Below are 249,898 nucleotides of genomic sequence, written 5' to 3' on the forward strand. Positions count from 1 at the left end.
TTTTCCCCATCTCTGAAATGAAGGCATTGAACCAGATGGTCTCTGGGGTCCCTTTCAGCGACAGGAGTCTTAGGTGTGTTTTCCAGCTGAGTAATGAGGGGGAAAGGGAGTAGACGCCAAACCAGTCTTTATCTGGAGAACTGCAATTTGCCAAACGAGAAAATCAAAGGGAAATTGCAAAGATGATGAGGGATGGACCTTTTTTAGGAACAACAATCTAATCACAAGTCACTGCTAGAGAAGAAATGTCACAAAAACCTTGATTTGCAGCTTTAGGGAGAAACGTGCCATGGGCGACAGGCAATTAACAATGTGAGGAGCTTCACGGAGGCACAGATGAATCATGGAAGGCAGCATCTACAGGCTGGAAAGGAGGCCAGACAGCACGTGATCAAAATCCTAGTCTGATTCATGAAGTCCTTGTGGAGCTGCCCCACCAAGAATTCAGTCTTCCTCTTGCTGGCCCCTTCTTGTGATGGGAAGCTTCGTACCTGTTCCCATTTTGAGTGGCCAGCACAGCATGGCACATAGCAAGAGCTTGACCCATATTTTTGAATGAATAAATGCATGCATGCATGAATGAATGAATGAATGCATGCATGAATGAATGGCTCTGGTGCTGCTCCAAGAATTCTCCTGAGTTCAAAAACCAAGATGGCGGCATAGGTAAGCACCTAAACTGCTGCCTCGCACAACAATTTCAAAACTACAACTAAAAGACAGAACGGACACCATCCAGAACCACGGGAAAGCTGGCTGAGTGGAAATTCTACAACTAGAAGGAAAGAGAAAAGCTCACAGAGAACTGGAGGTATGGCAAAGGGTCTTTGTGTGCGCAGAGAAGAAGAGCGGCTGAGAGCCTGGCTGACTTTCTCTGGCAGGAGGGGGAAGGAAGCCCCCGACGGCACTGAACCCCAGTTCCGACTGCACTGAACCCCAGTTCCGGGCGAAACCCCGTGGACCCAGGCTCATACAGGGGGAGTCTGGACTGTCAGGTAGAGAGAAAGGCACCCGGAGACTCAGAGACCCAGGGGAGACCCAGGGGAGACCCAGGGGAGCCCCGGGGGACAGGGGTCTGGAGGCGCGCGCACGCCAGTGTGCACAAAGACTGTGGAGGTTGCCACAGGTTTTCTCTAGCAGAAGGGAGTCGGAAGCTCCTGACTGCACTGAGCCCCAGTTCTGACTGCACTGAACCCCAGTTCCAGGTGAGCCCCTGGGGACCCACTCTCTTGCGGGGGTAAACTGGATTCTCGGGCGGAGACTCGGGAGCCGGGGAAGGCAGAGGTCTGGAGGCGCGCGCGCTCAAGGGCAAGGTTGACGGGAAGCTAAGACTTGTCTGCTCTGCCCTGAGACTCCACCCCATCCAAACTGAGCACAGAGGCTTTTGCAATTTGGCAAGTCTAATCCTATAAGGTTGTCTCCAGCACCAAACTTCTCCCAGCGTAGACACAGCTGATCCTCACAGCCAGCTGGCCTGGAGGTCAATTCCTCCCAGTGATACCAACAACAATCAAGGCTTAACTACAACAAGGCTGTACACACAGTCCACAAAGGGGTGCACCAAGAGTATCCATCTCAGGTTAACTGGGGAGGCCGACCCACTGGGCCATATAGGAAACCTAGCACACAAAGCTACCCTACCAACTCAGGGAAGCAGTGAAAATGTGGCAACAAAGAAACAGATCACAAATTAAAGAAATGGAGGAAAGCAAACGACTGCATATAGAGTTCAAAACCACGGTTATAAGGTTTTTCAAGAATTTTCTAGAAAAGGCCGATAAATTTAGCAAGACACTCAAGGAAATGAAAAAGGACCAACTAGAAATTAAGCATACACTGACTGAAATAAAAAATATTATATAGAGACCCAACTACAGACTAGAGGAACACAAGAATCAAGTCAAAGAATTGAAATACAAAGAAGCAAAAAACACTCAACCGAAAAAGCAAAAAGAAAAAAAATCCAAAAAGCTGAAGATAGTATAAGAAGCCTCTGGGACAACTTCAAGCGTACCAACATCAGAATTATGGGGGTGCCAGAAGAAGAGAGAGAGAAAGATACTGAAAACCTATTTGAAGAAATAATGACAGAAAACTTCCCCCACCTAGTGAAAGAAATAGACTTACAAGTCCAGGAAGGGCACAGAACCCCAAACAAAAGGAATCCAAAGAGGACCACACCAAGACACATCATAATGAAAATGCCAAGAGCAAAAGACAAAGAGAGAATCTTAAAAGCAGCAAGAGAAAAATAGTTAATTACCTACAAGGGAGCACCCATACGATTGTCAGCTGATTTCTCAACAGAAACTATGCAGGCCAGATGGGAGTGGCAAGAAATTTTCAATGTGATGAATAGCAAGAACCTACAACCAAGATCACTCTACCCAGCAAAGCTATCATTCAGAATTGAAGGGCAGATAAAGAGCTTCACAGACAAGAAAAAGCTAAAGGAGTTCATCACCGCCAAACCAGTATTATATGAAATGCTGAAAGGTATTCTTTAAGAAGAGGAAGAAGAAAAAAGTAAAGATAAAAATTATGAACAACAAATACATATCTATCAACAAGTGAACCTAAAAATCAAGTGAATTAAAAACCTGAGGAACAGAATAATCTGGTGAATATAATAGAATCAGGGGCATAGAAAGGAAGTGGACTGACAATTCTCAGGGAAAAAGGGGTGTGGGGGGGTTCAGGAAGAGACTGGACAAAAATCATACACCTATGGATGAGGACAGTGCGGGGGAGGTAAGGGCAGAAGGTGGGGTGGGAACCGGGTGGAGGGGAGCTATGGCGGGGGGGAGGAGAAACAATTGTAATAATCTGAATAAATATTTATTTAAAAAAAAAAAGAATTCTCCTGATACTTTCACCATGGGTCCTAATGTCTGAAGCACTCTTGGTGTTGACTGCCTGTCTTAGGAAGGGATTCCCAAAACCCTGATCCCAAGACGGTGATCTGGGAGGTGCTTTTAGGAACCCCTAGTTAGGGAATCAGAAACTGAGACAGGGAAAGGAAGGAAGCTAATGCGGGGTGGGAGAAGAGGCATTAATAAGCATGCTACCACTGTGAGCAATTGTAGCTTAATCCCTCTGAGGACATCTAAGATGATATAGAACTGTGCTGGCCAATATAGCTGCCACTAGCCACCAGGGGCTATTAAGTACTTGAAGCTTTGGCTAATTCAAATTGAGATGTAGAGTAAAGCAAAATGCATTCCAGATTTTGAAGATTGTTTTTTTTTTAAAAAAAAGTAAACTTTTTCATTAATGATTTTTATATTGAATATGTATTAAAATGACAATATTTTTATATTGAGTTAAAATACAGTATTAAAATTGATTTCACCTGTTTCTTTTTAACATTAATTTAAAAGTACGTATGTGACTCATAGTTATGGCCCACATTATATTCTATTGTTCAGTGCTGATCCAGAACATCCTTGAGTTATCCCACTCAAGGGGTGAGGAGGCTGAGGTTCCACCCACCCATTTCCATAGAGCATTGGTTAAGTGTTGCTCCCTGGGGTATAAATTCACCAGTATTCCAATCTGCCCGTGCCCCAGTGAGCTCCTGCAGCCAGAGAAGACCCTGGGGCAGAGTTGCAGGACTTGTCATTGGAAGCCAGCATTGTGCTCAAGAATCTCACATGTAGGGTATGTGGGCAGAGTACCAACAGCACCTGCTACTCTGCCCTACAGAAATCTGATGACCACATTTGTGTGCTACCATGACACTCCAACCTCTCACCTCCAAACTAAACAGCCCAATGTCCCTCTACATGTCCTTCTCAGAAATTGTGTTTCCTGTCCCCTCAGCTTCAGAGTTGCCTTCTCTAACATATACCAGTTGGTCACTGTCCTTTTTCACAGGGTGTTGTTGATTGAGATTGTCTATCGTCAGAAGCCTCTTAGCCTTCCTTCATCAAGAACCCCTTTGAGATGCTGGTAACTCTATGGAATGTCTTCCCTGGAGGACGTGCACCACACTCACAATTTTTTACGCTGCACTTCCAAGGAGTTCACAACCCCAATGTCCAGACATAGATCCTGCAAATATTCATGGGCCCAAGGTTGAAAATCCTAGCTCTAATGCTTGCCTGTCCAACTCCTCTTTTTTCTCCACTGCATATACTCAGATCTAAGTCCTTTCCATTTTTTCACCTGAAGAGGAAGGGAATTCCTAAAGCTGTGGGTGGAGGTAGGCACTCCCAGAGGATGTGCTGCCTGCAGAGCCCTGAGCACCCCCCACCTCAGTCCCCAGTGATTCTCTGGTTCCTAGTAAACAGCCAATTTTGTGAAGAGGGGCACTGCAGGCAACTAAGGTATCAAGACAAGAGCCCCCTGCCCTCAGGGCACAGAATGCTAAGGCCAAGGACATCAGTGCATCTTCTGCATGCCAGCAATACAGAGTTTTCATGCCTTCTCATTTCAGTCTTCAGGACAAATCAGTGAGGTAAACAGGGCTGCAGATGGAAAAGGTGAAGCTCAGTTTCACCTAAGTGAAAGTTTCCTGCCTAAGAGCACACAACTAGCAAGGTGGAGGGGGCTGGGGGGAGCCAGGACTTGAATCAGTATCTTCTGACTCCCAGCCCTGTGTCCTTCATCTAGATCAAGTTGCTCCTTGGCTGGCTGTCCATTCTCCCTTTGTTCCATTGTTGTGATTGGGACATGGCCATCCGACTAGGGTCTGCATTTCCCAGCCTCCCTGGAGGCTAGGGATGGCCATGTGCCCATTTCAGTGATGGAATACAAGTGAACATGACATGTGCCATTTCTGTCTCACTTGTTTACAAAGAATTTATGGCCCTGATGGCCCAGATTGCACATGTTTTCCCCTCCTACTGCCTGGATGGCAATAACCAAGGTGACCTTGGAAGTCACAATCAGCCAGGGTTCCTGACTAGCTGTGTGGAGCAGATCTACCTACTGACCTAGAATGTCACCTCTGACTATTGTATGGGAGACAAACAACTTCTTTGTTCTTTAAGCCATGTTATTTGGAGTCTGTTGTTATAGCAGCTGTGCCTTTTATTTTCACTAATATACAATGCCAGGGAACATCAAGCCAAATTCCCTTATTATACAGAGTCAAGTCTTCCTCTTGGCTCATTCATTCATTCATTCATTCATTCATATAGAAAGAAGGCATCTGAACTCTGGGAAGGTTGGCACACCAAGACAGCCATGTGGTGCCTCCAAGAAGAAAAGAGGAGCGGGACTTGTGAGTTGCCACCAATGCTCACAGGGGCTGGACCTGGTACCTTAGATGGCCAAGTACACAATACTTGATACTGGAAAGATACAACTGGAAGCACTTTGTTGTTGATCATATACACTCACAGCCCAGGTGCAAAGGGTACTGCAGGTCATGCCAGGCCACATGGGCATTATACTCCAGAACTGAGTGAAAAAACAGGGGCTGTGGGAGACAGGCCTTGCAGTATCTGGAGGGCAGGGTGTCCCCTGGTTCCCACGAGAGGATGTGATTGGCTTATTTGAATAATGCTACAATCTGGCAGGGATCTGAAACCTGCTCCTCAGTGATAACTAGGAGCTGCACCTGGTCCCCTTGATAAGGAGTTGTGTGATGAGGGACCCAGCTGCGGGAGCAGAGTGGAGAGGGGAACTGGAAGTTGGGTCTATTCAAGACCTTTCCGTTTCACCCGCTATCAAGGCAATGCATCAAACTGTGCCTTCATGTTAAGCCTAACACTGCAGAATGCTCCCCAGGGGCCCCATCAGCAACAGCAGCTCAGAGAGTCTCAACATGGGCAGCATCTCAGCCCAGAAAGTCCAGAGTCTCAGAACCCGGCGCATTAATACTCACTGCTGCCCAAAGTGGGCTCAGAGCTGAGCTGAAACCCAAGAGGGACAAGGGGTAGAGACACTCCGTTCCCCACACCTTCCTGACCCACCCTGTAAATCACCCTGCCTCAGCGAGGTCAAAAATCCCCACCCCAGCTGGGTGAATCCTGGCTTTCCTTCACAGCTCCTACATTTGACTCAAACAGACATTAACACATGTGACCTTTGCTCCGGGAAGAAAATGGGCTCCGTAACCAAGACAACTAGCTTGAGCCCTTAGCACTGAAAACAGAGGGCAGCTAGCTGTCAGTGACAGGGTCCGCCCTGGGACCCTCGCTTCCAGACCCCACCTCCTGTCCTTTGTCTCATCTGCTCCTGGTGACCTAGCTCAGCCAATCAGCGGGCTACGTTCACTTTCTGCACTGGCCTTTCTCAACTTGTATCATCAATTCCTGGCTTGAGACATCATCTAGGCTGAACCCTGGAAAGGGATGAACTCTGTTCTGCTTTTACTGTAGCTCAGGCATCCAGCTAATAACGAGCTTCAGAACCCCACACCCTGCAGACATGACCCCCATGAAGGCACATGAGACCCTGTGGCCACTCTATGGAGTGGGAACTTCAAGCTGCCAGTACTAAGAGTACTTGGGGTGAGGACTTGAACATATACATTTGGGGGTAGCCATATTCAGCTGATAACAGACCCACTCCCTTTCAGAGAGGGTCAGAGAGCTTGCACCTCTGGGGCGGAGCTTTCTTTTCTTAGGAGGTGACCAGCCCCACCACAGAAGTAGAGTCAGAAGAAGGGCTCCATGTGAGATGGTCTAAAGGAAGGAGGGGCAGCACCCGGAAGGAGATTGGGGGACAGGAAGAGGAGGGGCATTGGGAAGGAGATCTGGTCACCAGATTGAACATGGGTATGAATAAATTCATTGTGTCTAGGGTGGGTGGACGGGCTGTGAAGAAGCTTACACAATAATGGGGACATTTCGTTTTAAGAAGAAGGGACAGTCGCTCTGTCTTCACCTCTCTACAGAAGGGTAACCAGTGCGCCCCAGAGAAAAAAACCAAGACCTGTGGGTATAAACCTAAGACAGGCACGTCTCAAGTGCAGGAAAAGGAAAGCATTTCAGGTATTGAAATCTTCACCCTTGGGGTTATGACAAGTACAGCAGTGAGCTCCCTTCACTGGCAGTATTGGTCAGGATGTAAGATCATCAGGTGCTCAGAGGAGTTTGCCTGCAATTCTCAGATTCTGTGATGTATCAAATAAAAGAGTTGGACTAAATAATTGAACTTGAAGCCTGCCCTTGTAGTCCATTAGTCCTCTATACACTCACCACCTCTCTCCTTCCGGGCTAGATAAATTGTAGGGAGAGTAGCTAACGACACGGAATTCTACACAGAACTCATGACATCCACCCAACTGTCCAAGCTACTCTGTATTTATAGTAGCTACTACTTCAAGTCAATAGATCTTCCTAAACACACACACACACACACACACACACACACCCCACACCACACACACACACACACACAAGCAGAAAGACAGCGTACCTAAAAAGTGTTGAAGAACGTTTGGACCTGGTCAATAAATTAAGTCTTTTAGAAGAATTTGGCTTCGTATATAGTGAACTGGGAATTCAACGTCATTCTAGAAGTGTGCCAAAGACAGATTAATGCTCCCCCTGCCCCTAAATGATGTCCACACCCTAATCCCCAGCACCTGTGTGTATGGTTTTTTTTTTATTGAGGTAAAACTCACATAACATTTAACCATTTTAAAGTGTACACTTAGTGTATTTAGTACAGCCTTGGGCAAACTATGGCCCGCGGGCCGGATCCGGCTGTTCTATCCGGTTCTCTTGCTCTCCCCTCCACTCCTTTACTTTGAATTTATATTAGTTCACACAAACACTCCATCCATGTTTTTGTTCCGGCCCTGCGGTCCAGTTTAAGAACCCATTGTGGCCCTCGAGTCAAAAAGTTTGCCCACCCCTAATTTAGTAGCATTTACTGCACTCACGATCTTGTATAACTACCACCTCTATCCATTTCCAAAACCATTTCAGCATCCCAAAAGAAAGCCCCATGCCCATTAAGCAGCCATTCTCCCTTCCTCCCGTCCCCAGCCCATGGCAACCACTAATCTACTTTCTGTCTCTATGCATTTACCTATTCTGGATAGTTTATATAATGGAACCATACAATATGTGACCTTTTGTGTCTGGCCTCTTTCACTTAGCGTGTTTTTGAGGCTCATCCATGTTGTAACATGGATGAACACAGCTGAATAATATTCCATTGTGCTTAAATGTTAAGTAAGATGCTCCTCATTTTCACGTTGCACTGGGCTCTGAATCCCTGAAGCTGGTCTTAGCTGGCTCTGAGGGAGCTGGTCACACAGACTGCTGCCTGCCTCTCCTCTCTCCACGCACCTCCGCCATGCAGCCAAAATGATCTCCCTCAGGTGAAGCCTGACCTCCTCCCACCCCACCCACCCCCACCCCTGCCCCAGCCATCTCCCTGAATAAAATCCTCCTGTGACGAGCACTCATCCACCCCCCGCCCCACCCCCACCCATGTCTCAGTCCCGTGGCTCTGGGCTCCAGCTCCCGCACGGTCGGGCCCTGGCGGCTCTCCATGTTCTCCCCAGGCTCTTTCCCAGCCAGAAAGGTCCTCTCACTGCTGCTCTCTCAAACTGATTCAAATACCGGAACTCTACGAGTCTAAGGTCCAAGTGATCAAAAATGAGGCGAAAGTGGTGGAAGGGCTGTGAGATCGGTGGTGACAAAGATGCAATTTGCTTCAAGACTGACCTTCTGGGGAGATGGGCTGAGAAACTGATGAGTCCATTTAAGCTTTCATACTGACACATTTGGAAGTCATAGAGCTTACTTACCAGGGAACTTATGTAGCCAATGAGATATAAATAAGCACGTTAACGTATTCCTGCTTCAGGCCAGCTTAATGGCCAGGAAACCAATTGTCAGAAATTGGAAAGGATCTGAAATAAATACGGCTGGAGCGGCACTGGAAACCATGTAAGGGGCCTGGCCAGAGGAGTCGGAATAAATGCAGGGACACTGCGCAGAGGCTTCCAGACATCCCGTGCACGGTTTTTAGTTCTGGTCATTACATTTTCCACTTTGTCACATCAACCATCACTCCACAGTAGCCAGCACCACCTCAATTCAACTGTGTTCCAGGAGTGAGGAGGGTGAGTTGACAGAGACACACTGGAAACCCTGGGGTCCCGAGGTGGCCCATCTGGCTTGTCCCCATCTGGCCAACGGCTTTATGGTCAGGGGCCTCTACACCAGAACCTCAACCATGAGCAGGGAAGTCATAGGTCAGCCTTTGTGGCTGGGCTCACACTATAAGCTAGGTCCCTAGCTGTCAAAGCCAGCACCTGCCACCCCAGTCCTCCCCTTCCCCTGACCTGGCACTGGTCTCCCTCCTGGGGACAACCTTATCCAATCTTCACTCTACACACACACACACACACACACAGAGAGAGAGAGAGAGAGAGAGAGAGAGAGAGAGAGAGAGGGATTCCTTCATGCCACCCTTCAGAGGGACTCAGCAGTTGTGCTGGCAGGCATAGCTGCCTTCCAGATGTACTCAGCTCCCCATCTGGACAAAAGGCCCCTGCCTTGGCTCTGCCTCTCTCCTAAACCACTGTCTCCTCTCACTCCTCTACCACCACCCAACGTCCACACCTGCTGTCTGTCCTTCCTTGCCTCCCCGGTCTCCCAGCCTCCAGCAGAAAGACATCACATGTCCCTCCCCGACAGAAAGATCTTTCTGAAGCATAATGGAACCCAACATTCGCCCTTCCTAAACCTTCCAGTAGCTTTTTAACCCCAAGAAGAGGCCAAGTCTTAAGCTGGGCATTCAAGGACCATCTGACCTGCCCCCTCATCTCTCATCCATCACACACCCTACAGAACCTCCTCCCACCCATCCCAGGCTCCAGGCCTGCTCACCCTCCCCAAGATTTCTCTCTTTCTCTCATTCATGCACCCCTCCCCTTTCCTGCCTTCCACCTCTTTGAGCCTCGGTTTCTCCATCTATAAAGGGATGTATTGGACCAGCTAATTCCTGAGGCTCCTCCCTCCTGGTTCTAAAAGAAACATGCAGCATATATCCCATGTACCCTTTCTTCTGAGCATCCACGTGCTTTCCATGGGAAACTCAGGAACCGCCAGTGAGGATCGCAGCGGAAGCAGCGGGCGAGTTCTCTCCTGTGCTTTTTTTCTTTTTCTCTCGCTGCTTTCAATGTGTTTCTGCATCCCATAAACAAAAATAGCCCGGTTTGATTCCCTAAGGAAAAATAGAAAGGAAGCTGACAGTCACATCAGTGTCCACTCTCAGAAAATGAAAAGTAAAAGCAAAGGGGGTGGGGGTGGGGACATAGTGACATCAGACTCAGATGGACCCGATAACTTATCCCCTCACAGCTGGGATCCACTTGGGGCCAGAGAGACTGACGAAGCTGAAGCAAGAAGAAAGGTCTGCCCCCGGGTCCCCGTTAGACTCCTGCGCACCAGTATCAAGAACCACCTGTTTTTCAGAGCAACACCGACACGTGTCAATTCGGACATACAGCCACTCCCTTCTTCCTGGTTCCTCAACGAAGAGGAGCTCCCCTGCACGGGGGTGGCAGCTCCTCGGCATGTGAAGGAGCAGCTCTTCCTATTAGGAGAAACGGTCAGTTTGCCTTTGTTTCCTGCTGGGCTCTCGAAGCAGCACTGCTGTGTGCCGGGCCTTCTTGGGAGGAAGGCGAGGGGTGGGGAAGTGTGTCCCGAGGTCAGGGACCCAGCTGTTACCTCTGGGTAGTGTCCAGGGTTCCGTGATGAGAAAGGGGACTTTCCCTTTTGTCACACCGTAATTTTTTTTTTAAATATATTTTATTGATATTTTACAGAGAGGAAGGGAGAGGGATAGAGAGCTAGAAACATCGATGAGAGAGAAACATCGATCAGCCGCCTCCCGCACACCCCCACCGGGGATGTGCCCGCAACCAAGGTACGTGCCCTTGACCGGAATCGAACGCGGGACCCTTCAGTCCGCAGGCCGACGCTCTATCCACTGAGCCAAACCGGTTTCGGCACACCGTAATTTTTTAAATTCTTTTTCAACTGTGGTTGGCTTGAGTGTTTTGTTTTGGTTCGGTTGTTTTAATATGCACAGAAGTGACAGAGAAGTTTTATTCCCCAGGTCGTTCAAGAAAACAAATCAACCCTGGAGGCCGAATTACCTTGTTGGTCTCCTCCAGCTTGTTAAATGAGCCTCTATAACGTGGTCTGCACACTATGACATGCAAGCCAGGGAGAGCCCACCATTTATTTTTGTAAGGCCCACAAGTTTAGAATGTTTTTTATATTTTGCAATGATTTTTAATCAAAAGAAGACTATCCTATATAAAATTATATAAAATTCAAATGTCAGTGTTCATAAATAAAGTTTTATTGGAACACAGCCATGCACAATTATTGACATATTGCCTATGGCTGCTCTCGCATTAAAGGGCCCACCAAGCCAAAAAGGATCTCTCTCTGGCCCTTTACAGGGTCTGTCAACCCCAGCTCTAAACTGCCACTACCTGCTGTCTCCAGTGTTAAAGAGCTAAGAATATATTTAAAAGTTACATTTTAGCCCTAGCCCAGTGGTCGGCAAACTGCGGCTCGCGAGCCACATGCAGCTCGCGAGCCACGGTTTGCTGCTCTGTTGACTAATGAATTTGCCGACCACTGCGTAAGGCATTACCCTTACCCAGAAGTTTTGACTTCAGGTTAAAGACATTAGTACATTATTAAAATGTTTTTTAAGTGTTTTTCCCTAAGGCAGTGGTCGGCAAACTCATTAGTCAACAGAGCGGCAAACCGCGGCTCGTGAGCCGCAGTTTGCCAACCACTGCCCTAGCCGGTTTGCTCAGTGGTTAGAGCATTGGCCTGCAGACCACAGGGTCCCAGGTTCGATTCTAATCAAGGGCATGTACCTCAGTTGCAGGCTTGATCCCTGGCCCTTGTTGGGGTGCGTGCAGGAGGCAACCCATCGATGTATCTCTCTCACATCGATGTTTCTCTCTCTGTGTCTCTCCCCCTCCCTTCCACTCTCTCTAAAAATCAATGGAAAAATATGCTAGGGTGAAGATTAATACAAAAGAAGTTACATTTTAATCAAACATCTGTGGAACCTTGAGTATATTCGTGAGGAACACTATTTAAAAAAATACTCAAGGACTTTGTAGAATAATGTGGGCTTTTTCTTTTTAAAATTTTCATTACAGAAAATTGTAAAACCTATTCAATAGTACACACGTACCCACCACCCACCTTCAACAGCTATCTATTTATGGTCGATCTGATTTCAAATATACCCCACTCACGCCCCCTCCTGTGTTATCTGGAGGCAAACCCCAGAGCATGTCAGCTCATCGGTAAGCACTTCGTAGCGTACACTGTCTTAAAACAACATTTTACAACCGGGGGTGACTGACAAGCTGTGTGTAAGAGTTTGCTGCTCGAGAGTCATAAGCCTGGGAAGCAGGACACCTTATAACCGACGGAGGAATGCAAGCCGCTGCCTCACCTCCCAGCGGAACTCCAGACTGGGGGACAGGCACCAGCCGCTGGAAGGGGCAGCCCCTCCCCCCACCTACTGTGGTCAAGGAAAAGGCACTGGACAGAGCAAGGGACCAGGAAGGGGGCTCAACTTAATTCAAGACGGAAGGAAGCAGACATACTTTCAGCTGAACACGTTTCTGAAAGCCACGTGCGTGCTGGCACAAGATTCCAGTGTTCCTGGTGGAGGGTGGGGTCTGGGTTTTCTTTCTCTTGAACAGCCCGGGTCAGTGGGAAGAAAGAGAAGCAAGCTGCCTTCATGTGTCCAGACCCCTTTGGTCTTCCTCCCTCTGCCACCCCCAGTCCCCCAAAGACATCCCACTCCCCTGCCTTCAGGAGAAATAAACGAGGCAGAAAATAGCCACATCAGAGGTCAGGGATGTCAGAGGTCAGGATGTCAGAGGTCAGGGATGTCAGAGGTCAGGGATGGAGGGGCGGGCGGTCTGGAGGAGAGGCGGATGTGTGAGAGGAGGAGGGCAGCTTCCCGGATGTCAGGCCCAGCTGGCCAGTGCAGCCCTGAGCTCCGATGGCCGGCTCTCTGTGTCAGCTGGGCCTGCCCACAGACCAGTTTCCTCACTGAACACTGAGCTGGGTGTGCGGTGCAGGTGTGCTGCGGGTGTGGGGGCCATCTCCATCAGCTGGCTCCAAGTGAAGGAGACTCTCCTCCACGATGTGAGTGGCCCCAGCCAAGCAGCGGGAAGGGCTGAGAGCAACGAGGAGGTTTCCCTGAGGAAAAGAAATTCTGCCTCAAGACTGCAGCATCAGCTCTGCCGGAGACGCTCAGACTGCCAGCCCATCTACAGGTTTCAGACTTGCCAGCCCCCACAATCTCCTGAGCCAATTCCTAGAAATAAACGTGAGGAAGACAGGAGAGACATATAGATATGGACATAGATATCCATAGAGACAGAGATACATATGTAGAAATAGATATAATTATATATGTAGATTATTATAAATATAGATGCTATAGCTATCAACATAGATATAGATAGATGTAGCTATAGATACAGAGATAGATACAGATGATAAGAGATACAGATTACAAATAGAGATAGAGACAGAGAGAGATCCTACTGGTTCTGTTTCTCTGGAGAGCGCTGACGGATACACGTGCTGAGGATTTCTCTCCCCCAACTCTATAAATTTGTGATGATAATAATTAAAAATCATGCCTAACATTTACTGAGTGCTTGCTACATGCCAGGCATTGTTTTAAGTGCTTTACCTACAGTAACTCACTAAATCCTCACAACAGCCCCATGGGGGGAGGTCTAATTACTGTCCCTGTTTTACAGATGAGGACACTGAGGCACAGAGAGACTGGGTTGCTGTGAGCCTGCAGCAAAGAGCTGAGGGAGCCTGGGAAGAAAGCGCTTGTTCCCTCATGTAGGCTGACCTGAGACAGAGTCCAGTTCGCTGCATCGGAGGCAGGAAGACAGCTGCTCGGAAAGAGCGGGGACGAAGAAAAACGCTGAAAGCCAAAACAGGTGGCACTCAGTCTTTCTGATCCTACTGTCGCAGCATCAACAAAGCACAAAGTGTCTCAGTAAATTATCCCATCACATCTCTGTGACACCACAGTGAACATTTTAATATAGTAAATCTCCCTATCTTCTCATTCACACTTTCCCTCTGATGCTATCTCATTTATGTTGTGCTTGAGAAGTTACTAACCCAATCAAAGATACCTGAATCCAGCCCTGCTGCTGCTGGGGAGAGGGGGAGGAAAGATGCTGAAAGCAGGCAGGCATTCCAGGGTGCCAGAGGAGCCTGCTGGAGGAGCCGCATCGGGTGGGGCCCTGAGAACCCATGGCCTCTCCCCAGCTCCTCACCTGGACTGCTTCTCAGCTCCACTCCTCTCTGGACACCCAGCCACGGATGCCTGTGGATGTTTCCCAAGAAGCTCTGGTAGAGTGGGGGTGGGATTTTTCCCCTCTCCTCTCCCTTAAAAACATACTTGATTGCTTGTAATTCAAACTCAAACAGCCTGGCAACTGTGCACAAGTGCCCTGCAGTGCAGGGAGAAGAGGCGCAGAGACATGCAGAGTGGGGAGTCTCACGGGTCTCTGCATGCCCACAGGGAAGAGGTCACAGGTCTCTGCATGCCGGGGCCTGTCTGCTGGAGAACCGGGGTCGTTACCCTGAAAGTCATAGGGAACCACAGCAGAGTGTAGAGCAGAGGAGAGACAGGATCAGATGTGTGTTTATAAAACACTAGAGGCCCGGTGCACGAAATTCATGCACTGGGGGGGGGGGGTCCCTCAGCTCGGCCTGTGCCCTCTCGCAGTCCAGGTTCCCTCAGGGGATGTCCACCTGCCGGCTTAGGCCTGCTCCCTGTGGGTAGCGGGCCTAAGACAGCAGGCGGACTCCCTCTCGCAGTCCAGGACCCCTTGTTCCTTACTGCCCGCCTGCTTGCTGCTCCCTACCACTCAGCTCGCTGCTCCTTAGTGCTGTCGCGGAGGCTCCCCCCCTCACCGCTGCGCTCTCCAGCCTTGAGCCTGGCTTCTGGCTGAGCAGCGCTCCCCCGTGGAGTGCACTGACCACCAGGGGGCAGCTCCTACATTGAACATCTGCCCCCTGGTGATCAATTCATAGCGACCAGTCATTCCACTGTTCAGTCGATTTGCATATTAGAGTTTTATTATATAGGATGATGCTGGTGGCTGGACAGAGCAGGCAGTGGGTGGGGTCAGAGAAAAAGCAGAAAAGCAAGTTCAGAGCTGCTGCAGGAGTCCAGGGAGGCCGGGGAGTCTGGGTTACAGTGAAGGTTCTGAAGATGGACAGAAAGGATGGACTGAGAGACATCCGGGAGGTAGGCTCCCCTGGAGACAAAGCTAACCCCATGAGTTCGTTGGGTAGTAAGATACCACAGCCTGGGTGGTTCCAACAACAGAAATTCATCGTCTCACGGTGCTTGAGACTGGAAGCCTGAAATTGAGGAGGGGGCAGGGGTGGTGCCTACTGAGGCTGTGAGGAAAGGCGCTGTCCAGGCCTCCCTCCTTTGCTTGAACATGGCTGTCCTCGTGTTCACGTGGCTTTCTTTCTCCCTGTATGCATGTCTGCCTCAAAATGTCCCCTTTTCATAAGGACACAAGTCCTGTTGAACTAGGGCCCACCCTAAAGACCTCACGTTAACTGGATGGCATCGGTAAAAACTACCTTCGAATGAGGCCACCTTCTGAGGTCCTGGCCTGAGGACTCAGCATGAACTTTGGGAGGACACAATTCAGCCCATAACACTGACTAAGAAACGTTCAATGGGACGTAAAGGGGAGATATAATGGCCTCGTGTGTTTTTAAAGAGACTCAGTTAAAGCAACTCTTCTGTGTCTCTTTCAACCGACTAGACCAGTGGTCGGCAAACCGCGGCTGGCTCACAAGCCACGGTTTGCCGCTCTGTTGACTAATGAGTTTGCCGACCACTGGACTAAATGTTACCGTGTAGTTGGAAGCTGTGAGGATTAGGCAATGGTGGCATATTATGTGCAAAGAGGTAAAGGGTAGTATATGACAGTGTTCGGCAAACTCATTAGTCAACAGAGCAGCAATCCTCAGCTCGCGAGCCACGTGTGGCTCGCGAGCCGCGGTTTGCCGACCTCTGGACTAGACTGTTAGATTATTTGTTTGCTTGGTTGAGGCCAGGCCTTACAGAGAGCACCATTCTGCTTTGAGAGTCACAGTTTCCAGGATTAAAACCCAGCCCCACAGACCTTCCTGCCCAGCACGTTAGCCAGGGGAGGAACAAAGGCTGGGCTGGCGATAGAACAGAAAGCAGTGAAACCTAAGGAGGGCCCTGGGGGACGCTGAGAAGGGAGCACAGGAGGTCGTCCATTTTCCTGGCACTTTCCAAAAATGTCTGGAACTTTATCTACAGTACGACTGTCTCCTCTCAGAGGTCTCTGGATCGGACACAGTCACCTGGGGAACGTGTTAAACACCGACTCCCAGGGCCCCCCTTGGAGATCTGCAGTGAGAGCCAGACCCGTGTTTTCATCGTGTCCTGGTGACTCCGGTCCCGGTGGCGTCTGGAAGCTGCTCCAGGGGCCCTGTCTTCGCGGGCCCTGAAGATAAGCATGTGCTCAGGGCCCGCAGAGCCCAGCGGTTTTGATCCGTGGGGAACTGGCACAATTCCTAGCCCTTGATTATCCCACCAAATTGTCTCCAGGCAGATTCTAATTTCCATTTCTATTCCTGCCTCTCGACTCTGATTACTTCAGCAAGTGCATTCCAATTGCCCCATTCTTTTCTTTCTTAAAGAACAGCCTCTAACTCCAATTTTTTAAAAATATATATCAGCTATTTCCTAGGTTCTGGAAGCTTTGTGCTGCCAACCTCAGGGAGCGGATAAGGAAAAGATTTTATTTCTCCTACGTTTGATTCCTTTAAGTCGACAGAGATAGCCTTACATGACATTTCGACCAAGCCTTTTTAATGTGGGTAGAGACGGCCACTGGTGGGTCCCTCAGGTATCAATTCGGACTGGCCCATGGCTGGTGCTGGCCCACCGAAGGCCGCCGTGGCTATGGGCACAGGCACGGCCAGTGTGCAGGGCAAACCCCCAGAAGCACGAAGCAACTGACAGACGGGGAATTGGCGAAGAATGCTCTGGCCTCTTAGTTATCCATTGGGATAACGCCAAGGCATGCTCTGCACTGGATCCCGGGATCCCACAGCGGAACTGAGCTCCAGGTGCCCACAGTGGTGTCCTGCTTGCTAACATGCCCTTACTGGCCTCCTTCCTGTCCCTGTCTCATTTCCTCCATTCCTTAAGGGCGTTTCCTGGGATCACCTCCCAAGGAGATGGCCTGCACTCAAGTCCCTGTCTCAGTGCCTCAGCAAAAGCTCCAGGCAAGACAGGCACTATTCTAAGCTGTTCTGTGCTAGGTCACAGCTCCTACTCAAAAGCTCAAACCCAAGACGGCATTTTAAACTTGATTACAGGATATTTAGGGCACAACATCGTAGGCTATGGAAGGTCTTTTCTGGCCGTGCTAAATCCAGTCCTTTCATTCAATCTGAGTGTTCCGCTGAGACTCTGAACCAAACTGGGCTTGAAGCTCAAATAAATTGTCAGCATCTGCAAACCCATGTCAAGCAACATCAACCATACACGAGTTTTGGAGGTGGGATTGTAAAAGGCGCAGCCACTTTGGAAAATAACCTGACTATTCCTCTGAGTGTTAAATAGAGTCATCACGTGACCCAGCAGTCCCATTCCTAGGCAAATACCTTGGAGAACTGAGAATGGATGTCCCCACAAAACCTCCCACATGGCCCTGACCGGTTTGGCTCAGTGGATAGAGCGTCGGCCTGCGGACTGAAAGGTCCCAGGTTTGATTCCGGTCAAGGGCAAGTACCTTGGTTGCAGGCACATCCCCAGTGGGAGGTGTGCAGGAGGCAGCTGATCGGTGTTTCTCTCTCATCGATGTTTCTAACTCCCTATTCCTCTCTGTAAAAAATCAATAAAATATATTTTAAAAAAAACAAAAAACCTCCCACATGAACATTCACAGCAGTGGCATTCCATCAACGAGACTGATGAACAGATGACATGTGGTATAGCCATACAATGGAATATTATCTGTCCATAAAAGGAATGAAATACTACTACAGATACGACATGAATGAACCTTGAAAACATTATGCTAAGTGAAAGAAGCCAGTCACAAAGGGCTCCATATTGTATGATTCCATTTATATAAACATGCAGTATAGGCAGATTCACAGAGACAGAGAGGAATCAGCAGTGGCCAGGGATGTCTGAGGAGTGACTGCTAACAGGTATGGGGTTTCTTTGGGAGGTGATGAAAATGTTCTAAAATTCGATAGTGCTGACAGTTGCAGGACAGCTCTGTGAATGTACTAAAAATCACTAAATTGGACTATTTTACAAGGTGAATTTTATTGTGTGTGAATTATATCTCCATGAAGCTGTTATTTGAGAGGGTATGTGTATGTTTCCAAAGCCCCCTGTACACCCATACCTGTAAATTTTTTATAACTTTCTAATTTTCCTGAAGCATCTTTTCAAAGCCATATTACAACCCCAGAAGGAAATGAAACTAAAAGTCTGGCTGTGGTTCTTGGGGATGGCAAAGTGGAATTCCAAGCGGAGCATGGGGCTGAGTGGGCACAGCAGAAAGGACGCTAGGGTACCTGCTCCGGATCCGATGGCAGCCACCTGCAGGCTCTGGCACCTCAGCAGGTGGCAGCTACATACAGGGTTTTGAAAACATTAAATGAGATACATCTACATGAATATCTGTCTCAGCCAGGCAGAAATAAGTCTTCTTTAAGCAACACTTGAGAGACATTGTTCACCCACTTGCTTATTCGAGGCACCTGATTCTTGACAGCAATGGACCAGGGGTTCAGATGTGCCTCTGTAACAAAGCTAGAGGGACTCTTTAACCAGGGAACTCTGAAGGTGACAAAATTCATTCAGAAGAACTGAAGTCATTCCCTGGGTGAGGGCAGAACACAGTTCAGCATGCAATTAATTTCAACCTCAGGAAGTTTAATCAACCACAAAAGTCTTGAACAAAGTCTCTGAAATCATCCCCATTTTACAGAAGAGAAATAGACTCTCATAGAAATCAAACAGGTGACTTCAGGTCACATAAGTAGAAACTGGAACTTCTGGGGCTTGAACCAGCATCTCCAGCCATACACCATATCCGTAGTCAGAAGTCAGGCAGGCCAGGGCTTGGGCAGGACCAGGCTAAGGAATTCAAGGAAACAAGGATGAAGACAAAGCCAGAGCCGCTTCCTACACCAGGGAGGCAGTGTGCGTGGCCGTCTGAGATGACCCTTGGAGGGAAGCCTAGAATGACCAGCCATTCAGACTGACCAAAGAGCTAGATGGTTTCTCAGAGAAACCACACAATAGCCCTGTTCCATGGAGATCATACGGTAAGTGGGTGCAGATGGGGAAACGAGACTTGGAAAGCTGATGTGACTCACCCAACCGTAGAGCTGGCACAGTCTAACTCAGGCCTGTGACTCCAAGTCCTGTGTTCTTGGCCCTTGGTACCCAGAATAAAAAATTTTTTTCACCCTGGACGGATGGCTCAGTTGGTTGGAATGTCATCCCATACTCCAAAAAGTTGTGGGTTCGATCCCCAATCAGGGAGGGTACAGGTGGTAACATATAGATGTTTCTTTCTCGCATTGATGCTTCTCTCTCTCCCTTCCTCTCTCTCTAAAATCAATAAACATATTATGGGGTGAGAATTTTATAAAAAAAGTTTTGTTCAATTTAGTTAGTTGTGGGTGGGTGAGAAGGACTGGAACATGACTCACAAAGTAGTTGTTTCTTAACTTGCAACTGATTCGTTTTTAGCTATAAAATGGAAATAAGACCTATGCCATTGGGCTGCTGTGAGGAGTAATGAGTTGACTGAAATAAAGCACCGAGGGAATGCGGGGCACGCAGTGGGTGGCTTAAATATTAACTCTTTTCCCTCAACAAGAAAGCTGATGTTCCAGGTCTCCAGCCTGCTCCTTAGTGCAAATTAAAAGACGGTAGTAGTGCACCGAACTGTAAGATGGGGTGGGCAAGGCCTTGAGGAACATCTAAACCTATCTAGTGGATGAAAGCTTGAGAAACTGAGGTTCAGAAAGAAGCAGCAACTTGCTCAGGGCCACCCACCAAGATGGATTAGTCATTCAAAGAGAGAGCCATTCCACTTTCCCAAGGTTTTCCCCTCAACACTGAGGAGCAAAAACGATTTCTCCTCCGGCAATCCTTGGCAACTCTTAATAAAGACACTTCTCTGGCATAAATGCTAAAATTGCCTAACTGTGGCTAACTCTTGGATAATGCTGGTTAATCCCTGCTAATGTTTGATTCTCTAAAGCATCTTTTCCCATCAATAAACTTTTTTTTGTGAGAAACGCTCATTTGCCTTGTGTTTCTTATGGAAATGTGATTTGTACATACATCCTCCCTGCATAAATATTTAGCTCATCACAGTGCTGCACAAATTCTCTGCAAATTAGGTGGAAATCAGCCTCAGCTGACACAAGCATCTATCCTCATCCCGGGGAAAAAATCATTATTATTTAGGACTTATTAAGCCCCACAATAAGTACTAGATGGGCCTGGGAACATCAATAAATACTGAATGCAAATATAAGCCAAACACTTGAGCTAAAATTGCTCTTGTAATTTCTACCTGCCAGGCAGCAGCAAAAGGTTGAAGAAAGAAAATGGGTTGCAACTTGGTTCTGCCCATTGCAAACTGTTGCAACAAGAGCAAATTACTGAGTCCCTCCTCATCTAGAAAATGGGTCTAATAATACCTCTCCCATAGGGTTTTTTATTACAAAGATTAAATGAGATAATATGTGTAAAGTACCCAGTGTGGGGCTCAAGAAACCACTGAGCCAAGCAAGACCACCACCATCTTTTGCCTAGACCATCCCACCTCTACCTTGGCTTCCCACAATCCTCTCTCCAAACCACAGTCAGAGGTACTGTTCTTTTGAACTGCAAATAATAACAGCAACAATTAACACTTAGTGGGTACTTACTTTGTGCTAGGGACTGCTCTAATCCTATGACTCACAACTTGAAATCTTCCATTTCCTGTGGCCCTGAGCATAAGGCCCCAAGTCCTTGCTTGAGCCCCTATGAGCTGGCTCCCCCTTTTCTCCACGGCTCCTTTTCTCACTATTTCCCCTGCTGGACCGAATCCCAAAAAGTCTCATTTTGAGTAATGGTATGAAGCAGTTTTCCCCTTTTATTTTTCATGGAGAACTAATGTCAAAGATAAACACAGATGGACATCAGTTAAAGCAGTGAAGACATTTTATTCTGTTACCACTGACAGGAGGGGAAAGCGATAAACTCTGTCTGAATTTTGCAGGGTGAGTGGAGGAGGAGGGAAGGGGAATGGCAAGGCCTTGGACACAGTCAGGGAGGTGAAAAATTACAAAAAGCGGGAAGGGGATGTTGGTCCATGTGAAACCCGTCTGGGTTTGCTAACACCTATCGGAGTTAAGCACCTACACTACCAGAGAGACAGGGAGACAGGCTCTATCCTCAGATGTTGGCTGGAACAAACAGTGAATTCTTTGGCCACCTTGAGTTTTCTCAGGCAGGCACTTGAAGGGGGTCTAGAGCCATCCTAGGGATGTGGCCTTGAGCTGTAAGAGGCTATGTTAGTGTTTGCTCAAGTCTTTACAGGCCAAGGTTGAAGCCCAGCCAAAAAGAGGCTCAGCAGCCCAGATAGAGTTTGGTCACAGAGAGCATCTTTGTCACTGACTTTTAGTGTCAGTGCCAATTCATCTCCACCCCAATCCCACCCATTTTCTTCCCATGCTCTATTTTGAAGTCTCCTCCATCCGGAGGAAGCCTTTCCTCCTGGGGCTGTCACTGAGGCACTGGGACAAATATGAGATTTAGGGCTATTCTGTTTATTCCCTCTAACTATCCATAGGTTCTTTAGAGCAAAAACTCTCCCCCCAACCCTTACAAGGCCTGACACAGGATCCAGCACACAGTAGGTGCTCAATGAATATTTGTTGAGTAATTAATGAAGCCATCAGGTCTCACTCACAAAGGTTTGGGATGCTTCCTTCATAACCGCCTTCCCCCGGGATCTGTGGTTGATTGGACAATTACTCCAGCGCTGGAACAAATCACCCTCAGGCGCTCAATAAAACTATTCAGTGAATGCTGCTGACAAAGGAACTGATTGCACGGCTTTGACCCTGAAAGTAATTACATGCACCAGCATCCATCTGCCTGTGGGGTGGCCTGGAAGGGGGTCCTCACCTCAATGCAGCTCTGTCTTCTAAATAAACTCAAAAGAGCATATGTTGTTACTTCCCCCCAGGACTATTGTCACTTGTTAGAAATCAAACAGAGGGCAAGTAAGATGTGTAATCTGCATGTCCAAGCACCTCCCCAGGCTCCAGTATTGTTCCCTTAATCATCGCCATCTCAGATACCAAACACCAGCAGCCCCTACTCCCTATGAAGTCAGCAGGACAACCCGGGATCAAATGATTGTGCCGCTGCCCTCAGCGCATGACTATCTCATCCACACATCAGCCACCACTGGCCCATTATCTTCTCCCACCCTGAAAAGCTAAAAGTCATCCTTGATGCTTCTGTCTCTTCATCCACTCATTCATTCGTTCCACAAGCACTGACTAAGCTCCTATTAGAAGCAAGTAGACACAGTGCTGGGTTTATACTAATGAACGAGATGGGCATGATCCCTGCCCTCATGGAGCTCATAGTTTAGAGAGGGAAATTAAGGTTAACCAAGTAGACATACAAATATTAATTTTCAAACAACATACCCATTTATTAGCTGGGTTTTTTGCCAGTTCCTGTAGGGAGGGATATAGCATAGAATCATTGACCAACATGACCTTAACGTTCCTCTCATCTTGACCAAACTTCAGACAGTTGCTTCCTGACTATAGACTCTTGAACTTTCTTTTAACTTAGAGTATTTACTTTAAAAAACTTGTAATTGTAAGTTCTTTCTCTGCCCCTTTGAGATGTAAATCTTCTCCCAGCCTCTTGCCAGTTTTATAACCCAGAAAAGTCTTTCTCAAGGACCTGGGAGCCATCCCCTAGAAATGTAAGCCTCAAGAAAAATAGTGCCCCTGACTCCCAGTCTCTGTGGGAGGGTAGGAGCCTAACTTTGATAAGCACCAATTAGCAAATACAAATGGCCTGCTCATGTAGGCAGATGTCCTCCACTAGCTTTCCATTGGCTCACCCCAGAGCTTAAAAGCCCTCCCGACTTTTGTGAAGTTGAGTTCAATCTCTCCCCCCTACTGTAATAGCCTTAAATAAAGTCTTCCTTCCCTGTTTAATTCTGTCCAGTGCAATTTTTCTTTAACATCATACAGAAATGAATAAAACATGAATCCTGGCCCCCAAAGAATTTCAGGTCTGACAGGAAGACAAATTAAAACATTCAAAATTGTAGGAAATGCTATGATAGAAAACCAGAAGCAGCCATGAGAGGGTAACAAGGGAAACAAATTTAGATGAGAATAAGATCAAGGAGGAGCTCTCCGAGAAGTGATATTTAAGCTTGAAGAAATGTTTTAGGCAGAGGACCAGGCCTTTAGTTCAAACACTCAGTTTTGGATATATTATGTCTCTGTCCCACATCATGTCCTGTTATATTTTCACATGTGTCCCTTTTACTTATCAAAGCACAGCTCTGTGTGCTTCCTCAGCTCAATAATCTTCCATGAACCCCAGGTACCCCCAGAATGAAGCCCATAACCCTTAACTTCCTCAACCTTAGGTCAGGATTGTGTTTAATCTGGCACCTTTTACCTCTCCAACCATATGGAAAGTGTCCCAGTGAAACACAAGTCTTTAGGGTTGTGACAGAGGGACCTTCTTGCAGAGGCAACTAGAAGACAACCTAGGGAGTATAAAATGCAAGGCACACCAATGATTGAGTTAATTCATATCATCAAAGTACTAACAGGAGGAAAAAAACCTGTTATTTCCTAGTGGGCCAAGAATCCAGTTATTTTGCTTTATTCTGTGACACAGGCCCTTAAGCAAACAGGAAACACAAGGTCAGTCTTTGGTTAGTTTACTTCCCAAACAAAAGACATGGCTGTCCCCTGGGACCTCACTAGCCCTGAGCCCTCTCTCCCCACAGCTCCATCCCCTCAGCTCCCCAGCTCCTCCCTGTCTTCTGCAGGGAAGGAGCATCAAGGTCACCCTTAGGTTGGGATAGAAGTGGGGCCCTGATGCCATTACGCTTGGACACCCAGGAATGCCTGAACCCAGCTTCCTGTAGAACTCCTCGGGGAGCCCTCCTCAGAGAAGAGTCACCAAACAAGGAGCAGTATGTTCTGCTGCCACAAGCTGGGCACAGGCCCAGTCCACACCCCACAGAGCGCCTAGGACCCAAGGCTGGAGCACAGCTGATGGAGCCTCTGCTTCCCGCAACACACCTGGCAGGGAGGGCATGCTGGCCTGAGACACCTCCTAGGGACAAAAGGGGTGATTTACACCCACTGTCCACTGCAGCCTTGCCCACAGCTCCCTGCAACCCAAACACTGTCCTGGCTTAGGACCTTTCAGACAGTAACTTCACCTCCTCCTGGGAGGAGCGAGAACACCTGCCCAGCCCCTCTGAGCTGTCTTTCCCAGCTCTCTGGCCCTGCTGGCCCTGAGCATAGGGTTGTCTTAATCAGACCTTCTTCCTGAGTCATGCTCTCCATCCTAGCGCCAAACCTTTGTCTTTTCATCCCTAAACACCCCTAGGCTTGGAGCCTGCTTATACCTCTGAGCTCTGGCAGAGGCTCACACACTCAGCTCCTTCCCTCTCAAGGTCTGGAGCTCCTAAAAGCCAGGTCTGCAGCCCAGCCACCCTCTTGGCCTTGACTCTTGCTTCTGTGATGAGCTCTATTTGCATCCCGTCAAGGGCAATGAGTTTCTGTGGAGGGAGGAGCAGGACTTTTTTCTTTAATTCAATTAAGCCACATGCTGACTGTGATACTTTCTCCACTATCTAAGGCAGCAGGTACCGTCACAATTATTTCTCCTCTGCTGAGGCCGCATGTCAGCTGGGGATATCCAGAAGAGAAAGATGAGATTGTGGAATCGCAAGGGCAATGTGGTGGGGAGGGGTCAGGCCAGGGAGACTGGGAGACTGACCAGGGACATCTGAGAAAAAGATAAGCATGAGGTGGTCCAGAGCAATCCACATCTGGGAACCAGCTGAGATGTGACTTCCAGCTGTTTGCAAGGACCTTAGAAGGAAGAGGGCATTCTTAATGTGGGTTCCCCCAAAAGCAGGTCTAGAGACAAGGATTTGGGTGCAGGCAGTCTATTTGGGAGGTGATCTGAGGAAGCACAGTGAAGGAATGGGGGAGTGATTCGGGGGAGTGAAGACAGTCAGTAAATGCTGCATTGCTGAGTAGGCAGAGTTCGATCTCACTTGGAGACACCTTAGCAGTGTCCCCAAGGGGTGAGGAAGCCAGTGGCTCATTCACTGTAAGGAGTTCATACCTATAACATTGAATGGTGGCCCTCAAAAACGTATCCACATCCTAAACCTAGAACCTGTGAATGTGACCTTCATTGGAGAGGCAAGGAAGGGCTCTCCCCCGGAGCCTTCCAGGGAGCAAAGCCCTGCCAACACCGGACGTCAGACATCTGGCCTCAAGAGATGTGGAGAATATGGTGAGCAGAACAATGGTCCCCTCCAAAGATGCCCATGTTCTAATCCTAATCCCCAGAACCTATGACCATGTGCCCTTACATGACAAGAGGGGCTTCCCACATGTGATTAAGTTAAGGGCTGTGAGATGGGAGAAGTACATTGGACTGTCCAGGTGGGTCCTTGTAAGTAAAATATGAGAGACAGAGATGAACAGGCTAGCCCTCTGCCTCTGAAGAAGGAGGGAGTTGCCAGGAGCTAAGGAATGCAGGCAGCCTCTAGAAGCTGGAAAGGGCAGAGAAGAAATTCTCCCCAGAACCTCCAAAAGGAACATGGCCCTGCCTACTCCTGGATTTTAGCCCAGTGAGACCCTTTTCAGACTCCGACCTCCAGCAGAGTAAGAGAATAAACTTGCACGGTTTGAAGTCAGTAAGTTTGTGGTCATAGGACACTAATGAGCTTTAGAGACTTGAAAACTATTGAGATTGGCCCAGGAGCTGCGAGGAATGAATGGGATGGGCGCTATTATGAGAAGTTTCTCTGACTCCACGGGATAACGTGTCTGAGATGTTCATTGATATGCTACTAATACTGGAACTCCTTCCTTTCTTTGGGGGAAGTCATTCCTTCTTCAAAAAGTGAAAATAGGAGAAACCAAGATGGCGGCATAGGTAAACACCTAAACTGCTGCCTTGCACAACAATTTCAAAACTACAACTAAAAGACAGAACGGACACCATCCAGAACCACAGGAAAGCTGGCTGAGTGAAAATTCTACAACTAGAAGGAAAGAGAAAAGCTCACAGAGAATTGGAGGTACGGCAAAGGGGCTTTGTGCGCGCAGAGAGGAAGGGCGGCTGAGAGCCTGGCTGACTTTCTCTGGTGGAAGGGGGAAGGAAGCCTCCGACCGCACTGAACCCCAGTTCTGACTGCACTGAACCCCAGTTCCGGGCGAACCCCTGGGGACCCACGCTCTTACGGGGGGAGTCTGGACTCTCGGGCAGAGACTCGAGCTGGGAAAGGCAGAAGTCTGAAGGCGCACGTGGGCCAGTGCGCACAAAGGCTGCGGAGGTTGCCACAGGCTTTCCCTAGTGGAAGGGAGTCAGAGGATCCTGACTGCACTGAGCCCCAGTTCTGACTGCAGTGAACCCCAGTTCCAGGCGAGCCCCTGGGGACCCACGCTCTTGTGGGGGGAGTCTGGACTCTCAGGTGGAGACTCGAGCTGGGGAAGGCGGAGGACTGAAAGCGCACATGCGCGCAAGGGCAAGGCTGACAGGAAGCCAAGACTGAGACTCCACCCCATCCAAGCTGAGCACAGAGGCTATTGCAATTTGGCAAGTCTAATCCTATAAGGCTGTCTCCAGCACCGAACTTCTCCCAGCATAGACACAGCTGATCCTTACAGCCAACTGGCCCGGAGGTCAATTCTTCCCAGTGATACCAACAACAATAAAGACTTAATTACAACAAGGCTGTACACACAGTCCACAAAGGGGTGCACCAAGAGTGTCCACCTCAGGTTAACTGGGGAAGCAGACCCACTGGGCCATATTGGAAACCTAGCACAAATATCTACCTTACCAACTCAGGGAATCAGTGAAAATGCGGGGTCAAAGAATCAGATCACAAACGAAAGAAATGGAGGAAAACAAACGACTGGATATAGAATTCAAAACCACGGTTATAAGACTTTTTAAGAATATCCTAGAAAAGGCCGATAAATATAACGAGACCCTCGAAGATATGAAAAAGGACCAACTAGAAATTAAACATACACTGACTGAAATAAAAAATATTATACAGCCAAAACCGGTTTGGCTCAGTGGATAGAGCGTCAGCCTGTGGACTGAAAGGTCCCAGGTTCGATTCCGGTCAAGGGCACGTAACTTGGCTGCGGGCACATCCCCAGTAGGGGTTGTGCAAGAGGCAGCTGATCGATGTTTCTCTCTCATCGATGTTTCTAACTCTCTATCCCTCTTCCTTCCTCTCTGTAAAAAATCAATAAAATATATTTTAAAAATATATATATTATACAGAGACCCAGAAACAGAATAGAGGAACACAAGAATCAAGTCAAAGAATTGAAATACAAAGAAGCAAAAAACACTCAACCGAAAAAGCAAAAAGCAAAAAAAAAAAATCCAAAAAGTTGAAGATAACGTAAGAAGACTCTGGGACAACTTCAAGCGTACCAACATCAGAATTATGGGGGTGCCAGAAGAAGAGAGAGATCAAGATACTGAAAACCTATTTGAAGAAATAATGACAGAAAACTTCCCCCACCTGGTGAAAGAAATAGACTTACAAGTCCAGGAAGCCCATAGAACCCCAAACAAAAGGAATCCAAAGAGGACCACACCAAGACACATCATAATTAAAATGCCAAGAGCAAAAGACAAAGAGAGAATATTAAAAGCAGCAAGAGAAAAACAGTTAATTACCTACAAGGGAGCACCCATACGACTGTCAGCTGACTTCTCAACAGAAACTATGCAGGCCAGACGGGAGTGGCAAGAAATTTTCAATGTGATGAATAGCAAGAACCTACAACCAAGATTACTCTTCCCAGCAAAGCTATCATTCAGAATTGAAGGGCAGATAAAGAGCTTCACAGATAAGAAAAAGTTAAAGGAGTTCATCACCACCAAACCAGTATTATATGAAATGCTGAAAGGTATTCTTTAAGAAGAGGAAGAAGAAAAAAGTAAAGAGAAAAATTATGAACAACAAATACATATCTATCAACAAGCGAACCTAAAAATCAAGTGAATTAAAAACCTGAGGAACAGAATAATCTGGTGAATATAATAGAATCAGGGGCATAGAAAGGGAGTGGACTGATAATTCTCAGGGGGAAGGGGTATGGGGTGTGCGGGAAAAGACTGGACAAAAATCATACACCTATGGATGAGGACAGTGGGGGGGAGGTAAGGGCAGAAGGTGGGGTGGGAAATGGGTGGAGGGGAGCTATGGGGGGAAAAAGGAGAAATAATTATAATAATCTGAATAAAGATTTATTTTTAAAAAATAAATAAATAAAAAATAAAATAAAAAGAATCACTCCTCACTCGGCTGGTGTGGCTCAGTTGGTTGAGCATCCTTCCATGCACCAGGGGTTGCCGGGTCGTTTTCCAATCAGGGCAGATGCCCAGATTACGGGCTCGATCCCCAGTAGGGGGCATGTAGGAAGCAGCCGATCAATGATTCTCTCTCATCATCGATGTTTCTATCTCTCTCTCCCTCTCCCTTCCTCTCTCTGAAATCAATAAAAACAGGTTTTTTTAAAAAAAAAAAAGTGAAAATAGTTCACATGCATTGTCTGCCATTGCTCTAAGAGCAGTATATGTATTAACTCCTTTAGTTCTCAGTACAACTGAATATTGAGATCACTGTCGTTACTCCCGCTTCACAGACAAGATGCGCGCAGAGGCCTAGACAGTGTTTGTGGAGGCACTTGGTACGCTGTCGGTGCGGTAAAATATTCTCAGCCTTGGCAGTCATAGTAGGGAAGATTTCATGTATTCGGGCAGGGCCATGGACCAGAAATACCAGAGAGAAAAGGCAGAGTAGATGTTTATGAGACTGTTAACAACCTGGACAAAAGAGCACACCAAGTTCAACAGCGCCAGCGTCCTATTACTCAAATGGAGCCTGTGAAGACAGCCAAACGGTGCGACCACGTTCCCGATGCCAAGCAGCCAGCCGCCAGAGAAGTGTTTCAGCTCACCATCACAGAAAATGTGTGCTTTCAGAGAAATGGCCTCGGGGTTCTCCCGTCCCATGGAAACCCAGCAGCCTGGACCCCCAGCCCCACCCAGCCCAGAGCCAGGTTACACTGGACTGTCGGCCCTGTGGCGTATTCAGAGGAGAGAACTATGAGAGGCAAGTGACCACACGGCTGTCCCCGGAGATGCCCACTGTGACCCCTGGGCCAAGAATGAGGTGCTCTAGGAAATCCATGAACCCCTCAACAGAGGCAGATAAAGAGGGAGAATAAAGCTGCTCCTTACAAAAGCACATTTAAGGAACACACAGGGTTTGGCTGGATACTCCCATCTTCCCCCTTGTTCTTTCATTTACTTAATGCAAGGCCCTAGAGCCGCTCTTTTCTGCCCACTGGTGAGAACTGTGTAGTCGGACAGTTACTTTGCTGGAATGGGGTGCAGCGAGGAGTTGTCCCAAACGGGACCAGAGCTAGAGGCCCCAGCTGACCCTGGGAGTAGCTTGACAGTCCTAGAAGGGACCCGTCCTGGAGGGTCACGCAGGCCACGCTCCCATGCAGCCCCAGAATGGGCTTGTGGGCTCTGCTGTCTGCTCCCAAGGACAGAGCACTCGCTGCTGCTTCTAACAGCTGGTGGACGTCTCCGATGGTGAGAAAAGGCACTGTTGCCCGGGCACGCTGTGCCGCCCCTGTCGCCGTATGCAAGCCACACCTGGGGCAGCGAAGGTCTTCCAAAGACCGTCCTCAGTGAAGCATCATGCCACCGACATGGCCCATCCCCCCAATCCAAACACGCACATCCCTCTGCCGTGATGCCCAGCCCTTGTTTGCAGCACACACTGCCTGTTTCAGCCTGTTTTACAACTGTCTTCCCCATTTCACTGTGAGCTCCCTGAAGGCACAAACTGAGTTTGCTCCTTGATACCTGACCCACATAGATGCTGAAAATTCCTTTTGTTAAAAATGCAATTCTTGCCCTGGCTGGGTGGCTCAGTTGGTTGGAGCGTCGTCCCATACACCAAAAGGTGGCGGGTTCAATGCCTGGTCGGGGTGCATACAGAGGCAACCAATCAATGTTTCTTTCTCACATCAATGTTTCTTCTCTCTCCCCCACCCCCCACCCCCCCCCACTCCCATCTCTAAAATCAACTAAAAAAACAAACCGTCTTGGGTGAGGATTAAAAAAGAAAACAATCCTTTAACAACGTTCACCAAGCTCTCTTGGATTTGTCTGTCTGTCTGTCTGTCTCTTCTCTCTCCCTCCCATATGTAGAAACCAGAAAGGAAGACCTCACTTCTATGCTAGCACACACCCCACGGAGCATTCGCTGCCTCTCCCTTCCCACACCCTGATCCGGAATACAATTCGCAGCTTCACTCTCCCCGGGGACCTCTGTTCCCATGGATCTCAAACGTGATCAGGCATCACAACCCTCTGGAGGGCTTGTTCTAAGACATGGGGCTCCATTCAGTGGGTCTGTGGTGGGACTGAGAGTTTGAATGTCTAACAAGTTCCCAGGAGGAGCTGCTGCAGCTGGTCCAGGAACCTCACTTTGAGACCTGAGGAGGCACAGTGCTTCACTGAGGACAGTCCCTGAAGGACATTCCCAGCCACAGGAATGGCTGACATATGGGGCAGGGGAGACATGGAGGGCTTGGGCAATATCCTGCCTTTTCTCACCATCCAGGACACCCGCAAGCTGTTCCAGGCAGCACCAAGCACCTCTGAGGCATGCAAGCAGAGGGTATAGACTATTTCACACATGCATAGCTTCTCCACTCATGCTTATCTAACCTCTGCTTGCATGCCTCCAGCAACAAGATATTTACTACTTGCAAGTTAGACTATCCTATCTTCAGTTACTTCTTATATTGGGTGACTTGAACCCTCCTACCTAGGGTTGCCAAATAAAATAAGGGACACCTAGTTAAATTTAAATTTCTGATAAACAATGAATAACTTCTTTAGTTTAAGTATGTCCCATGCAAATATAGTTATTTGCTAAATCTGGCAACCCTACACTCCTACCCATCAGATCTTTGAGCCACATTCCCGCCAACCCTGAAGCAGCCAGGTGAACTCAATCTCAGGTGCAGCTACTTCCTCCACTTCACCAGAGCCATGCAAACCACTGCCAAGAGCAAACAAGTGTCAGCCTCGGGAATACACTTGCCAGAATTGCACTTGGAGCCTGGGTCGTACAGCTAGTCCAGGGCTTGGCTGCTGTCAGGAAAATGAGCCACCACCTGGGCTCCCCAGGTGTGAGCCTCCTAGCCTGGAAGCAGATAGACCTTTATGCTGGAGCCCTAGCAGACTGTCAACACCTGTTCGTCATTACTTACACCGTAAGTAAATGTTAGAGGCTAGATTAAAACCTGCTTCTTCCGATTCCCATGCCATAGCCCTTACACTCATTCAAAAATCATTCACTAACAGGAAACCCTAGGATCTCACACAGGGGCTATGTGGGAGAGGAACCTTCCCACGCAAGACTTGCCATTGCAAAACTCCAAATACTAAGAGGTAGAAGCATCCTGCCTGGTTGTGATGTCTCCCAGCCCAACCACCTCATTGGGAAGACCAGGAGGGAAGGGACTTGCCCAAGCTCAAATTCAAGTTGACAGCAGCGCTGAATAAGAATCAAAGTCTACTGACCTCGGCTTGGACCTCAGCCCACTCTGCCAGGGCCTCTTCCAACCAAAAGGGAACTACTGGCAAATGAAAACCGCAGAGGCATACCATGTGTCTGCCATGGAATTTGCAACAATAAACAACTCTGACAATATCAAGCATTGAAGAGGCTGTGGATAAAACCGTACTCTCCTATACTGCTGTTGAAAATGTAAATCACTAGAGTGACTTTGGAGAGCAATTGGCAATTCCTAGTAAAATTGAAAGTGCACGCACGTACTGTACAACCCTGACATGCCCCCACAGAAACACTCCCGCATGAGATTCAGGGCAAGGATGCTTATTACACCACTGTTTGTTATGGTGAAAAATTGGAAACAATCTCAATATGCAACTAGACGGAAATGAGAAACAAAACATGGTTTATCGACATGACAGAATACCTTGCAGTAGTTACAACGAATGGATTAGAGCTAAATTTATCAACAAGAATAGAGGTCAAACGTGGCCTTATGTGAAAAAGCAAGGTGGAAAGGGGCCCAGAGCAAGTTTATATAACTATTTAAATATTATATACATTTACATAAATATTGAAACGTTTTCAGAATACCATGTTATCTATTATTTATCATATATTATATATGTATAAAAAAAGACAAAGGTTTCAAAACATTTTCTTTTTTAAAGTCTCTCCCAGAAGAAAACACCGCTATTCATGAAAGTCATGATTGTGGTTGATTCTGGGAAAAGGGTAAGGTTTAAAATTTGAGGCTGTCGATCCAGGGTGCTTCAACTTTGTAACGTTTTATCTTTTATTAAAAATCTACTTGAGGTAAATATAACAAGATGTTCACAGTTATTATCCCAGTGGTGGGCATGCCATTTCATTACTTTATGTTTTTCTTTTGTTCTAACTTCTCAAAGAAAAATAAATAGGCTATTCAGAGGCACTGCTCTCTGGGGCCCCCTCAAGGGCTACTTAACTGACCAAATACACATCTCTCAGATTTCAATAATTCATCCACTGAGCAGAGGCAGGGGCGCAGGAAAGACTCATCCTTAAGGGAGTTCGAAAGAATGCATCCAGTCCGGGCTAAAACCTTCCTCCCGCCACCCTGACTAGAGATGACCTTGGGTTTGAATGAAAAGGGAGAGGGCTTAATGCACTGGATGCTTCTCCCAACCTACTTTAGAGAGATGGAAGGGAACTCTCACCTGGCTCAATAATTTATCAGAACCTACGCATGACTAGAGGGAGAACCTTCCATAGGCATGGGCGGACTGTGAGTCCAGCAACTCCTCTCCATGACAACTCTCTGGTGGGTTTGAGGTGAGGGGCTCATCCTAGTTCAAGGAACACATTCTAGTTCGGGAGGGAGATCATCTCAACGGAGGCTATCTGGAAGAGTAAGGGGTACTAGCCCCACACCAGACACCCTGGGCAGCCCAGGGTCCCAGAGCTGGGAAAGGAAGTCCCTACAGGCAGTAAGAACTACGGGCTATAAAAGCCCATGCAGATTGGGGTTCAGTGGCACAGAAGCTGCTGGAGACCCAGCTGTTCCTCTTAAAAGGCCGGCACCACAAACTGAACTTACAAGGTCCCACTTCCTCTGAGCTCCAGTGCCAGGGCAAGGCTCTGGGGAACACAGACACATATGAGGAGGAACTAGATTGTCAGGCATCGGGGCAGGAACTTGGGGGCAGTTTTCCCCCAGGCGGAGGTGCTTGCAAAGATCATTATTCCTATGCTAGGACCTCCCTGGTCACAGGGCTCACTGACAGCCATTTCTGTTTGCTCTGCCCTAGTGATTCCCTAAGACCCCGTTTTATCCAATTTACAACCCCACCCAAGCTGTGGGCAACAGCTTTTACATATGAATACCCTGTCCTTGCTTAGGCTAAAACCTATCAAACAAGCTGCAACTGGGTCAGGGAGCCCCAAACCTATCAATAAAAGGCCCTAGATCTGGCACCAGCACCAGCCTGCCTTGCTTCATAGCTGGGCCTTATCTGGGCACTTCCGAACCAAATACAAAGAGGAGGACTCTGCAGATCTCTATGTAGCTCCTGCTAGGTGGCCCAAGGCAGTGGCTGACTGCACATCTCCCTGGAGACCCAAGAGCCAGTGTACCCAGTGGTCAGTGTCAGACCATACCAGATTATAACTGTACACATCCATAAGCAACACACACAAGGGGCACAGTCAGTGAGCACCAAAGCCCCACTGAAGCAAGTCTTACTCCATAGGGGTGTCTCCTGCACAGCAGCTCTCCCACTGTAGTCACAGCTGGTCCCCACAGCCAATTGGCCTGGAGGTCAATTTCTCCCAGTGATACCAACAGCAATCAAGTCTCAACTACTACAAGACTGAGCTCACAGCCCACAAAAGGGTGCACCTAGAGCTCCCAGAGGTGACTGGGGAGGCTGAGCCACTGGGCCCTATAGAACACCTACCACACAAGGCCACTCTACCAAGGAGACATAGAAGCTCTATCCAATACACAGATACAAACACAGGGAAACAACCAAAATGTGGAGACAAAGAAACATGTCACAAATGGAAGAAAGCAAACTACTGGATGTAGAGTTCAAAACCACAGCTATAAGGTCACTCAAGAATCTTCTAGAAACCTCCAAAAAAATGGAAAAGTACAAGTTAGAAATTAAGCATACACTGACTGAAATAAAGACTAATATACAGCCGAAACCGGTTTGGCTCAGTGGATAGAGCGTCGGCCTGCGGACTGAAGGGTCCCAGGTTCGATTCCAGTCAAGGGCACGTACCTTGGTTGTGGGCACATCCCCAGTGGGGGGTGTGCAGGAGGCAGCTGATCGATGTTTCTCTCTCATCGATGTTTCTAACTCTCTATCCCTCTCCCTTCCTCTCTGTAAAAAATCAATAAAATATATTTTTTTTAAAAAAGACTAATATACAGGGATTTAACAGTAAAGTAGAGGATTCTGAGAATCAAGTCAAAGATTTGAAATATGAGGAAGCAAAAAACACCCAACCAGAAGAGCAAAAAGAAATAAGAATCCAAAAATATGAAGATAGTGTAAGGAGCCTCTGGGACAACTTCAAGTGTACCAATATCCAAATTACAGGAGTGCCAGAAGAAGAGAGAGAGCATGATATTGAAAACCTATTTGAAAAATAATGACAGAAAACTTCCCCCACCTGGTGAAAGAAATAGACTTACAAGTCCAGGAAGCACAGAGTCCAAACAAGAGGAATCCAAAGAGGACCACATCAAGACACATCACAATGAAAATGTCAAGGGCTGAGGAGATCCAAGATGGCGGCGTAGGTAAACACCTAAACTGCTGTCTCACACAACAATTTCAAAACTACAACTAAAAGACAGAATGTCTATCACCCAGAACCATGAAAAAGCTGGCCGAGTGAAAGTTCTACAACTAGAAGGAAACAGCAAACAGCATTGAGGGGTGCACAAGCGCTGAAAAGCTGAGGTACACAGACGTGCGAATCGGGCTGGCGACGGGCATCTGGGAGCGCTGCTGTTTTCAACCTGAAGGGAGATAAGCTCCCAATTACTCCGAACTCGTTTCTGGGGAGACGCAGGGGTCCCAAACTCCTACGGGGAGAAGCTGGACTGTCTGCCGTGGGGTCGGAAAGTGAGGGAGGCTTGCTTGCAGGGCTGTGCGCCCTAGTCTAGTCACGCCCTGAGACCCCGCCCTGCACAATCTACGAACCCACCCAAGCTCCAAACAGCGGCTTTAGCATATGAATGGCCTGCCCTATCGCAGCTTAACCTAGCAAACTTGCAGCCCAGGTCAGACAGCTCCAAAACCTTCAAACCCCAAGCAAAGAGGAGAAAACTGTAGTTCTTGCTGTAGCTCCTGCTGGGTGGCCTCAGACAGTAGCTGACCTGCACCCCATTGGAGATCCAGAAGCCAGTGTACCTAGTGGTCAGTGTGAGACACCATATTTCAACTCCTCACATCCATAAGTGATACATTCAAGAGGCAGACTCAGTGAGCACCAAAGCCCCACTTAAACAAGTCCTGAACCATAGCGTGTCTCCAGCACAGCAGTTCTTCCATTATAGACACAGCGGGTCCTCAGAGCCAATTGGCCTGGAGGTCAATTCCTCCCAGTGTACCAACAGCAATCAAGGCTTAACTACACCAAGACTTTGCACTCAGCCCACAAAGGGGTGTACCAAAGGCGTCCACCTCAGGTGATTGGGGAGGCTGAGCTACTGGCCCCTATAGGTCACCTACCACACAAAGCCACTCCATCAACACAAGGAAGCAGCAAAATGCGGAGACAAAGAAACATGTCACGAATGAGAGAAATGGAAGAAAGCAAACTACTGGACGACATAGAGTTCAGAACCACATTTATAAGGTTACTCAAGAATCTTCTAAAATCCGCTGAGGAACTTAGTGAGACCTTTAAGATCTTAATGAGAATACCAAAAAAATGGAAAAGGACCAGTCAGAAATTAAGCATACACTGTCTGAAATAAAGAATATACAGAAATTCAATTGTAGATCAAAGGACCCCAAGAATCAAACCAAAGATCTGAAATATGAGGAAACAAAAAACACCCAACCAGAAAAACAAAAAGAAAATATCCAAAAATGTGAAGATAGTGTAAGGAGCCTCTGGGACAACTTTAAGCGTACCAACATCCGAATTTTTGGGGTGCCAGAAGAAGAGAGAGAGCAAAATATTGAAAACCTATTAGAAGAAATAATGACAGAAAACTTTCCCTACCTGGTGAAAGAAATAGACTTACAAGTTCAGGAAGCACACAGAACCCCATACAAGAGGAATCCAAAGAGGACCACACCAAGACACATCATAATTAAAATGCCAAGGGCAAAAGACAAAGAGAGAATCTTGAAAGCAGCAAGAGAAAAACGGTTAGTTACCTACAAGGGAGCACCCATACGACTGTCAGCTGATTTCTCGGCAGAAACTATGCAGGCCAGAAGGGAGTGGCAAGAAATATTCAAAGTGATGAACAGCAAGAACCTACAACCAAGATTACTCTACCCAGCAAAGCTATCATTCAGAGTTGAAGGTCAGATAAAGAGCTTCACAGACAAGAAAAAGCTAAAGGAGTTCATCACCACCAAACCAGGATTACATGAAATGCTGAAGGGTGTTCTTTAAGAAGAGGAAGAAGAAGAAAAAGGTAAAGATAAAAATTATGAACAACAAAATGACATCAAATACATACCTACCAACAAGTGAATCTAAAAATCAAGTGAATAAAAAATCTGAAGAACAGAATGGACTGGTGAATATAATAGAATCAGGGACATAGAAAGGGAGTGGACTGACAATTCTCGGGGGGGAGGGGGTGTGAGGGGTGCGGGAAGAGACTGGACAAAAATCTTACACCTATGGATGAAGACAGTGGCGGGGGGTAAGGGCATGGGGTGGGGTAGGGAATCAGGTGGAGGGGAGCTAGGGGGAAAAAAAGAGGAACACCTGTAATAATCTGAACAATAAAGATTTATTTTAAAAAAAAATGTCAAGGGCTAAAGACAAAGAGAGAATCTTAAAAGCAGCAAGAGCCCTAACTGGTTTGGCTCAGTGGATAGAGCGTCGGCCTGCGGACTAAAGGGTCCCAGGTTCGATTCCGGTCAAGGGCATGTACCTGGGTTGCGGGCACATCCCCAGTAGGGGGCGTGCAGGAGGCAGCTGATCGATGTCTCTCTCTCATCGATGTTTCTAACTTTCTATCCCTCTCTCTTCCTCTCTGTAAAAAATCAATAAAATATATTTAAAAAAAAAAAAAGCAGCAAGAGAAAAGCAGTTAGTTACCTACAAGGGAATGCCCATATGACTGTCAGCTGACTTCTCAACAGAAACTATGCAGAGCAGAAGGGAGTGGCAAGAAATATTCAAAGTGATGAATAGCGAGGGCCTACAGCCAAGATTACTCTACCCAGCAAAGCTATCATTTAGAATTGAAGGTCAGATAAAGAGCTTCACAGACAAGAAAAAGTTAAAGGAGTTCATCACCACCAAACCAGTATTATATGAAATGTTGAAGGACATTCTTTAAGAAAAGGGAGAAGAAAAAGAAAAAGATAAAAAATATGAACAACAGCCCTAGCTGGTTTGGCTCAGTGGATAGAGTGTCAGCCTGTGGACTGAAGAGTCCCAGGTTCAATTCCGGTCAAGGGCACATGCCTGGGTTGCGGACTTGATCCCCAGTAGGGGGTGTGCAGGAGGTGGCCAATCAATAATTCTCTCTCATAACTGATGTTTCTATCTCTCTTTCCCTCCCCCTTCCTCTCTGAAATCAATTATATACATACTAGAGGCCCAGTGCATGAAAATTCATGCATTGGAGGGGGGGATCCCTTAGCCTGGCCTGCCCCCTCTCACAGTCCGGGACCCCTCAGGGGCGGGAGGTGACCCAGCAATCAGGGGAAGGTGACACCCCATCACACCTCTGCTGCTGCCACTGCCAGCAGCACAAGCCTCAACTGGCCCTGGTTACCTGAGCCTCGGGCAGACCTGGGCGATGGGCAGCCACCATCTGAGGCTTGCCTGCGCCTCGGGCCAGCCCTGGGCGGCTGGGGGGCTGAGGGCGGGTCCAGCCGCACCGCGCCCATGCCACCCCCTTGGCGGGGCTGAAAGGACTAGGGGACTCAGGCCAGGCTGAGGGGACTGGGCACCACCATCTTGTGGCTATGGGCACCATCATCTTTTGTGACAGTGTGTCGGTCAATTTGCATATTCCCTCTTTATTAGATAGGCTGGAGAATTTTACTGTGTATGTATGTATTTCAAAGCAAGTTCTCCCATTGCTTTATATGCTTTTACTAGAGGCCAAGTGCATGGAATTTGTGCATGGGTGGAGAGTCCCCTCAGCCCGGCCTGCACCCTCTCGCAATCTGGAAACCCTCAGGGGATGTCCAACTACCAGTTTAGGCCCGATCCTGCAAGATCCCTATGGGATTGGACCTAAACTGGCAGTCGGACATCCCTCTTGCAATCTGGGACCGCTGACTCCTAACCCCTGACCTGCCTGACTGCCTGATCACCCCTAACCACTCTGCCTGCCTGCCTCATCACCCCTAACCACTTGCCTGCCTGCCTGATCACCCCTAACTACTCTGCCTGCCTGCCTGATCACCCCTAACCGCCTCTGCCTCGGCCCCTGCCGCTGTGGCTTTGTCCAGAAGGATGTCCGGAATGACGTCCGGAAGGTCATTCAGCTGTCCGGTCTAATTAGCATATTTTGCGCTCTCTCTCTCTCTCTCTCTCTATATATATATATATGTACATATATATATGTGTGTGTGTGTGTGTGTGTGTGTGTATGTGTGTGTGTGTGTATATATATGTGTGTGTGTGTGTGTGTATATATATATATATATATATATATATATATATATGAACAAAAAAATGGCAACAAATACACACCTATCAACAATTGAATCAAAAAATCGAAATAAATGAATAAGAAATCTAACGAACAGAATAAACTGGTGAATAAAATAGAATCAGAGGCATGGAAATAGATCAGACTGATGATTCTCAGAGGGAAGAGGGGTAGGGGGGTGGGAAGAAATTGAACAAAGATCTTATATGCATAGTAGAGGCCCGATGCACAAAATTCGTGCAAGGGGCTCAGCCCTTGCAGCCCTGGCTGCCTCGTCTGGCCCTCACAGCCTCGGCCGGCCCTCACAGCCTCGGCTGGCCCTCGCAGCCTCGGCTTCATCCAGAAGGTCATCTGAATGATCGTTCTGCTGTTCAGTCTAATTAGCATATTAGTTCTTTATTATATAGGAGGATATGCATTACCTATGGACATAGACAGTAGGGTGGTGAAGGCCTGGGGTGGGGCAGGAACCACGTGGAGGGGGGCAATGGGGTGAAAAAAGAGGGATATCTGTAATAACCTCAACAATAAAGATTTTTTTAAAAAGAAAAGCTCATTGCCATTTTAAGTTAAAAAAAAATAAAATTAAAAGCATGAACGTTTGATGGTATTGGGGTCAGGAAAACCAGGGACATCTATATCCACCTGTCAGTCCCTGGGGAGATGGCAGCCAAGGACTTGGTTAGAGCCCATGGGTTCTGTGAAGCAGACAGGGAGGCAGGAAACTACAAGCTTGTCTGTGGTGACCAACATCCTGGTTTGCCTGGGACACATGATTTTCAGTGCTAAAACCAGAAAGTCCCAGGCAAACAGAAGCATGCTGGTCACCCTACCAAAACTCAGCTTGGAAGACAAATTCATGGTGATAGAAATGAGAGGGTGGTTTTCTCCAGGATGGGGAAGGGGGGATTGACTGGGAAAGAAAGCAGGGGACCTATCTGGGTTGACAGAACATTTTATACAGTGGTACACAATGGTCAAAACTCATCGAACTTAAGGTCTGTATATTTTTGTGTATGTAAATTATATCCCAATTAAAATATCTAGCCCTAGCTGGTTTGGCTCAGTGGATAGAGTGTCGGCCTATGGACTGAAGGGTCCTGGGTTTGATTTTGGTCAAGGGCACATGCCTGGGTTGTGGGCTCAATCCCCAATGGGGGGCGTGCAGGAGACAACCAATCAATGATTCTCTCTCATCATTGATGTTTCTATCTCTCTCTCTCCCTCTCCCTTCCTCCCTGAAATCCATAAAAATATATATTTAAATATATATATATATCCCAAAACAAAAGCAGCCTGGTCTACCCACTCTCCCTAAACCCTTATCTAAATCTTGGCACCTTGCCTCCCACTAGCTGGCCCAGAAGAGACAGCCCTGGTGACCCACCCAAGTGCAGGGAGGAAGACGTTGCGTCTGAAGCTGCTCCTGGATACACACCCTATTCACAGTCATCAGCCTTCTATGCCTAGGACATGCATGACCATGTCCCCTCCATGGAATATTGAATGTGTCCCACTAAAGAACCCTTCTTTGCAGGAGGAATCTAGAAATGAGGTGGGCAGAGATGCACACAGAGAGGTGAGGTTTTTCTTCTCCCCCAACAGAGGTCATCTAAAAAGGTCAGTGTAGCCCTAACTGGTTTGGCTCAGTGGATAGAGCGTTGGCCTGCAGACTGAAAGGTCCCAGGTTCGATTCCGGTCAAGGGCATGCACCTTGGTTGTGGGCACATCCCCAAGTAGGAGGTATGCAGGAGGCAGCTGATCGATGTTTCTCTCTCATCGATGTTTCTAACTCTCTATCCCTCTCCCTTCTCTCTGTAAAAAATCAATAAAATATATTTTTTTTCAAAAGGTAAGTGTAGCCACTGAGAAGCTGTGTGGCCAAGGGAAGTGTCACCAAAGTCTGTCCTTGTTAATGTCCCCTTCCTGCCTTTCCACGACCTCTGCCCGAGCTTAGCCCCAGTCTCTACCCACTCTGGGCATCATCCAACTCAAATCCTAATTAATTGATATGGGCTGTCTCGCCCCAGCTCTGCTTCCCCAGCTCTGCTTCCCCTCTGGGCCCCTTTCCCAGCCCTCCCCAAACAGTAGACCAGCTGCTTGCAAACCTCAGCACAAGGCCCTAAAGAACTCGTTAAAAGAGATGGTGGGGCTCCACCCCCCAGGGTTTCTGCTTCCTAGGTCCAAGGGCCTGAGAATCTGCATTTCTAACAAATTCCCCGGTGATGCAGATGCTAATGCTGTGCCTTGAGAACTAGCACATCAGACTTTCAACCCAGATTTGCCAACCAGCTAAATAACCAGCACTAAAAGACTCACCCTAGGCCTTACTTCTGCTGGAGACAAAGACCAACAAGTAGTTAACGTATAAATGCGAGAAGTCTGTCAGAAGGCTGATGGACTTTGATATTCAGCAAGGGCTGAGAATCAGCATAATATTACCTGCTGCTGGCTGAATGACTGAAGGCAATCCCCTAACCTGATAATCCTTTATTGTTTACCAAACCTTACCATTGAAATGACTGTTTGCTTTGCTAAAGGGCAAACGTGTATTCTAGTAAATAAAAAGCTATGGGTCCGGAAATTCAGGGAGCCAGTCCACTAGAGAGTAGGTCTTTGCCTAGTTCCCCCAGGCCTTCTAAATTTATATGTCTTGTCTAGTGTCTCATCCATTTGTACACGGCCCCTTCTCCAGATCGTGAATCCTCGCTGCAAAGGGTTGCGGCAGCTTCCTGCTTCTGCAGCTCTCTCGGTGGGAGAAACATCTTAGGCAAATATTTCTTCCTTTCTAAGACTCAGTTTACCCATTTGTGAAATAGGGATAATAATACTGACTTCATAGGGTCGTGGTGTGGATCCAAAGATTTAATGCAAGCCTTCCTGAGAACCCCATTGAAATCTACCTCTGCCCGGAAGCCCTCCCTGACTCCCCCAAATCCACACAGTTTTAGTTTTCTCTGGACTCCTCCAGCCATAGCCACTCATGGGACAATTAGAGCAAACTGCCTATGTGGAGGGGATGTGCATTCCCGGAAACCATTTCTGTGTCCACACCTTGTGCAACATCTTAGGGCTACAGAGATGGGGAGACGGTTGCTCCCAGGCTGGTGAGAGACAGATGTAGAAAGATGCATTTAACAAACCCAGGGTCAGCACAGGGACAGAGCAAAGTGCAAGGCCTGGCCAAAGCTTGTTGTGCAGGGCCACCATCTCTGCTGGAGAAGAGTCCAGCCAGGCTTACTGTTGGAGATGATGCATGAGCCAAGGACTGCAGGATGAGCAGAAGTCTGTCCACCCCTCGCTTCCTCAAGTGGCTCATAAGCAGCTCAGCTTAGGGACTTGTCTGGGCTCTCCGAGCATAGGCCTGTGCACACAGCAGGTGCTCAAAAGCATACTGTCATTGGACTGAGTCCTGGCTCTTACAATGCCTCCTGGCTCTTGCAATGCCTCCTGTGAACAATTTCTCAGGCCGTGGGTCAGACAAGGCTGTCTAACGCATGGCCTGAAAAATCAAAAAGACCAGCAGACTGCCTTGCTTTGATTAAACTAATGCAGGCAAATGGTGAATTCTCCAGTTAAAACAAAATTAAAGAGAGAAAGGCTCCCCTATTCACATCAATGCTTTGCCTCTAGCTCAGCCACCATCCGGCCACCACCTGCCCCATTCTGGTCACCCCTGGGCCTTTGGGTCCCAAACAGCACTTACGTTACTCCTGTCTTAAAAAAAAAAAAAAAAAGCCCTGACTGGTTTTGCTCAGTGGATAGAGCATCGGCCTGTGGACTGAAGGGTCCCAGGTTCGATTTCGGTCAAGGGCATGTACCTTGGTTGTGGGCACATCCCCAGTATGTGCAGGAGGCAACTGATCGATGTTTCTCTCTCATCGATGTTTCTAACTCTCTATCCCTCTCCCTTCCTCTCTGTAAAAAATCAATAAAATATATTTAACAACAAAAACAAAAAAACTCCTAGCCCCTTCTCAGTGCCCAGTTCCTAAAGGAAGCCTGGGAGATTTGAGAGAAAGAGAATCTTTCCTGGAATAGGGTAGACCATGTGACCAAGGCCAGTCAGTTCACCCATTGGGTCTCAGCTTCTTCATCTGTGAAATGGGGACAAAATGCCCACCCTGAGGAGTGTGGTGGAGATTAAAGGAGATAATCTGAGTAAGAAGCCTGGCTCCTAAGTGTACATAGCACAGAGTCACTGCCTCCCGACCCCCCATCCTGCAGGGTTCGGGGACCCAGAGGGAACCATGTGAGAGAAACATTTGTTCAGCGGGACTCTCCCTCCGCTGCCATCTCCACACTTGCGCTGCCCTTTGGCGGAGTTTCTGGAAGTTGAAGTGTGAAGGCCCTAATCCTCTCAGCTGTTCTCTTTGTGACTCAGCCCTGGGCAGTGAGTGTGGAAATATCACAGGCAGAGCCTGTTCCGGCGACATTTCAAATCCAGAGCATCTTTCACATCCCCCTCCCAGCTGTGTGGTCAACACCCATTGCTCAAAAACTCCACGAGCACTTCTGTCTCCTTTCCTGGGTCCTTCTTTACTCCACTTCACACAGGAGAGCACTTTGTTTATGGACCACTGGCAATGCCTGGTCTTACTCAATCCTCCCAGCAACACTGCCAAGGAGGAAACTAATGCTCAAAAAGGCCAAGTCAATGGCCCAAGATTCCCCAGCTGGTGTGTGGCAGAGTCAGGATTGGAACCCAGGACCTCCTGGCTCACAAGCCTTGTCTTTTATACAAACTCAAACAGGAACAAGGTAAATCCACTGTTCCTCTTGCTCTTCAGACCTGTCCTTAGCACCGAATAAGAGCTGGACCAGCCCTAACCGGTTTGGCTCAGTGGATGGAGCATCAGCCTGCGGACTGAAGGGTCCCAGGTTCGATTCCAGTCAAGGGCATGTACCTCGGTTGCGGGCACATCCCCAGTGGGGTTGTGCAAGAGGCAGCTGATCGATGTTTCTCTCTCATCAATGTTTCTCTCTATCCCTCTCCCTTCCTCTCTGTTAAAAAATCAATAAAATATATTTTTTTAAAAAAAAAGAGCTGGACCAAACACTGGACAAGGACCTGGAACTTCCAGCACCCACTCACCTGCCCAGACATGCAGTCCAGCCAGGGAGGCCAGAAGCCCAGAGCATCCCACCCAGATCTCCTCCTAGGCAGGGCAGCTGGAACCTCCCGATACAAGCTCTCTATAGAGCCTGGCATCGGCTCCTTAGGTGCCCACAATACTGACCCTCTGGTCCCTGTCCCCTCTGATACCTTCTTCCCACCAGACTCAGACTCAGCTTAATTAACAGACAGCCTGGATTTATATCCCAGCCCAACCTCCAGCATGAAACATCCTGCTAAAGGAGCCAAGAATTTAATTGACCACACCTGTCCCTCCTCCAGGTTCACCCCACAATGCTCCTGACTTTCTCTAGCCCGATACATCTTCCGTCACACCCCTCCCTCCCAGACCTTCTCCCTGTGCCCTCAGGAACACCTCTGTTAGGTAAACAAACACCCCCATGCGTAACCACTTCACCAAGTGCTCAGTAACTGCACCTTCATCTCCACTGAAGCTCGGTCCCCCAGAACCCCACCTTCCCTGCAGCCCCTCTCCCTCCCTCATGTCCAAGCAACTTAAGGTCCCAATTTGCGGGAAGCATCCTCATTGCTCCTCACTGCCTCTCCCTGGCCATGGCTTTCCTGGAAAGCTATCTCTTTGAGCTCCCTCCTCCCCTCCTCACAGCCTTCCTTCCTCCTCCACTACCTCGGGCTCAGTCTCCTCTCCACCCTAAAGTCTGGCACCTTCTAGGACAGGGTTTCGCAGCCTCAGCACTATTGACATTTTGAGCCAGATCATTCTTTATCGATGCTCAGCAGCATCCCCGGTCTCTACCCACTAGATGCCAGTAGCACATCCTCGCAAGTCATGATAACCAAAATGTCTCCAGAGATTGTCCAATGTCCTCCAGGGGGACAAAACCAGCCCTCAGCAAGAACCACTGGTCTAGAGCAGTGGTCAGCAAACTGTGGCTCGTGAGACACGGTTTGCCGCTCTGTTGACTAATGAGTTTGCTGACCACTGGGATAGGGGCTTAATCACAAGGAACAACAACAGCCTGTAATTATTGGAATCGAGAGTCTAGGTCAGTGGTCAGCAAACTCATTAGTCAACAGAGCAGCAAATCATGGCTCACGAGCCGCATGTGGCTCGCGAGCCACAGTTTGCCGACCACTGGTCTAGAGAATGGTCAGCACCTGGACTCCAGGTCCAGTGCCCCTGACCACTCCAGCCCCCACAACAGTCACTTCACTCTGCATCGCCCCTCTCCTGGGGCAGCCACCTGTCCCTCCACTGCCCAGGCCCCCTAGGAAGCAGGTGGAAGAGTGAGGACTGAATCCATCCAGACCAACTCCAGGGTCCAAGTTTCATCCTCCAGGCTGCCTGCTTCAGAGCGTTTCCCTAGACCTGTAATTGAATTGTTATTGGTTAACTAGAGGCCCAGTGCACAAAATTTGTGCACAGATAGGGTCCCTGGGCCTGGCCAGCAATCAGGGCTGATCTGTGGGACGACTGGTGGGGTGATGGGGGGCCCCCCGCTGGCACCCACCTTGGCTGGCCTGGCACTGCCTGTTCACTGGCCCCACCAACCGGTGGGGCGATCGGGGGGTGGTGCCAGCCCACTCGCCGGCCAGCCCCACCCCCTACCGCCACCACTGGTCTCCTCCCTCTGTGGGGCAACTGGCAGGGTCATGGCGGGAGTCCCCCACTGGCACTGCCTTGGCTGGCCTGGGGCCTGCGGGCTGGGGGCAGCTCCTGTGCTGAACGTCTGCCCCCTGGTGGTCAACGCACATCATAGCAACCAGTTGTTCCACCGGTTGTTCTGCCATTCGGTTGATTTGCATATTAGGCTTTTATTATATAGGACAGCTCTTCCCTCTACCTCTTGTCCTTTCTGCCTCCTCCACCAGGACACAAACTGCTTGAGAGCAGGACTTTAACTATTTTCTTCACTGGCAGAGTACCCAGCACAGGGAACATTCATGGAAGGAGGGAGGAGCAGGAGAGAAGAAAGGGAGAAAAGAGGGGAGGAAAAATTGGGGGAAGGAAGGAGAGAACGCTGAAGAAGGGAGGAACTGATCAGATGAAGCAACAAGAGTCAAACATATTGTGCTTTAAAATAATCTGTAGCAAATAAAAGAAATAATGTATCTCTATATTTACTGATATAGAAATATCGCTTATAAAGTTGACTATTATACACCCATCTTGTGTATTTATGCCCAAAGAAATATCCAAAATAATACTCACCAAAAGGTTGAAGATTTTTATCTCTGAGTAGTGAGATTTTAGAGGGAATGGTGCTTTCTCTTTTACTTCAATTTCCTATAATAAGAATATATTATCCTTTCCAGGCAGAAAATTGTATAAATCATGTTCTCCAAGCATGTTTTTTAAAATGGGAAAAGTCTCATGATAAAGGTTAGGTGGAAAGGACGATATACAAAGAAGATGCTTACTACACACAGCCTATAGCCCAATTAAAACAACTTTTTAAATTTCATGTGGAAAGTGCTAGAAAAAAGATCAGGGGGAAACCCACCACATTTCAACTGCAGTGATTCTGAGGGGTGGGAGGAAGGAGTAAGACCTCGTTATCATTGTCTCCTTTGAGGACCCGATTTTTTAATTTGATTTTATTCATTGAAATTGAAATAGCCTCACCTGCCAGGTGGCTACTGTATTTGAGAGCAGAGCTCTGGTGTGGACAAATATTTTTTATACTTAGAAAAAGAACCCTCAATGTGATTTTTAAATTAATAAATAAAAACTCAGAACAGCCTATCCAAATGCTGCCCAGCGTCTGGCCCAGTTCCAACTGAACGCGACGTTCCGCACCCATTTAGTGTAAGATCTGAATGCCCCATCCAAACTGTCTTGGCAGATGTACCGTTTTCTTTACTCTTTTTTAAAAACTAGAGGATGATTCCTTCATTTCTCATTCAGTTTTTGGAAGTGAAGCAGAGTCAATGAACTCACACACATTCCGGAAGCTGACTTCCTCAGACCTTAGCAGAAGGTGCTTAAGTGCCCAGATGTTCGCTGGTTTTAAAAGGAGGCCTTGCTGCGTAGAAAGAAAACATTCCCCCTGATTTTTTGCTCAATTTGTTTTAAGTTGGTAATGAAATCTGTGAATCTGCGCTCCCTTTCTTCGGGAAAAATGGGATTTTGATCTCTTTTAAAAATCAGAACGCAAGGAAATAATGGAGAAATCAGCCTCAATAGAGCATTTCATGTCTGTTTCAGAGCTGTGATGTAAACATGAAGCTGCAGCTAGGCTTGGGGGTCTTTGAGGGTTTTGCCACAAGCACAGCCGCTCAGGTGGAGGACTGCCTAATGAGTGGTTCTCTGGTAGACTTTGCCAGCAAATTGCACGTCTGCTTGTTTGAAATAAAATCATGAAGTTGTTAACATCTTTGCACAAAAACTGCTCCTTTCTGCTTGCCCCGGGGAAGAAGACTTTGTACTAATCACCCCATTCTCTTCTGGAGTAAAGAGCATCAGAAGGAACAAAAAGTCCACATGGATTATGCTCTTACTATGAGCCAACCAGTCACACCCAAAGCAGGTCTGAAGACGTGGCTCCTCAGGGGCCACAGTATAGAACAGAGGAGGCACTGCTTGGCCTCTGGGTCCACAAAATAATAATAAAACACTGGCAATTTGTGTCTTATTCACCACCTGAATGCATGCACTTTGTAGATTCAGCATTCAAAAATGCAGAACAGGCTAATAGGGGGAAAAAGTTTCCCCAAATCTCACCACCTAGAGACAATTACCATCCCCGCTCGGAGGCCATTTTTCCACATCTCTCTCTATCCAGTGGCCCACTGATGGCAATGTTGTCCCCCAGGGGACATTTAGCAATGTCTACAGTCATATTTGGTTGTCACACTGGGAGGGGGTGCCACTGGCATCTGGTGGGTATGAGAAGCCAGAGATGCTACTAAACTTCCTGCAATGCACAGGACAGCCCCCACACATACACAATGAATTATCCAGACCAGATATGAATAGTGCCAAGGCCGAGGAACCCTGCTATACCCACAGGGATGTGATCAGTACGTCACTGAGTTCACACTGTGCCCGTGGTGTGTCATCCTGCAAGACCACATGTATTGCTCATGGTCAAGCACTGCCCATTTCCTAGAAAGGGCCTCATTTAATTTTTAACAGAACTCCGTAAGAGGAGGAAAATATTACAGATTTTATCACTGGAGAGAGGAGGCTCAGAGAGGTGAAGTGTTTTGCCCAAGGCTGCACAGCATTCAGTCAAGGCGCTAACTCTGAAGTCTAGGTCTGTGGGACTCCAAACCCCACCTTTCCCATCACTTGCAGATTTGCTCCTTTCACCCCAGGGCATAGTTTACAAAGAGCAATTATGGACCTGGGAGTAAGGCCCTTAACTCCAGAGAGCTCCCTTACCCCTGCCACCAGGTAAGGATACACAAGAAGTCGGAAGTCTGCCGCCAGAGGGGGCCTTTACCAGAACCTGACCATGCTAGCACCCTGCTTCTGGACTTCCGGCCTCCAGAACTGTGAGAAATAAATTCCTATTGCTTATAAGCTACCCAATAGGTGGCATTTTGTTATGCCACACAAACTAAGATACTTACTTTCTCATTTTTCCTACCTTCTGCTAACTTGTTAAACAGAATGTTTTTAGTTCAACTGATTATTTTTATATGTTTAAATAACATGCTCTAACTTACATGTCTGAAGTTATCAAATTCAGAAATTAAAAAGTAGCAGTTGAGCCCTGGATGGGTAGCTAAGTTGGTTAGAGCGTTGTCCCTGATAAGCCAAAGTTTGGGGTTTGATCACTAGTCAGATCACATGTGGGAATCAATCAATGAATGTATACATAAGTGGAGCAACAAATCAATGTTTCTTTTCCTTCCTCTCTCTCCAAAATTAATTTTTTTTAAAAAAAATTTTAAATAGCAGTTGACTCCCTTATACCTCTTCACCTTCCTCCCCAGCTTCTGGTTTTCATTGGTATGCTCTGGGAATTTTTGTCACAGTCTTTTACAGGAAATTACAGGTTTATTTTGTTAAATATATATATATATTTTAATTGTTACTACAACATTCTGTTTTATAATTTTTCTGTGGTTAATTAAATTTAATTTTAGATATAAATTGTTTCAAAGCTGCCACCTACAACAACTTTCCTTTCCAGGAATGCTAGATGTTTTTCTCGCAAGTTCTTTGTTGACTGAAGCACATTCTCAAGTACTTCCTCCCCATGCCGTGCCCCAAGAAGGACATATGAATGATATACTTCGTACATCCCTGCATATTTGAGTCATGTGTAAATATCAACTTTGGGCATGAAATTCTTGATCCCATCCTTTCTCCTTCAATTTCCTTCATTGCTTCATTTTCTTCTGGAATCTAATGTCAGAGTTGAAAAGCCAAGGCTATCTGATTTTTATTTTCTTTGAAAAAAAGAAAACCCCACTTCTTCAGCCTCAATTTTCATCAATCTTCCTTCATATTTGAAATGTAACAGTTTCATCGGTCTATGTCTTACTATTAGGTTAGTTTTTAAGTATATTTTTGTTGATTTCATAGAAGAAGGGAGAGAGAGATAGAAACATCAAAGATGAGAGAGAATCATTAATCAGCTGTTTCCTACACACCCCACACTGAGGATCAAGCCATGACTGGGGCCTGTGCTGTGACTGGGAATCCAACTATGACTTCCTGGTTCATGGGTCAATCCTCAACCACTGAGCCATGCCAGCTGAGCTACTTTTTTGTGTCTTTTTTTTATTCCCACTAAATTTACTTGTTAACCCTTTTAGAGCTGAAAATGCCTACCTACCTCCACTTTGGGAATATTTTCTTCTATTTCCTCTTTGAATATTGTTTCTGTTATATTTGCGCCATTTCTTATGTCCAAGAACACAAATTATCCATCCATCAGCTCTAGGTTTCCCCTTTGCCATATCTCAGTGTATCAGTCCAGATCAGTTCAGGAGGCAAAATCACACCAGTTATTTTAAAAGAAATAATTCAAAGTAAATAATTGTTAACTGGGTATAAAAGTGTTAAGTAGCTACTGAAAGGGCAAAAAGAAAACACTAACACTAGAGGAATAGCAACTTCAAGGAGTAGCTACCACCCTGAAATCCAGAAAACAAAGAAAAGAAGTTGGTAGTTTTAAAGGGAGTTTAGAAGCTTGGTAAAAGGATTCTACAAAGCTGAAAATCAGACCTCAGGACTATGCTGATATCTCTGAGATCAGAGGTGGGGCCCCTGGAGGCCTCACAATTATAAGAACAAGATGTTACATTTCCTGTGCTCTCCCTGCTAAAGCCTGGAACCACTTCTAGGCCAGTGGTTCCCAACCTTGGCTAGACATTGGAATCACCCTGAGAATATTAAAAAGATCCCATCCCTTGAGATGCTGAGATAATTGGTCCAGGGTGCTGCCTGAGCACTGAGAGTTTTACTCCCCAGATGATTCTAATGCAGGGGTGGGCAAACTTTTTGACTCGAGGACCACAATGGGTTCTTAAACTGGACCAGAGGGCCGGAACAAAAGCATGGATGGAGTGTTTGTGTGAACTAATATAAATTCAAAGTAAAGGAGCGGAGGGGAGAGCAAGAGAACCCTCCACTCTTTCGGCTCCGCGGGCCGGATAGAACAGCCGAACGGGCCAGATCCGGACCGCGGGCCGTAGTTTGCCCACGACTGTTCTAATGTGTAGCCACGGCTGAGGACACTGGCCTAGAATTATCTCTGAATGAGACCTGTTACCACCTCTGAGAATAATGGTTGTCTAATCTATATATATAAAACCCTAATATGCAAATAGACCGAACAGCGGAACAACTGAACAACCAGTCACTATGATGTGCACTGATCACCAGGGGGTGCGTGCGGAACATGGCGGGCATCAGCAGCAGGTGGCAGAGTGCAGAACATGGCAGGCATCAGCAGCAGGCGGCAGAGCACGGAACATGGAGGGCATCGGCCATGGCGGGATGGTGGAGCAGGTGAGCGGGGGCACCAGACCAAGGCAGGGAGCTGGTCGCTGTCAATGGGGTAAGCCTCCGGTGGTTACTGAAAATTTTTTTGCTCCCACGTGCCACAGTCCCGCCCAGTGCTCGCACCTGCTGCTGGCACTAGCCCCACTCACACCCTCTTGCTGGTGCCCAGCGCAGGTCCCAATCGCTCAGCGGGTGCGAGCGGGGCCAGCACCATCAGCGTGTGGGAGTGGCAGCGGTGGGAGTGGGGCTGCCAGCAGACAGGGACTAGGGGTTGCAGCAGGAGGGGCTGGGTGGGGGCGCAAAGGATGAGCTGAGACCCGCCCCTGTGCCCGCTACAGCTTCGTGGCCCACAGTTCCTTTCAAGGTGCATGAATTCGTGCACTGGGCCCCTAGTATCATTATAATTACCTAAGAAAGCTCTTTGAAACTGCTGATGCCCCTCCCTGCTCACCAGAGGTCCTGATTTAATTCATTTGAGTTGGGGTAGACATTGGGGTTTTTATTTTATTTTTTAAGTATGTTTTTAGGAAGAGAACCAAGATGGTGGCATAGGTAAACACCTGAACTTGCTGCTGCACACAACCATATCAAAACTACAACTAAAAGACAAAACAAATATCATCCAGAACCACAGGAAAGCTGGCTGAGTGGAAATTCTACAACTAGAAGGAAAAAGAAAAGCACATTGAGTCCAGTAGGAGGTGCGGAGGTGTGGAGGTACGGAGGCGTGCACGAAAGGGGCTGGCAACTGGGTAAGCTGTTGTCTTTTTCGATTGGGAGGGAGATACAAGCTCCTGACAGCTCTGAACTCCAGTTCCAGGTGAGACTCTGGGAACCCAGACTCATACGGAAACTGGACTGTCTGGCATCAGGACAGAACGCAAGGGCAGCTTTCTCTCAGAGGTGCTTGCAGCGATCATTGTTCCTGCACGATGCCGTGGGACACAGAGACCCGGGGGCCTCTTCGGGGCAGGGCTGACGGGCAGCCATTGCTGTTTGCTCCATCCTGGTGATTCACTGAGACTCCACCCCACCCAATTTACAACCCCATCCAAGCTGTGTGCAGAGGCTTTTGCATATGAATGGACTGGCATTTTACAATCTAAAACCTAACAAACTGCAGCTGGGTCAGAGAGCCCCAGAGCTTCCAAAAGAAGGCCCAAGGCTCCACAGCAGTTTGCATTGCTTCACAGCTGGGCCTCATCTGGGAACCTTCAAACCCCAAACAACGAGGAGGAACCTGCAGATCTCTCTGTAGCTCCTGCTGGGTGGCCTCAGGCAGTGGCTGACTTTGCACCTCCTTGGAGATCCAAGAGCCAGTATACCCAGTGGTCATAGTGAGACCATCCAGATTACAACTCCTCAGATCCATAAGAGACACACTCAGCGGGAAGATTCAGTGAGCGCCAAAGCCCCAATGAAGCAAATCCTGCCCCATAAGGGTGTCTTCAGCACAGAAGTTCTCCCAGCATAGACACAGCTAATCCTCACAGCCAATTGGCCTGGAGGTCAATTCCTCTCAGTGATACCAACAACAAGACTGCGCACACAGCCCACAAAGGGGTACACCAAGAGTGTCCACCTCAGGTAATTAGGGAGGCTGAGCCACTGGGCCCTATAGGACACCTAGCACACAAAGCCACTCTATCAACACAGGGAAGCAACCAAAATGCGGAGACAAAGAAACAGATCACAAATGAAAGAAATGGAGGAAAGCAAACTACTGGATATAGAGTTCAAAACCACACTTACAAGGTTACTCAAGAATCTTCTAGAAACCTCCGAGAAATATAGTGAGACCCTCAAGGATATGAAAAAGGACCAATTAGAAATTAAGCATACACTGACTGAAATAAAGAATAATATACAGAGACCCAACAGCAGACTAGAGGATCCCAAGAATCAAGTCAAAGATTTGAAATACGAAGAAGCAAAAAACACCCAACCGGAAAAGAAAAAAGAATCCAAAAATATGAAGATAGTGTAAGGAACCTCTAGGACAACTTCAAGCGTACCAATATTCGAATTATAGGGGTGCCAGAAGAAGAGAGAGAGCAAGATACTGAAAACCTATTTGAATAAATAATGACAGAAAACTTCCCCTACCTGGTGAAAGAAATAGACCTACAAGTCCAGGAAGCTCAGAGAACCCCAAACAAAAGGAATCCAAAGAGGACCACACCAAGATACATCATAATTAAAATGCCAAGGGCAAAAGGCAAAGAGAGAATATTAAAAGCAGCAAGAGAAAAACAGTTACCTACAAGGGAGCACCCATACGACTGTCAGCTGATTTCTCAACAGAAACTATGCAGGCCAGAAGGGAGTGCCAAGAAATATTCAAAGTGATGAATAGCAAGAACCTACAACCAAGATTACTCTACCCAGCAAAGCTATCATTTAGAATTGAAGGTCAGATAAAGAGCTTCACAGATAAGAAAAAGCTAAAGGAGTTCATCACCGCCAAACCAGTATTATATGAAATGTTGAAGGGTATTCTTTAGGAAGAGGAAGAGGAAGAGGAAGAAAAAGGTAAAGATAAAAATTATGAACAACAAAGTGACAACAAATACATATCTATCAACAAGTGAATCTAAAAATCAAGTGAATAAAAAATCTGATGAACAGAATAAATTGGTGAATATAATAGAATTGGGCATAGAAAGGGAGTGGACTGACAATTCTCAGGGGGGAGGGGGTGTGGGGTGTGCAGGAAGAGACTAGACAAAAATCATACACCTATGGACAAGGACAGTGGGGGGGGGCGCGGTAAGGGCAGGGGGTGGGTGGGAACGGGGTGGAGAGGAGCTATGGGGGGGGGAAGAGAACAACTGTAATAATCTGAACAATAAAGATTTATTTTTAAAAATATGTTTTTATTAATTTGAAAGAGAGAGGAAAGGAATGAGATAGAGAGATAGGAACATCAATGAGAGAAAACAGCGATCAGCTGCCTCCTGTACACCCACTACTGGGGATTGAGCCTGCAACCCAGGCATGTGCCCTGACCAGGAATCAAACCAGCGACCTCCTGGTGCATGGGTCAACACTCAATCACTGAACCACACTGGCTGAGCGAACATTGGGATTTTTAAAAATATATTTTTTAATTGATTTCAGAGAGAAAGGGAGAGGGAGAGAGAAATAGAAATATCAATGATGAGAGAGAATCATTGATCAACTGCCTCCTGCACGCCCCACTGTGGGGATCAAGCCTGAAACCCAGGCATGTGCCCTGACCAGGAATTGAACCGTGACCTCCTGGTTCATAGGTCAACGCTCAACCACTGAGCCATGCTGGATGGGCAGCATTGGGATATTTAAATCCCAGGGAGTTCTAAAGTTCAGCCAAGATTTAGGGAGGAGCAAGGCCCACAATGCATATTTCTCCTATCAGGAAGACTTGAGTAGATGCCAGACATCAAAAGGCAGCAAAGATTTCTAACATTTGTCAGCATCAAGATACTGGGTTGGTGGGAGAAGTTTGGCAATTAGATCATTTTAATAGGGAACCCCTTCAATATCAGATGTCAAAAATTAAGATCAATTCAGAAGCCCACACACATGCCCATTCCTTTGTTCCACAGTGGAGAAAATTATGAAAATTATGAACATAAGTGGGAAAGATGAGTTTCAATTTCCTTTAATATAACTGCAAGTTAGCTTTGGGTCTCATTGCCCTGGGCAGTGGTCCTGGACCAGCAGCCATCAGCATGTTGGCATCACCTGGTATCAGTAAGCCTCTCGGCAAACCTACTGAATCAGAAACTCTGAAGGGAGGACCCCATCCATCCCTGTTTTAACAAGTCTTCTAGGTCTGATGCACACTCAAAGTCTTCCAGGTCTGATCCACTTCCCGAACCAGTGACCTCTGGAAAAGTCACACCAGAAAGAAAAAAAAAAACAAAAAACACAACATTAAAAGGCCAGTGTCCCTCTCTGTCCCAGGAATCCCTTCAGTAGACTACGGCAGAGAGTAGCTCCCCTCCCTCTGGTAGACCATTGGCATCACCATAGCAACAGGGATGCTCTTGGTGGGTCTCAGACATTCACCAGGAGAACATCTTTTCTTAATAAACGAAAAAATCTGCATGTAAAGTCAGACTCCTGTGCCCTTTGTCTCTTTGCCTGCCTGTGACAACTCGTTCTGTCTCTTTGCCTTTCCCTTCGGCATGCTGAGAACTTATTTTTGTCTAACCCACTTTATCCTCTCAAATCGGTGCAAAGTCCTCCACATTTTGACAACGGATCACCTTGATGGTCCTAGTCGCTGCCTACTGTTGTGACTCTTGTCCTAATGCTTTCATTAACGCCTCTGATGCACTCGCTTTTGGGAGGGTCACATCAAACTGTTGACACTAATTGAGCTCAGAATAAACTAAAGCCCCTGGCTTCTTTTCCATAAGTGGTGCTGAGCCACATGGTCTCCATCCTGCATCCACTGGACCCAGGTATACAGTATCATAATATCTTGTGAGTGGTAGCAAGCCATTGTGTCTTGATCAACTGCACCCAGGTAGCATGTTTTGTTCATGCTGGGCTGCCAACTGTTTTAGTTTGCCAGGGGCTAAGGGGTTTCCCAGGAAACAGAACTTTCAGGACTAAAATCAGAAAAGCCCCATAGAAGCAGCTTTCAACCAGCAAAAATGGGATCTAGACAAATCAGCAACCTAGTTCCTTGGTGGGTGTGCTAGGCACCCAATGGTCCCACCTCTTGCTATTCATGCTCTTGTGTGATCTCCTGCCCTTGATGGTGGGCTGGACCTAATGACTCAATTTTAACCCAGAAAAGGGGGGTGGGATATCACTTCTGAGATTAGGTACAAGAACATTGAAACTTCTAATTTGCTGGCTTTCTCTCTCACATCTTCCTTGCTGGCTCTGAGGGAAGCCAGTTGCTATGTTGAGAGGTGCACTACATACAGGTTCACATGCCAAGGAACTTACGTCTCCAGAAAACTGTTGTGGGTTGAATTGTGTCCCCAAAGAAGATGTTAGAGTCCTAACCCCTGTACCAACCCAGCTGCCCTCTTTTCTGGGAACCTTCCCCACCATTCCCAAGGTTACTGCGTAAACTGCCATTTCACATACGGTGACGTCACTCCCCTGGCCACAGCTGGTGGGCCTGGAGTGGGTGCTGGACCTAAGTTGAACCTTTCCTTGGGAGTTGGGATTGGGACAAACTGAGAATTAAACCTGTCCCTCTTTAGGGGTTGAAATTGCAACATTACAAATTCTGGAGTGATTGGCCTCCATGTTGTGCTATTTCTACTATTACCAGCACCTAAGTCTCTTTCCCTTAAAACCAAAGAGACCTAATTCAAATAAGGCTCAAATAAGAATGAGAAAGTCCCTATCACGACCATAACCAACCCAGAAGTGAAACTAACATTTTCCATAACATTCAGGAGTTGAGGGGGAATGTACGACTGCCACCCTCACCCATAACTCAGATTTGTTCCAAGAAGTTCCCTCCAATCTTCTCTGAGCCCCTGGCCTCTGAAGGTAATTCTTATCTTCCCTGAAAAACAAGAGCCACACCAGACCCCTGGCCTCGAAAGTTACCCTTGGATCTCCCGCTGGTGCCCAGCAACAATACCTCAAACTGGCAGCAAAACTTTACATGGGAAGGAGAAAGGAAAAATATTATGAATCAAAGGGACTGCAAATTACTAAAGGATGGAGTTGGTTCAATATGTGAGGAAACACAGGAGTTATGGAGAAATCAGAGGAGAAATATTTACTGGAACAACTGTGACTCCAGACCCTCCCTGCCTAAATAGGGGTCCAAATTCACCCCCCATAACATTCACCTTTGTATAGCCAACAACAAAAACAGCCTAAGATAGTCATGACATCAATGTTTTATGGATGGATGGATGGATGGATGGATGGATGGATGGATGGATGGACAAATGCCCAATGAGAACACGGTAGTTCTCTACAGGCAGAATTAGGAGCACCCAGCTGAGGTGGGAGGGGAGGGCTTTGGTTGACTCTGTCAACACTTTGGCTAACAGGTCTCTTAGGTGAGAGGGACAAGTGGTTATGAGGGGTGTAGGAGACAAAAGCCTGCTTTTCCACCTGCTGTGTGACTCTGGGCCACTCCCTTTGCCTCTCTGAGCCGGTTTCCCCACCTACACAAATATAGGGCTGTCCTTGCTCTCCTCTCTCTGGCCCCTTCCATCTTCCAGATCTGAGGAAACCTTATGGGGCTGGGGTATTCCCGAACTGTTCAAGCAGAGCCATGCTCCGGGTCCTCTGCAGAGCGGGTCTCACTGCCCATCTGCCAGTTCTGTTTACAGAATGACACTAGGATGGGTGGGCAGTTGGGAGGTCTCCAAATTCTCTGAAAACATCTCTGCAGATGCTTCTGAAAAGGGTGAGACGTGGGCCTTACAGCGAGCGAGAAGTTTGGAATGCTGCCACTCAATCATGTCTGGCCCCACACTCACCAGGCAGGCACCATCCCCCAAATGCAGAGCACTGATAACTCTCCATGGGGCTCTGCGTCCTTCCTTGAGATGACAGGGGCTCTATTAGAGATGCCCTCCCCTGCCCTGCCCCGGTACCAAAGGATAAACTCCCGGACCACTGGGATGATGGCAATGATGGCAAATGATGCAACTCTCTAGCCGAGGAGAACATTCAGGGCCACATTTGGCCCACTCTCTGCACCTCAAAGGGCACTGTTGAGTCTCTTTTTCAAAGATGTTCCTCCGCCTCCAGGTAATTGGTTAATGTCAATGTATACCAGCGAGGGGCTCTCAATTCTACAGACTCAAGCTTTCCTTAAACCCAGCCAGGACCTCTCGGTGCATATTACTAACACAGAATGCCCTACAATTAGCACTCACTGCATCCTGGGGGCTGTTTTAGGCTTTTTTTATTTAATCCTCAATATGACTATGTGCAGGAAGTAGTTGATGCCCAGTGTAATACTGATGAGTAAACTGAGGCTCAGAGAGGCTATTAACTTGCCCAAGGCCACAAAGTGACCCAGTCAGTAGCAGAACTGAGATGAAAATTTGGACCAGTCCATAAGCAGAGCTTGTGCCCTAACCACAGGACTGCACTGCTTCCCAGCACAGCCCAGATCTTAAACCCAAAGACTCTGCCAACCTGGACCAACTGGCCCACGCTTGCTTGCTATGTGGCCGCAGCCTCACTATACAACTGCAGCTCCCAGTCTGGCCAGTCTGGCCACACCTCTGCTCATTCTACTTGCTCACCCCAAAACGCTCCAGGTGCTGTGCCTGGGTCCCCTCCTCCACGAAGACTCTCTGACCCTTCCAAACCCCCAAGGTAGAATGAACCCATCTCTCCTGCATGCCCTCGTCGACTCTGTATCTGGAGGTATATCTTCTCCAGGAAACATTTCCATGGTAGTTTATATGTGGATCTCAGCCTTCTGGCTTCTAGGCTTGGGGGAAATACAGTTCATGCCTTATCCCAGTGGTCAGCAAACTGCGGCTCGCAAGCCACATGCAGGTCTGTTGACTAATGAGTTTGCCGACCACTGCCTTATCCGCTTCTGTTTGCCCAAAGTCTAGCACAGTGCTAGGAACACAGAGGCTCTCAGTAAATTGTGGATGAAGAACTGAGTGAACTGAAACCTCAAAAATCCAATTTCAAGCGCCCAGGACAGTGAGTCCATGGGGCAGGGATGCCTGGCATACAGCACATATTTGCTCCATAAAAACTTATTTCACGAATGAATGAAGAACATGGCTGAGCATTTACACCCTTATTTCTATTCACTCTCCAGGTGACCTAGAGAGCTGGTTCCAGATGTAATCTTAGGGTTTAGAAATGGAAACATCGGGGACTTTCTAGCTCAAAGGTACCTGTTACGGACTGAATGTTTGTGTCCCTAAAAATTCATATGTGGAACCCCTAATCCCAATGTGATGTGATTTGGGGATGGGGCCTTAGGGAGGTAACTAGTTCATTAGAGTGGAGCCCTCCTGAATGGGATGAGTGCCCTTTAAAGAGGAGGCCAGATTGCTAGCCAAGCTCTCTCTCCACCAGGTGAGGACACAATGAGAAGTTCGGCTGTCGGCAACCCAGGAGAGAGCCCTCAGGAAAACCCAGACACGCTGGCACCCTGACCTCAGAATCCCAGCCCCAGACTCTGGAAAATAAATCTGTCCTTTATAAGCCACTCAGTAGAAGGCATTTTGTTATAGCAGCTCAAACTGACTGAACAACCACAGTCTACAGTCCTAGCTCTCCCTTGCCATTGGGGGGGGGGGGGGGCCTCTAAACAACTGTTAAAAAAAGTAACTTTATAAACCTAAAACCATCCTTCTGAGGCAACAGGCCTTCACATTCCAGTCAGAAAAGCAGCCCTCGATTCAAATCCTGGACAACACCGGGGTATTAGTCACTCCACACTGCAAACGAGCTTGGACTAATTCTGGAGAGCCAATGAGATCCTCAGGATAAATGTATAAATATATAAAGCCTTTTTAGAGCTGGGTTTTCCCGGAACCAGACCTGAGTGCAAGTCGCTTAGCCGGGAGGCGAACCCAGGAAACGCCAGCAGGGGAGGGGGAGGAGAGACAGAAGGAAGGAGAGCCAATTAACAGCTGTGTTTTCGGTTCAGTTAGCACTGTGGGCAGCTAGAGCTCAATCCTACCTGGGACTCGGGGAGACATCTCTGAATTGACCCACCTAAGGGGGCAGGGAGCTGGGCCGTTCTTCTCCAGCTCCCATCTGCCAAGCCTGCCAAGCACCCAGGGCTGAGAGAAAGCCCTGGAGGGGGGAGTAGCAGGGCCCGCAGCAGGACACCTCAGCCTATTCAGGAATGTCATCACCAAGGCCGAAGGGAAAACCTAGTGTGACAAGAGCATTTATCTCCAAACAACAGGTATCAGAACCTAATGTAAACGAAGCAAGAAGTGGGGGTCTGGGCAGCGGAGAAGCTAGAACCTTCCATCTGTCTCTCCTCTCGTTCCTGTGGAGTGTGTATGTCTGCCTTTTGCCTTCTCTCCCTCCCCAGCCTGGAATCTATTTTCCCCTCCGTCTGAGTCTTTCTCCCTCTCCCCTGCAGGACTTCCAACCACCCCTCTTATCCCTAGTCTCCTGTCTCTGAAGAGCCCATACACAAAAGTGAAGGATCTTACTTGATCTTACTTACATTGGTTTACTTAGGAACAGTGAGTTTTATGTACACTGATCTTAATTAAAATCTCAGTGAGTTTCTGTTTGTGGATGGAGAGGCATTCTGCCCGAGAAGGGGGCCTCTGCAGTCTTGGCACCTTCTTCCCAATACACCCCCAGCACTTGGAAGGAACCCGGGATTCAGCCTTTCATGGGGGGGGCCAGGAAGCTGTCTGTTCCTGTTCTCAGCAGCACCAATTATTAGCGATTTCACTCTGTGAGGGAAGTGGGTTTCCTTCCCACGTGCGGGGGTGGCGCCTCGGGAGTGCGCCTATGGCTTCATCTGGGTGGGCGGCCCGATTGTGTCAGGCAGGGTGTCTGCACTTGGTTTACACCCCAACCACAGTCTACACCAACCTTGCTCTCCCCTGCCATTGTGGGGGGCCCCTCTAAACAACTGTTAAAAAAAGTCTTCTCACTGCCTTCCAGACCCTCCCCTCCCTTTCCAATTCATTCTCCACACGGCTTCCTCAAGACCACTCAAATGCTACCTCCTCTGAGAAGCCTTCCCTGGCTCCCTCAAGCTGTCAGGCGCCCTCTCCTTTGTGCTCCTGGACCTTGAGGCCACCTGCTTGTATGGCATCCCCCCCCTCCCCACCCTTGTGTTGTCATCTCACCAGTCTATGGGCCCATAGAGGACTGAGTCCCCATGCTGGTTAACTTGTCTCACTGCGGGTTCAGCACAGAGTACAAGCTTGGTAAATGTTGAATGAATGAATGAATGAATGAATGAATGAATGAATGAATGCCAGGACTTACTAGAGCTTCAGACCAACTTGTAAGAACTCTTGGGCTGACAGCCAGTGAGAAATGTAAAAAATCCAGAGGTCAGGAAGCCCAGTGCTTTCACCCCGGGGTGGTGATGCCTGGGATGTACTTTGAAGAGGAGGCCCACATGACTGAACTGCTCCCATATAGAACCTGGATGCTCCACTCTTGTTGATTTTATATGGTGGATTTCTAGAATGGAGTCCCACTTATTTAAAAAGTTAGAAAGCCCAATGGTAAGATATGTACACATATAATACCTTAAATAAAAATAAATAAATAAGTAAATAAATAAATAAATAAATAAATAAATGTTAGAAAGCCACTGTTCTATAATTCCAACCAGGGAGCATAACTTACTCAAGGGAGGCTTGTCTGGGATGTAGGTTTACTGACTCCTGGTCCAATGCTCACTCAGCTCAATCCACAGCCACGCAGGCCCATAGATATGGTCTTCCTCCAAATGAACCTGGAGACCCAACCAAAATGGGAGTCTGGGGTGGGGAGTTGGGGAACCACAGCAGCACAATATGGGGCAGCAAGGCTGATAACCCTGACCTGAAGCAGGAGTTTGACCTCCAGGTGTGCGGGGAGGTCACAGGAGATAGGATGGAGCTTAGGAGCCCAGACTGGTTCAGCGAAGAAGGGCCCAAGGCCAAGACAAGGCCCCTCCCGCAGCCCAGGCAGATGGACCAGGGGTGGCCAAAGCCCTGGAGGATAAAGGTCAGGAGCAGCCTGGAACACGCATTTGAAAGGGCAAATGCCTTCTGGACCCATGTGCTCCCAAATCATACCCTATCCTGCAGAGAAGAGCAAGAAACCCCAGGGGCCTTGGAGAAGCTGGGGATGCTGCGGAGCTTCGTAGGAGCTCAAAGCCCTCTGAGCAGCAGCCAGCAGAGAGGCGGCGGCGCCACCTCCTGGCGCCTTTGGGAAGTGCAGCTCATGCTCAGCCAGCCTCAAGGCTCAGGCCTCAGGCAATACGGGATGTGGGGGGGCGGGGCGGTAAGGAGCTGGGCCCAGAAGAGCAGATCAGCTGTTTATTACTTTTCCTTTTTCTACGTCAACATGGAAAACTTTAAACATATAAAAATAGCTTGAGTTGTAGTCATGAACTCCCAGGTACCCATCACTCACCAGTTACTACTAGTTCACGGCTAATTTTGCTTCCTCCCCCCAACATTTAGCCCCTCCAAATGACTTCAAAGTACATCCCAGGCATCACATTATTGTACTCCTAAACTAGAGGCCAAGTGCACATGTGCACTGGGGGAGGGGGTCCCTCAGCCCAGCCTGCACCCTCTTGCAGTCAGGGAGCCCTCAGGGGATGTCTGACTAAGCTGCAGTGTGGCCTCCCTCTGAAGGAGGCGACCCACGGGGTGCAGGCAAGGGACAGGCTCCAGCGAGTGGCCGGCCCCACCACCCAACCCCATCGCCCGCCACTGGTTGCTGCCACCCCGATTGCCATCCCCTCCCTCTGCCCTCTGGCACCTGCCTTGGCTGGCCTGGCACCGCCCACTCACTGGCCTGCACCCCCCGCCCCCCCTGCGCGCCCCCCCTGCGCGCCCCCCCCAAGGGGTTGTTCTGCCATTCATCAATTTGCATATTAGGCTTTTATTATATAGGATGTTTCCTTTGTATCTCTAAAATCAATATTTTTACAATGTAACTGCAATATCATTATCTCAGCAAAAAAAAAAAAAATCCTTAATATCAAATACCCAATTGTCTCATGAGTTTATAAATGCTTTTCTACGGTTTGTTCATCAGAATCCTAATAGTGTCTACATGTTGCAACTGATTCAATGCCTTTTGAATCATTTTTAATCTATAAGTTTCCCCTCCTTTTTCTTTTTATTTTTCTTTTTTTTTTTTTATAGGTAATTTTTTTTTAATTTTTTTAAATAAATCTTTATTGTTCAGATTATTACAGGTGTTCCTTTTTTTTCCCCGCATAGCTCCCCTCCACCTGATTCCCCACCCCACCCCATGCCCTTACCCCCCACCACTGTCTTCATCCATAGATGTAAGCTTTTTGTCCAATCTCTTCCCGCACCCCTCACACCCCCTTCCCCCTGAGAATTGTCAGTCCACTCCCTTTCTATGTCCCTGATTCTATTATATTCACCAGTCCATTCTGTTCTTCAGATTTTTTTATTCACTTCATTTTTAGATTCACTTGTTGGTAGGTATGTATTTGATGTCATTTTGTTGTTCATAATTTTTATCTTTACCTTTTTCTTCTTCTTCCTCTTCTTAAAGAACACCCTTCAGCATTTCATGTAATCCTGGTTTGGTGGTGATGAACTCCTTTAGCTTTTTCTTGTCTGTGAAGCTCTTTAACTGACCTTCAACTCTGAATGATAGCTTTGCTGGGTAGAGTAATCTTGGTTGTAGGTTCTTGCTATTCATCACTTTGAATATTTCTTGCCACTCCCTTCTGGCCTGCATAGTTTCTGCCGAGAAATCAGCTGACAGTCGTATGGGTGCTCCCTTGTAGGTAACTAACCGTTTTTCTCTTGCTGCTTTCAAGATTCTCTCTTTGTCTTTTGCCCTTGGCATTTTAATTATGATGTGTCTTGGTGTGGTCCTCTTTGGATTCCTCTTGTATGGGGTTCTGTGTGCTTCCTGAATTTGTAAGTCTATTTCTTTCCCCAGGTAGGGAAAGTTTTCTGTCATTATTTCTTCCAATAGGTTTTCAATATTTTGCTCTCTCTCTTCTTCTGGCACCCCAAAAATTCGGATGTTGGTACGCTTAAAGTTGTCCCAGAGGCTCCTTACACTATCTTCATATTTTTGGATTCTTTTTTCTTTTTGTTTTTCTGGTTGGGTGTTTTTTGTTTCCTCATGTTTCAAATCTTTGGTTTGATTCTTGGGGTCCTTTGATTTACAGTTGAGTTTCTGTATATTCTTTATTTCAGACAGTGTATGCTTAATTTCTGACTGGTCCTTTTCCATTTTTTTGGCATTCTCATTAAGATCCTTAAAGGTCTCACTAAGTTCCTCAGCGGTTTTTAGAAGATTCTTGAGTAACCTTATAAATGTGGTTCTGAACTCTATGTCGTCCAGTAGTTTGCTTTCCTCCATTTCTCTCATTCGTGACATGTTTCTTTGTCTCCGCATTTTGCTGCTTCCTTGTGTTGATGGAGTGGCTTTGTGTGGTAGGTGACCTATAGGGGCCAGTAGCTCAGCCTCCCCAATCACCTGAGGTGGACGCCTTTGGTACACCCCTTTGTGGGCTGAGTGCAAAGTCTTGGTGTAGTTAAGCCTTGATTGCTGTTGGTACACTGGGAGGAATTGACCTCCAGGTCAATTGGCTGTGAGGACCCGCTGTGTCTATAATGGAAGAACTGCTGCGCTGGAGACACGCTTATGGTGTAGGACTTGTTTCAGTGGGGCTTCGGTGCTTACTGAGTCTGCCTCTTGAATGTGTCACTTATGGATGTGAGGAGTTGAAATCTGGTGTCTCACACTGACCACTAGGTACACTGGCTTCTGGATCTCCAATGGGGTGCAGGTCAGCTACTGTCTGAGGCCACCCAGCAGGAGCTACAGCAAGAACTACAGTTTTCTCCTCTTTGCTTGGGGTTTGGAGGTTTTGAAGCTGTCTGACCCGGGCTGCAAGTTTGCTAGGTTAAGCTGTGATAGGGCAGGCCATTCATATGCTAAAGCCGCTGCTTGGAGCTTGGGTGGGTTTGTAGATTGTGCAGGGCGGGGTCTCAGGGCGTGACCAGGCTAGGGTGTGGCAAACAGCGATGGCTGCCAGTAAGCTGGCTCTGCATCTCCGACTGTGTCCCCGCGTCCCGCGCCCCAACACAATAAACAATTATTCCTGCGTGCAGCCCTGCAAGCAAGCCTCCCTCACTTTCCGACCCCACGGCAGACAGTCCAGCTTCTCCCCGTAGGAGTTTGGGTCCCCTGCGTCTCCCCAGAAACTGGAGTTTGGAGTAATCGGGAGCTTATCTCCCTTCGGGTTGAAAACAACAGCGCTCCCAGATGCCCGTCGCCAGCCCGATTTGCGCGTCTCCGTACCTCAGCTTTTCAGCACTTGTGCACCCCTCAATGCTGTTTGCTCTTTCCTTCTAGTTGTAGAACTTCCACTCAGCCAGCATTCCCGTGGTTCTGGGTGATAGACGTTTTGTCTTTTAGTTGTAGTTTTGAAATTGTTGTGCGAGGCAGCAGTTTAGGTGTTTACCTATGCCGCCATCTTGGATCCTCCTTTTTATTTTTCTTGTTTGTTGTTTTTTTACTTGTAATTCATTTAAGAGAACCTGTCCTTTGTCGTGATTTTACTGGTTTTATCCCTGTGGTATCATTTAACATGCTCCTCGGATTTTCTGAGTGTGGGTTCTGTCAGGTGGAGGAAACCAGAGGTCTATTCCGATTCGGGTTTGCTCTTTGTCACATGGACTTAGAGGGGCTGTTGTGCTCTCTCAGCTGATGTCTACTGGCCTCTCTTCTGGTGATGTCAGCAGCTACCCATGGTCATTACCGAGATCCATTATTTCATGAGGACTGCACTACGCTGAGAGTCTAATTCCCTCGATAGCTATTTACTTAGAAACCCAAGATTCACTATCAATTCAGAATTACTTCCCACAACAAAAATGGCGCCATGGGAGAAAATCCTCTTCTGGGCCTGGGACAAGCCTCCCTTTCCGAGAACGGTGTTGTCCAATAAGGTGGCCACCACCCACAAGTGACTATTGCATATCAAAATGTAGCTAGTCCAAATTTGAGATGCGCTATAAATGAAGAATACATTTCTGATTTCAAAGACTTAATATGAAAAAGTAACGTTAAATAGCTCATTAATAATGTTTCTACCATTTGCATGTTGAAATATTTGTAATAGATCGGGTTAAATGAAATATATTATTAAAAATTTAATTTTACCTATTTCTTTTTACTTTTTGAATGTAGCTACTAGAAATTTAAAATGTTATGTATATATGCTGGTCACATTTGTGACTCACATTCTGTTTCTGTTGACAGCTCTGGTCCAGGACTAGTCTCAATGAATTCATGAACTCCTCCACGAGCTCTGCCTACGTGTCAGGCACTGTTCAGAGAATATGACCAGAAACAAAATAAACAAAGTGCCTGCCCTCCTGGGGCTAGAGACACTCAAATAGCAAACCACGAGTACATCCAGAGGTGATAAAGTGTGGGGAGGAGCGTCAAGGAAGACCCCTCTGATAAGGAGACCTTAGATCAGGAATTTGAAAGAGGTGAACAGTGAGTTTAGTGCATAGCTTGGTGCAGGATATGACTGTATGCAATAACATCAACAAAAGGTAACTGACAATTTCTCTTATATCTGGAAACTAAATAATACTCTACTAAATAATCCACAGATTAATAAGGAAATGATAAAAACTAAGTACTACATGTCAAAATCTGGGAGAATGGCTAAAGCAATACCTAGAAGAAAATGTATAGTTTAAAAACTATTCATCACAAAACCTGAAAAATGTAATACACACAAGCTAAATGTTCAATTAAGAAGTTGGAAAAGAACAAGAGAGCTGACAACTTGCACTATAAAAGGGAAATATTTGGATTTTTTTTTTTTTTAAGATTGAGTCGATTGGATGAATGATATGTCTGGGACTCAGTGGAAAGGTCATAACTAGAGATATAAACCTTGAAGTCATCTGCATATAAGTTGTATTTAAAGCCATAGCCAGCGCAGAAAGCAAGTGCAGACAGAGAAGATTACACAACTTAGGTGAGCCACCAGCGCCTGAATTCTGAGTCTAAACTGGTTAAATCTTGTTGGGGGTCCCAGGATGTGTTAGGTGCAGAGATGCTGCCTCAGACCAACGAAGCTCACCAGAGTCTGGTGTATGAACCAGAACATGCAATAAGGAACTTACCTGTCAGGCAGACCAGATATCATCGTCGTCATCACCATCACCCTCACCATCACCATCATTACCACCATCCATCCATCCATTTAGTCGATATCTCACACAGATAGTGTTATTACCCCTGTTATATGAAACGAGAACCTGAGGTTCAGAAAGCTTTAGTAACTTTGTCCACAACAGCGGTGGATTCTATCCCAGACCTGGAGCCCTGCATGGCTAGTACAGGATGCTCCCTGCCACGTTGTTTATAACAGCAAAAAGCTGGGCACAGCCCAAATTGCCATCATCAAGGGAGTGTTCACACAACTCTAGGTGTGAGTGATAGACTGATACATTCAAGGTCTAACCTAAAATGCAGGGACAGGTGCAGGAGCACTGCACGTGGAGTCCACCACGGAGCCTCAAGTTCTGCTCCACTACCTGTGGCACGTCACGTCGCCTCCCTGAGCCTCCGTTTCCCCATCTGTTCAGTGGGGAATGAGACTCCCCTTCCTAGAACCACACAGGCCTGCGGTAAGAGCCATAGAAGTAAATGTGACAGCCGTTCATTTCAGTTGAGTGCTGCGCACACACACAGGGTCCTTGGCTGCTGCTTCCAGAACTGCAAACAGGCCTGGCTCCACTCAGGTCATTCCTGGAACTCTGCGAGGCCCAGCCCTGCCGGCAGCATGACAGGGTCAGATTCTGAGGCCCCCATGCCTCTCTACTCGGGCACAGACACCAAGAGAATCACCCTTAGACGCCAGCCTTGTGCCATATTTTAGAGGGCCCTTCTCTGCCCTTCCAGTGGCCAGTGCCCCTCCCCAGACAGCAAGGAGTCTGAATGACCAAAGGATGTGCCCATCTTGGCCCTTAACCCCCTAGACCACGCTGCAATTCCTCAGGATCCCTGCCTAAATGCCTACTTCCAAGACCTACACTAATCTTCCTTTGGGTCCTTCCTCCCAAGTGTGGGCCGTCCCCAGTGTGTACGGCCTCAAAGGGCCAAAAGTAGGTTATCTGCAGGGGGTGAAGGAGGTGCAGAGGGCTGGGAGACGCAGAGAAAAAATGACCCCGTGCGTGAAGGGCGACTCCTCATGCTGCAAAGCTGGGGATGGGAAGAGAAAGGATGGGCTCCAGACCAGAGCCTCCCTGTGTATACTTGCCCCAGACCTCCCATATACTGGGGTTATGCCCAGACATCAAAACACTGAGCACACCCCTCCCTTGCCCTGGGAGGCTGGTGATAAAACACAGGGAGCAAAACAATCATTGCTGGAGGCCTAATTATGGCGAGCAGCCTGGCAGTGCTGTATATAGATTCTGCTTTGGGGGAAATGTGCTGATTTATGCAGTTCCCAACATTTAAAGGTGGAGACCAGACTGTGGCTGAATCAGATCGGATCGTTCTCTGGGACAAACTGTAATCCTGAGCTACCGAGCAAAAATGTGTGAAGAATTGTCTATCCCTTTTCCCCTGACCTGCTACTCGCTTCGCCTTGGGTTCTCTGGCCATTCCTCTGTACCAAAGGCTTGAGTTGGCCCCAGGGGCATTGAGGAGAAGTCAGTAATGACTGAGCACCTGCTCTGTTCCAGGCTCTGGGGAAACGGTGACATCTCAAGCAAAGGCCTCTGGAAGCTCACAGCGTAGGGAGCTATACAGACCCTCTTGGCATCAAGGCTGTCCAGCTGTGGAAGACTGCAAAAATGGCACCAAATCCCTCCAACCCCCATTTCTGCAGCTCCTTGCTATGTTACTTTGAATGTCCTGCTCTGACACTGGGTTCAGTCAGGTGACTTGTTTTGGCCAACAAGATGCTAGCAACCACGATGCAAGCAAAGGTTTGGAAAGCTCTTGGGCAGTGGGGCTTGTCTGCTTTGGAAGCTCTTGGAACGCACCACGTGAAGAAATCGGGGCCAGCGTGCTGGAGGAAGGGAGGCCACACGGAGCCATGTGGAGCGAGATCCCTGCCCATCGTCTCAGACATCCCAGATGAGGCCATCATAAGCCCAGCCAGCCCATCACCCCACCAATGCTTGGCAGACCCGTGACCGAGCCCCGCCTAGTGCAGAACCACTCAGCTGAGCCCAGCCCAAGTTGCCAAACGACAGAATCGTGAGTTCAATAGGTAGTTGTTTGCAGCCCTCCATGGCAATGAGTAGTATTTACCAGGTACTCAAATGAAGAGACATAAACCAGGCAAAGGGAACAGCATAAGCAAAGGCATGTGAACATGGGGGCCCTGCCTTCAGAGAATTACACGCCACCAGGAGGACTAGGTCATAGGGTCCCTGAGAGAGATGAGGCCAAGGCCTTGCCACAGGGCACCTCAGTGCCAAGTGTGGGGCTTACCCAGAAAGCAGTGAGGAGACACTGGAGGAATCTGAGCAGGTAAGGGCCAAGGTGAGATGCGTAGTTTGCAAAGGTCACTTTGGCAGCAGTGAAGGGAACCAGGTGCCCACCCTCCACCTCCAGCAAGCGGCCAGAGCCATCCGCCTCCAAAGGATGTCAGGCAGCAGCCCTTCCTGCCACCCCCTACCCCGACCTCAGACAGGAGACACTGTTATGATCCCAAAACAAATGCACTTAAAAAGAACCAAAATGTTTCCAATGTTGCTTTTCAGAAACCAGTTTCCATATCTGAGACAACAGCAGTGCTGTATCAAGGGCAGAAACAGGCATGTTGGATGCTCAGAGTCAAGGAGGAACCAGTGTGGACAATGAGAAGACAGCTTCACAAAATCATTCCTTTTCAGAGTTGGATGGGGCCCCCAGGGCCAGTTGGTCCAGCCCCCTCTGACGGAGGTGTCTACCACACATCCTTTCTTACATACCTTCAGTGACAGATGCTCAGCACTTTACCTGCCCAAAGTTCATCACAGGCTTATGATCGGTCCACATCTGCTCCTGTCCTCAGCAACCTTCAGAGGTGACAAGATGTGGACTGAAACCCCTGATGTGCCTCTTCTCCAGCCTGAACGTAGTTATGAAGTAATTTGACTTGTGCAGAATGGGAAGGGTTGGCACTTAACTTCATTCCCAAAACCAAATGTACATCAATGTCGCCTAAATACCCTTCACGGAGATTACATCAGCCCCACCCCATATCACCTTCAAGATCCCTTCTCTGGACAAGATGAAGTTTTGTACACCCTGCTATTATAGCTGAATTGCAAAATTTTTCCCTACATGACCAGATTATTCCAAAACAAGCCCTAGGGCAAATTCATCTTTGTCCTTTCCCCACCCCAGCCCAGCACGAGGTCTGGCGTAAAGTAGCAGCTCATGAAACGTCTGTTGAATGAATCTCTTTCCTAAAAGAGTAATGGTTTGTCTTTGGATGGGACATACAGAGCAAAACAACCTACTACCAAGTTACAGACTAAGGAGCTGGATTACTTGGGTTCAAGTCCCTGTTTTCACTAGCCTCTCCCCTTAGGCCCACATTCCCACTGGCCACTGTAGCAGAAATGCATGGGGGTACCATGGTTATCATAAATATTCAAGAGAAACATGGCGATACCTGTTTTTATCACAAACTACGGCTCGTGGTAATCACACTTTTAACATTAATTTGGGCTACATTCCTTCTGATGACATCACATTTTTGCAAAGCTGGGTGTTCAGTGGTTACAGTGATAAAAAGCAAAAAGCATGTAAAATCAGTGAAGAACACGAAATGAGGATGGCAATGTCTCATCTGACTCTCTGTTTTGAGAAGCTGTGCAGTGCCCAATAGACACACACATCCCAGTATCATGTAATTCTGGTTATTTAAGGTGGAATAAATTTTTTCTTTTAATTTATGTGAGTTATTTTTTCAAATGACTACTAAGTTAGGACATAAATACTTATAAGTTGTTTGGACTAACTACCTAATAAACAGAACTACTAAGTATTTCTTTAGGCCTTCAGGCATTATGAAAAAAAAAATGCTGAGCTACTGAGGGTACTAGGACCAGAGAAATTGTGGGAATCTCTGTTTTAGGCATTTTGCTTCAGCTCTCTGGGCCTGTTTCCCTAAGGATAAATTGAGAATGACAATATATCATAAGGTTGTTGATAGGAAACCAAGATGGTGGCATAGGTAAACACCTAAACTGCTGCCTCACACAACAATATCAAAACTACAACTAAAAGACAAAACGGACACCATCCAGAACCACAGGAAAGCTGGCTGAGTGGAAATTCTACAACTAGAAGAAAAGAGGAAAGCACATTGAGACTCAGAGGAGCTGCAAAAGGCTGAGGTACAGAGACTCGCACGCGGAGAGGACGGGCGGCTGTGTGCACGGGCGGCTGAGTGCACAGCTGGCTTTCTAAAGCGGGAGGGAGAAGGAAGCTCCAGACTGCACTGAACTCCAGTCCTGGGCAAAACGCTGGGAAACCAGACTCATTCGGGGGGAATCTGGACTGTCAGGAAAAGAGAAAGCACACTGAGACTCGGGAGCTGCGGAAGGCAGAGGTCCGGAGGCACGCGCGCAGAGAGGACTGACTGCTGAATGCATGGGAGGCTGAGTGCACGGCTGGCTTTCTAAAGTGGGAGGGAGATGGAAGCTCCCGACTGCGCTGAACTCCAGTTCCAGGCAAGTTTCTGGGAACCCTGACTCATTTGGGGAGAAACTGGACTGTCTGGCAGCGGGTGAAACTCGAGGGCGGCTTTCTCTCAGAGGTGCTTGCAGCTACTCCCACCCCCACCCTGACTCTGCCCCTGGCGCCCAGGACTGGAGCTGGGTGGGAGGAGAGTTCTTCTGAGCCCAAGTGGTTCTTCTGCAGAAAGCACCCTGCGTGCTGGGCGAGGATTACCGAGGGACACTGAGACCCAGGGGCCTCATAGGGCAGGGCTGATGGGAAACCAAGGCTGTCTGCTCTGCCCTGAAACTCCACCCCATCCAAGCTGAGCACAGAGGCTTTTGCAATTTTGCAAGTCTTGTCTCATAAGAGTATCTCCAGCACAGAAGTTCTCCCAGCGTAGACACAGCTGATCCTCACAGCCAATTGGCCTGGAGGTCAATTCCTCCCAGTGATATCAACAACAATCAAGACTTAACTACAACAAGGCTGAGCACAAAGTCCACAAAGGGGTGCACCAAGAGTGTCCACCTCAGGTAACTGGGGAGGCTGAGCCACTGGGCCCTAGAGGACACCTACCACACAAAGCTACTCTACCAACTCAGGGAAGCAGTGGAAATGCAGAGACAAAGAAACAGATCACAAATGAAAGAAATGGAGGAAAACAAACGACTGGATATAGAGTTCAAAACCACGGTTATAAGGTTTTTCAAGAATTTCCTAGAAAAGGCCGATAAATTTAGCGAGACCCTCAAGGATATGAAAAAGGACCAACTAGAAATTAAACATACACTGACTGAAATAAAAAATAATATACAGAGATCCAACAGCAGACTAGAGGACTGCAAGAATCAAGTCAAAGAGTTGAAATACAAAGAAGCAAAAAACACTCAGACGGGAAAGCAAAAAGAAAAAAAAATCCAAAAATTTGAAGATAGTGTAAGGAGCCTCTGGGACAACCTTAAGCGTACCAACATCAGAATTATGGGGGTGCCAGAAGAAGAGAGAGAGCAAGATACTGAAAACCTATTTGAAGAAATAATGACCGAAAACTTCCCCCACCTGGTGAAAGAAATAGACTTACAAGTCCAGGAAGCGCAGAGAACCCCAAACAAAAGGAATCCAAAGAGGACCACACCAAGACACATCATAATTAAAATGCCAAGAGCAAAAGACAAAGAGACAATCTTAAAAGCAGCAAGAGAAAAACAGTTAATTACCTACAATGGTAATTCACCCATACGATTGTCAGCTGATTTCTCAACAGTAACTATGCAGGCCAGACGGGAGTGGCAAGAAATATTCAAAGTGATGAATAGCAAGAACCTACAACCAAGATTACTCTACCCAGCAAAGCTACCATTCAGAATTGAAGGGCAGATAAAGAGCTTCACAGATAAGAAAAAGCTAAAGGAGTTCATCATTGCCAAGCCAGTATTATATGAAATGCTGAAAGGTATTCTTTAAGAAGAGGAAGAAGAAGAAAAAGGTAAAGATAAAAATTATGAACAACAAATACATGTCTATCAACAAGTGAATTTTAAAATCAAGTGAATAAAAAATCTGATGAACATAATAATCTGGTGAATATAATAGAATCAGGGGCATAGAAAGGGAGTGGACTGATAATTCTCAGGGGGAAAAGGGTGTGGGAGATGCGGAAAGAGACTGGACAAAAAGCGTACACCTATGGATGAGGACAGTGGGGAGGAGGTAAGGGCAGAAGGTGGGGTGGGAACCGGGTGGAGGGGAGCTATGGGGGAGAAAAGGAGGAACAATTGTAATAATCTGAACAATAAAGATTTACTAAATTTAAAAAAAAAGGTTGTTGATAGGATTCATTGAGTGAGGCTGTATGAAGTATTTAGGATTGTATACATGTTGTTATTATTACATAGAGAGGTCAAATCAGAAAGTGGCAACATTATAGGGAAATAGAAATGTCTAAAACTCAGCAGAGAACAATTTTCTAACATTTTCTCCTTTTATTAACACTGTAACTACTACCATATACCTAGTGGTTTGTGAAGAGCACTGGACTGGGAGTCATAAGGATGTGTGTTCTAGCCACAGCTCAGCTTTGAAACCTTGAGCAAGGCACCCACCCCCCAATCCCATCTCTCTAAGCCTCAGTTTCCACATCTGTATGATACACATTCAATTGTGACTGTGGAGTTGGGCGGGAGATAATTAAGGCTTTTCAGATGTGCACATACCAACAGGGATGTAACCACAGATAAGATAGTGCCTCCTAACCCAGGAACAGCAGCGCAAACAACAGAAAGTGGGTGATTAATATTGTGCAATTAATATGCTAATTACAAACCATCTTTATCAGCTTGTGGCTGCAAGTTCTCCAGGCTCCGGAGGCCACAATCTGAAAGAATGAGTCTCTGGGCTTGGTCTGTGTTGAAGGTAATTAAGCACGTCAGAGTTACAAAACCACATGCTTCAAACTGATTCAGACCTTTCACTGAATTAGAACATCTCAGAATGTGTCGGAATAGTGAGGTTTTGCCAGCTGTATAATCAGTTCCATATTCAATTCCTTAAATAGAGATTTGTTGATAACCAACCTACTGTTTTTAAAATGTAGTTTTGTCTTGGAAAAGAAAATAATAAAGCTTTCCTTTAAAAAGATCTCAGTTTTCATCAAATCAAATTCCTTTTGCCTTTTGCCTCTAGGGTTCCCAGGGACTCTGATTTTTTTTTTTTTAATGCTGAGTTATTCCTTTATTAGATAGTCATTGAAATCGACTTCATTCCCATAGAGGGGTGATTATGGGCACAGAAAATGCATTCATTCCTTTTACAAGGCTGATGGCTGACAGAAGTGATTCTGCTGGTAGCTTCAACAGAAATGTGGCATTTTATACAACGAACACTGAGTTGTTATAAAGCCGATTTTGGCATGTTTTCCTAAATGTAAAAAAAAAAAAAAGAAGAAGAAGAAGAAAAAGGAAAATGGAAAAATGGTGTCTCTCAGATGAAGGACTCTATCAGCAGAGATAGGACTCCCTGGTCTAAATGCCCTCCCCTCCCTGCCCAGCCAGTGTTGCTCAGTGGTTGAGCATCCACCTTGAACCCGGAGGTCAGGGCTCAATTCTGGGTCAGGGCACATGTTGTGGGCTTGATCCCCAGTGTGGGGCCTGCAGGAGGCAGCCGATCAATGATTCTCTCTCATCACTGATGTTTCTATCTCTCTCTCCCTCTCCCTTCCTCTCTGAAATCAATAAAAAATATATTTTAAAATATAAATAAATTGCCCTGCCATTGTGGCTCAGTGATTGAGCATTGACCCTAGTCACTAGTTCAATTCCCAGCCAGGGCACATGCCTGGGTTGCAGGCTTGATCCCCAGTAGATGGCGTACAGGAGGCAGCCTATGGATGATGTTTCTCTCTCATCAATGTTTCTATCTCCCTTCCCTCTTACTTCCTCTCTCTCTAAAGATCAATTAAAAAAAAAATAAATATAAATAAATAAATGCCCCCCCACACACACACTTACCAACTAAAGAAAGAAGATGGATGTCACTCTCTGACCTCATCCCAGGTCCATCTGAGTCTGCAGCAGAAAACAGACCTACCAACCCATGGTGCCCAGATCCTCCCTGTGGGCACTTGGCATTTAGAGATTGTGACTTAAGAATGTTTAGACTGAACAAAACAATTATCCTTTTGGCTTTTAAAAAGTACCTTACCCCACCCTTTAGATTGACCACCATGACCTCACAGATACCTCTGGTAGAAGGGAACCCCTCCCACAGTTAGAGAGGGATGGAGTCAGGACCAAGAGCATCCTTCCCACAAAGCTGCTAAAGCCATATGGTCCACCTTCAAATCCTGCCCCTAACACTTAAGAGTTATGTGACTCTGAGCAAGTCACTTCAACTTTCTGTACTTTGCTCTTCTCATCTGCAAAGTAACAAGTGAGAATCAGTTGCTGACTTAATATTTGTAGCTTGGAATAGGGGCTGAACGTATTATTTGATGAGAGCAAGCTGCTGGGGTTTTGTCTTGAGTCTGCCGACAGACGGTCCACCTTTACTCCAGCACTGTCTGCATGCCTGCAGCTCAGGATGTCTACTGCCCCCTGAGCTTCCTCTCACTTTCTAATTTTTGGGTGCTCCTGCCTTTTGTTCCAGACAAAAGTCTGCCAGGTCTTATACTGCTCAACAGCCTGCTGTTTTGTCCCAGTCTGTCTGTCCTCCTGCCTTCTCCAGGGAGACTGTTTGAGACCTGCCTCTCCCACCAAACCCCTGATCCCCTCTCTCAACACATCTCTCCTTCTTAACAATGAAAATAACACCAACAGAACCCCCTCAACCTCCTTCCACATCCTTCATTCTGCCCTACTCCCAGCCACACACCCTCACTGCCCCCTCCTCCTTCCTGCCAGGGTGGAGAAGGTGCCATCCCTTTGCCACCTGAGGCTGGTTCTCATCGCTGGAGGGGCCTGCCAGTGCGGTTGGGCATGCTGGGCATTGCACATGGGCCCCTAGCCAAGGTGTCAGTGGGAAAAGAAATCCAATCTATCTTTGTTTTCTAAGTCCTACATCCAGACGTGAGATAGACAGACAGGCGTGCCTTTTCTAATTTAGCCACCCAAAGTGGCCCATTTTTCAAATTTGAACAAAAGTATATTCTAGACAAGTGGGAACCATGACCCCTGAGCACAAAACCTCAGACACCCCTTCTCTTCCAGAGCCCTTTCTCCCTCAGTCACCTCTTGCTTAGCCTCTCCTTCTCTACCAGGTGCCACCATCTCTACTGATGTCCCACAGCGAGCATGGGCAGAGGACAGCATTAAGGAAAACTGGCCAACAATTGGCAATGGGGCAAAGAAATGACTGTGCTCCTTCAGTGTTGGGTGTTGCCAAGCACCCATGATCTGATTCTCTAGGAACTACGGTGTCCACTCCGGTAGCCATTAGCCTCATGCGGCTACTGTGCACTTGAACTGAGATGAGCTCTAAGTGTAAAATTCGTATGCATTTTAGGGACCTAATCAGAGAGTAAGGGTTTCAAATATCTCATCAATACAACATTAGACTTTACATTAGGATCCTAGGGCTGCCATACCAAAGTGCCACAAATTGGGGGCCTTAAGACAATAGAAATGTATTGTTTCACAGACCTAGAGGCTAGAAGTGCAGAATCAAGGTGTCAGCAGAGCCATGCTCCTTCGGAAACCGGACGGGGAGAGCCCTTCCTTAACTATTCCCAGCTGAGGGTGGTGGCTGCCAATCCTTAGCATTCCTTGGTTCCAGTCTCTGCCTCTGATGTGACATGGCGTCCTCCTCTCTTATAAAGTCACCAGCCATATTTACTTAAGGGCCTGCTCTACTACATTATGCCCTTGTCTTAACTAATTACATCTACAAGGAACCTATTTCCACATAAGGTCACATACTGAAGTACTCAGGGGTTAGAACTTCAACATGTCTTTTGGGGGAACACAATTCAAACCATAACCCATGTTTAAATGATACTATTTCAAACAGATTGAGGTAAAGTAAACAAAATAAATCACTGCATATGTGGCTTACTTTGAGGGCTCACAGAGTATTTCTATTACGCTGGGTACGCACTGCATTTACTACAGATTGGGTTACTTTACAACTCTGCAAGCACAGACATTAACCTTAGAAAACCAACAGTGAACAATGAATTTTATCCTGTAGGGATGTAAATGAAAAGATTATAACACAAAGCTTATAGATTTCTTTCATATGTCCTTTAGCAATATTATCACAACATTCATCTTTTAAGTGCCTATAAATATTTCTGTCTTTCTGAAACTTTTTTGAATTCTCCTTACCATCTTGCTGGCTTCCTCATTAAGGAGTTAGTTAAATCTTTGACTCATGCTCACTTTATGGAAAGTTAAGTTTTTAACATTCTGGAAATAATACATTGTCCTGGGATTCTGAAAACAATGGAGCCTGAACGGACTCCCCTTTTCTTCCTATCCCCATTTCAAACTATTGCCTTTTCTAAGCAAGAGCTGTTTCCCAAAGAAATCACCGCTGTGGTGCTCCCTTATCCCTGGACAATTAATTAGTGAGCAGTGCAGAGGTAAGAGCCAAAAGTAGCTATTCCCAGAAAAGCTGGGCTTTTGAAGACCCTGCACGAACTGCTGAGCCTTCTTGACCTTTTTCTTAAAGGCCAGGAAGTTGTTGACAGGGGCTAAGTTACCTACCTCAGAGTTCAGAGAGCCCAAGGAGCAGAAAAGCCTCCTTTGGGTGCCTAAGCAGGGGGCTGACAGCCTCCCAAGAACCACAGGTACTCAGGGCCAGAGATCCTGCTCCTCTGCCCATCTTTAAGGATACTTCTCAGCCATATCCACACCCCAAGAAGTAGACAGCAAAAGACGTCAGAGGAGGATGAGGTCAAAGGGTCAGGACACATGGTCACTTAATAGAACTATAGCTGGAAGAGAGCAATTAACACATGAATTTTTTTAATGAGAGCAGGCCTGCCGAAACCAGTTTGGCTCAGTGGATAGAGCGTCGGCTTGCGGACTGAAGGGTCCCGGGTTCGATTCCGGTCAAGGGCATGTACCTTGGTTGTGGGCACATCCTCGGTGCGGGGTGTGCAAGAGGCAGCTATTGATGTTTCTCTCTCATCGATGTTTCTAGCTCTCTATCCCTCTCCCTTCCTCTCTGTAAAATATCAATAAAATATATTTTAAAAAATAAATAAATAAATGAGAGCAGGCCTGGCCGGTGAGGCTCAGTGGTTGAGTGTTGAGCCATAAACTAAGAGGTCACCAGTTCAATTCCCTGGTCAGGCTCAATCCCCAGTAGGTGGTGTGCAAGAGGCAGCCAGTCGATGTTTCTATCTCTTTCTCCCTTTCCTTGCCTCTCTCTCTCTAAAAATCAATAAAAACATACTTTTAAAATAAAATAATAAAATGACAGCAGGCTATATGACAAGCCAAACCCATCACAAAAAGAATATCTGAGGCTTAAAAACAAGAACTTTGAGCTTAAAAATAGAAACAACAGTAGATGAATGAAAGGAAAAGATGACATTGTTCAGCCCTGAATCAGAAACCTGGAAGATCAAGTATAAGAAATATCTTAAAGCTTAGAGAAGAAAGACAATGAGATAAAAGTCATGAAGGAAAAGATAAAAGATTGAGAAGAAAGATCCAGGAGTCCTAACATGCACAGAATAGAAGTTCCAGATGGAGACAAATAAGAGTAGGAAGAGAGGCAACAAATAGTTAAACTCATACCGGAAGAAAATTTCCCTGAACTGAGCAAAGATCTGAGCCTATTTAAGTCCACAGAGACAAAAGGACTGCCTGGCTAGAAATTATTCATGTGATAGGATGGAAGAAAGACACACAAGGATATTCAAGAACTCAAAGGTGAGCCAGCAGACAGACAACGATGTGTCTAAGCTACAAAATGGCTGCTTCTTCACTTCTGCCCTCCAAATCTCCCATAAGAAACTCTCTTGTGTGGCTCACTTTAACAAGAATATATTGGTAAGGAATGCAGTTTAGCCTAACCAAGTTGATATATTGCAAAGCCACCAGACCAAGCCAATGCTAAAAGAATTGAACAGATATAATTAGTCCCATCTTGTCTGGGTGGCTTTCAGTCAATGAATGACTGGCAAGGCAATCATACAAGGACTTGGCCATTTCTGCCCAACAGGGGATTCCTTGAATAGGCAATTGTTGCTCCAGAGTTCCCTGTCAAGCTGGCAGAGACAGTATTAACATTATAGCCTCACGTGATGGATCACCCTGGCCAATCCTGCTTCCTCCCACTTCCATTCACAGGTGTTACTCCACAATAAATCTTTTGTACTACTAATCCTGTCTCAAGATCTTCATCTCAGAAATGCCAATCCACATATAATAATTTTAAAGCAGGTATTAAACCATGCTCAAGGACTTAAATGAAAATATGCTTCAAAAATGAAATAAAAAAAAATTAACAGATAAGTTAAAACTACAGAAATGGACATTCTAGAACTAAAAATAAAATATCTGAAATTTTATTTAAAAGTTCGCTGAGTGGATTTAACGAGAGACTGTTCACAGAAGCGTCAATAAACTGAAGTTACCCAATCTGAAGAACAGAAAGACCAAAAAAAAAATTGTAACAAAATCTTAGTGATCTGTAAGGTAATATGAAAAGGTTTAGCATATGTCTAAGTGGAGTCCCAAAAGACAAGGAAAGAATAAAACGGAAAAAAAATGTTTAAGAAATAGTGGCCAAATTTTCTCATTTTGGTGAAAGTTATAAATTCACAATTTTAAGAAGCTCAACATATACATGCAGGAAAAAATACAAAGAAAACCACACATAGATACATCATACTAAATTCCTGAAAACCAAAGATAAAGAAAATATGTGAAAGCAGCCAGAGAAAAATCACACATTGCATTCTAGGGAACAATGATTTGAATGACTTCTGACATCACATCAGAAATAACGGAGGGCAAAAGACAATAGAATAACATCTTCAGAGTGATGAAAGAATAACTGTCAATGCAGAATTCTAAAATCAGTTAATACTTCAAAATTAACTATATTTGCTGCATACAAAATTACTACAGACTGACCAGTGTGGTTCAGTGGTTGAGCATTGACGTATGAACCAAGAGGTTGCTGGTTTGATTCCTGGTTAAGGCACACGCCTGAGTTAGGGGCTCAATCCCCAGTAGGGGTTGTGCAAGAGCCAGCTGATCAATGATTCTCTTTCATCATTGATGTTTCTATCTCTCCCTCTCCTTCGTCTTTCTGAAATGAATTTTTAAAATATTTTTTAAAAGATAGGATCATGCTCAAAGTCACTAGTCATCCAAGAGATGCAAATCAAACAGACAATGTGGTACCATCTTACACCTGTCAGAATGGTTATCATCAACTAATCAACAAATGCAAGTGTTGGCGAGGATGCAGAGAAAAACCCTCATGCACTGCTGGTGGGAATGCAGACTGGTGCAGCCACTGTGGAGAACAGTATGGAGTTTCCTCAAAAAACTAAAAATGGCCCTAACCGGTTTGGCTCAGTGGATAGAGCGTCGGCCTTCGGACTGAAGGGTCCCAGGTTCGATTCCGGTCAAGGGCATGTACCTTGGTTGCGGGCACATCCCCAGTGGGAGGTGTGCAGGAGGCAGCTGATCGATGTTTCTCTCTCATCGATGTTTCTAGCTCTCTATCCCTCTCCCTTCCTCTCTGTAAAAACACAATAAAATATATTTAAAAAAAAAAAACTAAAAATGGAACTCCCATTTGACGCAGTGATCCCACTTCTAGGAATATATTCCAAGAAACACCAATCAGAAAGGATATATGCACCCCTATATTCATAGCAGCACAATTTACCATAGCTAAGATTGGGAAACAGCCTGAGTGTCCATCAGCAGATCAGTGGATTAAAAAACTGTGGTACATGTACACAAAGGAATACTACACTTCAGTAAAAAAGAAGGAATGCTTACCATTTGCAACTGCATGGATGGAACTGGTGAGCATTATGCTAAGCAAAATAAGCCAATTAGAGAAAGATAAATATCACATGATCTCACTCATTTGTGGAATATAATGAACAACATAAACTGATGACCAAAAACAGATCCAGAGACAGAAGCATCCATCAGACAATCAAACCTCAGAGGGAAGGTAAGGGAGGGTAGGGGTAAGGGGGAGAGATTAACCAAAGGACTTATTTGCATGCATATAAGCCTAACGAATGGACACAGACACCAGGGAGGTGAGGGCATGAGTGGGAGAGTGGGGGGCGGGGGCAATGAGGGGATAAAGACACATATGTAATACCTTAATCAATAAAGAGAGGGAAAAAAATAAAATAAAAAGATAGGATCATGGACCTAAACATAGAAGCTTAAACTATAAAACTTCTAGAAGAAAATGTAGGTGACATTCTTCTCAATTTAGGGAGTAAGCTTCTTTGGCAGGTTTCCTAGGCAATAACCATTTAAAAATCATAAGAGAGAAGAAACCAAGATGGCAGCATAGGTAAACACCTGAACTTGCTGCCTAGCACAACCACTTCAAAACTACAACTAAAAGACAAAATGGACATCATCCAGAACCACAGGAAGGCTGGCTGAGTGGAAATTCTATAACCTGAAGGAAAGAGAAAAGGACACTGAGACTCAGAGGAGCTGCGGAAGTAAAGTGCAAAGGTAGGGAGACACACGCTCAGAAAGGGCTGGCAACTGAGTACACGGCTGACTTTTTCAATCTGCAGGGAGACACAAGCTCCCGACTGCTCTGAACTCCAGTTCCAGGTGAGACTCTGGGGACCCAAACTCATACAGGGAGAAACTGAAATGTCTGGCAGCGGCGGAACTAGAGGGCTGCTTTCTCTCAGAGGTACTTGCAGCGCATACCAAGGGACACTAAGACCCAGGGGCCTCTTCCGGCAGGGCTGACGGGAAGCCATTGCTGTTGGCTCCACCCTGAGACTCCGCCCCATCCAGCTCTGTGCAGAGGCTTTTGCATATGAATGGCCTGGTCCTTTGAAATCTAAACTTACCGCCCTAACCAGTTTAGCTTAGTGGATAGAGCATCAGCCTGTGGACTGAAGAGTCCCAGGTTCAATTCCAGTCAAGGGCATGTACCTTGGTTGCAGGCACATCCCCAGTAGGGAATGTGCAGGAGGCAGCTGATCGATGTTTCTCTCTCATCGATGTTTCTAACTCTCTATCCCTCTCCCTTCCTCTCTGTAAAAATCAATAAAATACATTTTTTAAAAAATAAAATAAAAATAAACTTACCTAACAAACTGCAGCTGAGTCAGAGAGACCCAGAACATCCAAAAGAAGGCCCAAGGCCCCATAGCAGCTTGCATTGCTTCACAGCTGGGCCTCATCTGGGCACCTCCAAAACCCAAAAAAGAGGAGGAATCTGCAGATCTTTCCGTACCTCCTGCTGGGTGACCTCAGGCAGAGGCTAAATTAGCACCTCCTTGGAGATCCAAGAGCCAGTGTACCCAGGGGTCAGGCTAGGACCATCCAGATTACAACTCCTCAGATCCATAAGGGACACACTCAGGGGGCAGACTCAGTGAGCACCAAAGCCCCACTGAAGCAAGTCTTGCCTCATAAGGGTATCTCCAGCACATAAGTTCTCCCATCATAGACACAGCTGATCCTCACAGCCAATTGGCCTGGAGGTCAATTCCTCCCAGTGATATCAACAATCAAGGCTTAACTGCAACAAGACTGTGTACACAGCCCACAAAGGGGGGCACCAAGAGTGTCCACCTCAAATAACTGGGGAGGCTGAGCCACTGGGCCCTATAAGACACCTACCTCACAAAGCCACTCTGTCAACTCAGGGAAGCAGCCAAAATGCAGAGACAAAGAAACAGGTCACAAATTAAAGAAATGGAGGAAAGCAAATGACTGGATATAGAGTTCAAAACCACGGTTATAACGCTTTTCAACAATTTTCTAGAAAAGGCTGATAAATTTAGTGAGACCCTCAAGGAAATGAAAAAGGACCAACTAGAAATTAAGCATACACTGACTGAAATAAAAAATAATATACAGAGATCCAACAGCAGACTAGAGGATCACAAGAATCAAGTCAAAGAGTTGAAATACAAAGAAGCAAAAAACACCCAACTAGAAAAGCAAAAAGAAAAAAGAATCCAAAAATATGAAGATAGTGTAAGGAGCCTCTGGGACAACTTCAAGCATACCAACATCAGAATTATGGGGGTGCCAGAAGAAGAGAGAGAAAAAGATACTGAAAACCTATTTGAAGAAATAATGACTGAAAACTTCCCCACCTGGTGAAAGAAATAGACTTACAAGTCCAGGAAGCGCAGAGAACCCCAAACAAAAGGAATCCAAAGAGGACCACATCAAGACACATCATAATTAAAATGCCAAGAGCAAAAGACAAAGAGAGAATATTAAGAGAAAAACAGTTAGTTACCTACAAGGGAGCACCCATATGATTGTCAGCTGATTTCTCAACAGAAACTATGCAGGCCAGAAGGGAGTGGCAAGAAATATTCAAAGTGATGAATAGCAAGAACCTACAACCAAGATTACTCTACCCAGCAAAGCTATCATTCAGAATTGAAGGGCAGATAAAGAGCTTCACAGATAAGAAAAAGCTAAAGGAGTTCATCACCGCCAAACCAGTATTATATGAAATACTGAAAGGTATTCTTTAAGAAGAGGAAGAAGAAGAAAAAGGTAAAGATAAAAATTATGAACAACAAATACATACCTATCAACAAGTGAATCTAAAAATCAAGTGAATAAAAAAATCTGATAAACAGAATAAACTGGTGAATATAATAGCATCAGGGGCATAGAAAGGGAGTGGACTGACAATCCTCGGGGGGAAAGGGGTATGGGGTGTGCGGGAAGAGACTGGACAAAAATCATACACCTATGGATGAGGACAGTAGCGGGGGGAGTAAAGGTAGGGGGTGGGGTGGGAATCAGGTGGAGGGGAGCTATCGGGGGGAAAAAGAGAAACAACTGCAATAATCTGAACAATAAATATTTTTTAAAATAAAATAAAAATCATAAGAGAATAATCATAGAAGTAATTATTATTTACAAATTTATAAATTAGACTTTTCAAAATTTAAAACTTCTGCTCATCAAAAGACACCTTTAGGAAAATAATATTCATTTCTCAGACTGGGAAAAAATGCACAAAACATATATTTGACAAATAACCAGTATTCAGAGTATGTGTGTGTGTGTGTGTGTGTGTGTGTGTGTGTGTGTGTGTGTGTATTTTTTTTTAAATCTTACAATTCACCCTGGCCAGCATTGCTCAGTGGTTAGAGCATGGGCCATGTACACAGAAGAGTCTCAGGTTCAATTCCCAGTCAAGGGCACGAGTTAATATTTCTCTCCCTCTCTCCCCCCCCCTCTCTCTCTCTTCCTCTCTCTCTCTCTCTCATCTCTCCCCCCCCCGCTCCCTTCTACTCTCTCTAAAAATGAATGGAAAAAATATCCTCAGATGAGGATTAACAAAAAACAAACACACAAAAAAACGTACAACTCAACAATTTTTTAAAAGCAGATTAAAAATGGTGAAAGAGCCCTGACTGGTTTGGCTCAGTGGATAGAGTGTTAGCCTGAGGACTGAAGGGTCCCAGGTTCGATTCCGGTCAAGGGCATGTACCTTGGTTGCGGGCACATCCCCAGTAGGGAGTGTGCAGGAGGCGGCTGATCGATGTTTCTCTCTCATCGATGTTTCTAACTCTCTATCCCTCTCCCTTCCTCTCTGTAAAAAAATCAATAAAAAAATATTTTTTAAAAAATGGTTAAAGATTTTAAAAAACACTTCACAAGAGAAAATATATGAGTGTCCCATATGCACTTGAAAAAAAGTGTTCATCATCATCAGTCATCAGGGAAAAGTAGATTAAAATCACAATGAGAAACCTTTACATATTCACCTAAATGGCTACACTTGAAGACTAACACCAACTGTTGTTAACAATGTTAGTGTGACCGGAACTCACACCTTTTTTGAGATGAGTGTAAAATGGTACAATCACTTTAGGAAAAGATGACCAGTAAAGCTAAACATACTAGTACTAGAGGCCTGGTGCACGAAATTCGTGCACGGGGGGGGGGGGTTGGTCCCTCAGCCCAGCCTGCACCCTCTCCAATCTGGGACCCCGGTGGGATCGGGCCTAAAGGGCAGTCGGACATCCCTCTCACAATCCAGGACTGCTGGCTCCCAACTGCTCGCCTGCCTGCCTTCCTGATTGCCCCTAACCACTTCTGCCTGCCAGCCTGATCACCCCCTAACCACTCCCCTGCCAGCCTGCTTGATGTCTAACTACTCTCCTGCCAGCCTGTTTGCCCCCAACTTCCCTCCTCTGCCGGCCTGGTAACCCCTAACTGCCCTCCCTTGCAGGCCTGGTCCCTCCCAACTGCCCTCCCCTGCTGGCCTGATCGCCCACAACTGCCCTCCCTTGAAGGCCTGGTCCCTCCCAACTGCCCTCCCTTGCTGGCCATCTTGTGGTGGCCATCTTGTGTCCACATGGGGGCAGCCATTTTGTGTGTTGGAGTGATGGTCAATCTGCATATTACTCTTTTATTAGATAAGATAGACGCCTGGTGCACGGGTGGGGGCCAGCTGGTTTGCCCTGAAGGGTGTCCCAGATCAGGGTGGGGGTTCCCTTGGGGTGTGGGGCGGCCTGGGCGAGGGGCCTGCGGTGGTTTGCAGGCCGGCCACGCCCCCCGGCGACCCAAGCGGAGGCCCTGGTATCTGGGATTTATTTATCTTCTATAATTGAAACTTTGTAGTCTGGAGCGGAGCCAAGCCTTCTGCTCCCTCTGTGGCAGCAGCCATTTCTGTTGGGATTTATTTAACTTCTATAATTGAAACTTTGTAGCCTTAAGTGGTGGCCTGGGCCGGCCAGGGTGTGCAGAAAGCTTGGCTTCCTCCATTGCCGGGGAAACCCAAGCCTCCCTCCTGCTCTCTCTGTGACAGCAGCCATCTTGGTTGGGGTTAATTTGCATACTCACTCCTGATTGGCTGGTGGGTGTGGCTTGTGGGCGTGGCTTGTGAGTGTAGCAGAGTGATGGTTAATTTGCATATTGCTCTTTTATTAGATAGGATACCCACCCTATGGCCAGTAATCCCACTCCTAAGTATCTACCCAAGAGAAAGGAAAGCACATGCCTACAGAAACACTTGTACACAAGTGTTCATAGCAGCTTTTTCATAATAGTCAAACATAATTATCCCAAGCAGTCTGTTAACTCCTCTTTCTATCCACTGCCTCCCACTCATTCCCCATAGAAGCACAAATCTGACCACATCACATACATAGTTAAAACTCCTTAAGTGTTCCCCATTGCTCGTAAGACCAAGATCAAACTTTTTTCTGGACTTATGGGTGGAAGGATATGCTCAGCCTCCCCTAACACATCACCTCCACCCCTTGCCTCTGCAGGAATTGCTGTGGGCCAGACCCAAGGTCTAGGGCACTAAGCTGGTATGCGCCACACGTTGAAGAGCGGGGACACGTAGCAGAGTTGGTGGCTTTCCTGCATCAGAGAACTACTTTCCTGGTGGCTGAAGAAGGTGGGGGAAGCAAAAGGAAAGTGGGGAGGCTGCTCCCCTAGGGTGACAGCCTGCATTCATCACTCATCCCTCTGACTGTCACTCTCAAGAGGTTAGGGCTTGGGCTGGTTGGAGGCTGCTGACCACAGAGGGGAAAAGCGTGACATGGAGATGAAGCCCACTTTTCTTTAGCTTCAGGGAGGTTTGGCTCTGGCCATAGAGTCCCCCATTTTAATTCCTGACTCCTCAATAGCAGAGCTTGGGTCCAATCCAAGGGTTCCTTTGCTAGTGATTGTCCTCTACACATACATAACAGTATGGCGCTGGGTATAAATAACTGTTCTATTTCATCTTATTAATGGGGTATGCAATATACATCTCCCCTCACCACGGAGCTCCCAAGCCAGATGCTGAGCCTGAATAGGCTGAAAAAAACTTAAGGAGAAGGGAGAGTGTAAGGCTGCTGGTGTGAGGGGCCACCTCCCCCTAGAGGAGTCCCATAAAGTGGCCGCACTCTGCATTTGGGCCCACCTTTGGCTTTACATGCTGACCCTACATGTCACTCCATGTATGACCCTGGCATCAGTCTCCTCATGGGTGAAGACAAGGCAACATACCCGGAGCCTGGCCGAGGGGCGATGGGGATGCTGGTGTGAACACTCCGGGCTCTGCACGCTGCTGCTTTCCAGAAGGGTCCGGACCCAAACGGAATGCTTCCTAGAGAACACTCGGACTCAATTGGGTAACTTCCACATTTACATATAAATTGCTACCTAATGGCTCTGTCCTCCTTTATCTTAGCTCCAGGTTCTAATGAGCTGGAAAAATGGTCCTGTGTGAGGAAAGATGAAGCTTCCAGGCCGAGGAAGGGAGACAGCGTGGTTCTTCCCTCACAGTGCCCTAGGGAAGGGAAGGAGAGGGGACACGAAGCCCCCTCCCCACGGGACACCTGTCTCAATGTCCCAAAGAAAGGGGGGGAAACATTTTTGTAACAGTTTGAAATAGATGGAAAATCAAGCATGAAAGTATGTGAAATGCACTACACAGTTTGTGAGAAGTGACTCATAATTCTATTTGTTCTGCCCAGCATACACATGGCAAATTTTTCATCCAGACAAAAAACTAAAAATAAAGATGAACCAGGAGCGCCATCTGGGGTGAGAACTGTCACTACCTCTGCTGCTCAAATTCAGAGATCTCTGCAGACAGCTGGAGGTATGAGATGCATGACATCAAGACACACACACACAAACACGTGCACACATACACACACGTGCAAATGCACACTATTGATTGCCAGGCCCCTCTTCAAGCATTTTACATCCTTCTATTCAATTTTCACAACTGGTGATGTTCTGATTCCCATTTAGGAGTTGAGGAAATTAAGACTTGCCAGCTAAGCAATTGGAAGGCTTGGGATTGAAGCTTAGGTCTCATGCTAAGGCCCAGGTGCATTTACACTAAACCACTGAATATGGCCCCAATAGCAGCACTTCTTCACTGAAGCCTGTGGATAGAATTCAGGAAGGTTGTGGATAGGGGGAAAATGCATCTTTACTTTCTCTTAACTTCTTTTTTTAAAAAATAAATCTTTATTGTTCAGATTATTACAATTGTTCCTCTTTTTTCCCCCATAGCTCCCCTCCACCCGGTTCCCACCCCACCCTCTGCCCTTACCCCCCCCACCCTCTGTCCTCATCCATAGGTGTACGATTTTTGTCCAGTCTCTTCCCGCACACCCCACACCCCTTTCCCCCTGAGGATTGTCAGTCCACTCCCTTTCTATGCCCCTGATGCTATTATATTCAACAGTTTATTCTGTTCATCAGATTTTTTATTCACTTGATTTTTAGATTCACTTGTTGATAGATATGTATTTGTTGTTCATAATTTTTATCTTTACCTTTTTCTTCTTCTTCCTCTTCTTAAAGAATACCTTTCAGCATTTCATATAATACTGGTTTGGCGGTGATGAACTCCTTTAGCTTTTTCTTATCTGTGAAGCTCTTTATCTGACCTTCAATTCTGAATGATAGCTTTGCTGGGTAGAGTAATCTTGGTTGTAGGTTCTTGATATTCATCACTTTGAATATTTCTTGCCACTCCCGTCCGGCCTGCATAGTTTCTGTTGAGAAATCAGCTGACAGTCGTATGGGTGCTCCCTTATAGGTAACTAACTGTTTTTCTCTTGCTGCTTTTAATATTCTCTCTTTGTCTTTCTTTTGCTCTTGGCATTTTAATTATGATGTGTCTTGGTGTGGTCCTCTTTGGATTCCTTTTGTTTGGGGTTCTCTGCGCTTCCTGGACTTGTAAGTCTATTTCTTTCACCAGGTGGGGGAAGTTTTTGGTTATTATTTCTTCAAATAGGTTTTCAGTACCTTGCTCTCTCTCTTCCTCTGGCACCCCCATAATTCGGATGTTGGTATACTTGAAGTTGTCCCAGAGGTTCCTTACACTATCTTCATATTTTTGGATTCTTCTTTCTTTTTGCTTTTCCGGTTGGGTGTTTTTTGCTTTTTTGTATTTCAAATCTTTGACTTGATTCTTGTGATCCTCTAGTCCAGGGGTGGGCAAACTTTTTGACTCGAGGGCCACAATGGGTTCTTAAACTGGACTGGAGGGCCGGAACAAAAGCATGGATGGAGTGTTTGTGTGAACTAATATAAATTCAAAGTAAAGGAGCGGAGGGGAGAGCAAGAGAACCAGATAGAAGAGCCGGATCCGGCCCGCGGGCCGTAGTTTGCCCACCGCTGCTCTAGTCTGCTGTTGGATCTCTGTATATTATTTTCTATTTCAGTCAGTGTATGCTTAATTTCTAGTTGGTCCTTTTTTAATATCCTCAAGGGTCTCACTAAATTTATCAGCCTTTTCTAGAAAATTCTTGAAAAACCTTATAACCGTGGTTTTGAACGCTATATCCAGTAGTTTGCTTTCCTCCATTTCTTTCATTTGTGACCTGTTTCTTTGTCTCCATATTTTGGCTGCTTCCCTGAGTTGATGGAGTGGCTTTGTGTGCTAGGTGTCCTATAGGGCCCAGTGGCTCAGCCTCCCCAGTTACCTGAGGTGGACACTCTTGGTGCACCCCTTTGTGGGCTGTGTGCACAGTCTTGTTGTAGTTAAGCCTTGATTGTTGTTGGTATCACTGGGAGGAATTGACCTCCAGGCCAATTGGCTATGAGGATCAGCTGTGTCTACGATGGGAGAACTTATGTGCTGGAGATACCCTTATTGGGCAAGACTTGCTTCAGTGGGACTTTGGTGCTCACTGAGTCTGCCCCCTGAGTGTGATCCTTATGGATCTGAGGAGTTGTAATCTGGATGGTCCTAGTCTGACCCCTGGGTACACTGGCTCTTGGATCTCCAGGGAGATGCTAATTTAGCCTCTGCCTGAGGCCACCCAGCAGGAGCTATGGAGAGATCTGCAGATTTCTCTTCTTTTTGGGGTTTTGGAGGTGCCCAGATAAGGCCCAGCTGTGAAGCAATGCAAGCTGCTGTGGGGTGTTGGGCCTTCTTTTGGATGTTCTGGGTCTCTCTGACTCAGCTGCAGTTTGTTAGGTAAGTTTAGATTTCAAAGGACCAGGTCATTCATATGCAAAAGCCTCTATGCACAGCTTGGATGGCGTGGAGTCTCAGGGTGGAGCAGACAGCAATGGCTTCCCGTCAGCCCTGCCCTAAGAGGCCTGGGGTCTCAGTGTCCCACGGTAATCTCTGCAAGCACCTCTGAGAGAAAGCCGCCCTCAACTTCCACCCGCTGCCAGACAGTCCAATTTCTTCCCATCTGAGTCTGGGTCCCCAGAGTCTCTCTTGGAACTGGAGTTCAGAGCTGTTGGGAGCTTTTGTCTCCCTCCCGCTTGAAAAAGACAGCCATGTTATCAGTTGCCAGCCCTCTCCGCGTATGCCTCCATACCTCTGCCTTCCACAGCTCCTGTGAGTCTCAGTGTGCTTTTCTCTTCCCTTCTAGTTGTAGAATTTCCACTTAGCCAGCCTTCCTGTGGTTCTGGATAATGTCCGTTTTGTCTTTTAGTTGTAGTTTTGAAATTGTTGTTCGAGGCAGCAATTTCAGGTGTTTACCTATGCCGCCATCTTGGTTTCTCCTTCTCCTAACTTCTAACTGAAATTTAGCACTTCCTTTCAATCTGACTGTGAGCAACAAACCAGTACCTGGGAATTTAACAGTAATAGAAGTCACTGATATTTTCATATCCTATTACAGTTGTTGCTGATACCTCAAAATGTCATTTATGTTCCTCACTATTTCAACATGTCAGTAGCTATTAGAGCCACCACAAGATATTGTCATTTGAAGTGTTAATAAAGAAGCACTATGGCAGCCAGGTAGCTTCCCGAGAAGAAAGCTCTGCTATGCAGCATTTGCTGATTCCCATGGTGTAAATGCTACCATTGCCAATTTCAAGGATGGCTATGTTTAACAACTAGTTTTCAGATTTCCTGAAAACTTAACAACCAGTGCTTGGAAGCAGGGATGAGATGACTCCAGCACACACACCATTAGCACAATAGCAGTTTCCAGGGTCTGCCTGCCCCTGTGTTCACCTCTCTTTCCTGAAACTCTCTGTGGCCTTCAGTATAATTATGTTAAACAAAAATAGATTTTAAATATAGATAGATTAAATCCTTAATGTGCCAAGCACATTAATAATACTTAACATGACCTGTATCATTTCATCTACCAGCGATGCTAATATAAGGCAGAAATTAGCCCTAACCGGTTTGGCTCAGTGGATAGAGCGTTGGTCTGCAGACTCAAGGGTCCCAGGTTCGATTCCGGTCAAGGGCATGTACCTTGGTTGCGAGAACATACCCAGTATGGAGTGTGCAGGAGGCAGCTGATCGATGTTTCTCTCTCATGGATGTTTCTAACTCTCTATCCCGCTCCCTTCCTCTCTGTAAAAAATCAATAAAATATATATTTTTTTTTTAAAAGGCAGAAATTATAGGAATGGCTCTCACTGGGGAGCGGAGGGGAATGGGATTTCACCCTGTGGACATTTGGCATTGTCTGGAGACATTCTTAACTGTGTAGTTGGGCTTGCTACAGGCATCTCATGAGTAGATGCTGCTAACCACCCTACAATGCACAGGACACCCACACCACCCAACAAAAGAATTATCTACCCCCAAATATCAATAGTGCTGAGGTTGAGAAATCCTGTATTACTATTAGACCATTTCAGAGATGGGAAAACTTCCACCCAAAGAGGTTATTCTGCCAAATTCACAGAGCTATCGTGTAAAGTTCTCAGGGAAGATTAGTTCCTGCTCCCTGATTTCCCCTCACCAGATAGAAGAGCTTACAAGAGGAAAAGCAGCCTGCTGGGTGAGTCTTGGCAATGTGTGTCTCATGGAGGTTGAGGCATCACATGTTGGAGGATCCAACCCCAGCTGCTTCTAAAGAGGAGACTTGGCCCCAGAAATGATTCTCAAGGTGGTCATCCAGATGAGCCATTGGGCTGCCTACAAAATTCATTTAAGACAATAAAATGGAAGGGGGTGAGGATCACTCTTCCACAGATATTAAACACCTACTCTGTGCCAGTATGCCTCCAGATGATGGGGATAGTGTAGGAAACAAAACAAAATGCCTCTTTCCTTCATGAAGTGTACAATCTGGTGGAGGAGACAAAAAAAGCATATTTTAAAATGGGTTAAAATAATTAAAATAGGTGATGTGAAGGAAGCAATGAGGTACTGTGATAAATACTTTTAGGGGGACTTTCTTTAGACACTGTGGTCAGGGGAGACTTCCCTGAAGTCATGCCATGTGGGCTGGAAGGGGGAGATGCTAGCCATGGGAAGACAGGAGAAGGAGCAATGACACAGAGATGGGCAGGTGACAGGGCTCTGCGGAGGGAAAGAGAATGACCTGTCCTATCATCAAAAGCAGGTCATTGTGCCCGATCTGTGTGGCTCAGTGGTTGAATATCAACCTATGAACTAGAAGGTCATGGTTTGATTCCCGGTCAGGGCACATGCCCAGGTTGTGGGCTTGATCCCCAGTGTGTGTGTGTGTGTGGAGGGGGGCGGGGTGCTGGAGGGAGCCAATCAATGATTCTCTCTCATCATTGATGTTTCTATCTTTCTCTCCCTCTCCCTCTCCCTTCCTCTCTGAAATCAATAAAATATATATATTTAGAAAAAAAAGCAGGTCATTGTCACTGGAGCACAGAGGACAGAGGGGAGGGGAAATTCAGAACCTAAGAGTAAAGAGGTCAGCTGGGGCCACTCCACACTGGGCTTTGTAGGACTGTCCCACAAGCTGGTGTTCTCAACTCAGAACAGGTGTGACACAAAGGCGATAAGGCTAGACCAGTGGTCGGCAAACCGTGGCTCACGAGCCACATGCGGCACTTTGGCCCCTTGAGTGTGGCTCTTCCACAAAATACCACGGCCTGGGAGAGTCTATTTTGAAGAAGTGGCATTAGAAGAAGTTTAAGTTTAAAAAATTTGGCTCTCAAAAGAAATTTCAGGGGACCCTTTCCCCCTCCCTACATGGGAGTCTGGAAGTGTTCTTCAATAAATCTCCACCTTTGCTATACCACCTTCTGTCCGTGGATTTATTCTCCGACTCTGGTGGACAAAGAATCCGGGATCCAGTCCAAAAATTCTGTATCAGGATGAGATCTTTGCCATAAATGAAGGCAGTGCAGAGCAGGAGAAATTGAGAGCTACCCTAGCAAAAGCCACAAGTCCCAGGCTGGGAGGAATCTAAATTTCCCCTGAAACTTGCCGACTAGGCTGAGATCACCAGCTGCTGCTGCTCAGGAGCCGAGAGGGCACCATCTTGCCTGTCATATCTAAACATTAATCTGTTACAGTGATTCTTCGGCATATTGTTAGGTCGAGACTCATTTGTTTATCCCCATAAGGATAACCAGCCCCATTTGATAATGATGATTGGAATCCATTTTCATACCCATATAAAAAACTGGAGTATGGGAAATGGGAGCTGTATATACCACCAAAGCAGGATAAATCTCTAATACCTCATGGATCCAAATTAAAGGGCCGCCCCGATTGGCGTCTAGCAACCAGTGACATTATGCAGAGTCCTGACGTCACTGCTGTGTGGAGGCGGAGCAGAGGTCGGAGTGAGTGAAATGAGCGCAAAAAGGAAAAGCTACTCCGTGGAGTACAAGAAAGGAATCGTGGAAGACTCTTGGGGCCAAAATCTTACTGCTTTCTGCAAAGAGAAGATGTTGAGTATCCGATTGGTCCAAAAATGGTGAGCAGAGTATGGTAACCTCATTGAACAAGTGGACAAGGGAAATACTAAAAAGCACAAGTGTGGATCAGGTCGGCAACCATTATTTTCCGAGCTGGAAGACCTGATCTGTGAATGGGTTGTTGACAGGAGAGCAAAGGATTTGGTTGTGAATAGGGCTCAGATTCAAGAATTTGCCCTTGCAATGGCACCACAGTTTGACATAGCCCCCGAAGACTTCAAAACATCACAACATTGGCTGGATAATTTCCTTCAGCGAAGTGAACTGTCTTTAAGAAGATCTACAACATTGTTTAGGTTGGAAGATACTCAAGTTATTAAGCGAGCACTTGCATTCAAGTCCTTTATTGATGATGCTGACTTCTCTAAATACAATCTTTCCAACATGATTGCTGTGGATGGAACTGCAGTGTTTATGGGCCAATCATCTCAAACAACAATTGAACAGCGGGGTGCCTCCTTAGTGTACATTCCCTCCACTGCTTACGAAAGTGCACGTGTTTCCTGTATTTTGGTAATTCATCTGGATGGCACTAAAATCCCACCTTTAATCATTTCTAAGGGTAAGAAGGAAAAGATTGAACGTGTTTTGGGCGTTTTTATTCCTGAAACTGAAAAAGCCTGGGCCACACAAGCAGTTATAAGGAAGTGGGTCGATTTAATGCTGCCACTTGTTATGCGAGGGAGCCAAAGAGGTCTGCTAGTCTGGGATGCAGCCAGCACTCACCGCGCTAAAGACATGAAGACATTTCTTCACGAAAGAAAAATAGATCAGATAATGATTCCCGCAGGAATGACGGCCTATCTCCAGACTCTTGATATTGCAATAAACAAGCCATTCAAAGACAATTTGCGCATGGAAATTAATGACTACATTGAAAATAGAATGGAGAGAAATCAGCGTGGAAACTTTGTGAAACCTAAACTGCAAGAAGTTGTGACTTGGGTGAAGAATTCATGGGAGAAAATCACTGACAGTTGCATTGCAAATGCACTGCGAGCAGGCTACCTTGACAAGAAGTACTCATTTAAAGACAGTGCTATTGCTAAACATGAGAGATTTGGTCCACTGATTCTGAAAGAAATGGAGTCACAAGAAATTCACCAGGAAATTCAGGAATTGGATTGTTATGATGATGTTCCAGAAGATGATGACATGATTGTCATTGAATAAATGAGTAAATTCTTGATACTGTAGTATTCACAATTTGTCTGGTTTGTGTTGACAACTACCGTACTACCGTACCGTATACAGGTAATAAATTTCCTTTATTTTCATTTAACAGTAAAAAAAAAAAAAAAAAAAAGAAAAGAAATTTTAATCGTTGTGCTGTTGATATTTGGCTCTGTTGACTAATGAGTTTGCCGACCACTGGGCTAGACAATGAAACCTTGGGCTGAGGAGGAGTGGGGGAGGACTATAGTTACCAAGATGGATTTCTGGCCTCTCTTTTGCTCCCCCACCCACCTCCCTTAACCCAACACCTCTGCTGACCCAAGATTCCCAGATGCCACCAAAACATATGTGGGAGTGTGTGAGTATACAATAATGTTGACGATCACATAATCACATGGTACCTGGGAAACCTTCAGCTCCAAGGTCAATCACAGCACTGGGGAACCAACTCGCCCCGCTCTTCACTGAGAGTGTTGCATTAATAATTAGTCATCGGGTGGCTGCAGCCCACGTATGCCTAATCACTGCACTGTGCAACAGCAGTAGGAAGGGCTAGTGCTCCAGAGCTAGATTAGCTTTGCTGAGGAGCTTAACAAATTCCATACCAAGTGCTGCTTACAGAAGCCCAGAATTCTGAAACAGGGGCTCAGCTCAGAAGGCAGAGGATAGCAGGAGACTGAGGAAGCAGGAAGGTAGAGATTGGAGGTGGGGTGGTGTACACAGACACCACGTGGCACTCAGTCTGAGCCTGCTGCTATGTGAAGCTTCACATGTACCCATTATCTTGTTTAATCCTTCCAACAGCCCATGTGAGGGGTACTATTTTCCCCATTTTCTACTCAGGGACTTTAGACCCAACAGGCCCAGGATTGGAATCCAGATCTCCCCTTTCCTCCCTGAAATGCCCACCCAAAGTTTGGATTTCACCACCAATAATTCAAAGGGCTTCTTTAACCACTCAGAACTTAAACAAGTGAGCAGGGGAGCCATCCATGTACCCCAGGCAAATACAGCTGATGTGGAGAGATAATGCTAACCTGGAGAACTTGCTGGAACTCTCCAGAAAGAGTGGATGCCCAGGAGGTAAGCAAAGGTATTGGGAACTTGTGGACCCATCTAAATGTATAAAAGGGACAATGTGTTTGAAACTTTCAAATGGGCCCATCTGTTTTGCATCCCCATGAATCACGGTACTGTGTCCCTTCACCTCACCATTCCCTCCCTCCCCGTTGAATCCAGGACATTTGCTACCGTAAGAGGAGTTCAGACACCACCTGCATAGAGAGGCTATAGTCTGGTTCTGAGTCTATCTGGAGACCACAGTCTTAAGACCTGGCCTTGGGGGGAAGAAAAAAAAATGCGAGTTTCTTAATTCCAGAACCTGCCATATCAGGTTCGGGCTGGCACAGCTGAGTGGATGTGTACACTTTACACAAGATGGGGGAAGAAGGGCGAGGGAAGAGAAGGGCCAGGACTAGGGTGAGACATGTGAGGTACAAAACACGTGTGTGTCAAGAAAGTCAGAATTCAAGATACTGTTTTAATGCAATAATATTTTTAATAAAAATGAATGCCAAAAAAATCTATGAACAAGATCAGTGTTACTGATTTTTCCTTTTGCGTCAGGCTTCAGTCTGGCTCGGCTCACTCTTACTAGTACTGGTCCTGTCTTGTTTTAAAATTCCACTATTTTATTCATCATGGACCTTTTGCAGGCACTTGTGTTTTTCAAATATTGCATTAAGATGTGATTGGACTGCGGTGGGTTTCCGTGCCCCATTAAATGCTGCGCCGGGCAGTAGGGCTTCACTCCCCTCTCCCCAGCCCCAGTGCTGAGTCGTCGGTGTGAGGAGAGGAGGTTCACTAAAATTCAGCCTTGGGATCTGTCTCTTGCTTCAACAGCGTTAGGACAAAACAGACCCAGGGACGCCCCTTCTTCCAGCCTCTGTCCGCTCTCCTGCATCTTATCCTGTCACCACCTTCAGAACCACCTCCGGGATCAGCCAACACACCAGGTGTTTTTTCTACCTTAACTTTTTATCGCCGAACAACCATGAGCTCCCAAATTCATCAATTATTCCACCCAGGTGGAGGCTGTGGTCAACCGCCTGGCCAGCCTGCATCTGCCTACCTACCTCTCTCTGGGCTTCTGTTTCCACCCTGACGATGTGGCTCTCCAGGGTGGGGGCCACTTCTTCTGCGAGTTGGGGGAGAAGCATGAGGGCGCTGAGCATCTCTTAAAGCTGCAAAACCGGCGCGGCGGCCGCATTCTCTTCCAGGACGCGCTGAAGCCTCCCCAAGATGAGTGGGCAAAACTCAGGACCATGGCAGCCGCCTGGCCTTGGAGAGGCACCTGAACCAGGCCCTTTGGAGCTGCGGGCCCTGGGTTCTGCCCGCACAGCCCCTCATCCTGTGGCTCCTGCAGAACCACTTCCTGGTGAGGAGGTGAAACTCATCAAGAAGATGGGCCACACCTGACTCACCTCCACAGGCTGCCGGCCCCAGGCTGGGCTGGGCCAGTATCTCTTCCAAAGGCTCACCCTCAGGCACGACTAGGAGCCTTTGGAGCCAGAGGCCCTTCTGCATCCCCTGTGTCTGGCTTTTACCTGAGCCTCTCCCCAAAACTACTAGCCATTCTTTTACCCACCTGAAGCCCTCTCCCATGCATTGGACCAAATGAAACAATAAAGCTTTTTGCAGCAAAAAAAAAAAATTTTTAATTAAATAAAATAAATTCAGCCTTGGATATACCCAGAGGTTAAATGAGATCGCAGATATTAAGTGTCTGAACCAGAGCAGGCCTTCGGTGCATGTTGTAGTGGACGCTGAGGAGGCCTGGCTCGAATCCCCCAGCTGACTATTTCAGGGCCTGCCAGCCACCAGGACCTGTATTTCTTGCCTGAGGACTATCTTGGCCACCAAGCTACAGCGGCTGGACCTCCTGGATAATGAATACCCCGAGAGCAGGAAGAAAGAATAATAATACCCCCAGAGCGGCCCTCAACCAATGATCCACAGGAGCCAGTGTATAAATGCCCGAGCTTCCTTACCCTCCGATGGGGTAATTTTGAGATGTATGTGTTACACCATTTCCCAGAACCCCAGGTGAGGTTAAGCTCCCTCACCCACACTGTCACTGCCTTGACAGTACACCTCTAAGCTCCAACCCTTCCTCATCTCACCTCCTTACCCTCCTACTGGTGTTTCCCAAGATCACCTTCCAAATACACTCCATGCACTCGAATTCTTGTCTCAGGCCTGCTTCTGGGGCAACCAAAGCAAGATACACGTGTGTCCTTTCTCCCCTCATTCTCGCCTCTGCGGATACCCAGAACGTTCCACACACACTTGGAAGTCTAAGCATGCTGCGGCAGGAGACCCCTGACTCCAGCACTCTCTTGGGAGGGAAGTCGATAGCAGGTAATTGACAGCCATTGCTGGGAGGCCTGGATCTGAACTGTGCTTGGCTGTTTCTGTAATGTCTGCACCTTGCACTGAGAAATCATTGGCAGACACCTTTCCTGGCCATTAATTCTTTACAGCTGACACTGAGCCCTTGGGGCAAAAACTGATTATTACTGCCAGTCTGGCCCTGAATTCAGAACAGGAAGCATGACTCTCCCCTCTTCCTCTCTACTCCTCTTCTGGCTGCCCCTCACCCAACCCAAGGGGCCAGCGAAGGCTGTGTGTGCCGAGTGGAGGAGAGGAGAAATGGCCCTAGTTCCAGAAGGACTAAGGATTGAAGGCCATGGGGTTAAAAATTAGGGAAGGTGGAGTTTTTTCATGCTTTCTTTTTAGAAAATGCTTTTTCAGCACCCACACTTTTTCCCATGAGCTGCAGGAACACCTGCAAGAGCCTCATGCAGCAGGTACATGATCATGATGCCCATTTTACAGGCGAAAGGCACTAAAAAACATGAGGTGTCTTAGCTGAGGAGACAGAGTCTCTCCTTGACCAAAGGGCAGTCAGGCTCCTCAGAACTCTCTTCCCAACCAGGCCCTGACTTTGAGGCTTCTGTGTTCGTCTCTGCTAATAGACACCATTTTAGCAAGCATCCCGCTAAGTTGGTTTAGCCAGAAAACCCCACCCTTGATATCTGATCACCCTCAATATCTGATTTGGTTCCTCATCCTTCACCGTCTCCCAGGTAATGTCTAAGTTTCCATCCACTGACTCCTCCCCGACCCTGGTTTTTGGCTATAAATTACCACTTTTCCTTGTTGTATTTGAAGCTGAGCTCAATTTCTCTCCCCTACTGCAAAACCCCATTGCAGTGGTCCCTACACATATCGCAGTAGCCCCCTGAACAAAGGCTGCCTGACGGTTTAACAAGCAATGTGAGTAATTTTTAACACAGGTCACATACAGAGTAAGTCGATTTGGATCCAGGTCTGTTTGATTCCAAAGGCCATTCTCTTCCCTATGTCCTCTTCCTTCACATGTTCTCTTCCTTCACATGTTCTCTTCCTTCAGTAAACTTTTCCTGAGCACCTACTATGAGCCAGGCCGTGTGCTGAGATCAGAGGAGGATGAGTAAGAAACATTTCTTTCCCCTAAGAGGGAGAAATAAAATCCTCCCGTTCTGCTCATTCTCTACACCAGGGGTCAGCACCTATTGTTATAACAATTGTGTACAGGCTCTGGGGGTGCCAGCGGCAGAACTGAAGAGGTGCGACAGAGACCATCGAGCCATAAAGCCAAAGTATTCCCTGCCTGACCCTTTACAGAAAAGGTTTGCCAATGCCATGCCAGGCACCACCTTAGCTACTTCCTAACTTTATGAGGCTCAATCATTTTACAGATGAGGAATGAGGCACGGGCATGAGATAACTTGGCACACTGCTGGAAATGTGGAAAGGTAGAAAATTCCAAAGCCCTCTATACTCAAGACCCTCTTGTGGGAAACACATAGTGACTTTAACAGCCTTATGGGTACTACCAGGACCAGTGGGTAGACAATTCAAGGTTGTAATGTTTTACTTTCTATAAAGAATTTGCTTACAGAGAGATGTCCAAGAATGGACTTGGTCGTCTGGTTAGGCAGTGAAGTCTCCCTCAGGGGAGGTGTTCAAGTAAGGGAAAGATAACCTTTGGATGAAGCAGAGCCTGGCAACTCCAAGATTTGGATTGGGGACCTTCAAAGACCATCTGTCTCTGAGCTTCATTGATGCATGGATGAGGAAGACAGAGGAAATTTATCTACCGCTGTAATCACACTGATAGCCACCAGGTGGCACAACAGAGCCACACCTTAGGCGACAAGAAGCAATTTTTAGCCTACAGAAACTTAATTGGGAAACAACAAAATTAGCAACTTATTGATTGGAACAAATTAGCATTCATAGGCAAAGACTATGAATCAAGTCCTCAGTAGAGCTTTAGTCCCCAGTGTGATCCCGAGGGATCAGGATCAAGTAAGTTACACGTTTTTGAAAGGTGTTAACCTTTGAAATACTTTTTCCATCAAAATACAACATACTGGTACATACAGCAAAGTGGACAAATCACAAATGTACAGCTCAGTGAATTTTCAGAGAGCACATCTGTGAAACCAGCATAGCTCAAGAAACAAAATATGACCAGGACCCCACAAGCCCCTTTCAAGTCATTCCCCCTTACCCCTGACTTCTCACACTATAGATTTGTTTTGCTTGTTTTTCAGTTTTACATACATGGACTCATACAGTATGTCTCCTTTGGGGCTTGCTTAAATAGTTACATTGGTGAAATCCATGATTTTCTTGTGGATTGTTATTCATTCTCATTGCTGTGGCAGTGTGTGGTGTGAATAATCAGTTGATTTGTTCATTCTCCTGTGGCAGGCATGGGGGTTTCCAGTTTGGGGGCTATTACACATAACGCTGTATGAATTTCTAGTACATTGCTTATGGAGAGGGTATATACATTTCTGTTAGATATGGAATTGCCGGGTCATAGGGGTAGACACTTGTAGCTGCTTCTTCAGTAGACAAATTTGCATTCCCACTGCTGATGTATGAGAATTCCTGTGGCTCCATAGCCACACCAAAATTCTCCGTCTAGGTAAGTTTTGGTGGAGGAAATGTGGGATCTGCAGTGTGCACTCCTGTATCCCTCTGAGCCCTCCAAGGGGGGGGTGGAGTAGGTGGGCACGAACCAGGAGGAAGATTCCATCCCACCAGTACACCCTGATGAGCCAGCCCTTCAGCACACTGATACCTGCTAAATGGAGATCCTCTCTTCACATGCTCTGAACAGTTACCAGAATGGTGTAGCTCTCACTGAGCACTGACTGTGTGCCAGACCCTTTCCTAAGTGCTAAGCATATAACAGTGAAGAGCCAGACATCCCTGATCTAATGAAGGCTAGGTCTGAGTGGGGCTGGGGAAAGATAGTAAATAAATATGTCAGGTGATGAACACTCTATAAAGAAAATTAAAACAGGGTAAGAAGATAAGAGTGCAGAGAGGATGCTATTTTAAAAATGGTGGTTATAATATCACCACACACCTGTTAGAAAGGCTGTTATCAAAATGACAAGACACACCCATTAAGGTATGGCTCAGCAGTTGAACGTAGACCTATGAACCAGGAGGTCACGGTTCGATTCCTGGTCAGGTCACATGCCTGGGTTTCGGACTTGATCCCCAGACAGGGGTGTGCAGGAGGCAGCTGATCAATGATTGTCTCTCATCACTGATGTCTCTCTCTCTCTTTCCCTGTCCCTTCCTCTCTGAAATCAATAAAAAATATATTTTTTTTTAAAAAAAGCCAAACTAATAGAAACAGAATTGAATGGTGGCTGCCAGGAGCTGAGGGGTTAGAGAAATTGGGAAATGTTGGTCAAAGGATACAAACTTTAAGGTATCAGTAAGTTCTGGGGAATCTAATGAACAGCATGGTGACTATAATTAACAATACTGGCCCTAGCTGGTCAGTGGATAGAGCATCGGCCTGCGGACTGAAGGGTCCTGGGTTTGATTCCGGTCAAGGATACATGCCTGTTTGTGGGCTCGATCCCCAGTGGTGGGTGTGCAGGAGGCAGCCGATCAATGATTCTCTCTCATCATTGATGCTCCTATCTCTCACTCCCTTTCCCTTCCCTCTCTGAAATCAATAAAAATATACAGTTATATTTAAAACAATACTGAATTATGTACTTGAAAGTTGTTGAGAATAAATGTTAAATGTTATCACCACACACACAAAAATGGTTATTATGTGAGAGGTATTGACTAACCTTATGGTGGTAATCATTTTGTAACATATACATATAACAAATCATTACATTGTACACTTTAAACTTACATATGTTGTTATCAATATCTCAAGAAAGCTGGGGGAAAAATTAAACAAAGTGAGTGGTGAAAAACCCATCATTTGGAGAAACCAAGATGGCGGCATAGGTAAACACCTAAACTGCTGCCTCGCACAACAATTTCAAAACTACAACTAAAAGACAAAACAAACATCATCCAGAATCACAGGAAGGCTGGCTGAGTGGAAATTCTACAACTAGAAGGAAAGAAAAAAGCACACTGAGACTCAGAGGAGCTACAGGAGGCAGAGGTACTAAGACACACGCACGGAGAGGACTGGCAACTGAGTGTGTGGCTGGCTTTCTCAAGCAGGAGGGAGACAAGAGCTCCTGACTGCACTGAACTCCAGTTCCGGGCGAGACTCTGGGGACCCAGACTCATTCGGGGAGAAACTGGACTGTCTGGCAGCAGGCGGAACTCGAGAGCGGCTTTCTCTCAGAAGTGCTTGCAGCGATTACCACGGGACACTGAGACACAGGGGCCTATTAGGGCAGGGCTGATGGGAAACAAATGCTGTCTGCTCCACCTTGAGACTCCGCCCCATCGAAGCTGAGCACAGAGGCTTTTGCAAGTCTCCTCCCATAAGGGAGTTTCCAGCACAGAAGTTCTCCCATTGTAGACACAGCTGATCCTCACAGCCAATTGGCCTGGAGGTCAATTCCTCCCAGTGATACCAACAACAATCAAGGCTTAACTACAACAAGACTGCACACACAGTCCACAAAGGGGTGCACCAAGAGTGTCCACCTCAGGTTAACTAGGGAGGCTGAGCCACTGGGCTCTGTAGGACACCTAGCACACAAAGCCACTCCATCAACTCAGGGAAGCAGCCAAAATGCGGAGACAGGTCACAAATGAAAGAAATGGAGGAAAGCAAACGACTGGATATAGAGTTCAAAACCACGGTTATAAGGTTTTTCAAGAATTTCCTAGAAAAGGCCGATAAATTTAGCAAGACCTTTGAGGATATGAAAAAGGATCAACTAGAAATTAAGCGTACACTGACTGAAATAAAAAATATTATACAGAGATCTAACAGCAGACTAGAGGATCACAAGAATCAAGTCAAAGATTTGAAATACAAAGGAGCAAAAAACACCCAACCAGAAAAGCATAAAGAAAAAAGAATCCAAAAATATGAAGATAGTGTAAGGAGCCTCTGGGACAACTTCAAGCATACCAACATCAGAATTATGGGGGTGCCAGAAGAAGAGAGAGAGAGCAAGATACTGAAAACCTATTTGAAGAAATAATGACAGAAAACTTCCCCCACCTGGTGAAAGAAATAGACTTACAAGTCCAGGAAGCGCAGAGAACCCCAAACAAAAGGAATCCAAAGAGGACCTCACCAAGACGCATCATAATTAAAATGCCAAGAGCAAAAGACAAAGAGAGAATATTAAAAGCAGCAAGAGAAAAACAGTTAGTTACCTATAAGGGAGCACCCATACGACTGTCAGCTGATTTCTCAACAGAAACTATACAGGCCGGATGGGAGTGGCAAGAAATATTCAAAGTGATGAATAGCAAGAACCTACAACCAAGATTACTCTACCCAGCAAAGCTATCATTCAGAATTGAAAGGCAGATAAAGAGCTTCACAGATAAGAAAAAGCTAAAGGAGTTCATCACCACCAAATTATTATATGAAATGCTGAAAGGTATTCTCTAAGAAGAGGAAGAAGAAGAAAAAGGTAAAGATAAAAATTATGAACAACAAATACATATCTATCAACAAGTGCCTAAAAATCAAGTGAATAAAAAAACCTGATGAACAGAATAAACTGGTGACTATAATAGAATCAGGGGCATAGAAAGGGAGTGGACTGACAATTCTCGGGGGAAAAGGGTGAGGGGGGTGCGTGAAGAGACTGGACAAAAATCGTACACCTATGGATGAGGACAGTGAGGGCGGGTAAGGGCAGAGGGTGGGGTGGGAACCGGGTGGAGGGGAGCTATGGGGGAAAAAAGAGGAACAATTGTAATAATCTAAACAATAAAGATTTATTAAATTAAACAATAAAAATAAAACAAAGTGAGTGGTTAGAGGAGTGATAGGTGCCTGAGCAGAAAGCAGAAGTGAGGGAACAAACCACAGGAAAAGATCTCCAGACACGGAGCCAGCGTAAAGGCCCAACAGCAGTGCATTCCATTGCTGAAGCATCACCCTAAGGCCCACAGTTTTACAAATCGGTCCTCTTGTTTGTCAAATAGATTTATAGGAGTGAGGTGGCTGGTCATGACTTTATCAACTTTTTGCTTGTCAGCTGACCACTACCTACTTGAAACCCTTTCCTCTCCTGGCTTCTGTGACACCATGCTCATTTCTTTCCCTACCTTTTTTTATTATCATTATTGATTTCAGAGAGAGGAAGAGAGGAGAGAGAAACATCAATGATGAGGATCACTCACCAGCTGCCTTCTGCGCGCCCCACACTAGGGGTCGAGCCCACAGCCTGGGCGTGTGCCCTGACCAGGAATCAACCATGACCTCCTGGTTCATAGGTCGACACTCAACCACTGAGCCACATTGGCTGGGCATGTTATCCTCCCACTTCTGGTTGAAAACTCTGGTTAATCCTTGAACACTTAGAACACAAGGGAAGCCCATTCTCAGAATCACTGTCAGAAGCAAGACATCAGGGAATGATTCTGCACCTCAGAGGACACGTGTCAACACCTGAAGACATTTTTGACTGTCACAACTGGGGGAAGGGGAAGAGCTACTGGCATCGAGCAGGTAGATGTCAGCCAGGGATGCCACTATATATCCTACAATGCCCAGGACAGCCTCCAGCAACAAAGGATTATCTGGCCCCAAATGTCAATAGTGCTGAGGCTAAGAAACCCTGTCTAGACGAATCCTATACAGGGGTTTTTCAACAAGGGTTTGGATTAGCTTGGCAACATTTAATCCAATATTCCAGCTGGAATGTACTTCCAGTTTGATCACCTCAGAGGATTCTTTCAATCATTTAATTCACATTTCTTTCAAACTCTCACTGAGAATTTCCAAATTCTGTTTCTGGAGTGACACCCTCTATCATCACTCCACTCTATCAACATACTTGAGTTGCCATGTTCTCCCAAAATTCATTCACGATGAGACAGCCTCTGGAATGCTATGTTTTTCAGAGATAAGACAGCAAAACCTATCTGAATCCAGCTTTCACTCACTCCAAATCACATGGTGCTTGGGAAATTCTTTTGGTTTCCAGCTAATATACGTATGAATATCCATTGGACTGAAAAACGACAATTGTAGGCTCCAGACTGTCCTTTACAATCTGGATAACTATGGATTCGAAGTTAACTCTCTTCTGGATCAGACTGAATTGACTCACCTGCTCTTGTAGACTCCTGTAGTTACCTCCACAATTTTATTTTTATTTTTTTAAATGGTTGGTGAATGAAATTCTTTTTTTAAAAAAAGTATTTTTTATTGATTTCAGAGAGAAAGGGAGAGGGAGAGAGATAGAAACATTAATAATCAGAGAGAATCATTGATAGGCTGCCTCCTACAAGTGCCCCACAGGGGACTGAGCCCACAACTAGGCATGTGCCCTGATCTGGAATCCAACCGAGACCTCCCGGTTCACAGGTCGACACCCAATCACTGAGCCACTCCACAATTTTAGAATGAGCTGTGGAGTGATCTTCATCTGCCACAATTGTAAGTTTCTAAAGAAATGAGCTCCCATGCTGTCCCTCCATCATTTCTCCTTGAAGTTGTTCTACTAAAATATAGAGGTAAGTTAGGTAGATCACCAGCAAGACTCCACAGAATGCTGATGGCCTAACACGCCCGTCAGTGATACCTGAGACTGTTTCCTCGAATGTAGCCAGTGCTATTCAAATTGTGTGTTTTTTACTTAAATTTATTGGGGTGACATTGATAAATAAGTTTCATGCGTAAAATTCTATAGTACATCATCTGTATAATGCATGGTGAGTTCACCACCTAAAACCTAGTTTCTGTCACCTCCTCAGGTTTTTTGGTTAAGAGTAGCCACTGGGCTCTGGGAAAAGAGGTGTGAGGAAGTGAGGACAATGTCAGCTGCATCTTCCTCTGAATAAATGAAATGCAAAAGAGGAGGCGGGGACACCCCACCCTACATATGCATCCTTTAATAAGTCCTACCCCGTCACCTTCCCAGGAAGGACGTTCAGTCCCACCAACACTATGTGAGGGCCATTTTCTGGATCACCTCTAGCCAATAATGAACTTGAAAATTTTGAAATACTGACAACTTTATGAGTGAAAATAAATGTTATCACACTGTTGAATTCTCCTTTCCCTGTTATATTCCACTAATGTTTTAAAAAGACAACCACCTATGCCAGCCTTGGGCAAACTACGGCCCGCGGGCCAGATCCAGCTGTTCTATCCGGTTCTCTTGCTCTCTCCTCCGCTCCTTTACTTTGAATTTATATTAGTTCACACAAACACTCCATCCATGCTTTTGTTCCGGCCCTCCGGTCCAGTTTAAGAACCCATTGTGGCCCTCGAGTCAAAAAGTTTGCCCACCCCTGACCTATGCAGTTTCTCTGATTTTAAACGGACAGTATGTAGTCCCTACCACTAGATGTCAGTATTGACACTTGCCGTAGCTCAGTGGTGACAACCTACAAGCCTCCAGACTTCGTAAACTGTTCCGGGGAGGAGAGGCGGGGGGAATCCCCTTTCAACCAGAAGCTGAAGAATATCCCGATCGCACTGCTCTACAAGAGCTAGAATATACGGAGACACCTAATCAGCCAGGATTACCTCAGCGGTCTTCTTTCCTCTCCTAACTTCTGTGACACTCTGCTCTCAGGGTTTTCCCGCCATCCCTCTAGTTTTCTTTCCTGCACTTAAGTTTCAGAGTACTCAGGGTCTTCGCCGCGCCACTTACACTTACTCCGCTGGGGTTTCCATCTACTACTCCAGCTTTAAATGGCATCGCTAGTGGATAAGGTGCCTTCCAAACAAGTGGGGGAAGGAATGGCACTGGGGCAACGGACCCTCCATATGGGGGAGGAAAAATGCGCACCTCTGTAGGAGGGCTGCCAGGTCTTGCTCAAGTTTCTTGGGCCCAAGGCCTTGACCGTGTTCCCTTTGTGAACACCTACGGCGAGCGTTGGATTGCCACATACATAGCAATGTACAGGTGAATCCAGCTGCCAGTGCTAAAAAAAAAAAAAAAAAAAAAAAAAGAGGAATAGAGGAACGTGCAGGGAGGGGGTGAAGGCTGGTAATGGCAGTGAACGAAACTGACAGAAATAGATGACCGGAGTGACGATAGCTCGGATCGCGATCCCGGCCGACTCCCAACCTGGGATTCTGTTAAATAAGCTCGTTTCCCCGCCCCTTCCCCTTCCCCCCCCCGCCCCCCCCCAACTTACTCCCACTCCACCGAGCGGGAACCAATCCTTGGTTCTAATACGCAGCCTCATTTTAAAGAACCAATCCCCAGACCAGAGACCTATTATGACAACGACGAGAACCAATGAAAAGCGGGGATTCTCTAGCCTGCCTCCCAAGCGCCAGTCCCGAAAAAGTCACTCAGAGGAAGGTTTTCGGAAGGTACAAAGTGGAAGATAAATTCGCGTCTAGACGACGGGACACTAAGTTTACAAAGATAGGTGGAGAAAATTCTGTGAGCGCGTAAAAGAGCACTTCCTAGAAACTCGCAGGCGGCGGACCGACAAGTCACCCTCAAGCCTAGGGCTCCAGCGAGGAAAGGGGCGGGAGGGTACGTGCTGCGCGCTGACGTAACACGCCGGGCCCCGCCCCGCCCGCCCTTATAGCGTAACACTGGCGCGCGCGCACACCATTGTGTGGCTGGACTTGGCCACCGCTGCTGTGGAAGGCGTGTGTCAGGGGTTTTGCCATCCCCGCACCCGTTCCGCGGCTTCCGCCTTGCGGTTCGCCGTCCGACAGTCAGCCCTCGGGCCCCTCGCCCGCCACGGACATGCCGCGCGTCTACATAGGGCGCCTTAGCTACCACGTCCGGGAGAAGGACATTCAGCGCTTTTTCAGTGGCTATGGCCGCCTCCTTGAAATAGACCTCAAAAATGGGTGAGTTTAACCTGGGCGCCTGCGTCATCCCATAACGCTTCGAGCCTTGCGGCGGCGGAGCACCCCAAAACGAAAAAGGCGGTCAAGGCCGCGGCGCCGCGTCGCACAGCCTCCAAAATGGCGGCGGCGCGGCGCGGAGGGGGCGGGGGCCGCGTGCGCGTGCGCGTCCCCGCCCTAACGTTGTCCCGCCTGTCCCCGGCCCTCGCGCCGCCCCCTAGGTATGGCTTCGTGGAGTTCGAGGACTCCCGCGACGCCGACGACGCCGTTTATGAGCTGAACGGCAAGGACCTCTGCGGCGAGCGGGTGATCGTGGAACATGCCCGGGGCCCGCGCCGGGATCGCGACGGCTACAGCTACGGAAGCCGCAGTGAGTCCCACCCCCGCGCGCTCCGCGCCCTTGGGACCAGGGGGCGGGCACAGGCCTAGAGGGGGCGGGGTGGGGCCTCCCAACCCGGGCGGGCGCGGTAGGCGGGGTCGTTTGACTCGGGTGGACCAGGGACCCGCTGCCTTCACGCCAGCCTGGAGTACCCCGGGACGCCGGAGCGCGGAGATTGGGTCGTGGGGCTTGCCTAGTCAGAGTTTGGGTTATTGGGGTTTCTTTGCTAAGTTGGGAGTGGGTGACTTGTTCTAGGCCCCTGTCAGCACTGTCGTGGGCTCTGCCCACCGAGGAAGTGAGGGGTGGCTGTATTTGTTGTATCCCCCTTGCTTACCTGTCAGTGCATTAGCTAGAAATGTGAATGTCTTATCCTAGAAGTTAGGAGCAGGCTGGGGCTGGGGCGGGGGTGGGGTGGGGAGGGGAGGGGAAATGGTGAGGGGTTTTAAGTTTAGGTCTTATAGTTATTAAAATTGGCAGGGGCCAAAGAAAATACTATATCGAACTAATGTGGTATATACCACAAGTAGCGCTAAATAAGCTTTATGGCAGTGCTGTATTTGAACTAATGGGGGCATGTTATTGGGAGGAGGTGGGGGGTGGTTATGTTAAATGTTTGATGTTGAAATTGTTGCATGTTGAATTCAAACTTTTTAACAAGTCCTTGATGTTTCAATTTAAAAGTGACCAATGGGGCTGAGGCTGTGTCCACTGAGGCTAAGATGACTGCCTTTCCTGATTGGCCTTGGCTTTTCCATACATTGTGTGACCCTTGCCCTATGACCCTTTGGCTGACCTTACCGGAAGCCATGACGACAGCAGCCTTTTGCCATTAGACGCAGGGTGATGGTGAGGATTCCAAGGGTTAGACAAAACTGGTTAATCTGAACTAGGTGACTGTTACCTTGCGTGTTTTGTGGCCAAACCACCACCAAAAACCTCACACTGTGATGTAAGTACTTAGTGTAACTAGTAAACATTTTTGTAAAATGTAGAAATGCATGTAATCAGTTAAGTTTTATATTTTACAATGTTCTGTAAAATAAAACTTAGCGAGGTAAATTGAATAAAGGAGCAGTCACTCTCTAACAGATTGTAGGAGAAGTTTAGTTGGATTTAGTCTATTTGGCTTGCCCTTAATTTAATTTGTGGCAAATCACAACTGTATCAAAGGTTTAGCAATATAATAGCAAAGTCCTACTCCAGTAAATAAAAGTTGATATGTTTGTACTAACTTTCAGAAACTTGTGTCCCTATCATTACAAAGCATCTAATCGTTTTCTTCGTGTGATAAAGGTGGTGGAGGTGGATACAGCAGTCGGAGAACTTCTGGCAGAGACAAATATGGACCACCTGTTCGTACAGAATTCAGGCTTATTGTAGAAAATCTTTCTAGTCGCTGCAGTTGGCAAGATTTAAAGGTATGGGCTATAATTAGAAATAAAAGTGATAGGAATGTTTAAAGGATAGGTAGGCTCTTGTTTAACTTTATTCCTAAAAGTCAGGTATACTATGTAGATCTTTAGATTTCTGGGTCTGACCTGTCTTGTTGCTTTTTATAGGATTTCATGAGACAAGCAGGTGAAGTAACCTATGCGGATGCTCACAAAGAACGCACAAATGAAGGAGTTATTGAGTTTCGCTCCTACTCTGACATGAAACGTGCGTTGGATAAACTGGATGGTACAGAAATAAATGGCAGAAATATTAGGCTCATTGAAGATAAAGCACGAACGAGCCATAGGCGGTCTTACTCTGGAAGCAGATCAAGGTAACTTGAAGAATAATGGAGAGGGGAGGATATGATATTTCCCAAGAACAAAGAAAAATTCAAATGAGAGTATCTTAATTGATACTTAATTGAAATTAGGTCCGTTTTGGGCTGCATCATTGGGTTCTTTTCCAGATGTTTTGACAGTGGATTTTAATTTTGTGTTGGTCTGTTTATTGTTCTTTGTAAGTGGCACAAACCTGTTGAGATGTATTGAGATTAAGTTTTTGTTATGGTTCTTACAGGTCACGGTCTAGAAGGAGGTCACGAAGTAGGAGTCGCAGGAGCAGCCGCAGTAGATCTCGAAGTATCTCAAAAAGCCGCTCCCGGTAAATAATGTTGGGTCTTGATGACACTCTATTTGTTTATGGAGTATTTGTGTGTTCTGGCAAGGTACTGAAAGAAAAATCTGGCTTTTCTTGTTCAGATCCAGGTCTCGGAGCAAAGGTCGATCACGTTCTCGGTCCAAAGGCAGGAAATCTAGATCAAAGAGCAAATCAAAGCCCAAGTCTGATCAAGGCTCCCGTTCACGCTCTCGAAGCAGGTCTAAGGAGTATGAGAAATCTCGAAGCAGGTCTCGTTCTCGATCTCGTTCCCCCAAAGAAAATGGAAAAGGTGATATAAAGTCAAAGTCTAGATCGAGGAGCCAGTCTCGTTCCAAATCTCCCCTACCTGCTCCTCCCTCAAAGGCTCATTCTGTGTCCCCTCCACCAAAAAGAGCTTCAAGATCTCGTTCTAGATCTCACTCAAAGTCAAGGTCACGGTCCAGATCAAGTTCCAGAGATTAACCCAGAACTCTATGTTCTTTGCACACTATTATGGAACACTTTCCTACTTGCTTAGGCAGTTATTCTTCCATGTTTGTACTTGGCCTCTTTTGTAAGAGGAATCTCCTGAAAACAAGGGCACACAGAAATTTGATTTGTGGCCAAATTTGATGAAAAAGATGGGGTTCTAAAATGGTGGCATGAAGACCTCCTCCCTTCTTTGTAGAATTAAGATAACTTTGATTTTATAGCTTTTGAGCTAAAATAACTTTTGTAAAGATTAAGCTCATTTAGATTTTTTTTTTTTTTTTAAGTATTTCAGCAGGATCTGCTGCAGGGGTTTTGTTGTTTTGTTTGCAGACTTTTAAATTTAAACAGTTTCAAGCTTTGGATACTTAAGGCTTTAGAGGGAGAACCCATTTTTCAATTATGTTGGCTTTCTATAAAGCCTGAGTTATGTAAGATTTCAATAAAAGTTTGCTACCAAGATGATTGCCTTATTGAATAGGTCGCTATTAATTCCTTTTAATATTGATAATCTATTGTTTGTGGAAACAATGTAAATTCTACTCAAATGTAAAACAAGGCAAGCCTCAGACCAGCAATAAATTATTCAATTTCGATAAAAAAATTTTTGTTCTGTTAATCAAATTTGCCAAAGTTATTGCATCTGCCCATTTAACAAGTTAGGTTAAAAATAAAATATTTTATAGTCAACCTGTTATGCAATTTTGCCTAAATTAATGAGTTTTAAATAATGAAACCTTACTTTCTTTGGTACTTTTTAATTTAGATGTTTATAAGGAATGGTTGGGTTGTTTGTTTTTCTCATTATATACTGCAGAATTTCAGAGAAGGAACTGGTGCCTGTAATTCATTATTTTGCTGATTTGGAAGAACAAAAGTTAATGACTTATGAAGAGGCAAGCCTCCACTGCTTTTCAGAATTTGGTGTGTGTAAGGACAAGTTATAGACTTGGCTTTGACCAAAGTTCTCTTGTTTTTAGGGAAAGAACAAATACTTTTAGAAGGAGAGGGTGGGGGGTGCTACAAGATGAAATTTGACTCTAAAAGTATGCAACATCCTCATGTTAATGTTATATCACATGGTATAATAGGCAGCTTTGTCCACATTGTTAGCTGACCCACAGTGGATATAGGTAAATTTCTGCATTTGTAAATTTTTATAGTAATGGCAAAGACCAGCTTATTAAAAATCTAGTCTTATTCCATACCTATGGACCTCCATCATTAGATAGCTACACCACTATAGCATTGGTCCACTTGAGAACGGAGTTGACTGATAAAATGATTAGTTTCTTGCCAACTTGTGAGTTGAGTCCAACAGTCTACAACATGCCATATAGTGACCTGTGGCTAGATGGTATATTAAGCTGTTAGCAAAAGAGAAGTGGGTAACATCTTGATTCCCCTTTATTTTACCAGACTGTTTATTTACACACCATAGTGCCTTTATGGCCAGTTTGAGTCCTACCTGCTCCTGTGTTACCATCTTTCATCTTTGATATCTTTCTCCCACTTTGTTAACCTATTTTATGCTTAATCTCCTCAATAAAATGCTTACTGAGGGAAAGGCTTGTTTTGGCTTTATTGTGTATTCCCCCTTAGTGCCAAATTCTTAGTGTCAACTCTAGAATTAGAGTTGCTATTTCTGACTTGACCATGAAAGAGTATCTAGTTTTCAGTTCCCCAGAAATGATTTGGGGATCAGCTGAGTCATTGGCCCATTTTGTGCTTAAGTGTCATCCATGAAGTGGTAAGGATAAACCATTTGCTAGATATTGGAGGATTAAAAGTACTAAATCTTTTTTGTATTAGCCCTGTCTTATTTTTACAATTTTACCCATTTTTATCTTGTAGCAGTTAGAACATTTTCCCTGACAGTTTAGATATATAAAAGCCTAAGCCACCAACCAGTAGCTATGACACACAATGACCACCAGGGGGCAGACGCTCAACACGGAGCTGCCAAGCTGCCATTGGGAACCAGAGAGGAGGGAACGTGATTCTGTCACCCAAGAACTGCCCTCACAATCTGGGATCCCTTGGGGGATGTCACAGAGCCGGTTTCAGCCTAGTCCCCACAGGCCAGGCCCAAGGACCCCACTGGTGCACAAATCCATGCTCCAGGCCTCTATAGTTGCTTATATAAACTAGCAAGCATTAATCCTCTTTTCCAAAGTGCTTAATTTAGACTTGGAGTGCTTTAAACTTTAGGCAATTTATGCTTAGGAAGCCCATCACATTTTTGTTCACCTTTCTTTCAGAAAGCAGTTTTCTGGCTTCATCCAATTTTAGTCCTTTGGCAGTGGAGTGTCTTAAGTTCTGATTTAATTAATTACAAAAGTAATATGCACCTGGACTATAAAGTATCTCTCCTTTAGGACCTACTTACACTCAGTAAGGTAGTTGCTGCTGATAGTATCCGTATCTGCCCAGACTTCACTGGTCATAATGCCTATGTCCTCTAATAAGCTGTTCATACCAGGAGTAGTGTTCTAGAAGCATTGATTTTTACAGAGTGGGAGGGAGAGAGAGAGAGATTGGTTGCCTAGGGATTGAGCCTGCAACTGAGATACGTGCCCTTGACTGGAATTGAACCCCGAGACCCTTTAATCCTCGGCCAATGTTCTATCCACAGAGCCAAACTGGCCAGGCCAGATTGCCTGGCTATTTTATAGCAACCCCACTGATAGGCCGCCAGTATAGTACTTAATGAAGTGGTTAACTTCGCACTTGAATACAAATGAACCGTTGTTCAAAAATCAGGAAATATTGCCCTAACTGGTTTGGCTCAGTGGATAGAGCGTCGGCCTGCAGACTGAAGGGTCTCAGGTTCGATTCCGGTCAAGGGCATGTACCTTGGTTGCGGGCACATCCCCAGTAGGGGGTGTGCAGGAGGCAGCTGATCGATGTTTCTCTCTCATCAATGTTTCTAACTCTTTATCCCTCTCCCTTCCTCTCTGTAAAAAAATCAATAAAATATATTTAAAAAAAAAATAAGGAAATACCAAAGAGCAACAGTAAAATCTACCTTTGACTCAGAGAAAACCAGGACTAATGATCTATGCATTTTTTTGGTGATGTAAATCTAAAAATATTTATATTCCAGATCCATTATGGCTTGTTTGAATTTTATAAAAGACAAGTGATACTGAATATTATAGCTTATAATAGGATGCTATTTTGTAATTAAATTTATATTATTCACTTAACATTCACATATCCACTTTTTTTTTACTTTTTATACCCACTTTTAAAGTCGTTTCTAAGGAAGTATTAGATGAAGATTTATAAGCAGAGGACTTATAAATTATTAAAGCATAAAAACTGCCTAGTTCAAAACTCAATTTCTCTAAGTGAAAAAAGAAATCGGGATAAAGAGGCTCAGAAAGTATAAACAGACTTTTTAAACTTTAAAAACCTTAAATAGTATTTAAAAAACTATACCTTTTTCCCATTCACCAATTATGTATTGTTTCATTTACACATGGTTGTGGGTTTTTTATATGTGGTGGTGGTTTTTCCTGCGCCATCTGAAAGAAATCTTGCTGTTTTTTTCTCAAAATTTATTTCCTAGGACAGGATTGGGGAACCTTTTTCTACCAAGAGCCATTTAGATATTTGTAACATCAGTCAGGGGCCTACAAAATTAACCTGTTATATTTGGTCAAACATTTAATTAACTCACCCCTAATGCCTCAGCAAGGCCAGAACAAATTATTTTGAGGGCTTTATATGGCCCGTGGGCCAGATGTTCCCCACTCCTGTCCTAGGAACAGGGACATCTTCTTACAACTATTCATTGAAACCAGGAAATTACCATTGATGATATACTGATGTATAACCTATAGTCCATACTTATATTTTACCAGTTGTCCTATAATGTTCTTTATATTTTTCCAGTGTTCCTGGGTTATTTGCTGAATTTGTTTTCATGGCTCTTCAGTCTTTAATCTGAACAAATTGTCAACCTTTTTCATGACCATGTCATTTTTGAAGAGTAAAGGACAGTTATTTTGTAAAATTTCCCTCAATTTGGATTTTTCCTGATAACTCATGATTGCATTTTTGGCAGGAATATCAAGAATGAGACTGTCGCCCTACCGGTTTGGCTCAGTGGATAGAGCGTTGGCCTGTGGACTCAAGGGTCCCAGGTTCGATAAGAATGAGACTGTCCTCAGTGCATCATATATAGTGGCAAATAGTAATAACCTGGATCACTTACAAAGTCACTTTTTCCTTTTTTTAATCAGTCATTTGATAGGCAATAACTATTCTATCTAATAAAGAGGGAATATGCTAATTGACTGCCACACCTTCAAAAATGGTGGTGCCCAGTCCCCTCAGCCCGCCAGGCGGGTCCAGCTGCTCCACGTGCCTGCCTCCAGAGTCCCCCAGTCCCCCAGCTGCCCAGGGCCGGCCTGAGGCTCAGATAACCAGGGCCATCTGAGGCGCTGCTGGCAGTGGCAGCAGCAGAGGTGTGATGGGGATGTCACCTTCCCCCGATCACCGGGTAGCCTCCCACCCCTGAGGGCTCCCAGACTGTGAGAGGGGGCACGCCGGGCTGAGGGACACCCCCCCCCCAACCAGTGCATGAATTTTCGTGCACTGGGCCTCTAGTAGTAAATACTAAGGTTTTTACCAAACTCACCCACAATTAACATTTTTTATTTTCTAAGTTATGTTCTGTAAGAAAGTGCTTTCTGTAGGGGATAGATTGTTTAAAAAGTATGGTAAAAAAAAAGGGGGATCTTGTTTATAGGAGGAGAAGGAACCAGCCATTCTGGAGTTTGAGAAAGAGCTGCCTAAGGGGGAGCTTTGATGGCATAGATTGTACTCCATTAATGCGGAAAGCAGGAGAGTGATTTCCCTAGCATAGGGCCAAAAAGGGAGCTGGAAGCAGCTTTTACTTAGAAGCGAGGAATATGCAATAGAAAATAAGCTGTGTCCTCAATCTGTAAAACAGTACCTTCTAATATTGTGGAGTGAGTGCTATTATCAAAGGGCTTGGCACAGCCACTGGTTAATTAGTAGCTGCCTTTATTAAAATACGGACAGAATAGTCAAACGCTAATATTCTGGCCCATTGAGAAAAAGACAGGCAAAACAGTTGAGTATGGTGCCCAGGTCTTAATATCCACTACTACAGTGGAACCTCACTTCTCCAACTTAATTCATTCTGGAAGGCTTTTTGAAAACCAAAGCATTTTTTTCCCATTAGAAATAATGTAAACTGAATTAACCCATTCTAGATCCCTAAATGATGCCCTGTTTTAACCTTTCTCATATACAGTACATATCTAATGTATTGTTAGTCTGTAAATAAACAATACAACAAAAAAGACATGAAGTATAAATGAAAATTTAAAAAGGAAGTGAAATGTCCAGTAAAAAATGGAAATTTAATAATAAGCAGCAACAAGAGCAAAAAAACAATATTCATACACAATACCTTGAGATGGTAATAGCTGTAAACAGACTCATACTCGCGCATTCTCGCCTTTGTAGTCTGAGAGAGATGTGACTGACCATACAGGTATCAGCACGAAAGGTTTGTCCAGTTGAAAAGCGAATTGTTTGAGATAGGAGACGTTCGAGAAATGAGGTTTGACTGTACTTTAGTCATTCATGAACAGCCTTGAGTGTACTATTTAATACATTGTTGTTACTACTAACCACAAATTTCAAACACCAGCTAGAGAATAGTACGAACCTCCCATATACTCAACCAGCTTTAACTATCTACATGCCTGCCCACTTCGCCAGATAACTTTGAAAGAAATCCTAGACATTACAGCTGAAGATAGTTCATTAGGTACCTATAAAAGACATCTTAAACCTCCTTAATTTATAGGGTTTCTATTTAGGTGTCTGGTTTTGTCATAGTGGTAGCCATTGATCTTTGTCTACATCCATTAAACTGTTTAGCCATAATTTTCCAATCCATTGAAGTTCTTATTGATCTTATCTTGTTGCATCTTTGGTCAGTGGGAGTCAACTCAAGTTGCCTCCTGAGTTCTTCTGAAACAGCCCTAATAATCTTTGGAGCTTCCTTGATTCCTTGCTAAGATTTCCAGGGTCATCATTTTATTGTTGTTTTTTGTTGTTGTTTGTTTGTTATTTAGAGTTTAAAGTGAAAGTTTATTAATGCAGTCCAGGCTCATCTTTTTAGTCCCATACCTGGAATTAGCCATTTCTCTAAGGAGCCCTGCTGACTTTCATTTGGAAATGGCATTTAGCAACCACAATCTGGGCCCTTGGGGTGTTGATTGCTACTAGTTTGGTCATAGACCTTTTCAGTGGACAGAGCCAGGGAAACGATTGCCTGAATCTTCAGGCGGCAGAGATCATGTTACTTACTGCTCTTGTGAAGGTCCTCTTCAGGCTAACCATCCTTTTGACCCTGTCTCAGTGCAGCAGTTTTGAATCAGTTGTCCTGTACTCTGATTTGTGAGTATCCCTCTTACCGAGTGGGGCCCACTAGTAGACACAGCACACTCCCAGTTTGCACTAACCTGCTCAGAGCAGAGCGATAGTATATGGCCTCCCTGCCCTAATAGATGTTTCCTCACTTGAATTCTGGGCCAGTTCTGGCAAAAGGGTGAGGAAACTATTTCTTTAATATTCCTGCAGAATCTCTTCTGTACCTACAGAAGGTTTAAAGCAGATAGTGTGCCATCTTGCTCTGCATAATAGGAGTAGAGAAGGAAGGAAATTCAGAGCCTAAATTTAAATGTGACGACAGCATTATAATTGGAATAAGCAAATAACATCTTAAATTATAGCTTTCATCCACCTTTGCTAAGATGACTTTGCCCTTGCAGACCTAGCAGGAACTGAAGCCCAGATAGCTGCGGCTGTGATTGTAATAAGATGATTGATGCTCATAAGTCTGTTCAGGAAGCCCTCAAAGAGTATAGCACCTTGAATCACCAGGGTCCAAAGTCACATTCCGTAAACACTTATTAAAGGCCTCACTGAGTGTGTGATAGATTACTGCCAGAAATTTCATATGTTTATATATATATGTACTTTTAATATTTTTTTCTACATATCCCCATTTTTCCTCCATAAGCAGAGTATTTCCCATGCCTTGATTTTGACCATGTAATTTTAGTAGGCATGACATATTTGGTAGGTGAAATATCTAATCCCTGAAACCTGATAATGTTACCTTACAATGGGTCCTCAAACTTTTTAAACAGGGGTCCAGTTCACTGTCCCTCAGACCGTTGGAGGGCCGGACTATAGTTTAAAAAAAAAACTATGAACAAATTCCTATGCGCACTGCGGGCCCGGGACGAGTCAGCTGCTAAGCAGGACAGGCAGCGGCACCCGGCAGGCTGGATAAAGGTCCTCGGCGGGCCGCATGTGGCCCGCGGGCCGTAGTTTGAGGACGCCTGCCATGGTAAAAGGGATATTGCAGATGGGATTAAAGTCTGGGAGTGAGATTATTCTGGTGGGCCCAGTGTAATCACAAGGGTCCTTATAAATTGAGAGGCTGGGAGGTCAAAAATCAGAAAAAGTGTGAATTCAGAAACAGAGAAATTGGAAGATGGCTTTGAAGATTGGAAATTGGAAAGGGCCACAAGGCAAGAAAACAGTTCTCTCCTAGAGCCTCTGGAGTGAGCACGGCACTGTCTACATCTTGTCCCAGTGAAACCCCTTTTGGATTCTGATCTCCAGATAAATTTGTCTTAAGCCTCCAAATTTGCAGTAATTTGTTACTACAGCTAGCTACAGGAAACACGACATGACTAAAGGCTTAAGATGCACAATTGGGCTCAGTCTTTTGCATCTCTGCCACCAGCTCTTTATAAGAGGATCAGTTACTTGACCAATTTTACTATTAGTTTTTGTGGTAGGCAGAATGATGGTCCCCAAAGATGTCCATATCATAATTCCTGGAACCTGTGAATATGTTATATGGCAAGGGGGGATTAAGGTTGCAAATAGAATTACATTTGCTGATCGGCTGACCTTGAAATAGGGAGATTATCCTGGATTATTTGGGTGAGCCGGATGTAATCACAAGGGCCCTTAAAAGATGGAAAAAGAAGGCAAAAGTCAGCCACAGTGATGTGACATGAAAAAAGCTGTTACTGTCCATTTCTGGTTTTGATGACAGAGGAAGGAGCCATCAATCAAGGAAGGTAGAAAGCCTATAGAAATTGGAAAAAGACAAGAAAACAAATTCTAGTGCCTCCAGAAAGCAAGGCACTTCTGCTGATACCTTGAGACCTAGTGAGACCCATTTTGGACTTCTGGCCTCCAGAACTACAAGATAATAAAGTGATATTGTTTTAAACCAGTAACCTTGTGGTGATGTATATTCAGAAGCAATAAAAACTAATACTTTTTGTTGTTGTTAATCCTCACCCGAAGACATTTTTCTATTGATTTTTTTAAGAGAGTGAAAGGGAGGAGGAGAGACACAGAAACATTGATGTGAGAGAGACACATCAATTGGCTGCCTCCCGCACATGCCCCAGGGTCAAGCCTGCAACCGAGAGGTATGTGCGTTTGACCAGAATCATATTTCAACCCTTCAGTCTGCGGGCCGACCCTCTATCCACTGAGCCAAACTGGCTAGGCAAAACTAATGCAATTTGATCGATTGATTCTTTTTCATTGGTTGCCTCAGCATCATCATAAAATGAATTCTAACAATATGTTGAGAAAAAGGTTCAGATATTTAGAACAGTGGGGGTAAGGGAAATAGCTGGGGCTCTGGCCCTCACTGAGGCAAATTTTTCTAGTGGTTACAAATATAGGTATCAATTCCCAAAGCCAAATAGAAATTTTGTCAGTCTCTGATGTGCTGGATAACATACACCCAACGCCCAGGGGTAAGCGGTACCTTAAGCTAGCCATGTTTGATGGAAATGTGGCCCTCCCCTGCCTTCCCCACCATGGGCTCACAAGTATATAGTCTGGGGGTGGGGGGTGTCCAGTCTTTATACAGGGGATTCAGTTCCAACTCCCATTATCACATGACCCAAGATTCCATCATCTGTCATGTGTGTGATCAAACAACTCCCTAGCAGCTGGTTCCTGCCTCTATCCAATAGCTACCTCCAGGACAAGGGAGACATCAGTTTGCCTCTGTTTGCCTCTGTTTCTGGCTCCTGCTGATTTTCCCTTCTTACAAGTTCAGCAATGAATTTGCTTTGCTCCTTTATTGGCTTGCTGGCTTGCTTCCTTTCTTGTAATATTTTATCCAGGATTTGGGGGTGTTTGTGTTAGAAAGGGCTCCCTATTAGCAAAGTCTGCCATGTTGCTGAAACCAGAAGTGTTTTCACACTTACATAAAAGGCACATCCTGATGATTTTCCTAAAACACATGGATTGCCTCAATGGTGAATTAAAATCTGTAGGAACAAAAAGGTGTTACAAATAAGTTTTCTCAGTGTTTCTAGTCATCAATATGTATATTTTCCATTGATTTTTAGAGAGAGTGGAAGGGAGGGAGGAGGTGGAGAGAGGAAGAAACATCAATTGGTTGCCTCCTGCTCATGCCCCAACTGGGGCTGCAACTGAGGTATGTGCCTTTGACCAGGAATCAAACCCGTGACCTTTCGGTCCACAGGCTGGTGCTCTAACCACTGAACTAAACTGACCAGGGTTCTAATCATCAATGTTTTAAATGTTGGGGGTCCATTCTTGGTTAGGGGGTTAACTTAGAGAAGACACTGGGGCCAAAGGGTTGGACTTGTTCACTTGCTCCCTGAGGGCACACTGGACCAGCAGAGCAAATTCTGGCTATAGGAGTCAGAACCTTCCCCAAATCACATCAACTTGGGAAGGGCTCTCCATCCCTGAAGGTGTTCAGGCAAGCAAGCCCACCAAAGGTATGAAAACCAACGTACTGTTAATGAACAGAAAAATAGTATCTCAGCAACTCAAATCCATGTTCATTCCAGGGTCCCCCAGCTCATACTGGTCTGTCTGAATCACTACCTCACGGATGCATGTTGTTGAGAAGCCATATGTTTGTGTAGCTCCACCACTTTTTTTTTTAATCTGAAAACCTAAAATAAACCCTTTGGAATCTAGAACAAGCACAGTCTGCACAGAGATGAAAGAAAAATAAGCGGATGGCTGTGTGTGTATTGATGTGTAAAAAGAAACCTATTGTTATGGCAACCAGCATCCTCAACTGATGCAACCCTGTTCCCAATAATATATGATTAAAAATTGACATTGCAGTGAGGAAGAACATATGCAGTGCATTGGCATAGCAACCAGAATAGTTAAATGCTGCATACATTAAACCTGATGACCACAACAATTTGGGGAATTTTGCCTACAATTAATAAGGAACAATTTCCTCATCTGGACTTGAAGTCAGGAACCTGTAGGTCCAACCTGTGGCCACCACCTTAATAGATACGATTAAATCATGATTAAATCATTGGTGTAGGAGAAGGGCCTGGGGCTCTAGAATGTACCAAGAAGTGCTGTGTGGGAGGCAGCAATTTCAGGTGTTTACCTATGCCGCCATCTTGGTCTCTCCAGATTTGTTTTTAATTCATGCAACCTAATATTATGCAACCAGGCTTTTGTGACAAAGAATAAAGTTCCCAGCATCATACACAGATTGAAAAAAAAAAAAAAAAAGAAGTGCTGTGTTTTCATCTGCATGCGCACACCATTTAGTCAACAGATATTTATTGAGTACTCACTCAGCATCCAGCTCTGTGCTGGGTGCTAGGGATACAGAAACGAATGTTTCCTTCCTTTTTTTTTGGAGCTCGCAGTTTCTTTTTTTTTTTAATATATATTTTATTGATTTTTACAGAGAGGAAGAGAGAGGGATAGAGAGTTAAAAGCATCAATGAGAGAGGAACATCGATCAGCTGCCTCCTGCACACCCCCTACTGGGGATGTGCCCCCAACCAAGGTACATGCCCTTGACCGGAATCGAACCCGGGACCCTTCAGTCCGCAGGCTGACGCTCTATCCACTGAGCCAAACTAGTCAGGGCAAGCTCGCAATTTCTCAACCTCTTGCATTACACAAGTCTATGTAAATGCCACAGGAACCAGTAAAGGGAGAATTGACTAGTTAAATCTGTGGAAGCAGAAAGAGAGAGCAGCCAAGGAAATTGAAGCACAGAGGAGGGGTGACTTGCTCAAGGCAACCCCACAACAGGAACGATTACTGAGAACAACCATATGCCAGGAAGTAGGTGACCGTTTTTACAAATGGAGGACTGGAGGATACAATGTTGTGCCCCAGGCCACACTCTCAGCCAAAGGCAGTGGAGTCATCCAAACGCAGGAGCGGCTTAATGCCGCCTTTCACCCAGGCAGGGCCAGGTCACTACCCACGCCGCGCGCGGCCTCCTTCCCTTAGATCGCACAGTCCTTCGCCTCTCCTGGGGCCTTCACGGATGCTCTTTGGCACCCCTTCTGCAGGTGGGGGGCAGGAGCGGTGGAAAGGCGTTAGACAGCGCAGCGACCGGCCGGGGTGCTTGCCGGAGTGCAGCCTCAGCTTCTTTCACCCCCCTCTCAGCCTGGGGGCTCTCTCTTCCAGCTCGGCGGTGCGTGAGCCCCCACCCCCGCCCCGCCCGGGGCGCTGCAGGCTGTGGGTGACAGAAAGAATCTCCAGCCGCCTCGCCCGCGTAGCAGTCCGGCGCCAGAGGGGAAAGGACTTTAGGCCCACGCGGCCTGGCCGCCCAGGAAGGCAAGCAGAGGGCGCGGGCGCTGTCGAACGCGCGGGCCCCACGCCCCCCAAACCTGCGCCGCGCGCGGTCCGCACCCCGCGTCCTGCAGAGAGGCGGGCCCGTCCCCCAGTGCGCGCAGGCGCGTGCCGGGCTGGGCTCTGACCGTAGTTCGGCGCTGGGCGGCCACTGGCTGGCCTCGCAGGTAGGGAGATCGCAGGCCAGTGGGCTCGGACCCGGGGTGCGGGACTGCCGCGCAACCCGGCCCCGCCCCGCACAGCGACCGCCCCGCTGTGCGGCTCCGCGGGCTGAGGAGGAGGCTCGGGAGGGCGGGAGCTGAAGGGGGTCTGGGCAGAGAGCGGCGGGCCCTGCGGTGCGGGGCTGGGGGTGTCCGCCGTGCTGCTGCGGGCCACGACCTGTAGGTCGGGAGAGAGGAGGCTTCGTTTCTAGAGAAATACAATCAAGAGTTTTTCATTAATGGAAGGCTGTAGTAGAGGGCGGGGTTTGGGTTTTCTTAGGAAATGGGTCATTTGGCAAACTTTTTCTTCCCTTCCGTTCATTTCCGATTTTTATAACAGAAAATTGGGTAATTATTGTTTTCTGCCATAGAGGTAAAGAATAAAAAGAATTCCGCCATTTTGGCGTTTTAAAAAGTAATCGTTCTGCGAGGCTCACGGATCAGTGACCGCCCGGCTCGCCGCCGGCTCTACTAATCCCGGGAGGACTCGGATGGAAGGCGGGCGACGGCTCCCTACCCTGGAACCCGCTCCAACCCCATCCCTTAGCGCCCCCCAACTTCCCCCCCCCCTCCCCCGGCGTCCGGCCGTGTGTGTGTTGGGGGAGGGGGGTATCTAGGCCCTAGCTCCCTACCCCCAACACCTAGAACGAGGGCATTTATTGAGTGTCTGTTGTATACGAGGAGGCCTTGAGGGGCAAAATGTGGGGGAACCTTGGCCGACAGAGAGACCAAGAAAAAATAAACACAGCACATTTATTCAGTAAGTATTTCTTGAGCATCTGCTATGTGCCAGACACAGCTCTGCGCTGGGGATCCAACGATTGTTTTAGGTCAGGTTACCTGGAAACAGACTCTGAGAGGGAGGCTTGAATGTAGGTCTATTGGGGTGCCCTTGGAAATATCACCCCTACAGGAGGGTGATTGGGCAAAGAAGTTGAACTGCCTGTGTAGTCTCTACAGAGGCCTCTGGAGCGGAGATGGCCTTGCAAAGGTGTTCCACATTGAGTCAAGGGGGCCGGGCCTTTATAAGTGATATCAACTAGTCAACTGGATAGCCGCTTCCAGGAGAGGGCCCTTGGCGGGGCAGCTCCCCTGGCTGAGGGCAATTGCCAGAGAAGCTGACAGCTGAGGACTATCAGTGACAGCTTTCACCGGAGCTGGGACCTCCCACTTTATCCCCTCTTCCACCAGCCTCTGAGCAGCACAGGAGGAGGAAATAGTATTCTAGTCCCTAAGGCAAGAATGGCTAAGCCATTTATGTATTTCAGTACCATTTGTTTCTTACATTATTGACCAGCCTTTACTCCCACCTCTGTGATTCAGTCACTCAGTGACTGTGGAGTGCAATCTCTGGATCAAGTTCTCTGCACACCAGGAGCTTTGTTCTGTGTCTGGGGGAGACGGAGAAGTTAATGCATAGATTGTGGTGGAGTGGAACACAGGAGAGAGAGTGATTAACTTTGTTTTGGGGGTGGATTCTGGGAGTCACTCAAGCTGCATCTTGAAGGATGATTAGGAATTTTCCAGAAAGATGGAAAAGGTACCAAGCAGAAGGAACAGCAGGTGCAGAAGCCACAGAAGTGAGGTTCTGAACGTGTGACCCAACTGCAGGGGTAGGAGTGGACGGATTCCTTGCACCTGGCTCAGGCCTGGGAGCCACATCAGACCAGTTGTGCTGCTGTGTGGATCTAGTGGGGCATTGCTTATGAAAATGTTGTGTAAGCTTCAAATAGAGGGGTGGTAGCGGTAAAGGAGGGGTGAATTCAAGTAATAGAGAAGGCAGTTCCAGGCTTCAGAAAAGCCAATTGTCTAGTTAGGGAGAAAGACCATAGAAATAGTAGGTGCTGCTAGCCAAGAGCCCACAACCACATGCAATGGGTCCCAACACACAGGTGCACAAGGTGATCCTCTCCCTCCTGCACATGCAAGGGCTTGCCTTCTAGAATTATTCTTTTTCTCCTACACTGTCCATTTCTTCTTTGTAGGTTCATTTTCATCAGCTACAAACATGCTGTAACATTTCCTGTTTTTAAAAGCAAAACAAACAAACAAAAACTCTTCCTTGAGACCACATCACTCTCCAGATACCATTTCCATGCTCTCCTTCACATTCTAACCCCTTGAAAGAGTTATTAGACCCATTGTCTCTATTTTCGTACAGGACCAATCCTTATTGTCAGTTTCCCCAGTAGAATGTAGACTCTGTGGCAGAGGTGTCTGTTTTGTTCACTGGTAAATCTGCATTGTCTAGAAGAGTGTCTGGCACATAGTAGGTGCTCAATAAATATTGAACTGATCAACAATTTCTTGTTTTGTTTTGTTGTATTTTTTTTTTCATAAAAAAAATTTCTCTTTAAAACCCACTCCGATCAGGTTTTTGTGTCCACAGCTCTTCTGAAGTGGTTCTTGAGGTTTCTGATGACCTCCTTATTGCTAAAATGGCCAGCTCTTAGCCCTCATCTGACTTGATCTGTCAGTGGCATCCAACACCACTGAGCAGTTCCACCTTCTTGAAAAATTGCCTCACGTATCCTCCAGAAGCCCAGACGCTTCTGCATCCCTTCTCACCACATTGCAGATTCCTTCTAAGTCTCTTTTGCTAGAGCATCCACTTCCCATCTTATAAATCTTGGCATGCTCGAAGGCTCCCACCTTTTTCTTTATTCTCTGTCCTAAGGTTTTCAAGGCCATCTCTTCATGATGATTTTCAAATTTTATCCCCAGCCTCAACTTTAGCCCTTATTTCTAGAATATAAGCTTCATGAGAGCAGTTAGTGTTATTGGAGATTGTATTCCCAGAGCACAGAATGGTGCGGACACCTAGCTGGCCCTGCAGTGTGTGCTGGAGAAAAGGCAGCAAGCCTGAACAGAAGGGCAGTCCTCGCAGTCCCTCCCCTGGATAGACCTAAAACATGTGATAGGTTGGAAACAGAATGGAATTCTTTCAAGAGTAACCACAGTCACTCTGAATGACTGACAATGTTTTACATAAACAGATTGACTCTATTGAAAAGAACTTAAATGGTACAAATAGTATGTCAGCTGTGCAAAGCAAAATAATTGGAATTAAAATTCAGGGAATTCTATTTTATAAATATAAAAGGGGAAACAGACCTTGGTTTGAATATTGCCTTACTTAATCAGGTTACATATCTTGCCTTTGCCTACCTGAGTATACACTCTATAATGTGGAAGATGGACTCTATTTTAGGAAGGAAATGCTGGAAAATAAAGTCAAAAGAACATCAGGAGGGAGGGTGGGAGAGACAGCAACCATTGTAAGCTGATTTTGCAAGCAAGCAGCTTCCGTGTTATTAGCCAGAAGCTACCAAGTTCCCTGGAATTTCTGTTAAAAGGGAGTGGATTGGTATTTGTTGAAGGCCTTCTGCTATCAAGATTTCACAGATTTTTTTTTCATTTAATCTTAATCAAAGCCCTTTAGGTAGATACTATTACCAGGTTCATTTTACACATGAGGAAGCTGAGCTTAGAGAGGGTAAGCTACTTACTCAGAGTAATAGGTATTAAGTAGTGGAACTGAGATTCAAACTGTCTTAACTATGTCTTAAGACTAGGCTCAGCCCTAGCCGGTTTGGCTCAGTGGATAAAGCATGGGCCTGTGGACTGATTCAGGTCCTGGGTTCGATTCCGGTCAAGGGCATGTACCTCAGTTGCAGGCTCCTCCCTGGCTCTGGCCCTGGTCGGAGCTCATGCAGGAGGCAACCAATCGATGTGTCTCTCTCACATCAATATTTCTGTCTTTCCCTCTCTCTTCTACTCTCTCTAAAAATCAATGAAAAAAATATCCTCGGGTGAGGATTAAAAAATAAATAAAAATAAAGTAGCTGTACCATTTTTAAAAAATAAATAAGTGCTACATTATTAAAAAAAAAAAAAAAAGACTAGGCTCACATTCTTTAACTTGTATGCCAGAAGCCACTGTCAAGTACTGCTAACACCTTAAAGCAACCAAGTATCAACACAGTGTTTTTTGTTTTTTAATCCTCACCCAAGGATATTTTTTCCATTGATTTTTAAAGAGAGTGGAAGGGAGAGAGAGAGAGACAGAGAGAAACATCAATGTGAGAGAGATAAATCGATTGGTTGCCTCCCTCACATGCCCCAACCAGGGCTGGGGATCGAGCCTGAAACCGAGGTATGCGCCCTTGAAGGGAATGGAATCTGCGATCCTTCAGTCCGCAGGCGGATGCTCTAACCACTGCGCAACTGGCTAGAGCTCCACACCGTGCTTTTTATTAACATGTTGAAATTACCGAAATCCAACACACATACTTGTTGAGTACCTAATGTGTGCCAGGCACCATTCCAAGTGCCAGGGAAGCAGAAGTGAACAAGACAGATAACATCTTTGCCCCCATGGAGCTTACATTTATGTGGAGATGACTGATCAAACATAAAGAAGTAAATGAAGATCATTGTTGATTATAATGAAGGAAATAAACACAGTAATGAGATAAGCAGTAAAAAAGAGTGACAGGTAGGCTGCTACTTTGAGAGGTTAGGAAAGACCTCTTCTTTTTTTTTTAATATATTTTTTATTGAATTCAGAGAGGAAGAGAGATAGAAACAGCAATGATGAGAGAGAATCATTGATTGGCTGCCTCTTTTTTAAAAAATATATTTTATTGATATTTTACAGAGAGGAGGGGAGAGGGATAAAGAGTTAGAAACATTGATGAGAGAGAAACATCGATCAGCTGCCTCCTACACACTCCCCACCGGGTATGTGCCCGGTAACCAAGGTACATGCCCTTGACCGAAATCGAACCCGGGACCTTTGAGTCCGCAGACCGACGCTCTATCCACTGAGCCAAACCGGTCAGGGCAGGAAAGACCTCTTCTGATGAGGTGACCCCTGCACTGAGGCCTGGAGGATGGGAAGAAGGCAGCCAAGCAGACATCTTTGGGAAGAGCATTCCAGGTGGAGGGAACAGCCAAGGCAAAGGCTCGAAAGTGGTATGTCAAGCAATAGAAGGAAACCAGATCCTGTCCAGGGTGGAGACTTGGGGAAGAGGGTGGAGGATGAAGGTGGAGAGGAAGACGGTTAGATTCTATAGGGTAAAGCATTTTGATTTGATTTTAAGGCCAATGAAGAGCCATTGAAGAATTTTGGATAATAGATAATGTGATCTACACTTTAAAAGCGCTCACTTACTGGAGAATAGACTACAGGGGGACAGGAGAGAAAGAACAGGAAATGGGTTAGGAGGCAGTTTCTAAAACCAAAGAGAGCTAATGGTGGGTGAGACTAGCATGGTGGCAATGGACATGGAGAACAGTGGTCAGACCCTGAGATGTGGTTTGAAGACAGAGCCAACAAGCAATTAAAATATGTATAAAGTTGTGCTTTTCAATACAATAACTATGGCCACTTATTTAAATTTAAATTAAACAAGATTAAAAATTCTATTTCTCAAGTCACACCAGCCACTTTTCAAGTGCTTAGTAACCACATGTAACTAGTGCCTACTGTGTTGGACATTCCCATCATCACAGAAAATTCTACCGGACAGAGTTGGTAAGACGTCTAGGACAGTGGCTAACACATTTTAGGCGTTAAATAATGATTGATATTAAGTATATTTATGTCACTAGGTCTTTTGTTCCCCTATATTTACCTGTTCAACCACCTCTTTATGTTTTTTAAATATATTTTTATTGATTCCAGAGAGGGAGGGAGAGAGAGATGGAAACATCAGTGATGAGAGAAAATCATCGATCGACTACCTCCGGCGTGGCCCCCACTGGGGATCAAGCCCACAACTGGGGCATGTGCCCTGATGGGAAATCAACAGGCAACCTTTTTTGGTACATGGGATGACACCCAACCAACTGAGCCTTACTGGCCAGGGCTATTCAACAAATGTCTGAGTGCCCACTGTGCTTGGGGAGGGCGTGGTGGACAGGTGGCATAAAAGAACATGATCAGGAAAGACCACCTCCGGGGGAAATGGACCTGTGCAAATGAGGGAGAACCTGGTGCTTGAGGGCTCCAAGATCCCAGATGGAGAAGGGAGTGATTCTGTTGGGGATGGAGGCGGGGGTTGAGAAAGATGGAGTTTGGACTTGGCCTGGGCTCTGTCATGAAGACAGAACCTTGACCTGAGACATACTCCCCGGAGTCAGTTCTGTATGTCACAGTTTACAAAGCACCGTCACACATCTTAGGACATGAGGGGAAGTGCAGGGCCTGGCCAGAGCCCTCACCTGGGTGACCTGGTTACAGCCAGGTGTCAGACTTAATGTTATGTTCCTAAAACACCCTACTCCCCTCGGGGCTCACACTTTTCTCTGAGGCTGGGCCTCCTTCTCAAAAAAGCCCTCTCCCTCCCTGATCACCCTGGGGGCTGTGTTCTGGTTGTAGGCCTACCAGGATGGAGGGGCATGCTGAAATGGAGATGCTGAGAACCCTGAAGGGGCCCTCTACAGGGGAGGTCAGCGTGCACCTGGTGGCCAGGGGCAGCCCAGGTTCTGGCCCTCACCTGCCCACTACTGCCTTCATCATTCCAGGTGGGCCAAGCCAGGGGTCTTGGGAGGAGGAGCATCCCCATGCCTGCCCAAGCAGGTGTGGATCCTGGGGAGGAAATGGTACTTTTCACCTGCCTACACATGCATGGCGATTTTGGGGTAGAGCCACCAGGCTCACCTGTGTGGTGTCTGATTGGGTATCTGTTCACAGCCAGCTCTGCCACCCTTGGCCTGCCCAGCAGTTCCCTGGATGTGTCCTGCTTCCCACGGGAGTCGATCCATGTGGGCGCCCCACAGCGAGTGCCCGGCAGCGTACCTGTCATGGCCACGGTTCTGCCGCAGTTGAGCGCAGGGCCGGCGGCCAGCTCCAGCGCCAGCACAGTGCGGCTTCTGGGGTGGACCGAGGCCGAGGCCCCGGCCCCGCCTCCTGGGGGCGGCCTACGGGTCAGTGTCTCTGGGGATTGGCGAGGTCCAGCCTCAGCTGCGGATGGGGCTTGCGGGACCAGAGGTGGAAAGTGCGGGCAGCTGGCGGGGATGTAGGACTCAGTGGGTGGGGCTTTGAGAGAAGGACTGGGGACTTGGCTTGGAGTCACGAGGGGTTCTAGAGACCTGGTTCTTGGGGAGTGGGCTCTGGGGGCGTGGCTTGGGTGGGGCGGAGCCCAGCGGGATGCTGGGGGCGTGGCTTGGGTGAGACGGTGGGAGAGGGACCGTGAGACTAGAGGTGGGTCCAAAGCTGGTACCAAATCACCGAGTCACCGTCCTGAGACCCTACCGCGCTCCAGTGCCGGCTAAGGGAGTACGCGCCACGGAACATGGTGGGAGCCGAGCAGCCCCCAAGCCCCGAGCTGCGTCGGGAAGGTGTGGCCGAGTACGAAGCTGGCCAGGCACCGGCGGGAGGCGGCGATGCGGGCACCCAACAGCCGGGTAGGAGCCCAGGCCTGAGCGGGGGCCCCTGCGCGGGTGGAGCCACTGTCGGGGGCGAGGCCGGGTTCCTGCAGGTGCGCCCAGGGGTTGGTCGTAGGTGGGGAAGGCTTAAGGGGGGGTGCGGGGCGGTGGCCAGTGGAGGAGCCCGAGGAGGGAGGACCAAGGGGGAGGCCAGGGCCTGGGGGACGTGGGCTCCGAAGTGGGAGGAGCCTGGGTGTGGCTGGGATGGGGTGGAGGGCCTGAGGCCCCTTTGGCCCCCACAGCGGACCTCCCCCAGGACCCTCCAGGAGATCCCCCGCAAGACCCCCCAGAGAATGGTGCCACATGTCAGTGCCAGGCGTGTGAGCCTCAGCAAGGCTCCCGTCCAGATCCTGCCTCCTCCAGGGATGGCTGCCCGCCGCTGTTTCAGGAGCGGTAAGGCTCAGGGCTTACCCCTCCACTTGCTCCGCTTTGGGGCCCCAAAGTCCCATTTCTGCTTATGGCTTCGGAGAGGGGCTGGGTGGTGCCTGGTGGGCCAGTGGTTCTTTCCTTCAGGCTGCCCCTCCCTCAGGTCAGTCATAGTGGAGAACGCCTCGGGCCAGAAATACTACACCAGCACTTCTGAGCTCCTCAAACCCGTGAAGAAGAGGAAGTACAGGGAGTACCACAGCCCATCAGAGGAGTCGGAGCCAGATGCTGTGGTAGGAAGAGGACAGTGGGAGGGAACGGGGAGGCCAGAGGCTATCCCTCAATCCCACTATCCTCTCCATCAATCCAGGTCATGGGACTGGGCCAGAGAAGACACTTAATGACTCACTCATCATATTTTAGGGTCTCATCCTGAGTCAGGTCCTGTACCTGGCTGGAGGGGAATGAATAAATCACTCTGCTGCTTTTCTGGAGCTCCCATCTCAGTCTAGCGCCAGGGCTAAAACACACTCCCATGCACCGGCACCCAGGAGAGCTGAGTGGATAGACGGAGAGCTCCGTCACGGGAGCCCCGTCACTAGGCCAGAGGCCAGGGAGCACAGGGCTCTAGTTGCAGAGAAGCTGGAAGAAACAGCATGAGAGTCCCGGTGGGCAGTCAGAATCAGCACAGGCAGGCGTTTGTGTCCTGTGCCCCTACATGGGGATGAGGTGAATTGTAGTCCAGTTGTGTAGCTGGTGGGGGGGGGGGGGGTGTTCATGGGGTTCTGTGTCCAAGTGGTAGGAGGTTGTCTGCTGGAGCTGCATTCCTTCTGGTGGCCTAGGAGCAATTCCACCTGTTTGGGGCAAAACACCATGTGGCCAGAGAGCCAGACAGGGGCCGGGAATAGCGACTGGGGCTTCTCTCAAATTCATGAGGACAGGAAGCTGGGATCAGGCTTGCCTTCCACAGGAGAAGCGAGAAGAAAGAAAGGATCCAGAGGGACAGCCCACTGCTAGCATTCCAGAAAGGGAGGCGTGGAACGGCAGCCAGCCTGGTATGTGGCCTATGGATATATATTCAAGTATTGTGTGGACGCGCATTTGGAGGCGTGAGGCTGGGAGTGTAGGTTACAGTTGTGATGGTGTGTTGTACATATATAGGTAAGCATCAGTTAGTGTGTGTGAGAGAGTATGAGAAAAAAACAATGCTTATGGTTTGTGTATTAGTATATGTGTGTTCTTTGTTGGGGTTATCTCATCTGTTTGTTTAGCCTCTATCCCGTTGTAAGTAGGCCTCGCTGCCAGGCTCAGTATCCAAAGACTTGAGTATCACATGGCATTGCTTCCCTTTGGTGGTATGAGCAAGTCTGTACCCATCATTGGTCTGACCTTGCTGTTTTGGCCCCCATTCTGACATTTTGGTTCTAAGAAAAATGGAACAAAGTTCGTTCATAGCCAGCTCTGGCCCTCAGGCCTTCTCCATTACCATCCCCACTCTCCCATGTCAGCCTGTGTCTCCTGTCCACAGCGTCAGGGGAGAAGAAGGAAGGCTGGTCCTGGGAGTCTTACCTTGAGGAGCAGAAGGCCATCACTGCCCCAGTCAGCCTTTTCCAGGACGTGAGTGGGACAACTTCCACCTAGGAAATGCTTGTATTCCCAGTCGAGGACTCACCACCCAACTCAGGCCTTCTGGTGTTTTCTGTATCTGACATCTCTTAAAGGGATGTCAGAATGGAAAGGGGAGAGACTGGTTGGGGACCCAGAGTAGAGAAGAGACCACAATAAGGGATGTTCAGGGTGGGAAGAAATTGGGAGGTGGAACCAGGCTCACCCATCACTGGGCCTGCAGCCTTTTGAATTCTGGTGCCTTCTATTCAATTCTGTATATTGATATTTAAATAACTTGGACGAGAGAGAACCCTTAAGTCCAACCCTGACTCAATGCACATTTTTCAAGGGACCTGGGCGATGTTCTGCCCCCTCTGAATCCCTGCACTAAAGACCCCAAATAAGTTATCCCTTTGGTAGTACTGGCGGGTGGGGCCTAAAGCCACTCCTTCACCCCAAGCCCACTAGGCAAGGATAAGGCTGGATGGAAGCTGGGTCCTCTCCAATCTGTGCGTTGACAGTACCAGGCAGTCACTCATAACAAGAATGGCTTCAGATTGGGCATGAAGTTGGAAGGCATCGACCCTCAGCACCCATCCATGTACTTCATCCTCACCGTGGCCGAGGTGAGCCGAGGCTCGCACCACCGTTCTGATGGTGTCTCTCAGGATAGACTGATGGAACCTGCCAGGGGCATCCAGGGCTCGGGCTCAGATGAGGGAGACATTCCTGCCCTCAGAAAACACACAGTCTAGTGGGGGATTAAGATGGCATACACAGAAAGACGAAAAATGAACAAAAACCAGATGAAGTGTGAGGGTGGTGATGGTACTAAGTGGGTGTATACTTCATTGCTGGGTGAACTGGAGGAGATCCCAAGGGCAGGGGCGCTGGCATGAGTCCAACAAGGTGCTTGTCGTCTAAGAGCCCACAGTTGTGTGGGAATCAGCCAGGTAAACGTATCAGTGACACCCCACAGGTGTGGGACCGACGTGAGCAGAGAGACCCTGAGGGGGCAAGAGAAGCTTCACCCAGGAAGGGGCTCCCCTGCTGAGCCTTGAGAGACGAGTTGTGAATGGCTAGGGTGTCCCAGGCAAAAGGAGCAAAGTGAGCAAGGGCTCTGGGGCGTGAAACAGGCCGCATGTTCAAGGAGCTGCCATTCGCTCAGTGAGGCCAGAGCAGAGTGTGCAACTGGGGAGCAGTGAGAGAAGAAGCAGAAAGAAAGGTCAGGGGGCCCTGAGCAAGCCTGAGCCCTGGTAGGTGCCCATGGGCTTCTGTCTAGGTCTTAAAGGGCCGGAGGATGCCACCGGATGTGCCTGTCTTGTACCCAGAACTCAGAGCTCACAAGTACATGAACTTTCCTCATTGCAGGAGAGTATGGCACAAGGTTCAGGATAGGTGGAAACCTGGGAGTGAAGGGAGGCGGGGAGCCTGCTAGCATTAGAGCCCCCGAGGTGACCAGGCTGGGCAGGAGAGGTGAAGGCAAGGGAGTGGGTGTCTGTTGGCCTTAGAGTCCCCGTGATTCCCCCTCATGGGGCCAGGTGTGTGGCTATCGTCTCCGACTGCATTTTGATGGGTATTCCGAGTGCCATGACTTCTGGATCAATGCCAACTCCCCTGACATCCACCCTGCTGGCTGGTTTGAGAAGACTGGGCACAAGCTGCAGCCCCCCAAAGGTAAGGCCCAGCTAGGTTGGTCACAGTGAGGCAGTGGCCCTCAGCCCATCCCTTCTTCCCTGTGGGCTCCCTTCCCTTCCCCATTGCACAGCCAGCCTCTCTCCACCACCTCCTGCTCTGACGTGGCCCCAGGGTTCTGCTGTGCCCTTGCCCTTTGAGTGTCCACCCGAAGGTATCCTGCTTCAGCCGTGGGTCCCTGGGCAGGTTCTTGAGGGCTGTGGGGTCCTCAGGCCTGCCCGATTCTGCTGCTTCAGTGTGGGGTGCCCTGGCCGCGGCCCAGCCTCTGTCTGCACGGCGCTCTGTTCGTCCCCATGTGGGGCTTAGGTTACAAGGAGGAGGAGTTCAGCTGGAGTCAGTACCTGCGCAGCACAAGAGCTCAGGCTGCCCCCAAGCACCTGTTCGTGAGCCAAAGCCACGTGAGTGCCCCTGAGCCAGAGTGGACACCTGCCCCGGGGACAGCGTCACGGCAGCTGGCCCAGGGTATCTGACTAACCCGAGGAGAGCTCACCTTCCGGTGCTCTCAGCTCTGTTCTGGTCTCTCCTACCAAACGGGAGGGGCACGCCAGGCAGGCCAAGGCCAGAGGGAGAAGCTGGGCATAGGTTCTCCCCAGTTCCCTCTACAGAAAGCCTCTTCTCCATACGTCCCCTCAGAGGCCCCGGCACACTGCCTCTGCCTGGGCTCTGAGATGTCACTGTGCATGTCTCCTCTCTCTCTCTCTCTCTCTCTCTCTCTCTCTCTCTCTCTCTCTCTCTCTCTTTCTCTCTCTCTCTCTATTTCAAACATATTTTTATTGATTTCAGAGAGGAAGGGAAAGGGAGAGAAAGATAGAAACATCAATGATGAGAGAGAATTATTGATCAGCTGCCTCCTACACATTCCCCCACTGAGGATCAAGCCCACAACCCAGGCATGTGCCCTGACAGGGAATCGAACCGTGACCTCCTGGTTCATGGGTCGATGCTCAACCACTGAGCCACACGGGCCAGGCACCGTGCTCATTTCTCGCTGTGGTTTGCTCTGTAGTTTTGGTGTGTGGTCTGAGCCTCCGTCCTGGGAGCTGCCTTTCCCAGCCTTTTGCCCTACATCAAGGCTCTCCTATGTAGTCTCAACAACTCAACCTTGTCTTTTTCTCTGTTCAAGGCAGCTGGCAGCTTTACCCAGCAGTTCACATATCTCCTAATCCCTAGCAAATGGTCTGAGAGATATAGGGGACCCCCATTAAAAATATCACCATATTAAAAGTCCAGCATTCCCCTGGGCCCGGGACCCTGCCATGCCATTCGGGCAGTTACCCAGCACCTCCAGTCCAGCCTAGAGACCATACCTGCAGGTGCCCAAGTGACTGGTGGGGTTCTACCCGCTCTTGTGAGAGGGGATGCAGGCTTGTAAGTCAAACTTTTTCCATCCTGACCCCACCATTGATTAGCACTGTGGTCCTGGGCAGGTTATCTGACTTATCAAAAGGGGGTGATGACAGCTGTCTCGTTGGGTAGGGCAGGCTGCGCTCCACCTGGTACGCTTTGGGTGAATGTGTACCTTCCTGCCAGTCACTCATCTTCTGCCATTACAAGGCTTCCTCTGAATGCACCTTGGGGGCCAGAAGTTCCTGAGTGACCCTGGGCTGGGGATTACGATTCTGCCTGTTTATCCCACCCCCGAACCCCAGCATGGCTCTTAGGGAACCCACTCCTTCCCTTGCCAGTGGCCTCCAGGCTAGCACTAGCCTGCCTGGCCTGGCCGTGGCAGCCCCTCTTCTTGCCCCCAGAGTTCCCCACCCCTGGGCTTCCAGGTGGGCATGAAGCTGGAGGCTGTGGACCGTATGAACCCATCCCTCGTCTGTGTGGCCAGTGTGACCGACGTGGTGGACAGCCGCTTCCTGGTGCACTTTGACAACTGGGACGATACTTACGACTACTGGTAGTGGGAGGGCCCAGACTTGGCCAGGGGTGGTGAGGGGATGGCAGGGGTGGGAGGCAAGACTTTGAAAACTTAGACACCATGTAGCCCCTGCTCAGCCCTAGCATTCATATTCGTTTAGGAAGATAATTGGTTGTCCTGTGGGTTTGATCTGTGTATATCATAAGAAACACATGCAATATATATATATTTAATCCTCATTCGAAGATATGGTCTTTTGTTGTTGTTAAGACTTTAGAAAATAGTAAGTGCATGTTTCATAAAGTTGTTCTCTTCTAAGAATGTTAGAATGCCTCTTAGATATGTTTTTAATTAACTTTTTAGAGAGAGAGGAAGGAAGAGGGAGAGAGGGAGAAACATTGATCAGTTGCCTCCTGTATGTGTCCTGACTGAACCCATGGCCCTTCGGTGCCTGGGATGATGCTCTAATCACTGAGCCACACTGGCCATAGCCACAATGCAATATGAGATGTGTCATCTAGAAATACCAAGGTTAAGATGAGCAGACCCCTGTGATTCATGATTTGCTCTTAGATAAGATGGCGGTGTTAGAGCTTTCAGTTAATGCCACAGTTTTCTGACTTTCTCACCAGCCATCTGTCTAACTCTCACTAAGAAGTACAATTAGGGTGCACCCTGACGCCATGCTGTTGTAGGCAGCAGGCTCAGGCCTCCAAGTTTCACTTGGGACAGTGAAATATATTCTTGGGTTTCAGGTGTGATCCCAGCAGCCCCTACATCCACCCAGTTGGCTGGTGCCAGAAGCAAGGAAAGCCCCTCACACCTCCACAAGGTGACCATGCAGCCTGAGCACACCCTTGCCCGGGCCTGGCCCCACACCCCTCTCCCCAGGTCCTATACCAGTACCCCCAGGAGCCTCAGCTTCTATGCCTGGGAGTAGAGAACCCTTTAATTTTAGGAAAGTCTTGTCAAACCCCGACTGTATGAAGGTTTAAGGGAAGAAAGTTAAGTGACACTCCCTCCCCAACAACAAGGGTGCAGGATTCCAGACTGAGGAAAGTGTTCCCTTCCCTCTCAGAGTATTGCATGGGCCCACATACAACAGGTTCAGAGGTGGCTGGGCTGGGGCTGGAGCCACAGGGCAGTGGAGAGGAATGGGAGCCAGGGTTCCCAGACAGCCCTGTAAACGGGGAGGTGGTGATATGCTTGCTAGCACCCCTCTGCCTCCGGAGCTCCCGCAAGGAGCTGGCCGTGGTGATGCGGGGGTAGATTGTCCTCCATGGGCCTCTGTCTCTTTTGTGCTTCTGGTTCTCCTTGGGGGCAGAGAGCTCTCCCAGTACGCCTGGGTGCCTAGACATTGCTGTCTTCCTCTCTCCAGACTACCCAGACCCTGATAGCTTCTGTTGGGAGAAATATCTGGAGGAAACTGGGACCTCTGCTGTGCCCACCTGGGCCTTCAAGGTGGTGAGTTGGCTCTCCTGCCCCCAGAGCTGAGCTCAGGAAGTCTTGGAGCCCTTGGACAGCTAGGATGTGCCCCTGCCCCCCCACTCCCCCAATTTTCCAGGCACAGCACTTGGACTCCCTTCTTGGGGGTCTCAGCACTGCTGTACTGGGCCTCGGCCTGAGGGCTGCTGTCCCCTTGCAGCGACCCCCGCACGGCTTTCTTGTTAACATGAAGCTGGAGGCCGTGGACCGCAGGAACCCATCCCTGATCCGTGTGGCCAGTGTGGAGGATGTGGAGGACCATCGGATAAAGGTGGCTCTGGGACCCTTGGGCTGGGGAGTGAACAGGCCGATTGGGCAGGAATTCTGTAGATTCATTCGAGGTCAAGGGCATGGCATGAGCCAGACATAAGGGAGGCTGCACGTTGTGGAGAAGAGAGCTCTAAATTTGAGGCTGAAGATCTTGGGTCTCATTCTAGCCACACCTGTGACTTACTTTTGTGTGCTTGAGCAAGTCATTTCCCCTCTCTGAGCCTTAGCACTCTCATCTATAAAATGGGCCTATTAACCCTAGATCTAGGTAAGGATTGATGGGAGATGCCCATAATTTAATGATGAAGCCCTTGGGACACATGACGGCCAAAACGGGTTATTGTGGGGTTGGCCCCTTGGTTCTTCCAATCGAGGATCTTGCTTCTGACAGGCTCCGGGGATGGGGAGAGCCTCCTGGAGCCTGCAGGACCTCCTGGCTGAGCTGGGCTCCACGAGGAATGCCTGACTTCCAAGGGCCTTTCCTCCCCAGCTCCACTTTGATGGCTGGAGTCATGCCTTTGACTTCTGGATTGATGCCGACCACCCGGACATCCACCCCGCCGGCTGGTGCTCCAAGACAGGGCATCCCCTGCAGCCTCCTCTCCGTGTGTACCCCTAGGGCACCCTGATCCTTTCCTACTGATGTCCAGCCCCACCCCGAGCTCCTACACCCCCCGCTTTGATAGCATGCCCAGGTCTGACACACAGGACTCTGGAGGCTCAGTGAGCTCTGAGACCTCGCACCCTCCCTGCCCCAGGGCTTTCTGCTATACTAAGCAGTCCTCTGGCTTCCCCAGTTGTTGGGTTTGGGGTATTGAAGTGTGAAGGGAAACTCACTTGGAGATGTGCTTAGGAGCCACACAGAGCAAGCATGGTGTTTGCTAAGGAAATGCTGACTCTGTTAAATAAAATCTGGGCCCTTACAGGCAAGGGTTAGAGGTCAGATCATTGGACTGCTCAGTTCTCACCCTCAGGATCCCCCCTCCGGCCCTATTTCCCTGCTGCTGCCACATCTGTCTCACATGGGGTGTTGATCCTTCTCGATTGCTCTCCAAGCATGGGCAGAGCCTAAAAAAGTTACCCAAGTCTAGAGGATGAAACAGGGAAACAGAATAATGACAATCTGCCTGACATGGCTCTTAAGTACAGCTGTGCCCACACCAGCTCTGCGTTGGATACTCCCCCCGAGGAGACAGAGGGCATGGCCTGCAGGTTTCACCAAAGTATGTGAGAGCCAAACCCCTCATTCCCTACAGAGAGGTAGATATCCAGTAGCAGGAAGTGGTGTCACAGCCTAGCTCGGGGCCCTTCTACCTGGGGAACTAGTTCCCAGGGCTGACTGCCCTGCTCTCTGTTCATCCCACCCCCACCCTTACCCCAGGACCTTATGCTGACTCTTCTTCCTGCCCCTCCAGATCCCAGAGAGCTCGGCTCTGCCTCCCCTGAGAGCTGTCCCCCTCTCAGCTACCGGGGCCTGCCGCACACGAGGACCTCCAAGTACAGCTTCCACCACCGGTGAGAGCAGGGCTCCTGCTACGAGACCCTCAGACACTGCTCAGAGAGGGTCTGTGTGTGGCCAATCAGAGCTCACTAAAGACCCTCTCTGAATGGGGCCAGGCTTGGAAAGGGCTCATGGGAACAAGCGGGTTCAGCCCAACTTATGCCTTCTTCTTCCCCAGGAAGTGCCCCACGCCTGGTTGTGACGGGTCCGGCCACATCACAGGCAAGTTCACAGCTCACCATTGCCTCTCGGGGTGCCCCCTGGCTGAGAGAAACCAGAACCGGCTGAAAGTGGAGCTGTCCGACTCAGAGGCCTCGGCCCGTAAGAGGAACCTCTCGGGCTTCTCCCTAAGGAAGAAGCCTCGCCATCATGGCCGGTGCGGAGGGCAAGGGTGCAGGGCCTCTTGTCCTCTTGGGCAAGGCCAGGCACTGATTCCCTGCCATGGACCTGGTCCCTCTCTCTCCAGGACTGGGCGCCCTCCAAAGTATCCGAAGATCACACAAGAAGATTTCGCGAGTAAGTCCAGGGTCATTTACCCCCACATCCTCCACAGAGTGTTTACAATTGGTGGGATGTTTACAGAGAAGGAGAAGCTGGTCTGGCCGGTGTGGCTCAGTGGTTGAGCATCGACCCATGAACCAGGAGGTCATGGTTCAATTCCAGGTCAAGGCACATGCCTGGGTTGTGGGCTTGATCCCACTAGGGGGTGTGTAGGAGGCAGCCAATCAATGATTCTCTCTCATCATTGATGTTTCTATCTCTCTCCCTCTCCCTCTCCCTCTCTCTGAAATCAATAAAAACATTAAAAAAAAATAAAAAATAATAAATAGTCCTTTATAAAAAAGAGAGAGAGAATGAGAAGCTGGAAAGGTGGTTGTATCTCTTCGTTTGAGATACTTGGGGAGCGTAGAGCAGTGGCAAGAGTACAGGATGGGGCCTCGAATGACCACAGGTTCCAGGCCCATTTCACCCATGGCCTTGCTGGGAATCTGTGGGAAAGGCACAGAACCTCTCTGGGCCTCTGGTTCTCCACTGGGAGGTCAGATGATGCCCTAGCTCTGTTCTTCATTCTAGGCTCCCTGGGAGGGAAGCCATGGCTTGTCACTGCCTAGCTGTGTGACCTTGAACAAGTCACTGAACATCTCTGAGCCTCAGTTTCCTCATTTGAAAACATGAATATAACTGCCCTGGCAGGGTATCGCAGTTGGTTAGAGCAGTGGTCGGCAAACTCATTAGTCAACAGAGCCAAATATCAACAGTACAACGATTGAAATTTCTTTTGAGAGCCAAATTTTTTAAACTTAAACTTCTAACGCCACTTCTTCAAAATAGACTTGCCCAGGCCGTGGTATTTTGTGGAAGAGCCACACTCAAGGGGCCAAAGAGCCACATGCAGTTTGCCGACCACTGGATTAGAGCATCATCCCGATACGCCAAGGTTTTGGGTTCGATCCTCAGGCAGGGCACATACAAGAAGCAACCAATGAATGCATGGTTGGAACAACAAATCCATGTCTCTCTCTCTCTCTAAAAATAAATAAATGTTTAAAAGAAAAGAAAAAAAAACATGAAAACTGCCTTTCACATGTCAGCTACCTGCAATAATAGTGGTTACTGTTAGGGTTTACTGAACACTCTAGGCTGAGCACTGTTTCAGGTGCTTTCCATGTACTGTAGTCGCTGACTCTCACAAGCGTCCTGTGCTGTGGATAGGATCCTCTCCTTCTGAGAGAAGAGAAATGAGAGGCTCAGAGAGAGAAGTCGTTTGCCTGAGGTCATTTGCCTTGCCAGGAGCAGAGCTGGGATTCAAACTTGGGTCTGAGTTCTGCTATGTGCTGCTGATGTAATAGACACAAAGCACCTAACCTAAATGCCAGTTCCCTTCCCACCCCCTTTGCTTTAGCTTGGCTGTCATAGCCAAGTACCACAGAGGGGGTGGCTTAAACAACAGAAATATATTTTCTCACACTTCTGGATGCTAAAAGTCCAAGATCAAAGAGTGGAGGGTTTGGTTTCTTCGGAGGCCTCTCCCTGCCTTGAAGATGTCTGCCTTCTTGCTGTGTCCTCACATGGTCTTTCCTCTATGCCTGTAGCACCCCCCCCCCGCCCCCATCTTTCTGTGTGTCCAAAATTCTTTTTCTTATAAGTGCACTACCCAGATTGGATTAGAGTCCACCCTACCCAATCACCTTTAAAGGCCCTTTCTCCAATTACAGCCACATTCTGAGGTACTGGGGGCTAGAGTTTTAACATATGAATTTGGGGAGACGCAGTTCAGCCCATAGCATGCTCCAAGGGGAGGCACAAAGGGACTGCACCCTCCGTTGTGTGATGAATTCGTGTCACATCTTTGACCAGTAGCAAGGGCTGATACACAACAGGGACACAGGGGATCTTGCCTCAGTTGAGTTGCACATGGTTTTAAGTCAAGAGGAGACCATGAACAATCACCTGGTTCATCACACAATGTCTGGGCAGGACCCAACCTATTTGAGTGCTTCAGGAACAGTCTCTGAACCTGGGCAGTACTGAAGTCAGACTGCCTTTCACCTGCTTCGAAACCTTGAACAGGGGATGCCACCTCTCTGAACCTCAGTTACCTCATCTGTAAAATGCTGATGATAATAGTGCCAATCTCAAAAGGTGGTGGGAGACTTAAACGAGATGGTCCCATAACCTGCTGGAATTCTTGTGTGTCCTGATCCCCTCCTGATTCCCTCCTGGTGTTGTTCCCTACTGTTTCCTCTGGGTGAAGACAGAGGCAATACCTGCAGCCTCAGGCCTCAGTGAGGAGGGTCTCAGAGTGAGGACTTTTGGGGGTGGGACTGCAGAGGTACCTCTTCCACCTTCAGTGGTAAACCCGGTCGGCTTCCATTGCAGGGCCATGTTCTGACCACCAGAGGGCGAGTGCCTATGTTCATTCCAGAAGTGTCCTGAGGACCAGGGAAGTTGTCTTCCCAGAGCCTGAGGCTATAGCCCTGCAGGGACAGAACAGAGGACAGGGCGCAGGCCTCGGACCTCTGTGCAGGGATCCCTTGTCCTACCAGCTGGCTCTCTCACAGACGGGACCCGGGTCAGTCTGGATTTTGTTCCAGAGACTTCTCACATCCACGGGTAGACCTCTTCAGTGTGGGCTCCGGGTTCGCTGGCAAACAGCTCTGAGGTGAAGGCTGCCTGCCAAGGACAGGACTCAGCTGTGCTCTCCCTGCTGGTAGGGCCCTCCCAGCCCCCTGAGTGTCAGTGTTTGAGAGAACAAGAGGAAACCACCGAGATTTCCTTGCCCAACCTGTTCATTTACAGGCTGGGAAACTGAGGCCCGTGTTGTGTGACTTGCCCAGGATTCAAGAGCAAGTTAGTGAGGGCCCAAAAGGACTTAGGGAAAGGAGGACAAACAGATGGGCTTCTTGCTGGGATGTCCACCCCTTGGATGCAAGGCATCTCTAGAAGGGGACCAGGATGCTGCAGCAGCTCTGAGAAAGCCTCCGTGCAGGGCCCCAGGGTGCAATCTCAGAGGGGTGGGGGTTGGGGAGGAGGTCGTTCCAAACAGCTGACCTGAGAGTCTATAAAGCAAGGAACCCACTTTCCCGGAAGGAGTGAGCCCAGATGAGTCAGATCTGGACCACCCTCTTGGCTCTGCAAGGCTATCAGAAGGGGCCATGGTCCTCTTGAGTGGCGTGGGTACAGGCCGGCTCCTGGGGCCAGGTTAGTCCTCAGCATCGGCCTGCCAGTCTCTGCCTCTGCTTTCCAGCACTAACGACCGATGTCATCCACCAGTCCTTCTTCATGTCATCCCTGTCGGCCCACCCTGACCGGTCCCTCTCAGTGTGTTGGGAGCAGCACTGCAAGCTCCTGCCGGGAGTGGCGGGCATCTCAGCCTCGACAGTGGCCAAGTGGACCATCGATGAGGTGAGGAGCTCGGACCCTTCTTCCCCGCCCCTACTCTGCCCTCTCACCAGGACACCCTCGTTCAGGAGGCCTTCCCGGGCAGAGCTGGAAGCTGCCCCTGACACTATGTCCTGCTCATCCCTCAAGTCCACAGACCCTCCTAGCTGCCCAGCAGGGACTGATGGAGAGACTGTTTCATGGCCCATCCTGGTGGATGGGGAGAGGGGCCGGCTACTGGCCCACCTGGAAATCTGGCGGGAGAGGCAGGCTGAGCCTCCCATACCCAGTAGCACAGAGATGCAAGGATCCTCTTAGGTTGATAAGAAAAAAGCAACACAGTCACAGCCCAGAAGGTGCCAAGGCCATATAAGCCACCTCCCCGCTGTCTCCCAAGCCCCTGTATCCTTGGCAACAGGCAACATGTCTTCTTTGATTTCCAAGGTCTTCGGCTTCGTTCAGACCCTGACAGGTTGTGAGGACCAAGCACGACTCTTCAAAGATGAGGTAAGTAAGGTGCAAGTGCAGAGTGGGAACAGAGAAAGAGCACCCACTGAGAGGCAGGAAGCAGGTGTCCCCACCAGTGCTGCCCCCAGATAGGGAAGTCCTCTGTTGTCACACCTGCGGGAGAGTAGTCATAGCCACACCTCTGGGAAAATCTGGTACGGACCGTGGCCCAGCGTAGGAACCCTCTGTATGCAGACCATCCCAGGAAGGAAGGAACATCCTGGAGACCAGGTTCTATCCACCCCTCTGCCCTCTGCCCCATCTTTGTTCTCCAAACATATCTTCAGCCGGTTAATTCAAGTGCATTTCAATACCTGATGGCACAGGTATTGCCATTTACTGCAGGGATCCTAACATACACTTAAAACCAAGACCCCAAAGCTCCCCAGAGGTAAGAAGCAGCAAGTTGTAGATAAAAGAATGCTAGCTTTGCTGACAGTTGGGTTTGAATCCCAGTTCTGCCAATTTGAGCTTTTTACTGTCCCTGAGCCTGCATCTTCTTCTGTGTAAAATTGAGATAAAATAGATATGATGATGTCTACCTTTCAAGCCACTGTGAGCATTGGAAATGACAAGTGGATCGTTGTATCAGAATGTCTAGTATAGTTATACCCTAGTATATACACTATTATATTATTGTAAGAGTCATATATATGAATATTATATATAATATTATAGAGTAATATGTAAATCGTATCACTATACAAGAGTAACTGATACAGTGGGGCTTCAGTCAATGGTTGTTCTGACTTTGAATGTGCAGTCGTCCTTAAATGAAGAACTTCATCATGTCTCTCCAATCTGTAGAGTTTGAAACTGGAAGGGGCCTTTGAGTTTGTTTAGGTCTTCCTTCCAAAGAATGCACACATCCCCTTCACCCAGGAAAGTGTGGGCTCTGCTCCCCTAGTGCCTCCTCCAGGCGAGGCCCATGAGAGAGAAGTCTGCCCGCTTCCCCGGGAGAATCTCTCTGTCCAGCCCACCAGCCAGGTTCTTCCTCAGATCCTAGTTTGGTGGGGCTCCCTGGCTCCTCCCCATTCTGGGTCCTTTCCTTCTGGGTTGTGATCTTCTTATCGTAATGGGTGTGTCCAGGGCTGCACCTGTGTTTCAGACGCTCTCTGAACAACACAACACCTGGGCTGCTCCTCCAGATGGCTTTGGTTTCTGTTTTTAAAAAGACTTTCTTACTTTAGAGCAGTTTCAGGTTCACAACAAAATTGAGAAGACAGTACAGAGATTACCCATATGCCCCCTGCCCACATGCACGGCCTCCCGCTTTATCGGCATCACTCAGCAGAGCGGGGCATTTGTTACAGTTGATGAACTGACATCTAGATGTGTGTACATGGAGATCATATATACACGGAGAGAAAGGCACCCATCGTAAAAGTGCACACCCACAGCTTTGTGAAATGTGTACACTCTGAATCCAATACTTCAGTCAATATATGAAGCATTCCCATCACACCAGAGAGTTCTTTCTCTGCCCCTTTCATCAGTCCCCAACCTCATGGCAACCGCTGTTCTCACACCCAGCACCACAGATTAGCTTTGCCTGCCCTTGAACGCCATATAAATGGAATCGTACAGCACATACTCTTTTTTGTCTGTCTCTTTTCGCTCAGTGTGATGCTTTTGAGGTTCATTCATGTTCTTGTGTAGACCCTTAGTTTGTTCATTTTTATTGCCAAGAGTGCTCCATGTTATGAATATCCCACAGTTAATGGACATTTTCTCTCCCCCTTGATTCGAACCCTGTATTTTTGTGAGTAAAACTTTTCCTTCTTCTTTCCTTCTTCTTTCAGTGCACTAGCTTTATTATAGCCACATCACACCAGGTTGTTTTTTTTTGGTTTTTTGTTGTTTTTTTAAAAATACATTTTATTGATTTTTTACAGAGAGGAAGAGAGAGGGATAGAGAGTTAGAAACATTGATGAGAAAGAAACATCAATCAGCTGCCTCCTGCACACCCCCCACTGGGGACCTGCACACCCCCCACTGGGGACGTGCCCACAACCAAGGCACATGCCCCTGACCAGAATCGAACCCAGGACCCTTGAGTCCGCAGGCCAACGCTCTATCCACTGAGCCAAACTGGTTAGGGCACATCACACCAGTTTTGAGTTCATGTAAGTCCCCAAGTGCTTTTATATCAATTATCCATTATAATCAAACCAAAGTTTCCAGTGCGTTACTTGTACCACTGGCTTTTTAAAATTAATCTAATGAAAGACTTCACATTTCTCCCTCTTAAATGTTATCATCTTGGTTTCATGATCTCACTGTTTTAAATCTTAACTCTGTCATCTCTGATATTAATAAGCCTTTCCAGCCTCATACAACTTGTACATTTTTAAAATATGTGTTTATGGATTTTAGAGAGAGAGGGAGCAAGATAGAAACATCAATGAGAGAGAAACATCAACATCAATCAGCCGCCTCCTGTACGCCCCTGACTGGGGATTGAACCGGCAACCTCCTGGTGCATGGGTTGACGCTCAGTTAATGAGTCTCCCCAGCTGGGCTACAACTTGTACATTTGATAACTAAGCCTTCTGTGTTAATTTAAGCCAAGTCTTCACCACATGTGTTGATAAAACAGAGCAGAACCATGTGGCGTCCATTAGAGATCTCCCATTAGGTGAGAACCAATCATAAACGAACACTCTCTGAGTACAGTTGTTCAGTCAGCTGCTGAGCCACCCAAGAATTTTATCCTCTAGCTCATGCTGGGCTTCGCATTGTCCCCTTGTAGGAAGAAGGGTTATCTGTCTGGGAACATCTGCTGCGTGTATCGTTCAGCATGTTCTGTGATACAAAACCGCAATGGCCAGAGCAAGGAGGTGTGCTGGTGGACCGACAGTACCCAATACAATCTCAGTGTAGACCTTTGTGGGGGCTGAGGATTGCCTTCTCCAAGGTCTGGTCCACAGCATCAGTCTCCCCAGGGAGTGGGTTCTCTCTGGCTGAACGGATGCAGCCAGGACACTCAGGGACACCGGTCAAGATGAATGGTAAATTGCTGCTTCTGGTAGCCTGTGGTTAGGACTCCGAGGGAGGTGTGTGTCAGGTGTAATGGGTGCTCAGAGGAGGGGGCAGGACAGAGAGGGGTCAACAGACTCTGCTGATCGTGCAGTTGGATAAACACGGGCAACTTCCTGCTCCCTGAGCGTCCCTCTTTCTTGGGTTCCTGTGGGCCATGCCTCTCTGTTGTGATAGCATAGAAGTCTCCTCATCAGCTGATTAGATTTTAGCTTGGCCTCTGTTAAACATCCCACATGTGGCTCTCTAAGGATCTTTCCAGGTTACCCCAACCTGGGGAAATTCCCTGGTCCTATCCACAGCTCTCGGGCTATTGCTTAGGGTGGATCATTGCATTTGGCTCATTTTATTCATTTTCCTGTTGAATTCCTCTACCTTCAAGGTCAAATATGACCATTTCCGAGATTATGGCTGAAAACTCTCCATATACATCAGCATACATACATCTTGTATGTTCTTGAGTAATCCCATTGTCCCCTGACATAGTCCCAAACTACTAGTCAACAAGCTCCAGTCTTTGCTTTGAAGAACCTAGAGCAGCCGTGGGCAAACTACGGCCCGCGGGCCGGATCCGGCCTGCTCGGCTGTTCTATCCGGCCCGTGGAGCCGAAAGAGCGGAGGGTTCTCTTGCTCTCCCCTCCGCTCCTTTACTTTGAATTTATATTAGTTCACACAAACACTCCATCCATGCTTTTGTGCCGGCCCTCCGGTCCAGTTTAAGAACCCACTGTGGCCCTCGAGTGAAAAAGTTTGCCCACCCCTGACCTAGAGTCAACCTCAGCAGTTCCAGTAGTGAGAAATCTCCAAGTGAGGCACAGGAACCCTGGAAAAGTCTTGCAGAAGGTGCCCTGGGTTTGTCTCATTGCTTCCTTACAGTGTCATTCAACTTGTTGCAACATCCCCTGTATTTCCTATAAACTGGAAGTTAGAAACAAAGGCTTGGGTAGATTTAGATGAAATCTCAAGCTCTCTCTCTCAGAGCTCATATGTAATACTGTGATGCATTGATCGAAATGCCCGCATGTCAGCAGCACTGAGATCGACTGGTGGGTTCATGTGGGAACAGCAATAGCAGGTTTTTGTTGTGGTTGTTGTTTTAATCTCTACCTGAGGATATTTTTCCGTTGATTTTTAGAGAGAGTGGAAGAGAGAAGGAAAGACAGAGAGAAATATCGATGTGATAGAAACACATCGATTGGTTGCCTCCTGCATGAGCCCCAACCAGGGCCCAGGCTGGGGAGGAGCCTGCAACCGAGGCACATGCCCTTGACTGGAATCGAACCCAGGACCCTTTGATCTGCAGGCCTGTGCTTTAACCACTGAACCAAACCGACTAGGGCAGCAATGGCAGTTTTTTGAAGCCACTGTCAGTGAAGACTCAGAAAACATTATGCAAATACACACTGAAGTCCAGATCTGTCAGCAGAAAGAGTGTGTGTGTGTGAGTGAGTGTGAGTGTGTGTGTGAACATGGGAACACCAGCGGATATCTTTCTTTCCTTCTCTGTCCCCATTGCTGTCTTCCTTTTTTCCTTTCTCCCTCCCTTGTCCTTTCTCCTTTTCCTTCTTCTTTCCTTCTCCCTCCTCCTTCCCTTCCCCACATATATCCTTTACTCCAATTTTCCTTCTCCCCTTCCCCCTCGCCATGCATATGCTCACCTTCCTTCACTCCTTCCCCATGACCCTCTCCACCTTCTCCGATTTCCACTTCCCTCCCCCAACCCTCAGATGATTGATGGCGAGGCCTTCCTTTTGCTGACACAGGCGGACATTGTGAAGATCATGAGCGTCAAGCTGGGTCCAGCCTTGAAGATCTATAACGCCATTCTCATGTTCAAAAACGCCGATGACACCTTAAAGTGACTGGCTCAGGGCTGGGCCCTCCTCCAATCCCAGCTGGGCCTCCCTCTGCACCTGATGCTTTCTTCCTAAGCTGAGTTCCTCATATCCCACCGGTGCCCCCACTATGCTCTGTATCTGGCCAGGGGTGGTTGCTCTTCTCTCCAGGGCTGCTTCCTACAAGGTACATGGGAGCAGAGGAGCCCCGGGCAGGATGGAGTCTTAGCCCCCAAGTCCTGGAACTCATCTGCCACCAGGCATAGCAGTGCGGGGGTGACATTGCTGGGGGAGCATTACTGATGGAGTGGGTCGGGGGTACCCTGCCTGTGGCAGCCCACATCTCTAGCCAACTTGTTTTATCACCAAAGGTTCTTTTTGTTTGCAATTAAGAACAGTCTGGTCGAGCCAGAGGCCCTTTTCAGCATCTCTGTGCTTTTCTTTCCTTGTCTCCTTTCCTCCTGCCAAGTGACCCTGCCACAAACATATTTACTCAGACGGCACCTCCCCCTCTGTCTTTTGGTTTTGCCACCCTCATTCTGCTGCCCAGTTTTCTGGTCAGTGCCCCCACTCGGCACAGCCAGATCCCATTGGCTCTTCCCTTTAAGTGGGTGCGCCTCAGACACATGTTTTCATAGGATCCAATAGGAGTCTGGGCTGCCTTTCTCCATTTTACCCCGAAGTGAGGGATTCTGAGCCCAAATGCCTTCTTAAACGCGTCCAGCTCTGGACCACTTGGCATTGTTAGTGTTCCACGCCTCGTCCTGTTTCCAGCAGAGCGGGCGGTCAGAGCATTTCACCTCTGCAGCAGGGGTTAAGGTTCCATGGGTGTTCCCCATACACCCTCGGTGTGTCAGGTATGGGAGGAGGCAGCCTGAGTGGCCAGGTAGCCAAGGCCAGCCCAAGAGTACGTCAGACAGTCTCGGTCAGTCTTTGGTCAGAGGGGCAGCTCCACCAGGTATAGTGACTCCCAAAGCTGTCAGCCATGGGTCTCAGCCAAGGTGTTGCCCATGGCGGGAGTCAGGGGAGCATGCGTGCCAGGCCTCCTGGCATGGACATGTCGCACTCTGTCTAGTACACACACACGCACACACCCTGTAACATCACCTCAACCTGTCCCTCACATGCCCTGCTCTTGAGTTTTACAAAGAGGACTTGAAGTTGGGAGTTGGGAAAGTGAATTCTGTCTTTGAGCTCTCTGAGTCCTTTAAGCCTTTCTTACCCCGCTCCATCAGTGTTGCAGTGGGGGGCCTGCTGGGACTCTGGGACTTTGATCTTTCTGTACAAGTGGGGGCCTAGCCTCCACTGAGCCACTGCCAAACCTGAAGCCTGGGAGCAGGCCCCACATGGAGGTGGGGAGCAGGGGCTGAGCTGGGCCTTCCCCAGACTGCTCTGCCAGCCATGGGAGATGTACGTGTGTGTGTGTGTGTGTGTGTGTGTGTGTGTGTGTGTAGCGCACTCAGAAGTGTTTGACAGGGAGATGTGAGGCTCAGTGTTGGGAAAATGTCAAGGGCTATTCCTATTACAATATGAAGCTTCATCGTTCCCATAGAAGAGAGAAACCCAAAGTGCAGTTGATTTCCTGTCCCTGCCCAGTAGGGGACCCTCTCTCACAAGGGACCAGACAGCTTTGCTCTGGCAGCCATTCAGCCCCCCAGCTGAGCTCCCACAGGACTTACATGTTCCTTCCCTTCCAGCCCCAAGAGGCAGCTCTGAGCACGACCTCCCAGGGAGGAAAGCGGGCGGGCCTGAGGGTTGGGTTTACAGAGGTCGCATTGGCCAAGAGCCTCTCTATCTTGGTTGCTTAAGTGGTGGCAAAACTCACCAGTCTTTGGCAGAGATGCTCACTGGCTTTGTGGTGTGAGGAGAAGGCAGCAAGTCCACACAGTTGAGTGGGGCTGGGATGGCTTTGCCATGTGGATTTGCTAACCACACTCTTAATAACCAGAAAGGCAGGATGGACCGAGGACCTCGAGGAAAAGGGCCCCCAGGCCTCCGAACTTTGAGGCCTCAGCACTTTGTGCACCAATGTCGAAAGAAACCAAATCATAAAAAAGGAGAAAGAAATCTGCCTCCTGTCCACCCTACTACCTCCCTTTCACCCCCATCCTGTCCCCAAATGAGATCATCGCACCTTGACCTGGGAGGGCAGTGAGGGGAGGGAGTTGGCGCCGGTGCCCAGTGCCATGTGACCTCTGCCCTGCTCTCCAGCAGAGGTACCACTTACACTTTGGCCCGGCAGCCTCGCCCAGCTCTGGCCTAGGCCAGGGAGGACCTTTCTGTTTGGCTTCTGAAACAGAAAGAATGATCCCAGAGTTTGAAAATGAAACTTGTTTGCACTTTCATTCACATGCACTTTGGTGGAGTTAGGTTTTTGTATTTGCTGTGTGTGTGTGTGTGTGTGTGTGTGTGTGCGCGCGCGCGCTGCAGCGCTGCGCGCGCGCGCGCGCACGAATCTTCTGGCTTAAGATAAAGGGAGAAAAAGTTACAAACAAAATGTGGTGTGCTTCATCTATCTATTGAAACAAATAAACTTGAACAACTGAATGATATGCACTCAGAATTTGTTCTATTTTCATGGTGAAATACCCAGAAAACAGAAAGGGAATATCAATAATACCCTGTCATTACTGCAGAGAATAAAGCATTCTCTCTGCTGGTAGGGGTCCTAACTAATCTGATTTTAATTTCCTTTTAAAGATAAGAAATAAAGAATAAAGATAAATGGGTATACTGTCTACATGGAGAAATATAAACAATGGGACCCTCAGAGAACAATGTGAAAAGGCCTGATCCTTGACAGCTTGTGCATGGTAAGGGCAGAAAATTCAATAAAGACTTCAGTTTAAAAAAAAGCAACATGAAACTTTCAGGTGGGGAAATATCAAGCTGAACAGTTAGAATTTATTAAGGTTCCCAGAGACTGTGTGAGCAGATAAGAATGTAGCAGAAATGCCACGTTCAATCACATCAACCCCTTTCTTGTCAATATCCCTAATTCCTTTGACCTTGTGCTTTTCTGGACGACTTGGCTAGAAGAATATCAACCATGGAGCTGTCCAAGAGCCTGTCTTCTCCACACCTTGACCGGGGACTTATCTGACTGAGCAGATTGGTTGCCAGAGACTAATAGTCTCTGGCTCTGGTGTGAACCCTTAGGGCTGCCCAGGGAGCAGCTGGGTTTCTGAGGTAGTTAGCTTTGACTTCCTTTTACCTCCTATCCCATTACCTTCCCTGTTATCTCAAGAAATGTCTTCCCCATCTGTGTCACAGAGAAAATAGAAGTCATCAGAAGGAATACCCCACCTTTCTGCCACATCATGTGCCAGTCTCCTTCTACCTACACCCATTCTTCCTTTCTTAACTATCACAGTAGAAGAGTTTATTTTTCCACTTGTCAAAAACTAAATCCTCACCTAGCCAGCGTGGTTCAGTGGTTGAACGTTGACCTATGAACCAGAGGGTCACAGGTTCAATTCCTGGTCAGGGCACATGCCAGGTTGTGGGCTCCATCCCTAGTGGAGGGTGTGCAGGAGATAGCCAATCAATGATTACCTCTCATCATTAATGTTTCTTTCTCTCCCTCTCCTTTCCTCTCTGAAATCTATCTATCTATCTATCTATCATCTATCTATCTATCTATCTATCTATCTATCTATCTATCTATGTATTCTCAACCAGTCTATCTATCTATATATATATATTCTCAACCAGCCATGGCTGCTATAAAAGAAAAAGAAACATTAAGAGACAAGAAAGGACTTTGGGACATTTAAAATGTGATTGCAAAGATAAAATAATTGAACACATGGTGAAAGATAAAGTTGAAAATGTTGCCCAGAATATAGGAATATAGGTTGTCCCCCCACAATGTATACACACACTTTGAATAATTATAAAGGCAGTGTTTATTAAAATACATTTCATTTTCAAAATTGAACTATCAGCTGTTAAAGTGTGTATACACTTTTTGGGACACCCTGTATATAACCAGGTTACAAACTTTTACCTCTTCTGCACCTTCCCTCAGGAAGCCATTGGAAGATGTGCTCCATCAAAATGAGAGAGTAAGTAAAAAAAGAGGAATATCCCAGGAATACAAGGATAGTTCAACATAAGAAAATCAATCTACTTTATGCACCACATTACTAGAATGAGAGGGGAAAAACACATGATCATCTCAACTGATGCAGAAAAATCATTTGACAAAATCAACACCATTTCACAATAAAAACAGTCAGAAAACTAAGAACAGATTATAAAAAAATAAGCACAAAAACCCCACAGTTGACTTTATATTCAATGGTAAAATACTGAAAGCTTTCTACCCAAGATCAGGAATAAGACAAGGAAGCCCACCTTCATCTCTGCTATTCAGTATTGGACTGGAAGTTCTAGCCAGAGCAATTAAAAAAGAAAAATAAATAAAGGGTGCCCATATTTGAAAGGAAGAAGTAACAACTATCTCTATTCATAGATGATATGATTTTATAAATAAAGAATCCAAAAGAAAACTGCTAGAACTAGTAAATAAACTAAGCACAGTTGCAGCACATAAGATCAACACAAAAAATCACTTATATTTCTATATACCTGCAACAAACAATCCAAAAAAGAAATTAAGAAAGCAGTTCCACTTATAATAGCATCTATAAAAATAAAATACACTGGAATAAATTTAAACAAGGAGATGAAAGACATATACTGAAACCTATAAAACATTGCTGAAAGAAATGAAAGAAGACCTAAATAAATGGAGAGACACCCATGTTCATGGTAGGAAGATTTAATATTGTTAAGATGTCAATACTACCCAAAGTGATCTACAGATTCAATGCAAACCTTATCAAAATACCAATGGCTTTTTTTGCAGGAATAGAAAAGCTTATCTTCAAATTCATGTGGAATTGCAAGGGACTCCCCAAAACCAAAACAACCTTGAAAAAGAACAAAATTGGAGGATTCAATCTTCCTTATTTCAAAACTTATTACAAGGATAAAGTAATCAAAATAGTCTGATACCGGCATATGGACAGACATAAAGATGAATAGAATTGAGAGTCCAGGAATAAACCTATATATCTATGGACAATTGATTCATTAATTTTAGATAAGAGTGTAGTCTATTCAGTGGGGAAAGACAGTTTCTTCAAGAAATGGTGCTGTGACAACTGGATCTCCACAGGGGGAAACAAAAGAAAACAAAGATGAAAAAAATGAAGTCCAATGCCTTCCTTACACCATATACAAAATGAACTCAAAATGGATTGACTACCTAAATATAAAAGCTAAAACCTAAAACACTTAGAAGAAAACACAAAGGTAAGTCTTTATGACCTTGAAATTGACAATGCATTCTTTTTTTAAAAATATATTTTTATTGATTTCAGAGAGGAAGGGAGAGGGAGAGAGAGATATAAACATCAATGATGAGAGAGAATCATTGATCAGCTGCCTCCTGCACGCCCCACACTGAGGATCAAGCCCACAACCCAGTCATATGCCCTGACCGGGAATCGAACCGTGACCTCCTGGATCATAGGTCAATGCTCAACCACTGAGCCATGCCAAGCAACAATGCATTCTTGATGTGACACCAAAAACACAAGCAAAAAAAGAAAAAATAGATTAGTTGAACTTCATCAAAATTTTGTGCATCAAGGACATTATCAAGAAGGTCAAAAGACAACTACAGAATGAGAGGAAATAGTTGCAAATTGTATATCTGACAAGGGTTTAATATCCAGAATATATAAAGAACTCTTAACCCTGGCCAGTGTGGTTCAGGTGGTTGGAGTGTTGTCTCTTACACCAAAAGGTCATGGGTTCAATTCCCAGTCAGAGCATATGCCTGGGGTTTTGGGCTTGATCCCCAATAGGGGGTGTGCAGGAGGCAGCCAATCGAAGTTTCTCTCTCCCGCTCCCTTTCTCTCTCTAAAATTAATAAAAACATATTTTTAAATATAAATAAATAAAATTAATAATAATAATAAAGAGGAAAATAGGATCTAAGAAACAGAACATGCATCAAAGACAAAGACAAAGGGAATTTCCAGAGTGATGGGAAGGAAGGGCTAAGTTGACAACTGAGTTGACAACTGAGCAACTCTCCAGGTGAGAACCGAAGGATGAAAAAAACTCAAACTGAAACCTATATATCATTGTATTAAGAGGATATTTTCAGCTGTACCAGAGAGCTTAAAAGAGAATTATATGTATACTAGAGGCCCAGTGCACAGATTCGTGCACCGGTGGGGTTCCTCGGGGTAGCCTGCGGGGATCAGGCCAAAACTGGCAGTCCAATGCTGCCTGCTGCTCCTGCTCATCCTGGCCCAGCTGCACCTACCATCGCCTCCCGGTAGGCTCGCTGCTGCTCTGCTGTGGTCTCCGGGATGCAGTGGCCAGCCGTGAGCCCTGCGTCTGGCACCTGTTGATTAGCTGAGCGGCGCTCCCGCTATGGGAGCACACTAACCACCAGGGGGCAACTCCTGCATTGAGCATCTGCCCCCTGGTGGTCAGTGCACGTTATAGTGACCGGTCATTTGGTCATTCAGTCGCTTAGGCTTTTATATATTTACTAGGTGCCCAGTGCACGAATTCATGCACCTTGAAAAAAACTGTGGGCCGTGAGGCTGCTGTAAGCACAGGGGTGGGTCTCGGCCCATCCTTCGCGCCCCTGCCCTGCCCCTCCCACCACAGCCCCCAGTCCCCTGTCTTCTGGCAGCCCCGCTCCAGCTGCCACCACTCCCACGTGCTAATGGCGCAGCCCCACTCGCACCCGCTGATGGCGCGGAGCAATTGGGGCTGGCGCTGGCAGTGGGTGCGAGCAGCAGCTTCGATGCCAGCAGCGGGTGCAAGCAGGGCTGTCACCAGCAATGGGTGCAAGAGGCGGCTGCTGGCCCCAATCGCCTCTCAGGAGCAGAGGAAGGTGGAAAAACCCTGAGGGGTGATCGGGGCCAGCAGCCACCGCTCACACCCGCTGATGGTGCTGAGTGCTTGGGGCTGGCAGCAGGTGTGAGCAGTGGCTTTGGTGTCAGCAGCAGGTGTGAGTGGGGCTGGCGCCAGCAGCAGGTGCGAGCACTGGGCAGGACCGCAGCGTGTGGGAGCAAAGAATTTTCAGTAACCACCAGAGGCTTGCCCCAATGATAGTGACTGGCGCCTTGCCTTGGTCTGGTGCCCCCACTCACCTGCTCCACCATTCCGCCTTGGCCAATGCCCGCCACGTTCTGCGTCCACCGCCTGGTGATCACACATCATAGCAACTGGTTGTTCAGTTGTTCGGTCTATTTGCATATTAGGGTTTTATATAGAGAGATATAGATGTATATGTACATGTAGTCAATATTTCAAACCATCCAATGACGCAGTTGTTAATTAACTTTAGGAAAGGCAGAAGTTGTGTTTGGATGGGAGAGATCTAAATATTTGTTCCATAGTAGGAAAGAAGAAGCCACTTGATAATTTTTAAAACTGAAAGGTGGAGAAATGGCAGTATAATCATGTTATTTAGATACATGGAGGTAAATGCCAAAACAAGCAGCTAAAAAAGTGAGGAATGGGACAAGGCACTGATCTTTTTCATCATCCACCTCATTGTTTTATTTGATGTTTAAAATTTTGTACACATCACTTTCAAAAAAATCTTTAAAAAAATCTGGAGGTCCCATCTCTGGCCTATGTCTGAACTCTGTTGGCCCCAGGGTTCTGCACCCAGCCCACATGGGTAATAGATTTGCTGGTACTCACCATAAGCCCGTTATTCCCTCTGCCTGTGGATGAATCTGCAGGTGTGAGCATGTGTGTGCAGGTACGGGTAGTAATGGGAGGAGGGGCCCAGGGCAGATAAAGCATAGAAAAGTGAGCTGAGGAATCTCAAGGTGGAGGGAATATGCATGGACTTGGGTTCTCATTGGTTCAGTCTCTTGTTTCCCTTCTCACCCCTGAGGACATACATATCTTTGACCTTCATAGCCAAACAGAATTGGCCATTTGAGAAAGAAAGAGACAGGGAGGATAGAATGGGAAAGAAGGAAAAAAATGGGGAGGTGATGGGTATCCCCAGTGGCCTCACAGTAGGAATGGCCTTGTTGACTTTCTACAGCATCATTGAGAGGAAAAGGCAAATGTAAGCATTGCTGGTGGCCACGCCACCAGTTGGTACACAGTAATTTGGTAGAGAGGCCAGCATTAACCCAGCACCTTTACTTGCAGTTTAGCAGACAGAAAAACACGAGCACCAGGATGGAGATATATATTAGAGAGAAAGAGAGAGAGAGAAACATCAATTTGTTGTTCCACTCATCCATACATTTACTCCTGCACGTGCCCCAACTGGGGATCAAACCCACAACCTTAGCGCATCAAGATGATGCTCTAACCAAATGAGCTACCCGGCCAGGGCAGGCCTCAGGACATTAACACAAAGATGTCCTCTTCAGCCTTGTTGGCGTTATTGTGAAATGGATAGCAGCCTAAATGCCCACCAGCCTAAAGAGAACGGAGATAGGGAAATTAATCCCACATTATACAATGTGATGCAGGTTTTTTAAAGAGTTGATTCTCTATGTGTTGACATGGGACGATGTGTGAGAAACAAAAAGTGAGTGGCGGAACAATATGTATAGTATGGCCCATTTTTCTGGGGGGAAAAGTGTATGAGATAACTAGATTAGGGCATAGCAAAAGTCTGGGGTGTCACCGTTGGGTAACAGCAGTTCCTTCTGGGAATGAGACTGAAGATGATTTGGAGGAGAAGCTTCCACTTGTGTTTCACATTCTGCTGTGTGTTGGAATTCTTCAACACAGTGTACCCAGTACTATTTTTTTCTTTATTAAATTCTTTCTTGTTTAAAGTATTACGTATAGTATTACATATGTCTCCTTTTTTCCCCCATTGACCTCTCCCTGGCCACCCCCACCCCCCAGCACATACCCTTACCCCCCTACGCTCTGTGTCCATTGGTTATGCTTATATGCATGCATACAAGTCCTTTGATTTCTTACCCTCAACTCCCCTCCCCTGCCTTCCCTCTGAAGTTTGACGGTCTGTTCGATGCTTCTCTGTCTCTGGGTCTATTTTTGTTCATCAGTTTATGTTATTCATTACATTCCACAAATGAGTGAGATCATGTGATATTTATCTTTCTCTGACTGGCTTATTTCGCTTAGCATAATGCTCTCCGTGTCAATCCATGCTATTGTGAATGGTAAGAATTCTTCCTTTTTTTATTATAATTTTTAAAATATATTTTTAATTGATTTCAGAGATGAAGGGAGAGAGATAGAGAGATAGAAACATCGATGATGAGAGAGAATCATTGATTGGCTGCCTCCTTCATGCCCCTTACTTGGGGGGGAATCAAGACCCCAACCCAGGCATGTGCCCTTGGCCAGAATCGAACCTGGGAGCCTTTAGTCCACAGGCCAACACTCTACCCACTGAGCCAAACCGGCTAGGGCAAGAATTCCTTCTTTTTTATAGCAGCGTAGTATTCCATTGTGTAGATGTACCACAGTTTTTTAAATCCACTCACCTGCTGATGGGCACTTAGGCTGTTTCCAAATCTTAGCTATTGCAAATTGTGCTGCTATGAACAAAAGGGTGTATATGTTCTTTCTGATTGGTGTTTCTGATTTCTTGGGATATATTCCTGGAAGTGGGATTACTGGGTCAAATGGGAGTTCTATTTTTAATTTTTTGAGGAAACTCCATACTGTTTTTCACAGTGGCTGCACCAGCCTGCATGCCCACCAAGAGTGCACAAGGGTTCCTTTTTCTCCACATCCTCGCCGGCATTTGTTGTTTGTTGGTTTGTTGATGATTGCCATTCTGACAGGTGTGAGATGGTACCACATTGTCATTTTGATTTGCATCTCTCAGATGATTAGTGACTTTGAGCATATCTTCATATGTCTCTTGGCCTTCTGTATGTCCTCTTTCGAAAAGTGTCTATTTAGGTCCTTTGCCCATTTTTTATTGGATTGTTTATCTTCCTTTTGTTGAGATGTATGAGTTCACTGTAAATTTTGGATATTAGACCTCATCGGAGATAACATTTGTACCCAATACTATTCTGTGGGGTTTTAAAAACTGGCTTTGGAAGTGCAGGGAGGAGGGGCTTGCTGGAGAGGAACAGGACAGCTCCAGAAAGGGGCAGGACTGGGGCTCTGCCCTGATTTGCTTGGTGCACTTGGGCCAGCCACCGCCCCTTTGGGCGGAGGCCAGTCACATGCTGATGGGTGTGTTGGTGGAGGCGGGGGCTGGGGCACGCAGGGCTCCTCTGGGACGCTGTTAGAGCTGCCAGCTTTTAAAGCGCTACCAGGACTGGGAAGTTGTTGACATTTTAATGACATGCAATTGGAGAAAGCAGCATGGCAGTCAGACTGAGTTGCCTGCTGAGGAGGGGTCACCGGGTGGAGCTTTTCTTACCTGTCCAGCAGGCCAGGCCTGTCCTTGCCCTGGGTTAGAACCCTCAGTCTGGGCACCATCAGATCATGCAGGGAAAGCCTTCCCTCCCTGGGAGCTGGGGAGAGCTGAGCCCTGGTTCCTGGGAGCTAGGTCTCCGAAGGGCAGAGCGGGGCCTGGGTCTCAGGAGCTGTAGTTCTCCCACATTGATGCCGGGACAGCGCCAGCACAGGAGAGCTCTGGGCAGCAGGCTTTGGCTCAACACAAGAGAGTGCCAGAGGTGTCAGGCATGAGGCTGGCTTAGGTGGGCATGAGCTTCTCCCCCCCCCCCCCCCCCGGAAGGTGTCCACGACAGGGCTGATCACACAGGCTGGAGGTCCTATCAGGGACTCGCGGAGGAGAGAGTTGTGTGCAACAAGCCTTTTGGGTGGTCAGTTCCCCAGGCTCTAAAAGGAAAGTGATTCAGCTGATGGAGTCAAGGACGGCTGTGTGGGAGAGTCAGCATATGCGCTGAACTCGGGAGGGGAGGGGGAGATTTCAGACACCAGAAATGGGACAGTGTTGAAAGGGACTTCAGAGACCCTCCGTGAGGCAGGATACACACCATCATCACCAATTCGCGTGAGGCTCAGGGAGCTGAAGTCGCTTGCCCAAGGTCACATAAGTTGTGCAGTAGCTTTTAAAAGTTCAGAGGGTCCCCAGGGCAGCCCTTCGAGGAGCCAGTGGGTGCAGCCTGCATGGTGATTCAGGTCCAGTGGTTAATTAGTAACTGAGGCCCTGTGGCCTGCTCTCAGCTGGCCTAGCTGGGAGGTTGAACTTGAGCTGGTTCGCAGTTTGAGTGAGTGGATGACAGGTCACTCCTGACTGGGAAGGTTGTTCCGGCGATTCAGGATTGGGGGACCATGCAGAGAGACGGGAGGGCAGAGCTGTGTTCGGGGCTGCTCCCTAGGACCTGAGCTGGGACCCAGAGTTTTCAGGTGAGAGGCTCAGCTGTGGGCAGGACACCTGCCTGCCAGCCTGCCAGTCTGCCAAACTGACTAACTAGTTACCTAGCCAACTTCCTTCCTAACTACCTACTTACTTCCTTTCCTTCTAACACCCTTCTTCCTAATTCCCTTTTTCCTTCCTAACTCTCCTCTCCCTCCCTCCCTTGCTTCCTTCTTTCCTAATTTTCTTAACTTCTTTCCCCCTATCCTTCCCTCCTTTGCCTCCTTCTCTCTCCACTAACTCTCTACCTCTCAGCTACCTAATTGTCTTCCTTCCTAACTAACCAATTTACATTCTCACTTCCTTTCCACTAACTTCATGCCTTCCTTTTCTAAATCCTTAACTTCTTCCTGAAATTCCAGGCCCTGGAATCAGGCCTGGGTTCAGTGACATCACTTACTAGCTATGTGGCCTGATCAAGTCACTTCACCTCCCCGAGCCTCAGTGTCCTCCTCCTTCAAACAGGGACAATGATAGTTCCTAACCCATGGTGTTGTGGGAACAAAGTCAAATCAAGCTGCAGAGAAGGGAGCACAAAGCCTTAGGAGCAGAGAGCTGCTCAGATGTGGGGTTCACAGTCAAGGTGATGGGGGAGGGAGAGGGTGTGCAATGGGCATGTTGAATTTCCCACCAGGACTTAGAGATTTTACACAGTGGTACAAGGATAAAAAATAAGCTAACCCACTGTTACCTTGGGTCATGGCCCTCAGACTTTTCTCTGTGGCTGTACACAGATGTCCATGTGCCCACATTGTCTTTTTGTTCTGTACAAAGACAGTACCCCTGTACACCTACCATTTTGAAATCTGGTTTGTTTGTTTCGCTTGACACTGTAGCACATACATGTTTCTGCTTCCATTTACATAGGCTTGTATGTCGGTTTTGTTTGCTGTTGGGTAATATTCCATTTTATATATGTCCTGTAATTTATCTTACCGATTCATTAGTCAAATACGTAGGGAGCACCGACTGCCTTCCAGGCCCCGTTCTCGGTGCTGCAGTCAACAGTGAACAAGAGAGTCTTTGCCCTCCTGGAGCCCATGTTCTCATTCGAGGCAGAAAACAAGCACAGCGCTGGGTGTGAAGGTGTCAAAGGGTGATAAGTGTTCCGAAGTAAAATGTAGCGCAGGGAAGTGGAGAGGGAGTAGTGGGACTGGCTTTGTAGAGCGACCAACCATCCTGGTTTGCCCAGGACCGTACTGGTTTTAGCACTGAAATCCCACATCCTGGGAAACCTGCAAGTCGCAGACAAACCAGGACAAGCGGTCACCAGGAGTCAGAAGAGGCCTGAGAGACCCCTGTGAGGTTAGGAAGGCAGCTCTGCGGGAGAGCATTCTAGGCAGAGGAAGTGTGAGGGGCAGGAGGCCAGGGACACGCTGTGTGTCTGAGGAACAGCCAGAAAGCCAGAGAGGCTGGCGTGTCGTGAGAGGAGAGCATGGAAACGGGTGGGCAGGGAGGCAGAAGCCGGGTCGGGGGAATCTCATAGACCAGCGTGAAGACTTTGGATTTTGATCTTCCAAGTGATGGGAAGTCACTGGAGTTTTGAGCAACAAAGTCACATGATCTGATTTACATTTTTAAAGAGTCACTCTGGCTTTTGGTGGGAGTTTGTACTGGGTAAAGATAGAAACAGAGAATCAGCCCTAGATGGTTTGGCTCAGTGGATAGAGCATCGGCCGGTAGACCGAAGGGTCCCGGGTTCGATTCCGGTCAAGGGCATGTACCTTGGTTGCAGGCTCCTCCCCGGCCCGGCCCCGGGTCAGGGCGCGTGCAGGAGCAACCAATCGATGTGTTTCTCACACATCAATGTTTCTCTCTGTGTTTCCCTCTCTCTTCCATCCTCTCTAAAAATCACTGGAAAAATATCCCCAGGTGAGGATCAACAACCAAAAATAAAAAATTAAAAAAAAAACAACTTAAAAAAAGAAAAGAAATAGAGAATCGGTAGGGCAGCTATGGCAGTGATCCACACAAGGTGGTTGCAGCACTGGGTTTCTGGATGCACTCGGAGGTTCGAGCCTCGTGGGATTTCTTGGAGGAGTGGAGGTGGGGTAAGGTGCCAGCTTTCTAGAATGAATTCCAAGTTGCCGGCTTGAACTTTTGAGTTGGTCGTAGTGCCAGGGAAGAGTGGAAGGAAAGTGAGTCAAGACTTGTTTCACATGCGTTGAGTCTGAGGTGCCTCTGGACACCTAACCCGTGAAGGGTTGAGGAAGCAGTTAGCTATTTCAATCCAGAATTCAGGAGAGAATCAGAACCAGGGAGATACGTTTGGGAATTATTGAGTACACTGGGTACTCGAAGCCGTGAAAGTGCTTGAGCTCAACTCGGAACAAGTGTAGACAGAGGTCCAAGGGCTGAGCCCTGGGACTGGCCAGTGTGCAGTGGTTCTCAACCTTCCTAATGCCGCGACCCTTTAACACAGTTCCTCACGTTGTGGTGACCCCCAACCATAAAGTTATTTTTTTTTATATAATTACATTTATACCCCATCCTATCTTTCATACTATTGATGTAATATGTGTTTTTTTTTAATGTAATTTATTGATTTTTTACAGAGAGGAAGGGAGAGGGATGGAGAGAAACATCGATGAGAGAGAAACATCGATCAGCTGCCTTCTGCACACCCCCTACTGGGGATGTGCCCGCAACCAAGGTACATGCCCTTGACCGGAATCGAACCTGGGACCTTTCAGTCCTCAGGCCGATGCTCTATCCACTGAGCCAAACCGGTTAGGGCCATAAAGTTATTTTTGTTGCTACTTCATAGCTGTAATTTTGCTACTGTTATGAATCGTAATGTAAATATCTGTGTTTTCTGATGGTCTTAGGTGACCCACAGGTTGAGAACCACCAGCAGGGTCGCCTAAGACCATCGGAAAACACAGATATTTACATTACGATTCATAACAGTAGCAAAATTACAGCTATGAAGTAGCAACAAAAATAACTTTATGGTTGGGGGCCACCACAACGTGAGGAACTGTATTAAAGGGTCGCGGCATTAGAAAGGTTTGAGAACCACTGGTTTAAGGCCATGGTCGGCAAACTGCGGCTGGCGAGCCACATGCAGCTCTTTGGCCCCTTGAGTGTGGCTCTTCCACAAAATACCACGGCCTGGACGAGTCTGTTTTGAAGAAGTGGCATTAGAAGAAGTTTAAGTTTAAAAAAGTTGGCTCTCAAAAGAAACTTCAATCGTTGTACTGTTGATATTTGGCTCTGTTGACTAATGAGTTTGCCGACCACTGGTGTAAGGTAAAAAGAGGAGGCGAATCCGGCCGAAGAAATGGAGGAAGAGCAGTCAGTGAGGTAGGTGGGACCCAGCAGCTCCTGAAGCCAAGCGGGAGCAGTGGGTGTATCAGATCCTCCTGAGAAGCTGAGCGAGAGGAGGATGGAGGATCCATCATTGGCCCTGGCACACGGAAGCCACTGTTTCAGTGCTGTATTGGGGTGAAAGCCTCTTTGTAATGGGTTCAAGAGAGAATGGAAAAAGGCATAGAGACTGAGTCCAGACAGTTCTTCCCAGGAGTTGAACTGAAGCCCTGACCGGTTTGGCTTAGTGGATGGAGCGTTGGCCTGCAGACTGAAGGGTCCCAGGTTCGATTCCGGTCAAGGGCATGTACCTTGGTTGTGGGCACATACCCAGTGGGGAGTGTGCAGGAGGCAGCTGATCGATGTTTCTCTCTCATCGATGTTTCTAACTCTCTATCCCTCTACCTTCCTCTCTGTAAAAAATCAATAAAATATATATATTTTTAAAAAGGAGTTGAACTGAAAAGGGGAACAGCGAAATGGACAGCACCTGGATGGGGATGTGAGGTCAAAAGGGAGCTATTACAGCCGGCAATATTCCAAAGCTCCTTGTGGTGGAACATTTAGGTTATTATCTTCACTGCCATCAATTTCCTGTTCTAAACAGTGCTGCTGAATGAAGGGCCAATCAGGAGCTTGTTATTGAAAAGAAATGTCCTTGTTCTGCTACGTGTTTTGTCAACATGACACCCTGCCCATCTGTGTATTGGTTCAACATTTCTATTTTGTTGGAAGATGGTAGGCTCTGATGCTGTTCACTTGGGTTTTCTTGGCTGACACCTCCAGCGCCCTGCTCTCAGAGCCCACAGAGAACCCCTGGGGCCACTAGGCTCGGGTCCGTCCCTGACCAACCCCCTTGGCCCCAGCCCCATAAATCCCTTCACTGTGGTGAATTGCAGAGGTCTGGGTGTGGCATGTGGTAGCCACACAGAAAGTTCCAGAAGAACAGGGGCTGTGTCAGGCCGTGTCAACTCCTGCGTCCCCTAGAACATCCCCCATGAGCTCCGGGGGAGAGGAGAGACCCATGGGTACCTAATTATCACACCAGGGAACAAGAACTTCGTGAGCCAAGTGCTGGCTGGAACCATGTTTCCTGCCTCTTACATAGTTGCCGATCAGCAACTATGGGAACAGTGGGTGTGTCAGAGCAGTGGGCCAATCAGCCCTATCCTGGGGACTGCAGGCCAGAGTCCTGGAGGGGCCAGCAGGGAAAGGCCCCAATGGCCAAGGACTTGGCATTCAAAGACCAAGGCCAGCTGGATGAGCCAGACACCTGGGCTCCAGGTTCCTCTCAGGTTCTTGGGCGGGGTGGGGGGGGAGGGGGGGTGGAGACAAAGGGCTCTCAGCTGCCATGGTGGAGGTCCTGGGACCTCATCTTCAGTCCCAGATGGTTTACATCAGGCCTCGGTATACCGCAGGGAGTATGTCTTACAGACAGGCACCTACACACACACACACACACGAGATTTACCAACCTGCACCAATGTGAATACAGACACACAATAACCTACATACACACATGCAGTTACACTGTCATGCACATGTATCAATAGACACCTATACTCATCTGCAGACTCACACATGTAGACACCCACATGCAACTCACATGCATACACACAAGTACATTAACACATAGATATACACTGACATGTTGACACACTGCACAGAGGCTCCCTGAGGCACACACACATGCACACTGAGAACATACAGTCAGAGTTGCACAGACACACAGAAAAATCATACAAACAAGGTCACCATGCCACACACTCATACAGAGCACAGGCAGCCATCTACATGGACTCAAACACTGACACAATACTTTGCCATACAGGGACACACAGACACACCACACAGACACACAGGCTGAAGCACATCTTTACATGAAACACCTGCACACGCACACACACATGCTGACCCACACCCACATGTTCTAACAAGCCCGGAGTCTCCAGGGCTCTCCTGCAGCTGTTACCCACCCCCAGGGGGAGCCGATGTCCCCGAGGGAACAGAGGTTTCCCATCCCATCTTTAGCTCTGCTGGGTCCTGCATGACATCAACAGCCCCCTTGGTGCCGATGCTGCTGGGAGTTCCGAGCTGGGGCCAGGCCGGCGCCAGGCACAGACACTTCAACCCTTGTTGGGAGAACAGAGAGAGGCTGTCTTGTCCATTGCCCATCCTCCGGCTCCAACTGCTGGTTCTCTCAAAGGCCTCTCCTCAGGCCGGTGCAGGTATGTGGGGCCGGGGAGGCCAGGGCCTGGCAGAGGGGCCATCAGAGTCAGCGCAGGAGAGGGTGTGGCAGCATCACAGAAGCATCGGACTGGGGCACAGGCTGTACTCCCTATGGGTAGTTCTGCAACTCGCTTTCTCAGGGCTCCACAGAGCTGGGGGACTCCCTCCCTTCCCCTGTGGTCACTTTCTCAGCTCCCAAGAAGGTCACGGCGGGGCGGGGCGGGGGTGGTTGCCAGGTGCCCCCTTGTAAGGATGGGCAGTGTCTACCCAGAGAGGCCAGGCTGCAGCCCGGGCCCCACAAAGAACCAAGGCTGTGGTCTTGGGATGCACAGTACCCGGCAGTTCCCGCAAGCAACTGGGATGTCAGATGAGATATCAGCTGTTGGCCTTGACCTTCCAAGCAGGGGTGGGGCTGTGGGGCCCTGGACATCCTGAGTCAGGGCCTAGATATGCTAGCCTCCTCCAGCCTGCAGGGTGGGGCAGGGAAGACACGGTGCTCCCTCCTTTCCCTGGGCCTAGACCAGCTGATCCGTTTAATCTCAACTAGACACTGGCCAATCTGGGGTCTCTCCATGGCGTCAGTCCAAGGCCCCAGGGCAGCGCCCTTTCAGGGGCATTAGGCAGAAGTCCTTGTGACAGGGAGATAGCACAGGGCCTGTGCTGGGACTCTCTACAGGAATTCAGGGTTACAACATGCTTGTATGGGAGCCTGGGGAGCCCAGCCTGCCCATCACAAGCTGTGTGATCCCAGTAAGTCCCTTTCTAGGCCTCAGGCTTCCCACCTGTGAAATGCAGGGGAGGGTGCAAACTTTTATGCTCTGCCAGAGTCCTTCCAGGCCTAGCCATCCTGGACTTCTGGAGCTGCCCTGGCTCACAGGGATCTTGCTACCTTGGCTGTCCTTGAAAAAGACTCAGCCTGGAGGAGCCACCCTAACCATTCTCCTTCCTTCCATCCTGAGATGTTTGATTGGAGCGGCTGGGTCCAGTGGGTATCCTTTCCTGTCCCAGGCAGGGGTTGCTGGCCTCTGGGGTAGGAGAAACTCAGGCTATGGCAGGAGCATGGACGGGGCTGGGGAGGGGTGGTGAGGGCAGCGGTGCTTGAAGCTCTAGGTGAAGCTAACTCCCCAACCAGCTCTCTCAGGCCTGCTTCTCCTTGTGCCCGCAGCACCCACCCTGTCACTGTTACAGAATGGACTCTAGTGCCAGCCCCGCCGGGACTTCCAGTCCACAGGTGAGTGGGTCTTGGTTCCCCTGCCCACCAGCAGGGGGCTCACTTCCTTACATGGCTCAGGAAATCTATGCCAGCACCCGCCAGGAAGGTGGGTCATCCCAGACAGGACTGGGGGGTCGACAGGGGTCACTCTGAGCTCACAGAAGTGAGCCATTTGCAGGATAAATAGAGAAGAGACTTGGACAAAGGCTTCAAGAAGTAAATGGGGTGGGAAAATCATGGGATTGGCCCCAAGGAACAGCCTGTAAGTCCTTGGACAGCGCTCTCTGGGCCTCAGTTTTCCCACCCGCACAACTGGCATGACAGCAGCCCCCCCCCCCAGGTGGTTGTGAGAAGCAGATGCGATGGGGGGTGGGGGAGTTGGGTGGGGAGGAGGGTAGGAAGAAGGAAGGAAGGAAGCAGGTAGCCTAGTAGAATGGATCAGGGCCTGGGGCCCAGAGAAAAGGGAGCCAAGGAGTAGGAACCTGATGATATTAATCTCTTCTTTCTGTAAATGTTTTTAGCCTTCAAGGGCCAATGGGAACATCAACCTGGGGCCTTCAGCCAACCCAAAGTGAGTTCTGGTCTCTAAGGCAACTTTCCTCCCTGGCTCCCCTCAGGCCTGGCTCCCCTAGCCTTGGGAGTAAAATCCAAGTTCTCTGGTCTACCTTCAAGACCCTCTGTGACCTGGGCCCAGGACCACCTCCCAGCTTTACCTCCCTTGAGTTCCCCTGCCTCTGCCCATGCTGAGCCCTGGGCCTGGAATGCACCCCAAAGTCCGCATTATTAGCAGCTCCCTGCCCTTCAGGCCCTTCTCAGGCTTTGAGCCGGCTGCCTCACCTCTACGCAGTTGTGTCTGGGTTTCTCCCCACTTAACCTGTTGTTTACCTGATCGTGAGATCTCCAGGTGCAGGGCCAGTCTTACAAGCCCCTCTTGGCTGGGAGAACATGTCATTCTTCAGTGGTGAGGAGGCTGGGCTGTAGGAAAGGTCCCTGTATTCCCCCCCTTCAAAGTGAAAAAGAAGTCTGGACCTGATCTCAGGATGGAGTTTCACAATCTTGCAAATGCTGACCTGTGCTCTTCCCTCTTCCCCCAGTGCCCGGCCCACTGACTTCGACTTTCTCAAAGTCATTGGCAAAGGCAACTATGGGAAGGTGAGTAATACGGTGAAGGTGGGAAGCCTAGGTCTCCCCTTCTCCAGCCTCCTCCACCCTGTGCCTATCGCCTGCATGTGCAAAGAGGGCGCTCACAACCTGCAGATCCAAGGATGCAGGGCCAGAGCTGGGACCATCAGAGGAGTGGTCACCTGTGGGACCGTGCATTTCTGCTTCCGTTCAGGTCCTCCTGGCCAAGCGCAAGTCCGACGGGATGTTCTATGCAGTGAAGGTGCTGCAGAAAAAGTTCATCTTAAAGAATAAAGAGGTACCAGAGCTCAGGCATAAGCATTTCCTCTCCTATTCCTCGGCTCCCAGGCTCGGGTGGCTTCCCCAGATGGGTCCCAACTGTGAAGGGTCCATGGGCTGAGTGCAGAGGGGGTCTTAGCAGGGGGCCAGGTGGTGCCCGGATACTTACCATTCTCAAGGAAGGCAGGCCAACCATGTCAGCCACAGGCTGCAGGAGGAGTCAGTCCCAGCCCCGTGCCTCCCTCCGATGAAATTTGGGCCCCACAGTGAACAGTCCTTTGCCCTGCCTGGGTGCCTGCCACCCCATCTGTGCAGAGTGGGATCACCCCTCCTACTCTCCAAAGGCCCTTCCAGCCACAGCCATCCTGGAGTTCCAGATGTTTAGCTGATTCAAGTCTCTTTACTGGTAACTCCAACCCCAGTCGGAGAGAGCAGGCCCATAGAGGGTTAGATATAAAATCAGAGGGAGAGGGAATTAACGTTAACAAGGACATTATGAGGGTGGGTAGGGGAGGTCTTCCTGAGGGAGGTGGCCTTGCAGCTGGCCTTGAAGGTAGGGTTCTATGGTCTGAAAAGAGGGTGCCCAGGCAGGGGAAACAGCATGAGCAAAGGGAAAGATGTGGCCTCATGTATGCAGTAATCATATATTCTTTGTTTATCACCCCTGATCTGGGGGCTGCAGCTGCACCCATGTGAACTGACTGGGGATGAGACTGCCCACCCAGACCTCTGAATACTAGGCAAGGAGCTGGGCCTGGCAATAAGGAGCCGCAGTGGAGGTCTGCGGAAGGGCGTGGGAGCCCCACCAGCGAGCGGTGGGCTGTAACACGGCCGGCCCTTGTCTGTGACCCCACAGCAGAACCACATCATGGCGGAGCGCAATGTGCTTCTGAAGAACGTGCGGCACCCCTTCCTCGTGGGCCTGCGCTACTCCTTCCAGACCCCCGAGAAGCTCTACTTTGTCCTGGACTATGTCAATGGAGGAGAGGTGGGTAGGGCTGCAGGGGGCTCCCCTGGGCCAGCTCTTAGCTGGGAGCTGTTCATCCTACATACCCGCTATGTACCAGGTTCTGGAATGATCTCACATTATCCATACAACAGACCCATTTTGTAGGGGAGGAAATGAGGCTCAGGAGCTAATCACTTGCTCAAGGCCACCAGCCCATACCTGGCAGAGCCAGGACTGGAATGTGGATCTGTGTTGACTTCCCCCTGCAAAGCTGCCTGACTCACCTGGGAAGGTCAATGTTACAGGAGCTCTGTGGTCAAGGTTTGCAATGCCCCCGTTTTACAACAGAGGCCACTGGTGGGGGTGGCCTGTCACTGTGGTAAATGGAGACCTGAGGCCCCCTGGTGACCTAGCAGCACAGCTGCATGAGCTGAGTTCCCTTCTGGCTCTTAGTGAGGCCCCCTCAGTGACCCCAGATTTAAGCTCTATGACCTCATGCCTTTGGCCTGATGCTGAGAGGGAAGTTTTTGTCCTGCATCCCTAAGTCCCCTGATGGAGTTGGAAGGTTTTCCATGCTAGCAAAACACACCAAAGCAATTGGCCCACAGGCCGATCTATCCTGGGCTGAGGAAGGACATGGGACTTGACCATGATAATCTTATCACCTGGGTTGGAGGAAAAACCTATCTTTGAACCACCCAGTTTCAAATCCCAGCTCTGCCAATTGCAAGCTATGTGACCTTGGCAAGTCACCTGACTGCTCTGGCCCGTCCCAGATTCCTCTTAGGTGAAACTAGCATCATCTTTGATACCTTGAAGACGGTCATTAGGATTAAATAAGAGAGGTGAAAGGTTCTGGCTTGGAGCTTGGAACATAGTAGGTGCTCAATCCATGTGAATTAATCTCTCCTGCTGACCCTATGGACACCCACAACTGCTCTATGGGGTGGGGGCAGATATGCCCTTTGTTGTCTGAGTACATTGCTGTTCAGAGAGGGGTGACTTGGGCCGTTGCCCCCTTGCACTCCAGCAGCTGGAGCCCCCCCAGGAAACCCTCTCACAGTGTCCTCCTCCTCCAGCTCTTCTTCCACCTGCAGCGGGAGCGCAGGTTCCTGGAGCCCCGGGCCCGGTTCTACGCCGCCGAGGTGGCCAGTGCCATTGGCTACCTGCACTCCCTCAACATCATCTACAGGTGAGGCCTGCCTGTGGCTCAGGGGTTGTGTGGGCCCCTAAATCCTGATGAAATGCCGGTGAACTGGTCCTTTGTCTGAGGAGAATGCCCCAGCGGGGTAGAGTGGGAGCCTCCTCCTTTCTAGGATCAAGTGCCCATCCGCCCTGGACTTCCCTGGACACCTCTGTGAGCCTCCATGAATAGTCCTCCTGCCAGGCCCCCAGGTCCTCAGCTGTCCTCACTCAGTGGCTGAGCCGTCACAGCGTGCTTTTCTCATTTTATGCAGGGACCTGAAACCAGAGAACATTCTCTTGGACTGCCAGGTTTGTGCGTGTATATGCACGTGTGTGTATGTGCATGGTTGCACATGAATGTTGTGTACCCACATGTCTGTGTATGGGTGTGCATGCATTGGGTAGAGATACATTCAAATATATGTGTGCACATACTCATACATGTGTACATCTGTATATATGTGCATCATGTGCACACAAGACCATGTATATATGTACATGTGTGTGCACATGTGTATTCAGGAGGTTTATAGAGGGCAGAGGTGGGGCCAGGTGAAGGCTTGTGGATTATGTGGCCTCCATGTCTTAGATTGGGTTCCCTGGAAACAGACCCTGAGATGAAGCATTGGTTGCAGGTTATCAGGGAATACTCTCAAGAGATCTACCTTTGAGGGGGTGAAAGGCAGGACTGGGCAGAGGAGGAAGCTCGCCTCCTCCTTGTGGTTGGAAGTGAGGCCTCAGATGATCTTATAGGGCAGAGGGGACCCAAGATGGAATGGCTCTTTGGAACTGTTCCAAACTGAGACAAGTAGGCTGGGCATTTGTGCCCCTGCATCGGTCAGTCATTGGGTGGGATTGCCCCTAGGGAGGGGCATAACTTTGAGTGAGGGCAGTGTCTCAGCACGGGTGGGGGATGGGCATGACAGCTCCCAAAGGGGAGATGTGGGCAGAGTCCCGCAGTATCCACTCACTCCACGACCTCCACCAGCCACCCACCTGCCCAGCTGCACAAGGTGTGGCTGCTTTCTGGGCCCCAGTCCTCTGTCAAGGGACTTCTGTCACCAGGCCTCTCCAGCCAGGACATTCTAGAGCTGCCAGTGTAACAGGGCATGGGTCTGAGTCTGTGATGAGCTGGGCAGACAGTGGAATGCCATCTCCCCACCTTGCCCCCTGTGCAGCTCCCAGTCCAGAAGCCCTGGGTCGCTGAGTAAAACCTCAGCCTGTGTAGGGGCATCAGACCCCAGAGGTGCTGCCCTGGGGGGTGGGCATTAGGCATTGGGGTTAGGCCTGGCCAAACCATTATCTTAGACCACCCTCCTGTCCCTGACTTCCCTCCTCTGCAGGGACACGTGGTCCTGACAGATTTTGGCCTCTGCAAGGAAGGCGTAGAGCCGGAGGAGACCACATCCACATTCTGTGGCACCCCTGAGGTAAGCTAAAACTCCAAAGAGAAGGCAGGCTGAGTGGTTGAGGCTCGAGCTCCTGATTAGAGGCGATAGGTTATAGCTAAAGGGGCTCACTCCTTCCACCCAAGCACTTCTCCTGAGCTGCTTGTGCACTCAGCCTTGGTTTCCTCATCTGCATAATGGGGGCATCAGCTCTGGGGGCTGCTGGGACCCCGCCAGCTGCTGATGACTCTGTCACAGTGATGTCCAACAGAAATAGAAACAGAAATGCAAACTATGTAGGCAATTAAAATTTCCAGCAGCCATGTTTAAAAAGTAAAAAACAAACAAGTGAAATTAATTTTAATAATACATTTAAATTAACCCAATATGTACACTGAGTGGCCAGATTATTATGATCTCTGAATGCATAATAATCTGGCCACTCAGAGTGTGTGTGTGTGTGTGTGTGTGTGTGTGTGTGTGTGTGTGTGTGTATTAGAGACTGGTGCATGAATTCGTGCATGGGTGGGATCCAGCCAGCCTGGCCATGGGGAGGGGACATGGGCGGTTAGCCGGCTTGCCTGCTGGTCGAACTCCTGGTCAAGGGAACAATTTGCATATTAGCCTTTTATTATATAGGATATACACTGAGTGGCCAGATTATTATGCGTTCAGAGATCATAATAATCTGGCCACTCAGTGTATATAAAATATTGTCATTTCAACATACCATCAATATAAAATTGTTGAGATATTTTATTCTTTTTTTCTAAATCTTTGAAATCAGTGTGTATTCTATACTGATGGGCCATCTCAGCCACATTGTAAGTGTCTGGTAGCCACATGTGGACAGTGGCTGTGGTACTGGACAGCACTGTCCTACAGGGTGAAATCCATGTGCAACAGGAGGGCCTAGCCTGACAATTAAGATCAGGGCTGCAAGTGTGAAGGAAGCCCTTTATTTCTGCCCGCTTTCAGGCACAAAGAGCCCGGGGGGTTAAAATGTATGTGTCTCAGCAGTAATTCACACATGTCTGTCTCTCCAGCCAAGGTCTCCATGCAGCCTTGGGGTTCAAACCTTCCCTTAAACTCCAGACAGAGGGGTAACTAGTTGCTTGGACAGATGTCTGGGTGGGGTTGTGGGGCTGAGGCTGTAGGACTGGGAAACTAGTCCAACCTGGCATGGGGCAGCACTTTAGCTGCTCCATTTTTCTCCCTATGTTTGAAAGTCCGGGTTTCAGATCTCAGCTGGGCCTCCTCAGTTTGGTTTAGGGTAGCCGGTGGACAGAGACTTCTCTGAGCAGGAGCCATTGTCTGTGTTTGTGTGTGGCAGGGTGTCTGCTGGACAGAGCTGGCCTCCCAAAGCCTGACAGCCCAGCAGGGGATATGGCTTGTGTAGGAGACATGTGGCCCCAACATGTCACCTCTTCCACGATCCTTTTCTCCAAGTGCCTTGTTTACGGATGGGGAGACCGAGGCTGAGGGTCTTTCAGATAAGTGTGTTTCCCCTCAACAGTACTTGGCTCCAGAAGTGCTTCGTAAAGAGCCTTATGATCGGGCGGTGGACTGGTGGTGTCTGGGCGCGGTCCTCTATGAGATGCTGCATGGCCTGGTGAGTGGGGTGTAGCTGTCTGCTAGGGACATCTGGCTCTGGGGAGAGATGGGGGTGGGTCTCCCTTACGTCACCTGCTCAGGCTCCTCAAGGAACTGGACAGGCCACTCCAAGCTAAAAAAGATTGTGCCAGCCGAAACCGGTTTGGCTCAGTGGATAGAGCGTCAGCCTGCGGACTGAAGGGTCCCAGGTTCGATTCTGGTCAAGGGCATGTACCTTGGTTGCGGGCACATCCCCAGTAGGAGGTGTGCAGGAGGCAGCTGATCGATGTTTCTCTCTCATCGATGTTTTTAACTCTCTATCCCTCTCCCTTCTTCTCTGTAAAAAATCAATAAAATATATTTAAAATAAATAAATAAAAAAGATTACGCCAGCCCTGGCCATTTTGACTGAATTGTTAGAGCATCAGCCTGCGGACCGAAGGGTCTCAGTTTGATTCCTGGTCAAGGGAACATACCTGGGTTGCAGATTTGATCCCCACTCCGAAGGCAACCAATCAACGTGTCTCTCTCACACTGATGTCCCCCCCCCTTCTCTCCCTCTCTCCCCGTCCCCCTCTTTTCTTCCCTTCCTGTCTCCCTCCTCCCCTCCCTTCCCTTTTCTCTAAAAAAAGAAAGAAATTAATGGAAAAAATATACTCAGGTGAGGATAAAAAAGAAAATGACACCAAAGTGAATATTACAAGGATTATATGTAGTTTTTCAATACTGTCAGTTCAGCACTTTATAATACACTGTCTTTTATGTTACTCCTCTTGTGCCTCAAAACAGCCTTTGGAGGGTGGCTGCAGGAAATGGAATTGTTCTTAATTTAATTAATAAAAAGGGAAACTGAGGCCCAGAAAGGTCACAGTGCTGGTAGGTTGTGGGACCAGCCCGGGACCCAATCCTAGGCTGCCTGCTTGGATGGAGGCAATGCAGAGCCGCCCCAGGCCAGGCTTCACTCTGGGGCAGCTTCGTGGATATGAAGGAGCAGGCTCCGTGAAGTCTGGAGAAGGAAGAGCTGGCAGAGGAGTTGGGAGGAAGAGCATCAGGAAAGCTGGGCTCTGGATATGGTTGGGGCCTGGCTCTCTTCCTAGCTATGCCACAGGCTTTAATCTCTTTGAGCCTTGTCTTCTCATCTGAACAATTACTACCTGTCTCTAAGGATGGTTGCGAGGCTGGGATGAAATGATGAAGGGGAGAGCGTGAACTTTGCGAAGTACAAAGTTGGTGCACAAGCCAGATTAAGAGAGGTGGGATAGGGGATGCTCCAGGAGGTCCACAAGTCTTACACCCATGAAGAGAGACGCCTCAGCCTTCCCAGCAGCCCTCTCCACTGTGCTAGATGCCCAGAGGTCTCTCTGTCCCTCTCCTGTCTGCCCTGTGAGCCATTGTACAAGGCATGGTGACCCAGCTTTGCTCCAAGTCTCCCTGAGACCTGTGTCCAATTTGAACATGGATGATCCTGCAGCTCTCTCCCTCTCTCCAGCCACCCTTCTACAGCCGAGACATATCCCAGATGTATGAGAACATTCTGCACCAGCCACTACAGATCCCTGTGGGCCGGACGGTGGCTGCCTGTGACCTCCTGCAAGCTCTTCTCCACAAGGACCAGAGGCAGCGGCTGGGCTCCAAAGCTGACTTTGTAGGTGACTTGCCAGAGGCGCCCTGGCCCCTTCCTGCAGAGGCAGCTCAGAAGCACAGTGACAGGCATCCAGCTGTCTGTAAAACCAAGCACTACTAATTCGTTCATTTGGATATTCACAGCTGCTGCTGCTTGATTACTCCCTTCAGTCTAGTTCTATTCAACCAATATTTACTGAGCACCTACTATGCACCAGACATTGAACTAGATGCTAGGGATTCAATAGACTGGGGCTCTGCCCTTAAGTTTTTTTGGGGAGAGGGCAGACAACAAACAACTACTACAGAGTATGACAAGTATCTACACCAATAAAAGAGAACGATGCAAATTGACCATACCTTCGCAACATCCACCAGCCAATCAGGAGTGACTATGCAAATTAACCCAAGAAAGATGGTGGGTTAATTTGCATACACAGGTGAGCGGCCGGGGGCATTCTGCACTGCCCCAGCCGCTCAGGGCCTCTGGGCAGCGTGGGAAGGTGGGAAGGCGGCTCTGGCTGGAGCAAAGGCGGTGCCGGCAGCCAGGGGAAGGAAGGCCCATTCTTGCATGAATCTTTGTGCATCAGGCCTCTAGTCAGGAAATAAATGAGCAATGAGCTAAGATAGAAAATAATGAGAGGGGGTGAATTCACACTGCTTTGGTCAGGGAGGGCCTCTCTGAGGAGAGGACAATGAAGATGAGACTTGAAGGAAGAGAAGGAACCACTCATGCAGAGCTGGGAGGAGGCATCCCAGACACAGAGCAGCATGTGCAAAAGTCCTGTGGTGGGAACGAGGAGGAGAGTGAGTGATATGCTTTAGGGTATTTTGAGCAGGGGTGCGGTAGGACCCAATTTAAGTTTTAATAAATTCCTCTGGCTTCTGTGCAGAGTGGACTGGACTGGCTTTTCATGAATATCTGAGCACTTCCTCCTTGCCACTGCCAAAGCTAGGCACTCAGGAATAGAGATCAATAAGTCGCAGTCCATTCCCTGAACAAGTTTATTATGTTTTTTACTAAAGTAGCATTTAAAAAATAATCTTACATTCTCTACGCAACCAAAGACCATTTGGATTTATAAAAGGAAGACCACACTACTCTCCTCCCTAGAACTTTGTTTTCTCTTCCAGCATCGTGGTTGAGATGCATGGCCTAGGAGACAGGCTACTGGGTTCAGATCCCTCCTCCACCACTTACACTCAACTTCTGTGAGCCTCAGTTTCCCCATCTGTAACAACAGCACCTAGCTTGAAGCTGCTACAAAAGTCAAATGGATTAAGATATGCAGAGCACTTAGGCTAATGATTAGCACATAGTAAGTGCTTTTTAAGTGTTTTTACAGACAGCCCTACATGTCAGATACTGTGAAGTGTAACAACATTCAGGGCGTTTGCCTACCCATCCCTGGACAGCTTAAAGAATGTGACTTTGATGAAGATTGGTCCACTCCTTCCAGGTGGAAATTTGCATCTTAAAAAATATGTATGATGTAAAAAAATAAGATATACATTCACATAGATCAAAATTCAAAGAATATTCAGAAAAAGTCTCTCCAGCTACCCAGTTCCTTAATTTAGAGGCAACCAGTGCTACCAATTTTTTGGGTATCTTGGATATTTTGGATCTGGCTTTTTAACAAGCCCACAGTATTCTGATACAGTGGCTGGAGAATCATTCTTTGAGAAACACGGATAGAGAGGGGGTCCTGCTGGGACAGGAGAAAGTTGGTACTGACATTGGTTTGGAGGAAAGAAGTGGTGAAACATGCCCAAGGCTGAGTCCTAAATTCTGGATCTCTGGGAACCTGCAGCTTTTCTTGGGGATTTCCTTTCTAAACCTTTCACAGCGAATTCACTTGTCTATTTCTCTGGTTTGCATTCTGAAAGAGTCAAAATGCACTAAGGCAGAGTGGGGCGGGGTCCCCAAGATTCCCTGGGAACCCAGAGGGCAGGTTCTGCTGCCTTGTTCAATGTCATACCTTCAAAGCCTACTGGTGCTGGCACAGAGTAGGTATTCATTAAATAGATGTGGAATAAACAGATGCCATAGGGGAAAGGGGTTGGGTTCCTGGTGATCCAGAAAGGGAGTGTCTGGCTGCAGAATGCTTGCTCTATTATCCCAGGAAAACAGAGGTACAAGTTACTTTCTCAGCAAGGGTTTTAGGGCTTGACAGCCAGCTGCCAATAGAATTGGAGCTCAGGGCCATGTGGGGTGGGGAGGGAAGAACCCATGGAGAGGGCTGCTTCTGATCAGCACCTTTTTTTCTGCAGACTGAGATCAAGAACCACGTATTCTTCAGCCCCATAAACTGGGATGACTTGTACCACAAAAGGCTGACCCCACCCTTCAATCCAAACGTGGTAAGAGGTCACCGTGTTCCAGACTCTAGCTTGCTAGGGCTGGGGGCAGTTTGGAAGGTCTCTGGGCCAACTCTCTACAGATGGAAGAACCAAGGGTCCAGGAGGCTCCATGATTTGTCCAAGGCCACATAGTAAGTTAGAGGCAGAAACTGGTCTAGAACCCAAAAGTCCTGACTGCCAGTTCAGCTCTGTGTGATGAGCCATGCTTCTGCACCTTTATTTATAGCACCAGTAACTCTCATTGCACAGGCCTTCACAGTTTTTAAATGCTCTGTGTCATGTAGCACACCCAGAGGGGGAAAAGCCCTGAAAGACATTTCCCCGAAACCATAGCTGGCATGTTTCCTTCCAGTCATTTTTCTGTGTGTGTGTGTGTGTGTGTGTGTGTGTGTGTGTGTGTGTTCACATAGGTCATATTTTATATATACATATACTTCTCCTCCATACCCCCTTTTCTTTGCTAAAAACTATGCCATTATTTCCCCAAATCATATAAAACTTTATAAGGACCATTTTAAGTGGCTCATACTATTTCAACCCCATGCTGGTGATATAATTTATTCAACTAGGCTCCTAATGGTGAACTTTAGGTTGTTACAATTTTTATTTATCACAATGTACTGATGAACATCTTTAAGTGTCTATCGTTGTCCAGAATTCTGATTATTTCCTTGTGATGGATTCCAGATGGGGAGTGACCAGGTCAAAGACTGTGAATGTTTCTAGGTTCTCCATTCATACTGCCCTCGCTGTGTGTTAGGGAGGGCAATCTATTTCTGACCAGTAGAGGCTGCGGGAGAATTCTCATCTTACTCTCTGCAGCATGTGAGGTTGCTTTTAACTTTGCAAATATGTTAAGTATAAAATGGCATCTAGCATTGTTTTAACTTGTATTTCTTTGATTTACAGTGAAGGTGGTTAGTTTTTAAATGTTAATTAGCAATGCTAGTATGAAAAAAAGGGACCCCATTTGAGGTGGACACTGGAGTTCTCTTGTCCACCTCTAAGGGTCAAGCAATGTCAAATCCCCTTCATCCAAGCAGTCGGCACACCTCAACACTGCCAGTGTTACTATTGACATCTTTCCTTTGGTGATTTACCTGTTCGCGAATGTGTCTTTGAGCGTCAGATTCCTGACATCAGTTGTCATATAGGGTACACTCAGTCCAGGAACCTGAAAAGTTTCTTTATCTGGGGACATTTAAATAGAGTTTGAGGATAATTTGGACATACACCCTGGAGAGAGAATAATATGCAAAATACTAGGCAGGGAGGTAATATAATACAATACGTGAACTTTAGAGTGTGACATAGTGGGGGTGGATTCCTGGCTCTGTCACCTATCACTTGTGAGACTTTGAATAAGTTTTTGTTTTTTAATTAATCCTCACCTGAGGATATTTTCTCCATTGATATTTTTAGAGAGAGTAGAAGGGGGTAAGGGGAGAGAGAGAGAGAGATAGAAATATCAATGTGAGAGAGACACATGGATTGGTTGCCTCCTGTTCATGCCCTGACAGAGGCCAGGGATAGAACCTTCAACAGAGGTACGTGCCCTTGACTGGGAATTGGACCCACGACCCTTTGGTGCGTGGCCAATGCTCTAAACACTGAACCATGAAGGCCAGGGCTTGAATAAGTTTCTTTAGCCTCAATGTCCTCGTTCATTAAACAAACAAACAAACAAACAAGAAAACAGAAAATACCTGCCTTGTCTAGGGCCACACAGCATAAAAGGGCCAGGATTCACATTCTGGTCTTGGAATGCTAAGTCCTGAGCTAGTACCACTGTGTCCTGTGGCCTTTTTGAGAAGCTGGGAGCTATGGTCTCTTTGGTTCTACAGGCTAAGGCTTGCATGCTAGAGTGGATCTACAGACATTTCTACTTGCTCACCTGCTTACTTCACAAAACCCAGGTGGCTCAGTCTTCTCCACAGACTATGCCTCCTCCACAGAGAGGTTGTATTGGTTAGCTCTTGCTGTGTAACAAGCTACCCACTAACTATGGGGCTTAAAACAATTTTTTATTTCATTCTGATTCTATGGGCTGGTTGGGTAGTTTCTTTGGCCTGGGCCAGGCCAGCTGACTCTACTGGGCTCTCATGTTAGCAGTCAACTAGCAGGTCAGCTGACAGTTGATGATCTAGGCTTGCCTCACTCACATGCCTGGCAGTTGGCTGGCAGCTGGGGCAACTGGGTTCTCCTTTATGAGGCCTCTCAGACTCCAGCACGATGGCCTGGGCTTGATCACATGGCCTTTAGGGTTCCAAATGCAGCAAGAGAGAACTCCCAGTGTGTATTTTTCAAGCCTCTGATTGCATCCCATTTGGTAACGTCCCATTGGCCTAAGCAAGTCACATGGCTAACTCATATTAAAGGGATGGGGAAAGAGACTCCACCTCTGGATGGGGATGGAGAATTTGTGACCATTTTTACAATGTCCCTCACAGGTCTTCCCACAAAACAGCTAAAGCAGCCCAGTCACTCTCTACTATATTACCCTAAGTTATATTTTTTATAAGATCTATCAACACCCAAAATTATGTTTGTGTAGATGCTTATTATTCATCCTCCTACCCTCTGCATAATATAATCTCTGTGAAAGCAGGGGCCCACTCTATTTTGTTCTCCTGTATTCCCAGGGCCATGAACATGCCTGGTGGGCATTCAGTAAGTACATGTTGACTAGACTTGTCTTAGGGTTATTGTGTAGCAGGCAGGGAGGGTGCTGGGGGTTAGAGGAATTGATAAGTGGTTACTGGACCTCATGGAATAAAATAACTAATGTAGCCCAGACAATGTTGCTCAGTGGTTGAGCACTGACTCATGAACCAGAAGGTCATGGTTTAATTCCCTGTCAGGGCACATGCCTGGATTGTGGGCTCGATCCCCAATAGGAGTATGCAGGAGGCAGCCTATCTGATGTTTTTCTCTCTCTCTCCCTAAAATCAATAAAGACATATTTAAAAAAATAGAAAAACTAATGTAAATGCATGGGTGACTGGGTGACAGTTAAGTAGGGGTATCCAGAAGGCACTCAGAGGGGAGGCCTAACATCCCTTTCAGGGTTTGTGGGTTCCTTTGGCAGCTCTGACCTCAGTGTTCCCTTCTCATCGCTGGCATTTATTCACAGGCAGGACCTGCTGACTTGAAACACTTTGACCCAGAGTTCACTCAGGAAGCCGTGTCAAAGTCCATTGGCTGCACTCCCGACACTGTGGCCAGCAGCTCCGGGGCCTCAAGTGCATTCCTGGGGTTTTCCTATGTGCCAGAGGATGATGCAGTCTTGGATTGCTAGAAGACAAGTACCTGTGAAACCATTGAAGACAGCTGGTACCTGTGAGCACTTACCTTCAGCTGCTAGGAACAGAGCCTCAAAGTACCAATGGCTTAAACAAGATGATTTTTTTCCAGCACATAAAGAATTATTAGGTGGTCCAGGAATGGGACAACAGGTCATCAGATATTCAGAGGCTTTCTGTATTTTGCTCTGCCATCCTTGGCAAATGGCTTCAATATCAGTTGCTAGGTTATCATAAGGTGGTTACTGGTGGTCTAGCCATTGCTTTTGTGTTCTGGGAAGGGGAAAAAAGGAGGGAAGAAGACAAGAGCAGAAGGACACTTTTACAGAATTTCCCCGAAGCGCAACCAATGACTTCTGCTCATTAGTCACCCAAGCCTACCTATAATGGAGGTTGGGATATGTGACTTAGTCACTGGCACATTATCATGCCTAATAACACACTGAGGAGGGGGAAACATTGCATAGGTAACCAGAAGGCCTCTTGATGTTTAGATTTTGATTTCAACGTATAAAATGACAGAGTCGTGACAAGCATTTAGGGTATCACCCAACATCCTCTCATTTTCCTGTGTTGATGATCTCTCTTTGTTGTGGGTAGTATTAGACACTTGTTATTAGGTTTGCCCACTTGGCATCTGAACCCCTTCCTATAATCAGGGAATCTCCTACTTTGAGTCTGGATGAGGGGCCATAACCTCCATTTACAGTGGCTGAGTCTAGATAGTGACTTTTGCAGCTTCCCTTGCAGCTCCGGCCAGGCGTGTGGCCCAGGGATACTTGTGCCAGATTTTGACTCAAAGAAGGGACCGGAGCTCTCTTTCATGTGGTAGCTGTGGTGACAGCACCCACAAAACTGAGTTCCTGGTGTAGAAGTGGTAACAATGTAAATTGTAGCAGTTGGAACTCAGTGGCAGCAGCTGCAATTTCTTCGTATCATTCTGAGATGTCATTCCTGTCATTCCTGGGAAGCTTTGAGTCTTGATCTCTAGCTTTCCAATAATCTTGAGAGCTTCTGATCCTCTTAACACTCTTTTTTTGGCTTAATTGGCCCAAATCAGATTCAGAACAGCAGCCTACGCTGAACTAGTTTCTGTGCTAGACTCTTTCAAGTCTATTATCAGTTTTTATCCAAATAACCTCAAGGTAGGAACTATTACTGTCCCCTTTTACCAAGGAAGAAACAGGGTCAGAGTTGTTCCCTACCTGGTCACATAGTTATTAAGGGTCTGAGCTGGGACTTAGAGCCATAGTTAGTAAGGGTCTGAGCTGGGACTAAGTCCCAGCTCAGACCCTTACTAACTATGTGAGCGGAGGGGAGAGCAAGAGAACCCTCCGCGGAGGGGAGGGGAGAGCAAGAGAACCCTCCGCTCTTTCGGCTCCGTGGGCCGGATAGAACAGCCTAACGGGCCGGATCCGGCCCGCGGGCCGTAGTTTGCCCACGGCTGGTCTAAGGCCATGGGGAGCCCAGGCCTTGGACAGGGCCGGAGGCTGGTGTAGGCTTGGTGACCAGAGCTTCCCAGCCACTTAGGGAGCTCCATGTATTCAAGATTAGTCATTTCTCAAGGTAATTCTGGACAGAACCTGAGCACATAACCTCATGAATTCAGAACACCCTGCACTTGTAGAATGGATCATGCTGCTTTCAGTGGAAAGGGGTTTCCTTTTCTCAAACCTGTGATTCATCACCTCCTTCTGGGTGGTATTATTAGCTTTTTTGGTTTGTGGGAAACATCAGTGTGTGCTGTGATTTTTATTGCCTTTTCCTCTTCAGTTCCACTCTCTGCCTTCCATTTTTCCAGAGTAGTCCCCGGCCCCAGGAACTATAGGGGATGAAGTGGAAGACCATGGAAAACACACCAATGACACTGGCACTGGAGACCAAAGCTGGGTCAGCAAGAGCTGTTGTCACCCTTTGGACTGCACTGAGAATTCTGAAACACTCTGATTTGATTTCCATCTTAATAGTGTCTGTTAACTGACAAATGTGGAACATGAGGGAGGGGCCCAAATTCCCCCAACTCCCCAAAGCAAAATTCAAGATTATAATTGTCTGAAATGTGCTAGTACTGCCAAAAGTACACAATCTGCTATGGATTAGGAAACCCATAATGACTCTTTCTGTTCTAAGACTATAAGATCATAAAAATTTCAGAATGGAAAATAAAAATGAAGAAAAACTATGATATTGATCATGCTATGCCTATGTTTATTGAGCACATTTTGAGTGTTACATGCATTATCTGCAATCCTCACAGTAAGCCAGCACTTAGAAATTAAACCTCCCTTTATAAATAAGAAACATTTGCTCAGAGAGATTAAGCAACTTGCCCAGGGTCACCCAGCTGGTACAAGGCACAGCCAGGAATTAAACTTGGTGGCAGCTGATTCTAAGACCTTTGCTCTTTCCACAACTTTCAACAGTGGAAGAAGTGCTCTGGACAGGTACTCTTTCGTTCTAGCAAACACTGACTCTACATCAAGCAGAAGGATACCAACACTCAAGGGGCACAGCCTACTCTCTCTACAGAGGAAACACCTTGCTTCCATTTGTATCCCTCACTGAAGACTGTATTCACCCAATTTTGCACCAAAATACAGCATCCCAGGAAGAGAATTCCGAATCACCCTCCTCCACTTTTTAACTTTGCAATGACAGTAGTTGTGAAAAGGCAGCAAGAGTTTTAAGATCCCTGCACTCCTACCACTCTGTACAGGTTGGAGATTCTAACAAACATAAATTCAAATAGAAACTGTCTGAAGTCTGCTTTCATTGGGTTGAGCCCGCGAGGTGGTGGCACGGCACCGAGGTCCACACGTCCAGAGCGCTCCCCTGGGGAGCAGGGTGGCCCTGTTTACTGGCACCTGCTTTCTCTTTCTCAGGGCGATGGCTCTTCCGCATAAGCAGCTCCTGCCCGGAACGCTCTTCCCAGCCCTCGCCTTAATGGATATCACTCTTCTTTCATATCGCTGCTCATCGGGGGCGCCTTTCGACCCAGCTCCGGCCCCTCGCTGCTCCCTTAAGACAGTTTATATTTTCACTTTTTTTTAAAGATTTGACCAGGTCTAACTCCTCGCTGGCAGACGCCGAGACGGCGGGTTCATCGCCATAACCTGGGCCTGGAACTGTGGTGCTCAGCGTAGCAGGACAAATCAAAGAGAAAGAACTATCTCACGTCACCCTTCTCACCACTGAACCCTCCTTGGGGAAGTCGTCCCTGACCTCCCTAGGAGCCAAACCCCAAGCGCATCACGCTGCAAGTCCCACGCACGCAGCTCCCGGCGACGCGGCGCCATCCCCAGGTCTCAGCTACTAAGCCCCACCCCCTACCCCTTGGCGCCTGCGCTCTGGGGATCAAGTCTGGGGCGTTGCTCATCCGCACCCCGGACCGGAAGTCTTCACTATTCTTCATTCTCGGGGGTCGAGCGAAGTTCAGGCCCTTGGGACCTACCATTTTTACCAGTATTTAATAATACTTGATGCTAAAGACACAATTAAATCGGTTTATCTTTGGCCTAAAATCAATCCACGTTCTGTTTGGATTTAACCCCATCCAAAATAATGGTACAGTCCCACATAAGTTCCGCCCCCTACCACCACCGGCGTCTTCCGTTCTGTCGTCATCACGTGGCTCCCGAGGTACGCCCACGCCCGGTCCACGCCTTCCCAGCGCGAAGCTTGGCCTCCGTCGTTGCTAAGAGGCCTTGGATACCTGGCGGTGGGATGCTGGGCGGCGTCAGGTGAAGATGGTGGTCACCGGGCCTCAGGTAAGAAGAGCTCCTACTGTGATGGGCCAGCCGGGGCGTTGGGGCGGCCTGGCGCTGGAGAGGGCTTCCCCAGACTGTCCTCGGGGCTACGGATGGAAAATAGAGGTCCCCTGCGGTAAAGTAAACTGGGCATGGATGTAGGCCTGGACTGGGCGAGTCTCCATCGCCTCCTGCTACGCGGATTTTCAGTGGTCCTGCAGAGTATGAAAGAGCATTCGTCCTTAAATATTGGTCCCATCCTCTTTCCTAGGAATCCCGCTCTTAGGAATCTGCCCTACAGCAAAAATAATGGCAGAAGTCGAAATATGTAAATTCCAGTAGTATATATGATGGCACGGAACTGAAAAGATGCCCATGAGGGCAGTGGTTCAGTTTATTATGACATAGCCATGCAACCATTAACCTAATCATGGAGACTTTTGCTGTGGGAAACTGGAGAAAGCAGATCATGATGTTGTATATACACACAGAAAACAAGCATACACAGGGCTGGAATGAAACATGAAAAGTAGCTGTGGTGGGTTCATGGGGGCATTTAAAAAAATCTGACAAAATGATTTTAAAGTTAAACTGCGAAAGTAAATATGTGAGACTAGCCAGGAAAATCTAAACATTAAGAGTAATAAGGTGTGTGTGTGTGTAAAAACCAAAAATTAAAAAAAAAGTAATAAGGGGGATAAGCTCTCCAGTATCACCAGAAATTATATTATAAAGCTATAGAAATTAAAATAGTATGGAACCGAGCAGAAACTACAGGCAGGTAGAATGTATAGAATTCAAAATAAGATCCAGATATTTATAGTGATTTATTATATAGTCAAGGTGATGTTTTAAATCAGCATTGAGCCTTAGCCGGTTTGGCTCAGTGGATGGAGCATCAGCCTGCGGACTGAAAATCCCAGGTTCGATTCCGGTCAAGGGCACATGCCGGGGTTGCAGGCTCGATCCCCAGTAGGGGGCGTGCGGGAGGCAGCGATCAATGATTCTCATGATGGATGTTTCTTTTTCTCCTCCTCCCTTCCTCTCTGAAATCAATAAAAAAATATATTTTTTAAAAATCAGCATTGAGAAGTTTGATAGGTGTTGGGCAGCTTTCTAGTAAAAAGTAACAAAATTTATTTTCACAGAAATAAATTCCAAATGGACCATTTTTATTGATTAATTTTTAGAGAGACAGGAAGGGAGAGAGATTGATTTGTTCTTCCACTTATTTATGCATTCATTGGTTGCTTGTATGTGCCCTGACTGGAGATCTAACCACAATCTTGGCATATTGGGAGGATGTGCTAACCGATTGAGCTACCCAGCCAGGGTCTCAACATTTACATTTTTTAACATGCCATGCAAGTATGGGAAGAAAGCATTGTTGGGTGTATTCATAATCTTAGCATGGCAAAAATTCTTCTAATTAGGTCATGCAATTCAGAAAAAGGAAAAGATTAATACTTTTGACTCTAAAATTTAAAACCTTCTGTATGGCCTGCAAAATTTCACCAAATCAAATAAAAAAAGCTCCTTCCTATAAGCTACGTCTAAAGACAAATTTGTGAAAGTATTTGTTTAATGATCAGTTAGAAAAGTAATAAACTCAACAGAAAAATAAGGCGAGTACATGAACAAGAAAATCAGAAGAAGTACAAGTGGCCAGTATAAACAGTAAAAGATGGCCATCTCACTAATTTTAAAGTGCTAATTAAAACTAAATGGGGATGCCTATCTTATTAGAAGAGATAAAAAGGATTAGAAATAGTATTAGTATTAGTGGAAGTAAAAGTTACAATTTTTTGTAGGGCACTTAACCATTCAACAGGTAGGAGTGCACAAAAGCATCATGTTCAAAGATGATTGATATTTTATTATGTTTTTATTGATTTTAGAGAGAGGGCTGCCTCCTGATTGATATTGGTAATATTGTTTTACTAGCAAAATTTTTTGGGGAAATATGTCAATTTGTATATAACTAGTGTAATTATGGTATATCTATAAAATGGAATACTGTGCAGCAGTTGGTTTTTTTTAAAGATCCCTAACTACCAACATGGAAAGATGTGAAAAAATACAGAGTTAAGTGAAAAAAGTGTTGTAAAATAGTGCATATGATAAAATCCTATTTTATAAATAAAACCAGAAGTTAAAGAATGTATAAAAAGAATGTAGATGACTATACCTCCATGTTGACCAATGTCAGCCCAATAAACTTAATGTAAAAAAAAAAAAAAAAAGGAAAGGAAACATGAGACTATACCTTGTAGTTAACAGTAGTGAGCAGTAAGGAATCATGGTCTCCCACAGGGATAGGGTGAGGGCAGGACAGGGCCATGGGAATAGGCTGTTGGGAAGGCCAAGGCAAGAGACACGAGGTCACCAGGGTTGGCCTTAGGTTTCTGCAGCTATGCATTTCACTCTCAACCTTGAAGAATTGCAGAGATTTCATAGGTAGGTTGCATTAAATTAGAAGTAGACTCTTGTTTCTTTTGGGGTCTTTCTTTTGGACTGTTGGTTATTGTTTTTCTTTTTCTGATCCCTTCTTTTTTCCATAGGTAACCATGGAGAAAGAGCTTCGGAGCACCATTCTTTTCAATGCATACAAAAAGGAAATATTTACCACCAACAATGGCTATAAATCCATGCAGAAGAGACTTCGGAGCAATTGGAAGATTCAGAGGTGATCTTGTGGATTGTTTTCCTTCCAGATAATAATAGCCTGCTGCTAAAACTGAAATTTTTTATTTTCTTATGTAGGCCAGATTGTTTAGGTGGGAAGAGTTCAATTTAAGGATCATTCAGAAGTAAATAAATTATTAAAGCATCTCTTGAAAATTGGCAGTTAGCATATTATTAAGTTGTCCCCCAAATCACACAAAAATTATTCTCATACGTATACAACTTTTTTTTTTAATTAAAAAAATATATATATTTTATTGATTTTTTACAGAGAGGAATGGAGAGGGATAGAGAGTAACATCAATGAGAGAGAAACATCGATTCAGCTGCCTCCTGCACACTCCCTACTGGGGATGTGCCCGCAACCAAGGTACATGCCCTTGACCGGAATCGAACCTGGGACCCTTCAGTCTGCAGGCCGACGCTCCATCCACTGAACCAAACCGGTTAAGGCTATTCATATACAACTTTTTAAGAGGCTAGAGGTGTTATCCATATTTTAACTTAGGTTATACTTCAATTTAGAGAAAGGAAAAATGAGAATATTTCTTTTTGTGGGTGTGTTGTTTTTTTTAAAGGGTAAGGATATGTAATCATACAAGCTAATGGTAGATGTTATTGCGTTAGCAGTTGGAGGATTCTTTCTGTTCTGGCATAGTTGAATGTGTCTTATAGGAAGCATTTGAGCAGAGGCGGGTGGCTCTGGTGCAAGCTCGTAGAGGAGATTCTCACTGTGGGAGAGGCTGGAGTGGGCACCTCTAAATCCCTTTATTCCCAGGCCTTCGGTAGCCTCTGGTTCCATAAAGTCTAGAGGCTAAAGTGACATAAATTGGTTTAATTATAGATCTAACACTGGCTTTTAAAATCATATTTGTAGCTTAAAAGATGAAATCACATCTGAGAAGTTAATTGGTGTGAAACTGTGGATTACAGCTGGGCCAAGGGAAAAATTTACTGCAGCTGAGGTAAGAAATACCCTTTAAAAAAATAATAAAATAAAAATTAAATAATTATTTATAAATAAGAAATATAATGAAATAGTTAGGAGCCTGGGCTCTGAAATCCTGGATTTAACCTCTTATTTACCACTTACTGTGTTGCCTTTAGGTACTGACTTCATCTCTTTTTTGATGGAGTTGTGATGGTTAAATGAGATAATGCACGAAAAGTGGCAGACGTGTACTGTATGCTCATTAAGTATTAGTCACACTTCTTTGCCATATTTTTGCTTTGAAAATAGGAAAATTCTATTTTAAACTAAACTGGTTTTTATTTTATTTCATGGAATAGACAAAGAATGATAAATGTAAAACCCGGAACACAAATAACAAGTGTTGGCAAAGATGTAGATAAATTGGAACCCTTGTTCACTGTTGGTGAAAATGTAAAATGGTGCAGCCTCAAACAGTATGGAAAAGTATGGTGGTTCCTCAAAATTAAAAATAGAATTATCCTATGATCCAGCAGTCGTACTTCTGGATATACCTATATCCAAAAGAATTGAAAGCAGGATCTCAAAGAGCTAGTTACTCACACACCCATCCTATATAATAAAAGGGTAATATGCAAATTAACCATCACTCCGTCACAAAGATGGAGGCGCCCATAGCCACAAGATGGCAGTGCCCAGTCCTCTCAGCCCCGCTGGAGTCCCCCAGTCCCCGGGGGGTGGGGGTGGGCGGCTGCTGAGAGCTGGCAGTGTGAGAAGCCTGGCAGAATGCTTGCGTCGTCGACCTGGAGCACATGGGCCTCTGGGCCGCGGAGAGCCTTTGGGCAGCAGGTGCGGAATGGCCAGGCCCCACAGAGAGCTACTGGTGCACAGATTTGTGCGCAGGGCTACTAGTGTTTATATAAGGCACACTAGCCAAAAGGTGGAAGCAACCCAAGTGTCTATCAACAGATGAATGAATAAACAAAATGTGGGCTATACATACAATGATTTATTATGCATGCATATAAGCATAACCAATGGACACAAGACACTGGGAGGTGGGTGAGGGCATGTGCCAAGGGGTAGGGGAGGCTGGAGGAAGGTCAATTGGGGGAAAAAAAAGGAGACATATGTACTACTATTTGTAATAATTTAAACAATAAAAAAAAGGAAATTCTGATACATGCTACAACATGAATGAATATTGAGAATGTTATGCTAAGTGAAATAAGCCAGACACAAAAAGACAAATACTGTATGATTCAATTTATGTGATGTATCTAGAGTAGTCAAATTCATAGAGAGAAAATTAGAATGCTAGTTGTCAGGGGTGAGGGTGTGGGGGAGGGAAGTATGGAGTTGCTGTGTAATGGATATAGAGTTTTAATTTTGTGAGATGAAGAGTTCTATAGATTGGATGCACAGCAATGTGAATATATTTAATGCTATTGAACTGTACATTTAAAATGGTTAAGATGGTAAATCTTATATGTATTTTACCACAATTAACAAAACAAAAAACCCACAACACAGCAAGAGCCTTTTCCACAGAGACTTGGAAAAGTGCCTTGGTGCCCAGGGAGGGCTGTGGGAGCAGGGAGGTGAAGCTAGGGTGGGGCCAGTGTGGTCCTTAGTCTGAGGCAGACCCCAGTCTCCTGTTCTTATATTGGGTGGGGCCAGAGAGGAGGTCCACAGGGGAGCATTTCTGTTGTCCTTTTTTCTCAACCTAATTGCAAGGCCACCTCATTCAGGAAGGGCATGAAGAGGTAACTGCTTCATCAGGTGAATTGAGAGAAGGAGTAGGAATTACCATTGGCAATATGGAGGTGACCAGCTACCCTTCCCAGTGAGACCCTGTGGGAGATGTTTATGCAGCTGGTAATGGCCTGCACAAGAGTAACTTTATTTGTTGGGCTTTGACCTAACTCCAATATAGTTTCCCCCTCACCACCTCCCTTCACCTAGGGAAGACAGAGAAGTGACCAGGTCCTTGCCAAGGAGCAAGCAGCCTCAGGAAAGTGAGAGTATCCAGAGAGAGGGTCGGCGACCATTGCCTGGGGACATTTGGCAATATCTGGAGACATTTTGGGTTGTCAGGAGCGGGCAGGTGCAATTGGCATCTAATAAGTAGAAACCAGGGATGTTGCTGAGTGAAGAAGACAGGTGAGCTTCCTTTAGCTAATAGTTTCCCACTTTTAGTTTACTTGTCAACTTGGAAAATGTCACTTTAGTTTGAGTATTTTGGAGCTTTATGTTTAAAGACAAGCTTGGAAATCCTTCGAGGAAAGTAAGTTTTATATTATATACATTTATATTTAGGTGCCTTATATATTTAAAGTGTTTACTTTTCAGGTAGTTAAGATCTTATTCATAGAATTGTGGACCAAAGTTTTTTTAGGTATATTCATAGATGGTTTTTTACCTTTGTGTAGTTTGAGGTCCTGAAGAAATACCTTGACGGCGGTGGAGATATCCTTGTGATGCTAGGAGAGGGTGGGGAATCCAGATTTGACACCAATATTAACTTTCTCCTGGAAGAATATGGAATCATGGTTAATAATGGTAATTATTATTATTAATTTAATAGAGGCAGTAATTTATTATTTATTATTCATATTGTAGCCCTCTGCGCCTAATAGTACAATGGAAAAATCCCTGGGCTGTGTGGGTACATGGTCCAGCATTCTGGCCTCACTGGCAGTCTGAACCTTCTTGGCCTGAGCTTCCTCCGTTTATAAAGTGAGAGAGAGTGGAACAGAGTTTGAGGGTTCCTTTCAGGTCAAAGTTTTAAGCGTCTTTAATATCAAACTTATTTCTAATCTGAAATGTGCCTTCCTCTCTTTTCCCCTTAAAGATGCTGTGGTTAGAAATGTATATTATAAATATTTTCATCCTAAAGAAGCTCTAGTTTCCAATGGAGTCTTGAATAGGTAAGCATGTTGAAAGCAGAAATGTCTTTGTAAATGACTCTCATCTTTCCTATATGAATCTTCTCTCATCTCTTCTCCCACATTCATTTCATGGGCCCTTTTTTCTCTTTCCCTTTTGTTTTATTTCATTTTATTGTATCATAATTTATTTACTGTATTACTTCTCATCCATCAATTTATATTCCTCCCATCTGTTGAAACCTTACTAAACATTCACCCTTTGCCAGTTTTTATTTTATTTATTTATTCATTTTTTTTTTTATTAATCCTCACCTGAGGATATTTTTTCCATTGCTTTTCAGAGAGAGTGGAAGGGAAAAAGAAAGGGAGGGAGAGAGAGAGAAACATAGATGTGAGAGAGACACATTGACTGGTTGCCTACAGCACTCACCCCAACCAGTGGTGGGGAGCAAACCCTTGACCTGGAATCGAATCCCCAACCCTTCAGTGAGAGGGGTGACACACCTAACCACTGAGAAACATCAGCTAGAGCACCCTTTTTGTCAGTAGAATATATTCAGTTGCAAGCAACAGAAAACCCTATTCAAATGGGATTAAACACTAAAGAGACTTTATTGATTCATGTAATTGAAAAGCTCAGAAATAGGCAGATTTTGGATGTGGATTAATGGAAAATACATGATGTCTTCAGGATTCCAATACCATTTCTCTACAAGTCTCTTGGATCTGCTCTCCTGAGTGTGTGGGCTCAATAGTTTTAACAGTTCTCAGATTCAGCCCCACTTGCCACACCACCTAGGGAAAGAGAGTGTGCCTGGGTCCCAGCATTCCCATCAGGAATAGTCCTGACATTTGCCCTGTTTGAGCTGGCCTAGGCTACATGCACATCCAGGCTGATCACTGTGGCAGAGGGCATAGAATGTTCTGATGGCATAGCTAAGTCATGTTCTCCAGCCCTGGAGCCTGGGATAGTCAGTTTTTTCTGATCCATTGTATCTGAAAACATAAATTATGGGCTTTAGGGAAGTGGGAAATGAGTGCCTAAGGGGAACAACAGCAGGTGTCCTCTGTGAGCTTTTCCCTATATGCAAAATGATTCCACACTTGAACTTGCTACATGGCAGATACTCTGCTGGCTCTGATGATACAGAGTCTAGAATACTAGTCTAGAATGTTGGTTTAGTTAGTGTATGGACCCCTCCCTTGGGTCTCAAGAAACAGGAACCGATCCTTATACTTTAATGTTAACTTTTGCAAGTTTCCCAAAAGAGGTATAGGTGTGTAGTGGGTGTATAACTTTAGTTATTAAGAATTGTGTCTTGAACAAGTCTGCAAAGTCCTCACATCTAGTTTATGCTATTAATGGAGGGTGAAATTCCTAAATTGTTTTGGTTTACTTGATTTTACTATTTTTCTTCAAGGGAGATTAGCCGAGCTGCAGGGAAGGCTGTGCCTGGAATCATTGATGAGGAGAGCAGTGGAAACAATGCCCAGTGAGTGTGTTTTTGAGGCACCTGAAGATGATGCCTTTGTCATTCTAAAGAGTTTTCTTTGAAAATGAAGAGCTTTTTGAATGGTTCAAATTATATGATTGTCCAAACACTATGCTGTTCACCTGAAACTAATACAAGATAATATTGAATATATATAAAAAAAGAAAGCAGAAGCAGGTATAATACTAAAGGAATTTGTAAAAAAGAAAAAAAGAATTCTTCTGAAACAAAATAGAAGTCCTTCACTGTAAATCTATGCCAAAGATAATGTGTCTTAATAGTATGGTATTTAGATTTCTAGATATTTTTTCATATATAAAAATTTTTAATGACTATATAAAATTGGATTTATCTGAACTTGTCTAATCTCTTATTATAGAACATATAGGTAATTTATAATATTTTGCTTTAATAATATCATCTAATTTATGAAGCACTTGCTATGGGACTGGGATATATTATCTCATTTAATCCTCACAACAAACTAGATATGTACCCTGACCCAGAATCAAACCTGTAACCTTTTGGTGTATGGGACGACACTCCAAATAACAGGGAATAAATTAAACTCTTAATAGGAGACTCCTCATGCGCCCCCCCTACCCCCCCAAGCTCCTGAGTTTCTAACTTTATGCTTTGGTTTTAACATTGCTGTGTTTCTTCGTTCTGAGAGCACTTCCTTCAAACAACTACCTTTGCAGAGCTCCAGCTTTCTTTCAGTAAAACCCTGCCCTTTCTGTATCGGTTGGCTTTACCCCAGGATCCGCATCCTGCTTTTCCCACCCTCCACCCCACTTCCTTTCCATCAGGACGTTGCCCAAGTCAGACTGATTCACGTGAGATACTCTAAGTCTTTGTTAGGACAGGTCTGTGTAGAAGTGTTCAGTGGCGGGTAGATGAATGCCTCTATTCACGTAAGCACTCAGTTGGTAACACACTCTTCTATTGCTGGACATTCATTCTTAGAGATAGCACCAGTCAGATGTATCAGGGAGAGGAAAATGTTTACGTCTGTGATGTTGTTATACAGAGCAGGCTCCTGTTGAGTTCTAGTTCAGTTCTTAGATGAGGCTCCCTCTTCTTCCCCTCCAGAGGGACTACTTTAGTTCTTCTAATTAGTCATTTGCACATATGATTGTAAATTGTTAATTTACATTCATATTTCTTAAAATGCTTTATTAACCGCCGAAACCGGTTTGGCTCAGTGGATAGAGCGTCGGCCTGCGGACTGAGGGGTCCCGGGTTCGATTCCGGTCAAGGGCATGTACCTTGGTTGCGGGCACATCCCCAGTAGGAGGTGTGCAGGAGGCAGCTGATCGATGTTTCTCTCTCATCGATGTTTCTAGCTCTCTATCCCTCTCCCTTCCTCTCTGTAAAATATCAATAAAATATATTAAAAAAAAAGCTTTATTAACCTGGTAGCTAAAATTATAGTATTAATTTTTGTATTAACTAATCAAAGCTTAGAGGATATTTTGTGTTGGATGATGAATTACTGAAGAAACACTGAAATTATCTTTTTTTAAAAATATATTTTTATTAATTTCAGAGGAAGGGAGAGGGAGAGAGATAGAAACATCAATGATGAGAGAGAATCATTGATTGGCTACCTTCTTCATGGCTTCTACTGGGGACTGAATCTGCAACCCATGCATGTGCCCTGACCGGGAATTGAACCGTGACCACCCCCTACTTCATAGGTCAATGATCAACCACTGAGCCACGCCGGCCAGGCTGAAATTATCTTCACAACGTTTTTATTCATTATTTTTAAAAATTGGAATGTTTCTTTAATGTTTACAGGGCTCTCACCTTTGTATATCCTTTTGGTGCCACATTGAGTGTCATGAAACCAGCAGTTGCTGTTCTATCCACGGGTTCTGTCTGTTTTCCACTGAACAGACCCATTTTGGCTTTCTATCACTCCAAGGTACAGCCTTTCTTAGACATGAGTGGATATGTTCTTTTATTATTGAAGTAGTAAAAGCTGCTGTTTCTAGAGGGGTTTCATATATAGTATTTTCTCATTGGTCTGCTCAACATTCCTGCAAAGTGGCATTTCAGTGATCTACATTTTACTTATGGGGGGATAATTGATGGAGTAAGCTTTTATCATTCTAAATCCAAAGCTTTCCACTATAGCACGAGGCTATCTCTGTTATAACTTTTTTTTTTTAAATTAAAAAACATTTTTTTAGCCTCACCTGAGGATATGCTTATTGATTTTTTTGAAAGAGAGAAACATTGATGTGAGAGAGAAACATTGATCGGTTGCCTCCTGTATGTGTCCCAACCAGGGATTATAAACCCGCAACCTTGATGTATTGCAGTGGTTTTCAACCTTTCTAATGCCGCGACCCTTTAATACAGTTCCTCATGTTGTGGTGACCCCCAACCATAAAATTATCTTCGTTGCTACTTCATAACTGTAATTTCGCTACTGTTAATGAATCGTAATGTAAATATCTGTGTTTCCGATGGTCTTAGGCGACCCTGCTAGCGGTAGAGCATAAGACCATCGGAAAACACAGATATTTACATTACGATTCATTAACAGTAGCGAAATTACAGTTATGAAGTAGCAACGAAGATAATTTTATGGTTGGGGGTCACCACAACATGAGGAACTGTATTTAAGGGTCGTGGCATTAGAAAGGTTGAGAGCCACTGAGATAGTACAACACTCTAACCAACTGAGCTACCCAGCCAGGGCAAATGGATTTATTTCTAATTTTTTTGTGATTATAACTGTAAAATAGTGCATACGTTTTTATGTATTTCAGACTGCTTTGTTACATACGTTGACAATTTTAGCAACATTATGTGAAAGAACTGAAACCTGATCAACACTGTTTTTAATCATTTTGACATATTTATTAATCTAATAGTAAAAAATACTTTATTTTTATTTGTTTAAAATTATTAATATTGAAATTTTTTCATTGCTGTTGTGAATTTTTCATGCTCATGGCTTAGTTTTCTGTTTGGATCTTAGTTAACTAATACTATTTTTGGTACATGAAAACGTCTTGAACACTCTTTGGATTTATCTTTTTCCTTTGAGATTATGATCTTCATTTATAAGATGACAGTGGGAAATGCTATAGAACCAATTCACAGTGTTTTTTGTTAAAGTCCAATAGAAGCGTCTAAAATGAGAAGCAGATTGGAATGTGGTTATTATCATAGTTGATATTTCTAGACTGTTGAAATCCTGATGAGAATTGGCATTTATTTGTATACAAGACAGTTGCTTATGTAATTCTGATGATAGGTGTTTGGAAACTAGGGTGCATGCAGTGCATTTTGGGATCCTAATATCTGATGCTGCTTTGTCATTTGCAGAACCAAGGTGGGAAGCTGGCAGTGCTTGGCTCATGTCACATGTTTAGTGACCAATATTTGGATAAAGAAGAAAATAGCAAAATCATGGTAAGCTTTTCCCTTTCACCTCATTAATGTATAAGTGTGATTTTCATGTCATTTAAAAAAATACTGCCCAATTCATTTTTTCATTTAAAACCAGCTGTTCAGAGTCCATTATGTGCCATGCACTAAGAATACGAGGTTGAGTCATGCGTAGTATCTACTTTGAGACTGTATAATGCAGTGAGAGAGAGAGCGTGAGAGACCAAGAAGGAAATCCAGAAGGATGCAGCGAGTGTTTCTAAGCATGCCAACTTAGAGGGGGAGCCAACCTGGGGAAGTGTGTTGGGAACAGGCCCAGTCAGGGTCTCATGTACAAAGTTCAGGAGCTTGAACTTTGCAGAAAGCCTCAGGCGCTCTTGCAAGGTGTTGAGTAGCCTTGGGCATAGTCAGATCTGAGTTTTAGAAAGACCCCTCGGTAAGGTGTATGGAAAGTGGAAAGGAGGAGGCAGCCTGGGGCCAGTTCTGAGGCTGGTGGAGTCAGCCAGGTAAGAGGAGAGAGGACCTGAAGGGAGGTCCTGAATGAGGAGAGGGGGCTAGCAGGCACGAGCAGTATTTAGGAGGGGGTATTTATTTATTTATTTTGTTCATCCTCATGTGAAGATATTTCTCCTATGATGTTTAGAGAGAGTGGAAGGGAGGGAGGGAGAAGGGGAGAGAGAAAAATATTGATGTGAGAGAGACACATTGATTGGTTGCCTTCAGCACACACCCTGACTGCAGCCAGGGATTGAACCTGCAACCCAGGTAACGTGCCCTTGACCCGGAACCCAACCTGTGACCCTTCAGTGCACGGCCAACACTGTAACCACTGAGCACAGGGCTAGGAGGGGTCACTGATTGATGTGGGGAATGAGGTAAAAGTATGGCAGCTGCTTTAGAATAGTGTGAAGGAGACCTGTGAAGGGTGACAGACTGTGCGTGCCCAGCTGTCCATTGATGTGATTCCAGTGACTCACTTCCCAGAGGAAGAAACTCATTTTTCATTAATGAAATGCAGTCCTTCAGCCTTGGAGACTTGAGGCCTTCAGGACTCTAGGTGTTGGGAGATGAATTAAGTGTTTGATTCTGTGGAATCCTCATGAAGTTACATTGTCACTAGACACAGTCTAGGAAGATCTAAGTATATTCTCAGACTTTCAGCACATTAAACAGGGATTGCTTTGGGACTGGGAACATGTTTTAATCAAATCTGGCTTGTGGTTAGAGGATAGAATGCCCTAAGATGAACAATAAATTTCCGATAATAAAAGTGACATTACAGTGAGGAAAACTTAAGTTTTTATATGATTTCACAAAGAGGAAAGTGGTACTCTCATTTGAATCACTGGTTCAGTCTTTTTCCTGTTATCAATTTTTCTTTATTGATTGAATTCTCTATTACTGCCTTTGGCTTTCTCAAATAACCAAGTGTTTAATTCCGGCTTATTTTTTTTTAATTCAGGATGTTGTTTTCCAGTGGCTTACAACAGAGGACATTCATCTAAACCAGATTGATGCTGAGGATCCAGAGGTAGGAGGTTGTGAATCATTAAAAAGACTTAAATGAAAATTGAGTCCACCTTCTCAGCACCACTTCTAACAGTATGAAGGGAATAGATCTCTTATCTTTTCTGAAAGACAGATGGCAAGAAGTGATGCTTGTTGGGGAGATGAAGGCTGTGTTGTAAGAAAATAGTAAATCAAATTACATAATTAATTATAGAATTTATTGTCATGGGAGCCTCTATATGTATATAATAATTGGAATTTTAAAATATGGTGCCTGGTCCAAATTTTCAAAATCAGTTTCTGTAGAGAAACACTTCTTCAGAAATATGAAGGCTATAAAAATAGTTTTTTCATGAAAGAAACAAAAATTATCTGAAGTTTTAAATTATAATTTTGTTGCCTTTGGCAATAACAATCCTAAAGGTATTATAATAATACCAGTCTTAGGAGCAGTGGTAAAACCAGCACTGGACTGGGCACTAGTAGCCTTCACCACCAGTCCTTGGACCTTCAGCAGGTTATTTTGTCCTTTTTTTCATTCTAGTTTTTAGGGGACACTAATACCTGTGATGTCTGCCTTACAGTGTGATTGTGAGGCCCAAGTTCATAGATGTAAATAGACTTGTTAAACTAGAAGGTGTAAAAGGTGCTATAGATTCTCTGTAAGACATTTTTTTTAACTTTTGTAATTACTGTATATCATATACTTCCACATAAACCATCTGATCTAAGCCTCAAAATAGTCCTGGGAGGTAGATGGTGTTAAACTCATTTTATAGATGAGGAAAGGAAAATTCTGTGAGGTTGCAGTATGCTCTGATTTCAAGCACGTGTGGAGCCAGGATCCAAGCCCAGGTCTCCTGATTCAGTCCACTCATTCTACAGTTGCTTCTCTGTTCCTTAATCTCAAAATGTCAGGAGAATGATTTCCTGCGTGTGGAGAGGAGGTGGGCAGAAGGCAGTCAGCAATGCGTCCCCTGATTGCCTCCTCCCTCAGCTGAGGACATGGCCTCCCAGGAGCTGACTCAGGTTAGGAAACAGGAGAGCCCCATGTCTAATATATTCCCTTACATGGAAACATGAAGTACATGGCTATTGAGATTAAATTCCTCCTGAAAAGTATGTAAGTCCCCAAGATAAAAGAATTGGGGTACACCCAGGAATTCGCTTTTCAGATCTCACAGGACCCAACTCAGAGTGGATGGATCGTTGGCAGCTGCCAACCCTAGTTAGAGTGTCATGGGTCAAGGGATGCAGCACCGAGATGCTGCATCGGCTCCCGTTCTGGGTGGCCACCTTGCTCCTGCTCAGTTTTTGTCACTCCTGTTTTCTAGCTGAGGAAACAGAAGTAACTAAATTCTTGAAGCTCCCCACTGAGATTAGTACCTGACCAGGCCATTATTAATGCCCACATCAGCTTGATTGTGGAGCCTGTGTCTCTTCTCTCTTGTTCACATTTGACACTGGACTGGTTCTGAGGGGACACGTTGACAGAAAGCCAGAGGAATACAGTGTCGTGAAGCCTTCCTCTAAAACCATGCAGGTTAATGTGTCTTCCAGGTGTGAGGCCTGGTGAAAACTGTCCTTCGAGTTTGAAAGCTTCAGAAAGTAAAAGGCTGGATCCAGTAGCATTGTTAAGTAAGACATCCTGAGAACCTGAACTTCCTGTGGTTTTCAGTCAAATCTTGTTATAGCCAAATGGGTTTCAGCCCCAGATAATATAGCTCAATTACAAATGATATTTAATCAAATAAAATGGTGCCTCGATAAATAGTTGAAGAAATTTACATAACAACTTTTAACCTCAAAAGCTGCTAGGAAGTCATGAAAACCAGTGGTTTGAGGAGCACTCTTAAGTTTCTGTATGGACACTTAAGGCCTTGATGCTTTTCTGAAGTAGGAGTTTGTAGCAGGTCTCTGTGCAGAGACAAGAATCAGCCTTTGGACCTTTGGGATTCCCGGGCCCATTGCTGAGCTCTTGTTACTCCTCCCACCTTCAACCACTGTCACATTAGAGGGTTAAAGCTTCTAAAATAGACCTGTGTTATGGAGAAGAGCAGTTATTTGTATGCTCCTTCCTTGTTTCTTGTCTACAAAAAAGTTTGAGGATTGGGGGAGACTTGGACCTTTGGAATATAGGGAAAAAGTGAACCTGTTTGTCTTGACTTATTTCTGTAATGCTCAGGTGTCTCAAGTGCTGGTGCTAGAGAAGGTGGGACAGTATGTTGTGTGACTTTCAAAAGATGGATTTTCAAACTGTTACCAAGTTGGCCTTGTTAGAATCAAGGCTAAATGCAGCTCAAAGGGCAATAAGGAAGGAATAGTTCTTGTTGCCAGCATGCATTATTTAAATTTAAATTAATTTTTGAATAGATAATACAGTCACATAGTTTGGAATTCAAAAGCATATGCAATAAACAGTCTTCTTTGCTTTAAACAGTCTTCTTTGCCATCCGCAGTGATGGCAATCTTAGCAGTTTCTCGAGTGTGTATATACACTATCAGCACATTACTTTTCGTAATTACCAATATGTCTTGGAGATGCTCCCATATCCTCCTATATAATAAAAGGCTAATATGCAAATCAACTGACCAGCGGAACAACCAATTGATATGACACACACTGACCACCAGGGGGCAGATGCCCAACACAGGAGCTTCCCCCGGATGGTCAGTGCGCTCCCATAGGGGGGAGTGCCACTCAGCCAGAAGCTGGGCTCACAGCTGGCAAGCACAGTGGTGGTGGCAGGAGCCTTTCCTGCCTCTGCGGTGGTAAGGATGTGGGGAGCAGGTCTAAACTGGCAGTCAGACATCCCCTGAGGGCTCCCAGACTGTGAGAGGGCGCAGGCCAGACTGAGGGACACCCCCCTCCAGTGCACGAATTTCGTGCATCGAGCCCCTAGTTTATACATAAAGAGCTTTTATTTGTTAGTTTTGTCCTGCTTTTTAAGACTGTGTTTCCCATTGTTTGTATGTAGTATATTTTGCCAATCTCCCATTGATGGGCATTTAAGTTTTCTTGGTCTTTTACTGTTTCCAACACACAGCATGTGTCATCGTTAGGCATGTCCTTGGTTAGTTGTGAGAAGGGCTGGGTTCTAGTGTCCATGCGGCGGGGGTGGGATTGGGGGGTGGGTTTGTCTGATCTCAGGTCATGGGGGTTCCCACATGTAACAGGAGAAAAGCAGAGTGTATGGCCCAGATGCTGTGGGTAGATGTAGTGGAAGCTTGTGGACTTTCTTTTGTGATTGCCCGTTTTCTCACTGAATAGAATATAATGCCCTGGCTGGTTTGGCTCAGTGGATAGAGTGTTGGCTTGCGGGTCCCAGGTTTGATTCTGGTCAAGGGCGCATGCCTGGGGTTGTGGGCTCATTCCCCAGTAGGGGACGTGCAGGAGGCAGCCAGTCAATGATTCTTATCATTGATGTTTCTATCTCTCTCTCCCTTCCTCTTTGAAATCAATAAAAATATATTTTTTAAAAAAGAAAATAAAGTCATTGGCTTAAATAAGAAAGGGAAAATCACTTTAGATGGTTGAAGTGACAAAAGGAAACTGTGGGAATATGGGGAGTGAATGGACTAGGGCAGGGGTGGGGAAACTTTTTTCTGCCAAGGGCCATTTGGATATTTGTAACATCATTGACGGGCCATACAAAATTATCAACTTAAAAATTAGCCTGCTATATTTGGTCAAACATTTCATGAACTCACTCCCAATGCCTGATTTTGTGGGTCTTACACGGCCTGCGGGCTGGACGTTCCCCACCCCTGGAGTAGGTGAATATTGATTGCTGAGCACTCAAGATCAGTGATCATGAAATTAAAAGCAGACCAGTCAGCATGGTGTGGGTTTCTCCAGCTGTGTCCAGTGACGTGAATACCAGCATGAGTAATTGGAGAGGTGGATTTAGCCAGCATTGGGGTTGAGCGAAGTGACTCAGAGTGGCTTATTTAAGGGTGTTGTCAGTGATCAGGAATGGTGAAATCTCTTGGCAAGAGATTATAAATATTGCAGATTTAGACCTGAGACATTGGAGATTTGACAGATTAAAGTCTTTCTACCCTGCTGAAAGGAACCCTCTTATGGCTTTCAGATTTCCGACTACATGATGCTGCCCGACACAGCCACCCTGTCAGAGATGCTTCGAGTGTGTCTCCAAGAGGGTGATGAGAACCCACGGGACTTCACCACCCTCTTTGACCTGTCCATTTACCAGCTGGATGTCACCTCCCTCTCCAAGGTCATCAAGTCAGTACCTGTGGCTCTCTGGGCTGCACTGCACTTAATTCTGAGAGTTTGGTTTAAAACATGAGCCTGGGGATGGGGGTTAGGGTCACAACAAATGTGTATGCAAAAAACATTCTCAGGTCTATGATGAGGTCAACAGAGAGGGCTGGGATATTGGGGTAGGGGTGCTGATGCAGAGGGAACGGCTAGCCGTTGTTAGCCCTTACTGTGTTTCAGGTGCTGTATCAGCCTTTTAGGGTGATCAACTTGTTCTGGTTTGCCTCGGACTTCCCTGGTTTTATTTATTTATTTTTAGCTTTTATTTATTGATTTGAGAAAGAGGGGAAGGAAGAGAGAGGGAGGGAAGGAGGAAAGGAGGGAGGGAGGGAGGGAGGGTGGGGGGGGAGAGAGAGAGAGAGAGAGAAACATGGATGTGAGAGAGCATCGATCAGTTGCCTCCCGGAGACCAAACCAACTGGAATTGAACTGGCAACTTCTTAGTGCATGGGACGACACTCAACCAAGTGATCTGGCCAGGGCCCTTAATACCTATTTTCATTGTTACTATACTCCTGGTGACTAAAACTGCCTGCATATTCAGTAAATATTTGTTGAGTGAATGAACACACAGATATGGATGTCATACAGATCCGTTCAGTTACTAGATGCAGACTTCAGATTTGAGTACTGTTTGCTGATGGTAAAAACAAATAAAGCCCAGCCAGCATGGCTCAGTGGTTGAGTGTTGACCTGTGAACCAGGAGGTCATGATTTGATCCCCAGTCAGGGCACATGTCCGGGTTGTGGGCTCGATGCCCAGTGTGAGGTGTGCAGGAGGCAGCCGATCAATGACTTTCTCATCATTGATGTTTCTATCTCTCTCTCCCTCTTCCTTCCTCTGTGAAATCAATTAAAAGAAAAAAAAGCAGGTGCCTTATTAAAAATACAAACAAAAAACAAATAAGGAAACAGTGAGTTAAAAGAATCAGTGTTCATTGGGTAACAATAAAAAGCCTACTTAGGAGAAGCCTGATATAAAACTTTTCCCTTTCACTTCTCAATGAAGTCGTACTCTATGATGCTGTAGAGAAGATTCACAAAAGGATTATTACATATAAGAACACATTATGTTTTTTCTACAGAAGTGCTGAACCGCCAATTTGATGGAGAAGAGCACAGTATGATCAGTTAGATGTTCTTCACACAGTGTCTCTCATCTTGATCCTGCTTTTCTTCTTATTAACACAGGGCTTATGAACAACTCAACGTGAAACATGAACCTCTCCAGCTCATCCAACCTCAGTTTGAGACACCGCTGCCTGCCCTTCAGCCAGCGGTACGTAGTTGTGCTCGGGGGATCCCACTACAGAAACCCACTGTTGGCCCTTCCCTTGACAGCTGGGGCCCTCCTGTGGATCCTCCATATGCTATTTGTGCCACTCCTCATGGAGGATCATTTCTCTGGCTCTAACCATGCACAGTCACCAAACCTACTAGCATTCTACAGAGACTTTTATTTGGTATAGTTCCCAACTGAGAAATCAAGGGCATAGACGTTTTTTGCTGTTAAACATTTTCCATCTTGTGGGGTTGGAGGGCATATGTGAGGATTTTGAGGTAAAAAGGAGGAAAAGTGTTGTGCTGCAGCTTTCTAGGCAACAGGCACTCAGATTCATAGCACAGTTCTGACAGCCCAGGGCATAGTCATTGCATAAAGGTGATTTTCCAACATTCCAGTCCAGCATTTACTCAGCTTGTTTTCAAAAATTGATTTGCCCCACCATATTCAGAATATTCTGAGCCATTTGGCTTCATCTTGGTAGCTTGAAATGGGCATGTGGAAGTATTTACATCACAGAAAATCACAAATGCTATATAGATCAGGCCTTTTGTTTTGAGAGCTGATAAACATTTATCAGCACACCACTGGTTCATACCTACATAATTTGGCTCCAAGTTCAGCACTTCCTACACTAATTTACATCTGCTTCCCCAGTTTCTGTCCCTAAAGAGTTCATGATTAAATGAGAAAAAAGTTGTACAAATGTTCACCACACATAAGCCTAATAAGCCTTAAGCTTTGTGTCCTTACAGGAATCAGTGGGTGCTGGTACGTCAGCTTGGTCAGTTTAGTGGTGTAGTTAGAGCTGGCTCTGCTTGGCAGTTTACAATGGGTAGTCTTGCATAATATGGTCTGATCGGGGAGGGCAGGAAGAGGTGATGGGTGGTCCATGAGTTGGCCTCTCGTTTCCCTTACGCCTCATCACTGCCAGGTTGGCTTTGGATACGCTCTTTCATGACAGACTTTATTTCTTCTAGGTTTTCCCTCCCAGTTTCAGGGAACTGCCACCTCCTCCACTGGAGCTATTTGACCTGGATGAGACCTTCTCCTCTGAGAAGGCACGACTTGCTCAGATTACCAATAAGTGTAAGTTTAGCCAAATTTTTGTCTTCTTTTGTGAGTTTTATTTCATTGTGAACTTCTGAGAGATGTTGTGAGAGAAAGCTTAGCATTTATTTAGGGAGAACAAACTATGAACAGGAGTGTAAAGTTACAGTTTTTATTTCATGTAAATTTCTTTCCAGGCCAGTTAGCTCAGTGAATTAGAACATGGTGCTGAGCAGAAGCCAATTCTCAGCTGTAATCCCTGTAGGAACTTAGTTTTGACCTATCCAGTGACCATAGAGTGAATTCTGAGCCTGGCTGCCACATAGCAAATCTAGGACACTAGTCATAGGAGCAGGTAAGTAGGAAAATGCAGTCAGGGCCAGAAGAATTATAGAGACTTCAAATTGGATCCTTCAAAGGGATCCTAGAGAATCAAGCATGCCACCTTACGTGTGTATGAGGAAATGAGATCCCAGTCCACACAGCTGCATGGAGAGTGGTACTCCTGACTTTTGGTCCAGTGCTCCCCCTGACATGCACGGCCTCCAGCACAGAAAATGGGCCTGCACACATGTGCTGAGAGGTATCAACTTAACCATTTGGAGGCAGAGACCCCACTCCTGGGAATCTCAGGAGATAAATGAAGGTAAACAGATGACTACTACATTATTTACTTAAAAAATAAAATACAGTTGGGAATGATTTTAGTGTTCACTAGCAGGGGAATGGTAGTAAATTGCGCCACATTCAATCGATGGGACAATATGCAATCATTATAAAAGAAGTTTATAAAGGCCAGGGCGTGACACTGATAGAATTTAAGTGAGAATCCTAAATTAAGAAAGCAAGATAGAAAACCACATGTCCAGTAGAATCCCAACTATGTGAACAACAACTGTGTGTCCCCAGAGACTAGAAAGGAGTATGCAAAAATGAAAATTGTTCTGCATCTCTGTTTTGCACCAGGCACTGTGGTAGGTGCTGGGCAATCAAAAATTAGCAAGACATAGTCCAGTAGCAATAATAGACCAGTAATAATGATGTGACCCAGCATTTCCAATTCTACCAATTTATCCTACAGAAACCCTTGGAGAAATGCAAAACAAAAAAGATATAGCTATAAAGATACTAATTGTAGCATTCAGAAAATTGGCAACAGTCTACTGGTCCATCAGTAGGGGGATTGGTTAAAAAATATGAAAAAAGTAGAATATTACACATCTGTTAAAAGAAAGATATAAGCTTCGACATGGAATTCCATGTTACATGGTTAAATGATGAAGGCAACTTATAGGACTATTCTAGTTTGATCCCCTTTTTTACACATATGTAAATATATAGGCATAATGGGGCAGTAATTACCCTAGGTAGTATTGGTGGGGATAGAGGTAGTATAAGAGCTGTATGGTTTGAATACTTTAATTTAAAAAATTAGATTTCAGTCATAACATTTAAAAAGGGAAGTCACATGGGAAAAAAAGAAATTACAGTGTAAGGAGGGCAGTAATGGCTTTCCATCTTGATTATGAGGCTGCTGGGATGACTTCACAGATATGCTGATGATGGAATATTGGGTGATTTTTTTCCACTTTAATTTCCACTTAATTCCTTTTCAGTAATGTTGCTATAATAAATGCTTTTTAAAATACCTATGTGCCCTTCTCATAATGGTCCTTGCTCATTCAGAGAATAGTAATTTTATTTCCTACTGGATGCTGTTCTTTGTAATACAGGAATGCTAGATCTGGGAAAAGGAGAGCCAGAGCCAGTCTAGCTTTATTCTAATTAGAAGTGTCATACTTTTGTCCTAATTTGTAAAAGCAGCACATCAGAGACCTTTACAGTGTATCCTGTGGTCACATTACCCAAGGAAGAGGTGAGTGATCTTGAGAGATACAGGAACCTGACAGGGGTATCGAAATCACAATAAGTTTGTACTTGGGGAGTGGCAGAAGGTAAAGAAGGGTTAATTAATCTAACTGCCCCAACTGTGCTTAGGTACTGAAGAAGACCTGGAATTCTATGTCAGGAAATGTGGTGACATTCTTGGAGTAACCAATAAACTACCAAAGGACCAACAAGATGCCAAACATATCCTTGAGCACATCTTCTTCCAAGTGGTAGAGTTCAAGAAATTGAACCAGGTACAGAGTCTAGAAGGCCCACTAATGTGGGAGCCCTTCGAGTGTCCGTATCATCCATAAACTGAGTTTTATGCCATTCATTCATTCTGCAAGTATTTATTAAATAACTACTAAATGAACATAATAACCCCAGTACATCACATATTATGCTAGATAAGTGCTATGCTATTAAAAAAGCAGAGCAGCGTAAGGGGATAAGTGGGCTGAACGTGGCAGTATTAAATAGGGCGGCTGGGGTAGGTCTTACCACAACACTGGTACTGGAGCAAAGACGTGAAAGTGTTGAAGGATTTAGCCATGCAGATAGCGGGGGATGAGAGTCCCAGGCAGAGGGAAGACCTGTGCAAACTCCCTATGTCTGGGCTTGGCTTGGCAGGTGTGAGGAACAACAGTGGTGCCAGTGTGGCTAGAGAGAACTGAGGAAAGGATAGAGCAGCAGGACGTGAGGTCAGCACTTTATGTTAGAAACCATCTGTCTCGGACTAAGGACCAAGAACTTTGAAATTATTCCTGGCCTGCATTTTTATACCTTGACAGGATTTCTAACATTAAATGCCAACCACTGTTGTTAAGTGGGCATTCATACACTATTGCTGGAAGAATAAACTGGTCCCACTTTTCTTGAGGTATTTTTTATAATATCATTCAAAAGCCCTAAAAATGTATACTACTATACTTTTGACCCAGCAGTTCTGATCCTCAGAATTTGTCTTAATATAATCTTGAATATATATATATTTACCCACTTGGATTCTCAGCACAGCAGCACTTAATTTAAAAATATATATTTTTATTGATTTTGAGAGAGAGGAAGGGAAAGGGAGAAAGAAACATCGATGTGAGAACAGAACATTAATTGGCTGCCTCCTGCACACCCCCTGCCAGGAATGGAGCCAGAAACCCAGACATATGCTTTGACTAGAATTGAACCAGCAACCTCTCGGTGCACGGAACAATGCTCAACCACACTGGCCAGGGCACAGCACTGTTTTAATAGAATAATATAATCAGTAGGGAAGAAGAAAACACATTATTAGTAGGTTGTACCTAGGGTGATCCATAAATATAAAATGTTTGAAGAGTGTTTTAGGACTTAGGGAGACATTCATGATCCAGTAAATGGGGTGGGAGGAGGGCTATAAAGCAGTATAAAGAAGGAGTCGGTTTTTCTCCATATACACCGAGTGGCCAGATTATTATGATCTCTGAACGCATAATAATCTGGCCACTCAGTGTATATCCTATATAATAAAAGGCTAATATACAAATTGTTCCCTCGACCAGGAGTTCAACCAGCAGGCAGGCCGGCCAACCGCTCATGTCCCCTCCCCCTGGCCAGGCTGGCCGGACCCCACCTATACACGAATTCAGGCACTGGGCCTCTAATATATATATATTTATATATACACTGAGTGGCCAGATTATTATGCGTTCAGAGATCATCATAACCTGGCCACTCAGTGTATATAGTTAGGAATTTAGATGCTGAGTGGAAAGACTAGTCCGGGTCTGAGCCTTTGGTGGCAGTGGCTGGCACTGCTGGGTACTCATACTGTACGCCGCATATGTACCAGGCATAGAGCTGGATGTTGGGGCTGTCAGAGAGCAGGATGAATGCACTCCTTGCTTTCTCTGATCTATCTGTAGTGGGGCAGATGGGAATATGTGGGCATTTACAATGCTCTGAGATAAATGGCATCCAGAGGTGAGTTGTTGAGATAGCTGCTCAGCACTGAAATGTGGGATGGGGGCTCAGGTAGATTCCCAACAGGACTTACCCTGGTGGCAAGGCAGGGACAGGCCCCAAGGCCAAATCTGATGGGTCTTTGCATCAGCAACTTCAATGGTATTTGCTCCCTACTTACCATGGTGGGTGATGGGCAGTGGTCTCAAGCTCTGTCCCGGTAGTGAAAACTTGACTCTTGGGTTTAAAGCCAGAGTTAACCTACTGGTATGTGTCCCAATCAATGATGTTTCAGAATCTTTAATCAAAGTCCAAAACACTAAAGATCACATTTCAGACTTTGCCCTGAAATACTAAAATACATGTCTTATTCCCTCATCCAGGAACATGACATTGATACCAATGGAACTGCATTCCAGGACAATTTCTGAGGACCGTGCCTCTTGAAAGCATTTTCTGCCTCCTCCTTTGTAAATTGTTTTTCAATTGTTCCTCAATCCTTTATCAAAATTGTCCATCTACTCTTCTATGAATTATGGAAGGGTTGTGTATCTTCTGTAGTGCCAGATAGGTATAACATTTCTTAGAAAACCCTTATGTAAGATATGTTCCATTTTTTAAATTAAATATGATTAAATCTGTACTTTTATAATTTATGAAAGTCTTGCACTGAAGTCTTTTCTTTCAACTCCAGTCCTGGATTTGTCTTTATTTTATTTATTTAAAAAATATTTTTATTGATTTCAGAGAGGGAGAGAAACATCAATGATGAGAGAAGCATTGATTGGCTGCCTCCTGCACACCCTCTACTGGAGATAGAGCCTGCAACCCTGGGCATGTGCCCTGAGTGGCAATCAAACCGTGACCTCCTGATTCATAGGTCGACACTCAACCACTGAGCCATGCTGGCTGGCTCTTGTTTTTTTAAAAAATGTTTTTATTGATTTTCTTTCTTTTTTTTAGAGAAAGAGAGAAAGGGAGAGGGAGAAACATTGATCGGCTGCCTCCTGTATGCACTTAGGATTGAGTCAGCAACGTGGGCATGTACCCTGACCGAGAATTGAACCAGCATGGGTTGATACTCAATCACTGAAACATACTGGCTGGGCCAGATTGGTGAGATTTTGATCCTTACAGCTTGGTGGAAGTATTGGAAGATGGCGGTTCTGAAGAGTGAACTGTTTTGAACATAAGATTCCAATTGAGATGATAATATTAATCAATATAACCAGTAAATAGCTGGAAATCCCTGACTGGGGCTTAGAAAAGATATAGTCTCAAGATCTGAGTTCACATGGAGTTGATAATTGAAGCTATGAGAATAGTCTGTCGAGGAATTAACATTTTTTGAAATCTAAAAACCTTGGGAAGAAAGGTTCAAGTCACATCCAGAATTTCAAGTAATTCAGTCACGTTCAAGACCTCTTCATAGACTTCCATTCTCACCCTCCAGCCCTAGTGCAGGTCTTTCAGTGTAGCCAAGTAGGAGCAGAGTGCTGGGGAAGGGGGAGGCCCCTTTACTCGCCACAATCTAGGAGCCAGCTGAGACAAGCCGCTATAGAACAACAGGGGAGTGTTGTGGAAAGGTAGTATTTACAACTCAGTAAAAAAAAAGGTACAATAATCTCCCAACCCATATGCTCTTCTCTTATACTGTGGGTTTGATGCTTTTGCCATCAAGAGGTGCGGTCTTGTTTCCTCCTTCTTAATCTGGTACTCTGGTGGAAGCGATACACATCGACTTCTGACACTAGGTCTTCGAAGGCTGTACAGCTTCTGCCTGATTCTTTAGAGCCACAGGCTTCCATGCCAGAAATAGGAGGCCACTTAGGATAGACTACCTAGATGGGCCTCCAAATGATTTCTGCCCCCAGCATCGTCTCCTGTAGTCTTTGAGTTGTCCCGAAGCCCCAGACATCATGGAGTGGAGACAAACTGTCTTTGCTCTGACCTTTGTGAATTTCTGACCCACAGAATCCATAGACATAAAATGGCAGTTTTAAGCTATTAATTTGGAGTGATTTGTTATGTAACAATAGGTAACACGCACCAAGGAATGTTTTGGATCTATCTGAATCTAATCCAAAACTTCACTTTCCAAAGGGGACAGAGACCTGGGGAGACCCGGGGCAAAGAAGCAGTGACAGCCTGCCTACTAACCTGGAGCTTCTCCCACCCATCTCTCCTAACTGGAGAAGATGCTTTTGAGGGCCAAGGCCTATCCAGCCGTGGGTCAACTGGTGTTTTTCTTTCATCTATGGGTGACTTGTGGCAAGAATGTATGTTTTCCCCCAACTTCTTAATGAAAAAATTGAAACACCCAGAAAAGTGGAAAGAATAGTATAAAAAACACCAGTACACACCACCTAGTTTTAAAAATTAACATACTGCTATGTATGCTTTATGCATGTAAATTTTTGTTACTGAACACTTGAAATTAAATTTCAGTTGTAATACTTCACCTTAGCATACTTTATTTTTTTAAATAATGTTTTTTTATTTCAGACAGAGGGAAGGAGAGGGAGAGAGGGATAAAAACATCGATGAAAATCATTGATCGGCTGCCTCCTGCACGCCCCCTACTGGGTATCAAGCCTGCAACCCGGGCATGTGCCTTTAACTGGAATCGAACCCGAACCCTTCAGTCTGCAGGCCAATGCTCTATCCACTGAGCCCAACCAGCTAGGGCAGTGATTGGCAAACTCATTAGTCAACAGAGCCAAATATCAACAGTACAACGATTGAAATTTCTTTTGAGAGCCAAATTTTTTAAACTTAAACTTCTTCTAACGCCACTTCTTCAAAATAGACTTGCCCAGGCCGTGGTATTTTGTGGAAGAGCCACACTCAAGGGGCCAAAGAGCCGCATGTGGCTCGCGAGCCGAAGTTTGCCGACCACTGTAGGGCATGTGTATGAACTTATAGATGAAAAAGTTAACTGACTTGAACAAGTGTTTCAATTTTATTCTTTTTTTTTTTTCACAATTTTATTCTTAAAAAACAAACACCACCACCAAAAACCCACCACAAACAACAAAAAGTGATAGCACCAGTCCTAGCAGATAACAGCATAACAATAACTATTGGAGATTTTACTTGTTGAGCTCAAATACCTCTCTGATCAGAGAAACATTAGTGTCAGAAAGAGGTAACACAAGAAAGGATATGTGTAGGTGCCAAAACATCTTTCCTTTCCCATGAACAAGGAGGAACGTTTGTGGTATTTTATGATTCATAGATTTACTGTGGCTCTTACTAAGTTACTTTTTATTTATAAAACCATATTTTATAATATTTTATAAGTTTTAAACTCTGTTCTTTAAAAGGTTCTAGGGCTGTATGCATGCATGCCTTAATGAAATTTAATTTAAAAAATTGTAAATAAAAAAATTTAGGTAATACCTGAAAACGGACTAACGGATGAGGAGAAAGCATTTCATCCCCATTCCCCTTTCTCCAGCCCATGTTATCAACTTCTTCCGCTGCCTTTAAGAGGCAATAATAAATATACACTTGTAAGAAAATTCTTGCTTACACCAAATTTTAACATGAAGCCTATTAATGTTTCATCCTAGGGCTGCCTGCAGCCCCACAATCTAATCGAGGAAAGAAATGAACTTCCTAAGAATTGCAAAAGGTGACAAATAGCGGGAAGGACACCTGCGGGGTTAGGAGCTGGCCCAGGGCAGCTGACTCACGGGGAGTCGTCAGGGACGGCTCGGCACCGAGCAGAATGGGGTCCACAGGGCTCTGGGCCAGGCCAGGGGCGACTGCTGACCGCGAAGTCGTGTGACCGCCACAATGTCAGAGGCCGGCGATGGACCCGCGCTGCTCCCTCTCATCCCTTGGGCCTTTCTTCCTCAGCACGACCTCAAACGGCAGGCGTCAGGGGAGGCTTCCCAGCGACCGTGGCTCCGCGGGTGCGGGGCTGGCGGGATCCACCAGGGAATAGCAGACCGTGGTAAGATGGCCGGAACCCGGAGGCTCCGAGCGGAACCGAGCGCAGGCGCCCCCTGGTGACGTCAGGCGGCGAGACTCCCGCGATGCCTCGCGCGGCGCCCGAGTCTGAGCGCGCGCGTCTGAAGTGGGCGCTTTGTGAGCGGAGATGTGGGACCCGCAGTCAGACGCGTCTGGGTCTCTGAGACAGGTCGTGTCGCAGTCCCGGGTCCGTGCGGCGGACAGAGACCGATGATGCATTTGAGAGTGTGCTGGGTGCAAAGCAGCTTACTGGGCCTCCAAGGACAAGCATTAGAGCAGCGGAATTGTCCTAAGAATTAGCTGGAGCGTTCACAAAAATAATTAAAAGTAATACAACGCTTATTATGTACCAGGGATTGTTTTTAGTGGTTTACACATATTTATTTAATGCTATACGGCCCTACAAAGTAGGTGCCAGTGTGGTGATTAAGAGCACAGACACTGTGACTAGAACCAGACAGCCCAGCTTTGAATCCCTGCTTTGCCATTGACCAGCCGTCTGACCTGGGCGCAGGCCTGTGTCTCAGTTTCCCCATCTGCCAAAAGAAGATAATTCTAATTCAACCTCATAAGGTTGTTATGAGAATTACATGAATTAAAATTTGTAAAGCATACAGAACAGTGGTAGGCATATAGTATAAGCTATCTAAGTTTTTGATAAATCCTTTTACAGATGAGAAAACAGGCACAGAGGAGTTAAGTAATTTGCCTAAGACCACACAGCTAATAAGTGATGGAGCTAGGAGTCAAACCTCAGATAGTCTGCTTCAGAGCCTACATTCTTAAATAGTATGCTCCAGTAATGAAGAGGGAAAGTCCATATGAATTACTTTATGGGGGAAGTGGGTTCCGGAAGCCCTGAATTAATGGATGTGGAAGCGTCTAGCACTTAAGATGCCAGTGTTTCACCCTGGCCTGTGTGGCTCAATTGGTCTATCATCCAGTACACCAGAAGGGGGTGGGTTCTATTCCCAGTTGGGGCATAAGAAAAGATGTCAGTGTTTCTTCTGCTGTGGTAAATAAAGTTTTCATCAACTGTCCCCAGTGTCCGGCAGTTTCTGGAAGAGGAGTCTGAGGCATAAGCAGGGACTAGACTAGAGGCTGGGCTTCAGCCAGGTCTTCCCAAGCGCCTGCTAATTTACTTTCAGCATGCCTCCCAGGGAGATGGGTGTGGAAAGTATCAAAATTACAACTTAAAATGGAAATCTTTGCTAAGCCTCTAGGAATTTAAGCACATGATAATGAGAATTGGACTCAACAGTTGAATTCTGGGCCTTAGAGATACTGCCCCGAATTCAGGGACCACTTGGACCCAGCATGCCCAGAGTTTTGTCAATGTAAGAAACATTCAAACCTGTAGAGAATTTTTAAGATGTTATTTGAACCAAACTAACAATTGCAGGGAAGCAAAATCTCAAAAGATTGAGAAAACGCTCAAAACTGTGATTCTCCAGTTTTGCCATTTCTTTCTTTCTCACCCAAAGACATATATATTTAATGATTTTTAGAGAAAGAGGGAGAGAGAAACATTGATAGGTTGCCCTCCTGTACATGCCCTGACCAGGGATCTAACTGGGAATCAAGCGTGAAACCTTTGCACGGGATGCTCCAACCAACTGAGCCGCCCGGCCAGGGCCGTTTTACCACTTATTTATGTATCATAATCAAAGGGGACGATATAAAGGAGTTAGATGCAATTCACTGGTGATAGATTAAGGAGGCGGGAGAGTGCAAAGCGGGGAAATCTCTGGGACTGAATGGAAAAAAGTAAAAGGAATAGACAATTTTATATTTGTGGGTATAGGATAGTTAACAGTCAACAATTAATATGATAAAATAACAATGAGGGTCTCTGCTCTAGTGGGTGGTTGTGCACTGAGGGGGGAAGGAAGCTCAGGGGTGGGGGGAAGGAAATTACCTTGACATTCTAAAGGTATGTTATTGTTGATGCAAAAAGCCAATAGACAGGCCCAGTTAAGTTGAAGATTGACCTTTGTAAGGGAGAAACACTGCCCTAGGACATCACTACTCGCCATGAACTTTTTGAGTTAGAAAGTTTCAATTTCAGACCATCCTATGCGGTTACTTTCCGTTTCTGAGTTTGTAAGGCCGCCCTGCAGGCCTCTCCTGAGCTTGTCAGGTTTAGAATATGACCCCTTCTCACCTCCACTCCCCCTCACCTCCACCTCCACCTCCACCTCCACCTCCACCGCCACCGCCACCGCCACCTCCACCTCCACCTCCACCGCCACCTCCACCTCCACCTCCACCGCCACCTCCACCTCCACCTCCACCTCCACCGCCACCTCCACCGCCGCCGCCGTTCAAGGGGAACCACTCAAGTAAACAAGCAGATTATGGGAGTGGACCCCAAGGCTAAATAGGTGGGAGGGGCCGGAAGTGTTCCTGGCCCCAGCAAAGGAAAGAAAGCGGGTTTCTTTTGGGTAGGGGTGGTGGGGGTGGTGATCGGGCAGAAGGCTATAAACCTGATTATGGAGTATTTTACCCAGAGGGAGAGAGGGCAGAGTTTTTAGTTCTGGAGAAGCTGGATCAGGTTTACATTTTAGAGGGCTCACTCGGGCTGCCAGAGCCATTGAATTCGAGGCTGAAGGGGAAGCAGGTGGGAAGGCGCATCCCTGGTCCAGGTTGGGGTGAGGGGGCCGCTGCAAGCCGGGGTTGCAGGCCGGAGGAGCGGCTCGGACTAGCCCTGGGGTCCCTCCTCTATCTATCCTGGCGGTTCACGCCCTTTCCTCAGTCTTTGCTGTGTGGGCGAGTCCTGGGCCACCCGAACCCCACCTGGCCGAGCCTGTTCTTAGTTCCGTGGCGACCGGCCCAGAGCCGCACCTTCCAGGTCCTCCCTGCCCTGGGGCTTCAAGGCTCCGAGCCTAGCGCCGCCCGCCTGCCGCCCGCCGGCCGCCCCGGAGCGGCCCCGCCCCCGCGAAGCCCCGCCCCGAGCCCGCCCGTCCGCCTGCGCGCCAGGCCGGGCGGTGCCGACGCGCTTGGCGGGAGATAGGAAAGTGCTTCTGCGCGCCGGCGGCGGCTGCAGTTCCTGCGAGCGGCGGCGGGACCGGCGGGTACGCCGACGCCTCCCAGCGCGGCCCAGGGCCCGGAGCGGCCGGAGCAGCCCGCGCTTGGACCCCGGCCCGGCTCCCGCTCCGGGCTCAGCCGGCGGGCAGCGAGCGCGGCGCGGCCCGGGCCGGGGGGATGTCTCGGCGGACGCGCGGGTGAGCGAGCGGGCGGCAGAGGGCCCCTCCCCCTCCCCGGGATCCATCTCCCCCCACCCCGACCCCTGCCCCCACCCCACCCTCGCCTTAGCCCCTTAGAGCGGGGCCGGCGTGAGGCGTACCCGTGGGGAACCCTGCGTCCAGGGCCGCCCGAGGCAGGGGACGCACGAAGCCGGGGGTCTCTTGGGGCTTCTCGCTCGGCTCTCCGGGCCTGTCGGGCCTCGGAGCCGAGGCGGGTGGGTCTCCTGGGATCTTGGCCAAGCCCTGTATGATGTCATTTTGTCTCCCGCCTAATTGCGAGGTGGGGGTGGGACAGCGGTGTCCGCTGGAAGAGCCATTATGGGGCGGCTGGCGACCCTTGGAGAGGGAGCGATTTTCCAAGTCACAGAGCGCGGGAGGCCGAAGCGGGGAAGACACTTGCCTTTCAAGGCTGTTGGCGTTCAGATTTGCCGGTGGGCATTCCCCCCTTCCCCTCCCCCTCCCCCTCCAAATTCCGGGAAGCATAGAGCACCCTAAGCCCTCTCCCTGGCCTGAGAAGGGTGCCGGGGGTGGAGGGGTGGGGAAGGCCTCTTTACTCTCCCACCACCTGGATTGCGGGTCCCAGCTGGGTTGAGTTTCAGAGAAACGCCTTGCTGTTCCACTTGAGGAGGTTTAGGGCAGCTGGGGTTGAAGGTGAGGGGAAGACACATGTGATCGAGACTTCTGTTCCAGTAGCCCCTGGGGCCAGGGCCGGAACTGCGGTCTGCATTTTACTTTTCCCCTACCAGTGGTCGGCAAACTCATTAGTCAACAGAGCCAAATATCAACAGTACAAAGATTGAAATTTCTTTGGAGAGCCGAATTTTTTAAACTTCTTCTAACGCCACTTCTTCAAAATAGACTCGCACAGGCCGTGGTATTTTGTGGAAGAGCCACACTCAAGGGGCCAAAGAACCGCATGTGGCTCGCGAGCCGCAGTTTGCCGACCACGGCCCTAGATTCACACTCTGCCACTTAATTCTCTAGGGCCTAGAGAATAAGTGGCAGAGTTGAGCCTGAAACCCGGTCTCTGGGCACAGGTCCCTTTCTTAACACCTGTGCGCCTGGGGCCTGAGCTCTGGGCTTTAGGCCAGGCTGGGAGCCGGAAGGACAAAGGGGTCCTCCCCTGTTCCCTCCCTGCATTACGGCAGCTGCGATAGATAACCTTACACCCTTCTCTGGGTGGTGTTTGCCTTCTCAGGCAGAGGATATAGACTTGAAAAGCACTGGTGGCTGGCTTCCCCCAGTGTTCTCAGCAGAGAAGCATCTGCTCCCTGGGCAGCGGTCAGGGTACCGGGCACAGGGTCTCCTCTTCAGGCCACAATTTCCCAGGTCAGCTCCAATTCTCAGGAGGTTTCTGGTCAGGCACTTGTCAGGTCCCGACCTGAATTTTGCTTCAGGAAGTGTTACTCCAGGGAATCCCAACAACCCCGGGTCCCCTGCTGCTTCTCCCCTGTGACTCAGTGGAGGGATGCCGTGTGAGGGATGGTTTCTGCACCCTGGCACCCTACAGTCATCATCTCCATTCTTGGCCCCTCACTGGAACTTTCCCCTCAGCAGTGTTCCACTTCCTACTTAGCTTCTGACTCACCACCTGGAGCAGAGCCCAGCACCTGGAAGGGCATAGAAAAAGGGTGTGTGGGACCTACATGTGGTTGCCACCACTGACGTGGCCTCTGCTTTTTAAACTGAGGAGAGGACTTGAAGACGTAGGTTTTGAACCTGGCTCTGGACTTGGCAAGTAACATAACTCCTGTGAGCCTCAGTTTCCACATCTCTTAAATGGGGACAGTGAGAATGCATGTGAAGGGGGTGGTCAGTGCCATGTTGGTGATTGAAATTTATCATCTCACAGAATTCTCCCAGCTGAGTTGCTGTCTCCATCAAGTAAAATATTGCAGAGTGTTCATACAGACACTTTTTCATCTTTGAAGGAACATTTGCTGAGCTTCTGTTAGAAGCTGGGAGTTGGAGAACTAAAGAAGGTTTCTGTCAGAAACAGGCCCAGGGGCAGTTGATTATAAAGCCAGCTTCATTTTGTCATTAGTATCTCACAGAATTTTTGTCTTCTACTTTGAGGTGGTGGAGGACCTCATGAATTGGGTCAGGAATGATTGGGCATGGCTGAATTCCAGGTCCTTCTGTGACTAATGTATTGCTGGGTTTAGACAATCTGTCCTTTTTCTCCTTCCAAAAAATTCACATTAATTGGCATTTCTTATCTACTAGTAGGCAGCATTGTATGTTCATTCATTCTTGAATCTGGTCATTCTCTTGAGTAAACATTTAGGGCCTTTTGGTGCCAACCCCCTAAGACCCGCAGGTGTGGAGGTGGAGCTGACCTCTGTCCATGAGGGCAAGGAGACAGGAAGCCTAAGGGCCTACATTCTTTTTTTTTTTTTTTTAAGATTTTGAGAGTGAAGAAGCAACTGGGGAGATCCTAGGCAGGGCTGCTTTGGCTCACTGAGAAGTCAGAGAAAAGGGGGCCTTGGAGACAGGTTCAGGGGATTAGCCTGGGATGAGCTGCTGCTGCCCATGCCCCCCCCCACCCCCCAATAACAAGACAATTACAGGTCTCTTGGGGGTCCCTTAGAGTTACTGTCTGGGAAGAAGAGGGGGAGGGGAAAGGTGTAGGCTGTTCCCAGGATGGGGGCCGGGCGGGGGGGAACTCTTGCTGGGCCTACATTCTGAAATAGAATTTCCAAGGAGTCCTAGGAGCTTAGGAAGATGTTGACTTTAGGAAAGATGCTGAGTTCTGGAGGAGGCAGAAGGAAGATGGACATGAAAGGAAGTCCCTTTCACACACCGTCTGCACTTGCTTGTTTGGAGATGAGGAGGCTCTTTCCACGTAGGAATGGACTCACAAAGGGGACCTGATGCAGATCCCACCACATGGAGTTGGGAGCACCGGACATCCACGGAGGTGGAAAGCATGATCTCGATTTTCCTAACCCGATTTAATTAAACCTGATCAAATATGAAAGTTTGGAGCAACTTGGAAAATTACCGGTTAGAAAAGCAAACTATACTTGTGTGTAGGCAGGGATTGGAAAGGGATGTGCAAAAATGGACATATTTATTAAGATAACGTATTTTAAATATTTTTATCAAATAACCAATATTTTTTAAAATTTTGGTGTGTCATATTGACTGACACCATCAGCTTTAATTTTTTTTTAAAATATGTTTTTATTGATTTCAGAGAGGAAGGGAGAGAGAAATATCAGTGATGAGAGCAAATCATTGATCGGCTACATCCTGCATGCCCCCTGCTGGGGATCGAGCCCACAACCCGGGCATGTGCCCTTGACCAGAATTGAACTGGGGAACTTCCAGTCCTCAGGCCAACGTTCTATCCACTGAGCCAAACCGGCTAGGGCCATCAGCTTTAATCTTCACAACATCCATGCAAGTTTAAAAGTTGTTATTGAAGAGAAAATATTAAATTGGTGTCTAGTTTTGATTGAATATCATAACCTTAGTGAAATCGAAACTTCTTTTTTCTTGTAGCTTTTCCAATCTTTAAGGTGTACCTGAAAACAAATAAAAGAAGAAAATGAAAATAGCTTATAACCCCATTTTGTTAAAAATTTTTTTTAAAAGGAGGATGGAAGTACCTGTGTTTTTGAAAGCAAAAAGAGTAAAAACCTGCTTCCCACAAAACTTTCCCTTTCCCTAAAAGTCACTGGCCCCTGCCCATGCGCTGTCCATCCATAATGTAGCAGGATATGGAGACATATGTCCTTGACCTTTGGCTTGCTCTCCCTGCAGTGAGGAGCTGGATGAGCTACACTACCAGGACACAGATTCAGACGTGCCAGAGCAGAGGGATAGCAAGTGCAAGGTCAAATGGACCCACGAGGAGGTGAGTGACACTGAGGGGCAATTACAGCAGGAGTGATGGCAGCGGGGGTGTGTGCATTATGCCCTGGTGGGTGCAATGAAGAGGAGAAGCTGATGAAAGAAGTGGGTGCGTCTTTGATTCTCCCAGTTGCCTCTTCTCCTAGCATTCTTGGGGACTGTTAATACTGAGGACTCCTGTGGGAGGGGGCACTTGTGTTTCTCAGACCTCAGGGCCAGCAATCACTGTTGTGTCTCTTAGAAGCTGGTATATTCTGCATCATGAACAATAATTGTGTTTCTTGTCCTTTCACTGCTAGGAGGTTTAGCCAAGTCTGCAACCCCCTTTATTATTATTGTATCTTTGGACCTCAAGTTCTGAATTGATTTTCTTTTTATTCTTTAGTCAGCTTTATGGAAGTATAATTTATATACAACCAAATAGACTTTTTAAAAGTGAACAGTTCAACAGTTTTAACAAAACATTCCCTTTGTGTTCCATCTTTCCCATTTCCAGGCCACCCCGATCTATCTCTCAGCTTGATTTATTTTGCCTGTTCTTGAATGTCCTATCAGTGAAATTATATATGCGGCCCGGTGCATGAATTTGTGCTTGGGTGGGGTCTGGCCAACCTGGCCAGGGGGAGGGGACATGGGTGGTTGGCTGGTTTGCCTGCTGGTCAAACTCCTGGTCGAGGGGACAATTTGCATATTAGCCTTTTATTTTATAGGATATACACTGAGTGGCCAGATTATTATGCGTTCAGAGATCATAGTAATCTGGCCACTCAGTGTATATAGATGCTTCTGCAGAGGAGTGCTAAGCCAGCTCATCCTATTGTGGACCAGGAACTATTCAGCTTTTGTGGGCTTTGAAGAATCAACAAGATGGGGTCCCTTCCCCAGAGCAACTCTGTGCTTGGGATGGAGAGAGAAGACTGTGCACAGGCCCCTGGATGCACTGTGGTCTTCCATGGCGCTGGGAGGATTGGTGTCTGTGTATTGCACTAAGGCTCCTAGCACGGTGGAGGCACTGGTAATTGCTGAAATACTTTAGGGGGAGAGTTAATGTTGTCTGAAGCGATTAGGGGAAGTTTCATGGATAAGGATTTGGAAATTCCGCAGTCAGGGGGTAATTGTTGAAATACCTTTAGAAGGAGAGGTTACTGTTGTCTTAAGAGGTTAGGGGAAGTGTCATGGAGAAGGATTTGGAAATCCAGCAGTTAGGGAAGTGTGCAAAACCATGGGCAAGTCAGAATAGGAAATGGGTTGTAGGTGGAGAAAAGCCAGTAGAGGAGTCCCAGTGTGGCTGGAGTGAAAAATCCTTGAAGGTGAGGGGAAGAAGAGTGGTTAGAAAAGATGGATTAGGGCTAAATTCTGGAGGGCCCCGACTGCCAGGCTCAGAATATAGGCTTATTCAGCTGTCGGGTTTTTAAAGCAGAGGAGTGACATGAACATAGCTGGGCTTCAGAGGAGCTAACCTGCTGTGTGTAGGGTGGATAAGAGATTTGGGGGCAGTGTGGGTCCCAGCAATAGTGCCGGGAGCTGGGGAGGGCACTGCATGGGGCAGGTAAGAGATGATGCCGTGGAGAGACTAGGGCAGTACAGGGTGGAGTTAACAGGAGGAGGAGGTTCCTGGGGTCCTAGAGGAGTTGGAGATGAAATGCAAAGTGTCTGTGCCAGTTATTGGGAGGACAGTGGTGCTGGAGATGGACATGGGAGGAAGGCAGGTGTGGGCCTGGCCAGGCTGGACGGCAGAGGAAGGCGGGGTGTCTGGGGATGGCTGGGTGTGAGCTGGCTCAGCTATAGGATTTATGGGGACTTTGTCCAGCGGTGCTAGACTGGCCAAGCTGCAGTTGAGGGCCTGGGTTTCTGTGGTGGCCTTTTTTTCTGTCCAGGAGAGAGTGGGGAAGGGAACACATAACATTAAACTTATCTCTGTACCACTTTTAAGTGTGCAATTCTGTAGTGTTAAGTGTATTCCTATGTGTAACAAATCTCTAGAACTTTCTCATTTTGCAAAACAATCTCTATACCTATTAAACACTAATTCCTCATGAGTGGAATCATAGTATTTGCCCTTTTGTGACTGGCTTATTTCACTTAGTGTCATGTTCTTGAGGCTCATCTATGATGTAGCATATGTCCGAACTTCCTTTTGTTTCAAGGCTGAATAATTTCCACTGTATAGATATAGCACTATATGTGTAGTTTTTGTTTGCTTGTTTTCTTCAAGTACAATTAATTTCTCTCATTTTGGAAGCAGTTTTAAATACCTACCACCAACTATCTCAAGCTCTGCACACTTCTTGTTTGTTCATGCTAAAATGGGTCCGTGTTCATTCCAGTGAGGGGTGTTCATTTCCCTGCCCCTGGTGGCCCCACTCAAGGGCCAGGGCAGCACTGAGCAGGAGGGTGCGGAGCCAGCATGTTCCATTCGGAAGTTACCGACTCTAGACTCTCTAAATGCCTTAGCAAACACTCCTCTGGCTTAAAGTGGAATTACTACCCAGAATTTATAGGTCCACAAATGGAATGCTCCCTCTCCCTCTCTCTCTTTCTAAAAATGAAGTAGTGCAAAAGTCAATAAAAAAAGAATTCACAGAAAAGGGGGTTGGGTTCAAAGGAGCAGAAATACCTTGGAGGAAGCACCCTCGCTGCCATCTTCCCGGGCTCCACCCATTGAATTGTTTACTTTATATATTAATATTAAATTTAAAAATCAATTTGAGCCCAGCCTGTGTGGCTCAGTGGTTGAACATCGACCCATGAACCAAGAGGTCACCAATTGGATTCCTGGTCAGGGCACATGCCTTAGTTGCGGGTTCAGTCTCCAGTGGGGGATGTCCAGGAGGCAGCCGATGATGATTCTCTCTCATGATTGATGTTTCTATCTCTCCCTCTCCCTTCCTCTCTGAAATCAATAAAAACATATTAAAAAAAAAAAAGTGGAAAGGCCTTACTGCATTATTTTTTAAAAAATCAGTTTGAGGAATACTTTATGTACAATCCACTACAATGACTTACTCGATGAGTTTCTACCGAAATATGTGCAACTTTCAGCACCTTCACCTTATAGGAGATTTTCATTGCTCCCAAGCACTCCATGCTCCCCTTGGCTGTCCATCCTGCCTCCCTCCACCCCTGTCCTCAGACAACCACCGACTGCCTTTTTGTTCCTATGGTTTAGTTTATATTTCTAGAATTTCATATGCATGGAGCCATACAGTGTTTACTATTATGCCTGGCTTTATTTTTTTTCCTTTTTTTATCCTAAGTCGAGGATACACTTACTGATTTTTGAGAGAGAGGAAGGGAGAGGGAGAGAAACAGAAACATTGATATGAGAGAGAGAGAGAGAGAAACACTCATTGATTGCCTTCCATACTCACCTGACAGGGGATTGAACCTGAAACCCAGGTATGTGGCCTGACTGGGAATCCAAACCCACAACCTTTTAGTGTACCGGAGGACGCTCCAAACCACTGAGCACCCCAGCCAGGGCTGTGTCTTGCTTCGTTGTCATGATGATATTGAGATTCTGTGTTGTGTGAATCAGTAGTTCGTTTGCAGGAGAATATTTGTGACAGACACTGTTTTGCCTTCTGACTGCTCTTTGAGCTGTGTCACTATCGTCTCTGGCCTGAGTGCCTGACATGGCCTCCTGTTATCCTTCCTGTCCTCTCACAGACCCTTTCCCTGCAGCTGCCCAAGTGAACTTCACAACAAGCATGTTGGACTGGGTCCGTCCAGTGCTCAAATGCATCAGGGGCTTTGCATAACATAACGCGGAGCCCCAAATCAATCCCATGTGTGGTCTGGGCCCGGCCGTCCCCTCCAAAAGCAGCTTGCGTCTCTCTCCTGTGTTTCCTGCATTCCAGCTACACTGGGCTTCTTGGAATGGGCCTGTCCCTTTTCCTCCCTGAACAGGCAGTCGCCACACATCTCTTTATGCCCCCAGCACCGTGGCTTTACTTTTGTCTGTGGGAGACTTGGATTGGCATCTGTCTCCCTCTGGACTGTAAGTCCCTCAAGGTGAGTTGTTGGTACGACTATAGCACCTGGCTCAGAGGAGGTCTTGCTGAATGGCTGAATGAGGCTGTTCCTGCACCCATGTGAGCTGAGCTCTCTCTCTGGTGTTGGCAGGATGAGCAGTTGAGGACCCTGGTGAGGCAGTTTGGACAGCAAGACTGGAAGTTCCTGGCCAGCCACTTCCCTGTGAGTGCAGCCCTTCTGTGCCCTCCTGCCCCAGGGACAGGTTCTGAGTGACCAGACAGCGTTCCTGGGACAGACTTGCTGCCAAGCAGAAGACAAGGAAATGACACTCCTGCTGAAACTTCCCAAACCCCACCCCACCCCCAGGCCCTTCCTTCCCAAGCTGGAATTCCAGGCACCCTGATTAAGCATCACCACACAGCAGCCTCAGCATGCCTGTGGTCTCTAGGCTCTGACGCCTGAAGCATGTGACCAGTGGCGCATAATCAGTGGCATATTTGCATTTCTTCCTGTGTTGGTGCTCAGTTTCTCAATAGTGAGCCTGAAACAGGGGAAATGGTACTTCCAGCAGGTTTGCATGGAGAGCTCCCTCAAGGGGTCTCCCTCAGATCCCCCCTCCCAGGACTGCAGGTATCTGCTTTGGAGAGGGGTATGGCTGGAGCTGCTGTCTGGCTTATTTCTTGGGTCACTCAGGGACTGAGTCACCAGACCTCTTCTGCCCCATTCCTCATCTCCCTCCGATTAAAATAGCATGCTCAGGGAAATAATGCTGTCCCAGAAGCGAGCAAGCTGGCTTCCCACAGGGTTCTTAGTTTGCCCCGTTCCATCGGTCCTCTGTAGCAAAGAAAAGCCATGGGTATTCTGACATGTGGCCATGGGGTGTATGGTGGTTCCAGGAACAAGACAAAACCCATCTGAGCCACCTGGCCCAGGCCATAGTCCCCCGAGCCCAGTGATCAAACATGATGCAAGGCTGCCTCCCCAGTTCTCATGATTTCTGTCCTCCCAGAATCGCACTGACCAGCAATGCCAGTACCGGTGGCTGAGGGTCTTGAATCCAGATCTCGTCAAGGGGCCGTGGACCAAAGAGGAAGATGAGAAGGTAACTAGTGGGACAGTGTCTTGTACACAGTGGGCCTTCACTTAGCCCGTGAGTCATGAGACTGCAAGGCTGCCCTTGCGTCTGGCCAAAGGTTGGGTATGTGTCCTCCGCTGGTCACTCCGTCGCACCTCTCAGGGCTGCGGTGAGGCCCACGTGGAGAGAAGGTGCTGGTGTGAGACGGGGGCAGGTTCGCTGCCTTTACCAGGCTTATTTCCAAGGTCATCGAGCTGGTTAAGAAGTACGGCACGAAGCAGTGGACACTGATTGCCAAGCACCTGAAGGGCCGGTTGGGAAAGCAGTGCCGTGAGCGCTGGCACAACCACCTCAACCCCGAGGTGAAAAAGTCCTGCTGGACCGAGGAGGAGGACCGCATCATCTGTGAGGCCCACAAGGTGCTGGGCAACCGCTGGGCCGAGATCGCCAAGATGCTGCCGGGAAGGTGAGCGACTTCCAGGGGTTTGGGGACAGTGGTGACAGGCAGGGTGAGGTTCCCAGGTCGGGGAGAGCCTTGTGGCTGAATGTTCTTCCAGTCTTCTCTGGAGTTGTTCACTTCACCCAGAGACGCGTGAGTCCTTCAGACTGGTCTTTTTCTAGAGAATAAACCTCCCTCCTGCCTGTGAGGTCAAGGCTGGCATCTGGATGTCCAAACCACTGCTCTGTTTTCATCCTGCTCCTCCCTGGGCCTGGTCCCTCCAAGCCCTGAGCCTCTTGGGGTCGCAAGGAGCATTGGGAAGACTTGGCTCCATTCTTGCCAGAATCTTCCTCCGGATCAATTCCCAGTCTCCTAAGTGGCTTATCGTGCCCCTACGTGTTCTCTAATTTCTGGAAGCGTAAAACTATTGTTTGCTATTGTCTTCTACCCTGTTCTCTTTGTCCTTGTGCATTTTTACCTTAATTTGCTTTATTTTTAATCCTTCTTTTCTCATGACACTGGGGTCCTGAGAGGTAGAGGAGGTGGAATGTCAGCTGGTGTATTTCCCTTGAAGTATAAATGGGTCTGCTTCACACTCAGACCCGAGCATGCTGTCCTTCCGGAGCTTCTCCTAGCACTGGGGTTGAAGACCCGGCCTCTTTCCCACTGTGGCCTGTTGGCCCGGCTCACCCCACCAGCCTTGCCTTGGTCCCTCTCTTTGTTATACACAGTGAGCTTTTCTCTGAGATGCCCCTGGGCACCCCTGCCTTATACCCAGTGTGTTCTCATCCTTCAGTTTTCAGCACGAGTGTCATTTCCTCAGAGAAGCTTTCTGTCCTTCCAGCCTCTGGTCGGTCCATGGTGACCTGGCCACAGTGCTCCCACCTGTCTTCTGAGCAGTTTGTACCCCAATTGTAATTAGACCATGATGCCCCTCTCTCCTACTAGAGTAGACGCTAAATGTAGCCACCCGTCTTCCTTGCCAGTGTGTCCCCAGTGCCTAGAGAGCAGTATTTGCCATGTAATGGGCACTCTGTAAATATATGAGAGCAAAAGGACGAAGTGCATTATAGCTTGGAGCACCCAGATCTGATCATTGTGGGCGGGAGGGCTGGGAGGTGTTTTGGGTCAGGTTTCCTAGAAGGAACCTGAGATGCAGAGGTTAAAGCTACAGGGGTTTATGGAGGAAAGGGGCTCTTGCCTGTGAGAGGAGGGGTGAAGAATAGGGCAGGGGCCCAGCAAGATGGGGACTCAAAGTCTGGCCTTGATGTGGTACATGCTGTGTGTGGGTGTTTCCTGATGGTCTGCAGCGGGAGTGACCAGAGGTAGAGACCCTCCTTTTAGACTGGTTGCTCAGCCAAGCTGTTATTCTCTGTTCGCAATCCAAGGACAAAGCACTCTGCTTGGAGCCTCAAAGAAAGAAGTGCCTACTGTGTGTGGGCACTTCTCTACTCCTGGGTACCAGGACTTAGCAGAAGTGAGTGGAAATGCTCTGGGAATGGTTAAGTGCTAGAAACGTGTGTGACTTCATCTTAGAGCTAAAAGACACCTTCGAGTTCCTCAGGTTGAACCCTCATGTACAGAAGTGGGAGCTCAGCTCAGGGTGGTCAGTGATGTGATTGGTGGCACACAGGCCACGGGGTTCAAAGGTCTCTCATTTGCCCCCTCAGGACAGACAACGCTGTGAAGAATCACTGGAATTCCACCATCAAAAGGAAGGTGGACACAGGAGGCTTCCTGAGCGAGTCCAAAGACTGCAAGCCCCCCGTGTACCTGCTACTGGAGCTCGAGGACAAGGAGAGCCACCGTAGTGCCCACCCCTCGGAAGGCCAGGTGAGACGCTGCCCGGGGCTCCCAGCACTGGCCTGGCTCCAGGTTGGTTGGTACGGTTGATGGCAGGGTTACCCATCACCGTGTCATTTAACACCTGTCTGCCCTTTTCACCTTGCCCACGGCCATTCATTAGGGTCTCATGTGGCCGCGTCTCTCTCATTAGGGCCTTTCCTTGTCACACACACGTCTGCACATACCTGGCAATTGTCTGCCCACAGACGAAGCATGACGGAGCAAGCTGACATAAAATTGAGTTCTCTGTCCTTACCAACACCTCCCTTCCTACCTGTTGCTCTTTCTGGCTTTTTCATACTAAAAGCGTGTTTGCAATTTTAAAAATTCCGGTTTATTGAAGTATAATTCACCTAGAGCAAACATTCATTGTGTTGAGGGATACACTTCTGAGTCATGACAACAACATACAGTCATGTAACCACCACCACAGTCAAGGCACAGCACCTTTCCATCGCCCCCAGGCTCCCTTGGGGCCCCTTCCAGCCCTTCTCCACCCTCAGTTCCTGGCACCCTTCATCTGTTTTCTGTCTGTAATTTTAATTTTATATGGTTTCCTAGAAAGGCATATGAATGGAATCGTTTAGTATTACATTGCAATTGTAAAAGTGAAACCCAACACCCCAGAGCGAACTTCTTATTGATATATTAAAAATAGATCTCTGCCCTAACCGGTTTGGCTCAGTGGATAGAGCATCAGCCTGCGGACTCAAGGGTCCCAGGTTTGATTCCGGTCAAGGGCATGTACCTTGGTTGCGGGCACATCCCCAGTAGGGGGTGTGCAGGAGGCAGCTGATCGATGTTTCTCTCTCATCGATATTTCTGGCTCTCTATCCCTCTCCCTTCCTCTCTGTAAAAAATCAATAAAATATATTAAAAAATAAATAAAAATAGATCTCATGAATCTTAAAAAATGAAGATTTGAAGCAAATGTCAAAGTGTGAAGATTTGACAGTGCTGGGTGTTGGTGACACACATCTATGCTGCTTTCTGGTCTTTTCTGTAATCGTGAACCAGCAAACAGCGAAGTTGTCTTTCAGGATAGAGCAGAGTGGACAGACCTCCCTCAGTCTCTGAAACTCCTACTTGGCTTTCGGCTGCTGGGCCTGATGAGCCCAGACCATGACCCTGAGACTCGGTCCTTAGTCAATGAGTTGGTTCGGCCTTATAGCATTTTAATGGTTCTGTTGTGCTGGTTATTTAATTAAGTTAAGGTTATATTCAGTTTATTGTCATTAGAAACAAAACTTGAATGGTTTAAATGGCTGTGTGTTATTTAAGGTTAAATCCAATTTTAAAAATTTTACTTAAAAAATTGTTTTCCTTTTTTGTGTGCTTTTTCTTTTGTGTTAAATCTAATGCTTTTGATATTAGAAACAAAACTTTCAAGGATCAGTCTTGTAGCTAAATCAGTTTGTTTTCTCAGTTGTTTCTTGAGAAATTCTTAGAACTGGATAGTCACATTCTTAAAAAACGTGTTGTTGTTGTTTTTCTCTTTAAAAGATATGGAATGCTTCATGAATTTCCATGTCTTCCCTGCATAGGGGTCATGCTCTGTACCATTCAATTTTAGCATATGTGCTTCAAAAGCGAGCACTTAAAAAAGCCTCTTAATACCTTTTGCTAGATTGCTTACCAGAATAGTTTTGCCTGTTAATGTGTAGATGGGAGCACCTCCTGTTTTCCCCACTGGTCAGTGTTTGCAATGACAAATTTCTCCCTTATTATTAAGGGTAATAAGTTAAAAATGAGGCTATATTATATCTCACTGTCTTAAAGATTTCTCTTTCCACCTTGTTCAAGGTCAGCTAGTAAGTGGCAAAGTTCTGTCTGAATCCGGAGCTTGCATTCTCTCCCTGACGCCATTGTGCCCCCTTAACACGGGACCTTGCTCTTCGCTCTCAACGTGGCCTCTTAACCACAGACCCCTACACTGGGGTCTGTGTGCCAGGTTCATGTGTGAAGCTTTCTAAGGTTCTGCCAGGAGAGCTATTGCCATGAAGGATTTTCCTGTGTTTTTATTTTCCCTGTCACAAAATTAGTATACACTCATTTTTCATTTTTTAATGAGTTTATTTCAGCCAAATTGATGACATAGTCCAGGAAGCAAGATCTCAAATGCTCTCTACACGAATTAAGTGTACAGAAAAGTTGCAAGAATAGTACAGAGAACTCTTACATGACCTGTACTGGGTTCATTTTTAGTTTTTGACACTTGCCAGATCTGCTTTGTCGTTCTTACACATACTTTTATCTTTTATCTGAGCCATTTGGAGGTCAATTACATACATTGTGTCTCTTTATCCACTAATATTTCAGCGTGTTTCCTAAGAACCCAGGCATTCACTTACATAACCACAGTACAGTTAACGTCTAATTCAGGGAATTTAACACTGGTTCAGGACCTTTGTTTTTTACTTCTATCTAATCTATAGTCCATATTCCATTTCTTCCCGTTCCTGATCCAGGATTAGACATTGCATTTAGTTGTCCTATCTTTTGTCCACTTTTAACTGCAGTCTTTCATGATGTTGATATTTTCAAGGCATATAGTAAGGACAGTTATTTTAGAGACTCTCAATTTGGGTTCCTTATTCGATTCAGGTTGTGCGATTTTTAGCTAGAATATGGCATGATCTTTATCTCGTCACAAAAACTCCATAAACGGTGTGCCCTTGTGCCCAACAGGGAAGTCTTGGGACCAGCTGGTCCCCAGCGCTCCCTGCCATGAAGGAAGAGGAAAGCAGTGAGGAGGAGGCCACAGCAGCAACCCCTGCTGAGGAGCAGGAAGCTGTCCCCGCAGAGCTGGACAGAGTGTGCACACCAGAGCCCTTAGACAACACCCCCAAGCGTGAAGACCAGGAGGGCTCCTCGCCAGAACTCAGCCTGCCATATAAGTGGGTGGTGGAGGCTGCAAACCTCCTGATTCCGGCCGAGGGGTCCAGCTTCTCGGAAGCCCTGGACTTGATCGAGTCGGTAATGTTGGTCACAGCACTTCCCAGCGGGCCCAGAGCACCCCCAGCAGGGAGTCCTCTCGTGGGCGGGCATCCTTGTGGTCACTCATTCTCCCAATAGCATTTACTGGGCAGATGCTAAGTGCCCAGCCTGCAGCCAGGGCCTGGGACATTGAGCTGCCACATGGTCCCTGCCCTCAGGAGTCTCCTGACGCACGATGTACAGCACGGGGTGGGGTGGGAGGGCTGCCCAGGGGAGGCTGCGCTCTGAGTTCTGAGGGATGATGGCGGGGGAGGGTGTTTGAGCCGATAACAGCACAGTTGAGCATGGTGTTTGCAGCACCACAGACGGTTGGGAGTCCCTGGAGAGGGACCTGGGGACTGGTGGGGCTGGAGCAGTGAGTGGGTTCTGATTACTCAGGTGGTGTAGCCCTAAGGCCGAGCTGGCTGTGGGTTTGTGCCCCATGGGAGAGAGCTCTGCAGTGGGGGATGCACCTCTTGGTGTGACATCCCAGCTCTCCGCTGCATCAGCCAGGCCTGTGTGCGGAATGGGTTTCAGGAGGTGATGGGCAAGAGGCCTGGCTGGTTACATACATTGTTCCTCTTTATCCATTAATATCTCCGTGTGTGTTTCCTAAGAGCCCAGGCATTCACTTATATAACTAACCACTGACAGTTACATCTCACTCAGGAATTTAACACAGATAGGGGCAGTGGAGTTTGGTACATTCACCTTCCCACTTGGCCCTTCCCCTCACTGGTAAAAATAATGACATTCATTGAACATCTGTTAAATGCCAGCCTCTGAGCTTGATGTACAGTCCACCCAGTATTCGGTGAGGTGTGTCCTTTCTCTGTTTCGTAGATGAGACTGAGGCTCAGAAAGGTCAAGTTGTGTACCCAAGGTCACACAGCAAGTCAGCTGGGTGATCTTGACCATTGTGCTGTGCTCTCAGTGTCTTGCTTAATGGTGGTTGGGTGGCGCGGTCCCTAGGGAGCTATCTCTAAAACCCTCTGACTCGGCGTCTCATCTTTTAGCCCAGTGGCTGGGACTGGACCCAGCTACAGGGTCTGTCTGCTGTGTCCCTTCCACTCCTAGGGATTTTCACAGTATCTTGAGAAGCAGGCCTGAGTGTTCTTCAATCTGCAGCACCCAGCTCCGAGGCTGCCACGTGAGGCCCGGTCCTTCTGGGCCCTAAGGGGACTGTTGAGATGAGAGCTGTGCCCAGCGCTGTTGGCACTTCATTGTGTTGCCATCTCCATCCTCAGCCTGTTCTGCATCTTCCTCCAGTTACTGGGCGCAGAGAAGGAGGGAGGGGAGCACCCAGTGTATGGGAGGATCAATGCTTAGTAATTACAATATCTAACATTTGAGTGCCTACTATGTGCCAGCCTTGTTACTGGCTACCTACATACCTGCTCTCTGTTAGTCCTTTAACAGCCCTGTGAAGTGGGTGGTGGGCTCATCACCAGTAAGGGGATCCCAAGGTCAGAGGTCAGGAGGCTTGTCTGGCATCACACAGCAAGTGAGTGCCAGGGTCCTGAGTTCAGGCCCAGCAGCCGATAAAGGAGCTACAACATTTGTAAGAAAACGGCTCTCGCTCGCTTCCCTGCAGCACCTGCAGGAAGTTCTTGCAGGATGTGCTTCTGTTTGATGCCATCAACTCTAGGGCCTCCCCTAGCTTGTGGGGCTTGTGCTGAAAGTGGGCCCGAGTCAGCACTGCCCTGAGCTGGCCTCCACCACTAGGAACAAACTGCCCCACCTTCCTGCGAGTCTCATGGACCAGAAATCATCACTGGGGTCCAGGTTCACACAGGGCCAGACCCTCCAGGAACCAAAGTGGAAGCTTCTGTCCAAGTCTTTTGTCTGGACAAGGTCTGGGTGTGCCTCTCAGGATTGATTGCTCTTAGACACAGTGGGCAGATGCATCTTTTCTGGCCTGGGCTCCTCGGTGTGGAAGGGGGAAAGGAAAGCTCTCCGAGCAGGTTGCTGGGATTGGAGACGGCCTCTGTGAAGGGGCGAGGGAGCACCATGAGGAGCACAGGAGTTGCCTCCTCTCCAGGAATGTGGCCACAGCCTTGCGCCCGTGACTTCCACATGTGGTGATCTATATTGACGGAAAACCTAAACATGCAGGAGAAGATTTATATACAAGATGTTCATAAAACAGTTTAATAACTGATATAGTCATACGGTGGAGTATTTTGCAGTCATAAAAATGATTATAAAAGTTGGAAAATTTTCACTTTTTATTCATAGTAAACATTTAACTCATAGGTAATAGAAATAGGCATGATTATTTCTGCTTTACAGACATTTTAAATGGAACAAAAAGCAGGATATACAGGTGATTTATACTAACGTTAAAAACATGCAAAATACTAGAAATGCATGATAAGGGTAAATTCTGAATTCCAGAAGTGGTTTCCCACCTGAAGGCAGAGGATGTGAGCGGGCAGGTGAACATGGGGTCTCAGTGATGTTTTATTTATTTAGCTTATTGATAGATATTTGGGTTTCTTTGTATTTTTTATATTTTAAATAGTGCATGGAACATTTTTCGAATAACAGCCAGCAGCCTTATGCACAACATACCTTCAGTTTTATTTACAAACATAGATATGCAGGCATAGAAGATTTACATTTCCTTGGGGAAATGGGAGAAATTGTTAATGATGATTGTTCCTGGGCTATGGGATCATACTTGGCACTCGTGTATTTTCCTTCAGTGAGTAAGTCCTCATGTCTGCTGGAAGAAAAGCAGACAAATTGCAGTGATTACTAACCCCTCCTCTCTGGGCAGGACCCCGATGGTTGGTGTGACCTGAGTAAATTTGACCTCCCCGAGGAGCCGTCCCCAGAGGGCAGCATCCAGAGCAGCCCAGAGCAGCCACAGCCATCGCAGTGGCCGGCCCCTTCGCCTCTCCAGCCTATTGCCCCGGGGCCCAGCGTGACTGAGTACCGCCTGGACGGCCACACCATCTCAGACTTGAGCCGGGGCAGCCGGGGCGAGCTGATCCCCATTTCCCCCAGCACTGAAGTGGGGGGCTTGGGCATTGGCACCCCGCCTTCCGTGCTCAAGCGGCAGAAGAAGAGGCGTGTTGCCCTGTCCCCTGTCACAGAGAACAGCGCCAGTCTGTCCTTCCTGGACTCCTGCAACAGCCTCACCCCCAAGAGCACACCCGTCAAGACCTTGCCCTTCTCGCCCTCCCAGGTGTGTGGACCCCACCCCAACGGCTCGCTGGGTTTTGTTTGCAGACTCCCAGTTCCCAGTGCAGGGCCTTGCACGCAGGCACATGTACTCCTGGGTTGTCTGCCATGTGGGAGGGCTGGTGATGAAGGGTGAGCATACACAGGCCTGCTTTCCCTCATGAAGCTTACATTCTGGCAGGAAGACCAGTAAATAATAAAAGACCCAAGTAAACATGGTAAATGGAATGAAGGAAAAGGCTTTTGCTGCATCTCGTCTGAGGGGAGGAGGTCATCCAGGAAGGCTTCCATGAGGAGGAGGAATTGCTTGAGCTGAGGGTAGTGGGTGATAACTGGGCAGAGAAGGGAAGGGGCTCAGTATTTGGTAAAAGAATCAATTTATTGAGCACCTATTTCATATCAGCTTCTTTGTCCCTGGGGAGCAGAGGTGGCAAGGACAGTCCTGCCCCTGAAGAGGGCAGTTAGTATTGGGGACAGGCTGATGATGAATGAGCTGATGCAGATTGTAGTGTGGAGAGAGCTCTGATGATAGCAATTGGGAGTACTGTGTTCTGAGTACTGCTCAGGAGGGGCCCTGTCTTTCCTAGAGGTGGGTGTGAGGGTGACGGGGTGGGGGAGCTTTCTGGAGAATGGTGTCTGAACAAAGGTGTAGGGATGGGGAGGGCGAGTGAGTGAGTGAGTGAGTGAAGTCCAGAGCTAGGAGGGATTGAGGGGCGGGGGGGTGGGGGGGTGATGGCATGGGGCAGGAGCCTTGGAGGGCTAAGGTGTAACTGAGGGGTATGTACTGCCCTGGGGACTGTGGGGGGATGGGGCAGCAGGGCTTTGCAATGATGCACTGGAGGGGTGGGGGAGAGGCAGGTCTTAGAGTTCCCATGTCCTGGACAGGAACAGGGTGTGTGGAGGCTCCTCCCTCCCAAGAGGATGTGAGAGGAAGCAGGGCCAGAGGTGGCATGTTTCAGGAGGCTACACCATCATCTGCAGTAGAGGGATTGAGGCCAGGCCCATTGTTGGGGATGCTTGTTTTTCCAAGAGAACTCCGTGTTCACCTGCTAGAGCTGCCATAACAAAGTACCACACTGTGTTGCTTAGCAGAAGTTTATTTCCTCAGTTCTGGAAGGAATGGGCAGGGTTGGTTCCTTCTGAGGCCTCTCACTTTGGCTTACAGATAGCTGACTTCTCCCTGTGTCTTCACATGGTCTTCCCTCTGGGTAGGTCTGGATCATAATCTGTCTTCTCATAATCTCTTACCTCTTATAATCTTCTAAGGGCACCAGTCTTATTGGATTAGGGCCCACTCACATGACCTCATGTTACCTTAGTTATCTCTTTAAAGCCTATACCTTCAAATACAGTCACAGTCATGTGACTTCAATATGTAAATTTGGGGAGAGCACATTTAGCCCATATTGGACCCCAAGTGAGGACTGCGGGCTGGAGAAGGAAGACAGCAGAGCCTTGAGCTGCCCAGGATGATGGGATGGGGTGGCCACCTTGCTCCGGGAACCCCGCACAGGGCGGTGGACCTGTGGCCAGCAGATGGACCTAAACTGCCAGGGGCAGAGACGGAGAAGGAAATGCTTCAGACTTAGCTCCGATCTGGGTTTGAGTCCTGAAGTCACAAGAGTCTAACTTCCTCTAAACCTCAGTTTTCTTATTAAAAAGGGGTTTACAATAGTACCTATACCTCAAGGGTCTGAGAACACGAAGTTCTTGGTGTAAAGTGTGTAGCTCTGGCAGGAGAAGGTGCTCTTTAATGCCAACATCAGCACTGCCGCCCGCCATGGCCGTCCCTTGTCCATTACAGGTCCTTTAAGAGCTGTTCCCACACTGTCTGTGTTCTTTGTCCTAAGTGCACCGTCAGCAGCCTGGCAAAGTGGGGATGGGCCATGACAAGCCCAGTGATACCTGAACCTACCGGGTGGGCGCCTGCTGATCTGTCTCGGCCTTTTTCTCTGGTTCCTGGCTGGAGGGGAGTCTCCCATATCAGGAGGGACCTCTGTCAGCAGACTGGGGGGAGGAAGGGAGTGTCTGGAGGGTCTCGTCCCACCTGCAGGTCATCTCTTTGTCTTGTTTCCTTTGTCTTCCCTGGCAGTTTTTGAATTTCTGGAACAAGCAGGACACGCTGGAGCTGGAGAGCCCCTCGCTGACATCCACCCCCGTGTGCAGCCAGAAGGTGGTGGTCACCACGCCCCTGCACCGGGATAAGACGCCTCTGCACCAGAAACACACTGCGTGAGTGCTGTGGCGTGCCCCGCCTCCCCCTCTCCCCACCCCGGCCCAGGAGTGTAGGACCTGTCCCTCCCCCAGCAGGGCCGGGGGCCAGATCACTGGTGGGGAAAGGGCATCCTTGGAAAAACACCTGAGAATCTGTTATCGAAGGCAGCCTCCTGGCCACCACGCCTCTTCATTTTTGTCAGGATAGTCTGGTGCTTTACCATTGCTGATTCTTCTTATATTTTAATCTGGTGGTTTTCTAATCTCGAAAATGGAGAGGGTCCAAATTGTCATGAAAAACTTAATCTCTCTTTATGCATTTCAAGCACAAATCCACTGTTTGAGGAGCCTTATGTGGAGGACGGAAGTGCCCACAGTTTTTGTCTCTGCTCAGTCAGAAGTGAAGGCTGCATCCGCCTTCCAAGCCCAGACAGGTTGTAGGCCTCCTTGTATATTCATGATTCTCTTTTTTAAGTGTTAGAAATTTTATTACAGTTAACATTCCACAAGGTCATATTCCTACAAATCAAACTGAAAAAAATTCCAAGCACTCAAACTGTCATCTCTGGTAACATTTGGTCTTTCATTGCAAATGTCAAAAATGGAATTGTTTTAAGATAACAAAAAGTTTTTGGCAAGTCAAACCTGCTGTCCATTCGTGTTAGATCAGAAAGCTATTGTCTTCATTCACTTCATGAAATCCATGTTAAAGTAACCCTGTCTTGGTGGTACAGTGTCACACTCTTCTTGTGGTAACCCATTTTCCTCTTCTCCCCATCGTGGAAATTTCCCACTGGCAGGGTCCATTGGAGACGCTTCAAGCTGACTGGGTGTAAATGCTTCCACCAATATCTTATTAGCTATTCAGTCCCAAGATTCACATTTTTGCTATATAAAATACAAACTTTCGCAAAGATCTTTTCTCTCTCTCTCTCTTCTTTTTTTTTTAATGTTTTTGATTTTTAGAAAGAGAGGAAGGGGGAGGGACAGAAACAGGGATGAGAGAGGAACATTATCGATGGGCAACCTGCTCGCCCCCAACCGGGGAGCAAGCCTGCAATCTGGTGACCTCGTGGTTCATGGTTCGATGCTCAACCACTAAACCACACTGGCAGGGCACAGAGATTTTCTTTATCATTGATAAAACTCAAAATGGTTGCCATAACCAGTTTGGCTCAGTGGATAGAGTGTCGGCCTGTGGACTCAAGGGTCCCAGGTTCGATTCCGGTCAAGGGCATGTACCTTGGTTGCGGGCACATCCCCAGTGGGGGGTGTGCAGGAGGCGGCTGATTGATGTTTCTCTCTCATTGATGTTTCTGACTCTCTATCCCTCTCCCTTCCTCTCTGTAAAAAAATCAATAATATATATTAATAAAAAAACCAAAACTCAAAATGGTCAAACTCATATAAAAGCTGTACTTGTTCAGAACCATTATCAACCAAATTTAGTTTTAATCTTGTTAAATCTGAGCCCTTCAGCAGATACGCTGCGGCCAAAGAAGGAAATGACACTTCTTTTTCTCCTTTTCCTTCTCATCTATGTTCCTGCTGCTGCTCCAACTTCTGTTTTCCTCCACACAAAGATCTCCATGTTCTTCGTCCTCTGTAGGTCCTTATTTCCACCTGGTGGTAGGTTTTTCCGTATGCAGGCCATCCTTGAACATTCTTTAGTGGGAGCCTGCTGGGGATGAATTCTTGCAGCTTGTGTGTAGCTGAGAAGTTGCCTTAATTTTTGAAAGCCATTTTTGCTGGGTATAGAATTCTGGGTGACACCCCTCTATCATTCCCTCCCGCCCCCATGTTTTCTGCTGTTTCCCATCTGCTGGGTCCTCTGGCTTCCAGAATTGCATTTCTTTTATCTCCAAGCCATCTTATGTGTTCCCTTTTCAGTCAGCCTCCCTCAGTTCTCTAACAGGCTTGCTGACACAGTGACTTCAGAAGTTTCTAGAATTCTCACGTTTGTTGTAAAAGTTCCGTGTCTCACATAGATGTTGGGGCCATGTCTCAGATTCATCCCTTTGAACTGTGGTTTGAACTGAGGTGTTTCCATTTGACCATCGCTGATCTGTCTGCTCATCCTTACAGAGGGCTCTGTGTGTGTCTGGGGTGGAATGTAACAAGGATATGGGAACCAAGTGACTGGGTGATCCCTGTCCAATCTCTCAGTCCCAAGGAAGGAAGAAAAGAATGGTTTGTACTCTTCTAGCTTTTTACCTCCCTGTGGAATGGCTGGCAGGTCAGGGAAGTGGCTGGAGCAGCAGCCCCAGGCAGGCGTGTCTAGGATTGGCCACTGCCCCCGAGTTCTCGATAATCTGGGGTGTTTGTCATGTCCTTGGACCCGCCCCAGGGAGGCTGTGGGACTCGGCTGTGGTGATGCCTCCTGTTGACTAAGGTCACACAGGCCTCGTGCAGGTGGAGTCTGGCACGTGCCATCTGCCGAGGTTTGCCCACAACCAGTGGCCTGGCCGTGAGGCACCTCTTCTGTCCCTTCCCCAGCAGGCTTTTCCATCGCAGGCAGAAATCACACATTGGTGGGGCCACATGTGCTAGAAGCTTCCTAGTGTTTCTGCCTGTGGACCGACCCTGCCTAGGTTTCTCTCTGCTAAAGCTTTCCCTCCACGTTTCTGTCCCCACTGTGGTCATTCTGAGGAGACTGGGGAAGACGGTAAGTTCAGCATGTGCGTTGGCCTCACCATCTCACACCTGGTGTCTGCCTGGCCTTTCCCTAACGACACTGTTGCCACTGGATCTCCGGAGAGGTGGCCAAGGCACACGGCCTCCAGGATTCCCTCCTTCCCCCCGCTCCCAACCCTCCCTTGCTGGCCACAGCCTTCTGTGTTTTATGGAAAGTCCTCATTGTAGACTGATGACCAAGCAGCATTCTCAGCCATTCTTTTACCCACCTGGGTCTCCAGGACCCTCTTAGCCTCTTTCCTGTTCCCGGGGATGGCTCCTTCCTCTCAGTCCCTGATTAAGACCCTCTCGGGTTGGGAGGTGGGTGGGCCAGTGCCAGAGGACAAGAGCCTGTGTGCGGGTTTCCTCCCTGTTGCCAAGGCCAGAGGTCCCGGTGGAGGGGGGCTGGGAGAGCATCTGGTGACTGTCCCCAACCCTGTCACTAAACCTGCTTCCTGGCCCTGGCAGGTTTGTAACCCCAGATCAGAAGTACTCCATGGACAACACTCCCCACACACCAACCCCGTTCAAGAACGCTCTGGAGAAGTACGGACCACTAAAGCCCCTGGTATGTGACGTGGGCAGGTCTGTGCGTGTGGTCTCCTGGTTCCTCCAGCCATTTGCAGTTCACAGAGCCCTCTCTCCGGTCTCATTGGGTTCTTCCAGCAGCCCTGGGAAGTTGCAGCTATCCTAATTTTACAAATGGGGAAACTGAGGCTGGGTTACTCATCAGTTCCTTAGACCTTCCCTGAGCACCTACGACGTGCCAGGCCAGCACTGGCTGGTGTTGGAGACACGGCTTCACAGCATCCTGGTGAGGCTCAGAGTGTGGATGGTGGAGGAGGACACTGAACACATGAATTCACAAATAACTAAATACTTCGAGCACATTGTACGTGCTGGAAGAAAACGGGAAGGTGCTGGAACAGAGGAGGACTTGCTCAGATGTTAGGACTAATTTGGGGATGTGGCAAATTATTCCTCTAGCCCAGTGGTCGGCAAACCACGACTCGCGAGCCACACGCAGCTCTTTGGCCCCTTGAGTGTTTAACACCACTTCTTCAAAATAGACTCGCCCAGGCCGAAAACCGACTTCTGTGCATGGGCCAGGAAGTTTCAATCTATGTGCGCGTCTGCACGTGGTATTTTGTGGAAGGGCCACACTCAAGGGGCCAAAGAGCCGCATGTAGCTCGCGAGCCACGGTTTGCCGACCACTACTCTAGCCGAAGCCTTTTGCTTAACTGCTGGTTCTTTACAAACCTGGGAAAGCCCTCCTGGGTGGGCTGGAGATGGCCAGTAAGGACACACCACCAGCTCCCCCTGCCCCTCCCAGTCATCACATGGCCATGCTTTTCCAGTGACAAGACAGCTGGCACCTGGGGCTCTGAGACAGGCAGTGTTTCAGTTGGAGGTGAGAGAAGGCTGGTCGCAGAGAAGCCCTGGGCCTGTGAGCAGTCTGCAGCGGCCCCCCTGGCTTCCTCTCCCCTCACTGTGTGGGGTTCTCGTGAAGGCCTGGCAGTGGGCCTGTGGTGTCCCGTCCTGTGGTGCAGCTGATTGGAGTTAAACGGGCCCAGGCCAGGTACAGTGAGCTCTGCCCTCACCTGTCTGAGGGGGGTTGGCTCCTGTATCTGCGTGCTCTCCACACGGGCTTGGGAGGGTCAATCTCCCAATCTGACCTGGGCAATAGGAGGACAGTGCAGGGCCTCAGGGTGACTTCTGAGGTGGTGTCAGTGCACCTCCCCTTCCTCTGCTAGGGGGCGCTCGCCTTTCTCTGGTCTCTGCTGCCTGAGGCCCGAGAGGTCGCCTGGAGCCCCCAGGCTTGAGAAAGGGGAGTGGGACCAAGCGTCTGCATTAGTGAGGAACAACGTGGTGAGGGAGTTTGGGCTTTGAGCATGTCCAGGTTCTGATTCCACGGCTGTGTGACCCTGGGCCAGGCTTGCTCACTGAGCCTCCATTCTACCCTGTGGGAGACGACAGCTGTTTGAGGGCTGCTGTGGTGACTTGGCCGGGGCGTTGGGGTCAGTGTCTGCTTGTCCAGAGCAGGACAGTGAATGGTGTGTGCATGAGGCCAGTGCCCCAGCACTGGACCTCCTTCCTGCATGGCCCGGGACAGCCGGAGCGTGGCTCTGCCCCGTATCTGGCAGCGTGGGAGCCTCACGTGGCCCTCTCTGCCCCAGCCCCAGACCCCGCACCTGGAGGAGGACTTGAAGGAGGTGCTGCGCTCCGAGGCCGGCATCGAGCTCACCATCGAGGACCAAGTGAGGCCGGAGAAGCAGAAGAGGAAGGCTGGGGTGAGTGGGTGAGGCGGCCAGGGTGGCAGGAGCCAAGGGAGATGAGAGAGGTGGCTGGGAGCACGTCTGGACAATTGGTGAAAGTGAGACGTCGGGAAGTGGAGCTGCCCCAGACCCTCGCTTCCCCGAATGGTTATCCATGAGACTAGCCAAGGGGAGGCCTTGGTGTCTGGGGCCCTCCCCTCCTCTTGGAACTGTCCCTTAGCTGCTCAGCGTTGTGTCCCTTGTGCAGTGGGCCCAGGCTGGGTGCAGGGGATAGAGCAGTGCAGACCCGGGCATGGTTGCTCCCTCTTGGAGTTCAGTGGGCAGACACACTGGTGACTCGGTGCACGTGGCAGAGAGGGACACGGGGAGTTTTCCAAGAGAAACCCTTCAGAGGGAGCTGGCCGGTGTCTGGGCCATAGCAGGGTCAGTTCAGGTGAGGTGGAGAGCTGGCAGGCACCCTGGAAGCAGAGGCCGGGGCAGACGCTCTCCCAGGCCAGCCTCTCCCCCGCTGCCCTTCCTGTGGTTTCCTGATAGTGGGAGTTCATTGTGCTCCTTTCCCCCGGAGGCTCTCCTCTGAGGAGAGGCAGGAAGATGGGAATGGGTCAGGGTGGCAGGTGGAGGTTATGGGGAGCGAGTGGAGGAAGGTGGGCAGGCGGCTGGGGGGACCCCCTGGCTGGGGCCACGGGGTATTGTAGGTAGATGTAGGTAGAGAGAACTTGACCCCAGGCCTTCCTGGGCCTCTCCTCCGTGTTGGATGGTGGTTCTGAGCCAGGACTGCACCTGTTTGGGGCACACTGCTGGGTTGGGGTCCTGTTAGTCCCAGGGCCTCGCCCTAGTATTAGAGCCTCCCCCCCCCCCCCTGCCCCCGACTTGAGGATGGGAGGTGCAGGGGTTTGATAGAGGGCCAACAGTGGGGTTTATGTCTCCATGTTACTGCCCATGGGTGATGGTTTTAGTGGGACTTGGATTATTTTTTGGGCCTGTTTTGGGAAGGGGGTGTTAGAGACGGGGAGTCTGCTGGGACCATTCAGGGGTGAAGAGTGAATGTCTGGGTGGTGGTTGGTGTTTGTGTCCTGGCTCCCATTGTAGCATCCGGCAGGAAAGTCTACCCTGGGTGTGGAGTCTTCAGTGGGGCCACTGTTGTGTCCCCCTGAGCCCCTCCAGCACATCCTCTCCAGCCCAGCCCTGACTGCCTCCTCCCCTCCCCCCCTCCCCCCAGCTGCGGCGGAGCCCCATCAAGAAAGTCCGCAAGTCCCTGGCTCTTGACATCGTGGATGAGGATGGGAAGCTGATGATGTCCTCACTGCCCAAGACTCTGTCCTTGGTAAGGGGCTGAGAGTCGCTGTCCCCACCGGGGAGCTGCGGAGGCTCTTCTGCCCCCGGAGGATGGGCTCTCCCTGCAGGCCTTTGCCTCTGGGGCCCTGAAGCGGTGGGCGGACCCTGGAGGTGGAGTGGTCTGGTGGTTCTTGGAAGTGCCTTCCGTGTGCTGCTCAGCAGAAAGTTTTATTTACAAGTTTGCTAGAATACTTGTGAAAACCATGGGTCTGGGTCCCCAGCACCTTCACTGGGCTCTTACTCATGGGGGTGACCCTGGAGAGTCAAGGACAGGCCTTAAGTACAGCCAGGTGGTGGGTGCTCAGTCCCGGGCTGGGTGCTCTCCAGTTCCCAGGCCGACCTTGGGAAGGGGGCTGCTGCCTACACACAGACGAGGTCCTCAGAAACCATGCCACAATGTTGATCTCTTGAAGCCGGGAAAGGGGCGAGCTGTCTTCCCCGAGCGCCCAGTGGGAGGCAGTGAGGGGCATGGGGGTCGCGATGGAATGGATTTCCTGAGTGGATCTTGCAGATATCCACAGTCCTTGCAGAGAAACCTCTGTTTGGACTTGGTCCCTCTAGCCAGACCTGCAGCTGGCATCATGTAGGGCACATAAAGTAATTACCAGAAAGAAAAAACCGTTTGGCAAGTGGTTAAGAGCACAGGATTTGGAGCGGTGCACCTGGGTTGAGTCCCGACCCAGCACTGGCTCTCAGATCTCTCAAGGCCCCGCGCCTCAGGCCCTGCCTGTGACAAGGGCCCCGAGCCCATCAGACTGTTAGGAGGGTAAAGGCCACGCTGAGTGGGAGATTGGACAGACCTGGGTGCTTTGTGCAGCTCCTCGTGGGTGCTGGTAGACTCGGCATCGCTCTGACTGGCTGGGGACCCGGGAGAGACCAGAGCACCCTCGTCTCTACCTGATGCTGGCAGGGAGGAGCCAGCTTCCTGGAAAAGGACCCAACATTATTGAGCATGTGCTGGGTGCTGGTCTCTGAAACAGGCACTTTCCAAATATTGTCTTAATCTTTATGTGATCTCCCCACATGGAAGTGAAAACTGGGCTTCGAGGCTAAAGTCGTGCCTCAGGTCGCCACAGCCAGGAGGATGTGTGCTGGGGGATGTGACCATGGGTATTTTTTGAACATGTGGCAAAATAGTGAGTCTTTCACTTGATTTTGATTTCAGCCAACACATGTGCCGTCCGGCTCCTCCAGCCTTATCCTGCCAGGGATCAGAGGAGACAACAGCCTGCTCAACCAGGGCTTCCTGCAGGCCAAGCCCGAGAAGCTGGCGACGGCCCAGAAACCCAGAAGCCACCTCCCAGCCCCTGCCCCTGCCCCTGCTCCTGTGAGTGCCATTCGCCTGTGTGGCACCACCCTTGGGGGCTTGCTCTGCTGCCCTCTCACCGCAGGGCCTTTGCACAGGCTGTTGCTTCTGCCTGGATTCCTGATCAACTTAGGTTTCAGCTGTCAGTCCCGATGCCACTCCCTCAGAGAACCCTCATGCCAGCAACCCCCGCCATACAAGTCCCTTTTTCACGGCAGGGGTCTCACTCGTCTCTGGATTTAGTTGCTTAGCACCTGGCTGTCCCTGAGGGTGGGGGCTACCCTGGTTGCTCCCGTGTGTACACATCTGCACGTGTGAATCCTTCCTCCCCACCTGCATGGCTGTAGGTTTTTCTCACATGGAAGCTGGTACCACAGAGGGGCGTGGTCATGTCTTGTGGTCCAGCCTCCATGCCCAGAGGCAGCAGTGACTTCCCCAGGAAGTTGGGGAAGAGCACAAGGAGATTGGCTTCCAGAGGTTGAGTCATAGAAACGGCCCCCACCCCTCCCAGGCTCGCTTCCACCAGGGTTCCCTGGGAGTGCGCTGCCCCTGCCTGCATTGTAACCTTCATGCCTCCTCCCAGATGACCAGTGCCTGGAAGATGGTGGCCTGCGGAGGGACCAGGGACCAGCTCTTCATGCAGGAGAAAGCCCGGCAGATCCTGGGCCGCTTGAAGCCCAGCCACACATCTCGGACCCTCATCTTGTCCTGAAGGGCTTGGCAGTCACGAGCCCACTCTCATGTTTACAGGGGGCTGGGGGACAGGCTGGTCTGTGAATTTGAGAACCACACTCAGGTGACCACCTGCAGGGAGCCTTCTGCTGCCAGCCCCTCCCCAGATCTCTCAGGTGGAGACGCAGGGCCGCCATTGTCCTGTCTGCATGCAGCTGTGCCTGCAGCAGTATCTGGTGCTAACAGAACAAATCCTCTTCCCAGGACCACAGGGAGCCCCACGCACTGGTTAGGCCTGGCCTCATCTCAGACCCCTGCTTAGGACCAGGCATAGCCTGTGTGTTTCTTCTCACCTGTTGGTGTGTGTTCTTGAAAGAATAAAATTGCCTTTTTCCTTGCAATGATGGTGCTACTCTTTCACCACCTTGTGGTCGTTGGTGTGTTTGCAGCAGTAGGTAAAGTGGGCCATAGCTACTTCTTGAAGGCCTTGGAAGGTCCTTTTATCTGATTTTAAGGCTCCCTCTTCAGCATCCTCATTAAGCAGTTGTCTGACCTTTGAACAGATGGGAGGAGTGACTTTTTGACTCAGCAGCCAGCTCCATTGCTGGAATAAGTGGGATGAAAGATTCTGGGTGCAGGGGTTAGAGCAGTGCAGAGCCATTGTGACTATGCCTGTGTCTTAATTGTTCCCCAGGACACCTGGCAGCTCTCCATGGCTCTCCTGGCAGCTGTGGATACAGCTCTGCCTTTGGGTCACACAGATGTGAATCCGGCTTGGTCACCTCTAGTTGTGTCTCCTGCTGTGAGCCTGGGAGTCCTCGGCTGTGAAATGGGGAGAATCCTTAACCTTTCAGAGCTGTTGAAGGGATTGGCGAGAACATACTTGGGGCTCCGCAAATATGGACTCTTTGGATGTTATCACAAAAGTTTTCTCATTCCTTTCTTATGCACAATAAGCCCTGCCAAGGATTAGTGTCCGTGCTTGCAATGAGTGCTCTGGGCAGAAATTAAGTGACCAAGTGAGGACTGGAACCCAGTCCTGGACGTGAAGGCTGCACGGGGATCATGTGTTCGATAGTTTCCAGCCAGGGAAGCAGTGCGGTGCAGTAGAATAAGCTTAGGTGTAGGGTCAGTTGGTAAAGGCTTTCCATGAAAGTGCAGCACATCCCAAGTGAACAACAGCTGGATGAATTCCCACAAAGGACACATGTTACCAGAACCCAGACCAAGAAATAGAACATGACCAGCCGCCCCCCCACCCCCCAGAGGGCCCCTCTACACCCTGTCCAGGTTAGCCACCATCCTAACTTCCAACACCACAGGTTTGTTTTGCCTGTTTGTGTTTTAAATTTGTATTTGTATGAGAAACACTGATTTGTTTCTACTTATTGGTGCATTCATGGGCTGATTCTTGTGTGTTCCCTGACCCAGGATTGATCCCGTAACCTTGGTATGTGCTCTGACTGGGAATCGAACCCTCAACCTTTTGGTGTGCTGGTTGGTGATCCAACTATAACTGAGCCACCTGCCAGAGCAAGGGACGCTTCATATCTGAATATTGGCCATAAAAAGACTTGCCCCTTAGTGTTGTGGCCAGAACATCTGAAAATACTATCTGCAAGGGACCTGGCCCCAGTGTAGCTCCCCTCTCCTCCCTCTGCCATGCCCGAGTCCCGCTGTCCTAGGACACGGCTTTCTGCTAGGCTCCCCTCTGCCAGGAATCCTGCGTAAACTTGGAAAGCTTGCCTGCTGCCCACGGCTGGTGGGGCTGCCTTCACCCAGTCCATTTGCCAGCTCTCCTTTGTCATTCAATCACTGGCACCCAGCCCAGCACTCGCTTGCTGTGGTCACTGTCACTGTTAACAAGTGTTTTTATGATGGTCCCTGTACGAGTGTGTCCACTAGCAAATGTTTTCTGGAGTCAGGCCCAGTAGAGGCTAGGAATGAGGACTGAGGAGGGAACAGGTGGCTGAGATCCAGCTGACATTCATTCCTCTCTTTCCTGGTCTCCCCTTCCCCCCTGCCCCTATCTCCAGGCAGTTTTTCTTGAGCCCCTGCTTTTCCTTACTCTTCCTGAAACACCTCGAATCAGGCCATGAGGGGACAGTAGGTCAAGTGGGGGAACCTGCCTCTAGGGCTCTGTCAGGACAGTGCGGACTTCCGTTATGTAGTGACAGCCTGGAGCGTTGTGTTGAGGATTCTGAGGGTACTGTCCAGGCTCAGGAAAGAGTGCTGTCATTGATTAGTTATGTCTGCTAGGAGCACAGAATGGATCGTACTGACATGTTTCACATATTCACTACTATCTCTGGCTTAAGAGTACTGGTTAGTATTGATCAGAATGGACATGTACTTGATTTAGAGAGATAAATGAATGTTTTTAAATAGGTGCTAAATCCTTTTACATTCATATGATTATTGATATAAAGGGCTTTTTCTTCATTAACTCTCCTGATTGATGTTACTGTTCCTTGTACAGGGGTGGGCAAAAGTAGGTTTATAGTTCATATGGTAAATAATAATACAAGAATAAGTTCTGTCATGTACAGACTCACAACTGTAAGTCCGTAAGTATTTTAAGCCTAAGTTTAAAAACTTGACAAGACTCTTGTGCTTGTCATATTACATCGGCAAAGTTTGTTTCTACTTGCTTACTCCCTCTGCTTGTGTCTGAATGTTGTTTCTGCTAGAAGTTTACCTTTTATTTTGGTTTTGATTGTCTGACAATGTCTTTATTCCTCCCTCATTTGTAAAAGATATTTGTGCTGCATATAGTTGTGTTCTTTTCTTTTTTCATATTGAAGCCAAGTTCAGTTTCTTCTAACTTCCACTCTGTGGCTGAGAATCCAAAATTCCACTGATACCTAACTTCTTTGGAAGGTAACCAAACTATTTTCATACATCTGTTTTAAATAAATTTTCTTCATCTTTGGTTTTCCTACAGTGTCACTCTGATGTTGAATAGTGAATTTCTTTTTATTCTTCCTTTTTGTTTATTTGTTAGACCTCTTGAATCTGTGGCTTTGTGTCTTCCATTAGTTTTGGAAAATACTCAGCCATTGTCTTTTCAAATATTGCTTCTTACCTTATTCTTTAATTTCCCCTGAAATAATAGATGTAACCTTCACTGACATTTCAGTGTCCAAAGAAGGTCTCTTGGCTACATCTAATTTCAAGGGTCCAGAAGTACAATCCTGTCACATGTACAGAAGAAGGGGGATAGGAACTTGGTCAAGAGCCCTAAGAGCGTCCTAAGTCACCAATATCCATTTCCCTTTCTCCCATAAGTACAGTGTATTCCCTCCTTGAGGGAGAAGACCTGAGTGAGATCTTAGCTTAGAGTGGGGGATAAATGGCTTGGTCACTGCTCACTCGGGGACTTTCTGGGCTCTGGCAGGACCTCACTCTGGACTGGTGGGGATTCTAGTGTCTCCAACCACGCTGTCTCCCGTGAGGAATGAGAGGCACACAGAGTCATGCTCTCTGTACCCCCACCACCCACCCAGCCTTCCACCCCGGGCTGTCTCCTGCTATACTTGGTAAATTGTAACTTCCACACCATTTATGTGACAGAGAGCCTCTTTTCTCCAGGCCTGTGATCCAGTATTGAAGGCACGGTGACCCTGGCCCTCCCAGGAGTTAAGGTGGTTCAGCATCTGCTCTTACGTACCCCAGAGCCTAGCACGCTGTTGGCAACACGGATGATGCTTTCGTATGCCAGTCCCATACCCTTTCTCATGCCCATGACCAGGCCTGGCCAGGCTCAGTAATCCAGGCATTTGTAAGTCTGCGAATGGAGATAATGAAAGCACTTCATCTGTCCTTAATACCCACATAGTAAGGAACTGGGCTTTAGCTGTTGTCCATTTCTTTGCGGCTGAGCACCCATTAGTGCGACAGGCCCACATGCAGTCCATTAGGGAGAGAGGGAAGGCCCGGCTTGTTAATGCTTCTAATGGGAATCTTGAATGGTCCTCAAGCCTGCAGCCTTCTCCCGGGTCTGCTCCGAGCCTGGGACCTGACAGTCACTCACCATGGCAACCAAGGGAGAGAGGGATGCAGACAAACCTGGCTGCACATACATGACCATTCATGCAAGCGAGGTCAGGTCTGCCTTCCGCTCACTCCCCTCCCACACCGATCATCCTGAGGGATGCTGCCGACAGGTGGCAATGCAGGCATGGAGGGGAGAAGGTCAGAGACATGCTTTCTGGACATGGACGACTGTGAGCTGGCCAGTCAAGCCAGCAGTTACCATTAGGAATGGAGCCATAGGACAGTGGTTCTCAACCTTTCTAATGCCGCGACCCTTTAATACAGTTCCTCATGTTGTGGTGACTCCCAACCATAAAATTATATTCGTTGCTACTTCATAACTGTAATTTTGCTACTGTTATGAATCGTAATGTAAATATCTGTGTTTTCCGATGGTCTTAGGCTCTACAGCAGCGGTTCTCAACCTGTGGGTCACGACATTAAAAAGGTTGAGAACCGCTAGCAGGGTCACCTAAGACCATCGGAAAACACAGATATTTACATTACGATTCCTAACAGTAGCAAAATTACAGTTATGAAGTAGCAACGAATATAATTTTATGGTTGGGGGTCACCACAACATGAGGAACTGTATTAAAGGGTCGCGGCATTAGAAAGGTTGAGAACCACTGCATAGGAGGATTACAGTCCCCATGAGTCTGAATCCTTCAAGCTTGGAGAGACTTCTCACATCAAGGCCAGTGCTGCTGCCCCCTCCAGAGCAGCCCTAGAGGATGTCCTAGTGACAGGGAGCCCTCTACCTCGCAGGAGGTCCACTGTTGGTTTCTAACACTGAACTGAGCTGGCCTGCCTCTCATAGCATTTAGCAGTTAAAGTCGCCTCCGTGCCCTCAGCCCTGCGAACATCTATCCCAGGTACGCTGAACTCACGCAGCGTGTACGTGGCTGTGTCCACTCCCTTTCTGGCTCCTTGTGTCTCCTTGCTTGTGCAGCAGACAGGTGTGGACAGCCTGGGTGGCCCCTCGGAGCACCTGAGTTCTGGCCCTGGGCGTCCCCACGCTGCCCTCCGTGGGCCGCTTCTTGTTCAGGCTGCCCTGACCTCTGCCCATTTGGGCTCCCGCTGGCCGCTTGATTTGAGGGCCGTGTTTTGAAAACCTCCTGCGCTGTGTTGTGCAGCGCTTCTCCAAATGGACCGGGGGACCTTGCGGAGGTACCAGACTGAGAGCCGTTTGGGTTGCTTGTCAGGTTTATGTGTCACGGCCCTGCTAGATGTGAAAAGGAATCGGAACACATTCTGTCTTTTTCTGTTTTCTGGGTGGCTTAACGAGCCTAGAACATTCTTTGGAAGTTTGGAAGAACTTCTTTACTAAACTCTCTGACCCCTACCCTTTTGGGAAATAGTTCTGTCTCCGTTTCCAGGTTGGTTTCATGGTTTTCTGCTTGTCTTGGTAATTTTTTCTAGAAAAGCATGCTGTTACGGAACGAATTGTGCCCCCCTCTCTCTCTCCCCTCTCCCCCAAATTCATATGTCAAAGTCCTAACCGAAGTGTGACTGTATTTGGGGAGGCATTTGAGGAATTAAGGTTAAATGGGGTCCTAAGGGTGGGCCCTCATCCAATAGGACAGGTGTCCTTGTAAGAAGAGGAAGAGGCACAGAAATCTCTCTTTCCACGGGAGCACAGAGGAAAGGCCGTGTGAGGACACAGTGAGCAGGTGGCCATCTGAAAGCCACCTCAAACCCACCCTCATAGCACCTTCATCTTGGGCTTCAGCCTTCAGATCTGTGAGAAAATGAGCTGTTGTTTACGACACCCAGTCTGTGGTATTCTGTTATGGCAGCCGGAGCTGACTCATACACAAGCATTCTCCATTGAACACTCCAAATTAACCAGCAAACCATATGTGTTTAGTATTCTCTTTCATCTGAAAACTCTCCTCTGCCTCTTTGGTTAAATTTTCTTTACGTTCCTAATGTGTTTTTGTATTTGTCTCCCCTCCCCCCCCCCCCTCTCTCTCTCTCTCTCTCTCTCTCTCGTCTCTTTCTCTCTTCCTGTTCCCTCCCTTTATTGGGCCTCTTTTTTTCTTTATTGATTAAAGTATTACATATGTGTCCTTATCCCCCCATTGCCCCCTTCCACCCCCCACCCCCCACTCTTGCCCTCACCACCCTGGTGTCTGTGTCCATTGGTTAGGCTTATATGCATGCATACAAGTCCTTTGGTTAATCTCTCCCTCTTACCCCCACCCTCCCCTACCTTCCCTCTGAGGTTTGATGGTCTGATCGATGCTTCTCTGATTCTGGATTCATTTTTGTTCATCAGTTTATGTTGTTCATTATATTCCACAAATGAGTGAGATCATGTGACATTTATCTTTCTCTGACTGGCTTCTTTCGCTTAGCATAATGCTCTCCAGTTCTATCCATGCTATTTCAAATGGTAAGAATTCCTTCTTTTTTACTGTAGCATAGTATTCCATTGTGTAGATGTACCACAGTTTTTTAATCTACTCATCTGCTGATGGGCACTTAGGCTGTTTCCAAATCTTAGCTATGGTAAATTATGCTGCTATGAACATTAGGGGTGCATATACCCTTTCTGATTGGTGTTTCTAGTTTCTTGGGATATATTCCTAGAAGGGGGGTCACTGGGTCAAATGGGAGTCCCATTTTTAGTTTTTTGAGGAAACTCCATACTGTTCTCCACAGTGGCTGTACCTTTCTTGGGCTTTTTCAAGTCTAGATATCTTACAGCTATTTACCAGTAGCCAATTCTTAGATTTACCATTTCTACTGGTTTATATGTTTTCTCTTTCATTCATTTTTACTTTTACTTCTCTGCCCCGGTTTATCTCGTGGCTTCTTTTCCAGCTTCTGGAGTGGGAGA

The 249,898-nt window shown here is 47.3% G+C and overlaps 5 protein-coding genes across 13 annotated transcripts; all 5 read left to right on the top strand.

The window, feature by feature from the left end:
* Positions 1-108,295: 108,295 nt before the first annotated feature.
* SRSF6 (serine and arginine rich splicing factor 6) lies at positions 108,296-113,085 on the top strand. Its single transcript, XM_080685090.1, has 6 exons — positions 108,296-108,583; positions 108,802-108,950; positions 110,253-110,377; positions 110,519-110,727; positions 110,973-111,056; positions 111,155-113,085. The coding sequence occupies exons 1-6, from the start codon at positions 108,477-108,479 to the stop codon at positions 111,513-111,515; spliced, it is 1,035 nt and encodes a 344-aa protein (XP_080541216.1). The 5' UTR covers positions 108,296-108,476; the 3' UTR covers positions 111,516-113,085.
* Positions 113,086-123,351: 10,266 nt separating this feature from the next.
* Positions 123,352-183,036, top strand: L3MBTL1 (L3MBTL histone methyl-lysine binding protein 1). Of its 8 annotated transcripts, XM_080683139.1 has the most exons (35): positions 123,358-123,388; positions 129,807-129,952; positions 130,122-130,354; positions 130,693-130,834; positions 131,098-131,248; positions 131,385-131,514; positions 132,192-132,276; positions 132,750-132,838; positions 133,351-133,455; positions 134,371-134,506; positions 134,831-134,922; positions 136,273-136,424; positions 137,141-137,217; positions 137,764-137,849; positions 138,031-138,141; positions 138,631-138,745; positions 139,556-139,655; positions 139,820-140,017; positions 140,108-140,157; positions 143,390-143,547; positions 143,968-144,030; positions 165,638-165,834; positions 167,001-167,066; positions 167,570-167,619; positions 168,143-168,200; positions 168,385-168,468; positions 169,306-169,437; positions 170,478-170,590; positions 170,856-170,892; positions 171,927-172,013; positions 173,488-173,583; positions 175,054-175,209; positions 177,462-177,551; positions 180,685-180,884; positions 182,655-183,036. In XM_080683139.1, exons 2-26 carry the CDS (start codon positions 129,817-129,819, stop codon positions 168,428-168,430), a joined length of 2,826 nt encoding a protein of 941 aa, XP_080539265.1. In that variant the 5' UTR covers positions 123,358-123,388; positions 129,807-129,816; the 3' UTR covers positions 168,431-168,468; positions 169,306-169,437; positions 170,478-170,590; positions 170,856-170,892; positions 171,927-172,013; positions 173,488-173,583; positions 175,054-175,209; positions 177,462-177,551; positions 180,685-180,884; positions 182,655-183,036. The 8 variants fall into 8 exon arrangements, with proteins under 8 accessions (XP_080539267.1, XP_080539268.1, XP_080539266.1 ...); XM_080683138.1 differs by lacking the exons at positions 169,306-169,437; positions 170,478-170,590; positions 170,856-170,892; ... (4 more) ...; positions 180,685-180,884; positions 182,655-183,036 and adding an exon at positions 169,132-169,189 and having other exon boundaries at positions 123,355-123,388; positions 129,807-129,876; positions 129,953-130,354; positions 139,820-140,157; XM_080683142.1 differs by lacking the exons at positions 165,638-165,834; positions 167,001-167,066; positions 167,570-167,619; ... (9 more) ...; positions 180,685-180,884; positions 182,655-183,036 and adding an exon at positions 148,798-151,450 and having other exon boundaries at positions 123,353-123,388; positions 129,807-129,876; positions 129,953-130,354.
* On the top strand, positions 169,318-182,681 carry SGK2 (serum/glucocorticoid regulated kinase 2; the record flags this gene model as incomplete). The annotated part of the gene is made up of 8 exons (XM_080683771.1): positions 169,318-169,437; positions 170,478-170,590; positions 170,856-170,892; positions 171,927-172,013; positions 173,488-173,583; positions 175,054-175,209; positions 177,462-177,551; positions 182,655-182,681. The coding sequence occupies 8 exons, from the start codon at positions 169,318-169,320 to the stop codon at positions 182,679-182,681; spliced, it is 726 nt and encodes a 241-aa protein (XP_080539897.1).
* Positions 183,037-184,478: 1,442 nt separating the features above from the next.
* On the top strand, positions 184,479-208,619 carry IFT52 (intraflagellar transport 52). Of its 2 annotated transcripts, XM_080683146.1 has the most exons (14): positions 184,479-184,620; positions 187,161-187,285; positions 188,162-188,249; positions 190,648-190,777; positions 191,070-191,145; positions 192,528-192,599; positions 194,403-194,529; positions 195,945-196,031; positions 197,470-197,538; positions 201,611-201,765; positions 202,993-203,080; positions 204,064-204,172; positions 206,132-206,277; positions 208,345-208,619. In XM_080683146.1, the coding sequence occupies exons 1-14, from the start codon at positions 184,600-184,602 to the stop codon at positions 208,390-208,392; spliced, it is 1,341 nt and encodes a 446-aa protein (XP_080539272.1). In that variant the 5' UTR covers positions 184,479-184,599; the 3' UTR covers positions 208,393-208,619. The 2 variants fall into 2 exon arrangements, with proteins under 2 accessions (XP_080539272.1, XP_080539273.1); XM_080683147.1 differs by lacking the exon at positions 190,648-190,777 and having other exon boundaries at positions 184,503-184,620.
* Positions 208,620-214,950: 6,331 nt separating this feature from the next.
* Positions 214,951-243,417, top strand: MYBL2 (MYB proto-oncogene like 2). The gene is made up of 14 exons (XM_080684813.1): positions 214,951-215,163; positions 218,953-219,046; positions 223,168-223,239; positions 224,027-224,119; positions 224,338-224,558; positions 226,202-226,364; positions 229,065-229,352; positions 232,135-232,545; positions 234,634-234,773; positions 237,897-237,996; positions 239,607-239,720; positions 240,925-241,029; positions 242,206-242,367; positions 242,930-243,417. Exons 1-14 carry the CDS (start codon positions 215,144-215,146, stop codon positions 243,056-243,058), a joined length of 2,112 nt encoding a protein of 703 aa, XP_080540939.1. The 5' UTR covers positions 214,951-215,143; the 3' UTR covers positions 243,059-243,417.
* Positions 243,418-249,898: the final 6,481 nt, after the last annotated feature.

This window comes from Plecotus auritus (genome assembly GCF_963455305.1).
Source record: "Plecotus auritus genome assembly, chromosome: 8".
Classification (NCBI taxonomy): domain Eukaryota; kingdom Metazoa; phylum Chordata; class Mammalia; order Chiroptera; family Vespertilionidae; genus Plecotus; species Plecotus auritus.

Coding starts and splice junctions, on each gene's coding strand:
- SRSF6 (XM_080685090.1), top strand. CDS start 108,477: ATGCCGCGCGTCTACATAGGGCGCCTTAGCTACCACGTCCGGGAGAAG. Junction 108,584..108,801: donor GAAATAGACCTCAAAAATGG/GTGAGTTTAACC, acceptor GCCGCCCCCTAG/GTATGGCTTCGTGGAGTTCG. Junction 111,057..111,154: donor ATCTCAAAAAGCCGCTCCCG/GTAAATAATGTT, acceptor TTTCTTGTTCAG/ATCCAGGTCTCGGAGCAAAG.
- L3MBTL1 (XM_080683138.1), top strand. CDS start 129,817: ATGGAGGGGCATGCTGAAATGGAGATGCTGAGAACCCTGAAGGGGCCC. Junction 130,355..130,692: donor CTCCTGGGGGCGGCCTACGG/GTCAGTGTCTCT, acceptor ACCGCGCTCCAG/TGCCGGCTAAGGGAGTACGC. Junction 167,067..167,569: donor CCGGGACTTCCAGTCCACAG/GTGAGTGGGTCT, acceptor AAATGTTTTTAG/CCTTCAAGGGCCAATGGGAA.
- IFT52 (XM_080683146.1), top strand. CDS start 184,600: ATGGTGGTCACCGGGCCTCAG. Junction 184,621..187,160: donor TGGTGGTCACCGGGCCTCAG/GTAAGAAGAGCT, acceptor TTTTTTCCATAG/GTAACCATGGAGAAAGAGCT. Junction 192,600..194,402: donor AGCAGTGGAAACAATGCCCA/GTGAGTGTGTTT, acceptor TAATGTTTACAG/GGCTCTCACCTTTGTATATC.
- MYBL2 (XM_080684813.1), top strand. CDS start 215,144: ATGTCTCGGCGGACGCGCGG. Junction 223,240..224,026: donor TCCTGGCCAGCCACTTCCCT/GTGAGTGCAGCC, acceptor CTGTCCTCCCAG/AATCGCACTGACCAGCAATG. Junction 229,353..232,134: donor CCCTGGACTTGATCGAGTCG/GTAATGTTGGTC, acceptor CTCTCTGGGCAG/GACCCCGATGGTTGGTGTGA.